The 250,830-nt window shown below is 40.9% G+C and overlaps 30 protein-coding genes and 2 long non-coding RNA genes across 50 annotated transcripts; 10 read left to right on the top strand and 22 right to left on the bottom strand.

Moving 5' to 3' along the window:
* Positions 1 to 290: 290 nt before the first annotated feature.
* LOC128257643 (solute carrier family 12 member 1) lies at positions 291 to 12,350 on the bottom strand. Of its 3 annotated transcripts, XM_052988734.1 has the most exons (18): positions 12,067 to 12,350; positions 8,951 to 9,130; positions 8,313 to 8,427; positions 6,411 to 6,669; positions 6,072 to 6,325; positions 5,898 to 6,012; positions 5,698 to 5,840; positions 5,421 to 5,586; positions 5,199 to 5,341; positions 5,031 to 5,140; positions 4,691 to 4,826; positions 3,824 to 4,634; positions 3,606 to 3,665; positions 3,194 to 3,241; positions 2,459 to 2,556; positions 2,171 to 2,400; positions 1,276 to 1,511; positions 291 to 878 (listed from the first exon to the last, which is right to left on the bottom strand). In XM_052988734.1, the coding sequence occupies exons 1-18, from the start codon at positions 12,348 to 12,350 to the stop codon at positions 634 to 636; spliced, it is 3,633 nt and encodes a 1,210-aa protein (XP_052844694.1). In that variant the 3' UTR covers positions 291 to 633. The 3 variants fall into 3 exon arrangements, with proteins under 3 accessions (XP_052844694.1, XP_052844695.1, XP_052844696.1); XM_052988735.1 differs by lacking the exon at positions 3,194 to 3,241; XM_052988736.1 differs by lacking the exons at positions 3,194 to 3,241; positions 3,606 to 3,665.
* Positions 12,351 to 12,470: 120 nt separating this feature from the next.
* LOC128257641 (RNA polymerase II-associated protein 1) lies at positions 12,471 to 31,862 on the bottom strand. Its single transcript, XM_052988732.1, has 14 exons — positions 31,682 to 31,862; positions 31,318 to 31,622; positions 31,025 to 31,253; positions 30,518 to 30,965; positions 29,977 to 30,462; positions 29,616 to 29,925; positions 29,473 to 29,558; positions 28,429 to 28,666; positions 28,102 to 28,259; positions 27,510 to 28,047; positions 26,941 to 27,079; positions 26,462 to 26,874; positions 26,017 to 26,394; positions 12,471 to 12,592 (listed from the first exon to the last, which is right to left on the bottom strand). The coding sequence occupies exons 1-13, from the start codon at positions 31,806 to 31,808 to the stop codon at positions 26,221 to 26,223; spliced, it is 3,651 nt and encodes a 1,216-aa protein (XP_052844692.1). The 5' UTR covers positions 31,809 to 31,862; the 3' UTR covers positions 12,471 to 12,592; positions 26,017 to 26,220.
* LOC128257651 (general odorant-binding protein 69a) lies at positions 28,697 to 29,569 on the top strand. The gene is made up of 5 exons (XM_052988747.1): positions 28,697 to 28,864; positions 28,917 to 28,995; positions 29,053 to 29,144; positions 29,205 to 29,307; positions 29,361 to 29,569. Exons 1-5 carry the CDS (start codon positions 28,793 to 28,795, stop codon positions 29,459 to 29,461), a joined length of 447 nt encoding a protein of 148 aa, XP_052844707.1. The 5' UTR covers positions 28,697 to 28,792; the 3' UTR covers positions 29,462 to 29,569.
* A 218-nt stretch (positions 31,863 to 32,080) lies between the features above and the next one.
* Positions 32,081 to 34,855, bottom strand: LOC128257644 (SET and MYND domain-containing protein 4). Its single transcript, XM_052988737.1, has 5 exons — positions 34,137 to 34,855; positions 33,470 to 33,812; positions 32,873 to 33,409; positions 32,545 to 32,766; positions 32,081 to 32,478 (listed from the first exon to the last, which is right to left on the bottom strand). The coding sequence occupies exons 1-5, from the start codon at positions 34,711 to 34,713 to the stop codon at positions 32,160 to 32,162; spliced, it is 1,998 nt and encodes a 665-aa protein (XP_052844697.1). The 5' UTR covers positions 34,714 to 34,855; the 3' UTR covers positions 32,081 to 32,159.
* A 1,833-nt stretch (positions 34,856 to 36,688) lies between these two features.
* LOC128257647 (calcium-binding mitochondrial carrier protein SCaMC-1-B) lies at positions 36,689 to 48,372 on the bottom strand. The gene is given in 9 exon segments (XM_052988741.1): positions 36,689 to 37,076; positions 37,571 to 38,144; positions 38,214 to 38,309; positions 38,311 to 38,373; positions 45,343 to 45,454; positions 45,515 to 45,602; positions 45,663 to 45,789; positions 47,023 to 47,669; positions 48,244 to 48,372. Coding segments are annotated over 8 exon segments (1,758 nt in total). The 5' UTR covers positions 47,485 to 47,669; positions 48,244 to 48,372; the 3' UTR covers positions 36,689 to 36,840.
* Positions 48,373 to 48,685: 313 nt separating this feature from the next.
* On the bottom strand, positions 48,686 to 51,425 carry LOC128257650 (ADP-ribosylation factor GTPase-activating protein 1). 2 transcript variants are annotated; one of them, XM_052988744.1, is made up of 5 exons: positions 51,024 to 51,425; positions 50,395 to 50,957; positions 50,128 to 50,332; positions 49,614 to 49,673; positions 48,686 to 49,526 (listed from the first exon to the last, which is right to left on the bottom strand). In XM_052988744.1, exons 1-5 carry the CDS (start codon positions 51,081 to 51,083, stop codon positions 48,990 to 48,992), a joined length of 1,425 nt encoding a protein of 474 aa, XP_052844704.1. In that variant the 5' UTR covers positions 51,084 to 51,425; the 3' UTR covers positions 48,686 to 48,989. The 2 variants fall into 2 exon arrangements, with proteins under 2 accessions (XP_052844704.1, XP_052844705.1); XM_052988745.1 differs by lacking the exon at positions 49,614 to 49,673.
* Positions 51,426 to 56,671: 5,246 nt separating this feature from the next.
* LOC128257649 (paired box protein Pax-7) lies at positions 56,672 to 68,040 on the bottom strand. Of its 2 annotated transcripts, none has more exons than XM_052988742.1 (6): positions 67,150 to 68,040; positions 62,191 to 62,460; positions 59,479 to 59,619; positions 57,845 to 58,294; positions 57,564 to 57,748; positions 56,672 to 57,376 (listed from the first exon to the last, which is right to left on the bottom strand). In XM_052988742.1, exons 1-6 carry the CDS (start codon positions 67,262 to 67,264, stop codon positions 56,798 to 56,800), a joined length of 1,740 nt encoding a protein of 579 aa, XP_052844702.1. In that variant the 5' UTR covers positions 67,265 to 68,040; the 3' UTR covers positions 56,672 to 56,797. The 2 variants fall into 2 exon arrangements, with proteins under 2 accessions (XP_052844702.1, XP_052844703.1); XM_052988743.1 differs by having other exon boundaries at positions 56,877 to 57,359; positions 67,150 to 68,035.
* LOC128257653 (uncharacterized) lies at positions 58,500 to 59,470 on the bottom strand. Its single transcript, XR_008267887.1, has 2 exons — positions 59,316 to 59,470; positions 58,500 to 59,261 (listed from the first exon to the last, which is right to left on the bottom strand). It is a non-coding gene; the product is annotated as an uncharacterized LOC128257653 (long non-coding RNA).
* Positions 68,041 to 101,039: 32,999 nt separating the features above from the next.
* LOC128257564 (paired box protein Pax-6) lies at positions 101,040 to 107,258 on the bottom strand. Its single transcript, XM_052988625.1, has 5 exons — positions 106,761 to 107,258; positions 104,951 to 105,262; positions 103,698 to 103,838; positions 102,960 to 103,546; positions 101,040 to 102,511 (listed from the first exon to the last, which is right to left on the bottom strand). The coding sequence occupies exons 1-5, from the start codon at positions 106,891 to 106,893 to the stop codon at positions 101,687 to 101,689; spliced, it is 1,998 nt and encodes a 665-aa protein (XP_052844585.1). The 5' UTR covers positions 106,894 to 107,258; the 3' UTR covers positions 101,040 to 101,686.
* Positions 107,259 to 108,410: 1,152 nt separating this feature from the next.
* On the bottom strand, positions 108,411 to 109,158 carry LOC128257514 (uncharacterized). The gene is made up of 2 exons (XM_052988554.1): positions 109,002 to 109,158; positions 108,411 to 108,945 (listed from the first exon to the last, which is right to left on the bottom strand). The coding sequence occupies exon 2, from the start codon at positions 108,840 to 108,842 to the stop codon at positions 108,588 to 108,590; it is 255 nt and encodes an 84-aa protein (XP_052844514.1). The 5' UTR covers positions 108,843 to 108,945; positions 109,002 to 109,158; the 3' UTR covers positions 108,411 to 108,587.
* Positions 109,159 to 110,975: 1,817 nt separating this feature from the next.
* LOC128257346 (protein odr-4 homolog) lies at positions 110,976 to 113,962 on the top strand. Its single transcript, XM_052988322.1, has 5 exons — positions 110,976 to 111,169; positions 111,265 to 111,439; positions 112,091 to 112,181; positions 112,244 to 112,369; positions 112,716 to 113,962. The coding sequence occupies exons 1-5, from the start codon at positions 111,077 to 111,079 to the stop codon at positions 113,692 to 113,694; spliced, it is 1,464 nt and encodes a 487-aa protein (XP_052844282.1). The 5' UTR covers positions 110,976 to 111,076; the 3' UTR covers positions 113,695 to 113,962.
* Positions 113,963 to 113,974: 12 nt separating this feature from the next.
* Positions 113,975 to 125,788, bottom strand: LOC128257345 (uncharacterized). 2 transcript variants are annotated; one of them, XR_008267859.1, is made up of 9 exons: positions 125,267 to 125,788; positions 120,135 to 120,287; positions 118,054 to 118,367; positions 116,587 to 117,426; positions 115,676 to 116,151; positions 115,498 to 115,612; positions 114,940 to 115,156; positions 114,131 to 114,871; positions 113,975 to 114,082 (listed from the first exon to the last, which is right to left on the bottom strand). XR_008267859.1 is itself a non-coding variant. In XM_052988321.1 (8 exons), the coding sequence occupies exons 1-8, from the start codon at positions 125,720 to 125,722 to the stop codon at positions 114,635 to 114,637; spliced, it is 2,808 nt and encodes a 935-aa protein (XP_052844281.1). In that variant the 5' UTR covers positions 125,723 to 125,788; the 3' UTR covers positions 114,043 to 114,634. The 2 variants fall into 2 exon arrangements, 1 of the variants encoding a protein (XP_052844281.1); XM_052988321.1 differs by having other exon boundaries at positions 114,043 to 114,871.
* Positions 125,789 to 126,061: 273 nt separating this feature from the next.
* LOC128257553 (uncharacterized) lies at positions 126,062 to 130,736 on the bottom strand. 2 transcript variants are annotated; one of them, XM_052988613.1, is made up of 7 exons: positions 130,570 to 130,734; positions 129,824 to 130,508; positions 128,941 to 129,044; positions 128,742 to 128,874; positions 128,475 to 128,688; positions 127,889 to 128,025; positions 126,076 to 127,122 (listed from the first exon to the last, which is right to left on the bottom strand). In XM_052988613.1, the coding sequence occupies exons 2-7, from the start codon at positions 130,055 to 130,057 to the stop codon at positions 126,496 to 126,498; spliced, it is 1,449 nt and encodes a 482-aa protein (XP_052844573.1). In that variant the 5' UTR covers positions 130,058 to 130,508; positions 130,570 to 130,734; the 3' UTR covers positions 126,076 to 126,495. The 2 variants fall into 2 exon arrangements, with proteins under 2 accessions (XP_052844574.1, XP_052844573.1); XM_052988614.1 differs by having other exon boundaries at positions 126,062 to 127,122; positions 128,475 to 128,667; positions 129,824 to 130,736.
* A 1,700-nt stretch (positions 130,737 to 132,436) lies between these two features.
* Positions 132,437 to 138,942, bottom strand: LOC128257538 (clavesin-1). The gene is made up of 4 exons (XM_052988589.1): positions 138,744 to 138,942; positions 134,122 to 134,579; positions 133,518 to 133,808; positions 132,437 to 133,017 (listed from the first exon to the last, which is right to left on the bottom strand). Coding segments are annotated over exons 1-4 (1,005 nt in total). The 5' UTR covers positions 138,745 to 138,942; the 3' UTR covers positions 132,437 to 132,762.
* Positions 138,943 to 139,884: 942 nt separating this feature from the next.
* LOC128257368 (1,5-anhydro-D-fructose reductase) lies at positions 139,885 to 143,223 on the bottom strand. Of its 2 annotated transcripts, XM_052988359.1 has the most exons (6): positions 142,962 to 143,223; positions 142,659 to 142,826; positions 142,423 to 142,592; positions 142,026 to 142,368; positions 141,730 to 141,958; positions 141,192 to 141,329 (listed from the first exon to the last, which is right to left on the bottom strand). In XM_052988359.1, the coding sequence occupies exons 1-5, from the start codon at positions 143,031 to 143,033 to the stop codon at positions 141,779 to 141,781; spliced, it is 933 nt and encodes a 310-aa protein (XP_052844319.1). In that variant the 5' UTR covers positions 143,034 to 143,223; the 3' UTR covers positions 141,192 to 141,329; positions 141,730 to 141,778. The 2 variants fall into 2 exon arrangements, with proteins under 2 accessions (XP_052844318.1, XP_052844319.1); XM_052988358.1 differs by lacking the exons at positions 141,730 to 141,958; positions 142,026 to 142,368; positions 142,423 to 142,592; positions 142,659 to 142,826 and adding exons at positions 139,885 to 140,532; positions 140,591 to 141,106 and having other exon boundaries at positions 141,162 to 141,329; positions 142,962 to 143,122.
* On the top strand, positions 140,347 to 142,007 carry LOC128257370 (uncharacterized). The gene is made up of 3 exons (XR_008267862.1): positions 140,347 to 140,487; positions 141,382 to 141,512; positions 141,825 to 142,007. It is a non-coding gene; the product is annotated as an uncharacterized LOC128257370 (long non-coding RNA).
* Positions 143,224 to 143,362: 139 nt separating the features above from the next.
* On the top strand, positions 143,363 to 144,468 carry LOC128257369 (kxDL motif-containing protein CG10681). The gene is made up of 4 exons (XM_052988360.1): positions 143,363 to 143,430; positions 143,496 to 143,544; positions 143,599 to 143,772; positions 143,831 to 144,468. The coding sequence occupies exons 3-4, from the start codon at positions 143,606 to 143,608 to the stop codon at positions 144,309 to 144,311; spliced, it is 648 nt and encodes a 215-aa protein (XP_052844320.1). The 5' UTR covers positions 143,363 to 143,430; positions 143,496 to 143,544; positions 143,599 to 143,605; the 3' UTR covers positions 144,312 to 144,468.
* On the bottom strand, positions 144,440 to 145,730 carry LOC128257367 (EARP and GARP complex-interacting protein 1). Its single transcript, XM_052988357.1, has 2 exons — positions 145,486 to 145,730; positions 144,440 to 145,435 (listed from the first exon to the last, which is right to left on the bottom strand). Exons 1-2 carry the CDS (start codon positions 145,654 to 145,656, stop codon positions 144,458 to 144,460), a joined length of 1,149 nt encoding a protein of 382 aa, XP_052844317.1. The 5' UTR covers positions 145,657 to 145,730; the 3' UTR covers positions 144,440 to 144,457.
* A 434-nt stretch (positions 145,731 to 146,164) lies between these two features.
* On the top strand, positions 146,165 to 147,652 carry LOC128257818 (ubiquitin-conjugating enzyme E2 C). The gene is made up of 2 exons (XM_052989027.1): positions 146,165 to 146,542; positions 146,606 to 147,652. The coding sequence occupies exons 1-2, from the start codon at positions 146,436 to 146,438 to the stop codon at positions 147,033 to 147,035; spliced, it is 537 nt and encodes a 178-aa protein (XP_052844987.1). The 5' UTR covers positions 146,165 to 146,435; the 3' UTR covers positions 147,036 to 147,652.
* On the bottom strand, positions 147,435 to 149,865 carry LOC128257817 (zinc finger protein 436). The gene is made up of 2 exons (XM_052989026.1): positions 149,126 to 149,865; positions 147,435 to 148,308 (listed from the first exon to the last, which is right to left on the bottom strand). The coding sequence occupies exons 1-2, from the start codon at positions 149,615 to 149,617 to the stop codon at positions 147,637 to 147,639; spliced, it is 1,164 nt and encodes a 387-aa protein (XP_052844986.1). The 5' UTR covers positions 149,618 to 149,865; the 3' UTR covers positions 147,435 to 147,636.
* Positions 149,866 to 150,268: 403 nt separating this feature from the next.
* Positions 150,269 to 157,037, bottom strand: LOC128257813 (citron rho-interacting kinase). Of its 4 annotated transcripts, none has more exons than XM_052989014.1 (7): positions 156,598 to 157,037; positions 156,105 to 156,349; positions 155,697 to 156,047; positions 154,255 to 155,622; positions 152,490 to 153,992; positions 152,233 to 152,428; positions 150,269 to 152,120 (listed from the first exon to the last, which is right to left on the bottom strand). In XM_052989014.1, the coding sequence occupies exons 1-7, from the start codon at positions 156,887 to 156,889 to the stop codon at positions 150,511 to 150,513; spliced, it is 5,565 nt and encodes a 1,854-aa protein (XP_052844974.1). In that variant the 5' UTR covers positions 156,890 to 157,037; the 3' UTR covers positions 150,269 to 150,510. The 4 variants fall into 4 exon arrangements, with proteins under 4 accessions (XP_052844974.1, XP_052844973.1, XP_052844975.1 ...); XM_052989013.1 differs by having other exon boundaries at positions 155,685 to 156,047; XM_052989015.1 differs by lacking the exons at positions 154,255 to 155,622; positions 155,697 to 156,047; positions 156,105 to 156,349; positions 156,598 to 157,037 and adding an exon at positions 154,058 to 154,189.
* A 226-nt stretch (positions 157,038 to 157,263) lies between these two features.
* LOC128257816 (protein LSM14 homolog B) lies at positions 157,264 to 162,333 on the top strand. Of its 7 annotated transcripts, none has more exons than XM_052989018.1 (7): positions 157,265 to 157,779; positions 158,700 to 159,206; positions 159,691 to 160,247; positions 160,313 to 160,540; positions 160,800 to 161,029; positions 161,093 to 161,451; positions 161,520 to 162,333. In XM_052989018.1, exons 1-7 carry the CDS (start codon positions 157,659 to 157,661, stop codon positions 161,525 to 161,527), a joined length of 2,010 nt encoding a protein of 669 aa, XP_052844978.1. In that variant the 5' UTR covers positions 157,265 to 157,658; the 3' UTR covers positions 161,528 to 162,333. The 7 variants fall into 7 exon arrangements, with proteins under 7 accessions (XP_052844984.1, XP_052844985.1, XP_052844978.1 ...); XM_052989023.1 differs by having other exon boundaries at positions 160,313 to 160,510; XM_052989021.1 differs by having other exon boundaries at positions 159,703 to 160,247.
* A 1,070-nt stretch (positions 162,334 to 163,403) lies between these two features.
* On the bottom strand, positions 163,404 to 166,322 carry LOC128257815 (histone acetyltransferase KAT2A). Its single transcript, XM_052989017.1, has 3 exons — positions 164,952 to 166,322; positions 164,247 to 164,899; positions 163,404 to 164,186 (listed from the first exon to the last, which is right to left on the bottom strand). The coding sequence occupies exons 1-3, from the start codon at positions 166,217 to 166,219 to the stop codon at positions 163,657 to 163,659; spliced, it is 2,451 nt and encodes an 816-aa protein (XP_052844977.1). The 5' UTR covers positions 166,220 to 166,322; the 3' UTR covers positions 163,404 to 163,656.
* A 551-nt stretch (positions 166,323 to 166,873) lies between these two features.
* Positions 166,874 to 167,675, top strand: LOC128257563 (uncharacterized). Its single transcript, XM_052988624.1, has one exon. It carries the CDS (start codon positions 166,957 to 166,959, stop codon positions 167,593 to 167,595), a length of 639 nt encoding a protein of 212 aa, XP_052844584.1. The 5' UTR covers positions 166,874 to 166,956; the 3' UTR covers positions 167,596 to 167,675.
* LOC128257562 (eukaryotic translation initiation factor 2 subunit 2) lies at positions 167,613 to 169,312 on the bottom strand. Its single transcript, XM_052988623.1, has 3 exons — positions 169,170 to 169,312; positions 168,566 to 168,965; positions 167,613 to 168,200 (listed from the first exon to the last, which is right to left on the bottom strand). The coding sequence occupies exons 1-3, from the start codon at positions 169,182 to 169,184 to the stop codon at positions 167,677 to 167,679; spliced, it is 939 nt and encodes a 312-aa protein (XP_052844583.1). The 5' UTR covers positions 169,185 to 169,312; the 3' UTR covers positions 167,613 to 167,676.
* Positions 169,313 to 169,932: 620 nt separating this feature from the next.
* LOC128257536 (phosphoacetylglucosamine mutase) lies at positions 169,933 to 172,927 on the bottom strand. Its single transcript, XM_052988587.1, has 3 exons — positions 172,698 to 172,927; positions 170,304 to 171,747; positions 169,933 to 170,243 (listed from the first exon to the last, which is right to left on the bottom strand). The coding sequence occupies exons 1-3, from the start codon at positions 172,796 to 172,798 to the stop codon at positions 170,145 to 170,147; spliced, it is 1,644 nt and encodes a 547-aa protein (XP_052844547.1). The 5' UTR covers positions 172,799 to 172,927; the 3' UTR covers positions 169,933 to 170,144.
* A 560-nt stretch (positions 172,928 to 173,487) lies between these two features.
* Positions 173,488 to 177,078, bottom strand: LOC128257471 (melanotransferrin). Its single transcript, XM_052988491.1, has 7 exons — positions 176,903 to 177,078; positions 176,388 to 176,815; positions 175,902 to 176,035; positions 175,676 to 175,836; positions 175,157 to 175,617; positions 174,933 to 175,097; positions 173,488 to 174,861 (listed from the first exon to the last, which is right to left on the bottom strand). The coding sequence occupies exons 1-7, from the start codon at positions 176,961 to 176,963 to the stop codon at positions 173,803 to 173,805; spliced, it is 2,469 nt and encodes an 822-aa protein (XP_052844451.1). The 5' UTR covers positions 176,964 to 177,078; the 3' UTR covers positions 173,488 to 173,802.
* A 395-nt stretch (positions 177,079 to 177,473) lies between these two features.
* On the top strand, positions 177,474 to 177,845 carry LOC128257366 (uncharacterized). The gene has a single exon (XM_052988355.1). The coding sequence runs from the start codon at positions 177,551 to 177,553 to the stop codon at positions 177,725 to 177,727; it is 177 nt and encodes a 58-aa protein (XP_052844315.1). The 5' UTR covers positions 177,474 to 177,550; the 3' UTR covers positions 177,728 to 177,845.
* A 424-nt stretch (positions 177,846 to 178,269) lies between these two features.
* LOC128258022 (phosphomannomutase) lies at positions 178,270 to 179,252 on the top strand. The gene has a single exon (XM_052989419.1). It carries the CDS (start codon positions 178,395 to 178,397, stop codon positions 179,157 to 179,159), a length of 765 nt encoding a protein of 254 aa, XP_052845379.1. The 5' UTR covers positions 178,270 to 178,394; the 3' UTR covers positions 179,160 to 179,252.
* Positions 179,181 to 181,072, bottom strand: LOC128258021 (kelch domain-containing protein 4). Its single transcript, XM_052989418.1, has 4 exons — positions 180,850 to 181,072; positions 180,488 to 180,793; positions 180,010 to 180,430; positions 179,181 to 179,937 (listed from the first exon to the last, which is right to left on the bottom strand). Exons 1-4 carry the CDS (start codon positions 180,961 to 180,963, stop codon positions 179,255 to 179,257), a joined length of 1,524 nt encoding a protein of 507 aa, XP_052845378.1. The 5' UTR covers positions 180,964 to 181,072; the 3' UTR covers positions 179,181 to 179,254.
* Positions 181,073 to 181,247: 175 nt separating this feature from the next.
* LOC128258023 (ankyrin repeat domain-containing protein SOWAHC) lies at positions 181,248 to 218,561 on the bottom strand. 3 transcript variants are annotated; one of them, XM_052989423.1, is made up of 11 exons: positions 218,327 to 218,560; positions 217,579 to 218,234; positions 210,394 to 210,534; positions 192,932 to 192,943; positions 185,426 to 185,515; positions 185,325 to 185,330; positions 184,612 to 184,684; positions 184,042 to 184,131; positions 182,993 to 183,038; positions 182,548 to 182,574; positions 181,781 to 182,226 (listed from the first exon to the last, which is right to left on the bottom strand). In XM_052989423.1, exons 1-11 carry the CDS (start codon positions 218,451 to 218,453, stop codon positions 181,917 to 181,919), a joined length of 1,578 nt encoding a protein of 525 aa, XP_052845383.1. In that variant the 5' UTR covers positions 218,454 to 218,560; the 3' UTR covers positions 181,781 to 181,916. The 3 variants fall into 3 exon arrangements, with proteins under 3 accessions (XP_052845380.1, XP_052845382.1, XP_052845383.1); XM_052989420.1 differs by lacking the exon at positions 182,993 to 183,038 and having other exon boundaries at positions 181,248 to 182,226; positions 183,613 to 184,131; positions 218,327 to 218,561; XM_052989422.1 differs by lacking the exon at positions 182,993 to 183,038 and having other exon boundaries at positions 181,248 to 182,226.
* An 8,221-nt stretch (positions 218,562 to 226,782) lies between these two features.
* LOC128257441 (homeobox protein araucan) lies at positions 226,783 to 243,282 on the top strand. Its single transcript, XM_052988452.1, is given in 6 exon segments — positions 226,783 to 227,338; positions 232,468 to 233,016; positions 236,416 to 236,531; positions 241,413 to 241,744; positions 241,809 to 242,224; positions 242,226 to 243,282. Coding segments are annotated over 6 exon segments (2,169 nt in total). The 5' UTR covers positions 226,783 to 227,287; the 3' UTR covers positions 242,931 to 243,282.
* The last annotated feature ends 7,548 nt before the right edge of the window (positions 243,283 to 250,830 follow it).

Below are 250,830 nucleotides of genomic sequence, written 5' to 3' on the forward strand. Positions count from 1 at the left end.
ATGTTCAAAGGCGAACCCTACTCTGTTTAAAATTGAAGTAGACAGTCACTTAAATTGACAAGGCAGAAAATGTTTGACGATAATTTGATGGATTACGATATAACAAGGAGGCTTTAAGCTGTCTAAATCATAATGCGGTACTTTTCAAAATTGGTCTTAAATTGGCCTAACATGATTTTTTTTTTAAATCCTTCAATAGGATATAAGAAAATATTTCCTGATTTAAGATGATTTGTAATGCTTATTTGTAGGACCTCTCAAACTCCGTATAAACCCAAATAAATAAGAGATTTTAAAAATTATTTGCACTGTATTTAAATACGATTTAAACTCGATAGCTAGGACAAATGTTAATATTGACGACGCCGAGATGGACCGGGAGAGGCAGCCCTCTCGTTAAATAATATGAAACAGCTGTAGTGGGCCGTCAGACAATTCCCGATCCCTCCGCCGCTGAAAGTGCCTCTGTGCGTTCCATGGGGTGTCCCTAAATTTATGTACATGGGTGGTACTTCTAAGAGATAAAATACTCGCTCGCCTAACAATAACGGTGAGAGTGTGTGGGTGTCGGTAGGTGTAAGTAGAATACAATAGATCCCATCCGAACTGCAGATCCTAATCCTGATCCTGATCCTACGAGTAGAAGGTCAGCACGCTGGTCTGGTTGCCGCGCACGAACAGGAATGGTGGCATGTCCCGGCTCAGGCTCTCCAGCCAGGCCATATAGAGCGGCGCCGAGACGATGTTCTTGCGGGGCATCGGCAGCGTCATAACCACCAGATCCGACTTGGTCGACTGCTCCCGCAGGTACTCCCGCAGGCGAAGGTATCGATTCGTCTTGTCCTGCACCGCCAGCATATCATCATCGGTTATCAGGGCTAAAAAAGCAGAATTGAGCAAAATAAATAGTTTGTTTGTGACCCCAAAATCTTGTATGTTAAGTTAGCAGTTGAAGCACATTGAAAACTAATTGACAAGAACTTATACTCTTTTCGATAATATTCCGTATCAATTTGGTCTTAATACTAATCGAAAAAAATATTACTTTTGTAATATAAGCTTCACATTATTCAAAACGTGTTTGTTGATTTGTTATTTTTAAATTGATACTTGAAATTATGCTTTCTGTGAAGCATTTTTGAAAATGTTTAGAAAACTAAGCCGCAAGAGCAGTAAATAATTAATATCAAATATTTGTATGGGAATTTTTAAATCTGATAGTTATTCAATTAAAATCAATATCTTAAGGAAACACAGATAATTTATTTAGCTCACCCTCATCCTCATTAAGGGTCGCCCGACTGCTGCTTCCGTTCTCGCCCTCCTTTTCGGCCACCACAAAGTCCTTGATCAGCTCATTGAAGAATTGCGTAGATGACTCCAGCGGCTTCTTCGTTATGTCCGGAATTAATGTCAGATCTGAGTAGTCGATCCGGAATTTGGATAACAAACTGGCCATGGAGCGTTGCTCGAACTCCAGCTCCGCTTTTTTGTTGGCAAGAGCATAAACCCTGCGAAAGAAAAATGTTTCGAAATGTTTGGATTTACTACACGAAACAAAAGTTGATTGCTGCAATTGCGAATTTCCACACGAAATTGTGAAATTTCCAGAGAAAAACACGAAACTAATACACAAGCTCAGTCAGGCCAAATTGATTCCACGAACTGAAACAAAACTACTGACTACATTCTTCCCTTTCTAAAATGCAGAAAAAATTATTAAATTTTCACAGAATTGACTTTTAGATATTATTTGGAGATGTTTTACGTTATTTTTCTGAAAATTTTCAAAAGAAAACCAACATTCGTTCCTAATTTTCTATTTTTAAAAACATTTCGGTTTAAGAAAAACACACAGTCAACGATGTTCTTGTATTTTTCGGATGAGTAACGCAATTACAAGGTTAATAAGTCAATAGCTGGCTTGGCAAAAAAAAACAAGTCTTTTGCAACGCAAAGGTATTTTATGAAAAATCGTAGTGAGAGATATTAAACAAAATTCAACAAAATATTTCCTTTAAGCGTGGCCCAATCAGCAAATCTGCTCTCGACGGACGAGCACATGGCTGGAAATTCCCTTGGTGAAAATTACTTGCACAAAGTTCCTCGTTAGCCAGAAGCCAAGCGATAAAGCCAATAACAATTTCGCGGCAATTCGCGATATGCTCACCTCAATTTGCACGTTTGCCAGGTGCGCCGGGTACTGATGATGTACGGCAGCAGGAGAGTGAGTCCTCCGTCGTCGTAGAGCCACCAGACATCGATGACGGCGTGGCTGCGCTTCCTGGTGAAGAGGGTGAGATCGGAAAGGACCTCCTTTGGCAGCTCCGTGCCACCAGGACCCTTGTAGAGGGAAGATGGGTCATCATGCTTCAGCTTCGACTTGCGCAGTGAGTTGTTCTGAAGGATGCAAAGTAGCTAATCAAATGCATGGTTTATTAAATATATTTCCAATTACCACAAGATTTGCTGACTTTGCGTCCAACGGATCGGGCATGCCGGAGACATCCTTCGCCTGATTGCCCGCAATGAATGACAGGTCGCTCGTGCTGGAGGCTAAATGGGAAATATAAGTTCACTTTAAACAAGAGCAACAAATAAGCTAACAAAAAACTTGGCTACAACAAGACAACTTCATTCAGGACATGCACGGACAACAAACAGTGCAGCAGCAACCCAACCGGTTATGCCATATTCAGACCATATATATTCAAAACAAACAACCGACCCCTTTGGGCACGTGCTGCGACCATGTGGGCCAGTCTAATTTCCAATTCCCCACCGACGGCATCCTCCTGGTCGGACATTGTTCGGCCACAATTTAAAATTCAAATTTACGAGCATTGCATTAATTTTCGGCCCGCATATTGCCGGAAAAGGTTTTCGTAGGCGCACAGATGGTAAACAGCCGACGGGTTCGCAGGTCCAGAAGGACCAAAGTACAACCTCCAAGTTTTGGCCTTTGATTCCGGTTAGTTTGGTCGTTAAATGTCGTTAATTTTCTGGAAGCTTAATGGCTTGATTGCGAGTCAAGACAACATGCAGAAGCTGACATGCGTGGTAGCGAGATTCGGTGACGGTGTGAGTTTCATCTGCTTGTATTTCATTCATATTTACCTACTCAGCCTACAACAACTTCACATTCCATTCAAGTATCTTAAGATACGCAATCTTAGCAAAAACATAACTTCACCTGCACCTGGCCAAGAGCGAATTCTCCGCAGGCTCTGCTTGAAGCGCACTGCGGTTCAATTTCCCAGAAGACACGAAGATACACCGATATAATTACGGAAAATTTGATATTTCGGCCTGAATTTAGGGTGGACTTATGCTTGGTTCAAGCATTGTAATAAGTAGGTTCATTTTTAAGATTGATTGATCATTTTTGATATTTGTACCTCCTAATTAAAGAATTTTTGCATATTTAAAGTCTATTTAATAAAGTTAAAAAAAGTACTAATTTAAAAAAATAAACTAAAAAATAAATAAATATTGAAATATGGAATCTCAGAGGTAATCACAAATCATTATTTTTGTTTAAATGTTATCTTCAGTAGGTCCACCCTACATTTGACCATTACCATTTCGCCGAGCATGCTACTCACTTTTAACTATCTTCAGGCTGTTCTGCTCGCTGTGGACCAACTGGTTGCGGTTTCGGTCCTCTACGTGATTGCAATTGTGGTGCAGAAGGTGCAATTGGGTGGGTTGTTAAACAGGTGCGTGTTTGGGGGTACAGAGAGAGACATGCGAAATATAAGCAGAATAATAGTTAGGTTGTGGTATTTATTCCTTCGATTCGTACAAGATTCCTGTTGTTTACCTTGCGACACATTCCTGCTGAGCGAGTCAATGCTGCCGCCCAAAGCATTCCGGGCATGGCTGTCCACGGCCTGCAAGTCGCCGGAACTCTCGTTTGGCTGCAGGGTGCGTGGCACTTCGGAGGAGGGCTTCCAGCCATCCTGGGAACCCAGCAGGAGCGAACAGTCCAGACCCTGGGGAGCTCGCAGGATGGCCACCGAAAGGTACATGTCCAGCGCCTTGTGCATCACGTTGAAGTACTGCACCAACTCCTTGCGATCGCACGTCTGCCAGTCAGTCTTGTAGCCCATCAGGATAATGTTTGGCTTTAGCTTTCCGATTCCCGTGGCCTGCATTAGGGCCCTTGTGCCCGACTCGAAGTCCTCACCATCAACCAATGCATAAAAGCCCTTAACGCGATGCTTGCGGAACCAATTGGACGCCCTTTCCTGCAGATTTGTCCTGTATTTCTGAGAACTCGAGCCCCGAAGCACATGGCCACAAACGAGCAGAGACAAGTTCTTGGTGAGCATATAAGCCAGGTCCACGAGGACAGGTCGAGTGTTGGGCAGGCCGGAAAGAACCAGGATTTGCGGCCTATAGTTCTTCACGTGCTCCTCCACATTGTTCAGCTGCTGCACCGACATCAGGGCATTCTTGTACGTCTGTGCCTGTGTGGTGGAGCCCCAGTTGACATCCGGCTTCCGGTAGGCCACGATTAAGTACAGAGCCAGCACCGCCACAAAGGTGATGAGTGCGGTGGCCCACGAGATGAGGAACATCACGGCCACGCAGAGAATGGCGCCCAGCAGGCTCAGCCACATGTTGAAATACTACAACACAACGAAATTAAATACATTAAATAGATACATTTAGCCTTACTGCCCACCTTAAAGGTTGGTCGCCAGCCCACTGGTTTTGCCAGACTGGCATGGAAGGTACTGAAGTTGATCAGCATGTAGGCGGCCAGGAAAAAGTTCGATATGAGCGGCGCAATCAGATTCAGTTCTCCGATCAATATGAAGCTGAAAACAGGTGGATTAAAGATTAAAATCATTTCAATTTTAAATAATAAAATACAAATTATTAATTTTTCTTTAGCTAAAATTATTTTTTTGCTCGGTTTTGTGGAGATGCACTTCATATTACATTTAAAAATAAATAGTTTTTAATTTCCCACATATTCTCACATTTTCTTTAGCGAACATAATATATACACATCTACTTACGCGGATGCAATGATAAAAGTTAGAACATAGCCACGAACTGGTTCATTGTTCTTGCCGTAACCCTTGGCAAACCAAACAATCTTCGGGTACAGTTCATCCTTGCACAGAGCCTAAAAAATTGTATTAAATATAAATTTAATCGCAATGCAAACATGTTGAATCGCGTACCTGGAAAACCTTTGGTGCGGAAACCAAACTGGCCAATGCAGAAGAAAGTGTGGCAGCATAGCAACCGGCGTAAATCAGAGGACCGAAGCCGGAAACCAACTCAATTACCTGGAAGGAATTCTGCAGACCATAGCTGCATTCACCTGAGGGGGGATAGGTGTTGAAATTTTAATTAATTTTCAAGGTTAATAAGCATTGCTGGTAACTAAAAAAGAACCTTACCCGGCTGGCAGTCGAGGAAGGCAAAGGAGCCATTAACCACATCAGACAAATTGCCAGTAGCATCACGAGCCACTGTGGCTCCGCACTGCAGGACCATGATTAAATAGGTTCCGGTGGTGATGACAATGGCTAGAATCGTGCCCTTGGGAATGGATTTTTGAGGATCCTAAAAATATACATTCGTTAATAAAAAAAAATTGTATATGGAAGTGTTATAAAATTTTCGAAACTTTACATTTACATAGCCACTTATAAAACTAGTATTAATAATGATTACCTTTAGATCTCCCGAGATATTAGCTCCAGCCAAAATGCCCGTAGCCGCAGGGAAGAAAATGGCAAATACTGAGAAAAAATCGTGCTGAACGCCACCCTTCTCCTGACGATAGTCGGCAAATAGATTATTTTTAAACAGAGTTGCTGTGAAGAAATAAAAAAAATTTAGAACAAGTAGGTTCCATTATTTTCCTATCTCACCATTATAGCCCTGGAAACCCTTCGAAAGTTCCAGATCGCTTTTGGGTCCAATGAAACTGCCAATGACAAAGTCAGCAATGGCCACCAGCAGGATGATAAGTAGTCCGATTTGGGCCTAATTAACCAGAAAGGGAGGTATTAACTGCATAACTGCTCGTTAGGATGCACACGCACCTTTGCCTCCCATTCCATGCCGACAACCACAATTATCAGCAGCAGCAGGATGGTGATACAACCTATGATGCGCACGTCCTGAACACCGCCGTCGACGATTTCCCACTCGAAGGTCGTCATCATGGCCAGCATGGATTCGCAGAAGCCGACCACATACATGGCACACGCCACCGCATTTGCCAGCGAGAAAATCAGACCGATGGAGCCGCCGAACTCGGGACCCAAGGAGCGGGATATCATGTAGTATGTGCCACCTATCGTCAAAACCATTTAGAGCCATTTAAAAGCGACCGCAAAGAAGGCGGGGCGAGGGCGGGAGCGGTGTGGCTATGAACTCACCTCCTTTGATGACACCATTAGTGCTTATCGCCGACATCGACAAGGCCGTGATGGTCGTGACAGCAGTCGTTGTCAGTATTAATAGGAATCCCTCGATGATGCCCGCCTGACCCACCACCCAGCTGAGGCGCAGGAACAGCATCACGCCCCAGATGTTCAGCAGGCAGCGGACGAGCACACCTTTGATCCAACCGAATTTCAGGACCCCGTTCATGATGCCCGACTCCGGGTCCTGATTGCGCGTCAAGCTGTGCGTGTTCTGCGGGCGTACAGATAACGAAACCTTGGTAAATTTACACGGGCAAATAGCATCATCAAATGCCCACCCATGACTAATACACATTCTAATATTTTAATACATACATCATAAAGATGTTATGTGATTTATATATTGGACTACCGGATTGAAAATATATAGCTACTTTTCACCCTTATAAGTGATTTCCATAGAAGCCCCTATATTTCATAGTTCCATAATTTCAAATTGTTCAAAGTAGTATAAAAATTATATCATGGGTACAAAACCATTTAAAAACAGTAGGACAAAATTATCTACCAAATTTTCTCATACAAAATATGAATTTTCTCTGAGTGTAAGTGGGCGCTTAGTGCAAAGGGATGAGGGTTCTTGAGAAAATTTCAATAAAGGTGTCTAGTGTTGATAAATGATTCGACGCACAACCTTAAATAAATATCTGTCTTTTCTTTTCTTTTCTTTTCTTTTCTTAATAATTTCAGGACACGAAGTAACATGGAATTTTAAAGGGCCTTCCCTTTGTCAAACGAATAAAGATCTCCATCGGAAATGGATGACTTCAGCTACCATGGATGACTTCAGCTACCAGGAATTCTGGCAAGCCGACGCACTCCCGCAGTGAACATTATTAATAGATTAATCATACGCCCTCGAAACCGCAACACCCACTGCGCCAATTGAACTCGTGAACTTTGCACTTTTAACGAGACCCCTTCTTAATTGCTTATTATTACAAGATGTCCGAATGACATTGAGAGAGCTCCGTCCACAGTACTTTCGCGCTTTCGTAGTTAATTAGTAGAAGCAGATCTTGGATTGGACGGCAAGTTATCTGGGTGCCAGCTAATGTAAAAAGTGATTGCCTAATGGATTACTAGTATATGTCTGTCTGTGAAATGTGATTGTGCAATGTATCAATTTCTCAATGGGCTTCGTATGCAGCCAAAAGCAATTTATTTTCCCTCTTATTGAGTCATTTGCTCAGCCAATTGTGAAACGAAAACATCGGCAATTAGTCTGAAAAGTGTGGAAATCAATTAGGACCAATTGGTGGCACTGCACAGTGTCTTTGGAATAGAAAACTTTTCGAAATGAATCATAACCAGGGCTTAGGAGTCAAATGAAAAGTCAATGGACTTGTCCGATTTAACAGCTCCGTAGTCCAATTTAATCGGTTAAGTCTGCCGAAGTTCTCCTATTTTGGGAATACATTTACGTAAAGTGTGCACCCCAACCGCAAGTATTGCAGTTGACAAGTAAATTCCAAGGGATTTGCCAGCCTGCAGTGCCAACGACCGCCTATTTTAACTCCTGGCAAACATTGGCAGTCACGCTCATGTGCCTGCAAATGTCTTTCTTTCTTTCCGAGCCGGGGTGACACTTGCCGCCGAGCGAGTGACACTGCCGGGTCCGGGTCACATCACGGGTTAAGGGTATTGAATTATTTTCGAATTTGGTGGGGACGTCGAAGAGTAAATTTAAATTTGACTTTTACTGCGACGACAACCGCGTAAGGCATGTGAATGCCATTTTATGGGTCCAGAGAAAATGTAATTTGTGGCCTCTAAGGGTCCTCGGTAGTGTTTATGACCCAGGCGGTAATTTTCATTTAGTCTACCGAATCCCCTGCGGGTTGAAAGACTCACCTTGCCCGTCAGCGTGGCATTGTGCAGCTCGTCGAGCGTTGGACGGTAGGCGGCCTGAATGGACATCATGTTACGATAATTATCCAAACGTGGTAACGCCTCTCGCGTAAAGTGCCTGTGGAAAAGCGTGGGAGTTTAATTTGGCAGATTCGACAGCGAAGCAGAGAATACACAGAGAAAAATACAGAAACAAAACTTTACATAAATATATAATACAACTTTAAATCGATTATAAAAGTAACGACAATTAAGGAATGATTAAAGATAAGTTTAATAATCTTAATTAACCTCGTTTTATGTAATAAAGCTTTTGGTGTTCCGCACTCCAAATTAGATGTTGCATACTTTTAAACAGGTTTATAAATTGTTTTGAAAAGTTCTAGGAATTTCGACCGTTAAAACGATTTTTCTAAGTATAATATTAATTATTTCTGTATTAGTGATATTAATACACATAATATAGTTTACTACTTTAAAATTATATTTAAAATTGTGTCGAATTATTATTAAATCCAAATATTGATTTTAAATAAAACCAAAAAAGTTAAATGATTATATGTATAGAAATTAACTATATTATTTCAATGGTTATTAGCTTTTTTCTCTGTGTAAAAAGGGTGGGAGCATTGCAAACTGACCGGAAACTTTTACCATATTTTGTGTCGTACTCGTTGTCCAGCAGCTCGCGCTCCTCCTGCGAATCGTTCGATTCGTCGGACTCCTCATTTTGCGGGTCCACCTGGAAGCGGGTCGTCGTCTGCAGGTCCTTGAACCTCGACGGTTTATCCTTGTCGCGGAAACTGCTTTTGATGGATTGCCTGCGAAGGGGAAACAAAGTCAGGCTATTAGGCTGTTGCTTATTTTTAAATCACACTCTCTATCTCTCTTTGTGGCCCATTGGTGCCACTTTAATTGGGAATTGAACAAAAGGATTTGTTTCGGATTAGATTTAAAAGGCCAATCAACGACTTGAAACGCCCAGTGAACAAGGATTCAATAAGTTTCATTATCGGCCAATTCAGTTCAACGAAATCCAATTGAATTTATTTCGATTTAGTTAGCTCTCGCCCTCGAACGCAAACTTGCACTTTCTGATTGCCGCCCATTGTGTCGGTGTCCCAGATGATTCCTGCCAGTCTGCCACAGAGCAGACGGCCCCAGGACACGCCCACGCGCATAGAAGGCCGTTCAACCGGCATTCCCCCGTTTTTAGTCGATAATGTGTTGCATGAGCGAGCGCCTGACATCCTGACATTCTGACATTCTGACACCCTGACACCTTGCTGGTTGCACTCGCTAATCGAGAGGACCTCGAAAACCCATTATTTCAACGCAACAACAAGCGAAATGGTTCATAAACTTTAATGAGAACTGCCGCATTTTCGTTGTATTTCGGGTACACATTTTTAAATTTGTTCAAAATTTTACTTTCAGATATTAATTATTAGTGACCCATTTAAACAGTACCTTATAAGCTGCATAAGCAAAATTTTAATAATTAACTACAAAATATAGCAATAAATAAGCCGGATTTAAATGGTAATTTGCAAACAAATTAAAAAAATATTCTAAAATGTAGTACTAATATAAGCCTGCAAAAATATTGCAAGCTAAAAGGCAACACTGCGTATGAGTAATACATTCTCATAACATAAATTAAATGCTTCATCAGAACTCATGCTTTAATTATGTATATTTAAAAAACATTTTTTGCACTTAAGCGGCTTAATCAGAATTCGAATTCTATAATCTTTAAAAGTATTAAAAAGTTCCTTCCTTTTGTCGTATCAAATTCTTAGATAAAAAGGTATACCGGTAACTGGTAAAGGAAAAAGTATCCTGCAGTCGAGCTAGGAACTCTGACTGCTCCTTCCAATTTACCAAACGACATTGCTCAATGGCCTCAAGATATTTATATGATATGTGCTGCGTTGTCAGTGGAGCAATTTATGGGTGGCTTGTCTGCTCGGCTTTTCGTATTGCTTGGCAGCCGCGAACGTGAATCGCACTCATAATGATGATCCAGTCGATTGTATGTCAATGAGATTGATTTAATTTGTGGGGCAACGGTGGGGGGAAAGCCGAGGAAAATTCAGGAATTAATTATCAATCTGAAGATGCGAAGGCAGTCGCTTAAAACTCAAGGCCTTAAGACCCTTAAGTAAGCTTATCATTAATTTATGCAAGAACTCACTGCCAATTTGAGCCGATTAAACTGAGTTTTTATACGTAACCGCTTGCCTCGTAATCGAAATTCCGTTGCCTGGCTTCTCAGTCTCCTCTTAACAGGATGTTTTCTTCCTGGCTGGAGCAATAAACGGGGCTATAATATTTTCATAAGCCTCATTATCATAACTTGAATGGTACTTGGGCAGACATGGCCATAAAGTGACGGCGACATATCGAAACGAACATTTTATAGTTGGCAAAATGAGACAAAGGATGCCCTATCCCTGTCAATTCCCCGTCGACATTTCCAGGACTATGCAAATTGGCTGTCCACTGAAAATTGGGAACACAAGCGTAAGTGATGGTTATTACTATGGTCTGTGATTGGAGTCATTGTTTGATTTTCGAAGGCGAGTGTTGAACTTTCCATAGGCGAGTGATGAACCTGCCTCAGGTCGGCCAACCTTGGCTACTTGATAGATGCGAGTGTTCCGATTGTTGGCTTGGCTTCACGGCCCACGGAATTCAACAAAGTTTAATCAATTTTGAATGATTGCACTACAAGCCGATGGACTGAAAATTGCAATTGCAGCAAATGTGGCGTGAATGATTAACTGGCAACTCTTTGAGCTGCTGGCATGTTGGCACTCCACAGCCCAGTTCACATCAATCTCATCTGCATTTTTGCCCATTTTCTGGCCAAGTAATATTCAAGTTCGAGCCCTGTTAACACGGTAATTCATTCGAAGGCCCATCCTGCCGGAGCGGTAATTCTCGAGACGCTTTCAGGCATTCCGTGTTTTCTTTGGCACGGCGTCCTTCGTGACCGGATGGAAGATGGTCGGAATGTTAACGCCATAGTTAAGCGAGGACAAAATACAGGAGGCGACAAAAGCAATCCTTGTTTGATGAAAGACTAAACAATTACCAGAAAATGAAATATTCAAAAAATTTACATTCTCCGCCACAATACACAAAGGAAAAGGTCGGCTAGCACGAGACCTTAAAAGCCGCAACCGTTCTAAGCCCTGACTAAACTTAGAGAAAAATGGGGTAACTACTTAATACTTATTAAATTATGTTATAAAAAGTCACATTTGTGAGAAGGTTGAAAATGTATAAATAAATTATTTCTTTTTTTAATATTTTAACACCTTTATCGAGTTGGCAAAGAAAGTAGAAGTTGTAGTAGAAAATCTAAATATAAATATATAAATAATATAAATAATGCAATGAGCTTTATAAAACCCATTTTAATGGAAAATACATACAATAACCATTTTAAAGGTTAATACCTACAAATTTAGGTGCAAGTTTTACTAAGTGGAATTTTACATCTAAACTTTTAACCCTGCTAAAATTGGAAAAGAAAAAAAAGATTGAGGTATAGTACTGAGAAATATGCTTCAGATAAATAGAAATATCCTAAGTCTTTAAGTAGAACATATAGAATTAACAAGTGCAAAATATATTATTTATAATATTAAGGGATTGTGTTTGTTTCATACTACAATTTTCGATCTATCAGCAACACCCTGATGTTTCTAAGTGTACGTGCCTCTGCCGTTTGACCCGTTCGACTCACCTCTGCTGCCTGGGCTGGTGTTGGTTGAGCATTTGTGTGGCATCGAATGTGTCGTCCTCGAGTAGCTCGCCCTCGGCGTTCGTAAGGCGCCGGTAGACTTCATGGGTCCCATCCTGTCCTGCTCCTCCTGTTCCTGCTCCTGCTCCTACCCCCGATCCTGATTCTGGGCCATCCGAACCCGATCCCTGTGACTTGCGACTGTTGCCGTTGACCGGGTTCACTTGAAACCTATTGGGGGGCCGGTCGGCGGCCGAGCCCAACTCGAAGGAGATTGTGTCCGACATCTGGGCCTGTGTTTGTTTGTTCGCCGGTTGTTTTTCGGGCTCCTCGCCCCGGGAAGATGTTGTCTAGAACTGCCTCTGCGGTTTCCGTGTGCGGGACAAAACTTTTGGGAGCCTATTCCGACGACCCATCCAACGTGGATAATTGTGTATATAGGTGTCCCTCCGTCGGTCTTTGGGACAAGCAAAATCAGGACATTGGTTGCTGGCGGTTAAAGTTACACTTGGCCAGCGCTTAATGCTATCTGCAAAAAGAGAAGAGAAAAAAAAAATCCCATAAATCAAGCTGAGCTGAAGTCCCATCAAAAAGATCCGAATTCGCTGAATCAGTGAGTGTGCCGAAAACGAAAAGGTTTTTTCTAATGAAAACACACTCGATTATGCATTGGAAGTTTTGTGTGTCGACTGCCGACCCATGCATACACAATTAAACGTAGTTTTGTAATTCTTTTCTGCGTGTCCTTTTTTTTCGTTCTGAGGACACTAATATGAAAACATTTTCATGTTATCGCAAACAAAGAAAGCACAACTGTAAGCGTGTATCCCCAAGTTGTCTGAAGTTTGTTCGTCTGCCCTGGCCAGATGGCGAGACTCCCACAACCCTTCGGATGGTCATTAAGTGAAAAGAGCTGAATGTTTATTTTTCCACATAGAGGTTTGAATATCCTCACCCAGAGGTATTCGCTTAGAAACGCACACAAACATAAAATTTTGAATTTAACACAAATCAATTATTTTCGTAATGAAATTTAAAACGGCAACTCCTGATACTGAATTTAATTTGCCTTTATAATTGTTGCGTAAATCATTAGGCATTGAAATAACTGTCAGCTGTAAATAAGTTGCAAATAGTATTTTTTTTCTGTGGTAGTTATTCACTTAATTTAATATTTTATGCACATCAATTGGGAGTCATTTAGGGTGAACTTTAATTAGGCAAAGAAGTAGTTTAGAATGGCAAAACGAACATAATATTGAACTACATTATCAAATTTAAGCTTTGAAAAGAAAATCTTGTCTGACTATGAAATTCAATTTTAAGCCACCCTTTTCGGGTTATATATCGTGTTCTTTATAGTGATTTCAAAGTTCATCAAATTGCGATTCGATTGGCTGGCTCCATGTCATATATCAATTTTTTTCCATTTGAGTGTCACGAGTGTCGAGTGACGAAATCCGAGAAAGCCGCGCTGGCATTCCCGTGAGGTAATAAAAGACCCTTACCTCTACTCAAAACGATTAAGGCGGCACATTGCAACGAGTGCCGCTTGACTAAAAATAGCCCAAATTCAAATTGATGCAAATTAATCATGATTAGTCGGCTGATGTGGTTGCCAGGTGGATGAATGTTTCATGGGAATCCCTGGCACACCTGCCCCCATGGGGAAATGAGAAATGGAAAATGGAATATGGAAAATGGAGGAAGGGTAACGGGTAACGGAAAAGCGAAACGAATGCGGAAACGGAAGTGACAAAGAAGTTGCGTATACGGTCGTCAATTAGTCACAGTCACAGTTTTCCATGACGGCCAGCTCTGCATGTGCCGTTTATAGGTCAAGTTGAGAGCGACAAGTGCGAAAGGAACAAAAAAGACGGACAATTAGCATAACAAACCTCCCAATAGCATAATAGAAAACCCAAACAGAAGCACGGAAAGAGACCGAGATAAACTACGAGAAAGAGATTGCAAAACGCTGGCTAATTACGCCAATTACGACATTTTTACACAAATTGTGGGAACTTTGCTCAGCTGGGCAGCGCAGAATTTGCACGAACTTATTGCAGCAATTAAGATTTTAATTCAATGAACCCGTTCCCGTGCCTTGTTGCAAATCCCAATCCCAGGCCAACAGATGTCAGATGTCAGATGACAGTTGACAGGCATCCTGGGCAGGTGCAGCGAAACTTCTGTACCGCCTTATCAGCGTGGGACACAATGGCCTGGTTGACCCTTCACCCCAGCAGTCGTTCGCTGAAAAGCGCAAAAGCTGCTGAGCTTAAACTTTCCCAACCGTCAGCTGGCCTTCGACAGATAGCAAATGCTCCTGGTCCTCTGGGTGATACACAGTCAGAAAATTGGTAGACTTACATAAATGTATAACTTACATGGAAGAAAAAACTACTATGACACTGGGTGATATATAAAATATCTTACAAAATGTTAAACGTACTAAAAAAATTTATATAATATAATAATTATTAATTAATTATATAATATTACATTATATTATTCTTGATTTCTATCGTTTTTCCTTCACCATAAGATGGTTAAATATGAAAACGTTTATGATTTTTTCCATGTATTCAAGTTAGAGCCAAAATTTTCATGATTTATGACCACATCTCTGATTAATTGGCCGTTTGGGGGGTTGGGTGAAGCATTTAGCAAGCCATTGCTCAAAAGCCAGCTAAAAAAGGTAAGCGCGTTGGGTGCAGTAAAAAACGTATCACAGTAATAATTGTTGACAATGCCAGCGACATTGGGGACCCAGTTGTGATTGCCACTGTGGTTGCCGCTCGCTGGGAATTTTATTTGAAGCGGTGTCCGCATTGCTTTCATTACTCAATTCCACGCCCATTCGCCATTCAATTGCCACCATAAAATACGATTTTTACAGCGTCGGTGGTATTTGGCAACAATTGCATATAAAGCTTGCTCTACGCCCAGGGCTATAAGGCCGAATTAAATGCTTAGATTTAATGGTCATAGCCCCAGTTCAAACCCAATTCAAAGGGATGTTAAAGCTCCACCCGCGGAGTTTTCAACTCTTTGCCGGCATCAGCTAAAAAGTTGCAACCATCTAGGAATTAACTTTGTAGACGAGAGAATAGAACAAAATAAAAGCGAGCATAATTTACAAGAGAAAAATACACACGGTATGAGGTCATTAAATTGCAAGTGGCCAGGAATTTTATTGCACGACCTCAATTATAAGATGCTCGAAGCAGCAAAAAGCGATGGCCATAAAACACTGCCTCGTCGTCAGCAACTAAGAAGGACCTAATGACAGGGCATCGCCAGTCACGTGTTATTCGCCTTTGCCCGATATTGATATCAATCGTTTTTATGCCCCCTGCTCGATACAATCTATCCCAATCGGCAATCATTGATTTGGCACGCACAAAACACAGAAAACGAAAAACTTTCGGCCACCCAGCTGACTGACTGACTGATGACGGTAGTATATCCGTCCATCAGTGCATGACAGGAGGTCACCGGGCCAGGCCAAACATACTACATGTGTGTATCTCACGGATGGGCATCAAAGCGGATTAACAAACCAAGACCACCCCCCAAAAAAAAAATGAAAGCTGAAAGCTGGGGGGGAAAAGCGGAAAAGCCGGAGCAACAAAGTGTCAAAAACACACAGCAGAAGTTGCGCTAGTCAAGCGTGCTGATCCGCATTACATTATTGTACGCCCACCGAAAATGGCCAAATAAACTAGCTACTAGCCGACAAGAAAAACTAAGCAGACAAGTAGGGAAAATGGGAGAAAAATGCTAAACATCTGGGGCAGGGAGGCTACCAGGAGGATGCCATGGACAGATGGACAAATGGACACAAGGACCCAAAGGACGGATGCTCGTTTTAAGCCAAAAAATGCAAGGACTGTTTGGTAATAAACAAGAATGGAAGTCATTTTGGCAATCTGGCTAATTCTTTTGGCCCACATTTCATGTCGGCCCAAAGGGTTGTCGGGGAATTCGCCCCGCGCGTCAACCGCTTAAGCGATTAAGGAGCTATGCGACTGACAGGCATTAAAGTGTTAACGTCCATGTTGTCAGTCCTGAGAAATGACGCAACATTTCTCATCCCGCCCACAGGTCCTGTCCTGCTATCCACGCACAATTTAATGTCTTCTCTGGGAAAAAGTATCTTCCTCGGCATACACTGTATACTATATGTTGACATAAATCCTTTCAAAAGGAATGCCACATATTCGTTTAAGTAAATAAAGCACCTTCCACATAAAGCACTGCAGCGCGTTCACATCGAAAACACACTTTGTGTACTTAATTCAGAATTTTCGACCATAAAGTATCCTTTGCAAACATTCTATTAAAGACTTAATTTTGAGAATCAGCTTATCAACACTAAATTTTATTGCCAAATAGTTGGTTATACTACGCCACAGAATTTAAATATTCATTGAGCTGTGTTTTTGGTCAGGTGCATACTTTAGTTGCGACTGAATCATTTTATAGCAATGAAGATGCCATTTATGGTTTAATTTTAATAGCGTGCACCTTTTAAGCTTGACCGAATTCCACCAAAATTCGTTTGTCATTAAAACAGACTAATTTGATAGTTAATCAGAATTGAGTGTATCTGGAAAGTCAACACAAAACATAGCTAAATGTTATCCACATAGCAAGATTTGTTTGCCTAAGGCTAATCACAAATACGTTCGAACGTTTGGTTTACTGGGAAATATCTGATTGATTTATTTATCGAATATAGATAAATGCTTGTTACAGTTTTGTTTTCAATTAACTCAAGAAAGTTGCAGTTTATCAGTTTCAGGCTTGGACTAAAAAAAATAAACTAAACACGAAAACTTTGGAATGCAATGCAATAAATGTTAATGTTTGTATATGAAACATTATCAATAAGCTTGAATCTTCTTCACCTGAAAACTGCGAAAGCAGTTTGAAGTTCGTAATCAGACGAATAACTCCCACTTGAACAAGACCACTCGAATTAGTTGTTCCACTCACTGAATTCAAGCCACATCCATGTTGCGTTCAAGAAAATAGGTAAACAACAAGTGGCAAGTGAAATGCTTTAAATAAATAGAACAATGAAAGCAGTCAAGTGTTCCGCCATAAGTTTCTCTGCTCGAGAAAAGCGTGAAACAATGAAACGAATTTAGTTGTGTGAAGCCGGGGATTGACCTCTCCCAATATGAAAATATGGATCCGGGGACCAGGAAAAACTGCCCGTTGTGCGGCACACTTGCTTATTTATATCATATGGTTTTTCGGTTATAAATTTCAAATGAAAATAACCATAAATAATATTTGGCGGGCTTTTATGCCGCAAACAGAAGCCCTAGGGCCGGACGGTACTTGTAAGTGGGTTCGAGATCTGAGGTTCTGAGGGTTCAGAGGGTCCAAGGGAACAGGCGACGACTTTTTATGATTTAAAGTCGTAAAGAGCGTGGAGCAAGCAAGTATTTACGACTCGGAAATGGAAATATCATGCCATTTGGTAAGTACCCAGCTGACTTTGGAGCCCCAAAGATGGGAGGCGGCCCCCGAGTAAGTCCACTGTTTTTATTCCGCTTCATTTGTGGCGGCATAAATTAAGTGCAAAGGCACAACAGACGCAAGAGCAAACACGGGACAAATCACACGCCAGGCGGGGAAAACAAAAGCTGCCGAATCGAAAGAAAGGCTAATAAAATATATTGCAATTGCCACGGGTCGGGGATATTCATACCTCTATACGCAGGAAAGAAAAATTACTTTGAGCGAAATAAAGACTCTTGATGAACACTTTTTGTGATTCGCCAAAAAAAAAGGAAAGCTTTCACAAGACCTGATTGTATTGATTGATTTAGAGAAACAACAAAACTACACGAATTGAGTCCATTTGAAAGTAAATCGGTTCAAGGAAATCAATTTCGTTTGAGATTGCTACTTTAAGATTTCTTCAATTTCTTTTTAAATCAAGTAGTATTAATGTGTTTATAAATGTAGCTTTGTGCAAACGTTAAGTTGCCTCAAAAATTAAAATTAATTTGAGAAAAACTTTAATAATTTATACAAATTTATAAAACAAAAAAAGGGGTGATGAATATATTAGACCTATTTCCTGCACTTGAAAACCCATATCTTGAATTGGTTAAGTGGTTTGAACTACAGAATTTTGACTGCTGAGGCAGCAAGACGATCCGAGATGGCGGTCCAAAATCTTGCTGATTGCTCAGTTTGTTTTCCAGCAGCTTATTAAAGTAAGCACCTGCCGCAAAGCTACAGAACTAGGCGAAATGGTAGAGCTGGATCGTAAAGCCACGCGGCGACACATATGAATATTGTCGCCTTAACCGCAGCTTAATGACTCTGGCTAAGTGTGCAATAAAAGTGGATATGGGTCATGTGGCATGTGCCAGTGACAACCTTTAAGTCGTATCAATTTCCAGCAGTTCCCAGTAGCCAAATGCATCACATGACACCCAGTGAAAAATCGACAAAAGCATGTTCATTCGTTAAAAACTGCAAAGAATGCTTGTTAGCATTTTGTCATTCTTTCCATTTTGCGATGGCATGTTTTTGGGTTTAAGCACGTACTGAATGTATTATTGGTTTAGGTCTGGTTTATGTCCATATGTACTAGCCTGAAAATAGTTTTCCTTCGAGTTGTAATTTAATTAAGAACAAATGTGTGCTTTACAAAGATTTCCATTTAAGCATACTGTGGTAGAGAAAATTACAGCACTAAATAAGCCAAACTAACACCTTTGGCAATTGCAAACTTGCCCCGAAAAAAAAACTTATTCGTTAAGGCACGAAATCGAAGCGGGCTTTAGGTCATTTGCACGTTCTCCCAATTTACATTGATTGGATAGTATAGTTAATCCCTGGGCAACATGACTTTGGCTACCAATTAGCAAATTCTAAGCCGTCTAATCAGCAACTTGGCGGGCAAGCCAAACCCGATCTATATTTCAGGTTTGCTATGCAAATCGAAACCGGCAAACATTAGTAAGTAAATAAGCGATATGAAAGGGAACTAAAATATTGATTGTTGGCGGGCGGGTGCGTTCTCAGTATTTTAAACGCAACTCAGCTTTAAAATAACATTCACACAGGCGTGAGAATGCGAGGAGTTCCAGGAAAGCTTAGGTGGAGCCTTCGGGGAATCCCAGAGAAATGAGAGAAATGGGGGAGGGATAAGTTCATATAATCCACATAATTTCACAGGTCATTGCACGCATTGTTACAACCGGCGTAAGGATGATTCAGTCGGATTTCAAACACACTATTCAGCACACTTCTATCTACCATGGTTCCAAATAAATAGACTGTTAAAAAAACGTAGTAAATCCAAATACTTTGTAATCAATTTAAAAATGTTACCTTTTAATTTTTTTTTTAAATTATTTTAAATAAGAAAATATGAAAAACTGTTAATATTTATAATTTGACAATTTTCGTAATTGATTATAATAGCTGATAACTAATAATATCCAAGGTAATTGTATTTTTATCAATTAGGAACTATTTTAAATCTAATATCTTCAACATTGATTAAAGTATTTAACATTTAATCATGCAGTTTTAAAACTTGCAATTAATATTAAGTATACAATTTTGAACTCAATAGTCAGTTATTTATTTTTACTATTCCATTTTTTTTATCAGTGTATGTATATATAAGTATATAAGTGGGAACGGAGCAAAATATGATATATACGAACCCAACAGACATGTCAAGATTCAAGTTTGTGGCCCTAAAAAACCAATAAGAATGCCAAAGCAAAGCGGAGAACCGAAAGCCGTTTACCTGCCCAATTGGCCATGGTATTCTGTTCTGTTCTGTTCTGTTCTGGCCAAAACGTTTGTTTCCCAGTCTCTGGGTTAGAATTTGAATTTTTGGGATGGGGCGGGTAACTCTAACCCATTTACTGACCATCAGCCGACATCAAAGCCAACTGGTTAAAATCTCCAAATTATTTAATGCTAATGCACACTGGGTATTTATGGCTTGAAAGGGCACGGCTGCTAATTTCAATTATACGCGTTCTCAATTTGCGGATTCCGCGGGCAGACGTCACCTCACTTTGATTAGAGCATTTCTTACGCAAAAGAATTCCGCTGGACGCCCGACGCCTGACACACGCCCACGCAATCGCTATATCTACATATATCTCGGCAGGAATCGCTTAGTCAATTGCCATAAATCTTGATTAAACGTCGTCGTGCAAAGACAAAAGGCGAAAAGGTGAAAATTGTCAACGCCGTGGCGACTGCACCGCTACTCGGTACTTTCGTGACTTGGCGCTGCGCTTTGCATAATTTCCAGCCGTACCCCGGCCACTCATATGAGTCCATTCTCATTCTTATTCTCGCTCCCGTGCCCATTCACATTTCCATTCCCATTTCCGCCGTGGCCTGCAATTTCTCAATGCACTCAAAGAAATGTTTATGGTCTTCCTAGATATTTGACAGATCCTGATTCTGAAAGATATGCTATCAGCTTATTAGTTTTTATGAGTGAAGAATCTTAATACATTTTACAAGGTACGTGTACTTTCATACTTTGTGTTTTTAATGAATTGAATTTTATAGTTTAACTTCCATTAACCCCTTAACTTTGAAAACATGGCCCTAATTTTGGAGGCCATATATGTATTCCCGAGTGCTCATAATTTTCTGATATATAGAGCTTTGATCATGTGCTTCTTGGGCATTTGGTTTTGTTTATATTTTTTAAGCATTTATTTGATTGTAATGTTTAGTTCAACCAAAGCACTTATTACTAATGACTAATTAAAATGTTTTAGCTTGGCTATCAGTTAAAAACAAAATGGCTTTTTATTTGTAGTTTTGGAAAATACCAGTGCAATCTTTTCACTACAAATTCCAATATATAAATATTCAGATTTCTGAGATGTGCACTTATTGATTCTTATTAAAACAGGATTTTTATTAACCTTCAAAGTCGAGAAATAACCCATTATTTTAAGTGTATCCCCGTCTAGTCAGCATCAAATGACATCCGTGCACTTTTTGGTCGACAGTCTAAGTCTAACCCGTGCAGTCACTCGCTTCGTCAAGGTTCGCAAGGTCAATGATTTATTAGTTTATTTGTTATTTGTTCGCCATTGCGGTGCGTTCTGTTCTGTTGTGATCTCCGGTTCGTTGTCTTGCTTTCTCCGCGTTTTTCATTTGCTGCTGGGGCATGGGCATTGGGGGCGGTGCGCCCACTGTCTGTGGCTGACAGCCAAAGCTCTTGGATCAGCCAGCTTTAGCGCCAGTTGAGCCGCAAATCCAACGACCCCCGCCGCACCCACATCTAGCAGCACCAGTCGACAATCATTAAGAGGAGCAGTGACAATTTGAGTTGCATTTCCATTAGTCGGGCTGTGTCAATGGCTTGGCAAATGGACAAGTTAATCGGGGCATGTGTTCTGATCCGTTCGCCAGTTCGCCTATATGCGCTCCGACAGCGACCAGCTGAGCCCCGCGGAATCCAGTTCAGTTTTATATTCACACACACTCGGATGCATTGCCGTGTGGCTTATATAGGCCACGACCTTCAAATGCAACCCCATAACAAATGTCGATCACTAGGGTTCGCGGTTCAGGGTTCAGGGTTCGGGGCTCGGCATTCGGGGTGGCAGGACTGCAACCCCAGGTCCAGGATTTCTGTTGCCAGGCGCTATTTCGGACCACAGTATGCAGCTGCATTTCATGCGCTTCGGTTTTTCCTTTTGTTTGCGCAGGTTCACAAGTTATGAAATCTACTCTACGACTCTTTGCTTTACACTTTAGCATAAATATTTAACACATCTAAGAATCAAAGAAATTCTCATGGATTTCAAATTTTAAGAAGGTAGATAAGGTATTTGCTAAGTTTGTGCACACAAATATCAAGTTTCGGTAGGACTTATTTTTGTTTAATTATAAATATTAAAAAGAACATGCATTTTTTGGAAAATTCATTTAATATTTATTAATATTAAGATATTTGGTATTTTTTAAGGACCTTAAGGTTTAAAATATTACAAATATCTAAGAAACAAAGATTTTCCCATGGAATCCGAATTCTAGGAAGATAAAAAGTTATTTGCAGAACTTCTGCCAGGTGGGATTGAATTTTTCCCGCAAGGCACTTGAAGTGTATACTAAAGGGTTTGGAAAAAATATAAAAACAAAATAGTTGTCAGCTATTAAATAACGAATTCTAGGGCCAGATATATGAAAATGCTTCCCAACAAATAAAAACTGACCGCAATCCAAGCTGGATGATTCTATTACAGCGTCTTCAAGATTGTCGTCATAGAATTTCGAAAAGATAGACGACTGCACCGATGATTTATTACCCTATTTAGTGTCACAAATACATGGAGATGAACAAGAGCACTTGCCAAAGATAGACGAGACCGGACCCGGAAAACTGGTAAATGGCTTTCAAGTTCAAGTGCAAGGCAATTACTGACAGACTGACAGAGATACTAAAAAAAAAACGTTTATGTGCGTTTCGCGGGAAGAAAATCTTGGAAAAGCGGTTTGATAAGACAGCTGATCAGTGTGAATATCTCCCTAAGATATTTTTATAAACAAAAGGGGAGGAAATCGAAAAAGAGGGTATACGAAGACTTTTGTTAAAAAGCTTTTATAATTAAATTGAATGCGGTCGCAGAGGAGGTGAGGTTTATTAAATTACTGCAGGCCGCATAGACAAAAAAAGCCCACGTTTGCGCAAACAGGGAGATAAACAAAGGCAGCACAGCTGGCCAAAAAGCCGAAACCAGAAGGTGAATAAAATTAAAAATGTATATTTGCTGTTTTGCAAACTCACCGAAACTCAAAAAATTAATATCCAACTGGCAGGTAATTAATAAATTTGTTCTGCTTCTACATGTGTGTGCCAAATTGCCGGTAATTTACGAACTTTTCACGGAACACTTTCTTGTACTCTTTGGTAAATATTTACCCGCGCCAGCGAAATTCGAAATCGGAAAACAAAAACGAAAATGAAAACGTAGCTCACTTGTGGTTGGGCATACAAGTAATTATTTTATTATCAGCAGTGGCGGAACTGTATGGTAAGTACTTGAGATTCGGGTGAATGCCAAGACGAGCCGCAAGACCCACTTAAAATTCCCCAAAAGTACTTTTGCACCGTCACAACAAATTGGTTTGTACAGAAGGGCACTTCAATGGAATTTAAACACAAGCAATTGCATTTGCATTTTCATTAAATGTTCCGCTTTCTCGCACTGCAAAACGCTTTTTTTCGAGCTAATTAATTGTGTTCCAGTAGGATGAGCAGCCTAGGATGGGTATGGATTGTTTCCTAGGTGGGGCAGATACATTTGTAGCTCTCGGATACGCGTATACTTTTGTATCTTGCACTCTTGAGCACTCGCCTAGAGGGGCCTGTTTCGAAAATAAATATCCAGCACCGAAAATAACGCAGTGTTTACTTCTTCGATCGATGGATGTGTTTTGGGCGCACAAACGTGGCAGACCTGCGATTCCCAGTTCCCGATATCCGATCTCCGATTCCCGATACCGATGAGGAGCTATGAGCTATGAGCTATGAGCTATATAGCTAACCCAAACGCACGTGCAGAGAGTCGACGAATGACTGAGGCCAACTAGCGGCGCGATCGCCACAAAATATCAAAAGCGGCGGCGACGAACGAACCGAATTCGCCGCCGCCGAATGCGGCGAACAAACAAATGCTGAGGCACCAAACGACAGCATAACGACCTATATAGTATATAGTATATAGTATAGCGAGATCGAATCGAACCCAAGTTGCCCAAACAAGCGGCACAAAAATTCCACTTCACACACGCGCAAACGGAGTTCGCCGAGTTTGGTATAGTATCTGTGGGATATCTGCTGTTCTTGAGTTCTGGAGTTTGGTGGTGGCTTTTGCACCCTTACAAGTTTTTGTTGTATCGTGTCATACTATATATACGTTACTAAAATACCTTCGTGCCCGCAAACTGAATGGTTTACAAGATGACTCAGGTAGATGTAACCAGAACTTTGTTAGTGAGTCTATGCATTTAGATACACTTCGACCGATAAAAATTCTAGTTAATCACGTTAAAAAAATATTTATACTCGTGAATCAATCGGATAGTCAGATTTTTCTTTAAAAAAGGCATTAATAATAATAAAGCTCAGAAAATATGATTTAAATAATAGATAATAGATAATAATATTATATTTAGAAATATATATAACAAAATTTTGTGTATATTTGTTTACTAATTAAGAATGTTATATTTTTCAGATTAAAATTTCCAATTAAGATTATCTTTACTTGGTTTTTTAAATAAAAAAACTCCACTTTACAAATTTTTAAAATAAAGTCAGATGGGTGCACGACTTTTTTCAAAAAGCATTTGAGAAATCGAATGCTTAAATTTATTTTACTTAGGGAACAAAAGCTTTTATACGGAATTCTTAAAACGTAATTTTGCAAACTTGACAGTTGTTTATTCACCACAACTAATTCCAAATATTTACCAGCTGTTGGCAAATTCAAGAGACAGATATCGCTATGCGACATTTTTACACACCTTCGCTTGGACGGCAGAGAAAAGGGCAAAAATTTTCTGGTGACAATTGGGGAATCCCAAGAGGAGGGTAGCAATCAAAACCGGTTTCTTTGTCAAGTGCATGCAATGGGTTTCATTAACTGGTGAGCATAGTGATATCGAGGGCCTCCAATAAATGGGAGCTCGCTTATCTAGCTTTCGAATGTTTTTATCAACGATAAGGAGCGACTCCGGATACCGGCATTCATATACAAATACCAGAAATTTGGCCTACAGACCTCAAAGTGGGCAAATGTAACTCTGTAAGGCTGTAAAGCTTTATCAAACAAAAACATTGGCCCATTTTATTGATTTTGTTGGGTAAAGAAAAACCGATTCAAACTTTACAAGTTTCAACAAAATTAACATGCAGCACTATTTGCACTATTTTATTTCTAAATCAAAACCATTTTTAAACTCCCAATGATTAATGATTAATTTCAAGGAGTTCATGATAACAATGCAATGAGCTTCGAAGCTATAAATTTATGCAGTTCATTCAATATCAGTTTCGATTCTTAAGTGGCAATCAAGTTTGGACAGCATATAAATAGACCATTCGATCGAAATATAATTTCGGTTGACTTAACAGATTAGCGCTGCTTAAATTTATGAGGTCTTCGCCAATATTTACCGACGGCGCTCACACCTCGCAGTTATAAAATAATTAGCGTCCATTTGAACGCAATTATCACATAAACAGTCATAGGCTCACGCCACGCGTTTTTTATTTTTTTTAATTCGATGGGTATAAATCATGCGAAAGTGAAATTATGAGGCCCAATGTTGCGCATACGCCATGTGTCAAACGAAAGCCCCGTGACAAGTCATTTGACAAGTTCGGGTGTGGGGTGCTGAAACAGAACCCAAGGCGTAAGTATAGGAATATGAAACAAAAAACCAACATGCACGAGTACTTAGATCAAATGATTTAATTAGCACTGGCCCCTCAATTGTGTTCATTTTAATTACATAAATGTATTTTATCAGCCGTCAAAGCTTACGTTCGCGATAGCCCCAAAGAAGGAGGCAAGTTGTCGTGGCCCATGTGTCAATAAGTCAAATGATGTTAATTAACTGAGGTCGATAGCAAAATGCTCTGCAACAGACAGCCTGCCATAGGCTGTATTACGTTTGGTCGTAATTACCTCAAAACGCACTGTTACACAACCACGGAATCCTCTAACCGAAATCGAAATACACCCGCAAGACTAATTATTCGCCATGGACCACTGGGCCACTCTGGCCAAACTGCAGCGCAATAATGACAAACGACCTGAGGGAATTTCCAGCAATTACTTATGTTTGTAGTACAAGTTGTACAACTTTAACTATCGCCTACCTGAACAGAATATTTTTGAATTTATGTTAGCTTACTAATTGTCTTTTATAAAATTAAATTCTCCGTCCTCCAAGGTAGCACTTTGAGCAGTCAACAGATAAACCCAAATCAGTAAGCTTTAAAAAAAGCATATTGTCACACATAAAAGACTTTGGATTCCAAAATTAAATGGCTTTATCGCAGTTTCATCACACTCCCTAAATAGCTCCTAGGAATATCAGCAATTAATGTGCAGATAATCAAAACAATTTTGCTTTATGCACTGCCTTCGAGTTGTTAAAGTGGTGTTTTGCTATCCGATAGGCAATGCTGCCTGGGCGGACCAGTTTCTGCTGCAATGCATCCCCGTAAAGCTGAACCAGTGAAGGCTCCTCTTCCACGGGCTCCAAGTACGCAGGCAAGCCGCCCATTAACTGAAAATATTCAAAATAATCAGAACTAGGTTTGCTTATTTAAATTAAAATTCATTTATGTACGCACCAAACTCTCATCGCAGTTTATAAACCGCACTGCCTGCACATGCTCAGACCACAGACGCCTTCGCCACTTGTTATCGTACTTTTGGGCCAATGGCAACAGCACCAGCGAACTGAACAGCTCATCACCATAGCTGGCAGCCTCGAAGTGCTCCACAAAGAGATAGTAGAGCGGCTCAAACCTGGCCTTATCTACCAGCTCCGTATCAAAGTCAAAGTCATGCGAGGCATTCTGCTTGTAGAAATCCATCAGGCAGTCCCGGAGCAGCTCATGCAAATCCGGAGCCAGAAACTGTGAGTCGGGACCCATGAAGGCAATCATCAGATACATTAGCTTCTCCAGCGGGCTTACAATCTGCAAGCCCTCCTGCTCCAGTTGCCGCACGAAAGTCAACGTCATGCGGACTACCTGATTTTCTGCTCGGCAAAAACAAAATATTTGTTATTCCCAAGAATAGCAAAGTTGGAGGTGTGCGTTCTCACCTGAGCATATTGCCGCCGGTCGCTGCTGCACATTTTGCAAGTAATTGCTGAGGATAAGCCGCAGCTGGAAAAAAGGCCAGTCGGCGGGCAGGATGGGTGCTTGGGTATAACTCAAGGATAGTGACGGCTCCGAGTTGTCCTGGGGGAAAGCAAAAAAAATCAATAAGTATGATGGAAAAGATAAGAGATGTTTAGCTGGGATGTCTGGATAAATTAAATTAAATTATATTTAATACTAATAATGCTTTTAAACTCAAAACTTATAATTCAACTTAAAGTCATTAATAAGCACTATAAAAATAAAAAGAATTGAAATACATAAATTAAGGTTGTTTTCTTATAAAAGTAATATTTTAAATTATATTAAAGTTCCTGCAGAGGCTACTTTTCAAGGTAATTTATTGTTTCTAATTGAGAATTTTTAGCCTAAAGCGGCAAAATAAAAAACCTATAATTGTAACTCTAGTCACAACAGGTATAACAAAAGGCAAATAACATTCTTGATTTTTCAGGATTGCAGTAAGTCTCGCTTTTAATTAGGACTTATTAAAATGTCATAGTATACGTACAGCAATTATGTGTGGATAGACCATTTCCAGACAGGTATGTTGCAGCAGCTTAAGACTAGCCTCGTCCAACTTCACGAACTCTCCGTTGAAGATGAAGCGCTCAAATGTGCTCTTGATCTGAGTGGCGTGGGCGGTGGAGAGGCAGCATAGGTAGTTGTAGACCAATTGCAGCAACTGCTGGCGCTCCAAGTAGGTCTCCATTCCGTCCGTGGTCAGGAGCTGGTGGATGAACCTCAGCTCGCTGCGGGCAAAGAAATTGGTGGCCAGGACGCGGTTCAGTTGGGAACTCAACTGGCGCAGATACTCGGCCAGCGTCTCCAGCACCGGCGGTTGCATAAGCGCCGCAAACAATGACTTCTCGCCCATCTCCAGCGAAACGGCGAGCAGGGCCCAGAGGTTACTCAACAGGTGCACCGGATACGTCTCGCTGACAATGAGCTGCGGCCCGTAGTCGTGCATCAGCACTGCGCCCACATTAGGCAACGCCGCATGCACGTGGCGCCGATCAACAGGGCGTCGCAGCATTACGGATCCCTGGCTGCGAAATAGCAATTAAATGTGATTCAACCGGCGTCTGCCCCGCTCAACTTACACCAGGTTATGAACGCTTGCTATGAAGCCGCTGGACTGTACGAACTTCGGCAGGATGCTGCGCAGGAAGGCTTGGAAACTGGAAGTTCCTAGGTAGCCATTGCGAGAAAACCAGGTGACGGCATACAGGGCAGCACTCAACAGCGTCATCTGGCTGAACTGGGAATAAAGATTATAGTACAAAATTATTATAAAAACGTAGTATAAAGTGCAAAGGTTTCAATGGGACTAAGCGCGGCAATGACTCAATTTGTTCTTAAAAACTTGATCGTCTGGCAGGCAACCTGATAACAGAGATCTACTGGAATCAGCGACTAGGACAACTTACATCTTTGATCTTTTCGACTCGGGCAGCTGAATGCAGCCAGCTGCAGCAGCAGTTGTTCAGCGATTCCAGAAGCAGCTTTTGACCCTCGACGTCGCATGCTCCGCTCTCGCCACTTGCCACCAGTGCGACCAACAGGGCGGATGCGTGTTGGCGCACCAGCCCCGATCCGCCCACTTGATCAAAAGTACAATGATTGCCATGCCAGTCCAATAGCTGACGAAGTGCGGGCTGGAACTGCCTGAAAATGAGTTCAAATCATAGTTATTATCAGCACTCGGTATTGGCTATAAAAATGAGCTGCCGTCTAAACGAAGCTTAGTTCGACTTAGGCAATTTTACGGCCGGATTCAAAATCATTTATACAATGGCCTCCTGGAACTTAGGACTACTTCTGGCAGTGTTCCTTATATATGATTCAATTCCTGTAAACCAAGGAGTAAGTTTTTTAATAAAACTGCTTTGAAAATGCACTAAGCTTCGCTCCATAGATGGAGATTAACCCCATGATCATCAAACAAGTAAAGAAACTACAATTGCGATGCTTAAATCAGACAGGAGCCTCCTTAGGTAAGTGACATTTTTATAAAACTCAGAAGGAATAAACAAATATCCGATAAATAAAAGAATTATTGGCGCAGTCGACCAAGAATAGAGTTTTATCCAACGATCCACACATCAAATGCTTTGTACACTGCATGCTTGACATGTTCGGACTGGTTGGTATACTCAATTTAAATAATTCAAAAAAAGTATAAACTAGACTATGTTACCCACAGATTGACTCGCACAATGTCATGCACCTGGAGTCACTGCTGGAAATTCTACCAGAGAATGTACACAACACAATCAATGGACTAGTCAGCGCATGTGGCACTAAAAGTAGGTAAACTATGTTGGTAAATATATATCGATTTATATGGAACGCTCCACAGAGGGAAAAGATGCCTGTGACACCGCTTTTGAGACCGTCCAGTGCTACATCGCAGTAAACGGTCAATTTATATGGGATGAGATAATAGTGCTAATTGGGTAGCGCTCACCCACCTGAACACATCCCGATCCACGATTCCCAAGAGCAGCAGACAGCGCAGGATGCGCAGTGCCTCGATCTGAACGCGCACCATCTGGACCTGCCAATGAGATTCCCATTAATTCATATAGTTTCACAAATAAATTCTAATACAAACCTTATTATCTTGAAGGAACAAGTATTGTTGCAGCCGAACAATTAGGACTCCTTTAGAGAGACTCTTGGCTATATCCAAGTGTTGGCAAATCAACACCCGAATAAGTTTTAAAAAAAAAACTTGGGGCTGGCCATAAAACTGGCTATTTCCATTTGAAGGGGGTAGAAAATGGGTGAAAAGTATATCTATAAGATGGATTTCGTTCGCTAACTGCCGAGCCACTTTGATACTTGTGCGACCGATCCTTATAAGCAATTTCAGGCAGGACTCCACTGTGCTATTGTCTGGTTTCACTGAAACCAAGATGAATCTACAAGCAGAGCTTTATTAGGTATAATTCATAACAGATTTCACTGATTACCTGATCCTTTGCAATATATTTGTTCTAAGCAGGCAGTCCATTAAGTCAGTCTCCGCCAGTTGAAAATCGTCCATGGACATGCGACTCTCTGACTCATCTTCCTCTACTTCCGCGCGCACAGATTGACTGGTGGTCAGTAGTTTCATGTAGCGTTGTAGAAAAGCTATTGAATTGGTATCTGTATTTCCTTCTTTGTCATCGCTGCCATTTCCCAAAACCTGCAGCGTTGGCTGCCAATGACAGTAGGCATTATCCTGAATATGATCAAGGAGCACTTCGTCCGTTTCGTTATAGAAGAGGTTGGCTAGAGCTCTGCTTACAACTTCAAGTTGTGCGGGGGCGTTGTCATCCAGACCAAAGCGCAGTAGGAAGAATATTTTCGATATTGGCAGGGACAGCACCTGATCGTAGAAACCCTGGTTATAAATGCTAAAGATCCCAGCTATGGCTCCAAAGGCGGATATTCTTTGTTGTAAGACAGTGGATCTGGAAACAATTTAATGTAAGATAACCATTATTGTTAAGGAATATAAGAGCTCACCTAGCCAGTCGAAACAGCTCTTGAAGTGCATAGCCCGGACGATCTGCCTCCTCGCCATGTAAATACAGCTCTCGTTCATCCAATGGCTTTGAAATATCCTGATCATTGAGCGTGTGGGGCAGGAGCACACCCTTCCAATCGAAGCGGGCATTGAACCGCTGTCCTGGCTTCAATTCGCTTAGCTTGGTTGGGATGTCCCGCATCCACGCCAGCTTGTGTTCCTCCACGAGATTAAAATTAACCCAGTTGCCTGCATCGCTCTGTTGCAAAAGCTCTAGAGCTGGATTAGAATGTGATAAAGAGGAAATTTCTGGACTAGGGGCTTCTGAAGACTGTGTTGTTTTAGGTGGCTGTGGTGGTGCCTCAATTATCTTGGGAGAAGCAGTTTTTTCCACAGGTTTTTGACTGCCTTGACGTTTCTTGGACAGCAAAGCAATCAGCGAGGGATCTGTAAGGTAATTTCTTTTTTATTAGAGTTAAAATACTTATGTAGAAGCTAATTTTTACCCAAAGAAGCCAGCAATTTTTCCTTCTCTGCCAAAATATCCTGTTCGCTCATTTGGCTTAGGACATTAAGGTTTTCCTTGTGCAGTTCCTTGCCCAGCCTGGCATCTTTTACTATAGAACTTGTATCATTTATTGGTGAATCCGACTGGATTTTCGATGTCTCAGGATTCTGTGGACGGGATCCCAAAAGTTGTTTGGCAAAAATGCTCAAGGGTTTGTTGGTATTGACCTTAAATAAGCAGAATCATTAATAAGATATTTTCATGTATTAGTTTTTGCATGATAAAAAGTACCTGTCTGATTGGCTGAAAGACAGGCCGTATGGATCCTTCATTTCTTTCAACAATTTCACCTAAAACATGGCTTAGGGAACTCGGATCTATTTTAGTTCCCTTCACATCCCCCAGAATGTTTTCCTGAATTTCATCGAGCAGAACTTGGTTGACATGTGTTCTACTTTCTTTGGAGACACTTGTTGGAATCTTTGGAAGTTCTTCAGCTGCCGGAGCAAGTTTGTCTTCCTTATTTTCTGGAACAGAGGTAACACGACCCAGTTTCGCCTGCTCGCGTCTCTGGGCAAACATGGACACCTTATGAGCTACAAATTCTTGTAAATTAACAATGTATTTTATTAAATACTTGGCAGTATAATCTTACGCCTGTCCATTCGCACAAAGGCCGCAGCAGGCTGGAAGTCGGGATTTTTCGCTTTCTCCGCATTAAACTCAGCTGCCATTCGCAGGACATCATCCTCGCTTTCGCCTGGCTTCAGTTTTTTAAACATTTTGGCCGAAAAAAAAAATAAATATTTCAAAACAAATGCGAGTCGGGAATAGTGTGACCGTATCTTGACCGACAGCAAATACCTATTAAATAGGAGAATCTGAAAATCGCTCTAAAAATATCGATAGCCTTAGATCCTTATCGGACTTTAGAACATTTAAAATTTGAAATCAGGCGGTTAAATTTCCAAATGCAAACATATCAGTTAGACTTTCGAGAGCCAGAAAAAGCTGTTCAATTTGTTAAAATACTATATAATTATTTAATTCCATATTTAAGTTCAAGTTTATTTTGTATTCAAGTAGAAAAAACGATTTAGTAATACATGCATAAGCCAGTGACAAATTGTTTCCTATTTTCCCTCCTTTTTGAAAGTGGTGCCCATGTCGGCCAAACATTTATTAAGCGATTGTTGAGCCAACAGTGTGTCCTTGTGGGGCAAAGCAGCCACATTGAAGAACATTTCGATTCCCTCCTTGAAAAGTTCAATAGCCTCTCCGGTTTTCTGCGCCACCATGGCGCGGGCAGCCTCTCGATATAGTTCCTCGATCTTGATCAATTTGGCTACACTTTCCTTAAGAGAAATGTTTTTGCGGCAGCGAGGACAGCGCACATCCTTCGCTAAGTCCTTGGGAAACTTGAGCAAGTTAACGCAGTTCGCTGAAGTGCACCTTTAATAAAATTAAATTATAATTTTAGTTTAATATTATCGATTCTATTTCCGATTTAATACCCACCAGAATCGCACTTGTTTGTCCAGTTTCTGGAACAATGGCCAGTTCTCCTGGCAGGCCATGCAACTGCAGCTGAAGGAGTATCTGCCCCGCAAGTTTCGCTGCCTCTCCTTGAGATTCGTTTTGATGAAAATGGGTCCGTAATTAACGGCCACCACTTCATTGGGCCTATGTGGCTTGTTGGCCGTGAGGACTAACTTTTTGCCCACAAAATGGCAAGCAGTGCTTAAAATATGATAAAACGTTTAAAATAAGTAATAATCTAAATAAATAAGTGCAGATTTCATTAGAGGACATGATTAGCTTTTTAAATATTATATACCAAACCCACCTGGGCCAGCACTCGTGATTGAAGTAGGAACCAGTGCCATAAAGTCCAGCAGCCACATGCACCATCTTGCTGCCGTCGAACCGATGCTCCTCGGTCACCTGGGTCTGGTAGATCTGGTGGGCATTGTACTGGAGCACCTGCAGCAGGCCCAGCAAGGCGGTGGCCACCTGCAGCTCCACGGCCGTGGGATTCACGCCCTCCGTCTTGCGACGGCCAAAGTAGAGGGACTTCTGGAGGATGCGCATGAGGAAGCCAGCCATCAGGGATCGCTGCAGGTAGTCCTCCGGCTGGCGCTCGTCCTCGTGGGAGCACATGTGCTCGAACAGCAGGTTGGCAGTGGCCAATCCCTGCTCCAAGTTGGCCGCCTGCGTGAAGACGCGCAGGGCGATGAAGCACAGGATGGACATTCCGGAGCCAATCAGCAGATCCATGAACTCGCACTCGAACCGATGGTAGCTGGAGCAGGCCTCACCCATGCACTGAGCCGAGCAGAAGGCGACTCCCGAGCAATGCAGACAGGAAACTGGGGTGTGCAGCCTAAAATTAAAAGATTTTTCATATAATTTTGTAACCTGATAATATAAAGAGGACTTTTACCTCTTAAAGCAGTTGTGACAGTGGGTGCCAAAAAAACTGGGATCCAGGCAGGCGGCCACTGGTTCCTCGCAGAGCAGCACATCACCCGTCCTTATGCCTTCGCTGGCCACCACAAATCGACCCTTCTCCTTGGTCTCAACCAGCTTCACCACCTTGGATGCACCACTCAGTTCGGGGTTCTCGCCATGGGCCAACTGTGGTACCTGCGCTGAGGAGGTTACTTTTTGAATTGGCTTTACTGCAGCTATTTCCTTGCGACACAGGGCGATGTGGTTGGGATCGGAGCCAGCCATCTTCTCGGCAATCTTCAGTGAGATCTCAGCACGGGCCGGTTCGCCCATGACTGCAAGAAATTAAATATTAATTATATTATTTTATTCATAAATCTTTAGAAAGTCCATTAAAGTTAGTCAAACTCATTATGCACGTTTAACCTCCACAGCAGCAGGTAATGGTTTTTATTACATTCATTACTTTTTGAAATTAAATTTATTTTACCAAAGAAAATTAATTCAACTAAAATATTAATTTCAAACTTGTTCATCATAATGAAACTTTTTTTGAATATTTTTTGTCGACAGTTTTTAAACTAAGAACACATTTTGATTTGATGATCACACAGATAATAACATTATATTTTAGTTTAGGGCATTAATGCTTCACCCACCTGCATAAGCTTTGGCCATCTTGCAGTAGTAGTCCACACTGGACTTCAGCTCCAGTCCAAAGTTGGTGGCCAGCTTGAGGTCACTCAGGGCAGCCTCCCCCTCGCCCAGGCGGATCAGAATGGAGGCCCTCGACCTGTAGGCCAGGGCCAGGGTAAGGCCATCGTCGATGACGGGATCGACGTTCCGGTCCGGAGCCCGCATCACGGCCAGATTGGCGGCCATCAGGGCTTGCTGCAGCAGCTCCCTGCTCTCCTCGTCCTCGCTATTGCCATTGGCACTCATCAGGTAGAACTTGTCCGCCTGGGCACGTCGCTGGGCGGAGAAGAGGGCATCCTTCTGCTTGAAGACGGGCTGAACGTGCTCCAGGACACCCAGGACGGGATCACACACCTCGCGGTCGCTGAAGATCGACAGAACACGGGCCGCATTGGACTTCAGTTTGCCAAAGTAGTTCCGCAGCCACTTGTCGCCACATGCATCCCGCACATCCACGCAAAACTCGTTGAAGAAGCCCCTCTTTTCGGACTGAACTGTCTGCGCTGAGCATATCTGATGATAGGACGTGTCGAACTCCATTGTTACTCCAAATTATGTAAATTTGATACAGATTTTCAGTGCAGCGGATGAAAAAAGATCTCGTCCGCGTTTTCCGACTGAGTATTGAAAACAGCTGGCGGACGTTCGCTCTCCAAAAATAGCACCGATCGTTCAGTTCAGTTCGCCGCATTATAAATACTCGACGGTGAATTCTGAACTAGTACCAGAGTCATCGGTTTTCACTTTCGATACGTTTTTGAGATTTGATTTATTTTGAAATATATATTTATTTAATTTCAATGAGCTTTCTTCCACTTAAAACGCCAGCGATCAGTTATAATATTCATTTTTATTTGTAACTGGAATCGAGCTTATAAATCACATTAAATAATTTATTTAAAAATTAGCTAAACGTACAAAAATATAACAATATGTATATCAGAGTATTTATAGTTATATATTCGTATTTAAATGTTTTAAGTATATTTTCTTCGCTTGGAAAACATTAAAGTTAAGTTTAAATTTTCTTTAAGTTTAAGATTTTTTCATGGACTAGATAGACTTTGTCAACCATTCGTTTATCAGTTTGGAAAGACCTTTAAGTAAAGTAGAAGAGAGTATTTTCTTTAACATTGTTCTGTAGCACTCCGTTCGTCATGACAAATACGTGATTAGGGACAAAACTTAAATTATCTCTGACTAGATGTATCAGAAAATCCTGTGGAATTGAGAAACATAAGACTATAAAATTATAAACAAATTCTGTGTTGAAATTTCATTTTAATTGTTGTATTTATTTGCTCGAATAATGTTTGCATGGTTTTCAATGATCAATTTTAGTTAAATAGGTCAAATGATTTCATAGAAATGCGGTGTTGCGGTCAAGCATGTTTAGGGGTAATGAAAAATCATATTTAAAGAGTCATTATTTTCACTATAGATGTACAAAATTCAATTGGCTAATTAAGAGTAAGGTACAGATTATACATAAACTTTTAAATTCAGAACCGTTACAATGTGTATAAAAAAGGATTGAACTTAAGATTGGTCGGGTTCAGATTCACATGATATATTAAATAAATTACATGGTGTGTGGATGTTGTGTTGTGTTTTGTTTTGTTTGTTAGCTTTAGTCACAATTAATCTCGTTGGCTTCAATTGCAATACGATCTAAGAGAAAGTGTTACTAAACTTAACAAATAAAATGCTACAAAAAGTTTCAGCCTCGCCGCCGAACTTGTTCAAGACTGCGACAGCTCCGAAGCTTACAAGTCGGTATTATAGTAGGTATATGTGTATATATGTGTATATTATAAACTATTATCATCACATTGTAAACGTTAAGTGTTTCTCATTATTTTGTGTTATCCATTAGTCTAAGCAGAAACGAGTACATCGTAGTTTTAATGTCTTTTGTGTTTAAGCTTAAAACGCTGCCGAATATCTATCTGTTCATTAGGTTACTGATTCCCTCACATTCAGCCTGCCTCGCTCACTCTGATTAACGCTTTTTTCACTATTTCGCTTTTTCGCTTTCGAAAGCAGTCGGATAGAACAAACTGAAAAGCCGTGGAGCTCCGCAAAGCCGGTTCCGTTTTTGGTATGTGTGTTTCTAGCAGTTTACTGAGTGCGAATGCCCTCGAAGTAGCCTGCGTACATTTGTAAATAAATTAGCACTTAAGAGATAGAGTGGCCTAAACCTACTTGTAGGTCGCAGGATAGATAGCCTAAGAAATGTGTGGGATTAGCTCGCATCTTTCACGCGCCAAAATGTAACATTTTCGCCTTCTCGCCTTAGCATTTATAAATAAATTAGCCGTAGTATCACTTATTTTGTATTTTAAGAAAATAACCAAACTAATTCAACTATAAAAACTTAAAAGGATAACCCAGAACATGGAAGAGGCCTGTGTTTGTTTAGCTTTACACTTAAGGAAAGCAGCACGAGACTGTCTCGATGCAGCAGAGAGCGAGTGGCGGGCGACTTGGCTGGCCGTCTTAACCTACCGCTACTACTATACAAATAGAGCACAGCTTGGGCAGGATCACCAGCCGCCTGCCCGGCCGCAGCCCGATCCGCCCTGCAGAGCGGAGCCACAGCCGGACGACCGGGCCGAGTCGAGCCGCGTTGACCTGATCGGAGCGAGATTGGGGCAGACAGACATCTCACGACATCTTGATGCCCAGGGCGCGACTCGTATACTCGTACACTACGTAGCTGATGGACACCGCCGGCAGCACTTTGAGGAAGTTGGGCGTGATGCCGCGGTACAGCCCCGTCAGACCCTCCTGCCGCACGATCTTGCGGAAGAGTCCCGTCATCGTCTCCTCGCCGCTGTGCGCATCGCTGCTCTTCAGGGGTATCTGCGTCTTCCGCTTCTGATTGGCAATGGTTTCGGCGGCTGCAAGAGAAAATGCGAAAATAATTATAGCATTGCGATATTTAGACTACTACTAATCACTCCCAAATGATGAGTATTGATAACTAACTAATAAATCAATCATAGTTCCAAATAAAATGTTTACTAAGACTTCTCTATTAAGATTTATTTAATTTGAAAGTCTTCTGATCACTCCTAAGTATAAAGAACTCATATCAGTTCTATATAAGTTATAATAAGTATTTATAAATAACCAACTGATTTATTGTTTTCATAGTTCCAAATTAATTTGTGCAACTGATATTTTAATGTAATTAAAACAAAATCTAATCATTACTAAGACTACTCTAATAAGACCTACTCTATAACTTTTTTACTAATATAAAATATTGATAACTAACTGATTTATTGAAATTATAATCCCAAATATTATTGCTAAACCGATACGTAATGAAAATAGAACCAAGTTTAAAAATAGTTTAACTGTAGCCCTAATTGAATGCCATATTCCTCACCTTGAGCCTGTAGCCGAGTGCGCACCAGGGCCAGCGGGTAGGAGCACAGCTGTCCCAGCGTGCTCGATGTACTGCCGCAGGCGAGGAGCACCAGGAAGCTGGGCTGCTCGTTGTTGTCGTGGTTGGCAATGTACCGTCGCTTGAGAGTCTCGTACACCGCCAGATCGATGCCGGCATAGGGCAGGATGCCCAGAATGTTGGGCACGTAGCCGCGGTAGAAGCTGCGCACTCCCTCGTGCTTGTAGATCTTGGCAGCGGCATCGGCAATGCCCGCGTACTGACCCGTCTTCCGGAGCGCCAGGCGCGTCTTTAATACTTCCATGGGGTAGATGATGGTCTGTGAAATTCCGCCCGCCGCAGCGCCCGCGTAGAAACGCTCCACGATGCTCATCTGCCGACTGGCATCTTCGCCGCGGATCAGTCGCTTCATCTGCTCGTAGGCAGCGAACTTGAAGGCAGTTTCGGGGGCAATCTTCAACACATTGATGCCATTGCCTCGCCACATGCTCCGCGATCCGCCTTCGTTCAGCATGATGTGCATGCACTCTGAGATTCCCATTCTTTGCGTTTGTACCTTCATCGAGAGGATTCAATTGTTTTAATATTTATATGGTAGTGTTTTATTTGTTAGCAAGAGACTCACCTGCAAGTACACTTTGATCCTGTCCAGCGGCGCTGTGCACGTCCGGGAAACTGCTCCGGCTATGCCACCCGCCACCAAGTGTCGCCACCAGAGGCCCTGTCTGCATCTCCTTTTGTGTGAAGTCATCAGGTACATTCATATCCTCGCCAATGTCGAGGTACTGTAAGGAACAAAGTGGAAAAGGTTAAAACAATTGAATACATTTGCTTTGTGGCTATAGGATATTGGCTATATAGGACTAAGCTAGTATATGTTGATTAAAATGAAAGACTTCTTAATAAAGAAGGGTGATGCGATTATAAATTTAATTATTGCACGCAAGATCTAAGATATTCATGCTATCATTTAATAGCTCAATGCAAATATATTGAATTTTCTGAGCAGCGAATAAAATACAACATATAAGCAGAGCGATTAAACAATATTATAAATATAAATGAGATTTTCTACCACAACTTCTTCGACAGGTCGACATCCTGGGACTTCTTCTTCCTCAACCTTAACCCAATGCTTGAGCACAGCCATGTGCTAATCTGCTCTGCTCTCAAAATCAACCAGGTGCTGGTGCTGCCGTGAGGTAATATCAATATATTTGCAGACTGCCAGTGCAGAATGCAAAGTGCAAATGAGTGATGTGATGGGCGAACTACGCAAGCCACACGCGCCACGTAAATCCCCATCGCCTGAATGAGAATTGCGGAAGCGGGCGAAAAAGAACGATGCAACGCAGCCGTAAACAAATGTTATATCATTCACGTTAGTTTGGCTGCCTGAGCGAAAAGCACACATGCAACTATATATCGGGTTCGTGCCGCAACTATATACTTAATTTACTCGATTTCTGTTTTCCTCAGACGTGCCCGCCTCACCGTCCCGAAAATAATTATAATTGGCTCGTCTTTTGTACGATACGTCGCCAACTGGTTGTGCAATTTGGCGGATCTCTTTTTCAAAAAAAACTAACGCCGAATAGGCCGGAATGAGGAGTGGAATATTGTTTATTCCTATGAATTGCACAGCTTATGGCTTTAAATCGAATTAATGGCGCTGATAGGCGAAAAGCTGTCTGAAATTGATAACAATTATCAAGTCTTGTGATGTCTAAAGCTTTCGAGCTAGCGAAAACCGCACTGAATTCAATTCACTCCCACTGGCAGAGTTATAAAGAAAATTCGCACAAGTTCAGGGCGAAAATGAGAGGTTATTACACTTTTTCCCCTCACGGCCGAATGTCATTGAAGCTAATTTGGACAATAGGCAAGCGAATAATCACAGCACTAAAATGATTTGTTTATCTATTTAGCATGGCAAGAAATATCCAGTTTATCCCGGTAAACACATCCGCTTTGGATGTGCCAAATCACATTTTGCGTGCTTGTCACATTCACACGGTGACAATTTTGGAAAATACTTTTCGCAGAATGTCAAACTAACCCTTGATCATGATGGAAAAGGAGGGTTAAGTTCACTGAATGGTTTAAGTGTATTTAACAATTTAAACAACTTGAGTTTGCACTCATAATTAGCGACTAGCAATCACATGGGGCCCATTCACTGGATTGTGGGAATTAGTTGCTCAATTAACAAAATGGAATATTAATCTGGTTGAAAAAGAGCCATGGAAATTTTATGGAATGTTAATTGGCCTCTTATTGCAACGTCATTCGTGATGGAATTTATAATTTCCGAATTGTTATATATATTTTATATACAGATACCAAGTCACATGACTGCGAAAAAGAGCTTTTTTTATAGACAATGATCTATTTATATCTTAGCCGTGAAATTGGCGCACAAACGTGGAAATGGCCGTGAAAGGAGCGTAGTCTTGATAGAAGGAAAAACAGGTTAATGAATGAATGATCGTTGATTACAAAGAAGCCATTACGAACTCTTAAACGCCTTGGACTAATACAAATTCAAGGCGACAACGCTTGAATGGTCGAACGAGCAAGATATGAGGCTATAGGTGTCCTATATCTGGGGTTTTTTCAAGGCATATTGGCAGAGTAGATCGTCGACCGACCGATGAACTTGACTCATGCCCGCAGAATTCGCTGCGAGTCAAATTCCCCGCCGACGTCAGTCAGTTTCAAAGTAAACAGCAGTGTAATGTAAATATCAACACGTTTATAACAGAGAGAAAACTGTTGACGTCACGCAAATTGTGGGGGCTTGACCAAAACGTGGATAAGGGGCCAAGGGAGGGGTCGTCACATGGTGCTGACTCAGTCGCCCACTATGCGTATACTTGTTACACTCATATGTTGAGTTGAGGCCCGTTAACACACATACGCCCTGTTGGCCAAGAGCACAAAAGCGTGACGTTTGCAAGCGCCTGGCAACAAGTATAAAATGTTTAAAATCGAGAGGCAACTGAAAAAATAGAGGGAGAGCCACGCGTATCGCAAATCTTAGGCCAATCGCCGCGAGTTTCTGTGTGTGTGAGCAAAGTATGTCGTCTTCGCCGATCGTTAAAGTTAAAGTCTGTATGCAGGGAGACTTCGGGGAGGGGGACGGACCGGTTCCATATCAGCACGTCAGCCGACGGAGCTCGTTTAAGACCGCCATCCATCGATCGTCTGTTGCTAGGCGACTTTAACGTCCATGGGGCAACTTGAAAAACGAACACCAAAACCACAAGACGACGCACCAAATGAAATATTGTGTAAGTACAAGTGCAGCGAACAATTGCAACAGCTGCGAAGTTGAATAGCGGAATGGAAATTAAATCGCGCAGCCATTTCGAAGGGTATTTATAGATGCACAGAAAAAAAATATCAATTAAATAGCTCACAATTGGGAAAGCAAACAATTGAGACCCAAACCGTAGCGGTTTATTATAGATAATTTCTGAGAATTAATAGTTAATATTTAATTCGGGTTTATTGACATACTAAAGATAAAGTTAACTCATTAGTTGTTTTGTTTTTTCCCATGTTACAGGGTAAATCCCATAAAAACAGAGACTGCCTCATGGTGATCCCCATTGAACTTCCAGGAAAAACCACAAACGATAAGATAAACACCACAAATAATTGGCGAATGAGTCAGCTTCCGCTGCACTTGCTCGTATAAAGTATCGATTCTTAGAACACACCAGCCTGAAATGGATCTTAAAAGGGGCCTGTCATCAACCTACCCGTCCCATCATATCGCGGAATATGACCACGAAATCCTCCATCATGTCGCCAGCGACTGCCATTTGCTGGATATTGTGGTAATCGACGGGCAAATTGTACTGATAGGTGCTATTCCGCAGCATCTTGTCACGTTTGCACTGTTTCACTTCCGATCCAAAACTGCGTTTTCCGTTTCCGCCTATTTTAGCTACGGAATGTGGCTTTCACTGTTCAAAAAACAATTGCAAACTTTCACTCGAAGCTGTTACAAAATATGTGTTGTGCAGCTCAGCAGCTCTCTTTGGTTTTAGTGATTTTCTTTCTATATTTTCTTTAAATATAGATTATCTTGTCGATGCTGTGGCCTTTTAGAGCGGCCAGACTTTGCCCGATTCGCTTGATTGCAATTATGTTAACACTTGTCGCGAAAGAGAACAGCGCTCGAAGCTCAATTATATAACTACGCTCCAGTGCAGAGGCGTTTATTTCAAATTGGGGCTTGGGGTTTTGACGCGCGCACAACCAACGCGGGAGCCAGCTGACTGAAGACTAAAACCGAATGTGGGAGCCTCGTCGATCGCCGCCGAAGCTTCGCGATTTAATAGCTGCCCGCCCGAGAGCAAAGTACACTCGTCGTTGGTTTTTGTGTGCTTTTCGCGAGTACCTCTCTGGCTCCCTCTGATTTGATTCGTTTTGATGGGCCAGCGCGCGTGCGGCCTCTGAACAACCCCTACCAGAGAAAATAAACCCCCACCACCCATCCAGAATCGGCTTCTTCCCAATTAGTTATCATTACTTGAGCCCTTTCTCGACACCCATTTCCCATGCTCCCTCACGTTTTTTCCCACTTTTTTTGACAGTCAAAGCAAACAAATAAAGGAAAAGAACGTCTGGAGGTGAAGAATCGAAGTTATACATACCCTACACCTTAAACATTTTAAATAAAAAATCTTATACAAAAATAATACATAAATAATGGGTTCCTAATAAAACTTGATCAAATCGAATCTTTCTATTACGGGTTGAAATTTGCAAACGTAATTCCTAATACGTAATACATTTTATAGATTATTAATTAACAAATACACAAGTTTAATATACAGAATTAAAAATAAACATATTTCTAACATAACTTGATAATATTAAAATCTCTCTTTTTTTAGCACAAGACTGTACTTTATATATATGTATATTCTTTCTTAGTCCTGCCCACATATTTTAATTTTATTTTACAATTACCATATTTATTTATTTTAGCGGTTTTCTTATTGGAATTTCATAAGTTGATTTGCAATTCTCATCTTGCATTTTAAAAGAATATAATTTCCAATTCAGAAGAAAATAATTAAGCGAAATCTAAACAGCTTCTGGAAATCAAAACCCTGCTTCAAACTATGAGGTATGAAAAGTTACTAATAAATGATATCTTTAGTCAATGGGCCAGACACTTTAGGCATTTATTTGTCTGTTATTGTTTACACGTTTTGGATTCTTTATCACAAAGCCACTTTTCGCATGCTAAACCGGATCGCACCGATTTTAGCACCATCTCGATGGTCTGCCACCGAGTTGATAGCCACATGACGGGCGTGTGACTTTATTAGCTTCACGCTTGGGATGACGCTCTCTCCAGAGGTGATCTTAATTGTTTACAGACGGTGGAAACTTTTTCCACTTTATTAGTATGCTTTCGTCATATTTGTAAATAAGGTTTCCGATTAGGCCAGAGACCCAGTCCAAAAGGCGAACTTTTCGCGTGTCGTCAACAGAAAACACATCTATAAAAACGCAAAATAAAATGGCTCACTCTTATCAAGCCAGCAAAAATACGGTGGAATAACAAGCTAGTCATTGAAAACTGAGCTCTGACCACAAGATTCTAGACTATCGCCAGAGATACGACAAATAATAATGCCCGAGGAAAAGCCGCAAACACACCCATTTTTAGGGCCGGCCCCTGGTGAGAGTAAGTGATACCTTAACAAGCTGGAATTAATTTACGATGCCCAGCAAATAGATGTGGTTAACTGCACCGGGTGCTATTCAATTGCCTACTTAACGAGCCCCCATTGGTTTTAAATTGCCAATGTCTCGCGATAATAAAAAGCAATTTCCAGAAACACTTGAATTATATGATCGCGACAGTCATGCAAGTATTATCCAAGTACTTAGTGAATAGAGTTGTCCAATTTTCAACTGATATTTTCTTGTATACCTTGCCCAACAAACTTATACAATTTATTTGTTTACTTTGAGAGGCTTCAACAGGAAATCTATTACTGGTTAAAGCTGCTGTGTTCTCAAAAAATATCACGAGTGCGCGACAGTTACAACTTCCAGACTGCGGACTTTGGCCAAGAGTGATTACAGGGGCACAATTCGCGTAAATATTTTTCGCAACATACTAACGACGTAGCAAACTTATACATACAAAGGTCTTATCAGCGTGAAAATGCGTTCAATCTCTGGACGAATCAATCATCGTATTGCAGGCAACTTAATTATGGCCGCAACTTAATTAAAGCCCAGTTAGTGCGCAGGCTTCACTTTTCCTGTTCATCAGGCTAATGCAAGACAATTGCTATTCCGGACCTGTGTCCTTGCCAGGTTCCTAAATATAGAAGCGAAACCGGACCTGTCTAGTAGCAGTAGTACGTCAGTGCTAATGAACCGGCTGCCGCGAACTCGAATTCTACCAAGTCTGCCTGACAACAATCCCCTGGAGCCAGCCGGTTGACCTTAAGATTTCAAGTCTGCACAGTCGCCAGTGGATGAAAGCAAAATACAAAAAAAAAACCCGGCTGATTATCTGAAATTTGAATAAGTTGTTCCAGACAATCGACAAGCTCTGGGATTCCTCTAAAATTGCAAGTATTCAGAGGCGTTCATACGATGTGATTTTCCAGTTACATTAGGATTGATATAAATTGTGGAAATAAACAGTGACAGTGAGCAAAAGATGATAAAAGTAAACAAAATGATTACGCAGACAACAAAGCGATGACATCGTCACCTGCCCCAGCACACCGAAAGAAATAAGATATTGCAATGAAAATATCATCATAAGAAATACTCTCGAGCTTAACTTATCAATAATAAAGTATTATGAACCTATTTTTCTTATTTACACATAAAAGAGAAAATGGTAGTGAAATACTATTTTAATTTTATAGTACAGCTGCGCCCCTTAAGGCTTAGCCTTTATTTAATTTTAGCTGTTTATTGTGATCTCTTTTTCGCTGTGTAACAAAAAATTCTGGATGTTTATGACAATGTGGAAATTATCCCGATAAGAGGGCGGAATGATATCAAACACGGACTTCCCATAAAGCGGCAGTTTAAACAGTCTGATGAAATAAGCGTAACATTTACGTCAGCTAAAGAGTGTGATTAAGAGAGCTCGAAAAGGTAATGCAAAAGCTTCGGTTCTCAAAAATTGTCCGATTGAAATGTTCTCTCGGGTGAAGGTAAAATACTACGAAAATAATACACATGCAGGCTATAAAATTTGTGGCTGATTAGCGAATGGGACTGATGATAAGGCCTTTCTCGGTGGGTGGGATGGGTTTGTTCAGTATATGGGTATGTGTGTTCGAGTGCCCTGCTTCTACGTGGGATTGACTACAACAATATTAATGGTAATCGTAATATGTAACTTGACGGATATGTACCTTTAGATCTTCCTCAGTTAGTCAGGAGTAGTGTGGGTGTAGGAACTACATTCGACAGTTGAGATCGTTAGGGTGTGGAGTGTTTTTTGTTGGTTTAATTTTGTTTTGGATATGGGCAGGGATAAGAAGGGTAAAAGTTGGCAATTAGTTTAAAACACGAGAACGATAAACAGCTACAAAGGTACTAAATTGAATGTACAGGGGTAGGTAAAAAGAACACTACAGAACAAAACTATTTCAGATGGGCAGTGAGAACCTTCCCATTGCTCTCTGCTTGTTAACTCAAGAGGTTGCACTAATTACTAGGATTTATAAGTATTTATTTAAAATACTTACAGTAGAGTGCCGCCAAAATTTAATCAAGTCGTGAATGTCCGTCGAGGGCGCCAAGAGCATAAAGTCGCGCCACTCGTTAAAGCTAATGTTCAGGCTGCCGTCCTTGTCCATTCTGCAAAATATACCATAGTTTTAAACAAATGTAAATCAAATTATAATAGTTGTGCCCAACCTGGTAAGCAGATTCCGGGCCTCATCCAAGTCAATGTCAAGGCCCAGGTCCTTGAATGCGGAAATCAGCTCCTCCAGGTCCACTTTGCCTGCAATAACATTAATGTGTAAAACCTTATTTAATCAAAGTTAATTAATGGGAAACCCACCATCACGGTTTTTATCTAGGTGCGAGAACTGCAGGACCAAGTTCTTCTCATGCTCCCGCACATAATGCAGGAACTCGGCGAAGCCCACGTTGCCACTCTGATCCTTGTCCGACTGCTGAAGGAATTTCTGAATAGAAAACAAGAGTACAGAAAATAAGTAAGGAAAATTACTGAAACTATTGCCGTACAGGAAACCTACTACGGAATACTACTGGCTCCTAATCACTCCTGGAATACTACTAGAAATTAATGTCACCCGCTTGGAATTTTCGCGCATAATGAGCCCCCGACTAGAGTATCGACCTGAATCGTCAAAAACAAATCAATTTCACGTATCACGAGGGCTTCGCCAGCAGAAACCATAAAAATCGCCTCAGTCGTCTGCACATTAACCCTCTGTTTACCAGCTAATCCAATTCTGATTACTTTTCTATCTTGTTGAAATACATGTGGCATCTTATTTCACAATCTGATGATTTTTACAAGATTAAAGGAAAAATTACAATAAATACTATAGGTATTTTGGCTAAAGAAATCTTTATACTAAAGATTCTTTAGTCAAAAAGCAATAGGAAACAAATTTAATTGTTAATATTAAGGACAAGGATATACAGTTTTATACCAGCTTGAAATAATAGCTGGTATACATATTTTATCTAGATGTCTATATCTTCATGGGCAATGACTAAAATGTAAATAAAGCAGGTAATAATAGCAAAACAGAAACTGCTAGACAAACAAAACATTTTTACGGCAAAAATTGTTGTGCTCGTCTAAAAATAGATTTTCTCTTAGCTTTTTCTACTTTTGGCAAAACACAGTGCTCTTGATTTAATGAGCCCTTTTTTGGCAAGTACAGATATGACACTTTGATACGGAGGGTTAAGTTGCCCAGGGTCAGCAGCCGTGCCAAATGGTTTGCCCAGATCAGGGCAAGCTAATAATGTGCATTGTATAAATTAAGATTCTCAGATACATTCGCCCTCAAGGCCGCATATTATTGATCTATACCGTTTGCTATTGAATAACATATAACAAAAGCACTGCAGTTTTTTTTTTAAGAAAAGCAAGCCCCGGGCAATCTTTTCCCTGATAATATTTTAAATAAATGTTTGTCAATTCTAAGATATTTTTAAGACCCTTTTAAAACAATTGTTTAAGACAATTACAGATCTTTTCTTTATCTACAAAATCGATCTCTAATCTTTTGAAGTGTCTTTGTGAATTTAAAGAAGCTACTAAACTTTGTAAAATATTTAAAGGCATGTAAATTGCCTTTTTTTTTAATTTTTTAAATCGAGTAAGTCAATATAAAATTTAATTAGCCCTTTTAAAGAATTTTGTATTAATCCTGTCTCACCTCCGCGTAGACGCTCGACAATCCGAAGTCGTGCAGCGCCGCCGACAGGTCGTGGATGTCAATCCTGCCGTCGCCGTCGCGGTCCAGCTTGTTGAAGATCTTCTCCAGCCGCTCCTCGTCCTCGATGGGAATCTCGGTGGGCAGGATGGAGCCGGAGCTGGCGACCTCGTGCAGCTCGTAGGGCATGGCGGCGAGATGGGCATGCTGCAGGCCGAGATTCTGGCCGTGCTCATAGCTGTTGGATAGGGTGCGGGCGGAGTAGGTGGCCTGCGCCTGCTGGGCGAAGTTGAAGTTCCTAGCCGGATCGGGGGTCAAGTCCAAGTCGATGCGCTGCTGCTCCTGATCCTTTGGCTTCTTATCCTGCTGCTTGAGATCCTGAGTCTGCTCCTGCTCCCGTTGATCCTGCTGCTTGCTTACTGCTAAGGATGCGCTGTGTTCGATTCCAACTTGCTTTCTGACCATTCTCCACACTCGTGTTTACACTTTACCTAGAGTTTTTTACTGGCAGCTGAAGGATTTCTCTGGGTTTGCTCGGTTTTTGGGTTGCGATTTCTCTAGGGGATTACGTGTTCGGGAAAACTGCTGCTCTGCTCCTATGGGCGGTGCATTTTGGTCACCTCGGGGAAATTAACTGGAAAACGAGTGGCCTGAAAGGTATTATACATTGTACACATTAGATTTCAAATGTTATGTCTGGGGCGAGAGATAAATAAACAAGCTTAGCGTATCAAATTTCCCCGTGATGAAGTCATCTGGGTTGATTTTTCCTCTTGGCTCGAAGAAGGTCTCCTGGCACTTTCATTGATTTTCGCTGCTAATTTGAAGGCCAAACCGTAGCGATTCCGGAAAACCTTGAAAATTCAGCAGCTTCTCACGCACACGCACGCACATGTCTCCAAAATTTCGAGGTGAGAAAAGGGAAAAGGGAGAGTTTCCCCAGCAACTCGAACTTTCTACTTGCAAGCACGGCTTAAAGTGGGCATTTCTCGGTGTTTTAACGCACTTTCCCAAATTATTTCTCAATTCTCCGCATTTCTCAGCGTTTCTCCAGCCGGGTGTGACTCAAATTTCACGCGAAACGTTGGCGAATTGTTGCCAATTTGGCAAAAATTGTTTTGCACTCGCTTTTCATGCACACACACACTGACACAAATGGAATGTGGATATGCAAAAGAAAGCGATAAACTTGATTTGCATTGCCACTATTTTTAAAACAATTACCTACTGATCGGGCTAGGGAACAGTTCGTCTGGTTTAACGCTATTTCTGTGGCTTTTTGGCTTTAAAGGAAATCATACAGAACTCTTTAATTTGAGCGAAATCGAATTTGGGTTTAATAGTGTGACCACGAATGTTTATCTAGATATACTTCCTAACGGCGCAAGAATACCCTAAAATGTGCCATGAGAAAGGTTTCGGCATCTGCTTAGCCGAGACTCAAACCATCGCGAGATTTTTGTAATTTCTAAGCAAGGTCACTTTACATGTTTTAAATTAATTTATTACTATTTTAATTAACATAACAATTAACAATTTCTCCCTCTACTATTTACAACAGTGTACTACAGATAAGACCAGGAGAATTACAATATTCCAAGCTGTTTAGCTTCATACTCTGTATTTCCTTTGTAATAAAAATACCATAAGTAACAAATCCAACCTCTACACTTGTTAACATAATATGTATTTTCTCTCATCGCATCCCTCAGAATCTGGGTATACATTTTAGGCTAAGTAATTCGTTAAGTAGATCTATACAAAATTGGTCTAAATTGTGGAAATAAACGAAAATAGTTGCACTTTATGTTTTGAAGTTGGAGCATGCCGATAGTTTTGGGGAATACATATTCAGTTACATTAAATGCGCGCACAGCAGCCTCGGCCTGACATCAAGACACATAACAAAGGAGACACAAATCAAACTGAATGGAATACATAAAATACAATCGCTTGGACTCGCTCGGATTCTAGTTCATCAACAGGTCCCAGGCGTCGTCCTCGGCGGAGGCTTTGCTGCCCGAAGTAGAGGAGGCTGCCGCCGGTTTGGCCTTAACATTCTTCACGTCCAGGTTCTCGAAGCCCTCGCTCAGCTTCTGCGATGTGTCCTGCAGCTTCATGTTGCGGCGGGCCGTCGATCCGCCGAACGGAGCGTTCTGGTAGGAGGTCTCCGCACTCTGGTAATTGGACGCCTCGAAGCCGGACCAATCGGCATCGCGGGTGAGGCCGGCGGTGGCCGTGCTGGTGGCACTGTTGCTGCTCAACTGATTGTGGTACGAACTGGAGCTGGTCAGGTGCGTCTTGTTGTTGGCGTTTTCCTGCCAGCCGCCCCAGTCGCTGTCGCTTACGCCGCTCTGCTGGCCCAGACCTCCGGCCAGATTACCGCCGACCGAATTGGAGCGCTGGTAGGCGCTGTCTTCGAAATTGGGATCGTTGTATCCGCCCTGCGGCGAGGAGATGTTGCTGCCCGCCAAATTGTTCCAGCCTCGTTTGCCTATATCGGTGACCTATGTACGGTTGTTTTTTAAATACAGTATATATTAGTCAACGAGCGGTTTTACAGGGCTAAGCGGGTAGCTCCCACAACTACAAACCTTGCTGGCTACATCAGTAACTCCGCTTTGAACGGAATCTAGCAAAGTTCCTTCTTTAATCTACAAACCAAACAAAGAAACAAAGGTGCAAATAAATCATACAAGCAATAAACAAACAATATGGGAGATTTACTTCTAAAGATTTTGTTCCTTTCGGATTTTAAAAGACTATGTACTTGCAGTACCTACAAATATGTTTACAATAAAAACAAAGAGTTACATACTTTTTAGTACTCTATTTTAAATTTAGTAGTCAAAGAATCTGTGTTTTCTTAAAAAAAACATAATTTAATTTCAGTTTTTTTTAGAAACTTCCAAGCGTTGTCTTTTTTAGGTAATTTTCTTAAAGTTAGTAGCACTAACAACAAATCTAGGCCAAACACTTAAATTTTTAAATTATGACTGTAAATCCGAATACATTTAAAAAAATTACAACAAAATGTAACATAATCGGAGAAATAAAGCAAACAAACGATCAAATACAAATAAATTATAATACGTTTATTAGACTCACCTTCGTTGAGGCCAAATTGACTGTGGTGACGGCCTTCTCCTTGGCGGTGTTGGCCAACTTGGAGGCGTTCGTGGAGAAGAGGCTCCAGCCGGAGGCCAAAGTGGAAAGCGTTGAGTCGAAGAGCTCCTGAGATTGCGTTTTCGGTGGTGGTTCGCGTGTGAACCCGAAACCTGCATACTTTCCGCCCTGACTCGGTGGCAAGTGTCTGGAATTACACATGAAATATACAAACTGCTGACAAGGGGGGCTACAGCATATAGTTCCTACTCTGGCCTGGTGGCATTCTCCTCCTGGCGCTTGCTAAAGAACTCCTCCTTCTGGTCCTTGAACTCCTGCGTTTGGTACTGCTGATAGCCTCCAGTTTCGCCGCCTCCCCCATTCTGGTAGCCTCCATTTCCGCCATAACCGGTTGCACTGGGTCGCGATTGAGAACTGTTGCTGTAGCTAGTACCACCTCCGCCTCCGCCACCGCTGAAGCTATTGCTGCTGCCCACACGTGTTTCTGCCTCCTTCAAATCCCAGCTCTTGCCCTGGGCCAAAGTGGCTATCTTATCCCTGTAGAGAGCCGCCGCCTTGGAGTTGTAACGCTGGGTGATGGGTGCCCGTTCGTTCCAGTCCGCCTGATCCTCCAGAAACTCGCGGGCATTGCGATTGCCGCCCGCCTTCATCTTCTCCAGTTCGATGTCCTTCCACTTGTCCATCGTCACGGATCGCACGAAGGACAGGTGGACGCCCAGACTGCGATGTTTGCCGGAGCACTCCAGGCAGATCCAGATGCCGTAGGTCACGGAAACCCACTGCGGATTGTGGGTGCCGCACTCGAAGCATTTCTGTGGGAAATAACAGGGGAACTTAGCAAGACCTGGTAGCAAATGTGCACAGGACCAAACACTTACGGAGTTCTCGTCCTGGGGCTTCAGTTCCTGGAGCACTCTTCGCGTCCTGGGACTCGCCATGGCAACTCGTTTTTATGGTTTCTATTCTATTCTACCCTTTGTTCTAGTGGATTGCCCAACTCTCGATTTCAGTTTCCGCAGCTGATAACCAAGTGGCAAATGAAACTTTTGCTGACGCTGGCGCTGATTTCGGTGCAATCTCGGCTGGAAAGGGGGAATTGGAGCTCCCACAGCCGCTTAAGAGCCTTTAAAGTCCACCGATTTTGACGGCCTACTCGTTAAACACATTTAACACAGTTGCAAATTTTTGAGACAGCTGAGACGCTTAGAAATAATGGCAAATTGGCAAAAAAAAATTAAGCGTGTCCCACTTGGAATTGGTTTGCAGTGTGGCCAAGCTCCACCAGATTCTTAACTGGCAGAGGTAAATACAACAGCGGTCACACTAGTGGCTATCGATATATCGATACTTTTAGGCCAAATGGCGGGCTACTTGAATTGAGTACGTTTTATTTTTTGTTAACTAAATATCATATTTTATTGTTTTTATTTATACTGGAAATAATCTCATTTGCTTTATTATTATTTACTCGGTCCAATTAATTGAGTAATTCAAATTGTGTTGATTTACTCATAATACAAATCGGCTTATCAAGTTGAGTAGTTCTAATACCTTTCTATTGGACCAACGCAAATCTTTTTTATTTTCTACATTAAAAAACAACTAACAATAAAACAATAATAGTTTTTGAAAGAAAGTTTCAAACACTTGTAACATTTTTACAAAGTTACTACTACTATAAAATAATTCAAAATATTATTGGATTTTTCAAGATTTCAGAAAATTTTTCTCCACTCTTTTAGCAAATTCAATTAACCCTACTGGACGGCATCGCCTTTGTTTCGAGCATATCAAAACACATCGGCGAAGACTCCAACAAATTATACATTATCACGCTGATCTGATTCCCAGATCGGACTTATTCAAGTGCCGACCAGTGGCGACTGGAGATGCAGCGCCAATTCCGCTGCGTCATCCCGAAAAAGTTAATAAAAACAGCGATTTATCACACTCCTAACAGTAATCAATCTCCTACCGACTGTCGGTGGATTTGGATTTGAATTCGGGGCTTTGGATCCCCGGACAGGGGAAATTACTTACATGATCGACTTCAATGCAAACAGACCGCGGGTGGGAGGCCACCGGCGAAGAAGGGGGAGCCGGGAAATACCAATTACTGACTGAGGCGCCGCCCGGAAAAGCATTTCCCTGCACTTTTCCCCACTTGGCAGCCCACCAAAAAGGTAAGTGACCACACACATGGCCGCACATAATTCAGTGCCAATGGATTAGCATATAATTATGCACAATATTTCTGCAGATCGGCTGCCTGCCCACCGCTAATTCCCTTTCAATTTCCAAACTTGCGCATTTATTTAAGTCAGGAGATCTTCGGATCTCAGCGGTTATAATTGGCGTCGCACGCCCAAAGGGGGCGTGGCAGATCGGAGCGGGTACGAGCATATAATTGCCGCGGCGACCGGAGGATGTGTTGAATTGAAAAGCCTGCCGGGTAATCCGATCGATCGATCCCGGTGTATGGGGTCCTCTGGTTAAGTCCCCAGTTAAGTTACGACTCCTGCCCACTAAGTGAGCCGGGCGTTCCTGGCTGGGCACTCGCTCGACGCTTTCAACAACTACTTGTCCTGCTGCTGGAGTGGATTTGATGCACTTAACAAATTAGTGAAGCTTTTTTGAAAGCAAGCAAATTGCAAGCCAACTAGGAACTAAAATTCTACAAAATTTTTACAAACACCCAACAAAAGAAATGAAATACTCATAAATAAATGTAGTTTTAAAATTTTTTTATTAGTTTAAGAACTGTGAGATGCTTTGTCGATCTGTATATTGCCTTAAATTTTAATCTTGTTTGAATAAACTAAGCTACCTTATTAAATTAAAATTAATACGACTTATTTGTCAATTTCGTGTTTCTGGGTCACACCACACAAACTAGCATTTTTTATTCAACTTGTCCCCAAACGGAATACCATTTTTTGTAAAAAGTTCTTAATTTTTTAAAACAATTTTTCGAGTGGGACCCGCTGGTGGTCTTATCAGAAGCCGCGGAGTACTCCCCGATCTGCCAGAAATGGCATTGCTGCGCATCCATTATCGGCTCTGTCACTGCTCTTGCTCGGCGTGGCCACGCCCCCAAAAGCGCCACTGGGCATTTTGCACTCCGAATGGGGTCCGTTGAGGTCCGTTGAGGTCCGCTGAGGTCCACTCTTGCGGTCCACTCTTAAGCTCCGTCTCCGACTCGGATTTGGTCTGAGTCCTGAGTTATTGTGTGGATACGATCAAATTATAGGCTTAGGCTTGCATTAAACTCGCATAGACGTCGTCGGCTGTGGGTTGTCCGAAGTAAATGTGGGTTCGAGGGCTCTGGAGAGGATGCGCATTTTATCATCGGGGCATCCGGTCCCTCCTATGCTTAAGTCATCCCCTTCTTAGCCCTCTTGCAACTTGTCAACACGTGCAAAACAATGCTCGAATCGCATTCGCATTCGAATTCGGTTTCGGTTTTGGTCTCCCATTCCCAATAACGTGCAAATGAATTTGAATTTATGCAAATGAGCAGACTGTTCGCACGCCGCAGCCACAAAGTCTGCGCAGGCACAGGTGATCTCCCGGCAAAAGTGTCCACGATCAGCGAGAATGAAACGCAGGCGAAATAAAATAAAATCGTTCGAAATTGCACCAATTAAGGGGAAATGTACGGGCCATGTGGACGGAGGGGGGATGCAGATTGGTCTGCATTTATCAGCGATATTAAAGCGTTAAGTGAATTACTTATTCTCCTGGTCGCAGCAATGCGTTACCTTTCATGTCCTGCTGTCGGGGCTGCCCCTTCCAGTCCCTCCGTTCCGAGTTGTCAATGCCGATGTCGATGGCCGCGATCTTGCATGCGACAATTATATGGGCCCTGTGTGCTGTGTGCTGTGCGACGCCAGTTTGGCTCCCGATCTCATGGCCAAAAGCGGCAACTCTCCAAAGAGGGCCAAAAGCAGCTAGTGGACCAGTGATCGGCTACCGGAGAAGCGAGGCTTTGGCTTTGGCTTTGACCATTCCCGGTGCCGCTCCTCGCCGCTGATCGATTCGGGCCCAATCGATCGGCAGCATCATGCAACCGCGCACAGCCTTCAGCTTCAGTTTCTACTCGACATCCCAGAGCAGTGGCGAATCCAGGGGGGTTTTATGGAGCTCAAAAGACCCACATTGAAATCTCAACATTGCTTTTTCATCTTAGTCAAAAATTTGTTTGATAATACCCATACAAAACATAAACCAATTGACCGAACTTGTTTATTTCTAAATGCCTTAACATTTTTTTTTATAAGTTAAACTAAGTTGTTGCTTGCTAAATGAAAGAAGCTGCTAAATGGAAATTATCAAATTTGTACTTATCCTAACTATATTGATTAGTCTTTATTTGGTCAAAATATAAGATAGAATATGACTTAAGTAGACACTCCAATTCATTGTTTTATTTTAAAAGCCATTAAATTTAAAAATTGAACTTTCATAGGTTTTAAAGAATACCTTTTTTAAACATAAATAAATTAAAAAATATTTTTGTTTCAATTTTTTAAGCATTTTATTTAACAACTATTCATAACATCTAACAATATTATTAAATTAGATGCAATTATTTGAAATATTATTAAAAAAAGGTATTAACGTTTTCTTAAAATGTAATATTTTTATTTAAGCCAAACTGTACATCCCGCTTAAAATGCACCCCAATAACTTATTTATTTCAATGGTATTTTAATGAAAATTTCCCCAAAAATCCCTCCTTCGTTCGCCCCTGAATGGCAAGTCCTCAACCCAGTGCCATTCCTGCTCCTTAGCTTAACAAATCGTGCCAAATAACACAACATAATGACAACAAAGCAGACGACGAGTCCGCAGACGTTGTCCACTTGGCTGCCTTTGGTCGGGAGTTGGGAATTGCAAGTCGGTGATTGCCATTTCAAGATTTTGCCACTCACACCAGCACAACGTGGGGATGGCGAAAATTAAGAGATATTTATAATAAGCACGAAAACCACTTAATACTAACGCCTTTGGCAATTAACAGGTACAGGCAAACGGACAACGGCTGAAGTCGCGCCAAGGATACAGTATCGGGGCACTCGGATGATATGCAGCCCAGTTTCGGTCGCAGTTCCACTTTCAACTGATAGTTCTCCCACCGAAAGCTGGAGCGGCACTTGACCCCAAAGCGCCACATTTGCCACAAATCAAAGAGGGGGAAACAATTTGAAGGAGCTGCAATAGCTATGAGATTCATTGGCATAAAAGTGGATACAATACTAACAGCTCGATTTTAAATATAATAAACACTCATTTTCTTACTATTAAATAGTGCTTTGCATTTGTGGATAAATAAATAGTTGCCATATACACAATCCAAATTTGGATAATTATTTTATTTAACATTTAATAAGATAGTTTTCTGAGTTCATTCATTTTAATTAGCATTTTGTGGCCTTGCAAATTGTCAAATTTATCATTAAATAGTACACCTCTCTTTTTTATTTTATATTGTTAATACTGTAACCATTTATTCTTTAAGTTTCCGAAACTTTTTTAAATTAAATCTCCTCTCTAATATTTCATAATCATCAATTTAATGGCGCCTTGATGACAAGATAAATCTTTTTCTCCAAGCATACCCAACCACTGTAACCAGCACATGTCAAATGGATTTTTAATGCAATTTTTTCCGGTGTAAACCTTTGTTGTGGCGCAAAACGTTTCGACGACTCATTGAAAGCCGCAGGTACCCCGAAATATGTATTCGGGGCTTTAATTGTTTCGCATTCTCTTGGCAGGCGTCTTTCTTTCATCACCGCTCGACGCTGGAGTTGACGCCTTCGGTGGCTCATTACAATCAAACAATCAATAATGGATAGATAGTAAAATAGCGGCCTGGCGCATAGTTCGATTGATTCTCACCGATCAGCGATCATCGAACACCGAACACCGAACACCGATCACCGATCAGCGATCAGCGATGAAATGAATAACTGTTTCGGGGGCTGCCCCCGTGGATTGCATTGGATTTGAGTAGATTGGATGGAGGGGCGATCTCTTGAGCGAACGATTATGGCAGTGGTTTTCTGATTTGACAGGCGTTAAATTAAAATTTAATTCGGCCATCTATATAATTATAGTGATCCATCCGAGCATACACATTGACGACAAAAACGAGGACGGCGACGACTCGGCAGCGCATGTAATTAAAGCCACATTAATCACCCGGCTCCAGCAATGGATCCCCGATCCCCGATCCCCGAATCTCCTCATCCCCTCATCTCCTTCCCATGTCCAATTCCAGACCCAACATGCCAGGTACTTGAGTTCGAGTTCTCTAAAGCTGGAGCCTGTGCCACTGCCTCTGTGTGTCTGCTTTTCACTTTGCTTTTGGTAGCCACAAAATTGTCAGATTTGTCCACTTGAGTTATTTTCGAAAAGTCTCTTTCGAGTCGGGCATCTCTAAGTTATTCCCCCCCCCCTCAAATGTCAAAGGGTGTCATCTTCTGAATTCCCAAACCAATTATACGAAACTCGTGAGAACTTATCGCACGCATGTCATCGTTTCGATTTTATTTGTACTCAGCACGCGGTTTGATGTGGTACAAACTGAATAAATTAAGTAGTAAAAATTGCACTAAATTCTCGATTTAAAGCGATAGGAAAATGGTCACTCGGCGTCGTGCTCCACGTTGATTACCTCCTCCTCCTCCTCCTCCTCCTGCCCCTCCTCGTCCTCCGACGACTGATGATCGGCCGCATTGCTGGGTGCCAAATTGTGGCCCAGATTGATGGGCGTGCCCATGTATTTGGCTATGTACTGGCGGGCGAAACTGAGGGCAAAGGCCGCCGCCGATGCCGGGGGCAAGGTCATTGGCAGGGCTCGGAAGGCACTGTGCTCACCGCCCATTGATAATGGAGCTGATGCTGTGGGTGAGGCAGTTGCCACCGCCACTGGTGGCTCTTCCATGTGGTTGCTGCCTCTCAAGTTGCTGCTGTTGCTGGTGTTGCAGTTGCTGTTGCAGATGGTGTTGCTGGTTTTGCAGATGTTGTTGCTGGTGCTGCTGTGGCTGTAGGGATATGGCTGCTTCGGCTGGCCAGATTCTGGAGCTGGAACTGAAACCGAAGCTGGAGCTGCAGGTGGAACCGCCGGCGTGGGTGAGCTCGAGGTCGAGGGCGAGTCGCGCTGCTTGAGCAAGTTGACCCGCTGGTGGCGCCGCCATTTCGCTCGTCTGTTGGAAAACCAAACCTGGTTGATCAATCGGTGAAGAGACAATTTGTTAGTCGATAAAAAAAGAGCCGGGGATCGTGGTGTGGTCATCTCCGGAGTAGCCAGCTCCGGATGTGTGGTTAGTAGAGTGTGTTGGTGGGTGGATGTGTTCGATTGGGGTACCAAAAATATAGGAGTAGGAGTTGGTGTTGTGATATCGACTCACCTGCACCCTGGCCTCGCTCAATGTCGTCCGGGCAGCCAGTTTTTCGCGGGTATTCACACACGGATAGTGCGACTTGTCGAACTCCTTCTCCAGCTCGTCCAGCTGCTCTGGACTGAAGGTGGTGCGGTTGCGCCGGAACTTTGGCTGGTCGCTGTCCTGCGACTCGCTGTCCTCGCCCTCGATGTCTGAAATAATTTACGTTTTAATTTATTTATGTTTTAAGGCTAACTATTGTGTAAATGTAATTCTAAAACGCGAAAAATTAAGGTATCCCAACTTACCTATCATCCGGTTGGCATCTGCATCGGGGGAGCGGCTATCCCGACTGGCCGAGTCCGGTGAAAGGGCCGGCAGGGAAAGGCGGCCGCTTCCCGCACTGCTGTCTCCGCAGGCACTGCCGCTGTTGGTGTTGTTGCTGTTGCTGTGGGTGGTGTTGCCGTTGCTGCTGTTGGGGTTTGAGCTTATGTTGCCGTCGCTGCCGTAGCTGCTGCCACTTCCGCCGGGCAGCAGTGCCCCACCAGCTGCTCCGGAGGGCAGCGGCACGGCTCCCCACAGCGGATGATGAGCTGGCCAAGTGGGAAAGCTGGTGTACGGATGCGGGTGCGTGGGGTGGATGGCATAGCCGTAACTCGCAGCTCGGGCAAATTCCGCCGCTGCCCTCTCAGCAGCTCGATTGCGCAATATTCGATTAATGCTGCTCACTGAGGGAGCGGTAGCATTGGTACAAACACCTGAATAAGATGGGAAGACATTAAAACTATTATGAAGGAGGTTAAAATGGTTTAAAATGTCCGTCTGAAAAAACTTCTACGAAACCAAAATGACCTAAGAGTAAAAAAACAACTTGAGGATAAATGATTTAAAAAATTTTATAATAAATTCCAAATTAAAGGTTACTTTGAAAAGGATAAAACTAGGCATTTAAACATGTGAATATTTTAATTGATAAAGTCAAACTTATAAAAAGAGCGCTCTGATTTGGAAAAGCTTTTATTCATTGTTCGTGCACCGGATGCAGCGCATCATGACCTGTTGGTGACCCCGAAATGAGCAGAGGATTGACTGTAATGAGAGGAGCGATTGGGATCTCGCCGTGTGTGTGTTCGTGCGTCTCATGCGAGAGATGGCTATCGGAACGATTCATTGCACCGAACGATGTGAACTGACCACAGTCCTCTGTCCACTGTCCACTGTCCACTGTCCAGCAGCCACATCCATTGACCACTGTACACTGCCCACGGGCAACTGTCAAGTGGCCGGCAGAAACCGTCAACTGGTTGCTGCCGACTGGACTACTTACTGGCTCCTATTCTGTCCGCGCGATTATCTCGCAGACTTCGGTGGAGGGAACCCAAAATGAGTGACACAAATGTGAGCACATTTACATATCAATCGGATTCGCAGCGGATGTTCATAAATTAGCCAATCGATAAATCTAAATCTGCGGCAGTGGAACAATATATCCTCCATCCTCCCGGTTGTTCTTACAACATTAAATGAGCCCTCGGCGGGCATTCGCATTACGAGCACCATAAACACATCAATCCAGTGCCGATGCTTGATGCCCGATGCTGATGGCTGCTTTTTCCTCCAGTTCCTCCAGTTCCTCCAGTTCCTCCTGTCAATCCCCCATCTAAAGTTGCTCGAGGAAGCTGAAGAAAAGCTGGATGAGGTGGATTAACTGAAGGAACTCATGAGCTGAAAAAGAAGCGCGTAAGCAACTTGGAAACATAAGCAGACGCTTGTCGCAACCGTTGTCATTTGTTGGGCAATTTCGCTTTCGGGGGTTCCCTGTCAGTTAATTAGCCCAGCTACTCGCATTGTGTCCCGTCTCTCCCTGTTCCTACTCCCAACTCCATAATCGAAGTCCTGCCCCATTGATCGGCATCTGCCCCTGGACTCATTGTTCGCCTACCTTCGGTGATCAGTCGCTCGCGGATTTCCCACGCGAAAATCGTCGGATTCTCGCGCTTGTACTGCTCGATCTTGGAGACCACTGTCGGGGTGGCCACCTTGGGCTTGGAGCCGCCAATTAGACCCGGCGGACGTAACGTACCTGCAAGATTGAGAAATTGTCGATTAAACATATGAACTTCCTCTTTGCAATTAAGAGACTTATTTGATATAATGTTTTTAAATCTTTATAAAATATATGTTAAATATATTTGATATTAACTTTGGCAGAAAACTTTCATTATCTACTTCATCGACATTGGCTAATTGGGACCAATTTAACTTTGTATGGATTAAATAAAATTTATTTATTAAAACTACTCCAAGTACAAATGCTTTTTTATTTAAGTTAAAATATAATATAAATTGTAGATTCCGTATTGATTTTGGTTTAATTAAATCAAATACATATACCCCAAAAGTTAATGTCAAGTCCAAATAATTGAGTGTCTCAAGTGCCTAGACCATTTTCAAAAGTTCAAATGGTCTTCAGTGCTGAAAAGATGTTTACACGATCTTTTATTATGAAACTTTTATAATCAAAATTATTTTTAAAAATAATGAGCTAAAACAGTAAAATGTTGGGTTAATGGTTTTCAATATATATATATATATTTTTTTACTTGTTAAAGATTACACTTCTTAGTGGTTTATTAGAATTCTTAAGCCTCTTTTTGTTTTAGGATGGAATGTGACCCTTATTATTTTTCACAAATATATTTAATAAAATAAATTAATTTTCGGGACCCCGAAATCTGTGCGGCCAAAGGCGTGCCCGGCTGTTCAAATTTAGTAGGTATGCCCCATCCCAGTTGTGCAATCAATTTGGCCGTTTTTTTCCTATTGCCAGCGCCTTGGGCTCGGGTATTGTGCGACTCGCATAATTTTCACATTGTTCAAAGGCAGTTGGCCCGTGTGGGCGTTTCGAACAGGTCAAAAGCCCTCCGGCCGCAGTGCATTGTGTGGCACTGCCAGTTACCAGATACCAGATACCAAATGCCAGATACCTGCTACCTGTTGACTGCCTGCTCCGAGCCACTAACTAACTAGACAATTAAGCCAGCAGCCGGCTTCCATTCAGCGGAGCGCTAATTTGAATATTTGACAACATCAGCGGACTCGAAACCTCAGACTCCAAGTCGCAGTAGTCGCAGTGGTCGCAGAGTCACAGAGTCACAAAAGTCGGCTCAAATGATAATTCGTCGGAAGCAGTTGACAGGCGCGCGCGTTTATCTTGTAAATTGAGCTCTGTCGCTGAATTACACCCAGAGAAAATCCTCAAATTACCGGATTAGCTGGCTCACTCGGACATGCCATTAATTTGATTTCTAGATGCAAATAAACTATTATCTTTTGTTTTAATTAGCACACAAATTTATTGGGGAATTTATTACACGTACAGTCGGATTTTGTTTTCGGTGCAGGCGGTTGCCTTAAATTAATGAATGGACACCAAATGTACTTGTACACTTGTTTTCTAGCTTTTTTTGCAAAACGGAAATTATTTACACAATTTAAATTGACTTGAATGGGAATGAATGGCATCCACACAGATCGGATGGTGGGATTTGAAGCTACGCTAATGAATATTTGTGAATGGGCAGATTTATTTAGCGTTACTTTTTCTGACACACTAAACTAACTTGTGATAAAATAGCAATTTGCTGCTTTTTTACTAAAGGTTTTTGTGCCGTATTGTAAATTATACAATGTGCAAAATGCCCTTAAGTAATTTAAGGAACAAGAACTTTTTCAAACAGGAAGCGGTGTTAGAATTAATGCTTTAGATATGTATTAGTAATTTTGGTGCTTAGGAACGTTTTTTAATTTTCTGCAGTAATTTAACTGATAAATGTTGTTTATCCTAATAATTATACTTAAAACCTAACTTAAGCTTAATTTATCAGATATTAGGCATACAAATTTTAAGGCCTATTAAATTGAAAAAGCTTACAAAATTTAATGTTAACAAAATCCGATAATATTATTTTCGAGTCTTTTTATATAGGAAAACAATGTTTGCATAAAGATACATTAGCTATGTCCAAAAAATATGCTTCAATCCTTAACAGTTGTATACCATTAGGAGGATTAAAAAAGCCAATTAGCTTAAGTTTTCTAAAAATTGCTTTTAATAAATAGCTTTGGAATCAAATGTTTTTTTTTTCCTACTTTTGGCAACCTATAAATGCACAAAGTTCTGTACTTCCTGCTCAAGTTTTAAGCTTGCAATTCACATTAGCCAATTTGAGTGGAGACGATTGCAAATTGAGAATGACATGGCTGGTGTTCGTACCCACAGGTGGCAACAGGTGTGCGGCTGCTGCAGACTTCCTCAGTGGGAAGGAAGGGGGAAAACAAGGCGAAAAAGGGGAGAAGGAGGGGAAAAGTGGATGAGAGGGTGTCCAGGTGCAGGTGCAGGTGGGGGCGATGGCGATTGCCAATCGATTTGTCTTGTATACGTGACCCCACAACGGAGCCGTGCAAATCGATTGGGACGCTTGGGGACACTTGGCGATTGCATTTGGGGCGCGTGTTTTGTGGTTCCGCGTTATGCCGCTGATTGCATTGGTCAGGGTGGTCTGGTCTGGTCTGGACCACGTTTGCCCAGCCCTCCCTCCTCTTTCCCCCACCCCCTTATTCACTACCCTTGAGTTACCACAATTTAACTTACCCAACAGCTTAGAAACAGCTCCTTGCTGGGAGAGCATGTGCTGGGCCAGGTCGTATCCTCTAAGGCCAAAGCGGGATAGCTCCAGTAGGCGATGCTGCGAGGCCAGTGCGTTGAGGTTCGTGGCCGCCGCCGCTGCTGCCGCCCCCGCAGCCCCCGGTCCCGCCGGCGCTGCACTGCCTCCGCAGAAGATCCCGCCCAGGCCCGGAGCAGGGGGAGTGCTCTGGGTCAGTATGGGCGTGGAGGGGCTCAAGCTGTGCGGCTGGGCGAGCACTGAAATGCGAGGGTAAGAAATCATTAGTACACAAAAAATAAAGGGAATGGGTTCCCAACCAAAAAAGGGATAGGAAACGGAATAAAAAACATAAAGAGGTTTTTTCAGTTGTTTCTAATTATTTGCCTATAAATTAGGTATAACTGCTTTTATAAACTCTTTTTAATTATTCGTTAGATTAAGGGTGGTGATTAGGTTTTCGCATATATTTGGAAATAGATTTAATTTAAAATTAAACAAGGTGTACAAAAATGTAATGACTAAAAGTAAAAGTAAATTAAAGATAAAAGGTTTAAAAACCATTGAGAATCCTTTTTTATATGGAGAATTTGGCCTACCTATCGTCAAAAGAATCCCTTAATTTTAATCATAGATTAATTTTCTAATTAATGTCAATACATACTTGAAAAAAACCATCAAATTAAATTTGAAAGATAATTTAAAGCATTTTGACACATTTTAAGTTTATATTTAAAAGTAGCATTTCCTGCCTTTATAATTGCTTCTAGGAGTGCTTTTGTTAGCCAGTAAATTCAAAAACAGAATGTAATTTTGTTAATTAAAAAATACAATTGCCTTTCTTTGAGTGTAGAGGCGCAAAATCATTAAACGTCAATTGGAATTTAAACGAAGCTGTTGCCGGCATTCCGCGCGTGACACAGAAACACCAAGAAATTTGTACCCTGATCATCGAGTGGGGCCTCGAAGATTTTGGGGGGAAGACTGGTAAGTGGGACAACGAGATGCCTGGACAAATTTCGGTGTGTTTTTGATCGACGACGTCAAAGTCAGAGTCAGAGTCAGATCAGAGCCAGCCAGAGTCAATGCCGATCCAAGAGCACTCCGTCCAGTGGCGGAAGTGTCAACGTTTATGGGCATAATGGACGCGGTGTGGTCCATTACCGCTGACACCGACTGCTGATTCCAGTCGGAATTTATGAAATTCTCGCTGGCAATTTGTTGGACCTGGACACTCTGGATCGGAATCAGAATCGCAATCGGAATCGGAATGGGAATGGGAATGGGAATGGGAATGAGAATGGGAATCGGACGGGAGATCACTTGTCAGAGTGGTGGCAGCAATTGGCCATTCCTCGGATGTAGAAGCTTTTATGTTCATTTTGACATTTTATCTGATCGCGAGAACTGCACACATTTTAACACCTCTTTTTTGGTGCGATCGAGCTCCGTGTGTGGCGACGGCATGCCAGTCGTTCCCAGTTTCCAGTATGCACTTCGATCGGGGATCGGGATCGGGATCGGGAATCAGCTCCTTGGCTAATTAAACTCCATGCATATGGGGACCACGACCATCCGGGCTTACTCCATTTAAAAGTGGCCGCGGCAATTTGCTGCACTCGCATGTTGCGCCAATTGTTGTGGCCGCGGTTATGGCCATGCTTGATTTATGCCGCCGCAACAGCCGGCCAACTTGGATGTCAACAGCGCTCGGTGCCTCCGTATTGCCCCAGTCCCAGTCTCAGTTGCAGTGCCATTCTCAGTCCAGATTCAATGTAAAGTCGGAGCGGGATCGACCGATGATTTACTACGCAATGCGACAGCTCCGACTGCCCCGCGATGCGCCTCAGTCAATTGCAAAAGCGGCTTAAAATCGCTGGAACCACGGCCCAAAACCCGAACCCTTCATCCTGCGCCTCAAGCCTATGCACAGAAAAAAATATGCATAAAAAACTTTTAAATTTGTCTATCATAAGTCCAATAAACTTTTATGTGGGACATGGTTTTCTGACAAACAATACTTTTGAAGAACCAACTTTTCAACCAACATGAACAATAAAAAATAAAATTCAGATTTTTAAGTATTTATACACATTTTAAAATATTTGGAACTTTTAAAATATTTAAGTGTAAAGGCGAAAGATTGACTGTTATGCCTAACCCAATAAATATATATATTTTTTTACTCAGTTGCCTAAACAGAATTAACCATTCTTCATAGCTTTTTAAGCAATTTTTCCAAAAACAGAACAAATATTTCCCTGATTAACATAAGATAAAGTTTAGGTTTCTAAATTGTAGCTCGAAATTTCGAAATGATATAACTAATTTATTTTTTACTGTGTATCCACTCGCACGTCACCGTGAGACTTATAACAAGAAGCGATGCCGATCGTACTCGGACTGAAGCTCGAACTCGGGATCGCAGCTTGCCACAAGTGATGATCGCCTCGGAATTCAATTGATAGTTTGATTTATTGCTACCGGTAACTTTTTGCCGCTGCTCCTCCCGGTCGCCCCTTTTTGCCCCTCTTCCAGGCACTGCATATAAATTAAAGTTGCTCGCTTTTTATGTGGCTCCTCAAAGCATCCTCATCTTCAACCACATCCCCATATCCCCATTCCCATCTCAGCCCCTTCAGTTAGTGCTCGCTGATCTTGTTTGTCGCGCGCAGCGCATTACTCGTCCTCTAAAGCTTCTGGTTTTTACTGCCAGTGCGCATTACTGCGATCTTCGCACATTTTCCTAAGCTCCAAGAATTCCGCCGAGGGGTGATGTACTCTTACATAAGTCACTCTAATTTTATGCCATCCTTTATTGGATTTTATTGTACGGTTGTGGATTATAGTTTGCTATTAAATTGTGGTTAACCATAGGCATAAAACCATGAAATTGTAAATTAAACACTTCCAAATTTTAAGAGAGTTTAAGTGTATTTAAATTAATTTGTTTTTTGTATTTATTTTACTAATTTGAAGATTGACACAATTGCCTGCTTATTTTGAATTGGGCTATTAACCATTGCCGTTGAAGCATTTAATTTAATAATTTACTTTTACTTCACTTTTACTGAATTTTTTCAATCAAAAAGTTAGTTAACACTGTTTCTTAAAATAAACTCTTTGAAAGATAAAAAGCCAACATTTATTAAGAAGTTTTCCTAAAATGCTTTGCAACATATTTTTATCTTTGCATCTCCTTTTAAATATGAAATCATTTAAGATAATAAAACAAGCAAAAATGTGTCTGTAATCAAAAAAAAGGTGACACACTTGAGGTAATATTACTGTTTCCTTTTTAAAACGTTATAAAAAGACGCAAAGAGTCGTGAAATGATCACCCCAATTCCTTAGGCGGTAAAACCACCAACTGGGGTGACACACATATTCATATACGTAACGTAAGGAGTTCGGACCATGTGCATTTTCGAAGCAAACCAAACCATAGCAAACCGAACTGAGGCACTCTTCAAAATCATTGTGCACACCTTTTATACGCTTGGCTTTCTAAGAATAATGCGAATACACGCACCACGTAACCTGAGACCCCTAAGTATGGTTTCTGCCCTATGCTTAAACTTCAATGTATGCCATGTACCTCCTTGGACCCCCTTAACCCCCTGAGTCTCCGGTTTGGGGTCTCGGTGTCTCTTTTTCAACGTGTCTCTTTTCCTCGACTGGGGCTCTTTTTATAATTATTTATTTATTGTGCAACTTCCAACACCTTCTAGAGACAAGTCAAAGCTTTGCTCGCCCCCTCCCGATAGCCACAAAATCCCCTTTTTTCCATCCCGGACACTGTGTGTATCTTGCAGATACATTCGATGGCCGCCGACGTGAACTAATTTTATTTGACAACCCATACTTGTGCAAAACAAATTGCCACTGATGTGCGAAAGACCAAAACAGTTGCCACAGTTGTTGTGTGTTGCTGCTGCGGTGTTGCTGCTGCTGCTGCTGCGTTGCTTTTGCTGTTGTGAAATTTCCAAATCATTGCACTTCTCCAGCAGGCATTTGACTAGTGCCACCAGTTTCTTGTGGCTGGCTTTTGTTTTAAACTGTTTCGGGCCCCCGATTTCGATATCCCTGTCATTTCACGGAATTCGCCGAAAACTTGCGGCTCACTTGGAGCGTGCAGCAATAGCAACGGCAACCTCAACACCAACAGCAAAAGTCGAGGCGATAGCAGCAACATCAGCGGTGTCAGGACAGCATTGAAAGGAAAATCTACATACAAATTAACAGATCTATTCGCAACAGCAACATAAGTATATTGTAAAAGGAAGTATTAGGTAAAGAAGCCGAAAATATGTTTATGATGTTATTATTATAAGCTTGCATTGTAATATTCAACTGTAAAACAGTACTAATGTGTTTGACTTTTAATATAAGGTTTTTGTTTTACATCACAATATAATTGTATGCCTCTTTAAAAAATATTTTTTTTTAAATATATCAAAAATGTTATACAAAGTGAATACTTAAGCTCTTCTATAAATTGGTTTCTAAAAATTGTAGTCAAATATATTTGGGCTTCAAAAACTATAGTACTCTTTTAATGAATGCAGTCGTACCACAAATAATTGATTATTTAAGATTTATGTTAACAAAGAACGAAAATAATATTTTTTGAAATAATCTTGAGGATATTTAAATTATTAGATAAACTAAGGTGTTCAATGCCTTAATATAAACAGAGCAACAAAATTAGAGATCATATATATTCAGTTAAATTAGAACATACGAACTTTTATTAGAAAATCTAAAAGAAATGAAAATTTATTGGAATAAGAACAATCTGTTTCTCGGTCAATTTTGTAAAATAATTAATTTTTATCCATAAAAATAGATTTTAAAAAAATTTTTCTTTAAAATAAATAAAAATGTTTAGGCCAGTATTTAACTGATTTCCTTGCTTAAATTTAAAAATATTGATTTTTACCACTAACCTGTGGGTGCTGCCGTGGGCGAAACGGGCGTGATCGCCGACGGCTGTCCGACGCCTCCGGCGGGGCTGCCCAAAAGTTGCAGATGCGACGGCAATGGGACGGCGGCCATGGGCATGATTGCACCCGGGGATTCAGCGCTCCCAGGAATTCCAGATGTTGCTCTTGGTGAGGAAACTTTAGTAGTAGTCCTTGTGGGGCCGGGGATGTGGTGGTTGCCATGCCACGCTTCCAAATTGTAAGATCAGTAGAAGGGAGGGATTAAATTAAGGGCATTTTAGGGGCCTTGTTTTTCCGACGGTTTTTTTGAGGGTAATTTTTTTGTTTTCTTGTAGCCGCCACTAGAAAACGCGTACCGGAACCGCTCGTCTGTGTGGCTGCCGTTGGTGTTGCTGCTGTTGCCCGTGTTGATGTTGCTAGTATTGCTGTTGCCGTCGTGTTGTTGCTGCTGCTCAACGCTCGCTGACTCGACGCGCACCGCACTTCGCACTCAAACTCAACGCCCGCCGACTCGCTGAATGAGACTGAGCTCAGAGCCACCGGCAGCGGAATATCTTACTTGGCTAAAACTTGGATCGGGTTGCTTTTGCTGTTGCTGTTGCTGTTACTGTTGCTGCATTCTGGTTTGCCTGTGGTTGTGGTCGGTTTGCCACTGAGCATTCAGAGGTTTTTTTCCCTTGTGAGTGTAGTGTGTACGTACGTACGTTTGAGCGTCGACCCATTGAGCGCTTCACTGTGAAAATGAGAGGTAAAACAAAAAAAAAAGCAAGGAAAAAAAAAACAAAGGCAACGAAACCCAAACCGAAACAGTTGTAAAAGTTCAATAATTAATTACTCGGGCATTCGATTTCAGTGCATTGTTTATCAAACTTTCAGGCTAGACTTGCGCTACCAGTTGCTTTCGAGTTGCTTTTAATTGACGACCGATTTTGTTTGGTAATACGTGGTGTTTGCGGGTTGGAAAAGTTTTTTTATGGATATGCCGACACCAAGAAAAGGCTGTCAATCATCGACTACAAAAAGAAACACTGAAAATAAAGCGAACAATATTACTTTTAAAATTGATTTGTTATTTGGTTTGGTTTCGATTTAGCCTTTAAGAAGGATTCAAAATAATAAGGTTAGATCAATACAAAATTAATTCTTATAAAGATTTAAGCATATCCCAAATTTTATTTACTTACGCCTAAGATATCGGTTTTAAATTTAAATTAATATTTTACCACTTTTTTAAAGTATCAAATTAAAGAAAATTTAAATAAATCTAGCCTAGCTGGCAAAGGCTGTTGACTTTCCACTTGTAGTTGATTAAATAGTTGCAATTACAAATATTTTTTTATTATTAACAAGTTTGGATGCTTCAAATATATTTACAACAGCTTGTATAATATTGAGTTTAAAGGGAAAAAAAATGTATATTAAGGGGTAATCTGTTTTCATCAACTTTAGTCTTTGTTAAACTTAAAAAAATGTCAATGAAGTATCTACGTATACGTAATTTTTCTGCGTGATCCAGTTTTACCTCCGCATTTACCGTTCCCTCACTTTTCCCACTAAACAGGGGACGTGCAAAAAACGCATTACACGGGACATCGGCGGACATTAGTGACTCGGCCGGACGAGAAACCAATGAATCCGCGTTGGACGCGACTCCACTCGTTTTGGCCAACCACCGCGGTGGTTACCTTGGAAAAGTGGAAGGGGTTGGGGCTGGGTGGCAAGGGGGTGGCAGGCAGCGGCGTAACCGATTAGCGCCGACCACTCAAAAGTGAAATAAGAAAAAGAGAAAGAGAGAGAAGAGCCTGCGCAGCAAAGGAGCAAGAGTGAGAGCGAGAGGGATGCAATGCAAATGCAGTGGAGTGACAGGAGCGGCATGAGCTGCAGATGGGTCGGCTAATTGATTTATTTCGCCCACTGTTCCGCTCTCACTCCCACTTTCACGCTGGTTGGCTGAATAACAGAAATCAGGAGCCATGTAATAATGGCCGCCAATTGTACTTTTGTGTGTGTATTTAGCCCTAACTTTAAATTATTTTGCAGGTGTTGTCAGTGCACCTCCCTTTATCGCTGCTTCTCAGTTTTCCATTAAGGGGGTGTGGCAGAGAGGCGGCGAACGGTCCACCTCCCACACTGATAATGGAAAATAATCAATTTTAATGGCCTATAATTTGCCAGCGCAAAATAACAATGATTTCCGCAGATTGAAAAGCACAACTTTTGCCATTCAAATGCCAGCACACACGCACAAATAACTTTTCAAAACAGGCACATTTAATTTATTTATGTTGATAAAAGACTAAGCAAAAGTTGCTTCCACTAAAAAATATTTATATGTCACAAAAAAGACAGAAAGAGGTGAGAGAGTGAGAGAGGGGAAATACAAGCGCGTTGAGTTCGGCTCACCTTACATAATTTGAGTCAAACTCAAACTGGCTGACTTTACGAGTGAGAGCGAGTGAGAGAGGCGTGTCTGAGACCAGGCTCGCATTCGCGCACTGGCTTCTATAGTTGTCCCACTTTCTCTTACTTGAATATTAAGCAAATGAGACAACCAATAAGCAAGGCCCAAGAAAACTCAGAGAAAGCCAAGTTTTCAAATGTCGGCGGGGGAGGGGGTTAACTGGGGCCCCACTCGGATGTTAAGCAGCGGAATTAACTCGCGATTCATAACCCCCCCTGCCCCCCTCCTGATTGATTTCGGCCTGCATGATTGATTAGATTAATAACGCGGCTAATTAAACATTTATCACTGTATCTAACGAACCGCCCGAAGGGGCGCAAGTTAACCCTCCAAAAGTAAAACAAATTATGCCCGCTGCTACAGGTTAACTTCTATAACCAAACCCTTATTTACAAAACTAAAAAATTTTTTTAATACTAAATAATAATAAATATGAAAAATCCAGGTGATAATCCTTTTCATTTCATGGTTTTCAATTTAAATTGAAATTTATCCACAACAAGTCCACTAAATGTTGATTAAAGTCTCAAAATGTTTTTAAATGTTTTAAATCTTTAATAATAATCCGTTTCGCGATTTGGGAACGTTCTACTGTTAGGAGAAAATAGTTATAGTTCTTTCCAGTTATAGTTCTTTCATAAGAATAAGAATATATTTTTAACTTTTTAAAACAGATGCTAGTTAGGGATGTTCGACTGTGTGCCTGCTTCTAATTGCGTTTCGTGCAACTTTTTCGGTTTTTCGGGGATGGGCGCATTAATTATGGCCGCCTTGGCTAACGCCTGCCGGCCGCCATTATTTCGGTAGCAAAGTGGCCAAGTTCCAGCCAGATAGCGATCTAGTATCTACATCCCAGCCCGAACATTCAGCCAAGCCCCTGTGTGCCGTGCATATTTGTGGTAGCCACGCTTCCTGTTTTTGTTTGCTCGCCTGTCGGCTGTCGGCTGTCCGCTGTCCATATGTCCATATGTCCGTATGTCCGTTTGTCTGCTGTCCGGCTAAAAATATTCCAAACAATGTAGACAAGAAGCGCTCAGGCCGGGCGGAGTTTTTGTGCCCGTGGTTAGCGACGCGGTGGTGTTTACCCACATGTAGGCATATGCATATGCTGATTTCCACCGAAGCGGGGGTTATACATTTTGGGCTGCAGAGGTTAGAGGGGAATGGGAATGGGTGTGGGCCGCCGACTTGGTGAACCGTGAAAAAACGTCGGGCTAGAACTCTCCTCCTGGCCAACAGAGAGTCGGAATTTCATAATGTTAACAAACAAATAGAAAATAACTTTTAGGTTCTTGAGCTTCCCTTGAAAAGAAATAGCAACGGGCTCCTTTTGACTTTACACCGAGGGAAAATGTTCACTAAGGAAATGAGTTTACAAAAATAGTTTGCTCAATATTCAGATTCATTCTATAGTCAGAAACATTTGTGGGACTCAATAACGTACTTATTTAAGGTTTACTAACCCAAGTCTAAATATAAAATAGTTACGTTATTTACATGCATTACAATTCTTCGTTGTCAGTACTTTTTTCTCAGCGTAAGACCTTCTTTCTGGAGACCAAAACCAGCGGAAATATGCTCAAGTTTCTGTTTTTGTTGGTCGGAAATGTTTAGCGCTTGCTCAGAATGATTAAAGTGTCGCTTTTTGTCTGGCTCCAGTTGCTTTTTGCCATTTGCATACAAATGTTCCTCAAATATTGCTGACTAATGCGAAAGCGAACAAATCTACGTATTGTAGGTTAAATTGCAAAGACTTCCTGATTTTTCTCAAAAGTTGATGTAAGCGCGAAATTGATTTGGTAATGCCATTAACTCTGACATTCTACGGTTGTTTGCTCAAGGTTTCACATAGGTTTTTCAGAGACGTTACGGTTTTGTGTATTTATATTAAATGTCATTCACGAGGTAAATTATAACTTGTAAACTGATTATTTCCTTGATAATATTTTTTTACTGACATTTTTATCAAGCAACAGACTAACTTAATTTAGAAATATAATCAACCACTACAAAAAAGGATAGGATATAATATTTTTATAGAATGATTGCCATGATACACTTGCTAAGAGACATGAAGTAAAATAAATACAAATTCAAAAACATTTATTAATTTTATCTTTGCTTCAGAAAGTAGAGCTTAGTAAAGTATAAAATTGTTTAATGTGCTTATTAAACAAGTAACTACAAGCTAATTAAATAGTTATGTTTTATGAACATTTTTAGTTTGTAAATGGATGGTTATCCCTGGCCCTTAATCCATTTCTTTGGTTTGTCACTCAAATTTAGATACCGAAACTGGCGGGCGGCTGAGTCATGTGCATCATCAATATCACACCGAGCACGCACCACTCGGCCAGCGGAATGTAATGATTAACTTTTCGCAGTTGCTAAATTAAGTGAGTTTTTACTGCGCTCAGGAGTCGGGGAGCGGGGGATTTTAAGAAGAGGGGAGTGTCGCTGTGGCGGCTTTTGCTGCTGCATCATCGACAAGAGTAAATTTGCAGTTGGCCAGATGAAAAGGAGAGCTCCCAAAGGCGCATGGGACATGGGGCATTGGAATCGCATTGCGTGTCTGCGACTGGGGCCAGAAATGATTTCCACATACCACAGCAGTTAAAGCCCTTAAGTCAGGGAGAAAATCCAATTAAATTCGGTAGCGAAAGAAATAAGTCTGAACTGTCGGCAAAATGATTCTACATACACGTATTTGCGTCAACATTGATTTTGCAGAAACAGAAACATCCAAACAGGGATTCGCTGGATTCGGTGGATCCGATGGATTTCGGGGGGCAGGTGCGGGTTGAGCGGATCCAAGACAAAGACGGACAGAATGTAGTTCATGTGCATGGCGATGGCGTGATTGAGGACGAACCCGAGGACAGCGGCACCGACAACAGCAACAGCAACAGCAACAGCAACTGCACCGCCAGCAACATCAGCAACGGGAGCAACAGCAACATCAGCAACGGGAGCAAATAGCACACATTGAAAAATATCACTAAAAATATTATTATAATAATTTATTATAATTAAATTTAAAATTAAATTTTGTAATAGTTTAAACAACAACTTGCTCATTTGGTGTAAGTAGCAAATCACAAAATGTATCAAAATATATTTGATATTAATAAAACCATATATATTATGTTCTACTTCTTTCGAATAGTACTTACCATGCTAAGGGAAAGATTAAATCTTGTATGACTAATGTATTAATATAGCACTCTAAAATGTTGAGTACATTTCGAATATAAAATTAGGAAACATTTTTTCGGAAATAAAAAAAGTATTATTTAAGATTTGTAAGCACCCCATTTGTATTTTTTCGAGTAAGTCCACACCAAGCTTATAGTTGAATAAAATAAAAAAGGAAGGGAGAAAATTAGAGAGTAAAATAAGTATCAGTCATAAAAAAGTTATAATATATGAATTGGACTTTAACACAAGACACACATTCATGAACGAATATTTTTTTTATTTTTCTCTGTGCAACATCAAGAACAACAGCAACATTAGCCACATCAAGCAGCAACTTGTGTTGCGGCTGCAGTTTTCTGAGGCGTGATTTGAGTTTAAGCGTTTGCCTGGACTCGGATTGCATTTGACTCTCAGTTTGAGTTTGAGCTGATACCAGAGGCCGCACTCCAGACCGCAAAACCGTCCAAAAGTTGCGTGCCCATAGGTCTTCTGTGTAATTGCGCAACAATTGTCAGAAGCTATGCCCCGTTCGCCCTTTCGCCCTGGCTGCCCCAATCCGCTCCTGAATTGCCCTCCTTAAATAGCAGTTGGCGCTGAGCCCCGCAGTCGCCGCTTTTAAGGGCAGAAACCACAATCAAGACACGGACACGTCATGGGGCTAAAAAACTACAGCAAAAAACACACACACACGCACACACAAACACAAAAAGCTCCTCCAGCTAAGGCGACCGACTACTACCTTCGTGTCTGCGTCAAACTTGCGGAAATCTGATTTTAAAATTATTAACAACATGCAATGGCTAAATAGTTTTGCATTCGATAACAAAAGCCGCTCCTCCAGAGCTTCCAGAGTTCAAAAACATGTCGAAGCGAATTTCAATCTGACTTTGCGGCTCGAGCAGGGGAGCAAAAAACTAAAACGAAAGAAATGAGGAAAAATCCGTGTTTAGTGACCGCATCATATAATTCACGAATTCAAATTCAAACTATCGAATGGCTAGCGAACCGTTATAGGGTTAATTAAATGCAGATCCAGTAGCTCCCGTTTCCACGACGGTTTCTCCAAGTTGCAAGTTGCAAGCACCAAGCTCCACTGCAGCTGCAATTAGAAGTTGCACAAAAAGCGCAATAGGAAAAACCAAGCCCGGGGAAAACGAAAATGAAAAACATGGAAAACAAAATGGCGATAACTACCGCAATTTGCATATAAATGGACGTAGAAACGTCTTTAGTCACCCGAATCTTGAGCAAACCATAGGAGCGATTAACATTGTTTTCGACCGCCAGCAAAAACAAAAAAATTGAGAGGGGGCGTGGGAGGCAGAGGCGCCGCAGGGGGGCGACAACAGCAACCCACAACGAGCAATTCGCAACCAGCAACTCGCAACATTGCAGCCAAGTGCAGTGGCAACAGCAACATCGCAACAAAATGGCGGAACAGCCGTCAGAGCGTGGCACCAACACCAAACGCCAGCCTGAATTCCAAACCCAAACTCGGAGTACCCGTACTCCCCTTTTAACTCCCAACATCAACACCAAAACCAAGCCAAAACCAACACCCCACCGCTGGTAATGGTGATGCCATCCAGCGTGTTGGGTCGGTGGGCAAGGGACTACCACTGCACCACCGCCAAAGCCGATGGCCTCGACCTCCCAGTGCAGTGAAAGAAAATCGATGTGTTATACAAACGGTAATTCTTATAATTTAACCCAAGATACTTAAAAAGAGAAACAAATGAATCTCTGAAATATTGATCAACTGTTTAGTATCCTTAAATATTTATTACTTCAGTTTATTACTTTTTAAACTTAGTTTTCCTCTTATAAAAGGTAATGTCCTATTAAATAATTATAAAGCAGTCAACTTTTAGCTTTGCTAATAAGCTGTATAATATTCAATAACATTTTTATAATTTATGACGAGTTATTAATAACTTTGATTTATTGTGTAAACAACTGGCATGGCCAATTCGCTTAATTTCTTTAGAAAAAAAAAAGGGTAAGGTTACTTACTAAAAATATTATCGTTATTTATTTATTTCATTTATTTATTGTGTTGTTGTGTAATAAAATTGTTTGGCATATTTGGTTAAATTCTTTGGCAAAACAGTAAAAGAGTAAGATGACTAAAAATAATCGTATACATACTTAGAAATTATTTAGGTGTTTAATTATTGAATTTTTAACACGTACTTAGGAATTTTATTACTAGTCAGTTTTATTACTAGACGTTTTTTATTTCAAAACACTATTTACTACATCGATTGTTTTTGATTCCTTGTCTTTCAAAGTTATTAACATTTAGACAACGCATATTTTACTGGGACGATTTGAATATCACTAATATTATTTTTGATATTGGAAAAGTAAAATATAGTAAAATATTTAAGTTCAATATGAAATAATTGATTTTGGCATTACTGGCACAATCAAGGTATCTAAGAACTTACATTACACTAAATTGGAAGCATTTCTGATCTTATTAGCTTACTGAAGCTCAGTGTACGTGGCTATTTCGTAGTTGGTTCCCAGTCCGCCTTGGAGCCCTGTGCCCCCGACTACGACCAATACCTGCAACTCTCGTATACTTTGGTAATTGCAATTGTTTTTGTTCGAGTGGCGGGGCATTGGCTGCAGAAACGCGACCGCTGAAGTCGTCGGAGCAGCTCAGGCAACCACCCGCGTCCTCCCACTCCCACATCCAGTGCAACCCCCTTTGCCACCTCCAATGCCACCCACTCCCACCCACACCCCACTAGCCTGCATTGATATCACCCATTGTGCCGCCGGCCCGGCTGTTATTATGCAAATGCCATTCACAGGTAATTACCACGCTGCACCGTTATAATTGCACTCGAAGCCCAGCTAGAAATCGCGATTGCAGTTCGCAGTTTTCAGTTTTTCAGTTTTTAGCTTTTAGCCTTTAGCTTTCTGCCTCCCCAACTCCCATTCGGAAAAGAAGAAACAGGGGAAAATCAAAACCGCCAACAAGATGTTGTTGCCACTAATTGCAGTAGCTGCTCAGTTGAGACTCCCTTGGCAGTCCAATCCGCAAATGCGAAATTCGCTTGGCTATTTCGAAACATCACCCAAATGGCAGACACAAATTACCACTGTACGATGGTATTACAATGTTTAAAAGATTTATGATGGGCAATTTTTTGTAATTTCAGATTAAAGTACCTTACTTACATTATAGAAGTACAATTTCAAAGTCCAAAACATTATTTTTGTAATATCACACTATTTTAATGAAACATTAAGGAAGAACATTACATTACTTCACACATGATACTTGTTGTAACAAAAGTTTATTTTATTTAATAGCAAGTAAGCAAATTCGAAATCAACCCGACCAACGATTGATTATAAATATTTGGAAGTAGTTATTATGAAGTCATCTTAACCCCATCAGCGGGCAATTAATTTTCCAAATTAACTGTTAACTATTTGTACTTAATATATCTTATAGTACTAGACACTTTTGATGTGATAGGTAAACAATTGTTCCAGTTATAAAATGCGTGTTCCTTTGTTATTTTTTAAAGAATTCCACCTTCTGTTTGGCGCTTATATAGTAACATGAATTAATACTATTTATCGTAGGCTAATAAAGTTTATTGGTTCTAAAAGAGCTTTAAATAGTTGTTTAAACATGCTTATTAAAATTACACTATTTAGCATGAAGCCCAAATCTTTTTACTGGTCGGAATCTGTTGTACAACAGCTCTTCAATAACTTGATAAAAAAGCGGTATATTTGAATAAATTGGTCATATTAAGGGGCTGCTGCAATGGCACCGCCACAGATGGTTATCTAGAGCCTGACCTGTTACCTGAATGCAGCTCCAACTAAAGCGGCACCTTATCCTCCTTAAAGGCGACGACAATGGGACACTTTTGTGCCGCTGACACCTTGTGGCGGCTGCATGGGAATCCAGGGGAGAACAACAGGGCATCTGCATCGGCAGGCAAATTAGAATAACTTAAATACACGGCGGCACGCATTAAGCGGCTGCAGGCGATACCATCTCAGGCATCGGCATCGGCATCGGCAACGGCATCGGCATCGCCAGCACCATTCGATTTCTGTCCTGTTCACTTTAGCTCGGTTTCGGTTCGATTCGGTGGGGTTTTGTGGCTGCGAATCCTTTCCGACTCTCGCCCGCTATCAAAAAGTAATAAATCTGCCGCTGATCCATCGTAAATCTTTGCGTTCCCTTCATGATTTACCCACATAAATCAAAATTATCGACCGAAGGGGATTCTTTTCGTGGCTGGGTCCGCGAGAATCGCGTCAAGAACTGGCCCTGTTAACTGCTCGAAAGTGTTAAATGCATTCAATCTGCGAACTTGTCGCGACTGATTGGGCAGTTTGAATTAAGTCCGAGCCCCGGATCATCACTCCATTAGCTCAGCTCGTTTGTGGCACTACAAATCTTGTGCTCATTATGGCGACGCGTCTTTTGGTCATTGGTAAAGGCATTTAGTGCCTCAATTATCGCCTCCAAAGCAGGATGAGCAGAATTTCCAGCTGTCGGTTCAATCAAACGGATCACCCAGCCAACCGCGATACCGCAAGTTTTTGTGGAAATACTCAAATATCTGCTCACGCACCTTTCTCCCCGGGAAAATTCGTCACATGCAAAGTGAAATTACCTGGCCCGGCTAATTTCATTTAATTTTCGGGCATTGTCAGAAGAAGACGAAGAAGCGACTGCCACAATTACAGCATATTTTCCCCAATTAATAATTAATAATTTGTTTGGGTCACGAAACGCTCTTCGGAGCCCTGTGAACTGGAGGGCAACAGTTTGTACGCATCTATAGTATACCATATATTTGGGTGAAAGAAGCCAGAAGGAAAGGCGACCCGACCCGCCTCCAAATGAAACAATTCGGCTGACTGAGACGGTTAATTGCTGTCACACAAAAGACGGACTCGAGATGGAGTTCGGAATCGGAATTGGAAGTGGAAGTAGAGGTGGAATTCTTAGTGGAAGTGCAGGTGAAAATCTTTTGTGGCAAAGACAAAGACTCAAATGGAGCAACACGCAAGGTTAGTCAGAGGTGCAGAACACATTTTGTGTGCGAGCTCCGTTTCCTTCCCGTCTTTGAACTTCATGACCCTAAACGACATTACCTTTCCCCCGTCAGTTGGCTGATGGATATCCTTCTTGGCCAGATTTCACTGATCCGTCATTTGCTGCGGCATATGAAATATATTAGTAAATATTAGACCCATATTGGTCATTTAATTTCATTTAAATAAAAAGGTTTTATAATCTCTCATTCATAAGAAATTATATATTTGAGAAATTGTATTGGAGAAATTTATAAAAATTATATTATTGTGGTAATTTTTAAACGCAATTTTATAGTTTAAAAAGAATTGGAATTAGTAAAAAGCATGTAGTTAAGTTGTTTTAAAAAAATAAATTATAAAATTAAATCTAATTATGCAGAGGTCGGGATTTCCTGTGTACCTTTTAAATATGTAGCATTAAATTATAATTTGGTTTTACACTTTGGGAAGTTACAAATATTACTGTTACATTTTAAAATGTTATGTTCTTGTGTCATTAATAAGTAGTAGTTACTTTAGGAAAACAAGTACTCTATTGAATACATATTTTGTTGTAATTTTGTGCCTGTGCAAACTGAGAATCGCCCCTCGTTTTTCAGCTGGTGTTGCTCTAATTCAGCCTCAATTTGTGCCTTGCGCATACCCATAAATTAATTGATGCCCTGGCCAGCTAGCTGAGTGATAACCATCGTTTCCTCTGCTCTGCTCTACTCCACTCCTCGAACCAGAACCCGAACCCACTCCCTTCTGCCCAGAGATCCTGTTCCAAGATTCACATTCCCCGTGCATTTAGGCTTCGGGGAAAAGTCTGTGAGCAGCTTCTCTGATTCTGCGGCCAATAGAGACATCACCATCGGCATTGGCATCGGCATCGGCATCGGCGTTAACCCATCGCTGCCCCTGTCCCTTTTCCGATTGCTGTCCCACTCTCGCGAGTCGCGAGTGGCGACCACTTGAATTATGTGTGTCTCGGGCTGTGAATGAAGCGATGTGCGACCAGGATTGGCTAATGTACTGGATTCGGGCTGTGTCCGCTCCGTGGCTGCCACTGCCCACTCAGTCCGCGGATCGCCCCTCTGCCCCCCTTCCCCTCCACTCCGCTCCTCCGTATCATCAAAATTGTCGTTGGCTCGCAGTTAAATTAAGTCATAAATTCAGTATTTATCTGCTGAATGTAGTTTGTTGTCCGGTCATCACTTCAGCGTCAGCCTTTGTCGCCGCTGCCCCAACGATCCGGTCGTCCCTCGAACAGTGGGTTAATCTTTAAATTTAATAAAAACTTAAAACTAAAGTCTGACAGCGAATAATGCATTTAAATGTAAAGCTAATAAGTTTGTTTATATTACGTCAGCAACTAGTTAAACTAAAGCATTGTTTGTTTAAACAGTAAATACTTTACAATGTCAAATAGCGAAATATCTACTTCTTTTTATATTGGCAAGAGCTTTAAATATATATTTTTTTGATGATCAAATTTCATTTTGGCAGTAGTACTTGCTAACGTAAGAACATTAAACATATATTTTTGACTTCTTCACTTCGAATGGGACCCACTGTCGACGGGCCGTGAAAGCCGCTTTTATCCAGGTTGCTGTTGCTGCTTTTATGGCAGCAGATAGCTCGCATGTGTCACCCGGCGCGGCGCCCCCTTTTCGATCCGCCAGCCTTTTGCATTAACATTGGCATTGGCATCCTCGAGATCCTCGATCGAGTTGGACATTGGGCTTGGTTCCGGGGCAGCGGCTTAGCCCCACTTAACCGGCCTCTTGGGGCGGTGCGAAGTAATTGGATTGAGTTGGCTTTTCTCCACCGACCCTCATTCGCACTGCCAAAATATCGTATTTTTGTTTTCTTTCTTTATAAGATGGCCCCTGGGAACGCGCACTCACTCTCACTGGGTGAATTTTAGATTTATTGGTGCACATCAATTAGCTGGCATTTCAGATCCATCTCAAATACCGCCGGCAGCATAGTGGCACAAATCATTGATAATGCAGATCAATACACCGACCTGCCGTCAATTAGTCACTCTTTGTCAGCGTGACACACTGAATCGGAATCACGGAATCAAAGTCAAAATTCGGAATCAGCATTCCCAACCAGGACTTTTGCTGTTTACTATTGCGGCATTGTCTTGCCGGCCATTTATTGAAACATAAAGCGTATAACGCATTTTTAAATGTCAGCCAGGGATTGGATGTGGATCTGGTCGTCCGTCGCACTCATCACATCACCTGTATTAGCTGGGAGTCGCACAGTTGCAGGTAACCGAGTGGCCGGCAATTGTCGTTGTCGGTATCGCTGTCATCGAGGATATGGCATATTGTATATATTTTGTACATTGGATACTGCACATTGCCGCCGTGTGACAGCCAGTCGAGATATAGAGACAGATTCCCAATGACACCGAGTCTCACGTGCGCCCCACACCATTCTGTCTCTTTTCTTACTCCTCTGGCGGCAGCGTGAAATATTTTGACAAATCGCAGGCCACTTAATCAAAAATCATCATCGAAAAGGGATCGATGTTTTGTATTGAGGTATCAGCGCGCATAAAGGACGAGCCGGCAGTGCCTGTGTGGGTTGAACAAGAGATTTCCTTCGAAGACGATAAGAGGTTATAAAAGACAGCCCACTGGAGTGAGTGCACTGAGGGAAAATCAATCAAATCAAACAAACTACAATTTTAAAAAATAAAACACAAGTCACAATATAAATTTTAAAAATAAAGATCTTTTATAAAACTCTCTATAAATTAATTCCTTATAATAATTAATTATATAAATAGTTAGCTAGCCAAAATTATATTGTTATTGTATTGTTCATGACAGTAAGTTATTGAACAAATCACGGGATAATGTTTTTACCTATTTTAAATATTTCATATTAAATAAAAATTTGATTCATTTCAAAACACATAATTTTTCAGTGTGAATATAAAATTTGGATGCTGCAGAGTGCCTGTCGCACTTGTCGCCCGACTAGTAAAGGTGAAAATTATGAGTATGGAAAACCCTCGCACACACACGGATTCTGTAATGACTGTTCATTTGTGTTAACACGTGATTAGACCTCGAATCAATCTTAATAATGAGCAACGTGACACTCACAGAGGGTTAATAGTAGAGTGAAGTTTAGAAAATTGGTGTGGTAGCTAACCGATTGAAGTCGCGCGACTCTGACTGCCTCATATTCAGCTTCCCCTCTGGGCGATCAGCCATATAAATTGCCAAACATTTATCAATAACGCGGGACGTGACCAATTAACCGTTTCTCGACTCAATAAAATGCATCATTAAAAATGTTTGCCTAGAAGACAAGTCCTCGGGCAAACAAGATGAAACACATGTGATCCCATTCATCGTCATCCTTGGATCAAAGTAGGCAAATAAAAACATAAACCATTGAAAAAGTTGACACAAACAGGTGATAGATGCATTGAAATCTGTTTTTTTTTTCTCAAACAATAATTATAAATGCTTTACGAGCAGGTATTGAATAACACTGAAAAATAAATGAATATATGTTTTCGATATCAATCAACTGTGGCTCTGTACTTAAATGTTAGTTTTGTAATCCAGAAATTATAGTAAAGTTTACAATCTAGAGGTGATATAAATAATAATTTAATAAATAAACCAAATAACTTAGTCGTCTAAAAAGACTAATACAATTTTATATATTAAAATAGTTTAAATATTTGTTTTACAAGTTTTTAGGGAATATATACATTTTAAGAATAAAACATTGTGAACCAGATAAAAAAGAGTAAAATTTGTTTCAAATATTTTTTTTGTGCATAATTATGTTAATGTGGCAGGCATATATTTGGTGTAATTTAATTAATCTCCGTGACTGGTTATATATAATTAGGCTGAACAATGTAACTATTTATATACACATCCGCCTTGAAACATGTTTTCAAAACACACGCACATTTGAATACTTATGATGTATCGGTGCTCTCCAATTCATTGAGTTCGATTCCGATGGCATACTCCAGATGCTGCGATCGTGGCCCGTAATTAAAGTTGATCAGGAAACAAATGCTAAAATCACGCAACTCCGAGTGAGCTAAATGCAGCGCCAGCTGAAGGAGTCCGAGCTGCGAAAGGTCGATTGGTCGATTGCGATTGCTTCATCCGACAGGCAGGTGATGAGCCATCATGCGAGCCCGTCCTCATACTATAGATACCGCATTAGAGAGCATCGATGAGAACCCAAACCTGGGGATCTGGCGATCTGGGGATCTGGGGATCAGAGGATCCGAAGAAGATCAAACTTGCTGAGCGCGCACGCGATTGATTAAAAAACCACCGCGGAGTTTGTTTGAAAGTGTGGGCTAATTTTCATAGACAGCGCACGCTGGACACGCGCATGATGCGTATCTGGGATCTTTTGGGTACGGATCCCATCTCTACAGTGTATCTGGGCTCCTCCTGGCTTGTCGTGCGTCAAAAGCTGAAACTCACCTGTCTGCTCATCGGCATTTCCGCCGGCTCTTCTCTTAAAAAAAACCTCGAATGTTTCGTCATTATCGGGAACATTTTTTCCAAATTTATTCCATACCATATACAACGAGTAGTCCTTGCTCTAATTTTTTACGCTGCTTATCGTCCTTTTTGTTTTAATCACTGGACCCTTTTTCACCTTGCCATTGCCATGTTTTGATGAATTGATGATGGGGTCTGGAAAAACGCTTAACTATCCCCGAACCCTTTGGCCGTTGCTTGGTTTTTCTTAATTTGGAATTTATTTAAATCCACAAAGGGTGCAGTCATTCAGTCAGTCAGTCAGGCAGTTACATTGAGGAGGTTCGTCGCCCCCGTTCCGTTTTGGCAGGTGCAGTTCCAGTTTCAGGCCCAGTGCCAGCTCCTCCGATCGGTAGCATCGCATTTGACCCTTCCTCGGCTTCCTCGGCAATGCTAATGCATAAATAACACGTTCTCGGTTCGCAGCCCTTTGGGTTTTGGCCTCTGTTTCTGCTGCCTCCTGCCATTACAGCGGCCACTCACCGAACATTTTAAAAGGCGTTTAGCTTGTTACCTTTTAATAATACCATTTAATTCCCCGTTGTGCTGCGGCGTAGGCGCGGAACCATCAATCAGACCGTGCAGATAGCGCCGCAACCAACACCGACACCGCCGCACAACTCTCTCGGCCGGCAATTCATAATTTATTTGCGTTTTTGTCGATCACGTTGGCTTCATTTTTTACCCCGCCACTTGCGGATGGACAGCTGAAGATTCGGGTTCGAGTTCGCGTTCGCTTTCGAGTCTGAGAAAAGAAGCCCCGCATCCTGCAGCTACCACTCTTAACTCCTTCTTCGCGGGAAAAGTGAGTGCGAAGAATGTGAGTGGTCAAAAATGACAATCACCCAATGGCTTCATCAAACACCTATCTATTTCGAGTTACATGTCCCACAATTTAATTTTTATAGACTTATAATCTTTTATTGCTGACCATATAAAGATATATTTTATTAAAGGGTTAAAATTATTACCACAAACCAAACTTCTTAAATTAAAGTTTTAGTAACCACAAATATTCCTAAAATTTTATAGGATTACGTAGTTTTTAAAACCTGTATTACTTATACATAGACATTTATGGCTTGTCAAACTAAATTTATATTTTATCTAATTTTTTTATGAACTAAGGTAAGCACATCACTTTTATATTTTGTATCGTTGATTATTTTCTACCAAAAATAAGAACATTTGACAAATAGTTAATAATACAGTATATTTTAAGGTGCTTTTGCTACTTTGCTAAAAGTTTTTTATGCCCTAATATATTCCATCGATTATTTTTCTTACCATTTTGTTTCTGAAATTAAAACAAATTAATTAAATGAAGTGGATTAATTTGGAAGTACAATCTGATGTATAAGCAAAATAATTTTTTTCTGTTATAATCAGCAGTTTTGCTCACTTTAATTGGCAGATTAGTAATTTACGGGCCAAGAAAGTAAGTAGATTGAACATTACCCATTAATGGCCACAAACTGTGGGGGTGGCAGAAACAGAGCCAACATAATTCTCGAATGCTTTCAGCCCCTTTCAGTATTGGCAGCAGAAACTCCAGTGGACATTGCAATAGCAACATGAACATGGCCGACGAACGCACGCTAATGGGCGGCACCCGAATCCGCTCCTTACATATATATACATATAGTACACCCTCAGTCCTTCGATACAAAAGGGGTTGAGTGGGTGCTAAGTGGCTACTGGCCGGGCAGCCAGCCAGCCAGCCAGCCAGCCATCCATCCATCCATCTAGCCATCCGTCCACTCATTCATCCACATCCACATCCACGTCCACATAAAAATCCATACAGTGGGGGTGTTTCTGGCTGGGTCAGCCGTTTCTGTTTTGACGTGGCCAGCTGGCCAGGCTAATTTACGAATAAATTATATGACACTGTGCGGGCGGAGTGGCTGCAATGCCGCCATTAAAATCGCCAATCACCGGTAGTCAATGCCGGCTATTTGAGCTCGCAATCGGTGTTGCAGTGAAAGGCGGCGAATGAGCATCGTCAAAAACACGGAAGCACTGCGAAAACAGAAGATTAGAAATCAATACATTTTTACTAGACTTTACTTTAAGACCTAACAATACGAAGCACAATTTTAGTATTTAAATTCCTTTTATTGGAAAAGTATCCATTAAATATTTATAAACATAAAGATAATACTTTTATAACTTTTATAACGAGATACAATCTTGAATTTTAAAATGAACTAAAAACTAACTAGCTTAACTAACTGAACAATTTAAGGAAATACTGTTAACAAAATAAAACAAATATTAAAATAAATTAAATTATATTAAAGAGAATAAAAAATACAGTTTTATAAGAAACATTTTTTGATTTTATTTAGCTTTTATATATTTAAGTTTTGGAACCATATGTGAACTTAAAAAAGTTTATCATTTGAGAAACGTTTTTATTTTGAATTTGTCTTTAGACTCAGTAACTATTTTTTCTGAGTGTGGTGATCGAAATTGAATAATTCAGGAGTGTGTCAGGGCTCGAGAGCTTGCAGGAAACCGAAGACGCAAATTGCAGGGTAGCGCCGTTTCGGGCGAAAGATCAGCGGGCGGATGGGTTGGATTGCCACTGCCGACAATTGTCTGTCGATCGGATTGGACCGGGAATTGGATCTGGATCAGGGATCTGGTAAATGGGAGTAAGGCTGCTGCAGCAGAGTCTGCGTCTGCAGACTTTTTGTGTTTATGAAGTTGTGGATTTTTCGCCGGTTTAATTTTCGAGCTGACTGCAATTACAAGCCGTAAATTTGTCATGGCGCGATAAATTGGATATATGGGGCTGCAGAGGAGGGGTGCGCCAGACAGGCTGGGCAGCCTAATGCATGTAATCTGCCACTCAACACCCTGCCAGGTCGTCCGGTCTTGGTCCTGGACAGAGATTGCGATTGGCATTAAGTCTGGGGCTCGGCGCTTGTTAACCAATTTGGCACGCCTGCGCAATGGCATCTCTGGGATGGATGGAAGGATGGACGCAGTGGTTCCGATCCTGTTGGCAAAGCAGCCATTTTATGGGCCATAATCAGCAACAAACTAAATAGGAGTCCAACGTAATCGCCGCTGGCCAATTCAAGCTCACATTTTGGGCTGGTTAATTAAATACGGATTTCGCTTTAATGGCCGATAAAACTTGATGAGAAACTTTAATGGCACGCTGAGGCGATCGCTTCAGGATCGCTAAGTCACCGTTAAAGCGATAACGCACTATGCCAGCCAACACAAACAAAAGGCGTAGTCCGTCGAAATTCGGTTTTTACGAGCCAATTGCCAGCGAAACCCCAGTGCCAATGCCATTCCTACAATCTCAGTTGCAGTCCTGGCTCCCCCAGTTACTTTGTTGCCGAGGCGCACAAAATTAACTGCTGATGAATGTTGGCGGTGGCGGATCACTGGCAAACAAATTTATTTTTTTTACTGGTATTTTCAAGGACTGTTAATCTAAGGACAAATATCTTAAAATATGGATTTTTACTTAACAAATAACAGGAAACAGATCGAAATCTAGGAACTTCTAACATAATGGTTATTTTTATGCCAACTAAAACTAATAGGTAAACAACAACCTTTTTTAAGTGTTAAATTATTTCTAAAGGCAGAGGAGCTTTGATTTAAAAAAAAAAATTCTATCAAAAAACCAAAAAGGTTATTTTAATTCTTATTCTTATACATATATTTAAGTTCGTAAGCTTTGAAATGTTTCTTTAATGCCATCATATTTTATACGTTTTGGGCATTGTCATTTTTTTATAAAAAAAAAGTGAATTCTTTACTTTAAAGTTTAAATTTCTTAAAACTTACTTCTTAATAAATGTTTTGTTTCTATTTTGTAAATGTAAAATGTAATATATATGTTATTGACATGTACATTGTTTTATATTTTTTTCAATGTCTTCTGTGCATTTAGAGGCAACAATCGACCCCTAGACGTAATGCCTTATCCTATTTGGAGCTCTGGTTCAAAGTCACCAAGTCACTGACAAAAATGTTGTAAGCCGCTCTTAGCGATTCGACTGTTGTGCGATTTTTTAATGCCGCCGCCCGCGGTCGATGTCGCTGTTTTCGCTTGCGTTGCCGTTGCAGTTGCAATTTGTGTTGCTGGCGGCTTACAAGTCGCCTCATTCGTCCGCCGGACGAGGCATAAAATTAAAATGTTGCACGCTCGCCATCCGGGTTTGAGTCCGAGTGTTTGAGTCTTTGGCTCTTCGGCGCTGCAGTTCCTCGGCGACCCGGCGCGCTCATTAAAAACGCCATAAATGCAATAAAACGTAGAGCAAACATCGATTAAACAATATTTATGGGGCTTCACTTGCACATTGTTCGCTGGCTCTGCGCCCGGGCTTGCCAGCGGCTTCTACTTGGACACAGCCGCGATTCCGCACCACCGCTGTACACCTCCACATGAACCACATGAACCACCTGAAATCCGCCCCAAGTTGGCTTGGTTGTCGGCGTTTTTGTCTGCCTCCATTCGGCTGTTGTCACTTTTGTCACCGTGGCTAAATCCACAATATTCTTGTGTCCCATCTTCATGCCAGCCGATTTGACCGGAAGCACATACCAATACCATGAAGGAACTTTTCTGGTAAGAGCTTTGGCTTAAGAGGGTATTAGCTAATACTGCGGCATTTTAAACTTAAATGCCTAGTCTAAACTAAAATTGAAAAAAGAAAAAAAAACGTTTTAAAAATAATTATTTTCTAGAATTTATGTTGCTCCTTTAAAATACTTTTTTAATACAAACCAGAAAACAAATAAGTGTAAATAAAATTCCTTTTTGTATTAACAACAAAACAGTTTTGAGTTTCGCCTTTTGGGATATATAATTTATTTCACATCGTTTAAAGTCTTCCTAAAATTAACTACTCTATAGTTTTTTTCTTGTCACATTGCCAATCAATTAAGTCGCAGATGTGTCACTGACAACTTCATTTAGAGCAGCTTGTGTGGAAGATTATGGAGATTACTGCAAATTAAATAAACATTTTGGGGCAGCAGCGGAACATATTAATTTGGGATGGCAAAACGGAGATCAGAGGAGCAAAAATATGGGCAATTTCACGACGCCGGATCTTGTGGTTTGAGATATTAGTGAAAAGTCAGAATACTCGGAACGAGGGCAGCTGTTTTCGGGACCTCGGCTCGAAGGCTTCAAGTGTTGAGACAATGGCAGTGCACGGCGCTCAATGAATAACAATTACAGCTATTAATCTTGGCCAAAACGGCTGGGCTGAACCGTCAGTTTTCAGTCCTGCAATGTGGTTAGACATTAAGTCCTGCTCGGTTTTTATTTTTTGTTTTTTATTTTTGCCTGGCAATTTGAGGCCCATTTATTTATTTGTTAAGTGGCCGTAAAAGCGGTCACGGCAACGGGCAATGGCAAAAGGCAAAAGGCAAAGGCAAAGGCAACTGCAATGGCCTTTTCCTCTTTTTATTAATTTATACATTTTGTATAAGTAATAATTGTGCGGAAAACGGAAACAATGGAGGTTGTGTAATGCGGCCACTCAAGGCGGTAAAAAGTGGTGAGGGGGGCGTGGCAGTGCCGGGCCATCTGGCGCTGGACAAGTCAGTCAGTCAGCCAGCCTGTGGCTCATGAAAAGGAGTGAAAATTGCTCGTAATTACCTAGTCACACACACGCACACTCTGTATATGCATATATATGTACCATATATATATACATATATGGAGTAGCGAATGCAAATGGTAAATATGGTCATTATCTGGTCCAAATTCGAGCGGCGCACAACGCCTTCGTAGACGAACTGCACTCGAAAGCGCGACTCGATTTCCAGAGTCCACCATTGCCATCGCCATGCCAGTTGTCCCAGAACCCCTTTTCCTGGCATAAAAACCCCTTGGAAAAGCCACAGCCCCCTCCCATGTGCACAGGAAGCACTCGCGATGGCGATCAGCGCACTTACCAACGCTGCTTACGGCCATAACCATCCGGAGTGGGCTTCCAGGGAAAGGGAAAGGTGGTGCTCCTGCTCCTGCTCCTGCTCCTTACTGCCACTGCAGTAGCCACCATGCCATTATAATCATGCGCCAGACAGACAGACAGCTACAGCTCTAGCTCCACCTCGCCTCAGTTTGGCTATCTTTATTTATTGTGCTGTTTTACTGTCCATAAACCTGGGCCACAGCACAAGGGATGTACTGTAGTGTACGTGAAAATGGCCACGCAAATAATTATATTCAAACGATAATACTTCTAAACCGCCGCAAAGACGAATGACCAGTACCTACGTTTGTCATTTGCTATAGTTGTGGGAATGGGAAATTAAGGACAATTAAATTCTTATATAAACAAGATTTAAGCAACATTTACTGCACATGGATTAATAGCATTCGGTATTATTAGTATGTTTTGTTTTTACAAATCAGCCTTATTATGATGATTTCTTAGTTTGCCTGATAAAAAATGATTGAAATTTGCATATAAGCTCCGTAAATTAAATTCCATCAAATATCATTAAGTTGCTGGTTGTTAAATGTAAGCTTTAATACCAACTAAATCAGCCTTAATCATCGAATTTAATATGTAATTAAAATAGTGAATGTATTGAATGACGGAGAGTCGTAACACAGACAAAGTTTATCAATTATAAATTAGTTTGGCCCCTGAACTTATTAAAAAATATATCCCTACATATGGTAATAATGAAAGTCTAAGCAATATTCGAAAACAGGCTCTCATAGCTGTAATCGATGGCCTATTATTTTGAGGGGCATCTGTAAGTAATATTTGTTATTTTAATGACTGCTTTGCATTAGTAATGACTCCACAATAATAAGCTGTAGAAAATTCCAGGAGGTGTAACCCATGACCGAAAGGGTAAACCAACATCTGACCGAGTTCCGGACTCCCAACTCCTGTTCCATCCTTAAAACCATTTCCATTCCCATTCCCATTCCCATTACAAGCCAAGCGTATAATTGAGGTAATGTCGATGTGGCAGTAAGGTAAGAAATGGAGTCCGGGAGCAACCACAAGTCACAAGTAAGACCGCAAAACAAACCTTTTCGGGTTGGCTCTATTCGAATTCGAGTAATGTAGGAATGGGCCACAACTTAAACGCAACAATAATTTGCATTTCGAATTCAATAATTTGCATTGTGGAAATCAGACCTGCAGTGGGGTGCATAAAACATTCAGAGGTTCTGGCCTTTTTTTCGGTTGGGGGGTACAATGACCCAGCCGCTTATTTTTCGGGCATGACCAAATGATACAAATTAAATGTAGTGGAGAAGTCGTGGCCTCAAATTGCGGGTTACTTCTCCGGAGGGACACACTCAACTGGTCTCAAGAATGGGTTGACTGCCTCCACGGCACGATCATTAGCGTTAAGTTGTCTCAACAAACCATAAAATACTCGTAGGTGACTCACAATTTCTGTTTTTTTTTTTTAGTCCCATCTTGGGAAGCTTTCTCAGACTGGCCGCCGAAATATATAAAAAAAATATCAAGTATACCTCTCCAGATAGTGGGCATTTTCCCATGGATATCGGCATTACGCGGATGTCATAGATTGCGACACGGCTGATCCACTCAAGTGAACACAATTTCACAATTTCGGGATTGCTTCCAGCTAAAATCCAGCGAGCCAAAGAAATGACAAACATGATTCGCATATCGCAGGGGATTTGATTTGATTTTGTTTTCGATTCCACCTAATCCAATTAGGATAGCCAGCCATTCCGATGGGTGCTTCGCTGGACAAAGCCCTAATAATTCCCAAATTATGGGAAAGCTTTTGTCCTACCCAAAAATAAAACGAAATAACAAGAGAGCCGCCGTCTGCTGCCCCACACACAAAAATAACAATATTTAATAAGCGTCCCTTCATCATTCAATTCAGCATTCAGTATTCGATCGTATATCAGTCGCATGAAGACATCAGCAGACAGAACTTGGGGTCAGCTGGGTCAGCTGCCTTCAACTAACTGGTTCACTCGGAGTCGCAGATAAAATAACCGCACAACTGCCAGGTCACTTGAGGAATTGCACAGCAGTACGCATTTAATTGAATTAAATTCCAATTCCAATTCCAACTCTCCGTCCTCTCTGCCAACTATCGCTTTGATCAGTCAATCCAATTATTTGCAAAATTTTGTCACATAAATAACTAGGCGATCTCGGGGTGCAGAGCGAGCATTTCCTTTTGCGTATCACCTGTCGTAGGATTGCAACCGCTCAACCACTTCGACGCGGTGGTTCTCGACTCGCGGTGGTGGTGCTGCTGCTTCTGCTGGTTGGTGGTTGTACTGGTGGGCACTCTTCCCCAGACTATTGCGATTGGTGTCCACGGAAGTTGGTCTGGAGTGCCGATTACCACAAAACTCTGAGCAGAGATCACCCGCTGCGAGGGATAACCTCTTTCTCTGCACTCAGAGAAATCGAGCGAAACTAAATGTATCATGCTTATCTAGCATGTTGTATTAAGAAATACTTACAAACTTTTTTTATTCAAAAAATTTAAAAACACTAATTTGCAAAATTGATATTAAAATGTAATTTTAATGTAATAATAATGATGTCAGATTACTTTAAATAGCTCTTAACTATTACCTATTACAATGAAAACTTTAGAAAGCACTTAAAAGAATGCAGTAATTAGCCCATTAAAATGGCTTTTGTTAAAAAAATGTATTATTAAAGATTAAGATAATTTTTGAACAGTGTAGCTATATTTTTCTCAGTGTACACTCTCGCTGTGGTCCCCTTCACATATTCCATATCTTTTCCGACAGGGGTGACGAAAGAAAGGTTAAGAGTCCTGCGTGTCGGCGGCTACCGTGCTCAGCATTTGTGGCCAGATCGGTCGAATGTTTTGTGCCGAGGTGTTAATTGAATTCGTTTTGCATAAGTAAGTGGAGGGCAACTAGGAGCAGGAACTGCAGAAGGAGGACCACCTGCGCTCCAAAGAACAAGGGACATCACATCGTGGTTCACTGCCCAACATTGTGTGTTAATTGTGGCAACAATGATGACAACAGCCGCAAAACAAAGCGGCCAACCAATTGTCAACATGACAGCGGCAACTAGCAACCTGCGATGTTGCTGATGTTGCTGTTGCTGCTGTTGCTGCTCGTTTGCTTGCCATGATCTTTATCGCCCTGACGGTATTTGCATATTCCACAGTCGCACCGCTCTCCTTGATGCATCTGCATTGTTTGGCCGTTGTCGTCGTCGGCTTTATTATGTCATTGCATCATGTTTATCGCCATCCGTCATGCACATTGTGTAGAAATTAGCACATAACCCAAATGTGTAAAATAGCGGCGAGTAAATTAATTGCCGGCAATTAGCGGATAAGGGGAGGAGTTGGCTATTGCAATTACCTGTACATAATCAGTATTGGCGCCTTCCCTTTGATAGAGCCGCTAATAGAGATGTTGTGGCTAAGGCCGAGGATCGGAACGAGGGGAAGTATCATTCCGCTCACAGGTGTCAAAAGAGGCGACAGGCCGGGCTGACAGCAGAATGCCCTTTAATGTCGCAAGTGGCGACCCATGCAAATGTCACCTTAGCCGTGTCGCGCATTGTCACCGTGCAAATAAAACATAAAACGCACCGTCACCACGATAAATCATCGGGATGGCTCCGGACTCAGCCATTGGAATTGGAATTGGATCTGCCTTCGAATCGTAAATAAAGCCATGAGCCAACAGTCGCGATCACTGATTCAAGATTCCAGATCCCAGATCCCAGAGAGAGTTGCAGCTGTCGCCGGAAGATCGCACTCCTCACCGTTAACTCTGTTCTACATATGTGACTCTGCCAAGGCTGATCGCATAAATTAGCCATCTAATTGCAACGGAGCACTGAAAGAAATCAAAGGTGCGCGTTAAATATATTCGCCAATATTAAGAAACAAAAATGAGATCAATATGTGCTTCTAATTTCTAAAATTTTCTAAGGTCTGCTTTTGATATAGCTTGTTACGCCTTAATTCATCTTAGTCTATTTGGCTCTTGCCAGTTAATAAATTTTTAAAATTTTATCTGTTCATATTCATATTCTATTTGATATTAAAATTCTATCCATTCATATCCTTATTTTACAGACATTTTGTTATTCTTACACGTTAAACAGTTATATTTCTCTTAATAAAAGTGAACAAATATTTTGTTATTTTATATATTTTTAAAAAAATGTTTATATATGTAACTCGTTTTTATAATAAAACTTGGTTTGAAAAGAATTCGATTTAAGAATAAAAGTTTGATTCCAGAAATCTTATTTTGCTTGTAATTAAATCGACCAATTTTATTAAGGCAAACAACTCTTTATATAAAAATACAAAAACTTTAAATATAATATCGATGTTTTGGTTCTAGGTGACTTGTTTTCCCGCAGTGCATTGGTGATCGCCAATCCAGCGAAATCTCGCCCGAATCACGAAGCGCAGGCGACCACGAGCATTCAACATTTGTATGCAAATTGCTCCGGTCTTGGGGCTTCGTTCTCCGCTCCTCAGTCTTCAGTCCCTCGAGTGTTTAGCTTCAGTCTTCGACCACCTCCATAACAACAACCATATTCCACCTCCACCTCCGCCAAGTATGCCATCGCTTAGGTGCAATCATAATCGCCGTCATATAGTTACGGGGCGCTATCGTTATCACCTGGCCGCCACTCCAAAGACTGAATCTCGGATCGGCCACTTGGACAGTGGGCACGCAGCAGAAATAAATTTGCATATAAATTGCCCAAGTTGCAGCCTCCACCGCCGCCCCTACTACGCGCCCATTTAAATCGATGCGCACCGCAAGCAATTTCGGAATTTATGTAAGCATTTCGTTCGCGGGTTGAATTGACAGACTCGCGGTCTTTTGGCCAATGGCCAGCGTAATCCAATTAGCCCAGCAGACATTCGGTACACGGAAAAGCACTTGTCGCCCGGCCCTGGTCCACTGCAAAACTGCGAATTTCAATCCGGACGCGCAGCATTTCCTAATGAAGATGTCTTCGATTGGCCCGCGGCCAATCCCATTCAGGTTAACTTAACTTAACGCTGACGTCACTGGCTGCCGGAGCAGCGGGCAATAAAAAATCTATAAATTACGAGGACATAAATAAGGACATCACACAACTTGCGAAGGGAAAACACAAGTGCCCAGCCCGCCAATTTCATGCGAAGATTTTAAGAACCACTAACCCTATATGGCCCATACTTTCATAACAACCTTAACTAAAGTATTATTGTCAAAAAATAAATGTGATGTTAAATTTGATTCTAACTAATTTAAAATTAATTATATTAATCCGTGTATTATTAATATCCAGAGCCTTAATTATTGTTCATAGCTTGCTAAAGTCTCTAACAATTTTAATTTGAAAAGATTTATTCATTTGCTTAAACAGCTCTGGTATAACATCAACTCTTAGGGAATATTAAAAAAAAATCAAGTTATTAAATACTTTCAAAGTTGTAAATTTACTCGAATATAAAAATGTCTTTTATTATACATCACTCAACACGTAGTTAAAGACGGGTTATAAAGAAATCAACATTAAACCGAGTTAACTGCAAATAAAGTGAATTAAAATCGGAATGTCTTCAATAATAATATAAAAACTATGCAGATAGTTGGAGTAAGAAAACCAAACTAGTCACGAAAAATAAGAGTCCCGTTTTTTGAACAAGTTGTGTTAACAGTGGGCATATTAGGGTTAACTGATGGAGTTGAGAACTTAAAATCAGAAAATTGTTTCAGTCATCCCATTTGCTTGTTCGTCTCATTTGCGGCTATTTTCAAATTCAATTTAATTCACTTTGTTCGATGAGCATTATCAGCAGATAGCAGATAAATTGGGATCACTTCACGCTCCTAATGGGAACTGTGGATCGGGAAAGGGACTGGGATTTGGTATGGTCTGGATGGGGGGATGGGGGTGGGGATACCAAAAGGGCCTGACAGAAGGAGTAGCCACAGGTGATGATGGCCAACTGCGGATCCAAACTGTCAAGGGAATCACGGGAACGAACGAGCGGTCAAAGAGGTGAGCACAAACAACATCATCGCATGGCCACAATCTAAGCCGGCCCCAAATGAGAGCAAGAGGTTGGAGTCGCCGAGTTGGCCAAGGTGTCGACAAGCGGACAAAACAAAAACAACACTCGACAGAGGATGGGGCTGGATGCTCTGAGGCTTCTGCTGCCGTTGCCCAAAGAGATATCACAATAAATTAGGAAACGAAATCTTTACTAAATAAAGACATAAATTACACTCTGAATCGCTCTATGGGCATGGAGACCGGCACTGGCGATCAAACTCAAACTCAAACTGGAACTCGACTCGAACCTGACCCCGTCCCCGACTCCGTCCCCATCACGACCCTATCCCAACCGATCCGAGATCCCATCCGATGCGATCCGAAATCGACTTCAAATAAAAAGCAGCCATCTATGTTGAATGAAAATAAAATGTTGGCGCACAAAAGCCAGCGATGAGCCACAATGGTGACAACAACACACGCGGCATGACAACGACAACCACAACGGCAACAACCAAGGGGATACACAGAAAAAATGCATGGTTATATTTCAATATTAAGTATACATATACCAAATGATTGGAGACTTTAAATAATTTATTCAAGGAATATCTTAAGTTGTACAAAAAACAATATTGATTTGTTCAATTAAAAAGTACCACATATAATAAACACATAAAAATCAAATGTGTTAAATAAATAAATTAATAAGGACATGAAAATTCCTAATTAAGATGAGCAATTTATTAGCTTTAATCATCTTAATTAATATTTTTAGCTCACTAAGATAAATTGTATTTCGAAGGCGTATTAACCACAATGGGATTCATTTTTATTCATTTAAATTTGTTTTTCCAAAAAGATATTTAAAATTTATTAATATTCATTACACAATTATAAAATGTTTATTATTTATTACATAAAAGTTGTATAAAATATTTCACATAAAACGTTTTTTCTTTCCGTGTTTAAGTGGAGAAGGCTTATAAAAAGCGAGAGAAATACAAATAATCAAACGAAATGTATTTTATGGGGTGATAAGAATCAATGAAGCCACTGAAATCCTATAGAGACATATTGTTTGCATTATGGGGCAGCTAGTGTCGCGGTCGCATCTCCGCGTTTAAGTGGATATTCCCAGATCGGATTTGAAGTAGGAGTAAAAGACGGAGTCGGGGTCGGAGTTGGAGTTGAAGCCATTTTATCAGCCAGGTCGGTGTCGCTGGCTCAATTAGTGGGCGATGTAGGCGCATTAATACGTTAATGCCGGGGTTAATGCGTGCGACATACGGTGACTTCGTTTATGCGTGATTCGCCGGAATGCGATCCACCGATCCGCATCAAAAAAGCAGGCCTGGATCAGATTGGACAAGAGGTTGGATCGCTTGGAGCTGCTCGATCGATGATTTCTCGGTCGGCAGCAACGGGTCTTCTGTGATTTTGGGACAGGCAATAAATCTTGGCCGAGAAGCCGTTTAACATTTTTGTAGTAGTCGGCATCGGAGCATCTCTTTTTTTCCGAACAATAGGCGTAGTTTAGAGCTCGTTTGATGGCCAGGACTGGACCGGGTCTGCATCTTAATCAGGTGCAGCGTCATAAGTCTTGGTTAATTGTGGCAGCCTCCTATTTGGAGCCGGGGAACATTTCCATTAGAGGGCCGAGATTTATGCGCGGACTAAGTGGTCCGACTGGCGGCGATTACCGCCTTTAATTAGACATTGTTTAGCTGGGCAGTTACCCTAGAAGTGTGCTTTTTTATGGTAAAAACCGCGCTCTGCACCCAAAACAAACGAAAATAAAATCTATTTAGTACTTCACTCAGGAACATAACTGATAAAAATGTTTTAAATTTCCATTACTGGATTCTAACATATAAAATTATATAAATAATGGAAAATAAATAATTTAAAATTACAAATAACTAGTTGAAAAAATAAGAAGACAATTTGTTTAGCTGGACAATTACACAAACTAAAAATAATAAAAAACATAAAGGTATGAAACAGTTCAATTAATTATTTTCTTTTTGAAAAAGTTTGGATATTGGTTGTAGATATTTACATTTCAAAGAGCAATGTATTTTTACGAAAGAAGTCCCTTTAAGAGCACTTAAATTTTAAGAATTGGAATTTTGTCAAATATCTGAAATTTTTAACCTATCATTTAAGGAGGAGAATTGTTTCGACAGTTTATTAGATTTTATAGTAAGTACTATGAGTGTGGACAACTTTTTTCAAGCTTAACTTTTAAAGAGCCTGTCTTTGGGTAAGATCTCAACCATTTAAGCTTTTTGTTCCATAACTTTCTGGTTTGACCGATAAACTTTCACAACAATGCGAAAGAAGCAGCTGCTTTGGAATCAAAATCCGCAGCAACGGGAGTTTCGAGGCCCTGTGATTATAGCCCACAATCAATCAATAGTTATAATTGGTCATAATTCGGTAGCCGGCCACTAATTAGATGCTTTACAATACAACCACGCGCCAATGGTTTTGGCCAGCCCAATAAGAGAAAACCCGCACAGCAATTTAACAAAATATGGAAGCAGATTTATCATATGCAAATTGCTCAGGCATAACAAAAGGCCCAGCCAGCTGCGTTGAATACGGGTTCGAGTTCGAGCACGAACAAGAATCGGAATCAGAGCCAGACTTAGGACTCACTTGCGGAATCGCCGAAAGAAAGATTTGAAAAGATTCGATTCGAAACGAAAGACTTCAAAGACAGTAGAATCGATCGGAGACACAAGAGGCCCACAATTACCAGTGGGGGCATACTAGAACAACTTCTGGCGATTGGGACCGGTGCTATGGGCCAGCCAGCATTGTTCCTAATTAATCCAAGGGGAATGCATAAAGCCCCTTCGCTTTCGGGGCACTATCAACACCTCATTACTCTTTTGATCACACTCCTCGTTAATGAAGATGTCAGCGGCAGCTGCCGCCGCAGCCAAATAAAATAAAACCGAAAGCACAGAGACGGAGACATTTGAATTCAAAATTTAAATCAATGTTCAGAATTCCGCTTTTGTTGTTGCTGCGACTGGAGACTCTCGCAGTTGCGAGGCGACAAAGATTAAATGTATACCAACTCTAGACTGAGCCGCTAGCGAAGTGCGAATGCTCTACCCATGGCTCAGAGGACGGGGATCTGAAATAAGTCGAAGATGTCCGATAAAGCAGCGCATCCGAAGCCGAGAAACCTGTATCTACATAAAGTTATAAACAAAGAAAACAAATTTGTCTTATCGCCCAATTCCAAATGAGATGACAACGAGACAAAATCACTCCGTCCCCGCCTCCGAATCCGAATCCGATTCCGATTCCCCCTCAATCTGTATACCTAGTGCTGAGCGTTAAAAGCTCGAGCTCATTTAAGGAGCGGACAAACACAAATGCACATTTTTTAATCGCTCGGCTCATTAACAGAGGCCCTGACGTCGAACCCTCGCAATCGGGGCACCAGGGAGTGGATCCAATGGGATGGGGTTTGGGGCTAGGTGGGGTACACCTGGGTCGGGTCATCTGAATCGCCATTGTGGCCATTTAAGTTTGAGCATAAATCAGTCGACTGGATGGCGACACTCTCACGCATTTCAATATCCCAACATCTTTCACAGGCATACCTTTGGATATATACGAGTTTACTCGTGTATAAAAAACTTATAGGCAATTTGTTGAGACAGGAGTTTATAGACCAAAGCCACTTTAATTTATTTTGATGGGTGCAGCATTAATAGAAAAAAAAATATTCAAATCCTGCAAATAGATATATTACTTATACCTTAAAATTATTTTCAATTTATGACTAATGATCCTCATATGTAACTATAATATTGCTTTTAGGTTATAAGCTAAGACTATGTTTTAAGTACATAAAAACATATGGCAATTGGCAGTGTTTAAAACCAACTTGAAGCACAAAAAACGTTTAAAATAATGAAAAAAAAAAATATTTGGTAATCATTATTGACACACGCACTTTTATTTTGTGCTTAAATCGACATATCTAAAAGCCCTTTTAAAAATTTACTTTAAATTTAAAAATTGCCAATATGTATGTCATATTTTAATAACCACTTTTCTGGGTAATTGTTGCAAAGGCTAGAAAAAAAATACTTTGTTGATATATTTACATATAATTTAAGAGCTAATTATAAGCTCAAAATGATTGTTAGAGCTACCTTTTGGATAAATTAAATCAAAACAACTTGTTTAGGCCCTTGATTATATTACAAATAAGCTTAAGCCTTCTTGTAATTGAATGTTTTCAAATTCACTTCCTTAAAAATACAAAAGTTCTTTGATTTTTCGATTTTCCAAGTAGAGAGTTCGTGCCTACATATATGAAAACCATACGATATGTAATTGCAGATCCTTTAGCCCATGGTTCCGTGCGACTTAATTGCTTTCGCGTGTTTGATTGCCGGGGAGGGGACTTTGGAGCTCAGGGAGACCCTTGCATTTGACGTATTTGTTTTTGTAAGCCGTAAACGTAATGGCGGAATAACGACACCCATTCCCATTCACAATCTGGGAATGATATTCGCCTGTCTCTTTCTGGCACTGGTTAACTCGCATTTGCATCGCCGGCTGGCGAAGGGGAAGGGGAAGGGCCACGAACAACATTGTTGTCATATTAGTAAACGTAACTAACTTTAGTTATTGCTGGTGTTGCGACTTCGCACGTTTATGGTCCATTTAGAAGTATGCAATGGCAATGTTGCGCCGGCTCGCCAACAGATTTATCACCGGCTCCTTGCCTGTAGAGCCCTGCAGATTCAGCTGCACGGAAAAAAAATATCGTACCAATAATTAAATTTACTTATAAATTAAAAACAAAATTCCATATGCATCTTTAATCATCGTCTTTAAAAATAAAAAAATGTTTTAAGTTTAACTTTAAAAGATAAAGGATAATAGTTCAACAAAGATTCCATTTTTATATTTACTAAACACCATGTCTAACATTGTATAACCTTAAATATTAATTTTTTTCAGTACTTTTAAGAAATCTTAAAAAGAACTTTGGGATCACCAATTAAATTATTTTGTTTTTCATTACATCTTTTCCCTTTTTTCCAGCTTATAGATAAATTATTAATGTAAATAATAATAACCAAATATTGTTATTTATTTATCTTTATGATTTTGAAAATAATAACCTTTTTTTATCCGTGTAATACGAATCTGTCGTTGGAGCCTTGGTAAAGTTCATCGATTTCCGCCAACCCAGACAATAAAAACTGCTCAGAGCCAACGGCGGGCCACAAACATTTGGCAACAAAGTTGCAGGACAATCTCCAAGCCCCAGGACTCATCAAGTGGCCAACTGATCAGCTCGCCGAGGATGGTAGATATACGACTTGGAGTTGGTGGATCGTAAAAATGTTTGACTGCGATTATATGGCGCTCATGAGAGCGCCACTTTGCCCTGGTCCATCAAAACGGAGGATTCTCCTGCCAAACGCTCTTCGAAAAAACAAAAAAGGTTGATGGAATCCCCAGGCCTTCAAAATACAAATTTAGTACACTAAACGAAACCATTGAATAAGCGTGAGCCGCGGATATACATATTCGTATTTTGTTTTGGCTGACCCACAGCCGTGGTGCAGACTGTATAAATATCGTATAATGTATAATTTATGGGCGCGAGGTGAAAATATTTTCAATAGAAGGTGATTTAAATTTATTAAAGGAATGCTCACGAGCAGCTCCGCACTAAATTAGAATAAGTCGGATGGGAGATGCTCATAAAAAGCCAAGCAAATTGAATTTGTGGACATCGTCACCCGATGCCGTTGCCATCCCCAATCCCAATCCCCAATCCCCAATACCCAAGTCGCAAGTCCGAAATCCCAAATCCCTGTAAGTATCGACACGAAAGAGCTCCATGCTCCAGCTTATCAGATGCGAAGGCCCCGAGAAGAGGCCGGCTCATTTAAGTCTCGGCCAGGCCAGAAATAAAGACGCGCATCCACCCGGTTTCCAACCTAAAAAAGTCAACGATCCAAACCGATCCAATCCAAGCCTGCAAGCTCGCCTTTTGTTAACACCATAATTTACATTGATTTATGTGCTTAGTTGGCTCGGCATTTTTAATCGGTCAGCGGAGTACCCCTTCGATATACCACCATATTCCATTCAATATCCAATACCCATCGCATCTTTTATAGTTTGTCTTTACTGTGTGTGCGCGCGGCTTCATTTGGTTATAATTAAAATGTCGATGTTATCTACCAGATTTGGACATATTGGCCATTACGTTCGAAATTTAAGCGATTTCTATGCGCGTATTTTGGTTTTGATTTCGATTTTGATTTCGATTTCGTTAGCATTTCTTCTGTCTTCGTTCGGTCACACAATGAATATTGATTGTATTAATATTTAATAACGTTTTAAGAAGCTTTCGAGTGTTAAATGCTTATTTATGCTCGTCGGCCGTGTTTGGTGTGTTCTTTTGCGTGTCTTAGAACGGATAATTATGCGTGAAATCGAACAAATAAATTGTATTTTTGTTGTCAAACCAAAGCAAGGCTATACTAACCGATTTCCTGGTTATTTATTTATTTTATTTTTTTTGGGAAGAAAGCAAAAGAGTTGTTGTTTATTTCTTGCACTTTTTATTGGTTTCTCACTCAGTGGAGTTTGGTTGCTTTTTGATTTGAGCCAAAAACACTTACTCTACAAAATATCAGTTCAAACGCAACCAAAACTAAAACTTACGTAATACGCATTCATAAATAGATGGCTTAGGACTATTTAAAGTTAGAGTTACATAGAGATATATATTGCATATGCTATAGCCTTAAATGGTGATGAGGTAAGTCGGCAGCCGACGAATGAACAAGTATTGTAATTATGCATAACTAGAGGGTACACAATGGGTATATAGTATGTGCATTAAAATGGGACAAGCGTGTGTTCGTACGTAGTATTAGTTACAATTTCAGCTAATCTTAAGTCGCCCATTATTGTTGTTGCTGTTGCTGTTGCTGTTGCTCATGTTGCTGCTGTTGCGTTTTTTTTCCAGCGACCCCGAACCGCAGCCAAGTAGGTGAGCAGCATTTTAACTTTGGTTTTCGATTTGTTTGCCCACAAAAGTATAGTCGCATCTCGTGTTTCAGTCCAACAAATCCCCAACAATTGCAATTTGAATCAGTAGTTGCTGTTGCTGTGGCTATTACTGTTGCTGCTGTCAATCACAGAGGCGCGCACAACTCAAGTTTTCAATTAGATGTTGCCGCCTAGCGGTGGTCATGCTTTAGGAATTGCAATGTAGCCGGTATTGCCGGCGCATCGGAGGATGACAGGCGGGCCACCTTTGCCGCCGCCGCCGGCGATTCAATTTCACCATCCGAATCGTCGTGCACGTTGATCTCCTCGTCCGAGTCGGATGACGAGTTGTCCACCGTCATGGTTGAGCCGCCAGCGAGTCCTGCTCCTGCTCCTGCTCCCTCACCTCCGCTTGTGGTAAGTCCCCCTGCGGAGTAGTGCAATCTGGAGCGTTGCTCCTCGGCCACCGTTAGCGAGGCGGCCACAGCATATTGCCGGGCCAGTCCCAGGAAGGCAGCCGCCGAGGGAGAGCTCACCAGACTGCGGAAGGCACTCCTCTCCCCACCCATGGACACAGGATTGCATCCACTGGGTGATAGTTGCTGCTGTTGCTGATGTTGCTGCTGCTGCTGCTGCTGCTGTTGCTGATGTTGCTGCTGCTGCTGTTGGTGGTAGTGACTCAGGAGTTGCAGGGCCGCCGGATGCGTGGGCAAATGCAGAGGATGATGGTGATGGTGGCCACCTGGCGGTCCGTGCAGGGGGTGCAGCATCACCGAGGGCGGCGGAGCCTGCGGCGAGTGATCGCTGCCCAGGGGCATCGGCTGCTGAGGAGGCGGCACCGTAGCCACTGGCGCTGAGGTGGAGGCACTACTGTGATTACTGGGCGTGGGCGAACCGGCCGGCGCATCGTTCGACTGCTGCGAGTGCAGCGGATTGGCGGGACTGGAGCGCTGACGCTTCAGGAGATTCATGCGCTGGTGGCGACGCCATTTAGCTCGCCGATTGGAGAACCAAACCTGAAGGTGAAAAATCGAAAGGGGATTAAATGATGAAAGGGTTACTTAAAAAATTAAAAAAAATTTTTGATTATCCTCTTTAATTTGCCTGAATTTTAGGCAATGCTTATTATAGTGATCATAAATTATAATAGAGTATAAGACCCTCAACTTTTTTGATCGCTTATAATTAACAGGATTTATACCAATAAATTGCTTATTAAATAGCAGGTATTACCGCTTTATAGTCAAACGTCTTTTTAAGCTCTAATAAATTTACGATGTTTATGTGATGAACACTTGAGTTACTATGGTACTTATGTTAATATCAAACAAAAACACCTCTTAACGAGGTAAAAATTAATGTTGTAACTATCTCATCTTCAACATAAATCGTTCTGACTAAAGACATTGCACTGTGCGGAATGTATTTACTTATTTTTGGGTGATCAACATTCACCTGACTTACCTGCACACGCGCCTCGCTCAAGCTGGTGCGACTGGACAGCCTCTCTCTGGTGCTGACACAAGGATAGTGCGACTTGTCGAACTCCTTCTCTAGCTCCTCCAACTGCTCCGGACTGAAGGTGGTCCTGTTTCGCCTGAACTTTGGCTCATCATCGTCGTCCAGGTAGTCGGAGTCTATGTGCCTGTTCTCGTCGGCCGATTCCAGGGTGTCATGGCTGCCCGAGCCGGGTGAAATAGCCCGATTTGTGGGTCCACCACCTGCACCGCCGGCCATGAGGTGGGCCGAGCTCAGGGATCCGCAGGTGGGAGCTGGCACCGCACTTGCCGCACTGGGCGGCAGGTTGGCCAGCGTGGGAGCGGCCACGGACCACAGGGCGGATGGAGGTGGCGGCGGGGGGACGACGCCCTGGCCACCAGGGACATTGCCAGCCGGATGCCAGGTGAAGCTGCCATAGGGATGCGGGGGCGGCGGGTACAGGCCGTAGGCGGCGGTGCGGGCGAACTCGGTGGCCACTCGCTCGGCGGCCCGGTTGCGCAGGATGCGATTGATGCTGCTCACCGAGGGAGCCGTGGCATTGGTGCAGACACCTGCAAGGCGGGATTACGCAATTACCAACAACCATCCAAGTCAGATTTAAGATCGCGAGATTAAAGCTTAAAGCGGCCGCCGATCAATCAGCGATCAATCTGGGCCGGACTAACCACCGGATTAGCTGCAATTATCTGAATGGAGACTCACCCTCTGAGATCAGGCGTTCGCGTATCTCCCAGGCGAAGATCGTCGGATTCTCGCGCTTGTACTGCTCGATCTTGGAGACGACCGTCGGCGTGGCCACCTTGGGCTTTGAGCCACCAATTAAGCCTGGTGGTCGCAGCGAGCCTGCAAAAACCAGAGCACAACAGCGCAAAATTATGAGACAATCGATTTATGACTATGCGATCGCGATTTTGGCAATCCATCTGTTGTGGGCTATTGGCTGGCAGCCAGGCTTATCCCTTGTTTTTAATATCTTTATCTGTTTGCCCAATCAACATGAAGTGTTGCTGAAGAAATAAAAGGGGAAACACTACCTGGTACCTCAGTACAAGCACTGGGAAAAAATATCACCATACTTTTGATCAAAAGAGAAAATTAAATCACATTTAAATGGTTCTTCATGGGTCAATTTGATTAGATTTGGTATTTGTTTTATCCCAGTTGCCTACTATAGTTTGCTAATCAATCACACTTAAATGATTTTTTAGAGAACTAAGAGAATATATTATATTTCTTTACTTTTAGCAATTAGTTTTGCCTGTCAATTATTTGCCTAAAATGTTTAAAGAAAAAAGTTTAAGATCTTAAACCAGAAAACCTCAAAATAACTCGATTTATTGATATATATTTTAAGTGTGTTTTTCGTGTATTTGCTAGTTATAAACAGGTTTAAGTTAGAAAAGTTTAAGAGTTTATATACCAAATTAGGTTATGTGAGAACATGCTATCATTAACATAATCTAAACACTCTTTTAGGTTGGTTAAGTTAAGTGAGATTAAGTTTTTACGAATAAATAATATGATTGATTTTGGTAAAATAAAAAGCGATTAAAAGTTAATTTCTATCTATTATACTTTCTATTCTTTCTTCTGCATACTTGTGTTTTTTATTTTATTTGCATATATTTTGTTTAATATTTTCTTTCCAGTGCAAGGACAGCACGCACCAACCACCACCACTATGGAAAACAAGCCTTCGAATAAGCCGCATTTTGATTAATGAGCCAGCCGCGTTTTGGCCACCGCCAGCAAGGAGTTTATGCAATTTTAAGTGGCCAAATTACACGGCTGCGCACACGAGGGATAACTCGGAAAGCAGGAGGATGGGGATGGGGATGGGTTGCTCGCAGGATAATAACATGTTTATCATTAAAATTAGCAAACAAATCGAAAACAAAGTGCCTATTAGTTATCTGATGGCGGAACGAATGGGAAAGAAGGGGTTCGCCACTCACCTAGCAACTTGGAGACAGCACCCTGCTGCGTTAGCATGTGCTGGGCAATGTCGTAGCCACGCAGTCCGCCGAATCGGGAGAATTCCAGGAGGCGGTGCTGCGACATCAGCGTGTTGAGGGTGCTCCCCGTCGATCCGGCTGATCCCGGCGGAACTCCAGAGGCGCCGCCGCCAAAGCCGCCGTGCGGTATTTGCACAGATGTGGGCGATGTGGAGGCCCCCGCACCACCCACACCCACACCCGCTCCAGCTCCAGATCCCGATCCCGCCGCCGCTGCTGCCGCCGCTGCCGCTGCTGCTGCTGCTGCCACTACTGCAATTGAACGAATTGAATGATAATTGGCCATTGTCATTATATTGTGGCTTTAGCTGTCCCGGCCACAATGGTTAATTATGATAAATTAACCGTTAATTGTGTTGACTGAACCGAAATGACTGATGGGTTTCTACGACTCTGTATATTAACTGTATCCCCGTTCCCATTTCCCCCAACAAATACCATTTGACGATCGACGATCGACGCTCTAATCGCCCAAAATGGTGGCGACACGCAAACGAATACGAATCTTCTGAATCGCGGGGCAGATTTATCAAAGCTAATTGAAACGACAGACTGTGCCAGTACACAATGACGAAAATTAAAATATATGTACTCAGCTGGCTGAAAAACAACTGTGTATTACGTTAATTCGACAGAATATTATATTTGCCTTTGCTTAAAAAACATACATGTATCATTCCGCTTGGGCAACTCGTCGCTCAAATTGTCAATTAGCGTTTTAAATGCGCGTTTCACTTTTGTTGTTTGTCGAGTAAATATTTTTTAAAAAAATATGAACACCTTAAGTCGTGCCTAACTGAGTATATATAAATGTATTTGTGTACGGGCTCTTAATCAATTGTGCCGCTCATCAAATGAGGACCAGTTTTGTTTATCTTTGTATAGAAAGCTGAAAAGCAAGGAAATGGGACTAGAATGAGACACGCACTTGGTAATATGACATGCGTAACAGTTTTTATTTATTTAATTTATAGATTTGAACCTAGAAAAAAACTTTTTTAAGACTCACTCTAAACTCAATTATTCTTGGTAATGGTTTTGACAAGACAACAGCTTTAGTTTTCAATTTAATGTATTACACTTAGTAAGTTATTTAACTGATTAAAATAACCGAAAAATATAACTTTAAAATAAGAAGGAATATTTAAACGTGTTATTTTAAGGAAAAGGTTTCATTTTTAAAAGGACTTAGGATGAACACTTGTAGTTTCATTTCTTCTGTAATTTGTTCTGTAATACTAAACATTAAAAAGTCTTTAATAAAAACGATTTTTAACTTAGAAGAACTAGGAATATACATTATCCTTTCCGAAAATGATCTGATGTAATTTATACACCGAATCGTTAATCCGATACACTTTTTACTCGTGAATGAAAATTCATCGCTTTAAAATATTATGTATATTTGTTAGTATAGTCAAAAACATTATTATATTTTTTTTGTTGAAACAAATTGACATTATATTCTATTATTGGCTCCAATAAAAACGCTTAAATTGCTCCTCAAAATATATGAATTATTGGTTTCTGAATCCAATTGATTTTTAACCGTAGGGGATTGAACACTAAAATTTAAATGTTTGATTCGAACTTAATGGCTTTCTCGACACATGAAATATTACACCTTTGACCTAATTCCATTTACATGTTATCAGTTTCAGCACAGCGGTATATAATTTCGGTAACACCCTAGCCTAGCTTTGCCGTCGGCTAATTAACTCCTGATCACTTAAGGCTGGGGTTCACTTACCACTGGAAGCGTGAGGGGCCAGCGATGTGATGCGTTGGGGATGGGGCTCCATTTTCCAATGCGCGGCCGAGAGGCCAGAATTAGCGACAGTAAGCGAGCCAAGGTCACGGTTTAAAGACGGCTCAATCAACATGTCTATGAATCGCTCTAATCAATTTCGCCTTTATTTATTGTTATTATATTTTTTTGTTATCGTGGGTATTATTTTTCCAGCAAGTGGAGCACAGAAAACAGTCACAATCACAGTCACAGATGTTGTAAATTCAAGGCAGAAGTATCGATTATAGAGAACGCGAGTTCGAGCGGAAACGGAAATGGAAACGCAATGCGGTCAATTAGATTCATAGCGTGCTGCTCACTCACACACACAAACACACACACACAGACGCGAGCCGATCCCGACAGAAACAGTTAGAAAACGTTACTGCTTTTTTCCTTACAATTTTTTTTAGAATTTTTTCCGAACACTGCGCTCCGTTGAAACGTTGTTCACGCGAAAGCTGCTCTCAGCACAATGAGCGCTTGAATTTCACCTGGTCACCCGGGTCACTCCACTCCACTCGAACCGTTTCACTCGGGTTTTGAGTGGTTTTTTGAATCGCCAACCGGTTTGCGAGTACCGCACTTTCATAATGGCGGCCGTTGAAATCGTTCGCTCTCTCTTGCTCTTGCATGAGAGAGCAGGACAACTATTTGCTCGCACTGCGCGCACACAAATCAAACAATTATAAACTCGTATAAACACTGGCAAGAAGAAGAGGTACCAAGAGAGTGAGAAAGAGAGAGTTGGGGAAAAATAAAGAAGAAGACTAAGCAGAAGAAGAAGAGTTGGGGAAGCCTCTTTTTTCTGTTCTTGCTACAACAAATCAACTTTGGACATTGGGCGTTAGAAGTCAACCTTTAGTTGCACTTAACTCCTTATTTACCATAGTTATTAATGGAATTCACCGTGCAGTTGAAATAGTAACATTTAAGACCTTTTAAATCTTTATGTTCTGCGCTGACTAATGGACTTAATTTTCGGTAACATTACCGCCGAGTCCATGGCCCCAATAAGTAGGCACTTTCAAACACCAATACACGATTACCACTTCAATTTAAAATTGAGTTCACAGTCTATTCCCATTTAAACAAGCATGAATATAAATAATCATTAGCATTTATTGAAAATTGAAAAACATTGTAGTTTTCAAGAATTTTTTTAATGTTTTTGTTTTATCTCGGATTACCTAGAAAAAGACTGTTCTTTAAAAAATATATTTAACAGTATTAAAAAAAAAACATAATAAACAAGGTCATGATTAATTGATGTGTAAAATATATCAACACGGCTAAAAGGCGTTTAATACGTTTTGACAAAAGTAAATACATAGTCACAATACAACTTCAATCAATTAAATCAATTAAGAATTGAGCTCTAAACCAAAATTATATGTTAACAGAAAAGTCTTTAATATTAACTAATAATATATAAAATAGAAAACTTATATAAAACTTATCAGCAATAATCAACAGCGTTTACAAAGTGTGTTCTAAATAATGATCGTCCTAAATAAACAAATTATCGACATTTAATAGAAAAATAACAGGGCTTTTAAATTAAATAATTTAATTTGTATTGCCAAAAATGTAGGTAAGCTTATGGTTTCGTTAGATCTTTGGAAACAGCAACTGTTAATCATGCCAAAGAAATGTTTAGAAAAATATAAATAACTGGATGTTTATCATTTAGATTAAAATAATGCCCCTAAATACTTTTCTTAAATGTTGTAAAATAGAATTAGAAAACCATTTCGTTTAAAAGAATTTCACAAAAGAAATAAACCTTCAATTGAAGGCCTCTGCAAACTTTTTAGAAAGGTATTTTAATCGGGGACCAAGTTCAGCGAGGTAGCCAAATTGCATCCCAAATTCCTGCCAGAACCTGAACCTTGGATACAATCGCATGCATGGCGTGGGGCGTTTGCCATTCAGGTTTGCTCTGCCGGGCTGGTTCGTTGTCTTTCGTGCGTGATGGATGATTGATGCGCTGCCTGGGCAAGGCAATCCGATGCGAATCGAAACTGCAACTAAACTACACATGGCGTGATCGGCGAGCCACACAGAACAGGGTCCAAATGGCAGAGTGGCTCACACAGAAGCCAAATTGCATCAAAGCCCACGAATTGACTGGCTCCCGGAATGGCTGCGGGATTGGAAGCAGAAAGCTGAAAGCTGAATGCCGAGTTAAAAAGCAATTACCTGGATTGATTCCGGAATGAGAAGACGAGGTGCACAAATCTGGATGTGAAACGGTACGGCACCATATAGTATTATGGTCTTCCGACTCACCTGGCGATAATGAGATGTCTCACTAAGCTGATCAGAACTGCCTTTGTATTTATTTGTCTGTTCGAACTTCGAATGCAAAGTGCACAATGCGCCAGACACTCGCACATATATGTTTCTCCGATTTGTGAAAGGCAAATCATGAATGAACGTTGCTGACGATGACGTTCGAGTGCCCTCATGCCAGAGATCCAGAGCAAACGCAAACAATCGAACAGGAATAATTTACTAAGTAAATAATATCTGGATACCGATCGCTACACGGTCAGAAAATATAACTATTAGTTTTACATTGTGTAATATATTTTCTTTTAAGAAGTTGTAACGATCAATGAAATTCTCTTATATACGTCAAAATTATAGTTTGTTAAATACTATATTTTTTGTATAACTCCTTATAAGATTTTTATTTAAAATAAAAACTAAAACGTAAAAATTGTTAAGTATCTGATTTTCTATAACATTTTCACACTTATATTTGATAGAATCAGTCTTTAAGTTTCCAATATTTTTAAATAAATATTAAATAATATCCATATTTGATCAAGTGTTAAATGGAAACATGAAGTAATGTTAAACTCAGTTGTGAAGAGAGTAATGCAATTTTGTAGCTTATAAACTTTTAACTTAAAATGACAAATAAAACATATTAGATGGGACAAAAAATAATGATAATATTTTACAATGCAAAAGTATTGATTTGGGGACAATTTCAAGAGTAATTTTCGTCAGTGCTAAAACCCTGCGAGTAGCGTGCGCCCTCGCCCCATCGAGTGGCACTTCAACAATCAAGCATTCACACAAGCAGATGGTCCGCAGCCGTTGGCGACCACCTAAATGAAATTTCATTTACTTTTCGCCCGTCATCGCCGCCGCAATCGCAACCTGGTCATCGAGATCCCAGATCCCGTCCCTCTCCATCCAGAGGACCCGTCCCCTATTTGCTTATGCACACATTATCAACGTACGCCCGCCTTATTGAGTGTTTGTTTACCTAATTCGATTACCGATCGCGTCCGTTCGCGCCATAGTCCGGCGATCACTTGACCATTTGGGTGGCACAGAGCCGTACTTATGGGGTCCGCTCTTGGCCAGATTTCGTGCGTAATCGCCCCACGGCAGCAGATGCACTGCAGCTGGATGTGGAGATGGATATTGAGTTGGAAATGGAAATGGAGGTAGAGATGGAGTCTTAATTGAAGAACCTGCCAAAAGGGGACTACATACATCCATGAGCCACGGAGGTAAATTAAGTTTAAATAACTTGACTGGGGTAGGTAATGATTAGAAAGAAAAACACTTTAGCCTTTTATTTAATCATATAAAAATTCAAGCGCGGGCTATGTAAAACTAATTCGAATAAATTCTATCACAATAAAGTTATGAAATCTTAGATTTAAGTTTATTCTACGGGACTTCTTAACATTCAATAAAATATGAAATAATCAAATTCTAAATATTTTAAATTTATCAAAGTTAAACAAAGGCTGCAAAAAAAAAACAAATTTTTAAGACTTATTTAACCAACAAGAAGGTGATTCAAAATAATTTTCGCCATTACCAAAAAACTTTACTGAAGAAAATAAATACTATCTGCGATTCAGTGTTCAATAGCACTTACATTTAATTCAAAAAAACTTCAACATAGAAATGTACACGTTGGTATTAAAAAGAAATTTAAATAAAACATCTCATTAGACAAGATATTTAAATTATGTTTATTTTGAATGGTAATGAAAATCGAACACCTCCACATTCAACCTTTAATTACAATTTTCAAAAATAACGGATTTCCTAGAGATGATCGATTCGTTAGAAAAAGCCACTGTTAAACATCGATAAGAATATCTACCACAACCATACATCGCATACTTGCTCCTAAATAAAGCCGTTTACCGATACGGTCACACTATTGCTACATTGATAAATTGGTCATTTTGGACCGAATTTAGTTAACATTAAATTTAAAGAAAACAACCTACTTTAAGATGCGCACAGTGCTGTTGAGCAAATCGGATGAGCTGTACCTGGAGAAATGCGCACAGGAGAACCAGTTCTCGTACGGGATAATCGTGGGCCATGTAAGTGCTATTTCCGCCACGTCGATTTGTTTGGTTCCCCCGCTCAACTATATCTCTATATCCCCCTGCGATCCCATCCGATTTGGGTTCGATAGCAAGCGGACTTGACCAAGAGCGTCGTGGTCCACCTGGCCAGAAACAACGAGGAGGATGGCGATGTGGAGGACCTTGCAGACGTACGCCTTAGTATCTCGGACATCAACTCACAGGCGTTGGCTTCCCAGTGGCTGAGCGCCAGCAAAATGTGTCCCGGATCCTTTGACGTCATCGGTGGGTTTGCGTGCTGACCCCAAGAGTTTTATCTGCCCCACCCAGAAGTCGTAGAATGCCAGGGAATATTATTTATAAGATGTACTTAAAAGATAGCAGGGGGTGTTCCAGAAATTATATAGTATATGTCGCTTGCTCACTCAAGTCGCGTCATAACTATAAATCGAAAATGCAGGGCTAATTAATTTAGATTGATCGGAAAACGGTTTAGGAACAGAAAGTAGGGAGCATTAAAGTACTCAAAAATATAAACATTTGTTACAAGACTAAAATAGAAAATCTCAATCAATATCCTGATATATGAAATATAATAATAGGTTCTTCTTATTCTGATTTGCTGCCATATAGAATTGATTGAACTTAACAATAGTAATTTATTCATTTGTTATTTAAATATGAATATATGATATATACTCAGGATGCCTTTCAAAAGCACAGAAACTTTTAAAATTTTATAGGTTTTAAACTAAGCACTGCTTCACACCATAAATCTCTTGATTAATCCATTAGTTAAAGATGTTAGAATTCTAAAATTAAATTTTGTGGTAAAACATTTGAAGCTGATTTGACTATAGATTTTATTAATAAAAGAACTAGGAACCCCCAAAAGCATGCAATGTCAATTGATTGTTAATCATATTTTCTTCACAGGAATATTTGTATCTTCAGTGAGATCCGATGTGGTCAATGAGCAGAGTCCCGAGTTTAAAAACGCCAAAAAGCTGTTCTCAGATATCTACGAGTGAGTACTTAAAAATATAGAACCCAGATCAATCCTAAATGATGTATTTATCCATGATTCAGCTTACTATTGAAAAGCAGCAGCACGTTTGGCGTCTACACCACCGATATTGCACAGACTGACTTCGTATTCCTCTCGTATTCGCTGGCCGACAAGAAAGTGCTCTGCAAAAATTACAGCTATGGAAAGTGAGTATCGCAATCGTAACCCCTGATCACAGATACGGGTCTCACTCTGTATTCTTTCTTTCACCAAACGAATCGCTTACAAATTAAAACTAGACATTGCAAAAAAACGTACTTTACGGCAAACATAAAATGCATCATATGGTAACTAACAAGTTGAGAACTACTTTCATAACTTATTCTGTTCAGTGTCAAATAATCACTTCCTATGCTTTACGTTTACTTATTTCTTGGAATGCATTTTATGTGTTAGTAAACCTTTAGGATTGTTAATGTTTATATGGTAGTTTGATTGTTCTCAAGCTGTTTTGTTTTAACAGAAAATAAAGACGTGAATTTCTTTTGACAGCGGTGGCACTTTCTCCAACATGGAGCACAGATTTGTGGACAAGCCCTTCGAATGGATTCAGCTGGAGTGCAGCTACGATCTGGACGACGTGCTGCCCATATTGGATTCAACGCGACGCGTCAACATCGAAGATCAGTTCCAGAATGTTATAGTCTCGGTGCGCAAAAACCTGCTGGCCAGTGAGGTATTCCTGCAGAACGAGGTGGTCGAGGACACCATCGATCTGCACGCCTATATAAAAAAAAAAAAGACCAAAGTGGACAAGCTGAAGCCCACGTCGACGAGTGGTGCGTCAACCTCGGCCGCCAGCAATGCCACGGATTCCCTGCCCCAGCTCGCCTCGGATGGGGCAATCGGTGGTGGTGACCCCATTCGGGCCAGCATCGTGCTGCCGGTGAAATGCCAGCTGAGCAAACCGACGGACATCAAGGTGCGCGAGTTCAATGGAACACTGCGCATGAGCGGCATCATTGCCACCAAGGTCTTCTGCAGTCCCCGAAACAGTATAGCTGATGTAAAGCGCTTCCTGCGCGACGATGTGCTGCGCTCCCTGATTACACGTATTCAAGTCTACTGCGACGGCCTCACAGATCCCTATGTGACCAACGAGGCATTGTACATCAGTGAGCCACCCAGGCGGGTGTTCTTCAGTCTGCCTTCTGAGGGAACCAGCAGCTCGACCGGCGCAGTGGTGCAGTTCTCCGAGTACTTGTTCCGTGGCGAAGCTCCCACTGTGGTGGTGGCCCAGGCCAAACAAATTCTGGACGTGGAACTGGACCCAGAGACCATTTCCGTGGAGGCTGAAGGATTGCCGGACGACTCGAATGCAGGCAACGATCGCACAGACGATTCCCGCATCATGCCCAGTTCGATGCCAAAGCCAGAACTCTCGCGCAGCCTCTACATGGTGGGAATCGCGGTGGCCCTGCTGGTTCTCCTGGCGTCCGTAGCCCTGCACTATGTTCTAAGCGAAGGATAGGCCACTGGGATGCAGATCCATCTGTTAGGGCTTCTATGTCCAAACCACTCTTGTAGCTCTTTATACGAAATGTTTTTATACAGATACATTATTTGCATGTGTGCCCACGCACTCACCTCTCTATTGTGATCGTTTGTTTTTATAATCCATTGTGTACTCGTAGTAGTAAAAAAGAAGAAAGTGTATAGGGATCACGTTAAATAGTTTTATTGTGGAAGCAAAACTGTGCAGCATTTAACACCAATATAATAAACTAATAAGTAATGTACATATCTGTGAATCTTTGGTACGCCTATCAGGAAAGAGTCCTTTGCTAAATAATGTTATTCCATTTTTACATTGATTTTGGGCCTAGTTCGATACTTTTTTATTCATTTTATGCTTCGATCTGAGTATTTTAGGTTTTAATTTGCAGATGCTAGCTATTTTAATTGACGAATTTTGCGAATCAACCTGTTGAGTTGAAACTTTCATTATTTACAGTTCTTATGGCCTTAATCATTCAGCTTTATTTATTATTTCACTGGCCATTTTAGATTCCTGTCTGCCCTTAATAAAATTTAAATTATATTTAACTTACAAAAGAATTGATGATTAATATAAATTTTTAACATATGACATATAAAAATAAGTTATGTACATTATAAAAGGCTTAAACAAAAATGTCACCCCAGCGAGAGTTAGAATTTTAATTAGTAGGTGCTTTTAAATGATTTAATTACATAAATATTTGGTTGTCTACGTTTACAACTTTGTTCCACTTTAACTTCTAGTTATTTAGCTTTAGGATCGTAAAATGAGCACATTTTGAATTGTGACATGGTGATCAAGCGAAGATTTCTCTTACGGATCGGACACTTAAAGTGTAAATTAGATTTTCACAGCCTCTGCAACTTGACGGACTCAAATCCGCGACTACTAAGTACCCACCGACATGCAACTACATCTGGCAGTTGCCATTGCAGTTGACCACCGACCACACCCAGTCCACGTAATTGGGCACCTTGGCGTAGATGCCAAATTTATTCCGCTGTGCACATCCATCGCCGAACGAGGTGATGCCAAAGATGGTCCACGGATGGTTGGGTTTCGTAGTGTCACGACACAGAAGAGGACCTCCCGAATCTCCGGCACAGGTGTCGATGTGACCCTTCTGATGCCCAGCGCAAAACATGTTCTGTAAGATATAGTTTAGATTTAAATTACTGGGTGCACTATAAAAAGTGCGGTTACGCCCATAAGTACCTTTGTGATGGTGTAGTCGTAGTAAACCTTGCGGCAATTGTGCATCGGTATGATGGGCACGGTGGCCTTGTGGAGCACACTGGTTCCAGTGGCATCCCGGTTGCGCCGCTTTCCCCATCCAATTATCGTGCAATCCATGTTCTTGGGCAGCGCCTGGAAAGGGTGCGGCAGGCAGGAGTATCCAATCCAAGTGGTGGCATTTACAGCCTTGGGTAATCTGCAGAAAATAGTCAATATAAGTCAGCGTTTAAAATTTGTAATAATTTTGCAACCGATATTAGCAGAGCGAAAAGGTACATATATTGTATTCGTTGAAAAGTATGCAACTGGTCTGTCGAATCAAATTATTATATTATTAAGCTCTATATGCTTATTTGGTCAATATGTAATCAACCTTTCAAAATATTTTAAATCGGACCAATATTCTAGAAGTTATTAGCATAAATGTAAATTGACCGGCAGGTGGCGCCACATAAGACCCGATTATTTTCAGGGGTCATATTTAGTATTGAAATTGGTTAGCTGAGTAACTGGTATCTAATAGTCACTATAACCCACCTGAGCAGTGCCACATCGCTATCCACCGTCCGCTTATCGAAGTTGGGATGTGTAAAGCTCTTCATCACCCTGAGCTGCACCTCCGTGCCATCCTCATAGTTAAGGTTGTGTTCGCCTGTCAGGAGGATAAGACATATAGCTTTCCAATTTTGATATTTAGATTTCCCATTAATCTCACCTATGCGAACATAGAGCACTTTTCGCACACAATGGGCGGCGGTGAGAACCCATCTTGGAGCAATGAGAGTGCCCCCGCAGAAGGCTTCCTTGAAGCGATTCAGGATGGCCACTTGCCATGGCCACTCCCCCTTCCTCGCCGCCCGTCCTCCGATGATCTTCAGCATGTTGGACATGCTCCTTCGGCCAGTTCCACTGCGAACTATGCCGCAGTTCAGTTTCAGTGGGGTGTACTCCTTTCCACGATAGCCCTTTCCCGTCATAATGTAGTTCAGGTCATTCATGGACACTTCCGGCTGCTCGGACTGCATCCTACGCATGGCATTGGCCGGGGAGCCGGATCCGGGTCTGGTCTCAAAGGCTGGTGTCTTCTGGAACTGTGTCTGCAGCCACTGCTGGCAGAAACTGCCCTCCGTGTAGCAGTAGGCGATCTCCCGCAGAACCTCCCTTCCACATTGATCACTGATCCGGCATTTTCTGCAGGTTAGAAATGATTTAATTAGCGACTTTATTGTTTAAAGAACATGATGCATTTTAATTGCATTAAAATCTGATTTTATTAAGGCACTTTTGGGTAATTCTTTTTAAGAAAGAAAATTCTTTGATCTATATAGCTTTCTTTGTGTTCTAGGAAAATGCTGGTAATTGCACGATTACGGAAATTCCGCGATATCATCAATTGCAATTTATAGGAATTTATGAAGAAAAAATAAAAATTATTCATAAATATTAAATTTACTGATTAGTTCTTGTACAGAAGAATTTAAATAATAAAAGATATTTTGTCTAATTAAATCTGACAGATAAATTCTTGTTGATTTTATATGTTCATTTTAACTTACTCATGCATGTATTTTAATATTAAAATGCAATAAGTATAATTATGTTATTAATTTTTTTTTTACAACTTACTTATATCTCCTGGTTGTGCACTTCGGCGAACATTTGGTCCATCGACTCCATTTGGAATACACCCTCCTCCGTCTGAGAACTAGTCCATCCTTTGGTGGCTGCACCCAGCTGATATTGCGGAATTCGGTGTCTGATTCCTCCGAATCCGCGTAGATGGTGTCAGGCTCTAGATCGAAATCCTCGTACTGGAAAACATCACCCTCCACACTGGTGTCCTCGCCCAAATTTCTGGGTCTCAGTGGCTTTCTTTCGCTGAAGTCCACAAAGTCATCGTCATCATAGTCCTCCCTTGGGGGTTTTCTGTGGGATGGCTTTCTATGGTTCTGCCGTCTTCTGTGGCGATGATGTTTGAGCACAAAGAAGTCACCCTGCTCGTCAGAGCTAATGGAATCTTCTTCAGCTTCGTCCTCCACGTCCTCCTCGACGTACATATCCTTGCCGGGATAACGAGGCGTATGACGAATATCCTCCACGAATTTCGGATATGGCGTGGGAGGAGGAGTTGGTGGAGGAGTTGGTGGATGAGTTGGTGGCTGAGTTGGTGGATTTGTGGGTGGATGAGTGGGAGGATAAGTAGGTGCATAAATTGGCGGATGTGTTGGTGGATATGTTGGTACCGAAATCGGTGGCGGTTTGTATTGAGTATATCTATAATCCACGGTGGGACCACTTGACGCCGCAGCCGCGGCATTTATGATTATCGATGGGGGTGGTGGCGGTGGCAATTGAGGCTGTGGTGCTGGTGGTGGTGGTTGCGGCTGTGGCTGGTTTCTCTCGCGGATGTGGCTATCGTCCAAAATAACCGGCTGTTGCCATTTTATAGGTGGCGCAGGATGACAACTATTAAATAGAAACACACACTTTAGTTTGCTATTTAAAAAATCGAGTTCCCTAAAGTCATAATTTTACAGGTAAATGCTAGCCAGTGTAAAGGGAGACGCAGCCCAAAATTTGAGCTCGTTAAGAATAAACAAACTTATAAAAAAATATGGCCTAAAAAGTGTTCTTAATATTTGTGTGAACTAATGCTAAGAATAGACATACTCGTTATTGCACATGTACTTTTGTGCTAAATAGATTTAAAAATAAGTCAATAAATAAACTTATGTAGAAACATTTCCACAAAATAAGTTTAAGTGTTTGGACAAAATGTAATAACATTTTTAGTTATAATGTTTTGTGATTGTTTACCATCTAGTAGGAAAGTAATTTATTTATCAATTTCTTTATGACCAATGATCATTTAATGATTTAAGCAAATAAAAATCAATATTTTTCGACATGGAAATGAGTGGAAAAACATTTTAATAGGTAAAACAAAGAATTTTAGTAACAATAAGTAAAAATGCATTTTGATATATTTTTAAATGTTTTGACCCCGTTTATGCACCTAAAACTATGACTATGAAAAAGAGCATGAGGAGAGCTTTATTTTATAATTTATTTATAATCATTTATTATACTTACTGCCGGCACTTGCTCTGCTCCACGTGCTTGGTGTGGCCGCACTTGCGCTTCACCTTGCAGAACCGCTCCCGCCGCTTGACGCACTCCTCGTCGCATGGAGACCACTGTGACCACCGGCTGAAGGGCTGCTGGTGATTGAGCGATCTCCGCCGCCCACTCCATCGTTCATGCTGCGGCATTCGCAGGCGGTGCACCCGCCGCCCGTCCACCCAATGCGAACCGTGATACTGATGCGGATGGTGATGATGATGATGGTGGCGATGGTGACCCATCGCGTCCCTTATCTCCCACTTCGCCTCCTGGACATGACCACTCTGAAAGAATGGGAAGCACAGGTAAGCGATGCGGTCTAGAGTTTCCATTTTTTTTACGGGTCGACTGTGTGACATGCGATCTGCGCCCTCAACGAGCCCTCCCATCGCCAACCACTATAAATCAGACATGTCGCCGCTTTTTATTTGAAGTGTCATTGCTCTCGACAGTTTCGTGTCTGCGTTCGTATTGTGATCCCCGAGGAAAGTACCATGGTACACGTACACCATCCATTATGCGGCTCGGTCGGAACGGTCCCAGCTCCAGTTCCAAATGCGACGCCAGGCGACGCGACGCCGCACTATAAATAACTCACGCTTTTCGCCGACCGATCCGGCGGATCCCTATCCCTGCATCCGTCCCAGTCTAAAATAGGCTTCGACGTCTGTCGAGGACCGACCACCAATTGCCATAACCTCTTCACCAACGCCCTGCAGCTGCAAGAGCCCATAAAACTGGACATTTTCCGGTATAGGAAGTAGAGTAGTACTGATGCTCAGAGCTGAGTCAATCATGTAAATGGGCCAAGTCATACAAAGATTAAATGTCATACATTTACTTGTATTTTCCTAGAACGCGATCATGATCCATTTTGAGCTGTATGCAAGTAATGAATGATAGATACTTAACTCTTTAATTAAGAAAAATCGAAGCAAATTAAAATAATGAATATTGCTAGCGTTTAAATATGCTTCGATAAAAGAAATAAAAAAACTTTCCATTTTGTGTATGAAATTTAGAAATCTATTTTACTATAGTTAAAAATTGTATGATATTTTAATAATTTTTGAAAAAAGTCTTCAAAAAAAAAGAATTATGGGCTCACTTTAGTGAAAATTGTTTTTAAGTTTTAAAATCAATCTTAAGATTTCATTAATATGTATGTTCCAAACATTTTACACTTATATAAAAGACAAAGTGGAAGAGTACACATGTCTTCAGAAATTTTATTTAAGTACCTGGTTTGCCTGGTGTCGGTTTTAAAGCCATTCTGACCTTAGAAAGAGATTCGAAATGAACGACAGGTCCAAAAAGTTTTATTAGTTCAATGACTCGTTTTCAAATTCTTGGCGTCATTTTCTTAATAAAAACATAAACCGGTACTCATATTTGGTAATCCAACAACAAAATAGATCATTTATGCTGCTACTAAATTCATTCACTTAATTTTCGGATTTTTTTAAATGTTTTAGACAAAACAGGAAACTATTATCATTCAGCTGAGAGAACCAGATGTTCTGGGTAATCAAGAGATTTGTTTTTCAGCCTATTAGTGAATTAATTGTGTCGCTGAATTATTTAAATGACCAGGTTTACAGCTTTAATTAGTGGGAATAAATAAACCAACACAATCGATGATTTAGAGCGTATTTGGCACACAAGCTTTGCATAATGAGGTGCCAATAAATCGGCTAGTATTGAATGCCTGCCTCACTTGAAATCAGACGTAGGTCATGGCAAATCGGAAAATTCAAAAATGGAAAACCGAAACATTCCCATCAAATCATGCGGAAATACAAACCGCTCTGCACCTCAAGCTCAAGGTAAACAATATATTACCTATCCTATGGAGAACCCCCTCAACTCAACAACGAAAAAAAAAACGAGAGTGCGACTAATTTGGTCGCGGTAATTGACCTTGCATTCGTAAATAGTTCGCAGTTCCCAATCCAACCCAATCCATTCCAACCAAATCGAATTGCTTCGGGTTGACGTAATGCGGCTTCGACAAGTGGGTGGGCAATCGATCGATCCATCCATACACTCACCTGAGTTTCGACCAGCAGTAGTTGTACCACTGTCAGGAATTCGAAAATCAAGCACACCACTTTCATGCTCAATTGCTTATGGTCTCGTTGTCGTTCGAAAACCGATCGGTAATACCACCGTACCGAATCCGTGAAGCCAAAGACCCTGATGCACTGTAAATAGAAATAAAATGTGGGGTAAGTGGAGAATGATTGGATTGACAAACGTATTTGGGTGTTCCAGAAGTCTATTGAATTTAGCCTTGAAATGTTTGAAATTAAAAAAAAAACAATGAGAATGAACAACTCTCAAAAACCTTAATGAAAAACTGTTCACAAATCGCAATTCATTGAAGATTTTATTTCGTTATTAAGAATAAAAAGAAACCAAAATGATAAGAGGTTTGTCATTATTATGGTTTTTTTACTTCTAATACAACGAATTTCTTTGCGAAACAAATTGGGAATCATACTTTTTCTATGAGTTTAAAAATTCTATAAAATAGTAAAATATATTTTTAACTCTTGAAAAAAATGCATATATAGAGTTAAGAACAAAGGTGTTGTTATATTATAAAGTGGAAGTGATTCAGGAATGGCACATTTAAAAATAAACCTTTACACCAGAAAGACTTCTCCCAGAGGATTACTTCACATAGCAACCACCAAAATCCTCTTCACTTTGAGACAAGCCAATTAAATTATATAATTCGCCCACAAGCAGACGTACTTGAACCTGTACTTGTTTTGTGCTTTTGAGTGCCTAATTTACCCTGACTACGCGACTCATTTGCGTCAAAGTACAATCATCCAAAAACATAAAGAGACGCCCCCCACGCACTGCACAATCAAACGATGCCAATGCCGATGGTGAATATAGTGAATATAGTGAATATAGTGAATCTGGTAGATCTGGTAAATCTGGTGAATCTGTGCCCGTTCTTTCGACTCCCTATCGCTGCGGCCGCCTTTTTGCCAACTACAAAGCAAATATTTGAACTTGTCTGAGACCTTAGCCCAAAGCGATCAAAAGCGTGGGCAAAAAAAAAAAAGAAAAAGTGAAATTAATTAGCTACATACCCGTACATGTAATTACAAACAGAGAAGTGCTGGCTGGCAGAACGAAAATTGGAAACATAAAGATAAACTATATGGTTTTTTTTTTGTCGGGATGCCGTATGCTTTTGATGCTATGCTTCTGCATAAGTGGGTAAGTATGAAAGGTCTGGTCTTATATTCTGCTTTCAAACTGCACTGAGGAATTTTAAGTAGTCCCAGAAGAGAGACCGGGCAATGGAACACAAGTACGTGTACTTCGGACTTACGTCAACACTGCATCTTGGCCACATCCAGATACTGAGATACAGATACCCAGACACCCAAGTATCCCCCAACTACCCCCATTAACCAACGATCATATAAGGTCAGATGCGCCGGAGCAGGCTGCCAGTTGAGTGCATTGCACGTTCGCCAATCTGGTTATTCCAAATGACCAAATTCGACACTGCCATCCTGACCAGGTTTCCGCCAAATTGGCCATTTGTATTCCGCGCTAAATTCCAATAAGCCTCGGTGCAACAATAAAGCAAAAAACACAAACACACAAAACCCAAGTCCCGGGTGTACCAATCACTCGCTGTGATTTATTTACAATGTGAATCCAGCGCCCACTAAACAAACATGCGGATATATTGAATTTTATAAGCATCCAATATTGGGTAACTTGCGATGCGTGAAGAATGTTTTCACCGGTTTGATGGAAATAAAATTCCACAAAAAAAAAACCACTAGAAAACTATTTTAACACACCTGACGACACATGATTTATACATTATACTTTTGAGGCGACCGTTTCCCCACCAAAATCTTTGTGACATCACCCACTGTTAAACATTGATGATTTATACAATATTTCCCAAAACTATGTTTGGAAACAACTGAATTCCCTAGATGATAACCCTAGGTTTGAGATGCACATTACGTCTATAAATATGTGTGGAAATTACTATCTGATGCACTGAGCTAAAAGTAATGAAAGTAAAAGTGAAATTAAGGTGGAACATGAAATACTAAAATTCAATTTATTTATATATATTTTAAGGACTTATAAAAAATATTTGTAGAGCATATTATTGGTGTTACCTACCTAACAAAAATAAGTTTGAATAAATTTGAGATGAGGTATTTTAAATAAAAATTTATTTATTATTTAAAGTTATGTTTAAAGATTATAAATATTTTAAACACTCTTCCCTATCTCACTTCCTCCATTTGTTTGTTTACGCAGTTTTTGAGTTTATCAATCAAAATGTTTCATATTTCCATAACTTTTGCAAATTCTAGTTTCTTTAAGGAGTAACATGACCCCAAAGAAACATAAAAATTGAAGATTTTTGTTTGGTACTTCATCCCTTTTGTTATTTTTGCTGATATAGCTTAAATGATCGGGTTGAAAAACCAATAAAATGTCCACCCCAGCGTTCATACAAAATATTTATGTACATTTGTGTGTACTTCGAGCGACGCTGCGTCTTAATTTAGAATGCGATGCGTCCGCATAGCAAACAGAGCAGCAACAACCTCCGGATCCGTACCGCTCCCAAACCGCTACCGCCTCCCCAATCCAAAACGATTCGTTCCGTGTAAACAAACCGCAGCAGTAGCTACTGCCCCGCCCACCGCCCACGCCCCCGTACCGCTTTACCTTGACAAAGTGCGATTAAAAATCAACTATGACGGGGTCGAGGCAGCGTCATAATTGCGAGCCTCATAAATATCATAATATTTCCCAGATGGCGGCGTATCCAGTGACCAGTTTATTAGATTCCTTCAGGTGAGTAAGGGTACTCATAGCAAAAATAAGATGGATCGCCCACTGCCCACGTCTGCTCCGCATGTGGTCGATCTATTTTTCCCACTTTTTTTTATTTGGGCTTAAGTTGCTGCTGCGTAGACCGGCGCAATTTTCATGAATGAAAATGTACAAATTTGGATTTGGCCAGCCGCTTATCGACACTTAAGTTCCGGCACAGAGAAAAATTGCTCATAAAATCAATAGCTTTTCTTAGTGACTCATAAATGCTTAGATTCTTTTAAAACTAAATTAGTTTATTTAAAAAATATAAACATATTTTACAAAATATAAATATATTTCCAAATAAAGAAGTTTGGCATATAAACGCATTTAAAAATGTATACAAAAACATTATTGTACTTATAGAAGGATTCCACATAAAAAAACTAGTAAGAATATAAGGTGAATTATAAATCTTCTTAATCATATTTATCTTGCATTTTTCCTTAATTACCCGGTGCCTTAAAATAATTGTAATCATTTGACAACTAGTGTTAACTAGTATTAAGCATGTTAAAATATAAATAAAAATGATTTCATTGGAGTTAATTGCACAAGTAACAAGATTATTAAGGTACGTATACATTTCCTTGGTTTTATGTTTATATTTTTTTTGATTACTAATAAAATGCTAACTTATCTCATTAACCTTTTAACAAGTTTAGCGCATTTTGCATAATATTTACTGAGATAAGCTAGAGGGTCTTGAAAGTTACAAATTGTTTTGTTATTCTTTAAATAATTATGTATTCAACAGCAAAAAATCTAGATCCTAATATAAATGATTTTTGTTCGGTGCATTTAGCTGATTTATTTGTTGTTTTGGTCTGTTGGCCGGCTAGCCACAATGTCTGGTTTGGCCAATCAACGGTCGTTGTGTGTGTTGTGTGTTGCATGTCCGCGGGCCCGTTTAACCAAATGCAATTTTAATGACGTGACCAGCTACTAAAAAACCAAATCGCTGCCTTCGGGTTCGCTTCTCGGTCTTTTCGGCTTTTGTTTTTCCTATTTATCTGCCGACTAAGTGGGCAGCTCGTGGGCAGTATTGGGCATTTTGGTATTGTCTACGGACTCGGGCTGGCTTAATTTATTAGTTGGCCTTTTGTAATCGGCTACGCATTAAATTCGTCGCTGTGCGACATCAGCCACATGAGTATTAGCGGAAGTGTTGGAAATAAATCATGCTTCGCATCCACGCACACTGGGGCACGAATGCACAATTCATCGACATCGATGGCATCGCAAAGACGCCGACGAGATGCCTCCTCCGACACCCCACAACCACATCCCAGCATCCCCGAAGATTCGTCATCCGATCATCCGGGCACCGCATCCACATCCACGCACCCATGGATATCCACTTCCCCACCGCACCACCAGGGCACCCAATTTTCCACAGATGAATTAAATGCATTTTAAACACATATGCACCAACAGATGGGGTCATAATAATAGCAGTAACGCCTTATAGATTATAATATTGATTAAACTAATTTTTTGACGGGTGATGACGAACTCTAATGACGAATTCTAATCTAAACTTTGGATAAGTCATTGACCCAATTCACATAGATCATGTTTAAAGTTTAAGTTTTACTTTAGGCATAGTTGAAAAAACCCAATTTATTTAAAATATCTAAATATTTTTAATTTGTCATGTTCACACAGCACATACATGTTTTCAAAGGTGTTTCAAATATTCTATAAAAATTCCAAAAACAAAATTCTAATCAAAATATGTATACCTTTCAAATTATTTATTTCCCAGAAAACCAAATATTTCAACCACAAAATATCTTCTTGAGAACTAAATGTTCCAAAGAGATAAATTTGGACCAAAATGTAATTAATTAAGGCGGAAATGAAATGTTTCTTGGACACTACCATAGAACACAACTATTTTGATGGAATCTGTATGATATCTCCTGAATGATTCATTTGATATTTGTCTTTAAACACATCGTCAATTAATAGATATAAAATGCAGCATATTGCTATTATTTTGACTGCATCTGTGAAATAGCATGCGTGCAGATCCAAACACATCTGCGTTCATGGGTGCCTATGTGAACGCGGATTGTTTTCATGAATGAAACATTTTTTATTCCATTTATCACTTGGCACCACGTCTCCTTCAGCTGCACTTCGATTATCGACTTGGGGGCATTTGGGGAGATCGGAGATCGACATCAAGCGACGCACTTTGCATATAAACACGGATAACAGGCCCATTCGATTGATTTTACGACTTTAATATTGAACTGTCTACCGTTTAGCATTAACTTTACACAACGATTACCTGGTTAGCACCTCTGAGTCGTTTCGTTTGGGTTATTTTTTTCTTTCGAAAATGTTTCAAAAGCAGTTTCGCGCACACATATTGGAGCAATTTTATTTTTACATTGGAGAACCAGACGCACAGAAGCATAAACCACGTCGGATGTCGCCTTGCAAACTCCACTGCGCGATGGCAACGTAAACAACCGATCCGAACCGATCTGCTTCCTATCCGCTCCGTTCCTGGCCGTTCCAATCCGTTCAGATCCGATCCAACCGACGTCTTCTCGAGAACTGAGACCGCAACTGAAACTAAAACTGAGCGAAACGCCAACGCTCCGCGGCGAGCTGAAAAACGTCGCGTTTGCCGTTGACTTTTTCCACACACATGTTGGCCGTGCACAGTGGACTGGAACCGGGTGAAAAATGTACGGATCGCTGCGAAAATCCCAGGCCGACGCACAAATGGTAACAGCATTTCTGCGAACTACGAATGAAGCGAGGCTGCTAACAAACCTGAAAAAAACTAGTCTTAGGAACCCTAAGAACCATAAAAAAATAAAAAAATATAACAATTGTCATCTAACAGTACATGAAAATTTATTGAAAACGTTAAGCTCTAACTCAGAACTGAATTTTAATATTTTCTTTTCATTTAAAAAATTTATTTATACTCCTAAATAAAAAATGAAGCTCGTTTACTTAAACATATTAACCTATCCAAAAAAATAACTACAAAAATGTTCACTGTAAAAATCCTTCTAATCTTAAAATTCCCTTATGTTTTTTCTAATTTCTAAATTTCCTTAAAAAATCAATAATACTGTGAGTTTTAATAGTTTTAAATCATTCTTAAACATCGTTTTTCTAGACCCTGTTTAAATAGTTAAATACCAACGTTGTCCTGGAGTTTCTCTGAATTGTTCTTGAAGTTTCAATTACCCAGACTACGTTTTAACAATCTATTACCAATTCTAAACTAAACTAATGCTGGAAATTGAAAAGAAGAAAAGATTTTTCTCAGTATGGCTATTGCCATTACAGAGTGGGCAGTAAACCAAGTGTTACACGCCACAGACGTTGAAATGAGCCAAACTTTCCCAAAGAAGCATTTTACAATTCGCATTAAATATAATATTTTTAACGATCGAAACGCAAATACATATTTGGAAGATGCACAAGGGAATTTGGAATGAATTAACTTAGGATTTTTGCTATTTACAATTGTCTGGAAATAACTTTGAGTTCGAATTAGTGGTAGCAGTGCCAGGCGGCCACCCGTTGACCAGGCGGAGATTCCCGGATAAGGCGCATCTGCTCGGAGCCCGTATCGCCCGCCTGATCTCCGCCGATGATAACCGTGCCCAGGACCAGTTTCTTGCCCATCTTCTTGGTGGCCAATGTGATTCGCAGAACAATGTCCTGCAACTGATCGAGCCTCTGGAGCGGAATGTCAATCGTTCCATCGCCGGAACCATCGTCCCATTTGGTTGAGAGTGAGGGAAAGAAGACCGGTGACTTCCACGCATCTATGTAGATGCCGTGCTCGAAGGCCGTGGTCTTCACATAGACCCCCGAGCTCGCCGTGGCCTCCAGTTCGTCCTTGACCTTGTTGGAGCATCGCATCCGCGTAGTGGTCACCCGGAGCATGTATCTGCCGGAGTCGGAGTTTCCGACATTGCTGATGCCCATTTTCCGCTTCACTTCTGCCGTCATCCGTTGCCAATTGTTGGTCGAGTGGGTTGAAGGTGGAGTGGGCGAGGTGGGCGTGTTCGAGGGCGTTGAGGGAGGCATCGATGTGTCCATAGGCGACTCGCATTCGAGAAGATCGCGAACCTCAAGGGCCAGCTCGACCACACCTTTGGCGGAGTTAACAAACTAAATAATATAAGAAGAGATAACAACTTGAAAAAATATAAAATATAATATAAATATAATATTTTTAGAACTACTTTTTTGAATATTCGAACATTTGTTTTTAAAATTTCCTGTTAAAGTAAAGCTCTTAAAACATTTCAGAAGTATAACTCTAAGATGTGTTTATAACTATACCTTGATGAACTGCACTTACAAAATGTATCTTCTATTTACAGCTTTTACAAGTTGCTTTTTATCAATAATTGAATTTCGTAAGCCAAATGTTGTTTACTTAATACTGTCAGTAAGGGGCTAGATATGCTTCCCATTTTGGCTTAAAAATAAGGTATGTCAACAAATTGAAATCGCATTGGCATGATAAGATAAATGTTAAATTGACCCATACTGAAAAATAGTTCAAACATTTATATTGCAAACAGATATCGAAACCACTTTTTAGATTGACATTAAGTTGGGGGAAAACACATGAGGGTTGGCTTTCAATTCATTATTTCCGGAATAATATTGACTCACTTGCACATTAATGTTTTTTTTTGGTTGCAATTAAAAAATTTGCTTTCATTTAAATGTTTAGTGCTTATGTTGTTGTTGCGTTTTTCCCGCCCAAGCGGGAAGCTTTCACTTTGTACAATTAAAGCGCACACATCTCCATTACATTTGAAAACACTCGGAGTGCCCATGTCGCATTGTTTTGTAACACCAAGTTCGGGTGAACTTGTTTAGCAATACTCTGGGTCAGGTACACATTTATGTTTTTCCTACTCACATTGTTGTTGCTGGGTGACGACTTGGCCACCGTTGTGGTGATATCTTTTATAGGCAGCCACAGCTCTTCCGTCGAATAGTTCCCCGTTCTACTGTTGTGTTCGAACAGCTTGGATTCCAGGTAGCAGGTTACGGATCCTAAGGGGAAAAGATACAGATACTTTTGAAAAGATAATACATTTTCGAACAGGGTTTAATTTGATCAGATTTTATGTGTAGACTAGGCTTTTATAAAAAAGTCTTAAATTTACAGGTTGTAACAATTTATGGAAATTAAATATTCATATTTTGTTAGTTAGCAAGATAAATTAACTTAGAAAGTGAGTGTTTTTTATTAAAGATAATTTTAGGGCTCATTATCTCGACTTTATGGTAAGCCACATAAAAGTTTTTAGCTGCAGTGTTTTATAAGTTTTTCAATTTTATAAATATTAAAAAATTAGGAAAACTGGAATGTTGACGAAAAGTATGCAGTAAAAACATACGAAATACTTAAACAAAATCCACCTTAACAAGGTATGTTAAGAATTATTGTTAAATTTAAAGAATTTTCTCTGTGTCTTCAACAATTACTTTGTCATAATTACCAATATTTCTGCGGGATTCACTTATTGTCAATGGTGGCATTGCATCCCGCGCACTATCAGACTTTTTCTTTCCTTTACCCTGATCATTTGCCTTCCCTCCGTTTTCAGTCTTAGCCTCATTTGGAGTATTTGCAGTTGGATCCACGAATCGTTGGACAAAGCTGGTGCTCCTGTCTTTTAGCGAACGGTATGTCTTGTTAAAGCGATTAAAGTTCTGGTAAGAAAGAAATTTAATCCACGTTTAGGAGGTTTGTGTGACCAACTTACTGCGGCCGGAAGTTCCAATAAGGCGTAGACCGTAAAAACCACAAATTGCCCGGAGAAGAGCTGTTCTGGCTCAGGATCGGAGCTGTTTGTCTGACCATTTGTTGTGCGTCGAGGAACATGCTTCATGGAGGATCTATTCACATACCATTTTGGAATAATAATAACGCAATACTGTCATCGCTTAATGTGTCACACATACTTGATATCTGGCACCAGTGGAAATTTGAAATTTTCATTGAACTTCGGCCACGTGTTTGTCTGAATACTGCTGTCCAAGCGTTTCGTTCCGGGAAATAGCTTTACCTTTAATGAAGGAGGAGGAGAAAACTCAGAAATAGATAAAACTAATAAACATAATTTTGTGTGCGTTTCAGGGTCTTTGGGAAGTCGCCTTGGCAAGGCGCTTAAAAGTTATGTGTTTAACAAATAACAAAATATATTGAGCTCAAAATTTCTTTGAAACTTTGATATTTATTTGATTGATTATTTATTTGGCAACATCTGGAATTTTTTGTTTTGAATAAACATTTTTAGATAATTATGCCCTTTTTTATTGGAATCTTATGAATTTTCACTTTATTTTTCATAGAGAACTGTTTAATAATGGACTTTAATTTTTTAAGTGCAAATTAATTAAAGGAGCATTAATTAATTCAAATTTATTTTAAAGTTTGTATGTTTTGTATGATTGGAGAACGGAGAGTTTAAACAAACTAATTAAATTTAAATTTAATTTAATTAAAACCATGATTTACTACTTATCAACTGTTAAAAATTAAAATTTGTAGTCTATGCCAACCAAATATCATATATGTTTCTTAATATAAGAAATTGTTTTTACGTTTTCTTATCAATCTGAATTCTGAATCTGAAAATGTTTTGAAGTTCTTAAGAAAACAAATTTAATGTTATTTTTATTAGTATCATCGTCAAAATAAAAATTAAATTTCTACTGACTGTTTTGAACTCATCAGGTTTCTGGGAAAACAAACAAAAGTTGTTTTTCTGCCAAGTTGAGTGCTTTTATCTTATACAATTTTCGCAGCTATGCCTCATATCATGACTAATTAGCACTAATTTACCTTTATCAAATAGCCCTGGACGATCTTGAAGCCAAACAGGGAGGGAAGATGTCGGGCGGCGATGAGGTGGACATTGAGCTCGGGAACGCCACCGGAACCCTTGTTCTGATCCCCGTTTTTTGGATTGTCGATGGTTATCTGGAATCCGATCTCCGGTTCCAGCGTTACAGAATGTCGGGATGCACCATTGGAAGACGAGTGTTGACCTGGCAATAGAGCCCGTAGTTTGTTCATGGTTGCCGTGTGCTCTGGTGTCTACTCCACTCCGGATTGCAATGCAATCCGCTTTTCCATTCGATTGCGCAAAGCAAAGAAGCGATAAATTGTATAAATGACTTAACACCCGCCGCCGACTTTTTCTTATCTGTGACTCGTACTTCAGAACTGATAAAACTTGCTCTGTATTTCCCACCTCTCTGTCTCTCTCTTTCAATCTCTCTCTGCAAAGTGCAGTGCTCTCGGAGATAGGATAAATAAAACCCAAAGCTCCCCAAACAGCTGAACAGCTGTTCACTGGAAACTTTGGCGCTGGAAAGCTCACTCTTTTTACGCTCCCAATAAGTAATCGTGACCGTTGGAATTAGATACGCGAGAGCGGTAATCTCATAAATGTCTGGTAAAGTCGGTAAGTATCTTATGATCACTTGCTTAAAACATAGATGCACTTCACAAATACAAGAGGAAACTGCAAATGGTCAAAAAAACTAGAACAAGAACATCTGAACCGGAGAATTACTCTGAATTACCCAACTCGCGATGTTGATATGTCAACAAGTGTTTGAGGTCAGTTTACAAAGCGGAGCACATAGCACTTAGCACTTGCACAATTAACGACTTAAATCGAGAATAAGAACGAGAATCAGACGGCCGAGTGGACGCTCGCGTTCTCCAGCTGTTCCAGCGCTCAACTGAAAAGTTAACTTGGAAATTACTTCGTATGCGGCCATAATAATAAGCGTACAATCATAATGCCGACACACATTCGCGCGCTCACACCCACAGCAGCGGGTAAAATAATAATAACTAAACAAATAAAATTATTATTGAGAAAAAAACAATTTTTATTTGTATTAAGATTGGAATATTCCGACTGAAATAAGTTTTTGTTACTGTTTACTAAGTGCAGTATTGTCTTTAAGATTAGTTTTCATAAATTTGTAGTTGGTAGCCTCTTGTTTTTCGGAGTTATGCTTCTAGTTTTTCTACATTATTTAAAAGTAAGTTTTTTATTTATTTAATCCTGTTCAACTAGTCGGCTACGTAATTTTTTTGCATTTAAGATTACTTTTCATAAATTTGTAGTTGGTAACCTCTTGTTTTTCGAAGTTTTGTTTCTAGTTTTTCTACATTATTTAAAAGCAAGTCTTTTATATATTTAATCCTGTTCAACTAGTCGGCTACGTAGTTTTAGAAATTCATTATCAGCACATGCTTTCATACCATTTTCTGATTGTTGGCTATAATTTTGGTTTTAATTTTATTCTCAAATTTAATTCAATTAAAGTTGAAGAAATTAATTATTAAATTTCTGAAGCCTTAAACAACTTTTTTTTTTAATACTATTTGTTTAGTCTGAACTGTTAGTACGACTGTCGACACAAACAAACGCTCACACTTAATGCCCAAGAACTTTTGTTCTCTTCTTGCGGTTGTAGAATGCACTGAGATTCTCTCGTCGCCGTTTGTGTCACCGTTATCGCGCTAAAAAAAATAGCAGCGATATACCAAGTATGCACCATGGGAATACCAAGATCAGTGGCACGATTCTGCCACTGCTTCCACCAGAAAGTTTACCACCTAGCGGTTTCTTTGTAGCACGGTAAACGTTCGTCTTCTCAACGTCACCACCCACATACAAAACCACCTCCTTGCGAGGCTATTCACTCCTATGTCACTAGAATTGGTACTGTAAAAACCATTTTTATTCGATAACTTATGAAGAACTAATGAAATTACTAAAAAAAATGTTAAAGATAGGTATATTTATAAATAGGTAACCTTTAATTGCTTAACAACGGGGTATTTATTTTCCCCTTATATCTGATATTTCCGTCCGTTTACAAAAACTTTTACTGTAGAGATGGGTGAGGTGATAACAAAGTGGTTTCCTGTCGCTGCTAAAAATGCGTCATGGCGTTTACGATGTGCAATACTTAAGTGTGTTTTTTAACAAAAACATGGCCCAAAGAGAGTCAGCTAATGATCAAGCGGTTTCCAAAGACATGAAATCACCGCAAGCTAATTTTTTAAAAACGAATTTCTTGTTAAAGGGCTTCAAAGTGTAAATCCGGAACTTAAAATTTAATTTTTCTTGTTAAAGGGCTTAAAAGTGTAAATCCGGAACTTAAAATTTAAGTTTATTTATGTTGTTTGTACAAAATCTTTTCAAATTTATATAGACGTGTTCTATGAAGACCGTTAAATGAAAGAAATTTGGTCGAAAATAATATAAAATGACATAATTTTAAAATTGTATCAAAACATTTTTTTCGAAAATCAACTCAACGTTTTATTTTAAGTATACATACATTTTTTTAAAGAGTTTTTGACCATTTACCCAGTAAAAAAACCAATACGATCAACTATCAAGTCAAATAAAAAACGTATAGTAAATTCAAATTCACAAAAATAAGTATATACATATATTTAAATAGACATTCATTTGACATAACGTAACGCATGGATGGAATATACAAGTACAACTGGGAGACTCCACCACAGTCCCCATCCATTAATGGGGTGCTGAGGATTGGCGGGGAAACGCCCACGACAACAGTGGAACATCGTCCCCGAGGAGACCTTTAGTTATACAATTTAGTGGTGATGCTATTAAATAGGTACGAAGTGTGCATGCCCGCGCGAATTGTCGACTGTCTCAATGGTATCCTGACCTATCCTATCTTAGCCTACGGAGATGGTAGATTGTCGGACGAAGGAGTCTAGTCCACCTCCAGTTTCCTAAAACTGCCCACGACACCGGCATCGAGGTCGCCAATATCATTTCCGGCAAAGTTGGCCGCGTCCTTGGTGATCTCGATCTGCATGTCGTCCAAAGCAAGGATCGCCGCCCGGCGCTTGAGCAGCTTCTGTTTGAACTCGGCGATCATCTCAGCAATTGGCACGGTGCCACCATATTCCTTGGGCAGGATAGCAGGATCAATCTTTGTCTTCAGGATGTCAACATTTTTGTGAACCTGTAAAAAAAAGGTATTGAATTAGATCGAGTAAAAAACTAATTTTTATTATTTATATAAATAAAACATATTTAATATTCTTTAGTTTCAAAAGACAAGGAATATTTCATATTAATTATTTGGGCTTAAGATTTTCGTCGCAACAGGAATTAAAAAACTTATAAGCCTGGAAGTAGGCACTAAAAAACATAATAAAAAGCAATGTATAAAAACAAAAATAATTGTTTTAGCACTAAAGGATATAAAGCTGAACTTTAATTTACTAAAAAAATTGTTGTTTCTTAAAAAAAAGAAAAAAAAACAGCTCGCCCATCTAGTTTTCATTATTTACTGAACGCAAATTAAAATGGAAATAGTCATGGTGAATGAATTGCGTTAACGAAATATTATACATCTAAAATGTTTTTATCCATTAATCGCGCCATCAGAAAATTAACTCAGCGACATAAAATAAATAAAATGAATCATATACATTTTTTCCTGTGTATTTATATACTCACAATGATTCGCTTCTTGAGCTTATCGCTCAGCATGGACACGCCCAGCTCGATGATCCGATTAGCGTAGTGGGGAATGTTGACGAAGTGCGTTTCCTTGTGCCGCATGGGCGTAGAGTTCTGGATGCACTTGACAATGCTGCGCAGGTCGTTCAGAGACCACAGACTGATGAAGCCCATGTTCATGCCACTCTCATCGTTGATGTACACGTAACCGGCCACTTGGGAGTCCTCATCATCCAGCAGAGCCTCACAGATCAAACTGTGCACTCGCGCCATTTGCACCGAAGTAAACTGAAAAGAAACATATTGAATTAATAAAATAAATATATATTACAATCAGAAAAAAATCGGTAAATAAAATATGAATAGGACATTTTAAGTCAGATGTCTTAAAAAAAAGAAAAAGTATTAAAAGATTATAAACTTAATTTATTTCGTGTTGGAGTGCTGTGCTAATATAAATGAACTAAATTACAAATGGAAGACAACATTAAACTCAGAAAGTAAAAAGGAATGTATGTATATAGTTTTGTAGTTTAAAAAAAAATTATGATATTGCAAGTAGCATTTTTGGTATTAGTAAAATGTATCTTTTGTTTCTTACCTTGTAGGGATCGAATTTTGCGGCCACGGAGAAGATGACCTGGCGTCCGGTGGAGTCCCTCTGGGGCAGCGGCACCAGGTAGCCGTTCTCGAAGATCTCGTTGATGGCCGGGTCGTTGATGTCCAGCTGCTTGAACCAGTGCGGGAACAGCTGGCGGATGGTCAGGTAGCGCTCGAGCATTTCGCAGGCGGCCGGCACGGAGAACTTCTTGGTGCGCAGGAAGCGCAGCAGGAACACTGCGTCCGTGCGGCACTTGCGGATGTGCGGATGCTTGTCGATCCACTCGCGGAACTGGGCCAGCGCCTGCCGCCGGATGTTCTCGTCCTCGTGCAGCTCCTCCTTGGCCACCTGCTTCATCGCCGGACTCAGTCCGCAGACGTACGGATAGTCATAGTCGCCGCCGGTACTCGCCGCCGGTCCGTTCAACTTTGGTTGTTGTAGCACTTCGGTCTCGAGCACTGAAAGTGGAAAAAATACGTCTTAATTACAAAATTCTATTACTCCATTGAAATCAGCAACGCGGCCTGGGTAAAATCCGTAAAATACGTCTTAATTAACTATTCTATTACACAACAATGACATTCAAAATCAAGACAGCAGAACTCATGCCAACACGGATTTTGGTAGTAATAAAACCTTAAATTATTATCGGTCCAATTAACACTTTCACTTTCAGCAAGCCACAGCTGCCAAATATTTATCTCGATTTCCCTAAAATGTTTACGATCAGCCCACTGAATTTCCCCTTTTAATTACACTGACAAAATTATAATCAAAATTGTTTATGTAATTTCAAACGTTTTTATTATCTGGTTTCTGCTGTTAATATTATTTTAAAAAACTTTAATTACTAAAGTATCATATTTAAAAACATATAAAAGATATTTATTCTATTCAATTTACGATTTCTATGTAACGTCATTCAAAAATAATTCGTAAGACATATTTTAATAAGCAAGCACAATGTCGATAAATAAAATTTTATTTTTTTGTAACTTACTATTGAATCTTTGAGTTTTCAAGATATTAAAGAGATATTTTTGCTTCGAAAAACATTTATTTTAAAATTTAAGAAAACAAATAATATAGCCTATAAACTATGTATTTATTTAACAAATTGTTCATCGAAGTTACTAAAGTTTAAAACGTAGTAAACTTATTTTAATTACCGAATAAAACTAAATCAGATAAACCTAAATGAAAGCGAAATGAAGTCACAACTATCTTAAACGGAGATCCCTTGCAGTCAAATTGCCAATTTTTAAGCCAGCTTAAATATTTCTCCCACCCAAGCGCATTCCGAATTAATACGATATCAATTAACCACATCGGACCACATTTTTGGCCCGGTTGTAAGCGAAATATTGGGCTAAAATGGCAGTGGCCGCTGTCAGATTTCTTCACGGCTGACACCACCGACTCTAATTGGCCGGTTGCCCTTGGTCGGTGGCGATTGTGCAATCCGAAATGTTAAAATTCATCGAACTCTCAAGGGTCACCGCAGTTTACTGGACCACCTCAGCAGCCCGAGATACAAGATACATATACGTCTATGCATACCAATTAATCCCACTTGACTTTTGACTGCACAATGTCAGGGGACCGGACTGAAAAGATTAAAAAAAAAAAAAACTGGGAACTGGATTGGACCGACGACTAGAGTGCAATGGCTTGCGTGGGCCAGAGTTTTTCAATCTCATGTGGCGAAGAAGCTGCCCACATTAGTTTAAATTCAGTTAGCTAATCCCCCAGAGATGCTGCCATTTCCGCAGTTTATTTTCGCCTTTTTTTTCTGTGGTCTTACAGAGGTCCATTGACCGTGACCCAAAATCCGCCAGCTGACTGCTTTGCATACGAATCGAATCGAATGTTTGGTGGCTCGGTTTTGTCATTTCAGAGCCCATTTAAATTTCTAGTCGTAAAAACCCAGACGAAGGTCGAGAGAAAGATGCGCGAAGCGGAGTTACCGCCCTGTAATTGCGGATCGGATGGCTTTGCAAACAAACTTGGTCCAACTATTTTTGGTCAACAAACTGTTTATGACCAGTTTGTTCACTTTCATGGCCTTCACACAGTTTCCAACGCAATCGATCCATCGCCATGTAAAACCAACAAAAAAAAAAAAACAAAAATTGAACGTGTGGAATTGCCCTGCTTTGAATACCTCCAATTTAAGTATGCTATAATATAATATATGGCTCGAAAGTTTGGCTTTGGTAATTCGATCATTTTTTATGCCGTGCTGAAGATGGCTGGCGCTGACTGTCCACTGAAACATGCGATTTGTAATTTCGTTATCGCTTTTGCGTTTTGCTTTTCCGCTCCGCCAATTAGCCCGTTGGTTACATCACATCACAGCATAAAAGCTGCCAAACCGAAAAGTACCTCTTACGGATCCCGCAGCAATATCGCCGACTTTTGGTAAGAGTAAAGAGTGCAAGCCCGAGAAATACTCAAAACAGGTTTTCCCCCATCCCACCGATCGACCCAATCCACTCCCATTACACGAAGAAAAAATTAGGTGTTCGGATTTACATTGGGTGATCATAATTGCATTGTTGGAACTATAAACACTGCTTATAAAATAAATACACCTTACATTTTTGAGGTGAACTAAATCTAATAATTACCAAGAACATGACTACTAAAATATTATTATAATGCTTGATTAATTAGTTAATATTTAGATTTAACTGTCTAGCAAAGCAAATTTGCTGCTATTTTTATACTTTGATCTATTAATCTATTATTATATTTTTTTTGCACTATAATGCAATCGAATTAATTAATTAATGTATAAAGGCAATACCCATAAAATAACTGATTTATACAAATTTTTAACAACGCATTAAAAAAATAAAATGGAACTGGATCCTATATTGTATTTATTTTCTATTAAAAAAGATGAATATCTAATTATTTTGATTTAAAATATGTGAAATAAGCAATATATTTAAACAACTTGTTTGCGACTGTCTCTCAATACTTGAAACGATGATTTGTGGTACTTGCCAAATAAAGTCAAGAGCAAGGTTTTTGCTTCAAATAACCCATTATTTCTCACCGTGCACTTGCCCAATCCCACCCCATGACCGTGCACATTGGCAATATTGGTTTGCTTTGGCTCAGTTTCGAATTTCGAACGAATACGATTACGATTGACAAACTGGCGAATTTACGACTTGGCGATTTGCATCTGCCTTTCCGGATTATCATGCAGATTGCATTTTGCCACAATTACGGCAAAGTTCGCTAATGTTCCCCGGATGAGTAGCGCTTTATATTCATGTGTCAGAATCAAATGGCGCTGTAATCAGTGGAATTCATTAGCCAGGCTCACCACGTTCGTCGTTCAAGGCTAGTCGTTTGGGTTTGGGCTAGTCGTTGGTCAAGGCAGCCCTGCCTTAAAACACCATTAGTGGATGCAACTGGTTAGCTGGCCACCAAAGGGGATTTACTACATATTAATGGGCACCCAGAATAACAGTCGAGGTCGTGGCTGTTGGTCAAAGGAAATCGTCACGTCGATGGCTGCGTCCCTGGCAATTGCACAATAGCCATAGCCACTTGCCATGAATATTTATATGCGAACCGCACAAATTGCATTGTGCGAGTACGTACGTTTTCCAACCACTTGGCTTTTACGGTGTTGGCCAACATCGGCCGAGACGAGAAGACCTTGCAGGCCCCTCTTGTGGCTCGGCAATTAAGCCAGCAAACAGAATTACAAAACTCTCGCGGCTCAAGACTATCGGCCGTAAAATTATTGACTGCCGCGAAACACTTGCAGTGGGTCAATAAAGCGTAATTAAAAGGCTCTAAAAATATTACGATTTATGTTTGGTAACACCCACACACCTAGTTTTTAGTACAAGTATCTAATTTACTGCACAGAGAAAAATAAGTAGAGTTTTTATAAATATAAAAAAAAAGAAATTAAATATAAAGAACTTTTGTTTAAAGAACATTTACGGAGTCACATTATCATCATTACATTATCATTTCATTTGTATTGTAAAAATATTAAAAAAAAAAAAAGCAATAATCTTTTTTTGGATCCATTTAAATTTATGTTACAACTCAAAATAGCATTGAAAATATCATGTTTTTCCAAAGGTATAAAGTTCGAAAGGATCCTTTATCGGATAAATTTATATTAATTTTAATTATAACTTAATCTTTACAAAGGGCAATAGATTTAGGATTTATAAAAGTTATTTAGTAGGCACAGTTTTATCCTTTTCTGATTTCTGCTTATAAGAACTTTATAAAGATCTTATTTTCTGATAGTTTTAAGGAACAGCTTATTTATTTGGAACTTTATCAAATTATAATTATCTTCAGCATTATCCTTTTTATAATTTTATTTTTATGAATAGAAAATTTAAATATTTTCCTGTGTAATCAAGGTCTGGCCTGGTAATCGCAGGTAAACAGTAGCAATCTGCAAGTGTCTCTGCGCATGCGCAACAGCTGCAAAGAGCTGTACTTGGTGAAAGCGAAAGTTTTTCTCCGCCACGAGCTTTTCTCGGGCCTTTTACATAATGCACGACAACGATCCTTTTTACCCATTATTTTTGATGATGCCATGGAGGTAATTCTTAGCTCTTAGCTCAACTCACTTTTGATTTACGCACTGGCACTGGGGGATTTCACAAGTTGCTAATCTTATATAACAATATTTAAACGCGTTGCAGGGGAGGGATCTGGCTCTGGCTGAACTGAACTCCGGGCTCTAATTGATCGCCGGGATATCCGTGTGAGCTCCGCAAACTGACGACGATGTGAACGTGGGCACGCTTTGAGCGAAACTGCCAATTTTTGGACTGAAAATTTATTTAAACCTCGCTCTCGACCGAAGCGATTTCACTCAGTTCGTCGGTTGAGTGGGATCTTGTGTGAGCTGTTGTTGTTGTTGAGTGGAGAGGCAGAGTGGAGCAACCGAATCCGAATCCGAATCCGAATCCGAGCCCAATCCGAACTTGGGAATAGCCATGGTAGCATGGAAAGTGGTTTCGAAAGGCTGTCGTCTTTATTACACTATTCTTGGCCTGGGTCAAGGTGGCGACGCATGCCAGAGATCCTCCTCTAATTGCCTGGCGGCTCCCATGGATCATCCCTTCCTCGCTTCCTAGTCAAAGATTAAGTTTAAGCGGTCTCAAAGGCTAAACGACACTAATTTCATTCGGAGCGTTTAAATCTTATTATTTTTCTGGTCATCTGCAAGCGTTTTCGGGTGACGTCAGTACGGGGTGCTATTTACAAAGGTCGCGAGCAGCGATTAACCCAAATGTACTGAACAATCCAAAAATAATTAGCCATCCGGACGTAATAGGTACATCATCTAATGGCCATAATACTTTCATGCTTCATTTCTGCGGTTAGCGCAACTAATAGCTTCCGCATCATATTTTTGGTAAGTATCAGAATATTAGATCCAGTAAATACAATTTCTTCCCCTAAACAAGATAAATGGATAACAATTTTAGATTTGTGGTTGCCAAAACGCATTTACTTTTTTTGTTCTTATACACAATTTACTATATTTAAGCCCTTTAGATAATCTGCTATTCATCTAAATGAATTTCAAAGACAATCACAATTAAATTTGTTGCAGGATTTATATATCTGATTTCCAATTAATAATAAAAGTAAATAAAGAATTTAGCTAAATTGCTAAGTACGATCTATTCAAATCTTGTCCTCCAAATCGTCTGTAGATGGGAAAGTTCGACTGTAGCTACTAGCTATACAAAATTTCCATTTATCACTGCCTAAACAACACAACTATTTAAATGAATGAAATATGCTGGTAATGTATTTTTTTCAGCAATTAATTATATTTTAATTAAGCTGAGTACACTGTCGTTTGGTGATCTTTCAGTTCGCTCAGCTTATATTACCATTAGTCGTAAAAGCGTTGTGTTTTAATTCGGTCTTATTCAAACATTTTCACCTTTCGGCTTGAATGTCAAACGTGCCGTGCCAAAGATCGATGCTCCCATTTACTTCTCTTTTCTTGGATATTCCAAACTTTCTAGGAGGCTAGCAGATCTTTAGATTTAACGGAGCAACCAGGGTACAATGACGTTGGTTGTCTAGGGGGCATTAATATACTCGTGCCCTCAAATTACTGTCATAGACTTATTTGTAACAATTTGAATATATATTTTTGTTTTTCGACATTATAAAGAAACGAACATTTCTGCCGGTTTAAAAATCAATTGCAAACGGATAGTACTTGTGATTCTGGCCCTTGATTAAATTTAATGCCACAACACGTTCGCCAGTGTGATATCCATCGAGAACGGCCATCTCCTCGGCAGTTAACTCAAAATCGAAGATATCTAAGTTTTCCGAAATTCGGTTAGTATTCGATGACTTGGGAATGGGGATAACACCCAGACCAACCTAAAATAACAGGTAAAATTAGACGTTTTTAATAATATGGAAAAAATTCCTTAATTACCAAATAACGCAAGACAATCTGCGGTGCAGTTTTGCCGTATTTTTTGGCAATAACGGCCACCTCTGGGGAATAGATAAAGTCCGGCTTTTTGATATCGGGTTTGGGCTTTCCCAAAGGTGTATATGCAGTCACAGTGACATCGTTCTTCTTGCAAAAAGCTGTCAAAGCCTTCTGGTTGAGGGCAGGAGAGCACTCCACCTGATTGGTGACTGGCTTGATCTCGCAGTTAGCCAAAACTCGTCCCACTTGCTCGCTATTGAAGTTGGACACTCCTATGCTGCGGACCAGCCCCAGTTTAACCAGCTTTTCCATGGCCTTGTAGGTGTCCAGGTAGTCCACATCGCTCAGCTGAAGCACGTCGTCCTCATTCTTTGGCATAAGGGTGTCCTCGTCAACATATTTGTAGCCCACTGGCATGTGCATAAGGTACAGATCGATGTAATCCAAGCCAAAGTTGCTCAACTGTTTCCGACAAATGCCCTCAACACGCTCAGGATCGTGGAAAACATTCCAAAGCTGCAAGAAAATTATTATTAATAAGTAAACATATATTTATTCAATTATTATTTACCTTGGTAACGAGGAAAATATCCTCCCGCTTGACCACTCCCTCTTCTATTTTATCCCGAATCGCCTTGCCAACTTCGGCTTCGTTTTGGTAGAAATATGCCGTGTCTATATGACGATAGCCCACATCGATGGCATGCTTCACAGCGGCCTCTCCTTCGTTGTCCTTCGACTGCAAATTCAGAACATCGAATTAAATACATAAATATTTCTTCATTCAACAGGATCGGAAGTGTGTTTTGTAATGCGTATTTGGAGATCAGTATATGAGTACTTTAGAGCCTCACATGTGTATTTAAGCGAAACCATTGTAAGAAATTCAGAAAGTCGGGAAATGAAATTAATGCATCCTCAGGTAAAACTTTGAATTTTTAGTATAAAATATCATAAAATATGAATTAATGGTATTGACAGTATGATATGTTGTTTATTAAGGAAATGTTTCATAAAATTGAACGAAAATGTGAAACTAAACTACTTTGTAAGTTAATCTAATACTACTGTAATATAACATTGGCAAAATAATAATTTTAATGATGTATTTTCACTGAAGGTTCCGTAAAAGATTTTACCTTAAGTTTTTAAAGTTATTAAGTAAACCTTATTTCTACATCTCTGTTCCTAATGAGGATAGTACTGATGATTCTTAGCTTTCTCAAACTTCCAGATTCTCCGGCCCAGATTGAAAGACCCCATTTGGAGCAACTCCTCTTGGGTCAAGTGGAAATCAAAGACATCGAGATTCTCGATAAGGTGAACCTGCTGGGCAGCTTTTGGAATCGGCACGGTGCCAATGTCGATCTGTGAAACGGTTGTATTTTTCAACTATTAAATGTTTTCTCTACTTTAATGTTCTGAGGGTATATACCAAGTATCTGAGTACGATTTGTGCGGGTGTCTTGCCGTATTTTTCCGACAGGGCCAAAACTTTGGGATCTTCGTAGTATTCGGGTAAAGGTTTGCAGGTCTTTGGACGACCCAGAGGAGAATAGGCGACCACGGTGATGTTGTGCAATTTACAGAGCTCTATCAATGGGATTTGCACCAATTCCGGATGGCATTCGATTTGAAGAGCCACAGGTTTGATTTGGCAACATACCAACAACCTCTCCAGTTGATTGGCATTGAAGTTGGACAATCCCAAGCTGCGTACAAGTCCTAGGTCCACCAGTTGCTCCATGCTCTTATAGGTATCCAAATAGTCCACATCGCTGTGAAATCCGAAGATCAGTTTATGACTGGGAATGGGTCTATCCAAAACTCACTTTGTCCTTAGTTCGCCATTCAAATGGGGCATCAGATCGTCATCTGATATATATGGCACACCCACTGGCGAGTGCATTAGATATAGATCTATATAGTCCACGCCCAGTAGCTTTAATTGCAGTTCGCAGGCGTATTTCACCATCTGGGGTTCGTGGTATATGTCCCAGAGCTAATTTGATATGGATTTCCAAACTGCTTATAGCTTCTAGAAACTTTTAGATGTTCCAGCACCTACCTTTGTGACCAGAAACACCTGTTCGCGCTTTATTTTCCTTTCGCTTATAAATTGGCCCAATACTTTGCCTATAATGCCTTCGTTCCTATACAGATAGGCGGTGTCTATATGCCGATAGCCCAGTTCTAGGGCGTGGCGCACTGCAGTCTCACAGCGAGATTTCTTTAGCTACAGATAACATTATTACTTATTGACAATTTCACCATTGCGAAATGTAGGTAGAATGTTCTATGAACATATCTCGAAGTTGATTGACATAGCATTGTTGGTGATATGGCGCATTTATTATAAAGATAAACTTACATTGTAGGTGCCCAATCCCAGAATTGGCATCTCATAGCCATTGTTCAGTTTAACAGTCGGAGCGAGCTTCATTTTGAACGCTTTAAACAAGAATAAATAAAATAATTTGTTCGCAAAATGGAGCCGGTTAAATTAGAGTGACCAAACAGCGTCACTAACAAAAACACCATATTCCAAGATTAGGAGCTTAGATTTTTGTCTGTTAAATTAACCCTAAATATTAATACAAATAATTTCAGTACTAAAACTATGAGTAAGTTTTATAGATAGACTCTTAAAAAAACTAAAGTAAAACAAAAATTGCGCTCATAAAATGGAATAGCCCTTATGACGTTGACGGCACTATACTTTTTGCACTTTGTCACTTTACAACACTGTTTAAAAACTTGTACCCAAAACAGCTGTTAGAAAATACATTTACTAACTTACAAAAATTCTAAGCAAGAAAACATTTAAAAAAGAATGAAATGTAAGTAAGCAATAAAAACATAAAAAACAGTTAAATCGCAAACTATAATAAAAACTGCCATAAAGTACAATCAAGAAAACATTAAATTTATTAAAAAGTAAAAGTCATCGAAGGGTGAGTAAACAAATCAATTTTGTTTTGGAGCTCAAATAAAATCTAATATTATAGAAAAACCATGAGCCATTTGGGCATCACGGATGTGCAGCAGTCCCAGGATGCCACTCCAGATTTGGAATCCTTTACTGGCTTTGGGAATTCCGCGGCAGAGGCTTTTATTCAGAGTCTCGCAGGAATGGTGAATCAGGGCGATGTGGAGACAATGATAAGGGCACAGAAGCAAATGTAAGCTTTATAGATCAACCAATATACTATTAAAAACAATAAAAAAAAATACCCCTAGGCTCCAACGCTTCGAGAAAACCAATGAGATGCTATTAAACTGTAATGCCCTGTCCCAGAGTCGCTTGAAAAGTGCCAGCGAGGATTTTAAAAGGCATGTGAAATGTCTGAACGATATGAAAAAGGATCTGGACTATATATTCCGCAAGATACGGGTCATTAAACAGAAGCTGCAGTTGCAGTATCCCGCCATTTACGCCGAAGTCCAGCCTCAGAGGAGCAGTTTGGCGGAGGAAGCCGAGGATGACACGGAGGCACAGGCCAAAAAGGCCACTGAAGCACCTGTTCCTGCGGCAGGAAAACCTGTAATATCCACTGCAGCTGCCAAGAAAAGTGCTGCCACCATAGAGTACGTGCAAATGGAGGAGGCTGTGGACAACGGCACTGTAGAGATCGAAAACGAACTGATAAAACGCGTTTGCTCGGTGGAAACGGCCAATCCCAATGACTCCTCCGACTGCACATCCGAGGATACAGGTTGAACAGCTCCATCTCACTTAGTTAGCTTAAGTTTTCATGGCTTAAATTATAATCTAGTACTCCGAAAACACCTTCGAGAACAAAGCTCTAATCTGTTTAGTTAGCATTACTTTTCTGGTTATATGTATTAACTTAAGAAGTAAATGTCTTAAAATATAATCTGGTACTTGTACTGCTTGGGCACCTTGGAGATTATTACGCGCCCATCGTAGCTGAGGGAAGCGAAGATCCAGGGATCCACATTGCTCCATTCCGCGCAGTAAACAGAGTCCTCGTGCTGATCGAATGTTTGCAGCAGTCCATCTGGCAAGAGTTTGTGCCTCTCCTCGGGCTCTACCCCACTGAAATTGGAGTCATCTAGTCCCGCCTGGACCTGAGTTTCCGAACTCACGGATCCGGCGCAGGTGAGCAGCACCTTGCAGTCACTGGAGCTGGAGAGGAGCAGCTGGTCGTGGAATGTGTTGAAGCGCACGGACCACACCCAATGCGAGTGATCGGAGCGTTCGAAGACCGGAGCCTTGGGCATCCGGCAGTCCCAGATCCTCAGGTAGCCATCGTCCCCGCCGGTGACCAGGTGGCACTGCTTGTTAGGATTGCAGTCCAGGTCGCGCACCATCTGCCCGTGGGCATCGCTGATGCTCCAGGCACAGTGCTGCGTGTCCCGCACATCGTAGGCACTCAGATGGCCATCGTGGAGGGTGAGGAACTGGTGTCCCTGGTGGTGATGCGACCACTTGCCCGTGGTGAAGTGAAGCGTGTGCTTGGCTGATCCACTGGAGGATCCGCTGGTGGGCACCTCGGCCACCACACGGGTGGAGGATTCTGCCCTCTGCATCACCGCCACCTTGTTGTCCACCACACAGGCGATTGTCTGCTCCTGGCTGGGATGGAATTCGATGGTTTTCACACGTTCTCCGGGGGCTTCCAAGACCTCCACCTGCTGCCACGGCAGGTATTCCGACTTTAGTTGCTCCGGATCCGGATTCAAATCCTCTGGCAGAGTTAATAAGGCCGATTGGGTGAGCACTTGAGCTCCTTTTTGGACATTATAGACGGAGGCCAGCAGGCGCGCATTATGAGGGCAGCTATTTAGTTTCCACACTTCACCCAGGGCATGTTCGAAGACCTGTTAATTGTTATATTTTAGTTTTATTTTTAAATATGCCGTATATTTACCTTTGATTGCACAGTTCCCTGTTCCTCCTCGTACTGAATTAAATGCACTTGATTCGTGGGTTTCAGGGAGTTGGTGGCTATAAAAAAGCACACATCGTTGCTCTCACCATATTGAGGCGTTAGTGCCCTGGCCTGGAGTTCTAGACCATAGATCAAGCTATTTTCATCCATTTTCTCAAGTTAAGCTTAATGTTTTGATTTTGGGATGAAATGGGTAACGTACGGAAGGTAAACGAAAACGTATACAAAAAGGTGTACCTAACAGTGTTGGTCAGCGTCTTATTCCAGGCGGCAACTCTGGCCTTCATAGGTAATCAATTTTGTAGTTAATTTTAATTTTGCAATTAAAACATTAATAAGCTGTTCAGATCCATTAGTCTATACTCTTCTGGTATTTACACCAATTACAAAAAAAAATTTAAGTAAAATAACGAGAACCTTTAGATTAACTTAAGCCCCAATAACACGTTTAACTACTCAGCTTTTTAAACAACCACTTTAAACTTTTTTTTAAATAAAAAGTCTTGGTCGTCTTATGCTCAAATATATTTTTTTAATTTTCAACAATTTAACCATTTAAAGAATACCCTATATACAACTCTTTTTTCAAATATTTTTCCTTATCATTGCGACAGTGTGACCACCCGATTACATAAATTCCCTCCAAAAACCTCAAAATACAACCCTGTGCACGCCCAAACAGTTTCTTCTCGTTCTCCTTCCATTTTGTTTTCACACAAAAGTGAAAAAAATATCCGAAAAAGCAACAGACGCGTATTCGGACCGATCAACAAAATTTCCACTCCACAGTATATATAATAATCATTACAATTCGAATTCGAACCAATCGGTTCCGCCACGAATCGCGCAAAATTAGCACACGCATCTGTACCGTAAACCCAATAGCGCGTACCTTATAGCGGATATAGCATATAGCATCCTACATAGCGATGGCGCAGAATATCAGTCCCGAACAGAGCGGTGGAGCCGGGGGCGGGGGCAGTAAGCACAGCGATGACTCTTTGCCCGTGAAAGACAATCACGCCGTGAGTAAAAGGTGAGTTGGAGCAGCACATGGTCGCAGTTGCCCCGTAATAATCCGCCCCCTAATCCCCCACAGACTGCACAAGGAACTGATGAATCTGATGATGGCCAACGAGAAGGGAATATCGGCGTTTCCGGATGGCGAGAACATCTTCAAGTGGGTGGGCACCCTAGCGGGTCCACGAAACACCGTGTATTCGGGGCAGACGTACCGCCTGTCCCTGGATTTCCCCAACTCCTATCCGTACGCAGCGCCCGTGGTCAAGTTCCTGACGCCCTGCTTCCATCCCAACGTTGATCTGCAGGGCGCCATCTGCCTGGACATCCTGAAGGACAAGTGGTCGGCCCTGTACGATGTGCGCACCATTCTGCTGTCCATACAATCCCTGCTGGGCGAGCCGAACAACGAGAGTCCACTGAATGCGCAGGCCGCGATGATGTGGAACGACCAAAAGGAGTACAAAAAATATCTAGACGCCTTCTATGAGAAACACAAGGACACCTAGAGCTTGGCGCTCGAAGAAGTCCTATATCCTATGCTCATATTGCGGCGTATTTATTTACATATAGTGCAAGCAACTCCACTCATCCGATCCTTCTGCCCACAATCAATCATCATCAATCACCGATACCACATCGTTTAATGCTGATACTTCTTTGGCAAAACAAAAAAACCCCGTGCATTTCTTATGTAATTGTCGATCGATAGACGGATAATCTGGTTTATATTCTCATTTTTCTTTCCTCCCCCCTCAAATTAATGATATATGAATGTATTGGTAATGTAATTTTAAAACTGTCCGTTCTTTAAGCTTAAGCATACATTTTAGTTAATTGTTTTTATACGCATGATTTTGAAAAGAGCGGGCGAGGTATCCAATTGCCTCCACCTTTTGTACTGATGATTTTTAAGCGACTGTGCTGCGCCGGCCATTATGTGAATGTTAGCTAATTTTAGAGTAGCCTCACCGAACCAACCACTCGTCTTAGTATCTCCATTCATGCGGCATTCTCCCAAACCACTACTGGTGTACCAAATTCCAAGTAATTCGAATCATTGTAACAGTTGAGTTAGCTTGATGTTATTGAAACGACAAATAAAACAAATTATTGAACTACATAATCCTCGTGCATCTGCAGGTGTGTGGATAAGGATAATCTGCTCCTGAAAATGCGTCCGCACTTTCGGCACCTAAGTATATTCTTATTTCCGTGCTTGCGCTGCAGGTGATCCATCATGTTCTCCTTGGTGTAGAATCTTTGGTCACAGAATTCGCAGGGGTATTTCCGATGCTGTTTTTCATCATGAATCCTTTGGTGGCGGGTAAGAAGTGCCTTTCGCACAAAGGATTTGCCGCACATTTCACAAATGTGCAGGGAATCGGGCGACTCTATTCTACAAGTCCTTTCGTGTGCCCTTCTTAAGTGATATTTGAGACTTCGGTCGGCCGTGTACACTTTATGGCAGGCTGGACAGGGATAGGTTACTCGCGCGGAGTTATTGTGATGCATCTCCCGCAGGTGCGCATCTAGCAGATTGGCTCTCGCATAACTCTTGCCGCAAAGGACGCAGGTATACGGTCTTAAACCCTCATGCTGCTTCATATGGGCCTCCAGCAGCGACGATTTGTAGAAGCCACGATGGCAAACGCTGCACTCGAGGGTGTGTCTCACTCTTCGCTTCCTTTCCCCTGTCACATTTTTAAAGGACCCAATGGGTATCTTCTCATTTTCAAGATCTTGATTGGCAGTCTCGTCTTCAATTATTAAGACTTCCTCCTGGAATCAGAAAGAATAATATTCAATTACAACCAGGGAACTAATCAAATCCATAAGAACGAGATATATTTCACGGTTCTTTAATGGAATATAACATTTTCTAGTTCTGCCTTAATTATAAAATATCCTTTTTTTATTGTTCAACCACTGCGAAGTAGTTCTGTCCTACAAACCTAGTTAGGTATGTATTTATTTACCTCAAATGCCATCCATCATACCTTTTATCTTATCATTTTGTTAGACAGTATTATGAGGGAAGTGAGATTTCCAGACGAAAAAGTTCAGGGCCATAAGCTGCTACAGAAATAAAGATCTTACCCCAAAATATTGAAAATTATAGTAATAATTTATATATAATACTTCTAGAATGGGTGATATGTAAGTACTATACAAAAAATTAATAATATATCTGTTTTATTATTATGTTTTAGTTGGTCTCATAAAAATGAAATACAAATGATAGCAGCCATTGCCCATTGATTTCTAATTTCAGCACACCATAAAAACGGGGGTCTAGATTTTACTGGATATATGTTTAATAAACATACACGCGCCCTAATATTATAAAATTTCTATATGTGCAGTGGAAAAATGAAAAATAACCAATAGATTAGACCGGCCTCCTTTTTGAATGCTATCATCACCAAACATTCAGGCACAAACAAAAATAGTATAACACAAACAAGCGCCAAAATGTTTATGTTTATGGCGGCGAATGGGGAAGTATTGTCTTTGCTGCTAGGCAACACCTCAAGCACCGAATCTGATTATAGATTAGATTATAGCGGAGGCACACCTGTGCATAGATAAAACTCACAATTTCTTCAGTTGACTCGATGCAGGCTGTGTTCATTTGGCCTTCCTGATTAGTGGTGGAATCGTTACTTTCCGAGGGGGTGTCCAAGTCGGTTATTTTGGGGGTATCCTCCTGCTGCCTGAGGCATTCGAAGTCGATGTCCAAGAGCAGCTTCTCAAAATTGCGCGAGGACTCTTCGCACATGCGTTGAAAGTCGTGAAACTTTTGCACCAGTTGGTAGCAGCATTCGCAGATGCTTTTCAGGACCAACTGGGTTGGCAAATCCTCATCCTGCAGTCGAAACTTCTTGCCCGGATCGGCTCCAGTGCAACCGTAATATTTACTAGCCAAGTCCTGTTCGCTGTCCAGATTGTAAGAGGCATCCTGGGGGCCCAGGAGCACCAGGCAGGCTCGGCAAATCATCGTTCTGGTCACATCTCCTCCGTCCATTCCCAGGGTAGTGGAATCCGCGACCATGTGAGCCGCGTAGAGATTCAGCTTCGATTCAAACATCGTTGGCGAAGGGTTCTCCACTCAAGCGGCATGTGGAACAAATTGAAATCAATTACCACAATTTACGGCAGTACTGCAGTGCGGCGGCGTCCATCGGCGACCCCCTCAATCGCAGTAATGCCAGCGGAGAGCAGACACCAAACAGCACGATTTCATTTCCGGGGCTTTCGCATTGCGGGACATTGAAAGCTGCTGTCCGAAAAGCTACTTGGGATCAGCCCCAAAAGCTTGGCGACTATATATACCACCAACTATTTTATTTGAAATGTTATCAGTCCTGATTTGAATCAGAATATTAGCTCTTAGTTGGGAAAATGTCAGGATTAAATCACATTCTATCTAAGAGTATAAGAGCTATATATAATATTTTTTAAATTGTATAATGTATATACAATTTTGAAGAATTTTTAAAGGGTTATTTTATTTTTGTAAGACATATTATTTTTTGTTTGTGTGTCCATTTTTTAACAAAAATACTTTATTTTTATAGAAGAAACCAAATATTTATCCTTTTTTATTTTTAAATAATAAAAGTTTTTATTAAAGACCTTCAAACATAGTTCCTTCCAAATACTACGTTATATTATAAGTGTAAGTACTAAAAATAAATATAAGTATTAAATTATTGGCATATTTGTTAAAGTGTTATAAAGAGGCAAAGAATATTTTATTTGTGTATACGCACAAAATGTATTTAAGGAGTAATTTAAATTACAATAATGCCATTCTGCTTACAAATTTTAATAAAAAAGCAAGATTGTCAGAAAATAAAACCTTTTGATGAATTAAAATCTAAGGCATCTTAACCTTACACTTATTTACTACTGAGATTGTAGTACAAAGTTTTGTTCTTATTGCTTAAATAATATGTTTTATTGATATCGCGAAATAATCTATAAACTATCACCTGTCATCGCTGAGCCCAAAGTCACGGAAGTGGCCACCGAAGAAATCGTCTCCATGGAGACGTTGAACTTTTGCTTGAACGCCTGCATTGTGTCCAAGTGATATATCTTCTGTGTTCCATTGCAAGGCCTCTGATCAATAGCCACGGCATACAGGTTGACATCTCCACTGTTCGCCAGCAGAGTGGACATGTAGTGGGGCAAGTAGACACGCTGCAGCTCCGGCGATTCAGAGGTCTCCGAGCTATTGTCCCCGTTAGCCAGTTCCTTGCTGAAGGACCGATGCAAACGGACTATCTGCACGCTTTGGTAGTGGGCAATAAATAAGAAGGGTTCGCGGTAAACAAAGCCAGTGGGTGCGTAGACCCAGTTCAAATCGCAGGGCCTTGATCTGCAGCCGAACTCATCCACAAAGACTCCACACTCCGAAAAGCAGAGAAGGTATTCCTGTCGAGAAATGCGCACAACAGTAAGTGGCTGACATTTGGCAGTGTTCTCCATCGTCTTGTCTGACAGATCCACAAACTCCTCAGCTCCATAATTGTCCAAATCGATCTCGTAAAACTTATCCGAAGTAACAATAGCTGAGTGACGTGTGAAGAATATAGAGGTGACTGGAGTGGCGGTGTCCAGAGCTCTAACTGGCTTAAACATGTGTAACTTCAGGTCGTATTTCAAGATGACAATCCGGGTGGACGTAGCCGCAATGGCCACCGAATCCAAAGCGTTCTCTGCCTCATCGGAGATCAGCACCAGTTTCCATTTCTCCGAAGGCGTGCGGTTGGCGAAGGGTAGCTCGATGGCGGAGGTCTCCAACACAGGCTTATGACAGGCATTGGAACTCTGGCAACGCGACTCCAACTGCCGGTAGTCGCACTGGTATAGCTTCTCGCCCACCGTGCCCACCATAATTGCCTTAGCCAGACGTTTGCAGATGGACATACAGCTTACGGACTCGAGCCCAGAAATGTGCACCAGGCGCTGAGAGTCCAAGTGATACGCATACAATCCGGTGTTACAGCCCAAAAGGAGTATTTGCTGCTCGGCCACCTCGAAGGCGCAGTTCACTTCGATCTCCTTTTTAGCAGCCTGATCTCCCGGACCATCGGAACTGTAGACCAGCGATCCAATGTACTCGCTACTGGTTGTTGAACCTGCAACCTCTACGCTGTCCAAATTTAAGCTCGAGACAGATGGAATACTGCTTAGGTCATCTGCTGGCGGTGCCGAAGGTTTGGTTCCGCAATCTCCCTGAACATTGGCCCGGCACTTGCGATGCGTCACATCCTTGCACTCCCGGCACTTCCAGAAGGGCGAGCCGGCAACTATGACCTGGCCACACACTACACAGTCGGCTGCATCAACCTTGGACTCCTGCAGAGCCAGCTCAAAACGGTGATGAGCCTGCTCTGCACTGGCTGGTTTGGTCAACTTCTCCGTGGTCTTCAGTTCCACCTGGCTAGTTGTGCGCTTCAAAGCCAACTGCTGCTTTTGTGGAGAACGTGGCAGGGCGGCAATGCTTACTGGTCTTGGTTTAGGTGTGTCGGAGTCCCCATTAACTGCCGCCGACTTGCGAGGAGAGCGCAAAGTTGCACTTCCTAAAATTTACAAAACATAGGTTATTATAAAAAATCCATATATATGTTGAAGTGAATATAACCGCTTATTCCAGTTAGATATAAAAAATATATTAATTCTTAGTAAACTCACCATTCAACTGTGCCACCTGCTCCTTCAGCATGCTGCACAACTTTTGTTCTCGCTTTAATTCCTCCTTGAGAGCACGATATAAAATAGAAGACTCCACATCGTTAGGTGATATGTTCTCCTTGTTGGTGTGGCTGGTACCGAAGAGCTTGTCCGCCAGGGTTTTCTTCTTCTTGGAGGACAGGTCCTCCACTTTAAGCTAAAATTAAATTTATTAAGTTAGTCTCTTAAATTATTTCCAAAAATGTCAAAACTACTACCTGAAGGTAGTCAATCAGTTTCTTGTGCTGGGCAAGAGTTGCATTTGATTTGATATCGCGCTGCACATAGAACTGCTCTTTCTCGGCCAAAGTGTCCTGTAAAGAATCGATTTCCGCGTGCAAATCTGCTTGGGCCGACTCCAAATCCCGTATATCTGCCTGGAGATTGGCCACCTCCTCCTTCTTGTGGAAAAGCTCGCTTAGTATACGTGCATTTTCCTCTTTTAGGCTATGCATCTCTCGATCAGAATCCACAGTTTGCGCTTCGTAATTGGCATTCTGACCGTCGAGAAGATCCGCGCGCTCTTGGGTGGCAAACAGCTCATTTGTCTGCTCCACCAGCTGATCCTGCTGCGCCACCAGCTTCTTCTGCTGCTCCTTGAGGTTCAGTCGAAGTTCCTCGACTTCCGATGCCAGAACCTGGGCGCGCTTCTCGGCAAGACGCTTTTCGGATTCAATGGCAGATAGTTCCTTCCGCAGCTCAGTCAACTGATCGTTTCTCTCCCTCAATTTTCCATGAAGCATGTCCAGTTGAGATTTTTGGGATTTATTTCGATCCTGTTCGGATTTGAGCATGGATTCCACCTCGGTTAATTGGTTGTCTGTAATGCTGCAAGCGTACTTCAACCTCTGGAAATTCTCCGTGAGTTGTTTGAGTTCCTTTTGCAAAGCCAGGCTGGAATCATTGGCTTTACTGCTCCGATCGCGCTCCTCCTGCAGCTCACGCATGGTATTCTTGTGCTCCAAAGTTAAGCCATCGAATCGGGTTTGGATTTGCTTTAGTTTCTGACGCAACTCGCTCTCCTGCTGCTCAAGTTTGTGGACATTAGCCAGGTGTTCGATTATCTCCGACCTGCACTTCATGCGCTCCTGCTCGGCCTTTTCCCATTGGCGATGCTCCTTGAGGACATCTCGTTTGGCGGCTGCCAGCTCTTGTTTCAGCTCTTCGATCCGGGATTCCCGCTGGCGTGTTTCCTCTTGGGACGACTTCAGCATTCTCTGAGATTCCTCGTTTGCGTTTTGTGCCTTTTTAATGCGATCCTCGGTAAGTTCCATGCGTCGTGTTAGTAACTTTTTCTCGGACAAAGCTTCTTCGAGCTGTTTCTCCACTTTCCAGAGCGAAAGATTTGCTGTACGCGCCGCCTGACGCTCCACAATCATTTGTTCCCGAACTGCAGCCAATTTATCCTCCAATTTCTCGTTTTGCCGCTCGAGCATGTCACCCACGGTTTCGGTTTCCTGCTTTCGAGAAGAGTGTGACTTTGTGGGTGAAATACTCTGCTCGTTAAATCGCTCGAGCATTTGCTCTAGTTTGGTGACCAGCGTTTGCAGTTGATCTGCGCGTCCCTTCTGATGGGTTTCACCCTCTTTAGCGGCTATTAAATCGGCACGAAGCTGGTCCTCAATGGCGTTTAGTTCGGTCAAAGATCCAGGCGCAGTTTCGTATGGAGATGTATGCGAAGCTAGCGAAGATTCAGCCAGCTGACAGCGACATTCGGCAAGCTAGATGAACACAATATATTAGTTTCAATTATATTCATTTTTGAACATTCATTAATAATACCTACAAGTTTAAATTACATGATCTAAAATGTTTGTTAGACAATAAATTAATTGATTTAATACATTTCTCTATAAGCTATGTATATTTAATTAAATACAAACTGACGCTCCAATTTGGATGGGGCATAAAATCCAAAGCTTGCTTGCCTGTTTACCAAAATACATGATCTTTTTATCTTTTCTAAATTTAACAATAACTAACCTGCAATTCCCTTTCAAGACGATGGCATTCTGCTTTCACTTCTTGGGTTTCCTTTTCCTTTAGCTGCAGCTTCGTCTCCAGTTTGACCTTTTCGGCATGGAGCTCGTTGTTGGAGGCAATTTCCTGGTTAAGTCGCCTCAATATGTCCTCGATATTTCGTTCCGTGGCGTTCTTCGCTTCCTGTGTTGACTTGCTGGAGCATATAGATTCGTCCAGTTCGGTGCGTATTTCTTGTATCTCCATTGTCATCCGACGATGTGTGTCTTGTGAGTCTCGCACTTTTTTTCGAAGATCTGTTAGCTTTTGCTCATACGATTCAGCCATTTGTCGCTTTTGCTCCTCATGATTGGTCTCGGATTTAAGATTCAGCTCTTTTAGTTGCTGCAGCATATCCTTATAATTCTGCAATTTCATGGAAATATGCTTGCACTCCTCGAACTTGGCATTGAATTCAAGCTCTCTAGCATCCAACTTTTGCAGCGTTGACGCTAGCTCTTGTTTTTTGTCGGCCAATTGTTTCTCATATCGCTGTTCCGATGCAATTTTGGCTTCTTCATACTTTTGTCGATTCAAGCGAAGTAGATCGGTTATAGTAGATTCCTTCTTGGACCACATTTCCTCGTCTATTTTGGCCGAACTCTGCAGTGTCTTGATCTGCGTCTTGCAGTTGCTAAGCTCCATTGTTTTCTCCTTTATAATTTGCTGCAGCTTCTTGATTTCCACTTTGGCATCGGACACGACCTGTGATTTATTATCGGTTTTTTTAAGCGATTGTTGTGCCCGCAAAAGATCTTGTTTGAGCATGGAAATCTCATTCTCTCTGGTCTTTAGTTTCAGCAGAAGATCTTTCAGTTTCTCCTGCAACTTTTCATCGGTAGTAGCGGATATTGCTGACTTTTCCATGTGCACAAAACTGTAACCAATAAATGGCAGATCCTTTCCACTAAAATCATTGGATTTCATGTTTGTCGTAAGCGACTTTTTAGTCAATCCCTGTTCTCTGCGTGTTTTATGTCGAGTTCCATCATCGAAATTGGAGGTGTCGTCGTCGGACTTAATAGTGGGTATAATGGGAGGCACCTGGGAGCGAATGGCATTCCACGGAACCTCGTCAAAGAATGGGTGTTTTTTAATGCGCTCATAGGATAACCGCTTCGAAGGATTTGTGACCAGTGACTCGATCAGATTCCTGTAGTTATTTGACACCTTTAGGTCGCTGGGAAAGCTGATCAGCTCTTTCAAGTGACTCTCCTCGCAGTGGGAGAGAATCTTGGAATAGGTTTCATGTACATTGTCCTCATGGAAAGGTGTTGTCTCGCATATTAGCTCGTAGCCAATGATGCCCATGGACCAGTAATCGCAGCTCACCTAAAATATGATTTTATACGATTAGTTATCGACTCTGCAAATCTTATGCTCTGCGATCGTACAGTTCTACTCACATCGTGCATCGACTTCGACAGCTTGTAGGTGGATATGGTCTGCAATAGCTCTGGAGCTATATAATCTGGCGTTCCCACGGGCGACAGGCTCAACACGTGACCATCCCTATTCAGGGCAGCGGCATTACCGAAATCAGCCAGTTTGATATGCCCGAAACGATCGATTAATATGTTCTCCGGCTTAATGTCCCTATGCACGTATCCCATCTCGTGCAACGTATGAAGGGCTACTGTGAGCTCGGCCAGGTAGAATCGAGCCAGATCTTCATCAAATGGGCCGTGGCGAGACATCAGGCTGAGCAGATCCCCGCCAGGCATGTACTCCATGATGAGATACAGGTTGTCGTTGTCCTGGAATATTAAAATTTAGTTTAATTATCATTAAAAATTTAAGTTTTTGTAACCAACCTGAAAAGCGTACTGCAGATTGATCAGCCACTCGGAATGCCGGGTGGACATGATATCTCGCTCCTCCTTCACTTGCGAGGTGGTCACCACCGACTTTTTAATCTTTTTCATGGCGTATATATCATTAGTTTGCCGCTCGACCACCAGATGCACATTACCAAAGTATCCTTGTCCAATAAGGGTTTTAATGAGAAAGTCATCGGCATTCACACGGAGTTTGCGGGTCTCCTCCACAATGGGACGAACTGGATGAGGATTTAGTTGATAGACATAATTAAATAGATCAACAAAAATAACCATCTTTGTCTATAGAGCTTCCCTGGGTTCTAGACTTGGATTCTATTTGGAATCAATATTCTTAATTTACATTTAATATTAATAGGCAAAAAAGGATGTATGTGGTCAACAAAAATTAAATCTGATACACAAGTAAAAGATGTCCAATCTACGGGAAACAGTTCCAAACCCTTGCAGGCCAGTGTAGTTGACTCACATTTGTTGACAAACTCTGCGATGTTGCGATCGCGCTTCTTCAGCGTGTCCTTGTCGCACTCGTTGTACAACAGGCAGAAGGCGTCCAGGAGTCCTTCGCGGCATATGGCCTCTGCAACCGCTGCGCTGGTGGTGCTCACGGGAATCACGCTCCTCCTGACGGATGTGGATGCGGATCCCCCGGATCCGGAGGCATTTCCAGCGGGCTTCGCACAGACGCCAACACCTTTTCCCAAAATCAGGTTGTTCAGGCGCGCCGTTCGCACACTAATTGGCTCCAGTTTGGGCGGCATATTGAGCTCCGTATGCTTATAACTTTTTCACATAAACTAGATATTCAGAAACCCGTAAAATGCCTGCGCATTTCAGTCGCCGTTTTGCTTTGAATGGGAAAAAAAAGAAGCGCCGACAGAAGCCAAAAAGCCAGGGCTACGTGCTCACTCTGCAGAGTTGCATTTAGGGTTGCAGACAGGGTTGGCCAGGGAGCCGTCGTAATTTTTTCAAATTCAAACAGACAAACCCATTTTATAAATCCATTTTTTACTTTAACCAAGATTTAGAAACTAAAACTTTTTCTTTTTAACAAAATAAACAAAATAGATAACATTACTTGCTCGCTGCCATGCCGCTGCTTTCCACCCGCGCTTTCCAACACCCGACGACGCACTCGCTCGAGCGAAAATCGTTCATTTTCGACGGGTAGGTTTTCGCAGACGGACGGAGCAAAGATTTGTGCATCGAAAATTGCAATTTTCACATTTAAAGCCGTGTGTGCTGCACCACAGACATTGGAAAAGAGTTTTCCGCACTTGTGGGGAAACGCAGGTCCACAAAGAAAACTCGGCTGTAAGGCTATTGGCCGTAAATTCGCCCTGGAACTGGAGGGCAATTGCGTGTGAAAAAAAAGAAGAGCAGAGGCTAAAACCGTCGAGAAGTCGTTGTCGTCGCGCTCGCTATAATTGTTTGCTTTTGGCCAGAGAAATTCGTGTGTGCCTGTTGGCAAAAAACACTTAACAATAGTTTGTATTTCGGGTGTGAGTGCGCAGTGAAGTAATAGCCAAGATGAGCGGGGGATTGCCGGAGTTGGGCTCCAAAATCAGCCTCATTTCCAAGGCGGACATTCGATATGAGGGCCGCCTGTACACTGTGGATCCGCAGGAGTGCACCATTGCGCTCTCGAGTGGTAAGTATTAAAAATCTCCCACGTAGTTATATATACGGTGTGTAGGTGCCGTAATCTGCGCCAAAAAAAAATCCATGTAAAAAAACGGTTCACCGAAAAGAAAATGGATTCTTTCCATTTTTTTTGTGTGTCTCCTCTTTTTTTCGTTTCTTTTTGTTAGTTTTTACAGTAATTTCATACTCTGCGAGAGAGCAATTGCCGCTCTTACTCCCTCTCTCGGGTCTCACTTATGCTTTTTGTTTGTCATGTTGGCTTTGGCCTGTTTTTGTCTCTCGCTTGTTGTTGTACAGTGTTGCTTTTGCATTTTACATGACACACATACAAATCCACACGCACACTTGCAAATCCCCAATGCAATTTGTTTATTTGCAAAAACAATTTCGATTTGGCGCCAGATAACGGGATCCACGGGCTCCCGTTACGAGTGTCAGTGCCCTGGAAGGCAAAAAGGAAAAACGGGGGAGAGAGTGGAACGCACAAATACCGGCAAAACATGCGTTTCCCTGTTGAGGTTAAATAGGAATCGCAGCATAACCTTAATGGGTTTACATGGGTTTCACTACTTTAGATTTTTGATATTTAATGTTGTTTATTATATAATGCAATTTGTCTAAAACAATCTGCCAAACCTCCCCTATCGGAAACTATGATTTCGAATCCAGAAAGCTTGTCTAAAATCAAAACGTTTAAAGATTTTGTTTAGATTTTTTGTATTTAAACTAATTTTAAATTTGAAATTAAACAATAAATCGTGTTAAATACTAGTAATGATTGGGTCTGGACCAATAATGTGGGTGACACAAACTGTATATATAAAACTGTAATTTAAAAAATGATTGAAAATATGTTATCTTTTCATGAAACACTCAAAATCGACTGGGGAATATGGAATCTAATTTAAAATTCTCTCCATTTCTTAGTGCGGTCCTTCGGAACGGAAGATCGGGACACCCAGTTCCAGATAGCGCCGCAGTCGCAGATCTACGACTATATCCTCTTCCGGGGATCGGACATCAAGGACATTCGCGTCGTCAACAACCACACGCTGCCGCACCACAATGACCCGGCGATCATGCAGGCCCAGCTCCAGAACGGACCGCCCCAGATGCCGCAACACTTTCCCATGCCCAGCGGGATGAGCGCTCCGCCGCAGCAGCAGCAGGTACCGTCGCAACAGCAGCAGCCGCCCCAGATGCCAGGTGGAGGTGGTAACGGCGGCGCCGGCGGAGGAGGGGCTCCCGGTGGAGGTGCCCCGGGCTACGGCAACGGCAATCCGTTCGGCAACCTCGGCGGACCTAACCTAGCCAGCATGGTGGGCAACGCGGGCGGATCACTCGCTCCCGGATCCGGAGCCCCAGGCAGCGGACCCTTTATGCACCTCGGCGGCAATCAGCAACAGCAGAAGCCTCAGCAGCAAAAACCGCCAAGTGAGTTCAATTTCATCAGATTTTGTAAGATTATTTTAATAACGTTAAGCAAGTTGTATACTTGAAAAGTTCTAGATTGAATATCAGTTTGAAGTAAATTTTCGCTAACAATCAGTAACATTGTTCTAAAGGATTATGCAAAATTGTCACAATATAATACATTTTTGAAATCTTGTTTCACTACTAATGTTACAACCATATATAACTTGTTCAATTTTGATTTCAATAAGATAATCTAAAACATTTACAATTAGCTTTATCTTACCGAAGAATACCGACATAGTAATACCTCTACAGTTGGTACTGAATTAATAGCAAGACTAAGATTTCTTATGGAAAATTATAAAATTTCGCTGACGCTAGTATTTTGTTGGATCACCTCTTGAAATTGTGAATTTAAAATTTCTTTGGACTAATATTTACCCGTGCCTGCGCGCATTATTCTCTCCATTTCGTCCTCGTTGCGTCCTCTTTATGTATATAGTTTCCGTTCTAGACATGCTGGCCGGAGCCTCGCGCTCGACGACGCCCATTAGCCTGATTGTGAGTCCCACGGCGGAGCTGACCCAGCAGCAGCAGCTGCACCAGCAGCAGAACGCTGGCCAGGGTGGCAACGGACGCGATGCAGGTCATAAGCGCCAGAACCACCAGCAGCACCAGAATCAGCAGCAGCAGCAGGCCCAGCAGCAGCGCGGCGGCGGTCCCAGCCACAACAACATGCAGCAGCAGCAACAGCGCGGCGGCAGTGGTACCGATTTCTACAACCAGCACCACCAGCAGCGGGATCGTCGTGACTCCGGCCGTCAGATGGATAACAACTTCAGCAACAATTACAATAACAATCAGCGCAATCGCGGCGGCGGTAATGGCATGCAACAACAACAGCAGCAGCGAGGAGGAAACGGCGGTGGTGGCGGAGCCGGCGGAAATGGAGGTGGTAACAACGCCGCCTGGAACATGCACCGCGGTGGACAGAACTCGAACAACATGATGATGCGTAATCGCGGAATGGGATCAAGAGGGCCCATGCGACCCAACCAGGTATACCTTTTAGTACTTTGTATTCCTCTAGAGAGTTTATTTACCTTTTGGGACTGTATTTACAGGGCTATCGTCCGCAGTCGGCTAACCAGAACAAGCCTCGCAACAAGATCAAGTTCGAGGGTGACTTCGATTTCGAGCAAGCCAACAATAAGTTCGAGGAACTGCGCTCCCAACTGGCCAAGCTCAAGGTGGCCGAGGATGCCAACGCCAAAACAACCACCAACTCGACTACAACCACTGCAACTGCAACCAATGAGCAGGTGGGTGAGAAGGTTGAAGGCGTCCATACAGTAAGTAAAACTATTTTTTATGTTTTAAATATTGTTCATAAAACTGAATTACCATATTTTAATTAGACATTACATTTTATATAATTTAATGTTACTTATACCTGATCAATTTTAAATGTGTGAAAGAAACAGCACACAAAGAAATAAAACCTTTTTCTTATCAAAATATTATATAACTTTTTATGTATAATTTATTTATATTTAAATTTAAAGTTAAACAAGTTACACTTTACTTACCTTTGGAATCCTCTGTTTGCAGTTGAATGGAGAGACCGACAAAAAGGATGACTCTGGCAACGAGACCGGCGCTGGAGAGCACGAGCCCGAGGAGGATGACGTTGCTGTGTGCTATGACAAGACCAAATCGTTCTTCGACAACATCTCGTGCGAGGCTGCCCAGGACCGCAGCAAGAACAAGAAGAATGATTGGCGCCAGGAGCGCAAGTTGAACACGGAAACCTTCGGAGTCTCGTCGACGCGACGTGGCAGGTGAGTCAACCAAAGAAATCACTTATCTAAGCACCTAATCATTTAAATATATAATGCAAACAGCTACCGCGGACGCAACCATTACTACAACAACAATGGCAACATGGGCGGAGCGGGCAACGGCGGCATGAACTCGGGATACGGAGGTGCGCCAGGCTATAACCGAAACAACTATCGCATGGGCGGCGGAGGCAACTTCCGCAACAGGAGCAACAATCGCAACAACGGCGGCGGCAACCGGGGAGGTAATGGCATGCCAAACATTACCAACGGGAATGCCAACACGGCTGCAGCGCTGAAGGCTGCCAACAATGTGGGATCGGGATCCAATGCCACGGATTCAAATGCACCCAACGCCACGACCACGACGACAAAGTCGACGTCCCTCTTGCCAGAGCAGACGCAACAGGTGGCGGCAGTTTGTAAGTAGCAATTATATTCGATGATGTTATATCCGAAACATGTATTAAACGTATGTTTCTGCCTACAGCTCAATAGTGCCGCCCAGCTAGTGGACAACCACTTTAAATAAAAATTGATAGAAACGAATTGAGAAGAAGAAAGTAAATATCCTATTCTTTGCAAAGCTAATTATTCGAAGCAACCCAATCAACCGACCGACCGAACGATCGACGACACACAGGCTCTTATTATCAGGAATTTCGAGTTATGGATCTAACGGCATAAAATATTTGTATAATTAAACTTAGTGTTATAATTCTCACGACGTCCTTGGGCGCACTCCGCTGCCCGCCCACCACACCGTGTGCTTGGCGATGATGATTAACATAAACGCTTAACGACTAGCGACTGTGAATGTGAATGTGAACGTGAACCGGCCATCTGTTAGGTTTTGTGTAAATGGCTGGTTCCAACGCCTTTCGCTGAGCAGAAAACACGGTAATGATAACGAGGAGATAATGGCACGCCTACATACATACATATATTTAGTAATAGTTGTGAAGAACATAGTAAGCATAAGTATATGAAAGCTACAAAAAACAAAACAAAAAATTTACCAGAAACACTGAGAATTAGCGGAGGAGTCGATAACAATAATGAAATTAATGGAGCAAAACAATTAAATCCATGGAATTCCCAAAACTAAATAAAAGCTAATTAACATGTTTTTATTTGAATGAAAGAAAAAGAAACAAAACAATTGTAATACTGTATTTCTTGTGGGCATAAAACATCGACCAACACTCGAACCGTTTTACTAGCATTTAAACCTATTATTTAAGAGCATTTTAAATATGAAAATGAAAATAAAATCGGCAGCAATGCTTGTTGGAAAAGCACAATTGTAAAAAGTCAATCCAGCCCAGCTGAAGAGTGAAGAGAGTCTCCAAATGAAAATGTGAAAAAACAGAGTAGCGAATTTGTCATTATTTAAAAGTCATCCACAAAAAAAGCCCAAAAGTTAAGTTTTCGTACAGTTTATTTTTTCTGATCTCGGTTGGGCTACAAATTGCACATTTTTCGCCAAGCCTGCAATGGAATTTATACTTACGATTTGAAACAATACGATGTTCTCGATGTAAATGTTAAGATTGTGTGATTACTGGCTGCGCTCTGTTTGAAATCGAGGCCTTCAAAACCGAGTAAAATTACGTGTGTGCATGCATATGTATGTTCCAGCTGAAGTCCTTTAGATATTTGTTTGTTATCCTTGTATCCAGATATATATTTGTATTGAATTCAGCACAAACCGCCGAGTGCCGAATAGAGTCCAAGTTTGGTTAACACTCACTTTCAGAAACGGGAGAGCAGGAGGTGGAGGAGGGAGGGAATCGCCACACATTTCAATATTATGTAATCATAAATTATGTATCTAATTGTATGTAATATGTATATCTCCATATATGCTCACCCTGATTAGCTCTACATATGTATGTATGTATATAAATACGCAATTATCGAGTTAAACACGGAAAACACGTTTCGCAAGTAATGGCTAAATTGTAAAGACTACCACATATTGAAATTAAAACTTAATACCATGTAATAAAAGATAATTGAATTCAAAAGTAAGCAACTACGGTTAACATTTTCATTGTACCATTGGCATGTTCGCGAGAGCTTTCGCAATTTCTAACGCAGCCCAAAAAGGAAAGATTTATGCATGAGCCTTTGTACAATGACCTAGAAATTCGATTTAACTCCCGCCCCTAATATTAAATACAGTTTAATTTTATAACAGACATTATTGAACAAATGTTTACTAAACCAAACGAAAACAAAGAGAAATCCTAACTTTAAAAGCATGCAAACAATGAATGTAGGAAATCAAAAGTGAAATAAAAAGTTAAGACAAAATGTAGAGGTTACAAATCATTTAACCAACTTTGGTTTTCTGTTTTTGGATGGTTGGTTAATGGGTAGAGTTCTATTTTATTTTTCCTTAAGAAACCCTATTTAAGCCCGTCTAAATGAACAAGACAAGGCGCTTGATTAGTAGTTTTCACAAAAAAGCTTAATCCATATATCAATTTTGTTCACACGTAAATTATTCACTTCTGTCTTTTGTCGCTGGAAAATCTAAAATAAATACGAGAAATAATAGTGCTCTCCGTTAGTGAAGATTAAATATTCGGTTTTATACAAGGATCCTCTGCATCACTGCATCATTTGTCCCACAGTCCCAGCTCGCGCATTTTGGTTTGGAAATAGCGCTCCAGGGAGTTGGCACATCGATAATACTCGGTGTCGGGTGAGTTGTAGAACCGACAGTTGGAAAAGATGCGGGCCATGTCCGCCATGAACAGGCGGCGTGTTTGGTAGTAACCCTTCTTCAGCCGCTCACCCATGGTCTTCAGGTCCATGGGATACTTGATATGGTCGTAGTAGTCCGGAACTTCGGCCGCAGTCACCGGACGCAAGAAGGGCCAAGCGGTGGTGTGCTGGCGCACGGACTGCAGAACGGATGCAAAGGACGTGGCCAGTTTCTCCGGATCGGAGGATTCCTCCAGAGGTCTGGCTGACCTTGCCGGACGCATTTGCGGCTTCCAACCGATCTCCCGAAGACCAGGAATCGACTCAACGGGTATGGAGGGCAGACCCTCCTTAAAACAAGTGAGACCGGGTCTCACTTTTTGCACCTCGTTGTGCCGCTGGGCTATCAATTCCTTCAGAATCTCGCTCTGATTGCGAATCACTGAAATGGAAAAACGTAGAGTAAAATATGCCCTTAATACGCCTTTGGGGATCAACTAACCGGCAATGAACTGCGTGTTTACAATGCTCGGATGCAGCTCGCAGTGCATCAAAGTGGCGCTATCGTACTCCTTGATGTAACCAGCGTACACCGGTCGCGCCAGCTTAATGTCCTTGGAGAAACCCTGTTTCTTGAAATACCCAATGGCATCGCAATCGGCGAATGTGAGCAGATGTTTGATGCCCCTCATGATACTGTAGTCCTTCAGGTGGTTCATCAGGTGCGTTCCATAGCCCTTCACTTGTTCCGACATGGTGACAGCGCAGAACACAATCTCCGTGAATCCCTGCGTGGGGAACGGGCGAAAGCATATGCCACCGATGGGCTGGTTTTCCTTAATCAGCGCCAGAGTCTTGTGCTTGGTGTCAAAGACCAACTGGCTGATATACTCGCGGGGCATCTCGGGCAGCTGATAGGCGAACACAAGCTGCAGGCCCAGGAGCCACAGAACCGTCTGCTTGTCCACCGGCTTGGTAAGCGAGTTGCCCACCACGTGGAACTCGATGGCCCGCTTCTGCTCCTCCGCCTTGACATTCTCATCGCGGGAAACATTCACCGGGAAGAGTATCTCTGCCTTGTTGGTGGTCTTCGACTCCGACACCGATTTCATGGCCCGCATCACCACATCCGGGGGCAGATCATCCAAACTCTCACTGAGGGTTGAAACATTAATAACAGATTTTAAAATAAATTATAATAACCAACCTGCTGCATCGATCTGTAGGCTCCTTTTTGATTCTCTTATGCAGAGGTTCGCCCACACTGGCACGTTTGGCGCCTCCTATGGATGCCACACTGGCACCAGGTGCTGCGGGCGCCACCTCCTGGTGTCTCTTCCTCTGCTGGATGACGAACGAGTTGGGTGGCCGGTAGTTGGGATCCCAAATGGGCGAGTCATCCTTCAGCAGTTCGGCGCGAAGGGCCTCCAAAAACTTGGGCATCTGTGTGATGATCGAGCGCTTGTCCTCGGGAAAGCGGTCCCGCTCCGAGATGCACTTCTTCTTCAGTTGCTGGGACATGTACTGAAAGACAGTGCGGAGGAGTGTGCGTCCAAAGACCAGGGACGTTTCAAATTGGCGCAGAGAGTTGCAGAAGGCGGGCACGTGGCAGAAGACCAGCCAGCGCGTGTAGTTGATCTTGTAGTTCGACGCATCCTCGTGGGTGAGATCTCCCCTTCTGGTTGATGGCGATTCAAAGTTGTAGTGGTTCAGAAAGTTCAGGAACGTCTTGGCCACCTCGGTCATGGTTTGCAGTTCAGTCGGGTTAAGGTGGTTGTACTTGTAGAAGACCAGCGACAGCACCGCTTTGGTGATGCAGGGCGACTCGAAGGGCGGATCGCCCAGAGGACCGCGGATCACAGCCTGCTGGCGCGTGAGGACGCACTGGCGCAGCAAGCGGAAGAGATACAGATACACCTTCTTGGTGTCCTCATCCTCGACGCGCTGCATGGACATGAACAGATTCTCCATGTCTATGATGGCGCCCAGCAGCTCGTCCATGCTGGAGCTGGAGATGTTGTCCAGATGGGCGATGTGCATCCGCAACGAATGGCGGCAGCTGGCGTTCCGGCACTCCTCGTTGAACTCCGGACAGTAGGAGGACTCCACGTCGCGATGGCGGTTCTCCTGCGGCGTTTTCCATCCAGTGCAGCGGCATCCTTCCGACTGGCAAGCGGAGTACATGGAGAGTTTGGCCAGTTTCTGGGGCACGGGCAGGTTGAAGACCTTCTGCTTCCGTTGCTGGATCCTCTGGAGGCTGTTCTGCCTGGTTCCCTCCGCCGGAACACTTCCGCCGCCTACTGCTCCTGCGTTTCCTGGAGTTTGGGCCTGCACCGAGGAGCCAGGGGCTCCAGATGCGCCAGCAGTTGCTGCGCCATTCGCATTTGCCTGCTGCTGCTGCTGCGCCGCAGCGTTCCCAGTGTTGTTACCATCGATGGGTTGGCTTTTTAGCGTTATGGATGGACCACCTGACATTCCAATAACCAGATAATGCGATTCTCTCGGTTACTTTTGCACAAAGTGTACTTTTTCCCCTTAATTTCACAAGCGACACAATGGGCTGACCACTTGCTGTACAAGAAAAGGGGCTGCCAACCTGATCTTTTCTCCTTTATTTCTCTTGATGGTGAAATAAACATTATAACTTGTATGTAAATTTATTATTCAAATTATGAAGTTTTTAATCTTATATTTATTATCAGCAGACTTTATTTTTATTTCACAAAGTAAAAATATTCATAGGCATAGTTAATAAATTTTAGTTTTTCTAAAGGGGGTTTGGTTTTTTTGGATATACACATTGTTACGATTAAGGAAAATTATAATAGTTAATAGGAATCCGAGTCATATGTAAAAATGTTTTACAATTTAAATTAAAATTATTTGTTTTAAAGCTTAAGAAGAAAAAAATGTTCTATAATACATATTAATTTGAAGTCAAAAAATTAAAAGTGAGTATTAACTATATTTATTTAAACTCAATTGGTTTTGTAGCTAATAACAATAAAAAATATATATTTATATTTAAATTTTAGCATTTTTAAATGAACTTAAATTTGGTAGAGAAATGTTATCCAATTTTTATTAAATCACTCAAACAACCCCCAAAAAAAGTTAGACTACGCCCATGTGTACATCTGTTTTTGTTTGCAGCTGATGTAAAATGCACTGAAGTCATACATTCCTTTTGAAATTACCGCCTGACTAAGTAAATGGAAATAAATGAAAGTTTCGACGATGTCGAAGATCAGCTGGATAATTTCGTCATCCGGAGAAACCAACAAAAAGGAAAGGCAACTGATTCCGCAGAGTCCGGACCAAAGATTCACGAAAATATACCCCTAACTCTATGGCACATTTTACGGGCAAATGAGGATCCCGAAAGAGAAAATGTTTTTATAATTCGTGATAAAGCCAACAATCCGATACACTTTCGCACCTGCATTGTCTATGGTTTTGTGGTTGGATTTGGAACCCACAACGAGTGCTTCAGTAAATACTTAATTGATGATGGCACGGGTTCTCTGGAGGCGAGTATTGCCAAAAAGCCGGGCAATCGGCTTGTAATATCCAGCCTTCACAACGAAGTCACTTCCCTTGGCTCTTCCGAAGCGTTCAGACCCACGGCCGAAAGATTAGTCAGACTTTTGAAGACCGCCATGGAGTATATAGATCCCTCACCCATAACAAGGGGCCATAACCTGTTCCTGCGTGGACGCCCCAATTACTTCAGAGGAGTAGTGGGTATGGATGCCTTTCAGTTCTTCATAGACAGCGGCAGATCCCGGAATATGGAAATGGGATTCGCGGATTACTTAACAGACTGGCACAACAACTACAGCACAACTTAGGGTAATGCAAACAAAGATTGTATATTTTTTTGTATTGAAATTTTACTGGTAATAAAAAATCAAATATTAAATAAAGAGAATTTAGGTTGTTTTTGCTCGAATGGCGGCACGTTTGCCGGTGACAGCCTGGAAACCTGACTTGATGCTGGCCACCGAGCAGCGGGAGCCGCAGGACTCGCACTGCAGGAAGAAAAGGCGCGTATCCTTCTGCAATATCGTCTCCGGGGAGCGGCAGGTGTGACAGGTGACATACTCCTTGATGTAGCGACGCAGCACGTTCTCGATCTGTTTGGGCTGGAAACGGCCCTTGATGATCAACTGCTGGTTGCCGTCCATGGACCCACTGGTACCCAACTCGGCCAGCAGGAAGTCGAGCAGATGCTTGGGCAGGCGATGCAGTGTTTTCGCAATGTCCATGAAGTTGGCAAAGGAGGTTTTCTTGGTTCCCACGCGCAGCACTTGTGGCGGACGCATCACGAACTTTGGCTTGCGACCGGCGGCCATGTCCGGATTCTTGTCGAGAATGATTTCGAAGACCCGCTTCAGCAACTCGTCGTATGTGTAGTCACGATCGGAACCAAACCAGGTGGAACTGTTGTCCTCCACTGTAAAAAAAGAGATCGTGAGAAGGCTTCAATATGGATTGTATGACAACTGAGCTAGATTTAAGGGGGTAATATCACGAATTGATGGACTTTTGCCATTTTTTACTTCAAATCAAATTATCAGTGAATTGATTAAAAGCTTTCACGCTAACATTTGTTTATAACGTTGAGGCATATGCCTCAAGACCTTAACTCTTTTTTAAAATGTTAAATGGAAAAACCTAAGATATTGATATTCAAACAAATGTAATTGTAATAATGTAATAGCTAATAAAAGAAAATCAACTTAAAACTTCTTCTCAAAATGATAAAACCCTCGTCAAGCCAATGCGACATGTGAAACATAATCCCATTAGTCACCGTACCATTCTCTTTGTCTTCGCTCCTGTCGTCGTCCAGTTTATCCGCAAACAGCTCGTCCAGGTCCTTCTTCTTGCTCTTCTTCTTCTTTTTGGCCATCGAGAAGTCCATGTCCAGGTTGATCTCCTCCTCCTCGGGCTCCTCGGTGGCGGCCACATCGTCGCCGGGGAAACTAGGGATTGCGGCCTCGATTTCGTCCATGTTAAATGGCTTCTTCTTCTTTTTCTTCTTCTTGCCGAAGCTCTCCAGATCTAGATTATCCTCCTCGGCGGCGGCTCCACCTTCTACCGAAGCCTCGTCCTGCGGGTCCTCCTTCTTGCTGTCGTCCTCCAGGCCCAGTGCCGCGTCCAGGTCGAAGGTGGTCTTCTTCTTCTTCTTCTTTTTCAACAAAGTGGGATCGAAACCCTGTGGAATTCATTGCAAGATTCGGAATGGTTAGAAATCCGGATAGGGAAAACATAACCTCATTGTTCGCCCAAGTGCTCATACACAAACAGGTAAATACACATACACACACATACACAAGAGCGCACATGTACGCACATATGTGCGCTTTCCAGGATGTTTTCAAGCGTTTTAAACTTAAGCCCCGGTGTTTTTTCAACTTACGTCTTCTGCGTCCATTGTGTTTATGCTTGTTTAATACTCTGCGACTTGAAATTAATTTGATATCAACTAAAAAACTGCAATTGCATCAGCCAAAAAATGACAGCACGGCAAAAGCGTAGAGGTGGACAAAATTCGATAAGACAGGCGGGGATAACCGATGTAATTCCATCGCTACATGTGGAGGGTGTCACCGCTACATATAGAGGGTGTCACCGCTACACATGGAGGGTGTCACCGCTACATATGGTTGGTGTCGCCGTTACATATGGAGGATGTCACCGCTACATATGGAGTAAGTCATCGCTGGGCGGGTCAGTGTGACCACTTTTTGGTTTGTCAGTGTCGGCGGCCACACTTTTTTGGGCGCTTTATATACGTTTTAAATTGTTTTTAATATGGACCGCCAAAAGGAAAATGGCAAGCCAGCCAAATGTATATAAAAACAGGCAACATTATAATTTAAAATAAAAAAAAAATGTAGATCCATTTATTTGATAGAATACATTTGATCTCATCTAAAATCCCAATATATTTACCCAGCTAAATATTATTATTTGCCCTTAAATAAAATTAAACTCCTTTATTACTTTACTCATATATTTTTAGGAAATAGTAGTACAAAATTTATTTAGGCCATCAACCTGTACTATCAGCATTTTTTATAATTTCCTTAGTTACCGCTAGTAGCTCAACAAAAAAAATAAACATAGCGTGTGCATTTTCATAAAGCTCTTCAATCATGCATAACAAACTACAAAGCAGATAACTCCCACAAAATAAATAAAACTTTATATTTAGTGGTAAAAAAACATCTCATCTTTAGAACATACAAGACAGTGAACAGTTACAGTATAAATGCGTTTGAGAGTTAAGATATTTAAGTTTTTAAGTTACTGAGCACCTAAAATTAAAAGAGATTTATTGCTCCAACTAGGACCTGTGTCGATTCATTTGAGGTTGGTTCGTTTTTTTCGCTTAAAGGTGGGCACTGTTGGGTTTCGTCAATTCCGGGCCAACGCCTCCGGCCAGTTTCTGCACCAGAAGTCCCACTTCGTAGGCAAGGGTATCGGTATCCTTTGGGGAAATCAGATATGTAAGTGATCTTCCAACAATAACTATGATTCGAAGGCTTACCTCTTTTGTGGCCGCCTCGGCATAGACACGCACCACATCCTCGGTTCCCGAGGGACGCACAAAGGAGCGACCCCTTTTGTAGTTGGCCACCACCTTGTTGATCTCCGTCTGCAGACCCTCCGGCTTCACGCACACTCGCTCCGCATCCGTCGTCTCGATGACGTTCCGATCCTGCACCTTGACCTTCAGCTGTCGGTTGGGCAGGTCATTGTACGACGAGATCCAGTCCTGCACGTCCCAGCCCTTGTGGTTCAGGATGGTTTCCACCAGCAGCATGTCCGAAATGGCATCGCCCACCGTTTCGTTGATCAGATCGATGAGGAGCAACAGGGTCTTGGCACTGTCTTTCGTTTCCGCAGCTTGGGCGATTGTGGCCTTTGCATTGTCACTGAACACAATCGTTCCGTGACCATTCGCCTCGAAATAAACACCGATGTCGTACTCCAGAGCTTTGTGGTGCAGGTGCTTAACGCCCGTGGGAACACAGGAAACGGGGAACTTCAGTTCATCCACTATATAATTGGTGGAGGCTCCATTGGCGTAGGCGGTCTGCACCAGGCCCAATCTCAAGTCGATTTCGGCCTGTGTGACCAGTTCCATGAGGAAGCCAGCGACCAAAGTGGCTATGCGATCGCCATCCAGGAGGTGGAACTCGCCCTTGTCGTCGCTGAAGAAGTACACCACCCGATCGGCATCCCCGTCCACGCTGACACATCTCGTGAAGGGTTCCACCTCGGGCATGGATTTCGGCGGTCTCTGCTGGACCTTTACATAGTCGGCGCCGCAGTCCTCGTTGATCTTGCCCACACCCACGCCCTGGTTTATGACCGTCACATTCAAGGAACCCTTCATGCGCTTGATGAACTGCAGCATTTTGCGGGCACCCACTCCATTGGCGCCATCGTAAATGATATTGTTTCGATAGTTTCCGTTCTCCAGGCGGCCGTTTCGCAGCAGTTCGAAGGACTTGATCAGCTTATCATAGTATCCCTCCTCCGTGGGTTTGCCGTAGGCTTCCTTCGTATTTGCCGCCACCACGAAGTAGTGCAGCATGGGCGTGGTCACGATGCCGTACTCCTTGACGTTTCCCTTCAGCGCTATTACTCCATCGGCCACCGCTTTCAAAAGTCGCGGACTGTGGTATCTGTTGTCCATGCCCACAAACACCTGGGAACTTGTCGTTACATCGATGTTATTGTCCTTGATAATCTTGGCCACCTGCTGCTCCAGTTCCTGGTCGCTGACATTCACCAGATCGGTGGCTATCGCCTCCCAGCTGGCCTCTAGCATCTCTCCCTTGGGATCGACCAGCTTCACACCATTGTCCGGCTCCGGATTGTGGGATGCAGTGATCATCACGCCGATTACGGAGCCTCCACGGAACCGGGATCGCAAGGTGGCCAAAACTCCCATGCGAAACATCACGCTGTCCAGGAATTCGGCTCTGAAATAAATAAAGGAATTATTATTTGTATCTTAAATTCACAAGATGACAATTTATAATAATTTTGTATTCTTGTATTTAATTATATCATTTTCAAATTCTGGAAGTCGTATATTAAACGGAGTGACGAATCACCATTTAAACATTGTAACTATCTATTTTAACACTTTATCTTTTCAATAGATAGTAAGGCCAATAAGCGTACAGTATTGTTCAAATAATTAGTAATTTTATAGATTATATTATAGATTTCCATTATACCAGGAAATGCTTAAGGGCTTTATCATTTTATCAGTGAAGTAGACAAGCTTTATTATCTTGCTTACATTTGATGTGGTTAGTGGTTAGAAAAAAAGGTCGAATAACCACAAGATAAATAATTGTCATATCCATTACATATTTACTTCATATGGTCCCAAAAATATATATAATACACAAAAAAAAATATTTAGACTGTTGTTTAACGTAATCTGAATATGATACATATCTTGAGAATTTAAAGACACACTTTTTTAATTCAATAAAATATATCAACGTATAGACCAAATTAGATATTCACCAATGGAATTAATGTTAACATAAATAAAAGATAATGGCCTTTTTAGCCGAAGTCTCTTCTTATCGATTATGACCACTACATGGTAGCCAATTGCACTTGCAAAACTATTTTGGTGACCTCGACTGTGCGTACGTATGTATGCCCCCATGCACATGCACGCCCCTACACGCATACAAGCATACTTGCAGGCGAAAGAAGGGCATGTCCATTGATAAAAGGTGAACAATATCTAAAAATAAACCCGATTCCCAACAATACGGTTCATGCAGTTGCCGTACTTATCGTAAAACAAACAATAACTATTTGCTAATCAAATGCGGCCAACGTATGCAACGTGTGGGTGTTAACATAATGATGATTAACCCGAAGATCGTTAATTAAGACAACTTACTTGCCGCGAAAGCCAGCTGTTCCATATTGAATGGTTTCCTTGGAGGTTTTTGGGTACATTTCCCTGGCGAACGCGTAAACGGTGCGCAGATTAATAGACATTTTGCGATAGTTAAAGGTGGAACAACTGGTACAAAGCAAGGTGAAAGATATCCGTCCGGTTTTCCGGAGCAGCTTTCGAAATTTACAAATTTCACAGATGTGTGCTGGCGGGTGTGACCGTGTGTAGTCCTATTACCGTTGCATTTCCCTAGCGCCACAATATGGGCATACTTTTTTAAAACTGTAAATAGTTTATATTTAATTATGTTTTTAATTGAAAATTAAATACAAAAAGTCCCGTTTTGGAGGCTGTGAAGTAACCCTTAAACCTTGGTAAACAGCCCTTTTAAAGTGGAAAACTGCCTGACGTTGCCACTGCCGCACCCAAAACATATGATTCACAGTTTGAATTTGGCGGGTACAGATGCGGTTAAGATTATAGAATTCTTTTTCTTTAATATCAGAAACTATATTCTTTTATGCAATTAATATAAAACCCTTGCAACCTATACATAAAATTCATAAACAAAATCTCAAATAAAGAATTAGTCTCTAATAAACCATCATACCTGAAATTCTATAAGATATATATTTTTTTAAAGTTTAGTCTTGTTTAATAAATTAGAGATTGGAGAACAAATTATTTTGTGAATTAATTCCTCGTGAATTTCCATTTTAATACCAAATGTTTTTCTGGCAACTATTGATTGTAATAATTTGTATAATATCTAGCTGAATAAACCAAGCGCTTGTTTCTTTTGTTATTTTATTTGTATACTTATAAAAGATTTGTAAAAGATTCGGCTTACACTTTCTAGGTACAAGTTTTTGGACGGACTTAGTTGGTATGTACACAAACAAATACTATATTAAGGCACAGGCACTTTATAAATAAAATTATATTCAGATATTACTCTGCTTCAGGGAATATTTTTGTTCTTTTTTTTCGGACGGAAGGGATTTTTCTTTGATACTTAAAAATATTTGGAATGTAAAACGTTGATATGTTTCTCCTTGTGCTACAGATTCTTGTACAATTCTGAAATCTTACCGAGTCTATTAATTTAGAGCATTGCAACTAGAGAGACCACGAGAAGCAGGCCTACGGATAAGGATAATGCCGAGGCACCGGCATAGCAATCGGTGATGCGGCGAGCTCGCATAAAATCGCTGCCCAAATAGGAATCGTAGCGTCGTTTGTTCGTTGGAATGACTTTCAACTGCCGCGTGGCATCCTGGAAGATCAGATCGTAGTGTCCAATGGGCGAAGAGAACATGCTAAAGCTAAACGCGTCTACTTCCTTTCGGCCGTACAGTTGTTGGGCATAGGTCAGCAGGTTGATGTAGGCATTTATTTGGGTCTCGTTGTAGTTGACTCCACCGCGAGTGACGACGGCATTGGCCTTTACCTTGCCTAGATTGCAGCGCTTGTATTCCTGAATTTCGGCACGGGTGCCATCAGTGCAAAGGAGTTCAAAATCGTCGTTGAGAGCATTCCTTGCCCACCACTCTTTGCGCTTGCCGCCTGTGCTCTCCATCACCGTGGTGTGCTTCATGAAGGCCACATGTCCGCCACCCTCCACCAAGCACCTGAATGCACCCGTATGTCCGTAGTAATCCTCGGAGGCATCGCGACGACAGTATCTGTAGCTAGTTCCATGGCACAGATCGCACATGCTGTCGTAGGGCACTCCAGTATTGTATTCACTGCTAATCGCACCCGGAACACAAGACTTGGTGAAGTACTCAGCTGCAGCCCGAACCGAGTCGCATCCGTACGGGCGAATCCAGCCGTTCGAGATGAACAGAGCCATCGGATAGGTCCAGCCAGCGGCGGTGTTGATGCCTGTGTGGCAGGTATTCTTGCCCTTTAGGTACGTTAGCTCCGTGTCGGGATCCTCCTCCTTAGCCACAGCCACCACATAGTACTCGGGCTCGCCCAGATTGTACACCTCCGACATGAACGGGACCAGGTCGTAGTTCAGTCCGCCGGTGTAGACATCTCCGGCATCGAAAACCGAAATGTCAGCCTTGCCAGCTTCGATGAACTGCATGCAGTTTATGTGGGAGTGCATCTTCTTGCATATCAGTTCCGGTTTCAAAAGATGCGCTTTCAGGGCAGTCTGCAAAGATTTGTAAGAAATATTGTAAATGATTCATTTAATATTTAAATTCAAATTCTTCTTTAACTTACCCTCATTCTGATACACTTCTCGAGTTCGTTCTCTGAAGTCACGCAAAGGGTCATCGCCGGAACAGGACACTCGCGAATGCCGTAAATAAAGTTAATGGCAGGGCCCAAATATTTTGTAAACGACTGATCATCTTCAGGGATAACAGTAAGAGCCCGGCTTGAGTCCTTTAATAAAATATTTGCATTACAATTGGCAGGAATTAAAGTAAATTTCAATAACAAACCTGGAAAAGCAAATTTGGCTTGCCATAACGTTTCGACTCGAAAATGCGGAACTTTTCATAGAGTATTGAAGTGTTGGTGCCGTCCTGCGGATTTCTTTCTGGGGAGAAACTGCTGTCCAACCGTTCACTGCGGTACTGATCGTATTGGTTTTGGCTTCTATAGGGGTCATTATTGTTAAACTGATCGTAGGCGCCGCTTTGACCCTGTTCGTTGTAATTATTGCGGTTGCTGAACCCTTGTCCGCCCTGTCTGTTTTGATCGTCACGAATTCCATCGGAATACAACTCCGCGATGCGTTTCAGGAATTGCTGATATTGCTTTCGATCGCTGAAGCTGCGTGCTGAAGATGTGACAATGGCATCGGCGGGAACTTGGCCCCAATTACACTGTCGATAATCATTAATGGGAACACGACGGCCATCGCGACAAAGCAGCTCAAAAGTGTCTGGTTTTATGTTTTCTAAAATTTCAGTATATATTAGTAATGGGTTCTTTTTGAACAAGATATAAAAACTCACTGAATTCGGTGGTCTGCAGCATTTCATTTACAGTCGAATGGCGCAAAAAGGCGACATCTCCTTTTTCCATCAAACACTTGAAGGCGCCTTCGTATCCAAAGTAGGGATCTGCAGCCGAACAGCGTCCTCCGGGAATCTTGCCAGTGCAAAGCGTACAGAGTCTGATCAAAAAAGATTATTTGTAAGATGGGCTTTATAAAATCAAGCTGTATTTGTTGAACCTTACTTATCTGAGTTGTCGCCAATGGGATTGTATTTGTCAGACAGCGAGTACACGGCACACGAACTGTTGAAATAGCTGGCAGCTGTCTTCACCTGATTGTTACAGTCCACAACTTCCATGCCGCCTTCCCTTTGGAGCTGTGAAATGAATATTAAATTTTTGTTTATTAAAAAAATAAAAAATTTAAGTGATCTTTTAATTCTGCAGTAACTCCATCTATCAGAGGAGTAAACAAATTTTAATAGTTTTGTAAACAGGTACTCAGTTTGATATTAAAAAATACTCTAGAAAATATTGTTCAGTAAAGACTAAAAAACAAAGTTAAATTTATGGTAATTTGTTTATATGGCAAAGCGTTAAAAATAACTAATATTTTTAAAACATTTCCAAACCTTTCAACCATGCTTAACTTGTAAAGTAAAGGCTTTAATTTCATTAAAGGGACTTTTTCGGACATTTTAATTTATAAAACTGAGATGGAAATTCTACCGCGTGAATGGGCACAATCCAACCGGCCAAACTGCCCACCCAAGGGAAGCAGACCCTCTTGTTTCGCATGTCGCGGAGATTATTCAAATCCGGCAGTGATCCCTTCTTCACCACGGCCACGGATTGATAGTCCGCAAAACCGCCCTCCAGTTTTTCCTGCATGATGGGAATAAGGGAGTTGTATCGTCCTGCCGTGAAGACATCTCCGGCGTCCAGCGAGGTGATGTGCGCCTTCTCGCGATCGATGTGGTGGATGCACTCATCCGCACTGTAGGCCATGAAGCAGGTGAGATTCAGGAACACCTCGTCGAATAATGCCCGATCGCGTTCGATGGCCACCGTGAGATTCTGGCACTTGTACTGCTCCTCCTGGCTCTTGGTGCACCAGATGAGATGGCTGGTCTTGTGCTCGTCATAGTGGTGTTGTGCTGGAATATGCAAAATTGAGGTTTACGAAAATACCATGCCAACGCCCTTAGAAATCGAGAATGCTTTTGATTCCGGCGGGAACTTACCGTTAGCGAGGGTAAAACATAAAGCGCCGACTAGAGCCACAAAAACGAGGCTTCTAGCCATTTTCAGTAAATAAGTTAATTAACTAAAAAGACCAATCTTGAAAACAATTACTCAAACAATACACCACACCCAAGCCCAGCTCAAGATTGTCAGTGTGACCGGAGGAGTGAAGGTAGAATATACCAGACCTCGGCAAGAAAAATACCAACAGGTATCTACAGTCAATATCGGTTAAGAGTGATTCTTAGTGCAAAATAATAGCCCATAAACTAGCATTTTATTTGTTATATCATTAAATTAAACTTAAAAATAAAGTAAAGAATCTTAGAAAATATAAATAAGTTTGTATTACTAGAAGTAAAAGGAGTTGATTCTTCAAAGGCAAACATTTCAAGGTGGACAATTTACTTCTCGCGTTTTGTAATCTTAAATTGCCATTAATTAATCTTAAACTCGAATATTTAAGTGCCATTGTAATAGTTGTCATGTCCAGTTTCTACTGTACTGCACGGCAAACACACCACTTTGGTGTGACCTTACAAGCGGTGTTTTTTAGCCCCTTACGATCAAACCAGGTGTTTTGTGTTTTATAATAACAAACCAAGAAATCAAATTAATTAAATTCAATTTAAGCAGGTTCAAATAAAATGGCAGTCCTACGTGGGTGGAGATTCGTTGGATTCGTGTCCTGTATCGTCGGTGCCGTGGGCCTAACGCTATATCCTGTGATTGTGGACCCGATGCTGAACACCGACAAATACAAATCCCTGCAGGAATACAGCAAAATAAAAAGAGATGAACTGGAGCATATAAGAAGGCAGTAAAAATCCCGTTTATACGACTACAAGTGTACACTTAAGAACCCCAATATGTTTATATTCTATTACAATGAATTGGCAGTAAAATGTTCATATTCGATATTGTATTCTATTAAAATACAAATTCAACAAAAGCTGTCATTTAACAGCAAGAACTAAGCAAATAAAATATTTTTTAATTTAAAAATTAGGTACACTGTACAATAAGGATTTAAAAACAAAGAAGTCTGTACTAAAGTTTCGCTTTTTGTTTTGGTTATGTTCTTACCAGTTTTAAAAACTTTTTGAGCCTATTTGAAAAATGTTGAGTTAAAAAATAAACTCTAGAATATTTCAGAATTGCAAATAAGTGTTGTTTTGCAGTACTGATCGTAACATACAAAATTATTTTGCAAATTTATTCTTTTTTTGAAAATTGATTATTACATTTTATTTCTTATCCGTATTATATTATGTACATACATACTCTTTTACAGATAAATTATAATTTAAAATATAAATTATGAGTGCGTCGTATGGTTCCTGAACTGGTTCCCAACCGTTTTAGTAAAGCTTTAGGGTATTTCTCACCAACTCGTTGCCGCTTACAAAGTTCTTTATCTCAAATCATACGTGGACATAATTATTTGGATAATAAATAGTTGTTGCGCTTTTGTAATTAGACTCATGCAAAATGGGCACTGCCACTCTGAAACGTGACGAAATCCTCCTGCTCTTCGATGTGGACGGCACTCTGACGATGCCCCGGTCCACGGTGACCCCGGAGTTCGAGGAGTTCTTCTACTCGAAGGTGAAACCCAGGGCCACCATCGGTATTGTCGGAGGATCCGACCTGGAGAAGATGTTCGAGCAGCTGAACGGCCAGAAGATCCTCAACGAGTTCGACTTTGTATTCCCGGAGAACGGACTGGTGCAGATTGAGGGCGGCAAGGAGGTGGGAAAACAGAACATCATCAAGCATCTGGGAGAGAAGACCCTGAAGCGCTTCATCAACTTTGTCCTGCGATACCTATCCGAACTGGATGTGCCCATCAAGAGGGGAACTTTCATCGAGTTCCGGAATGGCATGATGAACGTGTGTCCCATTGGACGCCAGTGCACCCGGGAGGAGCGGAATATGTTCGCCACCTACGACATAGAGCACAAGGTGCGGGAGCAGATGATCAGGGACCTCAAGAAGGAGTTTGCCGACGTGGATCTCACGTACTCTATTGGTGGTCAGATCAGCTTCGATGTCTTCCCCCATGGTTGGGATAAAACCTACTGCCTGCGACATATCGAAGCCCACTACAAGTTCAAGGAAATCCATTTTTTCGGCGATAAAACAGACCCGGGCGGCAATGATTATGAGATTTACAGCGATCCTAGAACCATCAGCCATAGAGTATACACTCCCAAAGATACAGAACGCATCCTCACTGAGATTTTGGAGCTGTGAGACAACTGAGCTTACTCAACATTCAATAATATTCCATTTTTTATATATGTATACGATTGTTAACCAAATTTAATATATAGTCATTTGAAGTTACACTAATCTGTATCCATATCCGAGTCGTTGGAGCTGTCCTCATCGTTACTGCTGCATTCCTCGTCGGAACTACTGCTATCGCTATCCTCCCAGGCGTGGGCCTTCAAGTTATTGGGTATTATAACCTTCCACTCCATTTTGTGCAAGTCCAGAGAGTAGAAATCGTTGTAGGTCAACTGCTTGGCGTCCTCCTCAAAGATTCCACCAAAGATATATAGTGTTCCCTTGCAAACGCAAAGTCCGGGATTCATGCGCGGAGATGGTACATTCGATGGTTTGGCTTTGGGAAAAAGGCTGGGTATGTTGGACACATATGGAGTACTCGTACTTGGTCCTCCAACGGTGACCGTAAAAATCCCATCTGTTGTGGTGGTCACGGGCTTATCTGGAGCCGACATTTCAACATCCTTACTCTCGTCCGATTCCTTTTTCTCAGCGGGACTAGTTTTCGCCTGGATCTCCTGCAATCTCCACGTTTGAGAGGTCAAATCGAAGGCCAGAAGATCATCGCCAAACTGTCCATGGACATCTTCGTCGTCCTCATCGACGTCCATAACACCGCCGAAGGTATAGGCCTTGCCATTGGCAGCCACAGTGCAGCCAACACTGCTCCGGGGCTTGGGCTTATATCCTCCGGCCTTCACGGGTGCCCACTTGTACTTGTTATCAGCATCGCCAGCGTTTTCTAAAATAAATTGTTTAAAAATAATTAATATTCGGATTATATTTAGTATCTTTGTTGTTCCTAAAAACGTACTGTCTTGACTCAAAACGAACATATCCGTGTGAGTTACTCCACGATCCGCTTCCTTTTTCATAGAGGCCCTTGAGTAACCTCCCCAAACATAGATTTTGCCTTCCGGAGAAGCGGCTATACAGCAGCCAGATCGAGGGGATGGTACAATAGTTCCTCCGATCTCAGTTTTTAGCCATTGATAAGACTCCAGCGAAAAGATGTGAAGATCGTTAAAGTAATGATACGACTGGTTGTTATCATGGAAGCCGCCAAAGATAAACAAACGCTTCTTGGAGACGGTCATTCGATGACCACTCCTAGGACTTGGTCCATTGGGCGCAGATACTTTTTCCCATTTGCGAGATTTCAATGAAAACTTCCATAAATCCTTATAGTGGTGGAACTGCAGCTGAGACGGACTGGCATGCTCTCCTCCAAACATCTATAAATGAAGGTTTTTATTTAAGGACTTCTAGGTAAATTTAAGACGGCAACTCACCCAAAGTTCTCCTCCATTACTAGCCACAGCCACCATTTGGTGTCCACTTCTGGGCGTGGGTCCTGAAGGCGATCTCAGCTCCCTCCACTCGCTGGTTTTAATATTGTAAAAGTATAAGTCGTTGTACACTGAGGTCTTTGTTCCCGTATAAAGTTCTCCGCCAAACATGATGAGTTCCTCCTTCTCCGGATGGGAAACTAAGGTGAAGTTGGAGCGGGGAGATGGCGGCAAGCAGACAGATTCACTAATGGTCTCTATTTTTCCCTCCTTGGCCTCTAACAGCTGGATTATATCCGCGATATTTGCCTATAAAAATAAATTTAGTTTTAGTAAATAGTGATAGTGACAATATTCATACTTACTTCTCCTAGCTTTTCCAGCATTTTCTTTTGCCGTGCTGCCTGCTTTTTGTCCGTTTTCATGGCCGTCTTCTCGGCTCCTTTGCCCTTCTTCTTGTTCTTGTCCTTCTTGCCCATTTTATAAGGTTTAATTCGGCTTAGAAATTTAAATCAACAAACAATTTTTGCCGCACGTGTACTCGTATTTAGTTTAAAGAGGAAGAGGTGTGTGTTATAATACCATATACTTGTTGAGAACTGTCGACGGAATTGTGAGAAATACCTTAACGCGTTTTTTGAAAAGTTCGCGCGCGATTAGAATTCTAATTAGAACATTTAAAAATTTTATAAAATTTTTTTTTTAAATATATACAAACAGAAAGGATAAAAGAAACTACAATTTGTAAAACAAACACAATACATATTTTTTAAATGCAACAAACAGATAAGAATTTTTAATTTATAAAAGTAAAGAATACATAAATCATTGAAAGGATTTTGGCCTTAAAGCCAATGCAAACTTAAGTTCTAAGCAATATATCGTTAGAATTGAACTTTTACAAACACAAAAAATGGTAATCTTAAACAATGTTTTCTTAATAAAATAGATATGCGTTAGTTTATCGAAAAACAAATACTTTCATGATTACTTGGTCAATGTTATAAGTTGTATGGTATGTAGACATATTAGGCTTGTGATCTAAAACATTTATTCACGTTATTAGCATTGTGATGGGTTGCTGCTTGAAGAGCCACGACAATTTACCGACCAACTGGAGTCAAATCCACAGGCGGAGTCCGAATCGGAATCCACGGCGAAGGATGTGGCGATTCCTTTGGGAGCCCGCAACTGATTCGGAGTGGTGGGCATGCTACTATAGCCACCGTTCAAATTGGAACTCGAGTTCGAGGAGCAGATGGAGTCACGTGGCGAATCGGTGGCATTCGAGGCGTATGACGAACGCTTCGAAGACTTATTCCGCTTGCTAATGTAATCCACCGTCTTGGGCGGCGGCATCAGGTCCTCCGATCGCTGGGGTATATTGTCCGCCGATCCCCACGACTTGTGGACTCCATCGTAGATGTTCCGGTTATTGGGAACACTCGCCCTCGACGGAAGCCCGCCGTTCGTCCCGTAGGGTGTGCTCATCGCTGCCCTCTGATTCGGATGGCGACTCCGTGTCGTACCAACGTGGTGATGATGACGCTGATGAGGGACTCGGGGAGACCGATGGTGATGGCGACTTGCTGCTCCCGATCCCGTTCCCCCGCCACTGCCATAGGCCATCGGGGCCACCCCACTGCCATTGCCCACTCCCAAGAAATTGCTGAACGCCTCGGTGGTCTTCTTTACCCGGACATTCAACGAACCAATCCGCAGGAAGCCTAAATCTTTTTCGACTGAAAAAAAGATAGAAGTGGTATGTTAAAATTATATTTAATATTTTATATTACAAAGGTCTCAATTTCAATAGGTAATTTAAAACACTTAAAGATTAATTTGTTTTAATTTAAAAATATTTCCTTGGACTCGAAACATGTGCTATTTTTTGCAAAAGTCTTGCTTAAATTTTAAAGTAAAATTTTCCCGCAATAAGGATGACTTTATTTACTTAATATTGTGAACATTTATCAACTTTTAAAAAAAGATAAGTAACATAATTTTCAATTTTAAGCTGAATTTAAAGTAAATAAATTTAAGTATAATTTCTTTTTACTTACTTGCATGCTTTTTGCGAGCCTTGATTTCTGTAAGTGAAATAAACAAAAAATCAAGTTGATTAATATTTAATCAAACACAATGATGGTCATATCAAATGAACGTGCAAAAACTTAAAAAAATGCCTTAAGTTAGCGGACTTTTTGAAACAAGTATAAAATAATGCAGGCGATGAGGAAAAACATTGAAAAAAACAAAAATAAAACTTACCAATAGCAACGCAAACGGGCTTTGCAACTCAAATGCTTGCGAAAATAAAACTAAAGTAAAGATTTTGGCTACCAGAGTACAAAAAAGCATATATTTACAGGCTAAAAACGAAAGGTTATATATGTATAATTGAAGCAAAGGTTGCAACTCAACGTTTAGCTAGCAAAATAAATTTAACATGTTTTTAATCAACACTAATGGTTTTGAAATACTCAAGATTGTTAAATCTCAACCTGCCTCCAGGTTCCGTTGAGTCCGCCGCTGAATCGCATCGCTTGAATCTCTACATGCAGCAAAATTGAAAATAGATAGAGGTTCCCATTTAATATTAATTACTAGCTCAGTTTAAGGTTCGTATACTCTACTTTTCAGTAAATTTCTTCATAATGGGCAGGCAGTAATGTTTGCAAACGAGGTTATATTTATTATTATTATTTCCGCAAGCGCATTCTCTTTGTGAACTGAGAATAAGTGTCCAGGTTGGTTAAGACATTTAACTATTAATAGTTTAGAACTAGTTTTTATTGTGCAGGTATTTTATTGTATTTTGTATTCCAATAAACATGCGATTATATGTACACAAAATAGTGATTACTTATATTAAGTTAAACGAAACACCTTGGTAAAAAATATAGTGTAATAAGGCCATGCTTTGATACTTATAAGTTACATAGTTATTTTACAAAATTTCATAGATAGTTTTTGATCATTTCAAATGTAAAAGAGTATAAAAATATTATTAGTTTAGCCCCAACCAATTGTTTTGAACTTGTTACTTATATACATTCACTTAAGCACAATTTTGGAAGGGTAAATACAGGTGAAAGATTAAAACTCAAGCCAGGGTACCAATTAACCAAGCTCTGGTGGGTTAGTAACAACTTCTTTGGTGGACTGGCGACGGCTGCCACCCGCGGTGGCTCGAAAGGTTTTGCGGAGAAAGCTCTCTTTGCGTCGAGTGGAGGCGCCGCGAAAGGGTACCGGATGCCCCTCCATTTCGCAGGGCAGCAGATCGCTGTCCTCGGTGCTGGGCTTAAAGAGTCCCGTCAGTGACTGTCCCGGTGGCTTTTTGTGCCTCCGCTGCACCATCATCGACTGCGAACGACCCACCGCACCGCCGCCCCCACCCGAAGCACCACTCACGGTGGCATACCGATTCTGAGCCCGTTTCTTGCCGCGGGTTAGTGCACTGCCCAGTGTACCGCCGGTGATTTGACTACTCTCAAACAATCCCAGGTGGTAGTTGTTGTTCACCTCCGCACTGAGGAAATACTTTTGATACTCACTGCTGCACGTCGAGGCCGAGACACTCGACCGCTGGCGACTGTAGTCCAGTGGCTTGTTGCCACTCCAGTCCATGATGTCCCGATTGGCCTCTGCAAAAATAGCAAATAGGGGATTAGAAAATTTTAAAAATCATAAGGAAGAGACTCCTCGACAAGGCAACCCAAAAATATTTAAAGAAATTTTGTTAAAATACATTTTTGTTTCACCATCATCACTTTACTATTAACAAGTGGAAAGGTCGCTAAAAACCTTCACTAAATATATAAATATTTTAAGTATGGTATTACTTTTTTATCATTTGTATAAAACTAGTTTAAAGCTTATTTCAAATGATTTTAAATAATAGTTTATTGACATGATTAATTAATTTTTTTTAAATCCGCTTCATAATTATGTAAAATTGTCTAGCTAGATTTCCAAAATAATATGAATTTTAAAAGATTTGCCATTTTAATATTAATTCGAAAATATTAGCCAAAGCATGAATTCTAAAAGATTGGCGGCGTATTAAAGCAAAGCAATAATACTAAAGTTCATGACCACTATTTAAAATAATAACAAATACTTACTGTATACATTCCAGAGCAATTCGAATATGTTATCTCTTCCAAACTGGGTGGCCAAGTGAAGGGGTGTGTAACCCTAAATAAAACAAACAGTTATATTAAATTACGTATTCGATACAAATAATTTTCTAAATATATTTGCTATCTAACTTTTACCACCAAATCTCATTTATTTTTTAATACTTAATTATTTTATTATAACAAGGTGAAAATGGTACTCAATCTTTGGAAAAGTGTCAAGAATCGCTTCTCAAGCCCAAGAGAATTCTCTATGTGGTCTATGTAAGCAAATGTTTTGCCATTTGTGGCCTGTTTTGTAAGAACCATATCGAATTTGGCGGACTGTGATTGACAATTCACTTTGTTTCAAATGCGGATGTGACATTTTAATACATTTGAGTGAATTTAATTTCGTACGAACAAAGCATCGTTCAATTTAAAATTTTGTAAACTTGAATGCGCCGGGCAAAGGATTGAGTTGAATTGGAGGTGACAGGCTGGTGAGGCCCAATTGGATATGCTCGTCATGATTTGTCACAGCCTGCTCTCCGCTTTTGGTTCAGACTCAGTTTCAGTTTCAATCGAAAACCCCCGGGAAAGGGTTATGTTACGCGATTCATGTGACATGTGACGCACATTTACGCGCGACTGATACAAGCCAATAAGTCGGTTCGTATATTATTAAAATTGCCTCAATAGATTTACATATCACTCACCCCATTCTGCAGCGTCAACAGTTGGCGAAAGCGATCACATGGAATGAAGGGTATATTAGAATCTTCAAGTTAACACGTTTGCATCTCAGATAATCGCTTACCGTTCTGGCATTTACATCGGCCCTATAGGTGCCGGCAATTAGCTTAACCACATCTTCGTTTCCGTGCTTGGCTGCCCAGTGCAATGCGGTCTGAAAAGATTTAGCATGGGATTAGAATGCCTTCTTAGCATGAAAGGCAGGAATAAAATTCTAAATCAGCATACATTTAAAACTAATTCGGGATCGGATGCAAGAATAATCATTTACAAAAGCAAGATAAAAACTTTAAGTTATAAATTAAAATTTAATTTAAATGATATATTTTATGTAATTAAAAGTGTGTTTACCGCCTAAAAAAATAACTATTATTTAAAGATCCGCACCAAAATAAAGTTTAAATTATTATCTATTGATTATAACGTTATAAAAACCATAGGAAAGAAATATAAAGTTATAATATTTCTTGAATAAATACATCATAAAAGCAACATCGTCTATTCTTATGTAAGGGGTTATACATATTTTTAATTTATAAATAATAAAAGAAAAAACTTCAATGTTCAGACATTTTAATAGTTTTTAAAGTTAAAAATGAATTGAGATTAGCCTATTTACGCTCTCTGATTTGAGTTATCAGAGATATTAGTTGTGGGATTAATTGTAAACACGCCATCTGAACAGTAGCCCGGTCAGCGGTCGGTCGGTGTCCCAATCGCGTCGCAGATGCCCCAGTTCTGGAACTATTTGTACCGCCACCAATTGGCCTCTGGACCGCCGAACTCGAACCCGAGGATTCGGCGACTCAGCAGCAGCGATTCAGCTGCCGTATCCGAGATTTAGCGATATAAATAAATTGGCCAGCCACCGCCGAATGCCTGTTGCCTCAATTATTTTCATGTTAACATAATAATTTAGTATGGCAAAACGATTCGCCCGGTTGCGATAAGCGTCTGGACTGGACGGGAACTGGAGCTGGAGCTGGAGTTGAGCTGAGGAGGATCGCCGGCAGATCTCGGCCAGATCGCCACCAGTGCATCTGAGGTCTGAGGCATCGGCGGTGCATGTCTGATTTTCTATAGAATTGTTTGCCGCCGCACTGCAGCCCACGTACGTATCGGCCATGTGTTGACAATGAAGACGGTCACTTTCTGACTTTCTGGATGGCGACGGCGGACGACAAACGCGAGGATCGCAAACGCAAACGGTCCGATCGGGTCGAACAAATAGAGTTTCAGCTTCAGTCAATTCCCATAGTCTGGGCCGATCCGGCGATCGGTATGTAATTCTTTTCAAGGGAAATTTGTTTCGTGTCTCCCGTTTAAGAACCTCCAGCTCTAAAGCTCTCCAGCTCCAACTCCAACTCCTGCTGCTGCTGCTGCTGACGTAGTTATTGCTGTCGATGCATCTTAATCTGCCCAGCCTGGCATTTAATCTCGTCCATTGTCTTTCGCCAAAGCAATGATCACGGCCGGGAGCTGCAAGTTGCGGATTGCGAGCTGGGAGCTGAGAGCTGCCGAGCTGGAGACTCAATCCCCGGGCAGAGCAAGGTGAGCGGCGGAATGTGGGTATAATTTGGTTACAGTGATTCCGGGACTCGTCTCTATTCAATTAGCGCATTTTTTTCGAATTAGATAAGGGAAATTAAATTCTCAACAGATGCGACTTGGTGGTAGAAAATTAAGTTAGCACAGGCAATACAAAATAAGCGGTCAAGAGGTAATTACTTCTTTTGTTGCCATTTTGTTATTTGTTTCTTGTATATTCTTTCTTTCTTTCATATTAATTATTATATTTTCCAACTTAATTCCTAACTTTCGACTAAATAAACTTTTTTTTTAACTTTTACATGTAATTGTATTATTAGCTTTTCATCACAAAATTATAAAAATAATATTTAGTTGATAGTTTAAGGTAAAACTAAACTCAATATTAATAAATGCTTACTGTCTTGATGCAATAAATGTTTTCATCACTTCGATGCCTAGATTTGCAAGTTTGTTTTTTTATTACTTCAATGAGTCTATAAAAATCTATAATTCATATTTGAATTGTCTTTGGTCAAGTGTCAAAGGGTAAAAAGTGTTCTTGATTGATATTATTGTGATATTATTGTTTGTTAGCCAAACTAGCTTCCTTCTTCTGCTATTTGTAGATTATTAAATAATTGTCTTTTTGTGTTTTTATGGAGTCTATAAAAATCTATAATTCATATTTGAATTGTCTTTGGTCAAGTGTCAAAGGGTAAAAAGTGTTCTTGATTGATATTATTGTGATATTATTGTTAGTTAGCCAAACTAGCTTCCTTCTTCTGCTATTTGTAGATTATTAAATAATTGTCTTTTTGTGTTTTTATGGAGCTCCAAGTCAATAGAACTTAGAATTTATAGCCAACGGGGCCTCATCTTTCCATCCATACGTTTAATTATAAAAGGGCCGAGATTCGCATCGAAGCCGGCATTGTCCGTGGATTATCGCCTTGTTAGCTGGCCGGCTGGCAGATGTTGAAAGGCTTGAAAGGCTGAAAGGCGACCGGTTTCGGGCTTACAAATCGTCTCACGCGCAGTTTCCGAGCTTCGGGGCGGAATGGAGCGATTTTAGCCATTTCGGGAAGTTGCCGCTACAGTGTCTGAGCCTTTTTACATATGGCACGTTGTCCGTCTGCACGTTTAAATTTATTGTCCATTCCATTAATGGTGGCAAGGGACAGGAATTTTGTGTCTTTGAAAGTGAAATGCCATAAATTCTTGTGTCTCGTTCAGCTGTGGCATTGTATTGGCACACCGCAAGCAAACAGAGCGATTTGCCTCTCCTCCGGATCTGCAATCCTCCGATTCGATCCGTTCAATCCTCTCTGGTCCCGACCCGCGGAATCCTTCCTGCGTCCCATCGCATCGCATCCCAACGAACTCAAATGCCCAGAAATTCCAGGAGCACGGATTCCAATACCTAGGTCGTGCGACATTTAACCGTGTTGCTGATCCGTTATTGCTTCATGATCATAAAAGGATGTTGCGAATATTTCACGCAACCCACGGCTTAGACTTAGGTTCTTAAGGTGTTTTGGTCAACCACTTAATGTGGAATATACACAATGTCTTCTAAATGTTCTTATACAGGGGTGGTCAAAAGTTTTTACACAAACTTATAAGATTCTTTTTATTTGTTTTGTGTAAACGCTTTTGACCATACCTCTAAATACAATGTGTGGGTTAAAGGTGTATGCATTTGCATCTTAAGATATGTTTTCAAATTTAGTAAATCTTAGAAAGTTGTATTCTTGCATCTGAACTTTTCAACTTGGCAAAGAAAAATGCTTACAAAATTTGAGTGTTTCAGAAAAGTATATACACTCTATAGAGCATTTTGGTGTATTCATGTTTTTAAGTTAATTCCCATTGTGGCTTCTCATTTCAAAATATTTAAAATATTACAGTACTTGAGAATTTAAAAAATCTTTAACAGCAAGTTCAAAAATATATACGTCAAAACAATTTTTAATAGAGTAGATTGATATGTTTGGAATAATGAATAGATTTAAATCAACTTATTATCTATTTTTATACTTACATACTGAGTTTGAGATCATCCATTGAATATGTAAAATAAAAACAGAAAGCATAGTTAATGAAGCTCAATATAAGGCGCCAAAACCACTCAGAAAAGCAGACACAAATTGAACTTGGCCAAGGAAACACAGTGGATCCTTTGACCGGATTTGGATAAGACCGGCACAAGTGCATGTTATAGTAAGTATATGTGCCATTTTCGCTTAACAAGTTAATAACACATACGAGCAGCTTCAACGGCAATTACAACCCTTCATTTCATTTTTCTGGCAGATGGATATCGCGTCCTGCGACGTAACAGCGGCTAGTCATACCAGCGAGTGTCCTTGCTCCTGTTTTCTGTTCCTGTGCCAAAATGCCCTAATGGTGCCAACTATGTAGCATGATAATGAGGGTCGTCGGGAGGACTGTGGTAGTTGAAGAACTGGAATGCGGGCTGTGAGCGATCAAGTAGTGGAGTGGAGTGGAGTGGAGTGGAGTGGAGTGGAGTGGAGTGGAGTGGAGTGGAGTGGAGTGGAGTGGATGTGTTCGTTTAGCGCCAAAAGTCGAGCGCCTGCTTTTCCGACGTGCCGTCGCCCGAAGGCGTTTTGATCGAAATTCGATATTGCGCTGATAAAAAGCGGGAATGGGAATGGGAACGAGAATGGGAATGGGAATCGCTTGACGGACCCCACAAACGAGACCGCTGTAACCCAGAAGCTGTCATTTTGATGAATCGCCAGGACACGAATACTGTCATGTTTAACATGGCTGCTCTGGTTATAATTAAGACTCGCTGCCCTGTTCTTTTGCCATAATTGCACTTGGATCAGAGTAACCGATCGGTGGGCAGCACATTGCTCTGGAGATTACTCGCAAATTAATTTATCATTAAAGGTGCACACTCTCACCATTTTCGACTGTCAGTCCCAAGTGCTCAAAGACCAATCTCGAAATAATTACTAACAGAGTCATGTTTCTAGGCTGGCGACCATCTCATTAACGAGAGTTTAATTTGTGTTTGTTTTTCCGAGTTGGTTACATTTCAGAGTGGTCATGTTCATACTTACGCCCTATTTTCGTTTCCGATATGCGAATGCCGGTACATGGTTGTAAATTACCGAAAAAGAAAAAATTAAAACAGAAATAGTAATTAAGAATAAATAATAATGGGTGTTTAGGTTGTTGAAATATAATTTTACGTAATAAACAATAAAGTTTTACATATTCATGATTAGAGTAAATTTGATCTTAATTAGATAAAAATGAAAACTCAAACACTCGTATCCATTAATTTGATATAGAAATAATTTATTTTAATAAAAATAAAGAGTTTATTAATTTTTTATGGAAAACATTTTTCAAAAAAAAAAAATAGTTCTTTTGTTGATTAAAACTGTAGTACTTTTCAAGTAAAAAAAAAGTAAAACTTTAAAATTGTACTTTTATAAAGGTCGGCATTAAAAAAATTATAATACTGAAATTGTGTGGCCTATTGAATGATTTTAATCAGCATGGAAATAATTTGACCCCAGGTATTCAAGACTCCAATTATGCTATCTAGCTGGGCTATCATATGCGAAAGGTGTGTTGATTCCCAGAGTGGTCAAAAACATGGAACCAATCTTTTGGGACATAATTGTGAAATAAAAACAATTATTTTCTATTTATGCCTGTCCTGTCGTGATATATACATATATGAAAAAAAGTAATGGGACCTCCAAATCAATACCGAGCTGACCAAATCGACAACTAGGTCTAATTGCCAAGCCATTCCGAATATAATAGCTAACAATCTTTACAAGCAAACAACAATAATCACCCGGCACGATAAAATAAAACAACAATAATAATGACAGCCAAAGTCTTCACAGCGTTTTTATCTGCGGTTAACAATCTAAATGATATATTAAGCGCAAAGCAAATAACGCTCTTTTTGTCGTCACCATGTCCTTTCTCTTTCGCTCGCAAGTTAAGTTCTCCAATTATGCGGATTATTAATTTAACTGGGTCGCTACCGCAAAGAGACCCTCGTCCACTCCCCGATTTCCGTAGTCCGTCCCTGTGTTTTTTGTTTGGTCCCTGGTCCTCGGGTTTGGTCACTGGCCACTGGCCACTGGTCCGTGGTCCGTCGGGCCGATCGCTGGCCACTTGTCGTTTCACAAGTTGTCAAAACTTGTCATTTAACCGACAATGAGCCTTGTTTGCTTTAATCGTGGTTATTATGCGTGCGGCTGACTTAGCCGCTCCCTCGGAATTATTAATGATGCGTCGACCGCTTTGGCAGGTGCTCTTTCCTGGCCAGTGCCGCTGCCTCTGGGCCTGCTTATTGGCATCCTCGAGAGTGTCTCTAATTAGTGCACTCAATGAAAAAAAAAACACTTAGAAAAACCCATTATCTAATCAATAAAAGTGCATTTAATTTCAGGCATTGGAAGTAAACTAAAAACATACAAACAATTTTTTTTTATAGCTAAAAAAGAAAACGACTTACTAGCCGAAATAATTTTTAAGCTATCTTAAAAAATAATTTACATTTTTAAGAACAAGTTTTAAAAGTCCAAGTTCGCAAGGTTTTAAGCTGCCACATTGTATACTACTTTTCAGTTCAATACCAATCTTAAGTTTACCATAAGATTAAGATAACGGCCCTTAGAACGATTAAAATATTGTTCTTTCTTGTGAGACTTTACCTTTCATTAGAAATCTCAAAAAGTTAATTTAGAAAAAATTTAAAAACTTTGTTTTTTCTAAAATGTCGAATTAATTTTCTCTGTGTATGCAGATGAGAGACGCATTTTGACCTTTGCGGACGCACTTCCATTCGCTAAGCCAAATTAATTCGAAGTTGGATAATCCTGTTATTGCCGCATAGCTGCCATGATTTATATATCACACCGAGTGTCCGGTGGCCCGACTGTCCAATTAATTCTCACCAGACCTAATTTATTCGTAATATCCCAGTGAGCCGGGCATGCAAACGGACCCTTCCTTTAATTGGTTTTATAACAGCAGGGTGGCTCATTTGTCAATGTGGCAATCAATAAATTCGCGAACAGGTGGAAACTCATAACTGCGACCGGGCTTAGGTTCTCTTTTCTTTTATTTTCTTTTCTTTTTTTTTTTTCGTTTTTTTATTTTGTTTTATATTGTTTTTATCAACCAGTCGCACAGTAGTCGCTGCGATGAGGGTTCCTCGTCGAGGAATGACGATCCTCGTCGCCTGGCGAGGCGAACAGGTGATCGCAGCAGCAGAGTGCTGTTTTGTTATTAAGTTGTTAAGCTAAATTATTGTTTTTCCCGTTTTTTTATGTATTTATTGTGCTCACCTCCTCGCCATTGGCGACATTTAACAGCTCGTGCATTTATATTGTCCGACACACAAGACCTATTAACAACATAACAAGCACGCGTGTACAATAATATCTAAATGTTAACACAAATGGCTACATTGTAGTAGCTTATTCACTAAATGATTTTCAAGTTTTCAGACGCGCAGAATTTATTCTAAGTAAAAAGAATTACTGGCTTTTTATATTTGTTTTCAACGGAAACAACGTTTTGTTAAAATTAATAAGGCCAAATAAAAAAAGTCGGCTGGCTAAACCGTCAGCTTTAGTTCTTCGTTTATAAAAATTTAAGGCATAGGCCCTTTGAAATTTATGCACATTTAGAATGTAAGCTTTTTGGGGTAACCATGTTGCATTTACACGAAAAAGGAAAGATAATTGCAAAATATACCCTTATAATAAGTGGCAATGAGAGCTCACCCTTGTGGTAAAAATAACATTTTTTGCAGATAATGAATTTCGATTAAAACAGGTTTATTTCTGGCCAAATGAAAAGTCCTTGACGTTAAGTAAAAAAGTAACGTGTCAATGGTTTTGTTTTATAACGTGAAAACGGTTTGTATGTGTAATCATTTGCATTAAATTGGTAAATGGAATTATTGCATTTTTAATGGTAGTTTTATGTATGTTACTACGTTCGAAGACGTGTTTTGGAATTGTCATAAACTTACCGTTGCTGGACACTGAAAATAAAGAAAAGAAGGGGTATTATTTTCTTTATATATATTTTCTTTTAAATACAAATAAATGCTTAGTATAATGAAATACGTAATAGGGATAAGCTAAATTATGTTAAGAACTTTTAAATGTTTTCGGATTTTTTTTGTGATCTATAAACGCCAGAGGTAAAATTAAGATGTGAATCGAGCAAAGCAATCGTTCTCATTTTTTTCCTGCTGAACGATAAGGCCTGTGAAATGAAGTACATAATTAAATACGTAATGCCCGTATGAAATCAGTTCAAGTTCGGATCGATAGCTGATTTAATTGTTTGACTAATTGAGAGATTTTTTACTGCCCCGCTTGGCGAACCCCCAAGACGCGCATCGCAACTACGAGGCAGCCGAAGCATTATTTGCTCCATTTGGCACTCGGTTAACTTAATGACTTGATTTGCCAGACTGATGAGGTGCGGCTGATTAGCAAGCACTGGGGGACACAAACAGGACAGGAGCCGGGAAGCCAGATCACAGGGCCACAGACAGCGGTGTACGTGCAGCAACGTGGCTAACATCCTGGCCATCGTCAGATCGGCGACAATGACTCGCCATATATGCACTATATGGCAGAGCAAAAACAAAAAACAAAAAAAAAAGGAAAACCTTAAATTTCATGCAGAATTAATTAACCGCGGTGGCTACTGCAGGCGCTCATTTCGTGTCGCCGCCGCCCAAGTAGCATAGTACTTTTTGTGGCTCCATCTTCGACTCGGACTTGGACTCTCCAACTCCAACTCCAGCTCCATCTCCAGCTCCAGCTTCGACTCCCAGTCCGATATTTGATGACCGGGCAGACAACGCTGGAACACACAGAAACACTCGACGAGAGCGGTCTGGAATTTCATTGAGAAACGTGCCCTGTACGCTGAGGTCGTGTCCCCGCCGCTTTGTCATGAGCATCTCCGCTCGCTTAAGTTTGGGGGAGCACTCAGAAAAAATCTGGTACCTGAACCTACTTTAAACTATAAGAAATTTTCTATTCGAACTATGTTTCTTAATTTCAATCGCTGAACAAAGATCTAAAAACAATTATAATAACTAAGAGCAGACTTTATAACTTAAAGTTATAGAATTGATTATAATAGCATACCAATTTATTTTTTGAACATAAAAGTTAAAAGAATGTTTAAAATTTAAGCTTTTACAAGAGGATTTTTCAAAAAAAAATTCAAGGGAACTTTCTCTTTACCATATTTAATAGAGAGTGTGTAATATTTAAAATATGTTTATTCTTATATCTATTAAAAGTTATGCACGATTTTACAAGAATATTCCTTGTAATAAATATTAAACAAAAATTGGTCTGAATGATATGTTATTTGAATTGTTTTTTTCGAGTGCATGTCTGTATGCATATGCCGGCTGCTTGTTTGCCTGAGAATCTATGTTGTGGCGCCATTAGCTGCCCCGTGTCGCAATTTAATTACAAGCTCTGTCCAACCGGGGGACATCGGTGAGATTTATGCAAAGAATATGGACTAAGCGAGCAACTACGCATCGGGAATATCGGCATCGGATGGAGGAGATAGAACAGCTGAAACAGGAGCAGGAGCAGGAATATCACATTGCTGACATCACGATGCGATGCAGTTGCATTTCCCCGGGGATCCGTCGCTTTTTTGATGCACAACTCAATTTGGCCAGCGGATCGGCGATGACGTGCGCAGTTAGGCCTTAATGCGGGTTGCAGGCTGCAGGTTGCAGGCTGCCAAAGGGCCAAACGGCGAGTGGCCTATTCAAAGATATTAAGGCGAAAGCACTTGTTGCCATCAGTCCAGGGAGCTTCTTTAAAATCGAATCACGTCCGCCCAATTTTTGGCCGACTCGGGGCAACTGCAAAACCGATGAGACGCAGTCGAAGACACTGTCTTGGAAAATTTTAACTCCCTTGTAGGCGATTAAGTTAAATGCCACTAAACTAATTTAATAGCGATTCTGAGTGCATTCAGAGGGGGCAGGAGTCCCTTTGCCAGGGAAGAACCCTTTTGACTTTCAGGAAACTTGCACCACATTTTCGCTGTTAAACATCGTGTCCCGTCCCTCTTGTCACGTACGCGATCTCAGTAAAATAAATACACTCGACGCCGGGCAGATTGCTTTTCTATATGGAATTTAATTTGCGCTGACCCAAACATGTAATAACAATGCAATTTCAAGCGCAATTTTCCATCGCCCAGCCCCAAGTAAATCAAAGTGAGTATTTAATAAAGCGCTGACCATTTTCTCAGGCATTCCTTTATTTCCCGGCGACGACAGGACAGGACAGGACAGTACTGGGTTGTAGCTCTGTCGATGTAGATGCAGATACAACTGCAGATGCAGATGGAGATTCAGATGGAGATGCAGATGGAGATACAAATACAGATACGAATACAGCTAACCGGACATGCACGTCTGGTTATGCAAAATGCCAGCAATCCAGGGCAGTTAAACTTAAGTTTATGGTGCCTATGATCGGGATGGATGGCGCTTAGCGGGGGCAACCTGTTGCGACTTTGGGGGCGCCCCGTGGATCTGGGCATCGTAAACCCGAGACACACATTCGGGATGATTAATTTAAGCACTTTTACGAGGCCGCTTCATGGCGCTCCTGATTTATTGGCGGCCAGTGGGAAGACGCTGCTTTACGATTGGCCTCAAATGGGCTCGAATAAAATCGCGGGATGCTAAATACTCCCATTCGGTAATCGCTGCAGATACAGATACATATATGTGTATATCCCATACCCCTTTGCCTATTGGTTCGATTCAACATCGATGACTTGCGGCGGAGCCTTCTAATTCCGATTCCGATTGCCGGCCGATCGCGATGGCTGCACTCGAACATGGCCAATGAGGAGAGGAGTTGGCCAGAGATTTCGTGTCTGGCAGCTGGCGCATGTTGCCATCAGACGCATTTACTATTTTGCATAAATCATAATGTAATCTGCATCTGGAAATGAAAACAAACCGATGCGATGCGAGGCGAGGCGAAGCCAAGTCAAGCGAAAATGTCCAAGCGTTTATAATTAACTGCGCGGCCAGAAACCGAAGACATTTGCAGGCGACATGCCGGGCCCAGTTGCAGGACTCTCGGTTCTGATCCAGCCAAAAACTCGTACAACCAGCATAAGACCGAGCATAATCGCGAGTTCCTCAATGAAGCCTGCAGCTCCCCAGCATCCGACAACGCCGGCAACAACCGCAGATACTCCTACAGTCACATCAGCAATGTTTTTGCACTCGGAAAAAAAGGATCTTCAAAGGGTTACAAATTTACAAAGCATTACATACTATAAAAAAATTTGTATAAATTAATTTGCATTTCTGTACATTATGGCATTAAAGTCACTAGTAACTAAATTAAATTAAATTTAATAAAAATTGTAGAAGTCTTTAAAAAATAAAGCCCAGCTCAAAATCAATTTTGCAATATCATTATGCTTAAGATAGACATAAATTTTCTTTTACCATTTAAGTTGATTTAAACGTTTAGATTAGAAAAAGTAAATGTAATATAGTCTATAATCAATATTATAATTCTCTTAAAATTGTTTTAATGTTTTAACATTAAAAAATTTTTTTTTTTAATTTTTACAAACCTTCTATACTTCAGGTTTACGAGTTAAAATGTACTAGCGCACTTTGCAAATTTATTTTTTTTGTTTTTGTTTTTTCTCAGTTGTTTCTACAAATTTGTTAATGGCTTTAATGAGGTGCTTAACAATGACTCAATAATTTCATAGTTGTCAACTATTCATCCTGCTAGTTCTTGGCTTAAATATTAAGTTCTTAATTTTTTCGAGTGCGTAGGTTTCGGCACAGGCGGTCAGATATTTGCGCCGAAGAGGAGCAGGCCCTGAAGATGGGGGCGACGATGGAGATCGAGACGGAGTCGGAGTCGACTACGCAGGCAAATGAATAACCCTCACCTCATGCGCAATCGCGAAATCGCGAAATCTACGCAGCGCGCGGTCATCGGGCGCCTGCCAAAACTACGGAAAATAATTTATGCCCCAGTCGACGGAGCGCGGCAACACATTGGCGCAACATGCTCCGCGGAGGCAAAATAAAAGGCAAAGGCACCAGGCAGCAAACAGCAAACAGCAAACAGCATACAGCACACAGCAAACAGCGAACCAAGATCAGCGGGTCGGATGTTAGCCGCAGCCAGCAACGGCCAAAATTATAAATTAATGAAATTTATGCACAATAAAATTGCAAGCGAAATTATTGATGCAGTCGTTCACGCTTTAAATGCTCCCTAAATCAAAAAACGCCTCAAAAATTATTAATATGGCCGGTGAACATGCAGCCAGACAATCAGATGGCGCTAGGCAGCCACAAAAAAAACAGAAAAAAAAAACAAAACAATTCTGAATGTTTGTGGCTATGTACAATCGTACAGGCTGAAATGTACACAGGTATAAGCGCCGGATATGTTAATCGGTAAAACATGCACCTCCTGCCTCCTGCCAACATTACCCTGCCGTTTTGGCCGATTTGTGGCGGGGTCTATCTTGTATTTTCCTATCGAGAACACGGCTATAGTAGGGCTCTAAATTGGAGGTGCACTTATGCTTTGAAGATTACATAGGAAATATGGGTTTTGCATAGATGTTAGGAAAGGACATGGTCATTAATAAAATGATAGCAAATCGTTTTATTTTAAATCCAAATATTTGTGGAAGACTTTTTAAAATTAAACTACATTTTGCCTAGAATGTGATGTGACAACTTAAAAATGTTTATCAATTCTTATGAAGTTTATAATTTTCTTTTAATATTTAATGTAATTATTTATTACAAATCATTTGCATACCCTGCCTTATAATCATATTTTATATTACGTGTGCTTCGGAAAAACCTTGTAGCAAGACATAACAATCTTGAATAATAAACTTTAATATCCCACAAACCTTCTCAGAAATCTGCAACAGATAAATGCGCATTAAAAACCTAATGTTTTCATTTTGTACCCAAAATGTTAATTAGACCCACTACTGGCTGCATTATAAAATAAATTGTCAAATTACAGACACCAGATAGATTTCACGCCGCATTTTAAATTTAACTCATGGGCTTTTTGGGCTTACAGAGAAAATTTTATTTAAGCGAAAACAGCTTTATCTTATCGCGGGTTTTTTTGGTTTTGGGTTTCCTTTTAAGCGACTAAATGGAAATACTTATTATTCCACGAACTATGGGTATGTAAATTCCGCTTCTCACATGCGTCTCCATCAGCAGCAGCAGCAGCAGTACAAACCAACCCCATACCCATGACCAAACCCAAACCCAAACCCATACCCGAACCCATCTGAAGGGTCCCACAGTGGTGGAGCCCCAGGTTTCGTAACTTACGCAGAAATCTCGAGGTTCGTGTTCAAGACAGGTAGCGCTCTATTGGGCCTATATCACCGGGCTAAAAAATTAGTTCCTCAACGATGACAAATTAGACGTCATTAAGAGTGAGCGGGCCACAGTGACCTCATCTCATCCTTTCTGGGAAATCGAAAAACGGCGCACGGAACGTGCAACAAATGGGCATGGCCATCCTAGGCCGCGTGGAACTGTTACTCCACATTATTTATGATAATCTCGATTCTGTGGCAGCAGACCCCCAGACCACGGACCACGGTCCCCAGATCTGAGATCCCAGGTTTTCAGTTTTCGGCTTTCGGTTCGAGGTGAGCCAGTCCAGTCCAGTCCAACCAAGTCCGTCAGGTCATTTGGCTGACGGAGCAAAGCCACTGGCGTTGCGCATGCGAACATCACATCACAACATCGGGCGCTGCGTGTGGCCCCCAGACTGGATTCGTCTTCTTCTGGTTCTCTGTTCTCTTACCTGTTGCCAGATTGCCAGTTGCGAGTCAGCCAGCCAGCAACAGCAACAGCACCAGCACAGGCCTCCGAGTCCAGATTAATGCGAAGTGACATGTTTAAGTAAAAGATTCAGAAGCTTATCCGATAATGGCCACCATATTTATTAAATGGCGTATTTAATTTGAGCCACTGAACATGGAATGCACAGGGAAAAAGTAGTTTTGCCTTTAAGAATGTGGTCTCGTAAGAGGATAAGGTAGCTTCTTCTAAAATTTGACGACAACATTTTATAATACTAAATTGAACAAAATGTGTATTTCTTTAGAAATGTATATAATTTTATGCCATTAAAAATTATAAGTCTACATAGGGACATTTAAAGCTTATATGTCATATACTTAAAGCTTATTTAATTTTTAATAAATTAATATTTCATATAAACACCCAGATTTTATGTGGCATATTATAAATAAATAAATATTTCAGAACCACAACGCAAAACAAATTATAAAAATTAAACAAAAATTTCCTTTTAAGAAATTCAAAAAATTATTTTTAAACCTACAATTGTAAATTTTGTATTAGCAATAACCTTTTATTATATTAACCTATGTTCTAAAAGGGTTAAGCCAAGAACTTAGTAATTCCTTATTAGCCCTGATTATAGCCCATTTTCTTGTTTTAAGGTGCTTATTCCTGGCTGAATATTTCTACGCCAAAAAGGTTCATCCATTCGATGATAAAATAATCTTCAATCTAGGAAGGCAATCTTGATTTTCCCTCAGTGTTCGAATGGCTAGGACGCAAGCATAATTAACCCAAAAACGTGGCACCGTCTTTAATTATTCTAGGCATATAGTAGGCTATAGCTGCAATTGGGGGACCTACCAGGACCCTAGACCCAACACAGGCTCACGAGAGTCGCAGACTTTGTGCTCCTGCTCAGACGACACGATTACCCTTAAATAGGCCCCACAATAATCATTTGTTTCGGGCACTAACAATGCAGTATCGATAGCGGGGCAACGCAGGAGCCACCAGTGTGGCCCGAACCACCGAGCCACCGAACTCATGACCAAGTCGCGGCCACCACGGTCGACGGCTTCTCTTCTGGCCTTGTCGTTTCCGCTGCCGATTTTAAAGGTTGCTGCTGCTGCTGAGGTTGCTGCCGCAACTTGCAACTTGTGCTGCCACCAACTTCTGGTTGCCAGTGGTTTTTGAGACAACACGAAGATTAGCATGCGTGACTAACAGAATTTTGTTATTCGCCGCCGACGACTCCTTTGCTCCTTTTGCGAATCGTGCTGGCAGCGGGTCCCGTCCACGACTCCGTAATCGTTTGTTAATTTTGCTAATTAATTATTGAATTCTCGATAAGCGGCCATTGAGTAATTGGCGAATGCTTAAATGAAGCAACCGAGATTAACGCCAGCGCTAATGATTAACTGAAACTTAACACAGCTAAGTTTGTAACTCTATCTTTGATATTAATATTGAATAATATATTAATAATGAATTCGTTTAAAAACATTTAAATAAAATCCAAATTAAGACACTTAAAATTATGCTGCAGAATCTCATATTTCGCCATTGTTAATTTTGAGTTAAGAAAGTTCATGGATTTAAATTTTAGAATAATTTCTGAAGATTTATCCTTTTATAATTCCATGTTATTCCGAAATGGTTACAATGGTTTTCAAAAGACAGACTATTTAATATACCAATGCTTATTCCCAATACTTGTGTTAATTGATGAACGCTTATTTTTAACAACCATTTGCCGGTCGAAGTTCTTGGCATAGTTGGCCGAGAGCATTGCCTTTTTGATTTTATTTATATTTTTTGGCTTTTTGGGCAGCGTAACCTTTTTCTGTTTGACAAGCAATTGCACTCAGCCCAAAAATGTACCACAGCCTTTATTCGCAGAGGTTTCTCCTTGGAGGAGATGATTTCTCAGTCTGCGCGATCGCGACCCGCTGCATGTCTTTTTTTAAGACCCCAACTCCAAGTTCGGTCTGAGCCTAAAGTCCCAAAGTCCCGATGTTCAGCTCCAGTCGCAGTGTCCTCATCATCAGCTCCATCTGCATTCGTCCCGTTCGCACAAAGTTTAGTTTCGTAATTTATGATGTCGCTATCGCAGCATCAGTCCAGGGATTTTAGGTAACGTGCGAACCCCAAGAAGATGAAACCGAGGAGGAGGTGATGGTGGAGGACCATGCAACAGCAATCCCAATCCCACAGGGCGCAGGCAAAACTATTATCAGAAGTTTTATGTAAATTTTTAAGCATGTTGCCTGCTGCCTGCCATTCTAACATTGGAAATCTTGGGTCGGCAGCAACTGCCACAAGTTGCGAAATGTAATCTTTTGTCATCATGTTTGACAGGAACGGTTGTCGTCCTACGCATCCAGCACACCTGCCTTGGTTCCCTCATTAATTATGCACAAGTCCCTGTTCAAATCAGCACCCTTTTGGGTGTGGGCCCAGGCATAAGCGCTATTTCAATTGTTGCAAACTATTTTATAATTGTGTTGGAAAGGATTCGTTGGAAGACAGAAACACTAACCCTATAAATAGGCCACACTATAACTTCATCATAACAAATACAAATTTATAATTGTATTAGGACCCAATAATTCTTATACTTTGGAACAAAAATGTATTTGACATTATCTTTTGGATTGAGTACCCCATAGATGGCTTAAAATACATTTACAAACTATATTTAGCTTCAATTAAAAACACAATCTTTTTTATTTCAGTCCATTAAAATCAAACTTAAGTACGATACAAATTCGCAATTAATTACAATCCAGTTTTAGTGGCCCTTAAACAGTTCCTGCCTATTACGACGTGAGAAATATAACTTTATTTAACGATCCCCTTAATAATTACCAATAATTTGTACTCTTTCAATTCATTTGACGCGTTCCAGCCTAGCGAATTAATTACTTTTTGGCCACAGTCGGAGGAATAGGCCTCAAGTAGCCCAGGTGGTGGTGGTGGTACTGGTGGTGCTTGTGGTGGTGGACCCTTCATCTGCGAAAACGGGCCGTTGAAAGGATAGGGGCAATAAATAATTGTTTATTTTTTATCTCCCAGAAGTAAAAAATAAACAAACAAGCAAAACCAATATGGGCGGACCGATGGGCGGTCAGCGATTTCTGTACTGGGTTTACACTACACGGCGAATGGCGAACGGCAAACGGAAAACGAAGAGTGCGGAGTCAATTTGAAAAATCGATTAAATTCGAATAAATGTTGGGCGAATGGGCTTAGTCGGATTTAAAAACTCATAACAACCAGGCAACACCTCCTTTTGTGTGAGGTGTATACGGAACAATGTGTGGGGTAACCAGGTCTTCCCGGCCGCCGGCGATTGTCGGGATCTGGGCAGGAGCACTGCGGTATTATTCATATTTATTTTAAACAATTTATGAGCCGGTGAGCCCTCTGCGCATCGCTGGCATACGTATTGACAAATTTGCAGGGCTCTCTGCTGCTGACAGGCATCCGAATTGCGACTGCGACTGGGAATGGGCCAAGTTAAGCATCGAACATGGGGATCGCCATTCACATTCACCATTCACATTCGCCATTCGGGAATCGGAATCCAGAAATCGGTAGCTGGCGCTAGTACATGGAACGGTGGCACTGCCTGCGACAGGAACACGGATTCTCCCAAGGCGAAAGCTAATCAATATACATACGTTCGCAGGGCTGGGATCGGCGTTGATTGCTTTGCCGTTGCTCACACACTCGCCGATATTAATGCACTCGAGAAAAAAATCAATACTGAATTCTAGTTGAAAGGGAAATCAAAACATAGTGCTTTCATTATTTTACATTTCTATTTATACTCATACTAAAACCCATTATGTTAATCTTTTTATGTATGAATTATCAGAATAGAGTTTATCGAAATGTTATAATACATCGAGGTTATAAATTTATTGTTCCTAGAAAGGGATTAAGCAACATACTTTAAAAAGAGTTAAACTTTCTAAGTGGAAAATTTAGATGTTAATATAAAAGTGTATATTCTGTAACCAGTTTTGTGGTTTAATTATTTAAAATAATTTAAAACTCGTTACATTTTTAGTATCAACGATTTGAATATAAATCCATGAATAAATATTCATTTCCACCCATTCATAATTTACAAGATCATTTTAATAATATGAGTGGATTAAGAAACTAAGACACAAAAATGTCAAAATCTTGATTCAAATTAATTTCCGACTGCTTAGGTATGTATATATATAAAATGACTCCAACGACATACTTGAGTTATTTTTCGAGTGTAGAGATAATCGCACACACGCTATTCCGCCGGTTCATGCCATTAAACGTGACAAGTTGCATGTCCAAATAAAGCAGCAATGACCTCCATCAAACCGATATCGCAGATCGACTCCGGGGCCATCAAAATGGGGCGTAATAATCAAAAGGATCGTGTTTAATAAAATGCAAAGCGTTCGCGATCGCCTTGCCTTGCCTTGCCTTCCCGGGCGATTGTAATCAGTTCGGATTGCCAAAAGGAACAATGGTCAGTCGGAAGCCAGTCAATCAGGTATCAGGAATCGGGGATAAAGAATCAAGAATCAAGAATCGAGAATCAGGAATCCATCTTCGTCAGCCAGGCGAGGCGATTGTCTGCCGGACTTCTTGGTGGTTAACATGGCGCCTGAGTTTGTCGTTTTGGGAATTGTCAGCGGATCATCAGTCGGGATGATCGTCAATGACTTTGACGCTCTCCACTTCTTTGTCTGCCACATCCATTGTTCTCTTCAGTTCAGTTCAGTTCAGTTTATTTTATTTTGTTTTTTTTTTTTTTACCCTGGCGACGGCGGTGACTGCGGCAAATGGATGTCCATGGTCGGCCCATGAAATGTCAATCAAGTCATAGAAATCGCATTGCTGATTGACTATGCGAAAGTAGGTGCTCCTCTTGGAGAATCCCAGTCCCAATCCGAGGACCAAGTCGAACTTGGGTCCACTCCAAAACAATTCAATTGAGGCAGCAAATAAATCACGTAGAACGGACTCAATGATCGTGGACCAAAGCTTTGTTTTTTTGTTTTTAGTTTTATTTGTATTTTTTCGCTTCGGTTTTTCTTTTTTTATTTCGATCTTCAGGCCTGTGACAGATCTCTGGTGGGTTCTGTGGCAGGAAAAAAAATGCGCACGGTCCTGGTTCGAGGTTCTGTTTTATTTGTTTTGTTTTTTTTTTTTTTTTTTTGCTTTTTTGTTGGTGCTTTTCTGTGTGCTTTTCGTTTGGGGTTTTCGTAGTAGTTATCTGGGAAGTTTTTCGAATGTCGCTAATTTGACGACTGCACGATTGCATCAAGTCGCCGGCGAGCACAGGACGTCTTCAGTCTGGACGAACTCCCGCCGATGCATTTACAGATAAGCTCAATTTCGTTTTTGCTGACACTTTACCGGCGGGCCGAACGGAGCATTGCCGGGATTCACGTTTTCGAGACATGTCGCCGATTTCGGATGGCACAAAAATAAAAATTCCAGTCCCCAGTCACGGAGCTAAACACGCTAAAGTCTCTCTTAGCCCGAATCTCCTTAATGGTCATAACCGTTTTCTCGATGGGTTTGAACTATAAACGATATTGGTCATAACTGCCCATATATCTTTAATGGCAAGATCACTGCTTACATTCAATTAAGGTTTTTGGTTCGTTGGAGGGTATGTGCTATTCGGCTTGGCTCAAATCCCAAATTACCAACGCAGCCTCCAGTAATTGTGAATGACAATAATTGTGGAGACAATCGGCAGTTCGGACCCGTGTAGAGGTGATTTTGGCCACATTCTGCCCAGGAGACATCCGTTGGAACGTGCAAGATGTTGGCGCCAACAGCGCCACCCAATAATGCCAGCGAGATAATAATAAAGACGAATTCCAGAGACTGAATGGTCCGAGTGTAATCGCCACTTGGAATGGGATGGCAGCTAAAGACCATTTACGAGTGGACAGTTACACATGTGCTCAGTGGCACTTTTTCGACTTTTAACATAATTTTTTCTATTGTTTTGGTCATTTTATGAAAAAATAAATGGCTAAACAATGGTTAAGTATACTTGACAATTCTTTGATCAATAAATTAGTTTATTGTGATATATATAAGTGAAAAAAACATTTTATAAAATGAGTATGGTTTTATTTGTCAAAGATGCATGCCAATTTCAATAGTTTCTTTTAAGAAGGCAGTTTTTCAAATGGTTTGCAACAACTAAATTTACGGCCATACCTTATTTAAAAGCAAAATAGACAATCCCTGCAATCTAATCTGAAAGCAAAAAGGAACTAATCCCCGCCAACTAGCAGTGAAAGCTCATGACCCAAATCAGCGTGCGACTTCAAAGACGATTTACGACAACGACAATTAAATGGGTTTTTATGCCCGAGTGTATCACCTCCGAGTGATGGCCGGATGACACGACTGCCACTGCCCTTTCCCAGAAGGGAAATCCTTTCGCATGTCAACTGACAATATTTCCACCATTCGCCGGCTACACTGGGTGAACTCTAAACTGCAGAATAACTAAATATAAAGCCGCCGTTCAGGGAAATATTTTGATGACATTTATGCGTTCACGTCCACTGGCGGCAGCGACGACACAGAGCTCTAATTAAATTTAATAGCTGCGCAGCGACATAAAATTGAGCCACCAACGTGGCAGACGTCGTAAACACATTTGATTTGATTTCTGGAAAGGCTTCACTCATTTGACAGCCGCAGAGCCGTTTTCGCCGGTGTTTGCTGCTCGGATTGTTGATTGAATTGTCACCTCAATTTAATGGCACTCATGGAAAGTATCTTTCACACAGACCGCCGTTTGGTTTGATGTTCTCCGTCCAAAGGGGAATCATATGCCATTTCTTGGCCAGGGCGCCACCAACGCCGCTGACATACTATACATAGGCACTACTTTATTATTGGAGTGCAGTTTTGAGTGCGCCGCAGGGACTGTCAAAGGTGTCAGACGTTTTATTGCCTTTGCGGACGACCTGTTGAAAAGTTCATGGTCACGATGCGAGCAGAGTTCCCAGACGGACTTTGAAGATTGTCCTTAGATCTTGGGCGTTTAATGGCACCTTATGCGATTTGCACTGGTATTATTTAATTAAAAGATGACATAAATGTGAAGAATAAAAATAAAAATTGTCTATTAAAAATGAGTGCAGTAAAACTCTCTATGATCTTCTTTTGATAAAAGCGAATATCAGACGATTTACTTAAGTAATTTTTTAATTCAAAATAATGTTTTGGAATCTAAATAAATTTAGGCCTGGCTTTGAAACGTATTCTTAATTAAATGGATTAAGTTAATACGAACCAATCACATTTAAATTCCTTGGAGTTTCAAATCAACTGTTACATAGATTAAATAAAAAAACAAAATACAGCATTTTATAATCAATTCATAAGTCAACTGATTCTGGTAGTCATTACAAATCTATGAGTTTAGATTACTGAAGTTAGTTGCTCCCGAATGCTTTACAAATAGTGAAATGTTAGAAAGAGTTATTTTTATTGAGAAAAGTTATCGTTTTTATATATTTTTTATTTTAGTAGGTACTCAAAATTCCTGTATGTGTTTTAATAGCCAAACACATTATTGCGGAACACAGTCTGAAATGTGCTCGTACTCAAATATGGGCTTGTCCAGCCGCTTGAGGTTGTTTGTATCCCAAGTTTAATTAAATTTCTGGCATACGACATCAGCAATCAAGCACTGGCAACATGGCACCGGCATGGGCATCGGCATCGGCATCGGTATGGGCATGGGTATCGGCATTGGCACCGTCACCATTGCCGCCGCACCATGGGTTAGATGCACAGTCATGGACATGACTCTGTGTAAACGGACATGCACATTTGAATTCGGTTAAATAGTCCACCTGGGCATGCCATCCAAAAGGCCACATCCACAGCCAATCCAGAGTGCCTAATGTTTTCGGTTTTGGAATGGCATGGGTTGATGGAATGCCCTTGTCCGGGCATAAAAGCCACATATAGGTGGATGTATCAGTATGTGCATATATTCAAAACGCCAGTCGCTGCTAATATGTAGTAGCGGCTTATAAAATGTTACAAGTTTTGTATTAATTAAAAACTTCGGCTCGTCCGTACTTTTACCGAGTTATATATATGTATATATATATTTTTTTTTGTTCCCCGCCGCAGCAGCTCCTTTGCCATTCAGGTGTTCCTGTGTGCCAGTGTGTGCCAGGGTGTGTGTGTCTGTGTGTGTGGGTTAGACTTTCCCCATTTTGAGCGCGGGTTTGTCTATTGTTTCCAGTCCGTCCGATTTTGGTCGGGCGTTGGGACCGCCCCAAATAGACAAGCATGCACCGTTTTGCAATTTAAGCTTGTCGACGTTGTTGCGCTGGTGCCGTGTTGTTGCCGGTGTGCTCTTGGTGTTGCTGGCGGGTTTACCTCCTCCAGTCAGTTCAGTTCCCTTCCCTTCCCTTCCCTGCCCTTCATCCGGCCAACCGTGCATCCACTCCGTCCATCCATCCATCAACGTGTTTGACCTAGCCGGCAATTCGGTTTGACATGCGGGTAAATTGAATTTTCCTTGTTTCGCATTTGTTTCGACTTGTTTCTTTTTTGATTTTGGCCCGTTGTACGAATTACTTATTCAAATTAAAAATATTTTTTTTTTCACCCTACCGCCGCCGATGACTGGGGAATATTTATTTGGAGTTTCTCCACAATTCTGGCCCGTTTATTTACATACGCGTACATATGTAAATGGTCGGCATGTGAGTCCGGACATTGTACATTATCCTGTTAGCATACAAGTGTAACTGAATCTATCTGCATAACTTTGGGGCTCCGGGCAGATTTCACTTAGAATATATTCCAGTTGGTTTAAAATACTTTTTTGGAAACAAGAGTTAGAAAGTAGAATATGATTTCAAAAATGTTCAGGTTTTTATTATAAACTCTTATGTTAACTTTTTTAAGTTCTCATTTGACATTAATTTTTCGGAGACATAAATTTTACTAACTATAGGAGTTGTAATTTCCTTAATTTGCACAATTAGAAGTTTTAAATCTTACAAGATATAGCATTTTTAAAATACTTTTAATTCATTAGTAGTCTTTTTTTTGTCTTTGTTTTTTTCTAGATTTGTAGTTGAATTGTGTTTTCACAAGCGTTTATAAAACAGATCCGTGGATCTTGGACGCATATCATATCTTATTTTACAACATCACCTAAAAATCATCAACATTCCCAGTTATATAATTGCCACATTAGTTCATTTAATGCATCATTAGAAACTAATTGCACTAAATTGTCTAATGATTAACTGCGAGTGAACATTTTAATGCTCATAAGATAAATACAGTTTTTTCGGCCATTCACATCTGCAAACGAGCAAAAGACAGATTTTGTATTCGGTGGCCCCCGAAGGAACTTGAGGCATTAGGTTAAGTGGCAATCGCGGTCTGATTTATGGCTATTTCCGTCTCGTTGCGATTTCAGTGATTCAAGGAATTGGAAGCGCCGCAAATGAGCTGCCAGTTGGCAGTTGCTCATCCAATGGCCTCCGGGGTGCTGGTGCTGTGGTGCTGGCTCATTAATTGATTGCACTTATGGCCCTCAAGATTTGCAAGCGCATTCGTACATGTACGCGTATGCAGAGTGCGGAATTCATTATTTCCGGGAACAGTGCATTTGTACGGCAATTAGTCCGCTCGCGAACATAATATACCACGCCTTCGCCGCAGACCCGGGCCCTGGGGCCCATGTTCCTCTGCGGACGGCATAAATCATCTTGCAACGGGGCCGACGCCCCAGTATCAGAGTTTTGGATATATGGCATATATGGGACATAAATACCCGGGGCCGTACAAAACTCCGAAAACGCTGTCTAATTGAGAGGCACCACAGCGAAGGCAACGGCAACGGCCACGGCAACCGCCAGCAAATCTGGCGGATCGTATTGAGTTCTCACACTGAGCCCGCACGAATCCCAGTCCCAATCTCGAGATGTCGCGAGCGGAGCCATTTTTCCATGTCTCATTTGCGGCGACCCCTCGAGAATTGGGACTCGCTCTTTCCCCAATTTGAGTGGGGTCACACGCATGTCATAAATAAATGTAAAAAACTGGTCTAGGGGTGATGGACCAGGGAATACCCAATCCTTAAGTTACAGATATTTAAATCAACAGTTACAAGAATGGGTTACTTTATCTAATTACGATAATGCACATTAAAAGTTATAATTGAATGTTAATTAATTAAGTAGACCGACGTCGTAGGAAATTCCAGCCCATTTGAATCTGAATTTTTCTAGTCTTAATATACCCCAAACTAAATCTATAAATATTCTAGTAATAAGAAGTTTAGCTCTTGTTTTTTTATTATTTATGATCCTTTAATACAAAATTTCTCCAACGCAATAAGTCACGTAAAATGCATTCAGACATTGTGTCAAAATATTTTTGATTAGCATCAATTAACAATTCCTAAAATAAGTCTAGAAAATAATTTTTAAAACACCTCTTTTGGGGTGAAGATTTTTAAAATGCGAATAAATCAAAGTTGCCTGAGCCAAGAATGACTATATTAAATCATTTAGGTGTTGAAGTTGATTTTATAAAAAAGAAAATCCAAAGAATATGAATAGTAAAAAACTAATAATACTATATTGCTTTGTAAAAGGAAAAGTTTTAGAAATTATATTAAACAGGAAAATTCATATTTAGCGCAATGTGCTTAACGAAAATAATTATTGCAACATTTTTTAGTTACAAAAAGGTAGATAAAACTAATACAAAGTTTAATTACATAGAAAATATTTCATGAAAAATGGAATGGCAACCAAAAAACAACAGACAAGATAAATTAAGTCAAGTATTGAAATATACAATCCTTTGACACATAAACTTTAATTCTTAATTTAGCAACTTTGAACTGTTTATTAAGCAAATCGAGTAGCCAAATACTTAATGCCCGTTACTTTTATTCTTAAAGTCTTTTGATTCCAAATTACGCAAATATGATGGAGTTCACAATTGTGCAGTAGCAAATGTTTGTGGAAACAAGCAGTGCGAAAAAATGGAAATTGCATGTATTGTGTCTGTCGCTTCGAGACACTCCTCTCCCTCTCTCCCACTCATACCGATTCTGTTCGAGATCAGTCGTCAGTGGTTGCCCAATGGCAGTCCATATATCTACGTCTATATCTATATATATCTTTATATATAAATATATATGTCTATGGCCGACTCGTCGTCCGGCCTATGTCGGACGGAGTCGCGCTCACGCCCACTTCTTAACATGCGCTACAAGTGCTAAAAATGCTGAAAACATATTTCACAATTAATTGTCGCCTCGGCTGGCGTTGTTGCTTTTCGTTCGCTATGCGACAAACGCCCCCCGTGCCACGCCCCGTTTGGCCAGTCCCCCGGTTGTCGTTATTATATTTTCCTCGCATTTTTAAGTGTTGTTCGACATGGCAAAAACAACGCGTTGCTGCTTAATTTGTCGTAATTAATGCTTATGAATAGTTTGTACTTGTCGCATTTGTTAGAGGAGCGTGGGTGGAAAGTGGCTGGCAAATCAAAGAGTGGCTTACCTGTAGCTTAACCAGTTCCGGGTACTCGCTGGCCATCTTGGCCAGCTCCTGGTAATTAGCCTTGGCCATCGAGACGATCCACTCTTTCGCCTTGGGATGCGCCAGCGTAACCTCGGGCGAATCCTTCTCCTCGATTAATTGCTGAAAGCATAAGAGGAGCGCCCGGAGGGGGCATAAATTAATTATGCATGTTTCTGCCACTTTGTCTACGACTTGGCGGGGGCGGGAAACAGAAAGAGAAACAAAAAAAAACCTAAACCAAAACCAAAACGAAAAACATCAGCACGAAGCGGGAATAAAACATAGAAAGCCCATTGAGAGCATTAACGCCAACACAGTTGTCGCCTCCCGGAATATACGATTCTAATTTACCCACTCGCACACGGGTAACATTGCCCCACAATCCCTGTGTGTGGCATCCGATGGATGTGCATATGGATATGGTTATGGAACGAACGGGGTTGGGGTGCACTTTCAAAAATATCTAGTATTTCGTAATTAGATCAAGCACGAACAGGACTTTAATTGGGACTAGAAAGATATGGCTACCGAAAATATAAATTCAGTACAAGCACTAACTTAAATATTTAAAATAGTGTCAGCTAAAGGAATAAAGTTTATAGTGAACAAACCAATACTTTTGAGCAGCCAGATAAGCTTTGATTGTATTTACTCAAATATCTTTTATTTGCAAGGAGTTAATAAAACAAATAAATAGTCTTGCAGCTTAAGATTAGCTTATAATGTTCAAAACTTACGACCGAAGCATTCGTCAGTACTTAGTTTTTGCGGAAAACCACTGCTTATGTTGAAATTAATACAAATATGTTAAAAGCTTGTAAAGGAATATAATTTCAAATTTCCAAGTTTTAAAAAGCCTAGAAAAATTTACAATTAATTAAACAATTTTTATAATACAATAATATTATTTAATAAAAAAAAATTGTATTTTCAGACTTTGAATTAGATTTGAAAGCCAGATTAAGAATTATATATAAAACTATTACACGTGCTTTTAAAAAAGAATCTGTTTGTTATTTATAATAATTTACATAGCAATATTGCATATAAGCAATCTTTTTTCTAGTAGTTCAACATCCATTCAGTGTTTTTCCGAGTGTTAAATTGGGATGCTCATAAGATTGGGGATGGGGATGGAATTGGGATGTGTGTGTTGTTGCGAGGGTGCAGACACGGGCGCAAAAGCTGGATGGTAATTATCCTCACGCATTCGACGGCGCCATCGCCATGTTCCTCCACTAATTATGAAGGTAATAATTTTTATTTATTAGGCGCGTGCTTAAGGCAGAAAGTGCGATGGGTTTTTCTTTTGCTCTCGAGGATCTCCCGCTAAAAGAAAGTAGCTGTGCGTAGCGTTGCGTTGTTTTTTTGGTTCGGTGATTTACAGAGTTTTTTAGCCTAAGAGGCGGGGCGGACACACACCCGCAAACTCGGCTGCTGATAATGAGCCCTCTAATGATTGAAGGGATGGGTATGGGTATGGGTATGTGGATGGGGATGGGGTTTCCGCGGGGCAGGGGTTTCCCAAACACATGTGCCCGCGACAATAAGAACAGCAGTCGACATGTGTGCCTCATATTTACGAGCGCACAACACATTTTCGGCAACTAATTATCCATTCGCGTAATGTTCGCGGGCCAAACAAGCTGTGGAATCCTCGGAATCCCCGGCCTTAGCTTCACCTGAACAACAACATCACCCACTCTAGGCCTTTTATTATCCAAGCCTAACATTACATAGCTAATAAATACGACGACATTTGAATGCCGCATTTAGCCGCAGGATGTGCAGAACGCGTGCCAGGACCTCATCCTCATGCTCTCTTCTATTTACACGCCACTTGACTCCTGGAGAGCTCACGTTTTTCCAATTACAGCCACGGGCGGGTGGCAAACGCACATTCTGTCCAATTTCCCAGGTAAAAGGGGCAGTCGCCATTTGCAAATGCCGAGCATTTTGGGCAACGAGCATTATGGGCATTCTAGAAGTCGAACCGGGGACTTGGAATCGGATTCGGATTTTGAATCGGGCATTCGAGCGAGCGAGGCAAAAGGCGTAACACAGGGACAGAAACAGCAGCAGAACATCACAAAACAGTGAAAACATTGAGACGCAGGGCCCCTGGCAAAGTGGCCATGTCAATGCTAAACAAAAGAGCCCAACCCAAAACCCAACCGAATCGAACTGAAATGAACCGCCCACTACACATCCCAAAATAAGTATCACAAAATTACCCTTAACTTGAATCAATCAATAGTTGCATAGCAGTTAACAAAAAAAAAAAAAATTTAATTTGAAGATATAAATTTTAAATATAAACATATTTAGCTGCACACCTTAGTTTTTGCATTAAGTTAGCAATTTTGTGTGACCCTCTTAGTTTTTAACTTAAGCAAAATAGTCAAAATGTTGTCTTAGTAAGTTAAAACTATTTCAAAGGCTGTAAAATTATCCTTAAACTTTACTTGTTTAGGATAATATTTCTGAACTCTATACCTAACACACTCTGCAGTATATTCTTCACACTTTGAGTTTTAAAAACTAACTCTTTTTCAGGAGCAATTTTTTTGAGAGGACTTAATTGCCTACATATCTGCGCTGGTTTCTTTTTCAAATGGTTACCTTTTAGTACTAATGATGTACATTTTTTTGCAACTGTAGCCACTCACCCTGAAGGCTCCCCCATTTCGATGGTATGTTGCTTTTTTATGGCTTTGGCTCAACCAACAGGGAGAAGACAACAAACAAAAAAAAAAAAATAAGAAAAAAAAGGCAAACCAAGAGCAACTCGGACTGGAACTCTGACTCGAACTCCAACTTGGAATCCGGACAGGGATGTCACGGGGGTTGAGCACCGGTTGCCCTTGTCTATCGCAAACCAAGCCCACCACTCATCCTCCCCAATCGCTTGTTTGTTGGCCAGTTTTCTTATGTCCCGTGTCCCTTTATGCCCCATATTATATCACACAGCTGGCCGTTGTCCTTTTGCTAGGATGTGGCACTCGCACTGGTCATGGGTCCTGGGCCATGGGATACTGGGATCGGGGGATATGGGAACTGGGATCGGGAATCGGGGTCTGGGCCATGTCCCTTCAGTGTTTACGTTGGCCCGGCGAGTCTTACCTTTGGACCGATGCCACAAAATGGTCGTGTTTGCCATTTCCAAGGTCCGGGGATTCGACTCCGTCCGTTTTTGTCAAACGGGGGATGTGTGTGTGTGCGCGCACTGTGGACTCCTGTTTGTCCGACGAACGGGTGGAAATTGTTGCTGTTGTAAATTTAACCGCTTCGGGACACAGTCCGTTGTTGTTTAACAGCAATAACAACTTTTGGTTTGTTTCCTTACATTTTTAATTGGGTCCTTTGTGGCTGGCATGGCCGTGATGAGAATAGCTTTGCCTAACTAATTTCTATTGCTGCTTATTGGCTATGTTAACATGTTTCACCAACTTGTTTTATGCAAAGGGTTTCGCCACGGGTTCGTTTGGTCCGTCCCTGCCACGCCCCTCATTCCCAGGATGCCCGTACCCGCCCCCTCCCCGTCTCCGACCCCATTTCGATGTGGGACGGATGGCAGTTTTATATGCATTAAGGGACACGAGAGGTGCCTCCTATTTTAATAAGAATATATGCGGTCTGTTTGATGCTGCATTTCACTTTTGGGCAGGGATTTGCTTTAAAGGAAAAAGGAAAATGTTATACCAGGGGGTTTAAATTAGAGTCACAGAACATCAACGAAACTTTGTTTTGGTTTTTGTTTGCCAGCTGAAACTGGAAAAGGAATTTAATTTAATGGTCTTAAATAAATATATATTAACCTAAATATGCTCCATTTTAATTTACGATTTTAAATAATAAATTTGACTCATTTCAGTTTTGATTAAACTTTCAACCTGAAAATAGTTTTGAATATATACACTTTAAGCTTGAACCCATCATTTTTGTTTTTTCCCGATAACCTTCCAAATTTCATTAATCAAAAATGGGTAAAAACTCAAGTTATTATACTTCTATCAATATTAGTTACTGAAATAAAAAAAAAAAAACATTTTAAATCCGCTTGTTGTTTTGGTTCGTAAATTAATCAACCCTTTTCCGTCGCACAACGGTGCTGAGTGAGCGTACAAAATGCAAAATCATCGGGCTAATTAAAAACGATCGAAACGAATTTAATTGATCAGCTAGACGAGACTCCAGATCCCACAGTTACAGTTGCGACGCCAAAATTTCACGGTTCGTCATGATGGATCTACTCCACTTGCTCCCCAGTTCTTTGGTCACGCCAGGAAAAATCCCATGAATTAGAATCCCTCCTCGAAATTCCTATGAACATGATGCGCCACTTTCTTTTCGATTTGCGATGATTAGTTATTTCTTTTGATGAACCAAAAACGAGCATCCATCAAACCTATCCCAATATTGTTTACAACTGAATTTTAATAATTGCGTGAAGACGGTTGGCGCCATCCGAAATGATGGTGAGCCTTGTTAGCGAATCAATTTGTTAACAAGCTGTAACCGCTTACAACGATACGGATACTTTCTTTATCCTCAATGGTCTAAGTAACAGCTATCAACTCGATCAGTATCAAGTGGATAATAACCCTTCTTTTTACTGTATTCATGTTGCAGACAAATTAATAATGACTTGTGAAAAAGGGCGATGAGCTTATGCAAACTAATTCACGTGAATTCATTCATTTAAATTAGCTAATCAATCTTTCTATGTAGCATGCAACGTATTCATTAAATTCTTCTCCTTTAAAAAAATTTTCCTATTATAGAATTTAATCACAAAATGTAAGCCTAGAAATGTTAGCTACTAAAAAGCAATTCGGTTATCTTTATCTAAAACGGTCTCCACTTAAAAAGTAATGTTTAATACAAGAGGAGTAAAACTAATTTACCATCCCTCTCAACAATCATATTCCACGCTGCTTCACGAGGCTAGTAAAAAATCCCCCATTGCTTTCAGTTAGTTTAGACTTAATTTCTGTATTTTTAATTTCTATACTCAAAAATGGGATGTGTAAGTCCGGAAACATGAAATACGTGAGAAAATCAAAGTTGCGGCAGTGATGCTTTGAAACGGATCCAATATAAGGACGAGTTTGATTTTTCCATGTCCGAATGTCTGTACAAATAGGCACTTAAGTTCGCTTCCCGATGTTTTAGTGGGATTTTATAGCATCTGACGTGCCGTTGACAATCTCAGTTTGACGTACATCCACTGCTGCGGAGCATCTTCCTCTAAACATGATGCAAAGGGATGGGACCATCCGTCTCGCAGACAGATTCGGATGATTTATGCACTGGGGATATTCGTTTTCAACTCTAAATTGCGTGATTGACAGGCCTAAGTGGATGACAGTTGTTTGACAATTCGGCCCAATTGCACTACTATAGCTTGTAACATTAACTAAGAAACGATTTTTCCGTAACGCTTGACAAATTCCACTGCCACATGCTCCCGAGATTGATATTTCTAAATTAGAATCTTGAAATGGACACGCTACAAATTATATAAGTATGTGCAGACAGTTGGATGGATTTTCTTGAAGTGTTGAAGTTGTCTTTTGCTATATACTTTAGTAGGCCTTGTATTTTGGTATAGAAACTTTGTATTCTTCACACTAAAACTATTTTTGAAAAATGTTCAAACAAAATGTTTAAATGGCTAACAAAATAATTTAAGTCTTATAAAAAAATCAATGTAGTACAAAATAATGATTTTATTTTCCTAAATCCTTTCTTTTTGAATTTTTTCTGAGTGCCAGCCTGGCATGCATGCATTTATTGGCCGGCAAATTTCCCACGTAACTCATTCTTTGCTTGTCCCCCATGTGTACGTACACATAATAGGCTTTTGGGGTATCAAAAAAAATATAAAAATAAGAGCAAACAGGGCAGAAAAACAGCTTGCAGAGCAAACGCCTGGCCAAAGTGCCGGCGAGAAGTGTCGTCATGGCCAGTTGATGGCACAAAGTTACTAAACACATCGGACGCGGGAATCGAATTCGGAATCGGAGTACATGTGTCCGCATGTAAGTACACATGTCGGGCATCAGCTCTCCAGTTCTCCAGCTCTCGAATGCGCCGCGACAAAACCGGGACAGAGAGAAACGGACAGAAAAGCGAACGGAACGATGCAGGCGCATGTAGTTTTATGAGACTTACATTTATATTGTCCACTAATAAAATTAATGGATTTATTCAATTCTGGCTGTGCTGGTGGCAATTCGTGACAAGGCTCTGGGAACTGACAGATAGTTGGGTGACCGGCTAGCTTAGTTCGAGCCAAGCAGGCAGGCAGGCAGGCACTCACCAGCAGTTCCACTTGAGGTGGCCCAAAGCCTGGGACAGCCACTGATGCATTGACAATAATTGCTCGGGGTTTCAAGGGCCCTTAGATCTAATCTGACCCTGATTTGTAGCGGAATAACAGCAAGTACTTTTATGCCATTCAGTCATAGGCAGTGTTGGCATAGGTACTACTTTTTTAATCCAAATGCACAATACTAAGAAATATTTATAAATAAGTATGAGAAAAATCTTTCTCAGGTGCGTTTAAAAAATGTACGAAACTATCTTGGCAGTTTAAAATCCAATCGGTAAATTATAAATTTCGTTATTCGAAAGTGAAAATTAAAAACATATTTTTATACTTATTTTTAGAAGAAAAAATGATCGGTACCAGCAAACAGTAAAAACATCTGTTTTAACACTTTGTTTTACTGTTCTTTGTTAATAAACATGTATTAGGTTTGATATCAAATTTGTATGAATTTGCGAGAACAAAGGCCAACAAAAATCTTTGGCTAAAATAAAAGGTATACCTAGTTTACTTTGTCATTAATAAGAATAAAGAGCTAGTTATGTGGAGGTTCATTTTTAGCTATTTCCTCCATCACTGAAAAGTTCAGATGAACATATTCTTAACTGTGATAATTAATCACAACTAAAGCCATGCAAAAAACGTCGCATATTTGGATTGTCTTCGAGCGAATCTTCCCACTGACACACAGGAAATGAAACAAATTGTGGCACCGCTGGGAGGAAAGGGCTCTCTAAAGTCACCCGCACCCGCACCCGCACCGCACTCCAACCAAAACCCTCGCCCGCATGATGGGTAATGCCCCTTTTAACCGGTTTTTAGTCACTCACCTTCTCTGGCTTCTTCTTGGCTGGCGGCGATATGATTTTAGCCTCTTCTTCGGATGCCATCCGGTTGAACTTGCGCGTGGCCTCCTTCACGCTGATGGGATTCTCGGCCGCATCGCCAACGGCAATGGGTTTTGAATCGTCTTCGCCGGACTTCTCCGGCTTTTCGTTGGGGTTGGAGTCCGTGGAAGCCTCCGAGGAGAAGGAAAAGCGGGGTATGTTCTCCTTGTTGTCGGTCACATCGATGGAGTTCGATCGGGAGGGTTTCTTCTCCGGATCCTCTGACTTGACCGACGGTTGCTTCTCCAGACGGGCGGGTTCGATGCGCTTTATGGCAGCTGCGAATTCATCCACGCATTCCTGGTAGTTCTCCTGGTGCTCCTTGCTAATCGAGACTGCTCCTCCGGGCGGGGAGGTGACCATGGGAGGGGGCTTGTAAGGCGGTGGCTGCCTCATGGGGGAGTCAAAGTTCAGGGATCCCCCGCCCGGACTCGAGGGCTCCGGATTACTGGATGCGGCGGACACCGCGCGCTCCACAACTTCCTCTGTGGGACATTCGTTCACATATTTCTTGCGCAGTATTAGAAACTTCTGATTGTTCTCGTTTTTTATCGTGGAGAGCAGCGTAACATAGGTTTTGAAACGCTTGCGAGCCTCATCTGGAATTATTGATAAAAACATGTATTTCGCAATACCATTTTCAAGACTTTTCTGCGATTCAACAGGTCCAAAAAACAAACAAATGACTCACTTTGCGACTGCGGGTGCGTGAGGAATTTTTTGAAGTGCTTCACCAACGCGTGATTTGTCACCTTGCACTCGTTGGCCAACATGTAATTCCGGATCTCCGCAATGGATAACTCCTTCGGCAGCTCCATTGTATTTAAAAATTCACTTTAAAACACTTTTAAACGCGACAAATAAAAAAACACAACAAACAAAAACATTCGACCAGGGCACTGGGCGTACAGCGATTTTGTTGCATCCCTGGCGCCTTGCGGAAAAAAGCTCGCTGATTTAGCTGGCTGACTAAACTCTGCATGGCATGAAACCCCCCAACTGGCATTTTTTATTCATAACTTAATGAAACTGGTTTTCTATCCAATATTTAATAAAAAGATAATTTAAAAAGAAAAACTTTATATAACATTAAAAATATTTATGAGCATGAAAACGTAAAAACAAAGAAGAGTTCAGTGTTGCTCGTGATTGGATTTATAGATTTTAAAACTACTTAAACAATTTTATTTTTTTAACATGTTATAATAAAAATTGTAAGGTAAGGTGTGGTCTCTTAAAGAACAAAAATTACCTTAAAAAGATGATTTATCCGTAAAAAGAAAAAATTTAATTAACACATGTAAAAGTGGTTCAGAGTAAAGTTTAGGAAAATAAGTCTGACAAATTCTATATTAATTTTTGGTTTCTTCTGCTTTACCTTATTACCTATCTCGGAAAGAATTCATTTGGATTTCAAATAATTATTAGCGAGCTATAAGCTGTAGAATATCTAAAATATTAACTGAAAATCGGCCCGTTATGTGTTATCTTTATCCCCAAATAAAATGATAAATAAGTTTCATTTATTTAGTCACATTTATGAGTCGAGCACGCTTCCTCCTGCCCACAAGATACATTTATCCATTCGCAAACGAATCCAAGGAGTGCGGGCATACAAATTAGTGCGCATCTGCGCCTTCGAGAATGGATTCTGGTTGTGGGGAATTCCCAGAGGGGAAAACGGCTCGCAGAGTACAACACGTCTTGACATTTGCATCTTGAAATGCAAGTGAAAGATACAATCCCAATCTGTGTATCCAGATGCGCCATTGTCACTGTCATCGGCTGTGGCTTCCTTTCGGCTAGAGAACGAGAACTCTCCGTGCGGATGATAAATGACGTCGATTCAACAAATTGCCACACATACAGGGCCCAAACCATTTGGCCAATTGAGAAGGAAATCAACTCCACTCTATGGCCCACATACACAAATTGCACACTTGCTGCCAAAGTTAACTCCCCGTTTTCGAAGGCAGGGGTTAAATCCCGCCTGCTCCGCCCCCTGAATTTCCATTTGGCAATGTCTCAGGAATTAATTCGGAGCAGTTTTAAACAATTCTTTTGCACAGCGAAAGCTACTCGAAACAGAAGGCTTCAAGTAGAATTGAATTTTATGCAAATTAACTCCCACTTTGATTTACAAGTTGGCAAGCCAGCGGGATTTCATAATTGATTATAAACCTTTCATATACTTTGTGGACAAGCTGGTGGGATAACACAATACAAAATTTATAAAAAAAATGTTGTCTGTTTATTATTACTAAATAATGTTTTTACATCATACATTTTTCGGAACATATAATTTCAACTGTAAGATTTCTTAATTTAAAATCAACAATTTTTATTCGTTGAGCTCATTAAGGTTGATTAAATAAAATTATTTTTTAGATAATAGATAGTTTGTCCACGTTTGTTTCCTCTTCCATTTAATTCCCATCAAGGACTTTAATTAACTAAGTGCCATTTACGACTGGCACAACCAAAAACATTCCAATCTCAAAGTAAGTGAGAAACGGCTCGTCAGTGCGATTAGAGCAATGTTCGGCATTTGCAGCCGGATTATGCAATTGTCACCGATTGCGTCGCAAAGTGGCGCCTGATAAGCGTCGTAAATTAAATTATATGCCGTATGCGAGTATCTGTATCTGTATCCGGAGGCTGTTTTCCCAGCGAATGCCACCTCGGCACGACAAGAGAACGTCTGGCCAGGACGGGAGTCACATTTTGTGATCTGGGGGAGTTGGCTTTGGTGCGGGCGAGGATTGGCAGCAGCCATCTTGTAGCTGTGGATGCTGGTGTATCCCTCAGATACTTCGCCTCCTTCACCCGCCCCCCTCCCCACTCCCTTCATTTGGAAACCCCACTTTTTGTACACCGGTTGGCGTCAGTGGCGAATGCTGCAGACAGCGATCGACGGCGAACGATCCTCGATAGTTGCAACTTGCAACTTGCAGCGTTTGTCTTGTCTTGAGGATGGGGTATTGGTACTGGTACTGGTACTGGATGGTATGTTTTAGGATGCTATGGTTGCTATAAGATCGAATGGGCTGCTGCTGCGGCATAATTGGCAATTGGGGAATGGCTACGGGAGTGGAAACGGCAATGGCAGGGGGAATGGATTGGGCTGTGGATTGGAAATGGGATTGGGAATGGGCCTGAGAATGGCACTGAGTAAGTGAGCTTTTATGACTTTTTTGCCATTTGGCAGTTGCACTTCAAAAATTAGAACACAATTAAGACACACAATAATAGTTAATATTTAATATCAACTTAAATTTAAACAAGTAAGGGTACTGTTTTAAAAAAAAATACTTAGAGCTTAAATTTTAAACGTTTTAATTGCGACTACAATATTGGAAAAAGCGTATAAAAACAAAAGTAAGTAAGAGAACTAAGAGAAAGTACATTATACTTATTTGTATTTAAACATTATCTAAATACAAAGGCCATTAGCCTTTCAAAATTCAGAACACCATTAAAAATATACCGAAATAAAACATATAATTCTTTTTTTGAGAATGAAAGTAGCAATTCATCCTAACAGTTTAAAGATTTCTTAAAGAAACCCCTTGAAGTTTAAAACACTGTGATGAAGATCTTTTTTTGTGAGGTTTTTGTTGGTCCGCTAAATGTTTCAAGTGTGCCAACTAACGCCGCCAGTCTATCTGGCCCAGTCACATCGAAGTCGTGGCTGTACTGAGTTTGTTTTTGTGTTCGACTAAGCCAAGATTCCCTCATTTCTAACCTACGATTCGGCTTTATTTATTTCAGCTATCCTCCTTTCCTCCCTTCCTGCTTTCCTCTTGACCCCTGGAGAGTGGCGCCTAAAATTACACGAGGCCTTGCCTGTCACCGCGAATTGCTCAAGTTGGCGGAGAATCGGAGATTTATTAGTGACCGGGAATCGGTCGAATTGGATTGGATTGGAGTGGCTTGTTCGAGAAGTCAAACGGCTGGGTAGCCGTAATGCTGTGCAGATGTCAGCGGTTCCACGCAATCCTGGGCAGCCTTTTAAGTAGTCTGACAGTCATTATTGAACCATTACCAAATGAGCAGTGCGCATTATAAATGAGCACATAAAACATAAACGTTGTCGCCGTTGCCGAGAGCCGATTACTGCAATTTAACACCCCCACTTGGCCAGGCCCTCATCCCCTGGATTTTGGAAGTACCAAAGTATCACGTCAACTTCAGATCGTCATATGTTGCTATTTCCGACGGGGAGCTCGGGAATTTGCTCATATGCCAAATGTAGCAGAGTTGAGTGCTTCGATTTCGGTGGTGTTGGCTGCGAAGTGCGGTCAAATGCTTTAGCTCGCACCGGGATTTCGGCTCGTTTCGCTCGGCTTAGCCCGACTCCCAAGTGGGATTATGTCACTTCCCGGTGACATTTGCATTTTGATTGACAAACTCATTTAGCCTCTGCACTTCGGCGTCCTTTGTCCTTCGTCCTTGTGTCCTTGTGCATCTGCATTTGCCCCCCTGGAACTTCCACCTTCGAGTGTATTTGCCAAGCGCTTAAGAGATTTTCAATTACACTTATTTCGGGAACAATGAAACGGTATTTAAATGCTTTGATTCAAAATATTTTCACTTCGAGGGTGCAGGGTGCATCAAATATAAGCTCTTAATGCTTATTAACTTGCCTATTAAGAGCAGAGGGTAACGGGTTATTGGGAAATTAAAAATTTACTGCTTTTAACGCACTCAAGTTGTAATATTTTAGTTTGTACTTTTATTTTTTGCTGTACACGATTATAAGTATAAAAGTCACTTGTAATTAAACCAAGTGAATGCATTTTAATTAAATCTTTTCTTATAATAGTTATTCCTGGTATTCCAAAAACGATTTACTTAGTTGAATAATATTAGTTTTAAAAGTTTTTTTTTTAATGTCTACACCCAAAAACTACTACTAAAATACTTTATTTGATACTCAAAGTAAATGGAAACTTTTATAGGCTTTAGTATTTAAGGCTTCTCTCAACCTGTCTAAAATTTTTGCAGACCTGTGGCATATGTAAATGATTGTCTATTTTGAACAGATTTAAGTAAACATTTTTGTAACCATTCAGTTGCATTAATCCACCCTCAATACTTGCTTTCAATTGTTCATTTAATTTAACTATTATTCTTGTCCAAATTGGGACGCTGTTAAAGTCAAAAACTAAAATCAGCACACTCCGCAAGTGAATGGTACATGTGTATGAACTTATATTCCTATAAGGCAAATATTGCATAATGAGTAGAACTCAATTACGCGTGGTGTAACGGACCGATACATTCATGTGACAATTTTTAATGTTTTCTGACAACCATTAAAGTCGGGCCCGCTGAAAATGACAACAATAAACGCGCGGCAGGGAAAAGGGAAAGATTGGCAGAGAGTGTGTGTGGTGCGTATCGAGTCCTGACCCTTCTTTCAGACCCGGATCCCCGGATTGCCTGCAAACCCCGACCCTTTTTTCGAAGATCTGAACCGAACGGAACCGAACTCGACAGGCGTCAACGGCGAGTGTGTTGTGACAGTTTTTGCCGGCGAATAATAAAAATAAAAATATATTTCATTTTCAACGGGGTCCGGGGGTTTGGGTTCTGGAATCATTGCCGTTGCCATTTGCTGGCTATTTTGAAATTGATATATGCATAAACCGCAGTGACAGATGTTGCAATTAAAACGGCATAAAACGGTGGAGGAAATACCACCACCATATCTACCGAATCCTTGATATATATGTGTATCCTTTATATCTTTATGTGTATTATATATACGCCATATCGAGTGGCGTGAAAAGTGCGCGCTGTCAGCTTGACAGGCGGACAGCTCAATTGTCAAAATAGGTTTTAAGTGCCGGCAACTGATTTGTAAGTGAAGTGCACTTCTTACCACCGATTCCAATCCGCATCCAGATCCGATCCAAGTTTCGAGACCCCAGATCCAGGACTTTCGACTCTCGACTCAGAGGGTGGTCAGTGTGGCTGCCGCAAATGGAAACGCCCCATGTGGTTGCCACTCGTCTGGTGTGTACCATCATGCTGACCCATTGATTGATTGCATTTGGCCTGGCACTGCCACGCCCCCCGCCGCCTCTTCGCCCCTTCTTCCACCTTCTTCCGCCCGACACCCCATTTCCCCCTTCAAGCCCGGCGATTGCAAAAGCGCCACTCGTAAAACGCGCAACACAGCAAATATTGTACTTAACACCCGGAGGGGCACTTGGCCAGGACTCTGTGTTGTTGTTGTCGATGCACTGTAATAAAATTGATGTTATTAAATTTAAACTACAAATTTTTAGAGCTTTGAGCTCTATAGCAATTAAGGTTATATTAATTAAAAATTGAAGTTCATTCCTTTGTTTTGCTTTTGATTGGAAAGTTTAGTTCTAGTTTCAGCCAAGACTGATTTAGTTTAAGAATTGGCTAAGGATCTGTTACTATTACTGTTACTTCTAAATACATATATTAAGGCTAACCCTCAGAGATATTTTAAAAATTTATAAATCAGTAGTCAGCAAATTTTTTCTTTTATTTTATTTATCTAAAGAACAGAAAAAATAAGAACATATATGTGATTATAGGTTTGACTTGTTTTGACTATTAAGATTAGATTAATAAATTAATATATTTCTTTAAAATAAAATATTTTCCAAGTAAAGAATGTCATGTGTAAGCTTTTTTTTATTTAATTTAGAAGCAGACGAAATTAGTTTTATATGATTAAATTTTCTTACTTTTGTTAAGAAGTACTAAAGGACAGTTCTGGGACCAAAAATATACAATTGAATTGATCTGTTTTTTGCATAATTTTGGCTAAGTGTGCAGTAGCCGCTGGGCTTTGCCTTTGGCCTCGGCATGACTTGGCTTCCCTTGGAATTAATTCACATTTACGTTTGGCAGGGGCAACAGCTTTGGTCATTTGTTGCTTTGAGCTAACACGTTGCTCTCATTTTGCGCCGATGCTCGGCCTCGGTGGGTGGTGCCACCACTCCGTTTCACCACCCACCACCCACCACCCGCTACCCACACCCACTGCCCACTGCCCACACCCACACACCCATCAGCACCGCGTGGATCGTTTCTCTTTTTTCCCTGCCCACTGAAATGCATATACATCTTGTGCGGTGCGAGGTGAGGACACGCCCAGACCTTATGGCGCAATTCCATCGTGTAAGTCGCACTTTTTCGGTTTTATAGGTTAATTTGCTTTTATTACATTATCATAAAAATAAACAAAAAACACAGTGAACAAGCTTGCCAACATACGAGAGCATCCGCGACACCCGCAAAAACATTTGAGGTTTACCTCACGGCATCGTCCACAGTGGACTCTCGCCGGAGACCATTTCCGGAATGCGTGTCCTGGGCTCGCTGCGCATTAGTTCGACTCCCCTCCAGTCGTTCGTCCTGCGGGAGAATCGTAAAAAATAGATCATAAAGCGGAAGTCCAAATATGTTAGTGCGTATTAATAGCGAAACTTTTTTCCAAACTTTACGCAGCCAGCGGAAATGGCAGCACTTTTTACATGCGCATGGGTAATCAGTCAGAGTTTTTCACCCACTAAACTTATGGCATTTTTAAAGTAAAATAGTAAAAAGTTCGGCATAAATTTGTAGTAAACGGAAGAGCATCGAGCATTGAGTTCTTAAAAAATTTAAGACCTAATATTTCAGAATATGAGTTTAATATAAATGAATTGAAAAAGTTTTTCATATGACTCGTTGAAAAAAATTATTTTTAGCTAGCTAAAATCACGTTAAAAATAAAAAAAAATATAAAAATCTAAAAACATGCAGAGCCACATATTCAATTTGATTGATGCAATTCGTCAAACAATGAGGTCAGCTCTTTTATGTGTTTTTGGGATACATGTACATGTCAAATGCAATTTAATTCCAATTAAAATGGTTTGTAAACTAGAAATGCTTGAAATGTGAAGGAAAATGGCAGGAATATTAATTTAGGTATTTCATATTTGCTAAGCTTCGGCCGACGGTTAAGTGACCTATTTAAATTTTAACAAAACTAGTTGAGTTTAATTTAAATTGATATTAATCCTATAAATGTTTGTTACTTAATAATATTAATATTGTTCTTAAAAAGCTTTTTTATCTAGTCCAGAAATCTATTGTATTTAAACTAAGTCTAAATTAATAATTGTACATTTTTAAATAGGGTACACAATTTTTTTAAAATATCATCTTAACAATTTAATATCTACCATATACTCTCATTTCAATGCATTGGAAAATTTTGAATGGCTAAAAATTAAAATGGATGATGATTGCTTTGCGAAGGATATTAATTCCTCTCAGAAATAGATTAAAATCTCGTTGATATTTCGAAAAACTGGTATTCGAGTGTGATATTTAAGCGAGGAGCGCAGGTTAGTATTTTTTATAAACCCGATAAGGTGAGATTAATTAGCTAGGATCGATAATGGGAGTTAACTTTCTCGCAATTCAGCGATAAATGTAATGACGGGCGATAAATACAGAGCGAGTGCAGAGGAATTCGGTGATCGTATTAACGCTTTTGTGTCACCACTTAGCCACTTGGCATTTTCAGCTGGCGATCGCAGTGGTGCCAACCCAGAATTCCCAGTTCAGAGTTTCGAAAAGTAAACAAACAAATGACTAGCCAAACAAAACAAATGGGCGTTGCCCGGGAATCAGGGGCAACAAAAAAAGTCAGAGCTGTGCTGCGAGAGCTGTGAAAATTCTGGATGTGTTCCCGCACGAGTATCTCGTAGCTCCATTTCATTTTTGCTTTCTTTTGTTTGGCGACATCGCACCTGTCCATTAAACCGGCCTGCCGAAGGCAATGGAGCCGTATGATTGGTGGTTGGCCTGCCACTTCCAGTGAGCTGCGAACACGAGTTGCTGGCGGGGAATGGATTTCAGTGAGAGGAAAATGCCACCACCACCAACACCAGCAACACCACCGCCACCACCACCAGCGATGTGAAGTGGGCGTTGCCCAATTTCCAACTTCCAGTCCGCCGGCTTTTGCTCCAAGGCGAGCGGCATTCTTTTGGGGCGGTAGCGTTGTCCCGCTCTGGCAGCAACTGCAGCGGAATGCGCCACAACAACAGCAACGGACAGGAGCAACAGCAACAGCAGCAGCAGCAGCAGCAACACGGCCAACAGCAACATCACGGCGACAGTGGCAACAGCGGCAACACCAACGGCATTCGCAACCAGTTCGTGTTCGAACGTTATAAGGTGCACATCTGGAGGAGCGTGTGCTAATGTAACGCGCGTTTTGCCGTCGATATTTCGTCGATTTTCGTTTTTGCGAGTGTGTGTTGCCGCCGCGTTTTGCGAGTGTTGCCCCCGTTTTGGTATAAGCCAACAAAAAAAAAAAAAAGGAATAAGAAAATACAAAAAGAGTGACAGATACAGCTGCAATCCCTGAGATACTTTTGGATATACTGCTGCATATTCCCGAGTTATTTTCGGCTGGCCGCCTCATGTCGTTGTTGTTGTCCCCATTGCCGGTGACTGTGAACAGACCCAATCGAAACTGAGCCGAGTTAACCTAATAAGCACATCATTTGATGTAGCAGCGATATATATCCTCCAGAAGACTGCCCTTTGAGAGAGAGAGTAACTTAAGACTAGGTCTTACAGTCGTATATAGTCGTCCAGCGAAATGGCTGCCTACACACAATTCGGATACGGAGGCTTTCCGTCGGCCTCGCAGGTGGGTCTTCAATTATAATTATTTATAAATATTTATGGTCATTAAGTCACAGGAGATTTCATGATATAGAAAGAATTTTAAAAAATATATATATTTAATATTATTCATTAGTGAGATTCCATCAACTGATTTTGATCAAAATCTGCATTTTCATAAGCCATTTTATGTATCCGAAAAATCTAAGAAATTTCTTATTAGAAAACATATTAATAACTTATTCCTTTAATTTGAATAATACTTGGACTTTATAATTTTTGCTTTAATAATGTTTGCTTTCAACAATATTAAAAAGCTTATCATGATTTTAGAATAGCGTAAAGATATAGTTATAAGTTACAAATGATTAAGCTTATTAATGGTAAATGTTTATTTATATTCAAAACTATATCTTTATTGAGCTTTAAAACTTAAAAATAAAGTCAGAGATATATATTTTCAGCAACCTATAACCGATGTAAGCCAACTAAAATTACATTCTTCTTTTATGTTATTAAAAGTTTGAATTGAGTAGCTCTTTTTGCACATAATCTTATTAACAATGTATTAAATTTGAGATCCTTGCCACCAAGTTTCATAAGAGTATTTTCACCGTCACATGTCAAAGCTATCAGATCATTTGATCTTGAAGACCCACTATAGGGCAAAACCGCTCAAAGCCTTTGATTTTAGCGCTTTTTGACTTTTCGCTAAGCAGCAAAAACAGCTGCTTAAAGCAAACTTTTTCCATGTTTATGACAGTAAATTGGTAGAAGACATAAAAACAACAATAAATCAGATGGCTGATAAATGGCCTGAGAAAAAAGCACTCCAAGGACTCGAGACTTTTTTGTCAATTGCGAAAATGCACAAAAAGTGTTCGGCACTTTTAAAGCTTTCACACAGGTGCAACTATTTCGTTGTGTATATATATTGATGGATTACTGATTTTATACAAAAGTTATTAGCAAACCAAGGGTAAAATTGATTGAGTTTTCCTAGATATAGACCGAACTAGAGGGGAAGGTCAAGTGGCTGAGTAAAACTTTAATTTCCCAGGCCATAATTGCTTGGCATCGTCCCCGGTTTTAGGAAGACAGTGTGGTGGGGGTTCCTCCGCAGAACTCTGGAGTCTCTTTCCCATTTCGGACCACACGAGTCCAATTAAGTGCAGTCGAAAACGAAAGCCAAACAAAAAACAGCCAGTCGACTCGTAGGCAATCAGAAGGCCAAGACGATGGGAGGTGCCGATTGAAGCACGCTCAGGTGAAACTGTTGAAAAGTCAATAAAATTCAATTGCGGCGATCGTAAATCATAAAATTCATAACCGTAAAGTGACAGCTGAGGGCAGGCCCTGGGAATGCCTTGCTGGCTACGTGAGGAGCATCCATTGATGCTGGATGCTGATGCCAGATAGTCCGACGTCCCCAGACCAAACGATCGATGGACCAATGACTTTGGGCCCTCTCTGATCTACTTTACATTGGAGCTGGAAGAGGAGGTGGCTGTGGGGGCTCCTCTTCGTCCTCCAAGTGGCGCTTATAGTCTCATGCTATCAACTTGGTCATCAGGAGGTTGTCGGGGGAGGGCTCTGGATCGGGATCGGGATCCGGGAGCCTGGCAGTGGACCCAGAGATACAAGTCGCGATTAGATCGCTGCGTTTGCGATTCACAGAAATTTCCAAAGCCACTGAAACTGGACTGGGACTCGTACTTGGGATCTGGTATTGGTACTGGCACTGGTACTGGTTACTGGGCACACATGGCCAGCAGATCTTATCTGTGCACTGTCGCCTGCCAGTCGTCTGCAAGTCGCAACTTTTAGCCTCTCAGCCCCCAACCTACAAATGCAACTGCCAACCGAAGACGTGGCCAATTCACATGGCCATGGCCCACTGGATGGACTGGCGCTTCCTCACCAGGCAGGAAAGGCAGGAAAGGCAGGAAAGCAGGAAAGGCAGGAAAGGCAGGAATGGAGTCCTCAGTCCTCTGCCTCATGAATAATGCATTCGCTCAAGGAGCTGCGGAATCTGGCAGGCGCATAGAGCTCCCTATATGGTGTCGCCTATCAGATCAGTTGTCATAATTCTCATATTGTGGCGAGAGTCGATGGGAACGGAGAATGGAGCCTCCTTCCGATCGTTGAACATCATTCCCATACAGACCATACCATACCATACCCGACCATGCCGACCGAAATGTATTTGCTTTTTACTAATTAAAATCACGCGGCACAAAAAACACCTGAATCATTCATTTGTAAAATTTTGATAAATGGTTGTGCGTTTTTTTTTTTATTCGGTTTTCGGTTTTCAGTTTTCGGTTTTTTTTCCAATGATGTCCCTATATATAGTCAGCGGTCGGTCTTGGCCTCGAAATTCTATTATTTGTACGCTCCAGCATGACTCAAAATGATGTTCCTATATTAATTATGAGACGATCAAACGGCCTTCTAGTGGCTCACTCACCTGTAGACTTAGCCAAAAAGGATCGATCTCGCATCGATCGCGCATCTGATAATTATAAAATAATATGCATGTGATGCGTTCTTTTTTCGGGCGAATGTTCTATTGTCAGATTATGTTAATGGCGCGGAATAATTATGCGTTTTGGGGCCGCATTTAATTTCTGTCCAGGCCCAGGACCAGGCTTAGGCCCGGGCTCAGAATTCCGCCACAGAAGCCGTGTAAGCCGGGCTGAAATTGTTGCCGAGAGATATTATGACCTTTTGCTTGGCATTCGATCAATTTGTAGCTGTTCGTCAGGCGGAGCACTCAACTTAATTATGGGTTCGCCGGTATTTTCGCCAGGCTTCAGACTTCAGACTTGAGACTTGAAACTTTGAAATTAAGGCAGCCAGAGTCGTCCGCTCGTTTCGCAGATTGCCCGCGGTAATTTTCAGAAGCCTTCGCCAGCATGTTGCCCGACTCCATCTCCATCTCGATACCCATATCGATCGCGGATGGGTCTGTGGATCCCAGACTACAGTCCTCTGCGGACCTATAGGCGTCGGCTGCCACACCCTCATTGATTTCTGGCATTTTTAAATGCCCAACCAGTCCTGGGCTTGGCACATTTTGCATATTAATTGCCAAGTGACTGGCGCATGCCATAGGCGAAGCTCTGCGAAAAGATGGAGGACATCACTGCATCACTACATCAGCACATCAGGTTGCTGCTGCCCCAGAGCCGGCACTTGAAATCGATTTGCGGGGTAATTGATCTGGCCGCCATTGCAGGCTGAGGCATATGGTGGAATCCAGTGAATCCGGCGATTGATTAAAGGAACTTAATCTCCCCGGGATTATGAATCCCAATACCGGGCAGCTTCTGCGCTTTCCTGCCGTCGGCACTGATTGTGTGTTAACACCATATTCGCTTACATGTTATCGATGCATCTTGTAATGGGCCTTCTGTCGATTTTTCGAATTAAATTCGCAATTACCCAGCGATTCAAGCCGCGGCCCCCGCTCGGATTTGGTGTCTTCAGGATGAGGAGGACTGTATGGGGTGGGCACAACAACATTGCCGGACATCAATATTTATGAAGTTTCCAGTACGGCGGCAGTTAGCATGACTTACTCAGGTTTATGCTGTAGAAAATTAGCCATTATGCATGTACGTGCGTTTCCTGTGTCGGGCTGGAAGCTTCTATTCCCAGGTTTGCAGGCAGGTTTTCATTACACATCTTCGCCGTTAAGTTGACAGCTAGTGAAGTTTGTTGTTAAAGGCAATTTCTTATAATTATGCGATCAATTCTCAATTTGTAATGAAATCGTACAAAATTGATAGATCAATGCAGACAAAACTTTTCAGGGAAGGAACATATTTCCTTTTTATTTAGTGGTAGAAACTAGTGTAGTTTGTTGTCGACGTTAATCCTCATAATTATACGATTACTTCTCAATTAGTAATAACATCTTATAAAAAGAGAAAAATCAGATGGAAAAACTTACATTTGTTGAAAGAATATATTTGCCTTATATAGAAAGGAAGTTTTTTTTGGTGGACCCACTTAATAAAATTAAAACTAACATTTTGTCAAGGCCCTAAAAGTTTTTTACTAAAATGTTAGTTCTAAATTATTAAGTTGGTAAGGTTAAATGTCTCCATTAAAAAAAATGTTTATTGGAAAGAAAATTAATTACCTAAAAAATTTGAACTTTCCTAATTCCTAAACTTGCAAGTTATCATTTTATTAAAATAAAAACACCAAAAACCAACTTTTTGAAAATGGTAGTGACATTTTTGTCCCTCCCACACATTTTAGATCCATTAACAAAAATTTCTTATCATTTGACAAGCACAAGAAACTAATTCATTGGCGAAATGTTTGAAGATAAACACTGTCAGTTTAGGGACAGCTTTTTGTGTTCAAAAATGAAATATTTTCTTCAATAGCACAACGATTGGAGGTTTCCAGGAAGCCCCACCTCAGCACCGTAAGCGTGTAGTCTTATCAGGTCTTCGTATCTCTTTAGGTGTTCGAAATGACCCTTCTGCAGCTGAGGAAAAATATTTTTCGATCATCAGCCTTTGGTGTTTAAAATATAAAATTAAAATGGGCTCTTGATTAACATGCATTAGTTATGTAAACCAGTGGCGATGTGTGTTTATATATCACTTAATGCTATCAGTGGCTGCTTTTCGAGTTTTGAAGTACCTGCACGGTGGGGAAAATATAAAAGTTGTTTGATAATCTTATTTTATTTTTAAATAGCATTTATCTGTGTCTAAATGTTTCTTTATATTGATAAGTCAGTTCATGCATGTAATTTTATAGTATTGGTCAACCTTAAATAAATCTCTGTGGATTTTAGAAATAATATTTTTTATGAACTACCTTAAACAAATCTTAATAGCTTGTATTAGTCTTGTATTAGTTGTATTATTATAGTCGACTATAATAAAAAGACAATAAAAACCAACAAAATGTACAAAATCTTGCTTATTCCACTTAAAATAAAATATATATTGATTTACTAATTTATTTTATAACTCTAATTGAGAGAAATTAATGAATACTTTTTCTCTGTGCAGTCACCTTAATATACACATAAGATAAGCTGCTGAAAAGCCGAATTTGTGTTTCAATTTGCGATAAAGTGAGACTGAAGAGCCTCTTTCCATCTTCCCATCCGATCTGTTGCAGCTCCTGCCGCCAAGTGCCCAAGTGCCGACCGAGGACGCTTCCGCGAACGTGAATGTGAACGTGAACGAGGCGCTGGTGATGACAAACGCCCCGGCGATGAGCCCCACGGGAGGTCAGGATTGTCAGGGGAGCCAGCCGCCCGGTGGAGCTGGCGGAGATGCCTCATCGGGGGCGCTCAGTCCCAATGCTCTTTCGCAGAACTCGAATGCGGCGACGGTGGTTGGAGCCGGGGCAGGATCTTCGGCGGGAGGAGGAGCGGGAGCGGACCTGACCACCGGTGGCTCCCTGGACGGCAATGGTGTGGGCACGACGCCCACGGCCGGTAATGCCGGCGGCTCCTGCTGCGAGAACGGGCGGCCCATAATGACCGACCCGGTGTCGGGTCAGACCGTCTGCTCCTGCCAGTACGACTCCGCCCGCCTCGCCCTCTCCAGCTACTCCCGTCTGCCGGCGGCCAGCGTCGGCGTCTACGGAACGCCCTACCCCTCGACGGACCAGAATCCCTACCAGAGCATCGGAGTGGACAGCTCCGCCTTCTATTCGCCGTTGGTAAGTGCACTCGAAATAATTTTAATGGAGGTATGGCAAGATTTTATTTTCTTAAACGAATAGAATCTCAAATTAATTATTATTATTTAAGGAACAAATTTATCAATTTATAAAAAAAGTTGACAGCCGAAAAAAATTTCTTTTAAAACAGAAAAAACTCGTATCTCCTAAATTTGTATACTTTCATTTTATTTAAATAATTTTACCATGTCAAACATTGCCAGTGATAAATGTGGGAAACGTTTTTTTTTTTAATTTAAATTTTAAAACATTAAACATTAAAAAATTTACAAATTTGTTTTTAAAATTCAAATCATTTGAAATTAAAATAATCATATAAAATTTTATTAAAAATTTTGAAATTAAATAAGATGAAATCAGGCCAAGAGGCATAGGCCTTTATGTGGCACTAAAAAATATAGTTTTTTCCAAGTGTTTATGGCCAAGAGGCGGAGGGCCAAGAGCCATGGGCCAGAGGGCTAAATGGATTATCTCAACGTATGACTTTAATTGTGTAGTCAGTGGCTTTTGTCCGCAGCTTAGGAGGGAGACAAAAACAACGACAACGACAACGACAACAACAGAGCAACAACGACAACGACAACGACGATGGCTTGTCAATGCAGTCGACTAAATCGAATTATCATTATGGCTGACTGAAGCTCAGTCAAACCTCATTTGGCTCCGTATCGAGGGTTTAGTTTCTCCCAGCCCCCAGCCCCCAGCCCTCAGCCCGCCACTCCTTTTCTATCTCCGTCTATCCATCTACCTAATTTATAAGCCCGTTTACTCCGCCGGTTCCCTACTCCCAACTGCCAACTGCCAACTGTAGGCGACTTCCATTGCGATATTTGATACTTTGCATAAAGAAAGGCAAAATCATTGGAAACAAAACATATTGCCCCATGGCCTCAATTACACTCCACTCTCTTTGTGTATGTGTGGGCTAATCAAGCTTATGTTTCTGTGTGTGTGTGAGCACCATAAACACACAGCAGGGGGTAAAAATAGTAGTGGTACATATGCAGTTAACTTAATTTATTATTTTGACCAAAAAGTCTAATAATGGTCTTTGGGGGAAAGCAAGATAGCCGTGCTTTACAATTTTAAAGTCATTGGAAACAACAAATTCAAATTTAAATATTAATTGTGAATAACAAATTATTTCACATTCAAATTGATAACGTATTTTTCTTATACGGAATTGTTTTTTTTTTTTTAATAAAAATTAAAACCGTTGATTGATTTTCTAATGAAAATTTGAACTATCTTTATTTGGTAATATCTTTAAATTCATATACTGAATTTTGTTCAATCTTAAATTTCTCATATTATTTTGTCCGCCACTGTATTCATATTGGCTCTAAGTGACCGCTGAAATGTACACGAGCACAGCATGACTGAAGTAAAACACACGCTGCTGCTTTTGCATTTGCTGCTGGCCTGAATGAAAGGCAAACACAAGCAAAAGCACAAGCACAAACAAACACATAAAATTGGCAACAATATGTATAACAACAATGTGGACAGTATTTAGCCTTGGCAAATAACTAACTGCCCGAGATGGATAGGCCAAACAGCTTAGCTGGAAGTGCCCAAATAACCGAGCAAGTGTTTTATAAGGACATCATGTTGCCGCATCGTACAGCAGATAAATATTTTCATCGACGTGGCTTGTGTACACAATATTTTGTTCGAAAATCTGTCGAAAAATGTGTTGGCCACTTTGTTGCCAACCTCTTAATTTGTGGTGTAAATTTTTAAATTATATTCAACACACCAAATAATTAAGAAAATGTATATAAAGTAAATATCAGGGAATTTAACAAATATAGTTCAGTTACATCTTTCTAATTTATAATAAAGTAATTGTTTGCCTGGCAAGCAGCAAATTGAACTATTTTATTTTATTAACAATAAGAATTTAATGGGATTTTTTAATAGCAGTATACAACCGTGAATCATGTTATCAACTTTACAAATATGTTTTTAATAATTGTATTTTAAACGACTTGTAGTTTATTAACACACTTGGCCATATATTTATTATGTTATTAAAAATACAACATAGGTTTAAGACTATTTTTTGTATAGTATTTTTTGACTGCGACAGATTATAAACCTGTGTCTTTTGAGACACTTTTCTCAAAATATTTTCTTATAGGGCATGTAAAGTTCAAGTTAAATTATAAAACACGTTTCATAAATTGCTCCTAATTTGGAGAAATCTTAAAACACTTGTCCGACTTTGTCAACAGTATATCCCCAATGTTTACGAGGGCTGTAATAAGCACATTAGTTTGAACGATCTAATTAATAAGAACGCAGACACAGTCTAATCAACTTGGGCGGCTCACGACGAGTACTTCAAAGAAAACCTCCTCACGGAGTGATGTAAGGGGCAAAAGGGAAACCCCCGGGAAAGGAGAGGAAAAGCAAATGGGGCGGAGACGTCTGCGGCGGCAGCCACCAAAGTGTCATGTTAAATTGTTATTTACAACAACAGGAAATTCATTCGTTCTTTTTTTCCTCTTTTTTTTTCGTTTTTGTTATTTTCTGGCAAGCACCTGACCGAGTGTCTTCTTTATCGGTCGTCACGAAGCGCATACTTTTAATTAAGAAAATATCTCAGAGGGCACGATAAGATGTCGTCGCTCAATTTTTGGGGAGACGAGGTGTTAATACTTGGATTTTTAGAGGGAAGATCTAGCGAAATCTGACATTGTGCCCCCCGGTTTTTGATTGGTAAATAAATCTGAGCTAGGGCCTTTCGATGGCGATCCAATACCTGTTCCAACGACATTTTGATAAATATATTTGTCACTCGGTCGCGGCATTTTCTGGCCAACAGAAGAGTGGCGGGATGGGGGTGGGGGGTTGAAAAATTAATAAACAACGGCATACATGATGTTAAGCAATTAAAAATGTTAATACCGTTTCATAAATCAAGAGCTCACAAAAGCCCGGCTCGACAGGGCCAACCAGATTGGGCGGCGATCTGGCCAATAGTTGTCGCTCATAAATCCGGCTGTCATTTTCCGAGGGCATAAATCGCAGCACGCCACAAACAGAAACCAAAGCGAGCCAAATTAAAATTCAAAGTGTCAGACTGCTGCTTTCATATAACAATAACCAATAATCGGCGCTCCGGCTTAGATAATGCCGATTTTCGGAAAGTTGCTGCCTTAAATTATGTATTTTTCCGTATCGATCGGTGTATCTGTCTCTGAAATATGGCCAGCAAGACGGCATTTGCTTGTTCAGCTGCGAAATATGTTGCCAAATTATAAATTCCATGTTAACAAAATTGTCAACTTTGGGAACTGTGGGAAAATGCTTTGTTCGCGGCGGCGGCTCACATAATAACTCAATTCAATGCTGAATTCTTAATCGTTTCAGAGCAATCCGTACGGACTCAAGGACACGGGCGCGGGTCCGGAGATGGGAGCTTGGACTTCGGCCGGACTGCAGCCCACCACGGGCTATTATTCCTACGATCCCATGTCGGCCTATGGGTAAGCATAATCAGCATAATTTAATTAGGCGATTCCTGGAAAAATAGAATTGAATGACAATTGCGTGGCTCTCTGCCACAAATTAAGACTCCGTACCCCATACCAAACCATAATTAATTGCGTCTAATAGAAAATAAATAGAAAGCCTTTTAGTCCAATTTAAATACATGGCGAATACGGCGAATCAAACGCAATCGCGCGCCCATAATTAATTACAAAATATTTGCGAGTACTTGAAATTGATTTGAATTTAATTGCTTGCAGCGGCGGCTGCTGCGATGCCCTCTGTTCCTCCGATTTCCTGCGTTTTCCTACGCTTTTTTCCCCGCTTTCCCGTCGATTTTCCACCAGCCAGGGCCAATTGCTCTAGGGACTGGCGATAATAAAATATGAATTGTTCGAAACCGTATGAGAGCGCGAAATTATTTATTTATGATTGCTGCAAAAATAATAGCAGTTAATTGCACGCCTGTGCGAGCAACGCACACCATCCACAGAGTTATGATATATATATATAAACATTGTGCTAATGCACTGAAAGTAAATATATCAGATATTGTTAAATTCAAAAAGCTTTGAATAAAAATAGGTAATGTTCACAATTATCAGCAAATAAATGAAAGAACCTTTGCAGAAGATTTGTGATTAACCAAAACTTGTCATACAATGCTAGACAGTGCCATTTCTAAGATATCTAAAAAATAAAGTTGTTTCAGCTTAAATTAAAATAATTAAAATAATTACTTATACTAATTTATATTAAATTTGGAAATTTATATTGTGGATTTAAGAAAATAGGATCATATTTATTTATGTGCATAGAAAAAGTATAGCTAAATGAATATTTTATTTTAAAACTACCAAAAAGACTATTTTAAATATTGGATCTTTTATTTTTCATCTGATAGTTTGAAAAAGTTTTTATTCATTTTATTCACTGTGTAAGTGCGTGATTTTCTGGAATGTTCGGTATAATTAGCACCTATTAAATAAATATGTTGAGCATATGAAAAACCTGCAGAATTTGTTGATGTGTATGCACATGCATTAAGCCTTAAGTATGTACACACGTGGGTGCACACACAAGTGCGTACGCTTACATACAGGAGTGATTCGATGGCCAGGAGAAAGGAGGCAGGAGAAAGGAGACAGGAGGCGTCTCCCCAGTCCCTGTCCGTATTTAATTCCGAATCCAAATCGAGGGGAAGAGCTGCAAAGTGGAGTGGCTGAAAATGCTGAGTGGCATGCAACGGCTGCGGCTTCCCGTTGGACGGTTGGTCCGCATAGTCCGCATGGTCCGCACTGTATGTTGATATGTTGGTAGGTTGGATTGGATCGGTTCGCTTTCGTTTCGTTTCGTTTGGGCCCGGCTTGCGTGCGGAAAGCCCATGAAATCGAGCTGCAGCTAAGTGAATGAATGAGTGAGTGAGTTGTAAGCGATGCATGTTGGTGGGCGGAGGGGGGCGTGGCAGCAGGTGGGGGAGGAGGTAGGAGGGAGGAGAGAATGGAAAGGGGCGGAGAGGTGTGAGCCGCAAATGAACGCCATGTTGGCCGCCATATTGAGCGACAGTACATACGCACGTACTTACCAATGTACCGCCGTTTGTATGTACTTAGACCCGAATCTGGCTACACTATAGCAAAAAGCTTATTTTATTATTGACACTGTTATTTATTAGTTGGTAAAATTAATTGTAAAAATATACTTCTTAAACACTAGAAAACAAAAAAGCTATGCAAAAAATACTTTGCTTTGAAAGTACTTTGTTTACAATTCCGCTTATGACGCTTAAAAGTGATTTTTAAAAAATTGTAATAATCAATTTTCGATTGTGCTGCGTTTTTTATCATTCACAGTGTTTTTTGGTCATTAATAAATATATACCATTTAGTTGAAAGTAAAAGAAATTAAAATTAATAAAGTTTTGAGTAAATAAGTAACGTTAATATCTTCAGTTAAAGGTTTTTGAAGCCCAGCAATTAAATGAAAGAACTTTCCACAAGGATTTTATATAGTTAGTACTTTCACATGGTCTATACTAGATTTTATTATTCGTTCAAGAAAAACCCTATTTTAAACCAAAATTTTCTAGGCACAAAATCCTTTTTCGTTTTATTATAGAACTGTAAATGGAAATGTAAAAAGAAGATTTATTTGTATTATCGCAATTGCAATCTTGTCACTGAAATGTTTTTTTTTTCCGGTGTGTAGGCGTGTATATATTTACGGGTTGACAATCATTTAAGAGAGGAACGATTGCGCTTTGTTTTGTTCATCGTCACAAATTGGGGCCGGAGTGGGAAACTCGGAAAGGTGGAAAATCTGACTGACTGGCAGTCAGTCAGTCCATCTGTTTGCCTGTCTGGCAGATGGCAATTGCAGAGGGTGGTGGGTGGTTTTTGATGGGAAAGGGGGCTGAGACTGAAAACCTTGAGTGGGGGAGGTGGGGAGTACTGACAGCCAGTGTAATTACCCAGTGACAGGCATGAACGTGTCTGCTCACGGGAGCCAAGAGCCAAGAGCCAATGTCATTTGTGCTTCATGCGGCAGGCAGCAGCATTATTTGTTCGAAATGTACCCACCGCCGCCCGTAAATCGCAACTCGCAGATAATGGCCGCCGTAATTGGTGGCTCCGACCAAATTGCATGTGGCTCGTATAAAAGCTGAAATGTAAATGTGTGTAAGCCGGTCTAAAACTAATAAGCGGCCCATTCAGCCGACCGCTATGTGACCATATAGCCGTGTCCGTGTGTTTGTGTGAACAAGAATGTGATTTGTTAACAAGATTATGGCCCGCCAGCAGCACCAGTAGCAGCAGCCAAAGCCAAATCATTTTTTTCATTTTTTTTGTTTTTGTTTACGAGCTATGCCAAAAGAACATACATACATTCGGTTGTACATGCATTTCGAGGCACTGCAATTATATGGCGAATACAAAAATAGGATGCGTGCCAATTACGGACAAATTGATGTTTGCTAGGTTGTAAAACATAACAGCACAAAAAGCCCACAAAGCGTATCACTCGATTCGTATCCGTCGAATCCGACAACCGACAACTACCGACCTACGCGATAATCATATAGCCCGCCATATACAATAAAACCAACTGCCTTCAGCCTTAAATTATGGGCATCACAACCTCTGGTCACGGCTATTGGACAAATCTGAGTTCTTTCTTCAGGCGGTCAGTGGAAGATCTCTTGTGCCCTTTTGTTTATTTCTTAAACAAATGTTTTTATTTAAGCTGCATTAAATTCCCTTGAATAAGACTTAATTGGTTAATTGTTTCTACAAAAATATTAAGAATATATGTAGCTTGAACATCAAATAACCAAATTTACTTTGCAAATTAAGTCTTTGCAACCATCACTTCTTGCTTTTCTTAATAAATAATTATTTTACTAAATTTTCCATGCAATTATTTATTCAAAATATCAACATTTCGTTTTAAAACCAACTACAAGTCCTTTTAAGAGTCCCTTAAGACCACACACAAAAATAATTTGTTTTACTTATTGTTAGTTGTAAAATATTTGTAAAATGTTTTTAAATGATTTTTGGTAGTTTTATGTAAACTGTTTACCTAAAAATATCAAATAAAATATAAAAACGCATAAAACAACCTATCTCTATTTCAATAAAGTTTGTTCAGGCCGAAAAAGACCCGGCTTTTAGAGAGATCCCGTACTGTTTTTAGTTTGCTGGGTAAAAAAATCCACGAGACTTCCTCCAAACTCTTGTGCTAATCACTGGCAACGTCCTCCACACTGCACGCAATCAGGGTCGACTAGCGGTACTACCAAAAAAACACAATAAAAGTGGGATAAAAAAGCAGCAGAAGGCAGAAGGAGAAAGGACGTCGAATTTACATTCGACGGGCAGCGGTCCCGAGTTTCGTTCTTTATCTTGTTGTAAAATTCACCGCACACAAACTGTTGATTGTGGCTCCATAAAAATCCCATGAAAAAGAACCAAAACGTTGAGTAAAGAAGGATGAAACTGGGATTGGGGGGCAGAGAACCGAGAGCCCGAAAGTGAAAAGCGGATGAGCCGGATGTGCAACGGAGTTCGCATGGTTTGGGGCTTAATTTAGCTAGGAAGTGCTGGGGGTTCAGGACCACCATAGACCATTATTGCAGAGGACGGATGGTTGATGGGGTTGGGGATGATGATGACGATGCCACAGCCTCTGGTGGCTTAAAAAATGCGATAAGTGCACTGCCGAACAGAACTGGCGGAGTGGAATATAGTACAACTGGATCACCCGGTTGCACCCACTTGTCGTCCTCGTTATTGCCGGAGACGCTGTGTTGTTGCTTTTTGTGGCCGTGCCCTGTTTCACAACTATGTTTTACAATATTTTGACGTTGTATTACACTGGCAGGACGAGGACCCCGAGCTCCGGGGAGCAATACGGCTCAGCACTATGGAGCTCGGAGCGGAGGCGGTAGGAAAACATCAATTTGAGTTTTCCGCATTTTAATGAATTTCCATGTTTCGCTGCTGCCACGATTTTTTTGGGCTCTGCAATTAGAATGAGAATACGGCTGCAAAGCGAACTTTTAAATCACAAAACCTATGTTTCTGCTTAAATTTCACAAGAAATGCTCAACACTTCATTTAAAAACTCTTTCTGAAGTTTCAGGCTGTGACTTTATTTAGATTGAACTATTTTAATTTGTCTTTGAACTTACAGATTTGTAATTATTAACTATATTCCTCTAATAAAATTCTTAATTATTTTTTTTCTAAGAATAAACAATGTTGTTAAGTATATACAAATTATTACAACTTAATTATACACATAAACTGATTAAATACGATGAATTTCGATTATGTCTTTTCTCTAAATAGCGGATTGCTTATTTCTAATTCCAGTTATGGAGCCAGTTATGATCTGGCCGCGCGTCGCAAGAACGCCACCCGCGAATCCACGGCCACGTTGAAGGCCTGGCTGAATGAGCACAAGAAGAACCCTTATCCGACGAAGGGCGAGAAGATCATGCTGGCCATCATCACCAAGATGACCCTCACCCAGGTGTCCACTTGGTTCGCGAATGCCCGCCGCCGGCTGAAGAAGGAGAACAAGATGACCTGGGAGCCGAAAAATCGCACGGATGACGACGACGATGCACTGGTGTCGGACGATGAAAAGGACAAGGAGGACTTGGAGCCGAGCAAGGGAAGCCAGAGTGGCAGCTTGGCAAAAGGTAAACGATCTTTGGGGTGTCTACTAGGGATTAAGTGCTTATAGCTGCTGTTTCTTTGAACCAGATGAGACCAAAGAGGAGGAGGATGCCATAGACGAGGACCAGAAGTGCTTGGGTCAGGCGAACATACTGCGGGCGGGCTTTGGCTATCCCTCGGCTGGTAGTGCTGGTGGTGGTGGTGGCTATCCGGGCGGAGGAGGCTCCGCCGGCGGACACCCGGGTGGCTATCACCCCTATCACCATCAGCATCCCGCTTACTACCAGGCCGGCCAGCAGGGCATGCTGCCCTTTCAGCACGGAGAGGGTTCCAAACTGCAGGGCGATCTTGGGGATCCAAAAAACCAGCTAGGCCGGGACTGTGGCGTGCCGATTCCAGCTACCAAGCCGAAGATCTGGAGTCTGGCCGACACAGTTGGCTGCAAGACCCCACCGCCGGCTTACATGGGTCACCAAACGATGCCGCTGCAGCAGCAGCAGCAGCAGCAATCAGCAGCAACAGGCACAGCAGCAACAGCAGCAATATCCTCCGCAGGATGCAGGACGGGATCAGCAGCTGTTCAATGGGGCCGCAGCTCCCTACCTGAGGCCGCACACCACGGCCTACGGGGGTTTTCTAGGGGCTACGACCCAGCAGCTGCATACTACGAGCAGCAATATCCCCTACAGCAATATGCCCCCTCAGCAGCAGCAGCCGCAGCAGCAGCAGCAGTTGCAAGTGGGCGGTACCATCCATACTACGGCAAGTTCGAGCGGACCACTGCAGTTCCATCCGCAGCAGCAGCAGCAGCCGCAGCAGCAGCAGCAGCAGCAGCGGCATCAGCAGCAGCAACTGCTGCAGCAATCTCAGTCCACAGCGAGTCAGCGGGCGATGGGGTTTCTCGAAGCCCAACCAGATACTCCACCCCAAACTCCGCCGAATATGAAGGTGCTGAGCGGAGCTTTGAGTCTCCTGCCTACCGCTTCTCAAGCCCCTATGATCGCTACCTGTCGCAGCAGTAATGCCTTCGGCTTCACCACCTCCAGCTACCCCATGAACTTCTCGGCCCGGATCGGGATCGGGGAGTACTCGCCGCGGGATGACTACAGCAGCGGGAACAGCAGCAGCAGCAGCTCATCGTCGCCGCAACTGCAGCGCAATGAGGCCATGTTCAAGCCGGTCTTTAGGAAGTTCACCAACACCAACTAATCGGACGGCATATATATATATAGTATATAGTAGCAAACCACTATATGGGATCGTGCAAATCAACAGACGGATTGTGTAATATTAACTGTAGCCCCCGCCCCCGTATATTGCGCGTTAAGTAACTTCAAGTTTCATTCAAGTTATGCATCGTATCTAGAGTACCAGATCAAATGTTTCTCTTCAAAACTGCAATGTAAGCTTAGGCTAAATACTAAACTAGCGCAATAAGATTGTAAACTGTGATACGTTTTTCATTGTCTAACAGACTTCACACTAAACACTTCGTCTATATGAACACATAATCTAAATAATTTTAACTCGTTTAATAAAATTCTTTATAATCATGAAATAATGATGTGTTTTTAATTTGGAATGGAAACTTTGGTAAAGTAAGTATGTCTATATTATGAGATTAAAGTTTATGATTAAAATAACTTCAAAATTCTTGACAATACTCATTGCTCATATAAATTAGATATTTACGAAGTCTGTAAAATTTGGTTATCTGCTCTTTTTAGAAATGATACTGTTTTGTTTTTAAAACGCTTACATTTTCATGGGGTAACTTTTTGGAAAGTATTACAAAATTGATATTAAATAATTAAAAAAAGAAAGAAAATATATATAGAAAATAAAATTTCTTCCGGTGCAAAATAAATTCAGACGTGTCTACCTAGAAAAAATGGAATGGCATTTCAGACCATCAACACGACATGCACAAATGTTCGTTAAAAGGAAAAAAAAATCATATTTGTTTGGTAATGGCAGTGAACATACATTACGTCACATTCCTCTGGTTATTGATTTTTTAATTATTGTCTTGTAGCTTTTTTACGAATTATTGCTAATTACCTTTTTATCTTTTAATTATGGGAAATTAGCATAATTTTTCATACATGTATTGTTTGATCATATGTTCTAATTCAGCAACAGCTACAACATGATTTCAAAATAAATATTTGAGTCTTGTTAATAAATGTGATTTACATTTAATTGAAGCTTCATTAAAAGTAATGTACATTTGATAAACATTTTTCACAGTGTTAATTTTAAAAGATTTATTTACACTAAACATTGTAATATAGAGCTAAATGATCTGCAAGTATTTAAAGTCATTATTTGAATGTCGAGGTTATGAGTGTATTTAGTATATTCATTTCTGATGAGTCCTTTTAAAAAGTATAATTTCTGGGATTATTTTTCCCATTTAAAACCATATTGAATATCAAAAACTGGTTTAAAGAATATTAGTAAATACTCCCTAGATTTGTTCCAGAGAAAAAAAAAACACTTTAATTCTATCTTACTCTACCTATTTATTATTTAAGTATACTTTTACTTGTGTAATCATAAACGTTGTTCTGTGTAGGCTTTTGCCGAATTGACGCCGAAATTGTCAAATGCCGGAGACATGGAAAATGCTGTCCGCATGCGAAACAAAACAAGCCTGGCATCTTTGCGACTGTGATTGTGTTCGTGGGCTTCTACCTGAAACCCTGTAGATGTGTACGCTGGATGTTGGCTTTTATGGGGAAAACAATTTGTAACGACTATCGCCGTTTGATAAATTAACATTTAGCAGTGGCTCGATTATGCAACAAATTGCCAATTCAATTGAAATTGACAGCCGACGAAGGCAGCTGCGGCAGTGGCAAGTTGCGATGAGGCGGCCGAATTAGCCGCCGCGATGGTCGTATTTGTAAGTGCAAGTGATTAATTTGGTTTCGTTTGACACAGTTTACACATGTAAGTGGACGGACAGGTACTGCATACCGCATGCTGCATACTGCATGCTGGATACTGGATACTGGATACTGGGACTTGAAGAGTTTAAAAGCCACATGCCGTGCGGCGCTCACATCCCAGAGTAACAAATTTCTTAAACGGTTTTCAGTAATTCAATGGTGCCATCAGCGGGACATTAGTTCCGTTCCCGTTCCCAGAGTCGTCTACTTAGGGCCTCACTCGCTTTATGGGCTGTTTTACAATGCTAAATGACCGCGCTGGGCATAAAATTTCCCATTACACATGGGGCCAAGCCAATCAGTAAGCCAGGTAAATTAATCGTATCCAACAGATACGATACTATACCATGCGATACGATACAATACTATACTATACTATACTATACTATACCATATTGGGGTACCCCATACCATACACCATGAGAGATCCTTCGCTGCGCCGCGCTTGTGAAGCGATCTCGTTTATGGGTCATAAACCATGGGATCGCGCCGGTTGCTGCCTGTCGCAACCACTCGACATTCCCGGTATTGTTTCTGTTTCGGTTCTGCCTCGGATTGCATCGCTTTGGATTGCTTTGGATCGCCTTGGATCGCTTCGGATCGGATTGGATCGGTCACCAGCGGCGAGGATATACGACAGTTAACTTATCTTGCATCCACTTAACGTCTTGCGGCCATAAATCAATCCTATGGCCGAATGCTCGATGGCAGCCAGCAGGCGAATTAATCACTTTGAAAATTGTTACCCATTTGGAAACTTGTCGCATTCGCTTTCCGATCTCCACTCCACTCCACTCCACTCCACTTTATTCCACTCCGCTTGATTCGACCCGTTTCCAAGTAGAAATATACCTATGTGAATCGGACATTCGGACACTCGTGTGTGGGCAATCCTTCAACACCATGTGAAAATCACGGTAATTTATTATTGACAGCCGCTGTAGTAGGTAAGAGTCGTCTTTGTGTGATTAGTTGCCTTCTTAATGCTTAAATCCCAGACGAGACCGGGATTTCGGGTAGTCATCTCCATGGTCAAGTGGCATCAAGGGGCATCTTTTCTAATGTCGTGGTAACATTTCATCCGGCCGAAGTGAATGGCACATCAATTTTCTTTTTGTTCAAAGTGTCGAAAACGGTAAGCGGTTAAGTTGATTTAAGACTAGACTTAATCGAATATTAAAGTAGTGCTCATGGTTTTTAACTATCGGTCATAACCATCTCAGAAACTATATGATGCGCTTATGTGATGGAAGGCTGTAAGAATCCGATTGGCCTTTTGTATAATTTAACTAGTTTCAATTGCATATTCTGTTTTATGACACTAATTTGAAATTTATTACTCGTCTTAAAAAATTACATAAATGTTTTACCTGACGTTCTACAATTCAAAAGGTAATGATCTTGAGAGCTTTTGAAGATCTAAAAATAAATACTGGTCAGGTATCTGTCATAAACGTTATTAAACAATCCTTAACTTTAAATAAGGCCGAAGTCTTAAACATGAAATACTATGTTTGTTTAAATTTTTGATCACCTAAAAGTACTTAAATAAAATAAGAACACCTAATAAAGAAATAAATAGTGTGCACTCATAAAATACTTTTATGTTATAAATTAACGAACCTTAGCTGTGAGCAAATATGTTGTATACATTTTCAGTGCTAACCTCTTTTTGTGTTGCCTTTAATTCGCAAATATTTAAGCAAAACAAACACCATGTTCGTGTGTCCTAAGCATAAACAATAGAAATCTATTCGAACTGGCTAAGCCTAAGCCGCTTTCTCTTATCTAAAGTCTGCTTAAATACTTGAGTCCACATAAGCAATTAGTTGCATTCAACGTTATTGATCCGGAAATCGTGTAGGATATTTTATTAAATTTTCACAAATTTTCATATTAATCGCAAGTATTCACACTCAATTATAAAATACCAAAGAACACAAATTTGCCCGGAATAATGAAGGGAAAATTCCTTGAGATGCCGGCATTCTGCTGCAATAGACAGCCGAACCAGCCCCCTTCTTCGAAAGGAATGAGGTCTACTATTTCGGGGGTGGCTGGCGTTCCAAGATGCTACAAGAATGCAAAGTGTCATTTAAGTGAAACAAGACGAGAACAAATACACAGCATCCAGGCAGACACTGGGTCTTCGATGTCGCTGGTTGGGATGGGGGGTCTGGATAGATGGTGGAATGCAAACAAGGACCAACCCCAAGGACCAGCCCAACCCTTCTAATAGTGCATCCTCAACCACGCAGCTTACTTACGCAGCTTCTATAAATTATAGCTGCCGCTTGTCATGTACGGAAATCCTTGTGTCAGTGCAGCCGAGATGCCAGTGCTCAGTACTCAGAGCTCAATGCTCAGTCCTCAGGATCCTGGCTCCGGCCTCCAGTTTCTGTCTTTGACAGAGCCTGGCAGGGCGATGCGTTTGTTTTCAACAGGATTAGGAATTCGTTGCAACGCACAAAAGCCTCAAGAACAATTCAAGCAGACACATCTCGCAACTATAACAATTAATATCCTGAAATTGCATCGTGACATGAGTGTGTAGTCTGTCTATTCCGGCTGCTGCCAAAGGAACTGCGCACACGAGGGCGTATACTTGATGGCGTATGCTAATTTCCCTAATGCCTTCCTCGGGCATCCGTGCGTTTGTGTGTGAGTTATAGACTTAACTCAATGATCAACCCTTTCCTGGGCGGAATATTATTTAAAGTTAACTCGAAGAAGTCTTAATAAAATCCTTTAATTAAGTCACCACCACAAAGATAACTGATGGAAGATATTTTATCAAGGTTTTTATTGTATTCAAAAAGTGAGTAAAATATATTTATTTTTTTGTAGTAAAAGTGAAATTCATTAAGTGAAGTGTTTCAAGATCATCTTGGCTTTCTATTAACTTAATTTTTAAAACTATAAGGTATTCATAAACAAACAAATTTATGAATGAAGAGCACTTTGCATTAATTAAGAACGTAAAACAAATGGTGCTCATATTTTGTAATATAGTAATCTTAAGTATTGTGTAAAGTACAAATTTTAAGCAAAATAAATATCTCAAAAATATTGGATTTTCAAGCGCACACAATGCTTACGATTTGTCAATGGATTTTCTGAATAATTGATTACAGCCAACCAAAAGACATTTCATCATCATCTATTACGATCCACACGCCTCGGCTTAGAGTCATATTTAATGGACATGTATGGTGGGCAATCAATCATGACCATAGGTCTGGTGTCCCAGAAATTTAAAGAAACGAAGAATTAAACTAAAAGCGAAGAAATACGAAGAGAGAAGTAAAATGCCAAACTAAAAGCGCCCACAATATGTGGGACCAATGGCCACCTTTGTCAAGGCAGCTGATTATTCTTGACATCAGCGCGGTACACTCGAGTATACAAATGTATATTTAGACAACTGCCATTGATAAGACAAGCTAAAATAATTATGACCATTAGGGCACATTAGGCACTGGTGTTGGGATGCCGATGACGATGCCTCCGCGATCGCAGCACCTTGTGGGATAAATACTTGAAATTTGGTGAATGGGATTGGTTGGAGGTGTCTAAATACCAACACAATTTTAATGGGGTGTTTTCTAATATTAAATTGCTTTATTGATCATTTTTAAGGTGGAAAACAAAATAGGAAATAAATATTGTTTTTTATATATTTCTTTAAAAAAAATGTTAAAGAAATACAAACTAAAATAAAAATTCAGCACAAAAAAGAATTTAAAAAGTATTTGTTGATATAAACATTTGCTGTCCATTGCTGAAATATGGATATTATTTTTATAAGACAAAGATTGTAAAAAATACGAATAAAAATTATAATGAACACAAACAAAACTATTAAATTTAATCAGAAAAAAAAAGATTTTAAAATATTTGTTCCTAATGTTTTTCCAATATCTACCATTTTGTAGGCGAGTATTAGTTTTTCTGCCAAGATAGGATAAACATATTTTAAAACCAATAAACTGGACAAACCAACATGGCATCGAGTTAATTATGCGGGACAGGAAAACGAATATTTTATTAATGAAACAGAATTTTTCACATCTTAATGAGATGTGGTTTTAATGCAGAGAACTCGGAAAATGTCGCCACATCGTCTGCGTTTTCCACGCATGCATCAGAGGTCTTTTTCCCGGGAATAACCTTTGGCTATGCATTTAATGGGTGTCTCTGATTCCAAGAGCAGGTATTTAAGATGCCCTATCGGGTTTCAGCATCAACTTGGCGGTCTAATTAACATAACAAAGAAATGTCACGTGTGGAAATTTATGGACAGCACTATGGAACCGATCTGAGCTGCAAGGTTGCAGATGGCCACGATAGTATTTACGATGCCGTTTGATTGGTATACCAATCGATTTCCTTGCCGCCAATATTTCAACGCTCTCCGGTTCTCCAGGGCCCTTTGAATTTGGAATCTGGCAACTGAAAGTCCAGAGCCTAGAGGAACCTGGAACTGGACCCAGGCACTCAGCCGATTCCGCTGTCGTTAAAACAGCTAATTTTATTATGCAGCTGACATTTACTATCTACAGGTTTGTCGCCGTTCTCCAAAAGATATCCACCTCAACCCGCAGACAAGTTGGATCCAAACGAAAAAAACAAAAACCCAAAACACCTAAAAATCCTCCACAGAAAGAGAGCTTCGATTCTTTTCACTTATCTTGTTCGAGTGTGTTATGTTCATCCATGATTTGTATATACATATACACGCTGTTTGAAATAAATTTAAATTGTGTTACCGATTTTTAAAGCAGCGCCCAGATTATGCGTTTTGTTAGACGATTTCTCTTATCTTAATGCGGCCGGTGTTGGAGACATTCTGTCTGGTCAAGTCCGAAAAGGGAGATTCCATACGTATCGTATCGTATCATGGCGTATTGTTTAATGGAATTTTCTTGTAATGCGTTCTGAAATTGGTTTTTAAAGTGCGGGTCCAACATTTAATTCGTCTGTTAATAGTTTCGAAATGCGTGTGCAGGCTGCACCCTTTTGCCATGAAAATTAAGTCTCGATAGCAGTTTCTGTATCTGCAAATGCATCTGCCTGGATATCTGTAAATGTATCTGTGGGTTTGTGCCCATAATATAGCCTGTTGTTGCTTAAATCGGGCGTAAGCGAATCAATTCTCATTTTAATTTATTGACACGAACACAAGCGCCATTGCACGGCCAGAGTCCGGAATCCAGAGTCGGTATTCCGTAGTCCGCAGTCCGAAGTCCGAAGTCCGTAGTCCGGAGTCCATGGCACGCAGTCCTGGTCTCGAGGCCGCCCCTCCATCTCCAACGTTTTCCCGGCTACATTGCACCAATTATACAATAACTCGACTACAATGCAATTTGCATTGTGCTGCAAATTGGAACTGCGATGTCCGATGGCCAAGAAAGGAGACACAAGCGATGCGCATTTAATAAATGCGCATACGCCTCGTGGCCGCTGGCCGGATGCCTTTTTGCCGGCTGCCCTGCGGCTGGCCGCCAAATAGGTACATTAACTGCAGACCCAGATACTCCCGATGCCCATATACCGATACGGATACCGATGACCCCCCTCCACCTCAACCGATATCCCTGCCATCCTGCACTGAGCCCTGGTAAACGTATCACATAATTATTTATTGAATTTACAGACGGCTCGTAAAATTTTATTTACCGAATGGAGTGCCTTTCACGGCAGACATTGGATTGCTGAATTGGTTGCATTATTTTGGCTGACCTGTCACTCACATGGATCAGCATTTTGAAAATAATTTAAGGACAATAAATAATTGAGTAAAAAAGTACAATTTGACGAGAATTGTATAGAAAGCAGGTTATGTTACAACATAAAATACTCATTCAAAATATTAAAAAATAAAAATGTCAATTGTTTTTACTTAAAATTAATCTTAGTTCAGTGGTTTTGAGATGTTCCTAAAGAATAGTTTCTTATTTGTAAAGTGAAATCAATTTCTTTGCAATTAAGAACTATTTGGAATTGTATAAAGTGGTATCAAACACAAATTTGTGATTGCCCAACGACAATTGCCCCACGCCTAAAAACGAGTTTATTCAAGGACCATTTTTCATAAAATTGACAGAGAAGAACTACGGATTCGGCGATACTCGCACTTGAAAACATTATGCCTG

Source organism: Drosophila gunungcola (genome assembly GCF_025200985.1).
Source record: "Drosophila gunungcola strain Sukarami chromosome 3L unlocalized genomic scaffold, Dgunungcola_SK_2 000002F, whole genome shotgun sequence".
Classification (NCBI taxonomy): Eukaryota; Metazoa; Arthropoda; class Insecta; order Diptera; family Drosophilidae; genus Drosophila; species Drosophila gunungcola.

Excerpts from the sequence above, each read along its gene's own strand:
- LOC128257562 (XM_052988623.1), bottom strand. Across the intron at positions 168,201-168,565 it reads GAGCGAAGACAAAGAGAATG|TGGAGGACAACAGTTCCACC; the intron begins GTACGGTGACTA and ends CTTTTTTTACAG.
- LOC128257649 (XM_052988742.1), bottom strand. The coding sequence starts at position 67,264 with ATGCCCATGGCCGCCGTCCCATTGCCGTCGCATCTGCAACTTTTGGGC. Across the intron at positions 62,461-67,149 it reads GCCCACGGCAGCACCCACAG|TGCTCGCCCAGCCGCACAGC; the intron begins GTTAGTGGTAAA and ends CTCGCATTTCAG. Across the intron at positions 57,749-57,844 it reads AGATGCCAACCGGATGATAG|ACATCGAGGGCGAGGACAGC; the intron begins GTAAGTTGGGAT and ends AAATTATTTCAG.
- LOC128257817 (XM_052989026.1), bottom strand. The coding sequence starts at position 149,617 with ATGTTTGAATCGAAGCTGAATCTCTACGCGGCTCACATGGTCGCGGAT. Across the intron at positions 148,309-149,125 it reads TCGAGTCAACTGAAGAAATT|GAGGAAGTCTTAATAATTGA; the intron begins GTGAGTTTTATC and ends TTCTGATTCCAG.
- LOC128257818 (XM_052989027.1), top strand. The coding sequence starts at position 146,436 with ATGGCGCAGAATATCAGTCCCGAACAGAGCGGTGGAGCCGGGGGCGGG. Across the intron at positions 146,543-146,605 it reads AATCACGCCGTGAGTAAAAG|ACTGCACAAGGAACTGATGA; the intron begins GTGAGTTGGAGC and ends AATCCCCCACAG.
- LOC128257813 (XM_052989013.1), bottom strand. The coding sequence starts at position 156,889 with ATGCCGCCCAAACTGGAGCCAATTAGTGTGCGAACGGCGCGCCTGAAC. Across the intron at positions 156,048-156,104 it reads ATCTGCAGTACGCTTTTCAG|GACAACGACAACCTGTATCT; the intron begins GTTGGTTACAAA and ends TTAATATTCCAG. Across the intron at positions 153,993-154,254 it reads GTCTTGAAAGGGAATTGCAG|CTTGCCGAATGTCGCTGTCA; the intron begins GTTAGTTATTGT and ends GTGTTCATCTAG.
- LOC128257346 (XM_052988322.1), top strand. The coding sequence starts at position 111,077 with ATGCGCACAGTGCTGTTGAGCAAATCGGATGAGCTGTACCTGGAGAAA. Across the intron at positions 111,170-111,264 it reads ACGGGATAATCGTGGGCCAT|CAAGCGGACTTGACCAAGAG; the intron begins GTAAGTGCTATT and ends TGGGTTCGATAG. Across the intron at positions 111,440-112,090 it reads CGGATCCTTTGACGTCATCG|GAATATTTGTATCTTCAGTG; the intron begins GTGGGTTTGCGT and ends TTTTCTTCACAG.
- LOC128257368 (XM_052988358.1), bottom strand. The coding sequence starts at position 143,033 with ATGAAGCTCGCTCCGACTGTTAAACTGAACAATGGCTATGAGATGCCA. Across the intron at positions 141,330-142,961 it reads TGGGATTGGGCACCTACAAT|TCGAAGGACAACGAAGGAGA; the intron begins GTAAGTTTATCT and ends CTGAATTTGCAG. Across the intron at positions 141,107-141,161 it reads ATATTTTCCTCGTTACCAAG|CTTTGGAATGTTTTCCACGA; the intron begins GTAAATAATAAT and ends ATTTTCTTGCAG.
- LOC128257650 (XM_052988744.1), bottom strand. The coding sequence starts at position 51,083 with ATGGCGAGTCCCAGGACGCGAAGAGTGCTCCAGGAACTGAAGCCCCAG. Across the intron at positions 50,333-50,394 it reads GAGAATGCCACCAGGCCAGA|ACACTTGCCACCGAGTCAGG; the intron begins GTAGGAACTATA and ends GTGTAATTCCAG. Across the intron at positions 49,527-49,613 it reads TTACTGATGTAGCCAGCAAG|GTCACCGATATAGGCAAACG; the intron begins GTTTGTAGTTGT and ends AACCGTACATAG.
- LOC128257815 (XM_052989017.1), bottom strand. The coding sequence starts at position 166,219 with ATGTCAGGTGGTCCATCCATAACGCTAAAAAGCCAACCCATCGATGGT. Across the intron at positions 164,900-164,951 it reads CCTACAGATCGATGCAGCAG|TGAGAGTTTGGATGATCTGC; the intron begins GTTGGTTATTAT and ends TTCAACCCTCAG. Across the intron at positions 164,187-164,246 it reads AAACACGCAGTTCATTGCCG|TGATTCGCAATCAGAGCGAG; the intron begins GTTAGTTGATCC and ends TTTCCATTTCAG.
- LOC128257553 (XM_052988613.1), bottom strand. The coding sequence starts at position 130,057 with ATGAACAAACTACGGGCTCTATTGCCAGGTCAACACTCGTCTTCCAAT. Across the intron at positions 128,026-128,474 it reads TGAATCCCGCAGAAATATTG|GATCCGTAACCTGCTACCTG; the intron begins GTAATTATGACA and ends TTTTCCCCTTAG. Across the intron at positions 127,123-127,888 it reads CGTCACCCAGCAACAACAAT|TTTGTTAACTCCGCCAAAGG; the intron begins GTGAGTAGGAAA and ends TATATTATTTAG.
- LOC128258021 (XM_052989418.1), bottom strand. The coding sequence starts at position 180,963 with ATGGGCAAGAAGGACAAGAACAAGAAGAAGGGCAAAGGAGCCGAGAAG. Across the intron at positions 180,794-180,849 it reads TGCTGGAAAAGCTAGGAGAA|GCAAATATCGCGGATATAAT; the intron begins GTAAGTATGAAT and ends TTATTTTTATAG. Across the intron at positions 180,431-180,487 it reads GTAATGGAGGAGAACTTTGG|ATGTTTGGAGGAGAGCATGC; the intron begins GTGAGTTGCCGT and ends CTTCATTTATAG.
- LOC128258023 (XM_052989420.1), bottom strand. The coding sequence starts at position 218,453 with ATGGAGCTGCCGAAGGAGTTATCCATTGCGGAGATCCGGAATTACATG. Across the intron at positions 210,535-217,578 it reads CCAAGAAGAAGCCAGAGAAG|CAATTAATCGAGGAGAAGGA; the intron begins GTGAGTGACTAA and ends TTATGCTTTCAG. Across the intron at positions 182,227-182,547 it reads GGCTCGCAAAAAGCATGCAA|TCGAAAAAGATTTAGGCTTC; the intron begins GTAAGTAAAAAG and ends TCTTTTTTTCAG.
- LOC128257641 (XM_052988732.1), bottom strand. The coding sequence starts at position 31,808 with ATGTTTAAAAAACTGAAGCCAGGCGAAAGCGAGGATGATGTCCTGCGA. Across the intron at positions 31,623-31,681 it reads CTTTGTGCGAATGGACAGGC|CTCATAAGGTGTCCATGTTT; the intron begins GTAAGATTATAC and ends AAGAATTTGTAG. Across the intron at positions 28,667-29,472 it reads GTGGATCGGGATGTGTTCAG|GCAGTTCCAGCCCGCACTTC; the intron begins GTGGGTGAGCGC and ends ACTCATTTTCAG.
- LOC128258022 (XM_052989419.1), top strand. The coding sequence starts at position 178,395 with ATGGGCACTGCCACTCTGAAACGTGACGAAATCCTCCTGCTCTTCGAT.
- LOC128257643 (XM_052988734.1), bottom strand. The coding sequence starts at position 12,350 with ATGTCGGACACAATCTCCTTCGAGTTGGGCTCGGCCGCCGACCGGCCC. Across the intron at positions 6,013-6,071 it reads GCATGGAATGGGAGGCAAAG|GCCCAAATCGGACTACTTAT; the intron begins GTGCGTGTGCAT and ends CTGGTTAATTAG. Across the intron at positions 3,242-3,605 it reads CAGCCTGAAGATAGTTAAAA|TGCGCTTCAAGCAGAGCCTG; the intron begins GTGAGTAGCATG and ends ATTGAACCGCAG.
- LOC128257538 (XM_052988589.1), bottom strand. Across the intron at positions 133,809-134,121 it reads CAAAATTCGATCCCTACAAG|TTTACTTCGGTGCAAATGGC; the intron begins GTAAGAAACAAA and ends GTTTCTTTTCAG. Across the intron at positions 133,018-133,517 it reads AGCTCAAGAAGCGAATCATT|GTTCACAAAAATGTTGACAT; the intron begins GTGAGTATATAA and ends TTTTTTTTACAG.
- LOC128257367 (XM_052988357.1), bottom strand. The coding sequence starts at position 145,656 with ATGGATGAAAATAGCTTGATCTATGGTCTAGAACTCCAGGCCAGGGCA. Across the intron at positions 145,436-145,485 it reads AGGGAACTGTGCAATCAAAG|GTCTTCGAACATGCCCTGGG; the intron begins GTAAATATACGG and ends AACAATTAACAG.
- LOC128257536 (XM_052988587.1), bottom strand. The coding sequence starts at position 172,798 with ATGTCTATTAATCTGCGCACCGTTTACGCGTTCGCCAGGGAAATGTAC. Across the intron at positions 171,748-172,697 it reads ACAGCTGGCTTTCGCGGCAA|AGCCGAATTCCTGGACAGCG; the intron begins GTAAGTTGTCTT and ends TATTTATTTCAG. Across the intron at positions 170,244-170,303 it reads CCGAGGCGGCCACAAAAGAG|GATACCGATACCCTTGCCTA; the intron begins GTAAGCCTTCGA and ends ATTTCCCCAAAG.
- LOC128257651 (XM_052988747.1), top strand. The coding sequence starts at position 28,793 with ATGGCCTCCTGGAACTTAGGACTACTTCTGGCAGTGTTCCTTATATAT. Across the intron at positions 29,145-29,204 it reads TGCTTGACATGTTCGGACTG|ATTGACTCGCACAATGTCAT; the intron begins GTTGGTATACTC and ends TGTTACCCACAG. Across the intron at positions 29,308-29,360 it reads CAGCGCATGTGGCACTAAAA|AGGGAAAAGATGCCTGTGAC; the intron begins GTAGGTAAACTA and ends AACGCTCCACAG.
- LOC128257369 (XM_052988360.1), top strand. The coding sequence starts at position 143,606 with ATGAGCCATTTGGGCATCACGGATGTGCAGCAGTCCCAGGATGCCACT. Across the intron at positions 143,773-143,830 it reads ATAAGGGCACAGAAGCAAAT|GCTCCAACGCTTCGAGAAAA; the intron begins GTAAGCTTTATA and ends AAATACCCCTAG.
- LOC128257644 (XM_052988737.1), bottom strand. The coding sequence starts at position 34,713 with ATGGAGTTCGACACGTCCTATCATCAGATATGCTCAGCGCAGACAGTT. Across the intron at positions 33,813-34,136 it reads GATGGCCAAAGCTTATGCAG|TCATGGGCGAACCGGCCCGT; the intron begins GTGGGTGAAGCA and ends AATTTCTTGCAG. Across the intron at positions 33,410-33,469 it reads TGTCACAACTGCTTTAAGAG|GCTGCACACCCCAGTTTCCT; the intron begins GTAAAAGTCCTC and ends TTTTAATTTTAG.
- LOC128257816 (XM_052989018.1), top strand. The coding sequence starts at position 157,659 with ATGAGCGGGGGATTGCCGGAGTTGGGCTCCAAAATCAGCCTCATTTCC. Across the intron at positions 160,541-160,799 it reads AGGTTGAAGGCGTCCATACA|TTGAATGGAGAGACCGACAA; the intron begins GTAAGTAAAACT and ends CTCTGTTTGCAG. Across the intron at positions 161,030-161,092 it reads TCGTCGACGCGACGTGGCAG|CTACCGCGGACGCAACCATT; the intron begins GTGAGTCAACCA and ends TAATGCAAACAG.
- LOC128257563 (XM_052988624.1), top strand. The coding sequence starts at position 166,957 with ATGGAAATAAATGAAAGTTTCGACGATGTCGAAGATCAGCTGGATAAT.
- LOC128257471 (XM_052988491.1), bottom strand. The coding sequence starts at position 176,963 with ATGGCTAGAAGCCTCGTTTTTGTGGCTCTAGTCGGCGCTTTATGTTTT. Across the intron at positions 175,098-175,156 it reads AGCCAAATTTGCTTTTCCAG|GACTCAAGCCGGGCTCTTAC; the intron begins GTTTGTTATTGA and ends ATTTTATTAAAG. Across the intron at positions 174,862-174,932 it reads AGAAGTGTATCAGAATGAGG|ACTGCCCTGAAAGCGCATCT; the intron begins GTAAGTTAAAGA and ends AAATCTTTGCAG.
- LOC128257564 (XM_052988625.1), bottom strand. The coding sequence starts at position 106,893 with ATGTTGATTGAGCCGTCTTTAAACCGTGACCTTGGCTCGCTTACTGTC. Across the intron at positions 103,547-103,697 it reads CGAACGCCTGATCTCAGAGG|GTGTCTGCACCAATGCCACG; the intron begins GTGAGTCTCCAT and ends CCCGCCTTGCAG. Across the intron at positions 102,512-102,959 it reads TGAGCGAGGCGCGTGTGCAG|GTTTGGTTCTCCAATCGGCG; the intron begins GTAAGTCAGGTG and ends TTTCACCTTCAG.
- LOC128257345 (XM_052988321.1), bottom strand. The coding sequence starts at position 125,722 with ATGCTGTTACCATTTGTGCGTCGGCCTGGGATTTTCGCAGCGATCCGT. Across the intron at positions 117,427-118,053 it reads GAGCAGAGCAAGTGCCGGCA|TTGTCATCCTGCGCCACCTA; the intron begins GTAAGTATAATA and ends TCTATTTAATAG. Across the intron at positions 116,152-116,586 it reads TGCACAACCAGGAGATATAA|AAAATGCCGGATCAGTGATC; the intron begins GTAAGTTGTAAA and ends TCTAACCTGCAG.
- LOC128257366 (XM_052988355.1), top strand. The coding sequence starts at position 177,551 with ATGGCAGTCCTACGTGGGTGGAGATTCGTTGGATTCGTGTCCTGTATC.
- LOC128257514 (XM_052988554.1), bottom strand. The coding sequence starts at position 108,842 with ATGTGTAGTTTAGTTGCAGTTTCGATTCGCATCGGATTGCCTTGCCCA.